The sequence below is a fragment of the Semicossyphus pulcher genome, unplaced genomic scaffold, assembly GCF_022749685.1.
Source record: "Semicossyphus pulcher isolate SPU_LCO1_2020_fin unplaced genomic scaffold, fSemPul1.0.p SCAF_11, whole genome shotgun sequence".
Taxonomy (NCBI): Eukaryota; Metazoa; Chordata; class Actinopteri; order Labriformes; family Labridae; genus Semicossyphus; species Semicossyphus pulcher.
The window spans coordinates 9,188,475-9,476,832 of NW_027211615.1; the positions used below are offsets into that span (position 1 = coordinate 9,188,475).

At 41.1% G+C, this 288,358-nt stretch overlaps 13 protein-coding genes across 16 annotated transcripts; 5 read left to right on the forward strand and 8 right to left on the reverse strand.

Moving 5' to 3' along the window:
- Positions 1-1,593: 1,593 nt before the first annotated feature.
- ezrb (ezrin b) lies at positions 1,594-37,129 on the reverse strand. Of its 2 annotated transcripts, none has more exons than XM_069687311.1 (14): positions 37,048-37,129; positions 34,970-35,093; positions 28,223-28,306; positions 20,416-20,511; positions 17,746-18,020; positions 15,829-15,912; positions 15,592-15,738; positions 10,489-10,585; positions 9,758-9,921; positions 8,027-8,157; positions 6,548-6,708; positions 5,292-5,384; positions 4,761-5,006; positions 1,594-3,139 (listed from the first exon to the last, which is right to left on the reverse strand). In XM_069687311.1, exons 2-14 carry the CDS (start codon positions 34,979-34,981, stop codon positions 2,975-2,977), a joined length of 1,755 nt encoding a protein of 584 aa, XP_069543412.1. In that variant the 5' UTR covers positions 34,982-35,093; positions 37,048-37,129; the 3' UTR covers positions 1,594-2,974. The 2 variants fall into 2 exon arrangements, with proteins under 2 accessions (XP_069543412.1, XP_069543413.1); XM_069687312.1 differs by having other exon boundaries at positions 37,036-37,114.
- A 2,964-nt stretch (positions 37,130-40,093) lies between these two features.
- rsph3 (radial spoke head 3) lies at positions 40,094-44,520 on the reverse strand. The gene is made up of 8 exons (XM_069657565.1): positions 44,411-44,520; positions 43,522-43,603; positions 43,278-43,419; positions 43,039-43,184; positions 42,531-42,734; positions 40,954-41,116; positions 40,674-40,760; positions 40,094-40,267 (listed from the first exon to the last, which is right to left on the reverse strand). Exons 1-8 carry the CDS (start codon positions 44,518-44,520, stop codon positions 40,188-40,190), a joined length of 1,014 nt encoding a protein of 337 aa, XP_069513666.1. The 3' UTR covers positions 40,094-40,187.
- Positions 44,521-50,554: 6,034 nt separating this feature from the next.
- Positions 50,555-59,758, reverse strand: tagapb (T cell activation RhoGTPase activating protein b). Of its 3 annotated transcripts, none has more exons than XM_069657694.1 (11): positions 59,688-59,758; positions 57,364-57,405; positions 56,708-56,792; positions 56,559-56,612; positions 56,100-56,169; positions 55,700-55,851; positions 55,138-55,299; positions 54,009-54,118; positions 53,507-53,690; positions 53,150-53,231; positions 50,555-52,401 (listed from the first exon to the last, which is right to left on the reverse strand). In XM_069657694.1, the coding sequence occupies exons 3-11, from the start codon at positions 56,732-56,734 to the stop codon at positions 51,242-51,244; spliced, it is 2,001 nt and encodes a 666-aa protein (XP_069513795.1). In that variant the 5' UTR covers positions 56,735-56,792; positions 57,364-57,405; positions 59,688-59,758; the 3' UTR covers positions 50,555-51,241. The 3 variants fall into 3 exon arrangements, with proteins under 3 accessions (XP_069513795.1, XP_069513794.1, XP_069513793.1); XM_069657693.1 differs by having other exon boundaries at positions 55,700-55,854; XM_069657692.1 differs by lacking the exon at positions 59,688-59,758 and having other exon boundaries at positions 55,700-55,854; positions 57,364-57,470.
- A 26,480-nt stretch (positions 59,759-86,238) lies between these two features.
- On the reverse strand, positions 86,239-94,828 carry opn8c (opsin 8, group member c). Its single transcript, XM_069657739.1, has 4 exons — positions 94,726-94,828; positions 91,198-91,491; positions 88,886-89,217; positions 86,239-86,754 (listed from the first exon to the last, which is right to left on the reverse strand). Exons 1-4 carry the CDS (start codon positions 94,826-94,828, stop codon positions 86,245-86,247), a joined length of 1,239 nt encoding a protein of 412 aa, XP_069513840.1. The 3' UTR covers positions 86,239-86,244.
- A 902-nt stretch (positions 94,829-95,730) lies between these two features.
- ppp2r5a (protein phosphatase 2, regulatory subunit B', alpha isoform) lies at positions 95,731-147,764 on the reverse strand. The gene is made up of 13 exons (XM_069685728.1): positions 146,724-147,764; positions 128,039-128,235; positions 115,298-115,399; positions 115,103-115,195; positions 109,834-109,964; positions 107,388-107,447; positions 105,155-105,263; positions 104,690-104,743; positions 104,443-104,493; positions 104,228-104,347; positions 101,918-102,045; positions 100,434-100,535; positions 95,731-98,681 (listed from the first exon to the last, which is right to left on the reverse strand). Exons 1-13 carry the CDS (start codon positions 146,869-146,871, stop codon positions 98,399-98,401), a joined length of 1,578 nt encoding a protein of 525 aa, XP_069541829.1. The 5' UTR covers positions 146,872-147,764; the 3' UTR covers positions 95,731-98,398.
- Positions 147,765-149,220: 1,456 nt separating this feature from the next.
- dtl (denticleless E3 ubiquitin protein ligase homolog (Drosophila)) lies at positions 149,221-154,582 on the reverse strand. Its single transcript, XM_069657653.1, has 15 exons — positions 154,531-154,582; positions 153,927-154,064; positions 153,732-153,824; positions 153,583-153,644; positions 153,224-153,344; positions 152,861-152,926; positions 152,157-152,272; positions 151,988-152,061; positions 151,784-151,890; positions 151,591-151,695; positions 150,928-151,040; positions 150,749-150,838; positions 150,438-150,561; positions 149,613-150,262; positions 149,221-149,286 (listed from the first exon to the last, which is right to left on the reverse strand). Exons 1-15 carry the CDS (start codon positions 154,580-154,582, stop codon positions 149,221-149,223), a joined length of 1,977 nt encoding a protein of 658 aa, XP_069513754.1.
- Positions 154,583-155,109: 527 nt separating this feature from the next.
- On the forward strand, positions 155,110-163,698 carry ints7 (integrator complex subunit 7). Its single transcript, XM_069657184.1, has 20 exons — positions 155,110-155,257; positions 155,373-155,502; positions 156,087-156,233; positions 156,329-156,466; positions 156,551-156,597; positions 156,860-157,059; positions 157,480-157,602; positions 157,683-157,800; positions 157,956-158,090; positions 158,196-158,293; positions 158,404-158,643; positions 158,810-158,947; positions 159,762-159,968; positions 160,175-160,369; positions 160,604-160,707; positions 160,806-160,874; positions 161,268-161,400; positions 161,728-161,826; positions 162,875-163,060; positions 163,293-163,698. Exons 1-20 carry the CDS (start codon positions 155,164-155,166, stop codon positions 163,572-163,574), a joined length of 2,883 nt encoding a protein of 960 aa, XP_069513285.1. The 5' UTR covers positions 155,110-155,163; the 3' UTR covers positions 163,575-163,698.
- Positions 163,699-165,222: 1,524 nt separating this feature from the next.
- lpgat1 (lysophosphatidylglycerol acyltransferase 1) lies at positions 165,223-223,615 on the forward strand. The gene is made up of 8 exons (XM_069657660.1): positions 165,223-165,807; positions 166,449-166,701; positions 183,272-183,390; positions 187,028-187,123; positions 193,228-193,507; positions 201,290-201,416; positions 218,967-219,073; positions 220,804-223,615. Exons 2-8 carry the CDS (start codon positions 166,464-166,466, stop codon positions 220,953-220,955), a joined length of 1,119 nt encoding a protein of 372 aa, XP_069513761.1. The 5' UTR covers positions 165,223-165,807; positions 166,449-166,463; the 3' UTR covers positions 220,956-223,615.
- Positions 223,616-229,710: 6,095 nt separating this feature from the next.
- Positions 229,711-233,352, forward strand: nek2 (NIMA-related kinase 2). Its single transcript, XM_069657391.1, has 9 exons — positions 229,711-229,806; positions 230,459-230,676; positions 230,789-231,029; positions 231,142-231,224; positions 231,318-231,444; positions 231,523-231,757; positions 232,550-232,604; positions 232,741-232,817; positions 233,147-233,352. Exons 1-9 carry the CDS (start codon positions 229,711-229,713, stop codon positions 233,350-233,352), a joined length of 1,338 nt encoding a protein of 445 aa, XP_069513492.1.
- Positions 233,353-234,790: 1,438 nt separating this feature from the next.
- On the forward strand, positions 234,791-240,220 carry slc30a1a (solute carrier family 30 member 1a). The gene is made up of 2 exons (XM_069657751.1): positions 234,791-235,715; positions 237,577-240,220. Exons 1-2 carry the CDS (start codon positions 235,136-235,138, stop codon positions 238,485-238,487), a joined length of 1,491 nt encoding a protein of 496 aa, XP_069513852.1. The 5' UTR covers positions 234,791-235,135; the 3' UTR covers positions 238,488-240,220.
- A 19,709-nt stretch (positions 240,221-259,929) lies between these two features.
- On the forward strand, positions 259,930-270,259 carry rd3 (retinal degeneration 3, GUCY2D regulator). The gene is made up of 3 exons (XM_069656306.1): positions 259,930-260,024; positions 262,928-263,241; positions 269,079-270,259. The coding sequence occupies exons 2-3, from the start codon at positions 262,952-262,954 to the stop codon at positions 269,443-269,445; spliced, it is 657 nt and encodes a 218-aa protein (XP_069512407.1). The 5' UTR covers positions 259,930-260,024; positions 262,928-262,951; the 3' UTR covers positions 269,446-270,259.
- On the reverse strand, positions 270,132-274,803 carry LOC138584148 (protein FAM133). Its single transcript, XM_069656317.1, has 7 exons — positions 274,677-274,803; positions 274,261-274,342; positions 273,174-273,341; positions 272,892-272,953; positions 272,707-272,796; positions 272,440-272,529; positions 270,132-272,343 (listed from the first exon to the last, which is right to left on the reverse strand). The coding sequence occupies exons 1-7, from the start codon at positions 274,677-274,679 to the stop codon at positions 272,293-272,295; spliced, it is 546 nt and encodes a 181-aa protein (XP_069512418.1). The 5' UTR covers positions 274,680-274,803; the 3' UTR covers positions 270,132-272,292.
- A 1,246-nt stretch (positions 274,804-276,049) lies between these two features.
- rhag (Rh associated glycoprotein) lies at positions 276,050-285,725 on the reverse strand. Its single transcript, XM_069683664.1, has 10 exons — positions 285,461-285,725; positions 280,144-280,327; positions 279,902-280,052; positions 279,665-279,812; positions 279,111-279,277; positions 278,881-279,018; positions 278,467-278,585; positions 278,259-278,332; positions 278,068-278,141; positions 276,050-277,767 (listed from the first exon to the last, which is right to left on the reverse strand). The coding sequence occupies exons 1-10, from the start codon at positions 285,633-285,635 to the stop codon at positions 277,693-277,695; spliced, it is 1,305 nt and encodes a 434-aa protein (XP_069539765.1). The 5' UTR covers positions 285,636-285,725; the 3' UTR covers positions 276,050-277,692.
- Positions 285,726-288,358: the final 2,633 nt, after the last annotated feature.

The following is a 288,358-nucleotide window of genomic DNA, read 5'->3' on the forward strand; positions in this document are numbered from 1 at the left end:
AGGACACTTTTGCTGTTTTTTTTGTTTGGAATATGTATCTGATTGTTTTTTCTATTACTACTCTAAATGCGAAAAAAAACTAGAACTATCATTTAATGCATTTCAGAAAAAAAGTTAAAAATCTCCCTTTGAATTGTAGAAGGATAGTGTAAGTAGTGCATAAAATATTGCTTATAAATGTGAAATTGATTTGAGCTTACAATTAGGTTTTACTCTGAATCATTCAGGCCACATTTTCAATTGAATTTCCTCTACAAGTGATGTTCTGTCAGAGTCATGCAGCTTAACATCCATGCAAATGAAATTAGTGGAAAAGACACCGGGGTGATATTCTCACAAATAGAATTTGTAACCACACCCTCCGGTCACAGGAAGTGGTTCGAGGCATTTCAGAATAAGCTGTCCAGGCTGTCAGACTCTCCAGCGTTTCCGCCTCTCCTGCACAATGAACTCTTTCTATTCTCTGTGTAAGCAGCGTGTGAACGACATGTTCAGGCTCTGGTTTCGCAGACCCACGAAGAAGAAGAAGAGGTAAAAAAACGTTGCTGTGAAAGGAGTGGTGATGTCACTGACCCGGAATTCTGTGTTAACCTCGTCTTCTCCACTGTAACTATGGCAACTGGTGCTGGATGTACAACAAATGAAGTGACACGAATTCGCGCCAAAATCAACTTCAAAAGAACGTGACGACATTTAACGGCTCCGCATTTTAGCATGCCTAGTCATTAAGAAATGTAAGAGATGTAAGAGAACAGTGTGCCTGTTTATACTGTTAAAACTGTAAGCTAGTCGGGAATCTGGTAAAAAAAAAAATAGCATAGACATGACATATTTTTATGAACCATGCTGTACTTAAGTTTGTAAAGAAATGTTTAATGTATAAAGCTGTCACACTAAATACGTTTCCCTCTCAAATTCTCTACATAGAAAAGCCAACATGCTAACATTAGCATTTAACATTTGCTAAGAAGCACTGAACAAACTGCAGCTTGGGTTTTAGGGGAATGTCTTTAGTTTCCATGTTTCCAAGAATCGAACAAATCTGAAATATGATTTGATGGTAGCATTAGATAAATATTTAGAACACTGAAATGATTAAATTCAGACACTGAGGGCAACATGGATATCTATTAAATTTTGTAGCATCCCATTGCATAGTTTGGCAAGACATTTCAATCAAAACCACACCACCGGTGCCACTAGAGGAAAAGTTAGGGGATCACCAAAGCTTGTAGAGTTTATCCTCTTGGAACCATGATTGTCTGCAATGCAATCTAATTCATCTAGTGATTTAGAGACATTTCAGAGAATAAGTCAAAAATGTAATCGTCTTGAGGAAAATCAGGGGATAAAGAAGGTCATAATGTTCATCCTCTGGGGAACATAAATATCCTGAAAAAAATCGAGGGTAGTTACATTTATTTTTTGGGACCAAATGTCTCTAGAATGTCTTACTATATCCACAAACACCAATCATATCCTTTAACTAGAGTTAAGTGTCTGAACCCAGATAACACATGCTCCCTAGTTAAAAAAGGGGGTATACACACACTTTAGGTCACACAGTGTACAAAGTAAAAACACACCCAGGTGTAATCATATATTTTCTTTATTGCCAATATGTGTAACACCTCATTATAAAATCCTGCTCATATACAAAGGCCAGCAGAGCTGTGTGTTTCCATTACAGTGTCAGTAGATGCTACTCCATGTCCAGAGAGAGGAGAGTGAGATCTTTTTATACTGTCAGTCCAATGTGACCAAGCTGCAAAATGAAAACTCTTTAACCTTAACCCTCATTTAAACCTCAGTGGAGGTCAAACACTAAAAGAACTAAAGGTTTTCAAAGTTACATCCATACTTGTGTGACTATGCACCTTGGCTAAGAAGTGACGACCAACTGTCTGGGACTGAACCCTGCAGAGGGACAGCCAGAGAGGAAGGCCACTTGGGAGGGTAGCAGCACATAATGTATGCTCGTCTCTCACTCAACAGCGACATGACACAGAACAGAGAGTCAAATATATTAAACCTAAGTGTCCCAGTCAACACAGCGCTCTGAGGATCAGACAATCCTCAGCATACTGTGAACTGCAATGCAAAAAACTAATCAAAAGTACCTAAAAAGATAGCCATCTCCTTAGCTGATTTAATGGCGTTCAGTTTTATATTTCCTACAGTAAAAAATAATAATAATTTACAATTAAATCTCTTTAATTTAGTGATCTAGAGTAAAACCTAATGGAACATTAGACTGCTATTATTTTGGTCAATATATAAAACCTTTGAAACATATTAAATGTTTTCATTATCATTAGTAGATAGCAAAAATATACAAACCAAGATGAAATACCCTTTTTAATGTCCCATATACAGTATAAATATCAAACTATGCATGATCTTAAGCTACTGTATAGCAGTATTAAACATAAATGGAAGTGTTCAAATATAATGGAAAACACAAACAAACATATATCATCCTGCTTATACTGTTCTCCCCTTTCTGAGTGGTCGCTATTAACGACAAACTGTCCTTTTTTCTTCCAGCACAACAAACGACAGACGTCAAAAAGAAGCGAGGCTTTGATTACATAATATATGTGCACGTCATGAAATAATAATAAAATTTGGCTAGTCCCACTATTTCATCACACCTCTGGATAAAAACAATAATGATTTGGTCTGAATTGATCAGATTAGACACATTCAAATACACAAATAAGATGTGAAACACTAAGAAGAGAAAGGTTTTGGCACTAAGTTGTGTTCGGAGGATTTGCAAAGCCCTGCATACTGCCAGACAAACCCACCACAGCAGTGTGTCTCTGTAAGCAATGCATCTGCTGTGCTTATACTGCTCCAGTTTAGTCTGCAACTGGGGTGTGTTGTACATGAGTTTGTGTGTGCGGTTGTGTGTCAGCCGAGGAGCGAGATTTTAGAGACCATTCAGAAAGGGTGAGTGGCTGAAGGTTGCTTATAAGGCCTCAAACTCGTCGATCCTCTGCTTGGTGTTGCCCTGCCGGATCTGTCGCAGGGTCTTGTACTTGTCTCGGCCGGCCCGGACGTTCTCACAGTGAAGGAGGTCGTTCGTCGTGTTCTTGGATTCGTCACGCGCCTGGGCCAGCTCTGAGGTCAAAGCCTGAGGAAAGACAAGGAAAGGAGTTGTTAGATGGAAATCACCAAAAAAAAGCTACAGGTAACACTTAGCATGAAATCACACAAATGTAGTGCCTCAGATGTGTCTGGTGGGCTGTGTCCAAAAATCACTGCCTCGTTCATTCATTCACTACTACTCGCTATATAACAGACAATCAGTAATGTACAGTGTAGTGAGCAGTTTGTTTGACAGGTGCTGTGTACTGTAATGTTTGCATCTTTAAAACGTTAAGCCTTGCGTTAAAAGGATAAAGCACTGCAGATCCTGGAAATAAAACTCAAATTCAAGGAAACGCTGAAGTAATCGAGATGCTCTTATTTTCAAATGTTTTTTTCAGGTTAGAAAATTGTGGTCCATGGCTGCATGTTTGACAATCAGTTGAGGCATCAGATTTAAAACGCATGGCACTGAAAGCAAAAGAACCTGGTCCCAATGTGAATAATGGTAAAAATGCCTTGGAGCTATTATGGGTGTGCAGCAGTGACACAGGGAGAAATAAGGGTGCATTCTCACCGAACCTGTTCAGTTTGGTTTAAACAAACTCTTGAAAAGCAGCGATTTTGTGACCACAGATTATACATCTGAGCATGGATTTATAAGCTAAGCTACTGATAAACTAAGAAGTGATGTAAAGGTATATTCATGCAATATTATTTAGTAACATTAATAACAAGTAAGCACGTCAGCAGTTAAGTGCAGGAAATTATCATGCAGACAAATTAGGTCATACCAACGCTTTATCTTACACGGGGCGCTGTTGAGGCATTTTTTTTAAACAATCAAGACGGCTCTGAGGATTGTTCTGAATCTGCTTATTGTCAGTATATAATCAACCTGACAGTAGTTGACTTTAAATACTAATTTAATGCTAAGTGTTGTGTCTGTGTATTATTATGCATTATACAACAGTTAGTTCTGACCAAGTAATCTGATTGGATAAAAGGCGTTCCATGAGTGCTGATATAGAGCACATCACTGGGACCATTCACTCTGTGTATCACTCCGCCTCAGCTGAGCCAGGTGTTCTGAATACTGTAAATTAACATTACAGCAGACTGTGTATGTCTACATTAATCAAGCTGGCGCCTCTGAATCACACAGCAGACTCTTATTTCACTGGTTGATGATAAATTAAAACAACAAAAGTCCAGTTTCAGTTGAGTTGTGGAACGAGTTCAGTTGGTGGAACAAAAAAATAATAATCTGTTGATTGTTACTTTTTACAACTATTTGGTGCTTGTGTAACTGTTGTATAAAAGCAATATCACACTCGACAAAACAAAGGAGTCAGATGTTGGAACTAGCTACCCAGCCTAGCGAGAGGCATTTTGGTCTGTCTGTTGAGAAAGGAAGTTTCAACTTGGTTGGAAGAGACCAGGTTAGGGAATGAAACCCTGATTAATCAGAAATGGAAAAAAAGCAATCTTGTCTAATGACCCTCATAATCACTTATTTCGTTGTGGCACTAGAGAACATAAGCACAAACTGTAGGGTTAATTAATATACTGCATGGTATCAGGAGTAGAAGCACAATAAGAGATTGACAGACAGTCACTCAAAACCAGCTGAATAATGTGAACAGATGTTCTCTGCATCATCTCACTTTCAGCTGTTTCTGCACGCGCTCGTTCTTCTCGGCCTCGGTGAGGCGGTCCTCCTCGTTGCGGTGGTCGTTGATGCCTTCGTACTGCAGGTCGGCGCTGTGCGTGCTGGTGTTCTCCTCGCTGTCGCTGTTGTCGTCCACGTGGTCGTACATGGGTGGAGGGGGAGGTGGTGGGGGTGAGGGCGTCGTCATCACCATGTGCAGCTCCTCCCTGGTCTTCAGCAGATCGTCCTGAGCCTCCCTGGCCTGAGGAGAACAGAGGAATCACAGAGAGCCTGTCAGGTTACTCTTCTGGACTGTGGTAAGAAATGTAATCTATGTTTTATTTATTTATTGATTCTATTTTCAATCATACATCTTTATTCAACCTAAACATTCACAAATTCCCTCCCTGTCCTTTCCACATTTGTTTCCTTTTTGTAATTGAACCCAGAACTCTTCAACAAGTCTCCTCTACATGGTTTACTGGACAGTTTTGGTGTGTTAAAGAATCGACAGTCTCTGATCTTTAAGACAGAAATAAGGTCTCACCTTGAGCTGCCATGTGTTGGCCTCGGCCTCCTTGAGTTTCTTGGCCTCCTCCAGTATAGTGATCTTAGATGTGTGCTCTGCCAGCTCAGCAGCCTGAGTAAAAACAAAAGAGGAAGCACTTCAGACTTCATACATGTATCCGGATAAACACGTAAAACATTTATTTATTTAGGTAGATATCAAGATCTAAGACATGAGCGCAGCAAACAGGAAGTGAAACAGGCATAGCAAACAAACAATCCGATATATTTCATGAAAGAGTCAAAGTTTGCCTTTGAATCGGTCTATATTTTTATAAACAGCTGTATATTTAGTTTCATTACTTTATAAAACAGCCTTTTTAAAAGTTTGAAAGATGACTTTGTTGAGCAGCAGCCTTCAGATTGTGACGCAGAAAGTGATTTGATCTGATCTGTTAAAATCACAGAACCTGCTACTTAAGTTTTAAAGGATTATGTGGTTGATAGTTTATTTATCTTCAGAACTCATCTCCAGGTGAAACGTAACCAGCCTCTGTGGGTGTTGTGGTACATTCCTTCTCATCATCACAACAATGTGGACAGCTTGTCTTTCACCACACTGAACTAACCAGAGGCTCAGTGTTAAACGCTGCACCTGCTTTAGTTGTCCCGTGTTTGTCTGTGTGAGCTGTGAAGACATTGGACAACCTCCTACAGCGGAGCACTTGGCCATTAAATTGTTATGTGAGAGGTGTTCAGCTGGAAAACTGGTCACACAGGACGCAGTGCACTAATATCAATACGTTAGCATGTTGACAACAGGAGTCCCGCCTGTCTTTTTCAGTCTCAGACACTGGAAGCTGACTTAATCCATTGCACAAGCGTCTTAATGGGGTTTAAGTGTGCAGGGTGTCGCAGCAGGTGTTTGTGGCTAAATGTGAAGGAGGAAACACGGCTTTACTGTCCAGGCTGTTAAAGTGAAAGAGGGAGCAGCTCACAGTCCTGTGGGTGGTCCACAGGCGAGTGGCTCGAGGTGAAGGGGGCAGTTAGTCTGAAGCAGTGAGGTGTGGTCCAGCTGGACGCTACAAAGTGGTTTTGTGTGGAGCTACAGTAATCACTACACAACCCTGCAAGCTGCCTGCTACAGACCAAGCACAGCTGAACAGCTAATGAGAACTCGTAGGAACCTTTTGCTAAAGATTCTTTTGTGTTTAAAAGTGTAACTTGATAAGTAAAGTAACAGTTGTGAATGTTAAAGCCTGGTTAAACAGTTGCTCATTGTTTCAGTAAACTGACCAGCTGGTCCTGGCTCTTCTTCTGGTCCTCGGCCTGGCGGGCCAGCTCCTCTTTAGCCAGCAGGGCGGACTGACGCTCTCCCTCCAGACGAGCGGCCTCGTCCTCGGCTTTCCTCCGCTCCTGCTCCAACAACAAGGCCCTCTGCTGCTGCTCCTGCAGGTCTGATGTAAAACATGGAGAATGATTAAGAAGAGTTATGAGACAGAGCTATGCTCCTGCTCATGCTGCTGGCATGTTAAGGAGAGAGACTCACTTTCATGAGCTATTCATACTAAAATAATTAGAATCATGAGGATCTGTGACAATGATGTAGCCATATAAATGATTAGTTGAACACTATTCAATATTGTTTTAATTGGCAACAACAATCAAAATCAAGGGATCTCTTAACAACCTGAGCCTGGGTGATAAAATGATTGTGATATTCATCTGGAACTGATACGATACGAAGCAATGCGAGACAATACAATACAGTACGATACAGTACGGTACGGTACGATACGGTATGATATGATACCATACAATACAGTACGGTACAGTACGGTACGGTATGATATGATACAGTATGATACCATACGATACGGTACGATACGATATGATACAATGCGGTAAGGTATGGTACGGTGCAGTACGGTACGATATGATACGGTACGGTACAATACAATATGGTACGATATCCTACAGTACGATATGATATGATACAGTACGGTACAATACGGTACGGAATGATATGATACAGTATGATACCATACGATACGGTACGATACAGTACGATACAATACAGTACGATAAGATATCATACAGTACCATACGATACGATATGATACAGTACGATACAATGCGGTACAGTACGGTAAAATACCATATGATTCAGTACGATGCAATACAGTACGATACAGTACAATAAGGTAAACTTTATTGTCGCAGTAGGAACATTTCTCTTGGACTTGCATTCTGCATACATTTAGCTGCCTCCACATATTGACACTTCATTAATGGCAGTAAGAAAAAAAAAAAGGAACAAAAATTCAAATGCCGTGCGAACATCCCAAACACAGATACAGCTAAACTTTAATATGTAAATGAAAGCCTGATAGCTTCCTGTAGGTAATTCTGCTGGTTTTTGCTTCACTGCCTGAAGGCAAAACTGTGACAAGCAGAAACGGGTAAAACTGGAGTTAAAGGGTCAAAACACACGTTGTTTTTTGTTTGGACACTGAATCAAATATAATCAAAACATAAAGTTCAGAAGATGACGATGACAATTCAAAGGGCTTCATGCTTATATACACATTACATCACTGATAGTGAAATGTGTCAGCCTACACATCAAACCCACTGCAGCTTCAGAGAGGTCAGAGTGTTTACAAAACAAGACACCTGCACACACAACCTGTCAGCCTCGCTTTCACCTACCTGCACATAATTTCACACACCCACACACACACACACCTGAAAGCCCCAGAGGCCCCTCCTCACCTTTCTCGGCCCTCTTGGTCTTCTCCTCAAACTGCAGGAGCCTCATCATCAGGTCCTGCTTCTCCCGCTCCATCTGCTCCTTCTCTCTCTCGATGGCCTCTCTCTTCTTCTTCTCGTTCTCCAGATGGGCCCTGCAGATAAGACACCACCACGGTGAGCCAAACAAAGAGGGCTGAGGCTGTTTGACGCATGCTGTAGTTACGGCTGACTGGCTACAGTGCGGGAGCGCTCGCACACAGTTTCATTACAAGGGTGCACAAGCTGCTCGGTTTCAACGGGGTAAACAATAATGCATCTTTGCATCTGTTACGGACATGGCCTCATACAGCAGACTGAAATACACATTACAGTTTGAACCATGTTCACAAGCATTTCGGGAAAACAGTTCCCCCTAATTAAAACGCTTGAATTGGATCACATTAAAGGAGGCATGAAACATGTGTTTTGTGGCATTTTTCCAACAGTCCAAATCCAAAGACATTCAGTCTGCTCCAGTTTTCTACTGACAGAGCTACAGAGTATTCAGCGCTCCCACACAGGAAAAAAGGAGCGACCAGTGAGGAGTTTGCCCACACTGCCTTCATGCACCTTCATCAGGGACTTAAGTTATTTAAAAAGCACAAAAACTAAATAGAAGACTTTGTTTGTTTTACTGTTTTTGTTGAAGTTTATGTGTGTATTTTATCCTGTGCACACACTTTGAATTTGCCCCGTCTGTCAAAGAATTGTGTCATACTTAGAAGCAGAGCTCTGTTTTGGGTTGGCCGAGTGCGTGCGTGTGGATGGTAGAGCGAGCGAGTGAGAGCGACAGGAAGTGAGTGTGCGTGCATGAGAGTGAACGGGGAATCGGAGCAGCGGGAGAGCGGAGGAGAACGGAGGACGACTCACGCGGTCCTGTGTCTTGCTTTCTGCATGCTGCTGGTGTATTAAAGTGAGGGGACTTAGCCGCGAAGCTCGCTACATATTCGGCCCCGGAGCAGAGCGATAAGTCTCCCCTGTGCTTTCTGACTACGGTCGGAACGCTGAAGCAGGAAAGGTTAACAATTGATTAAAGATGCAGCAACTGATGGATTAACAGTGCACTGTTCAATAAGCCTTGTATTTCTATTGATAACTACATTAGATTAGACTCTGAAAACTTTTGTCAGGGTACCAAACATTTCCGTCTTACACTTCCTTGCATTATTCTATGACTCAGCCTGGATCTCCCTCAGGGTTTCATTAGGTTTAATTCAGCGCTCCTCAGGGACTCATCATAAACCGACTTGTTACTGTGTTTGAACTCCAGCTCAGCCTCCCTCACAGACGCTGACCACTGTGAGCTACTGTGTGTTTGAACCCTCACACTCAGTGGCTCTCCCTCTGGTATTTACTGTGTTGTCTGCTTGCCGTTACATCACCATGTTTGAACAGCTGTCCGGATCAGACAGAGGGCCGGCAGCTGCAGCTGAGACCAGGGTCAACATCCATTCACTTTCAGTTCAGCCAATACAGGAAGCAGGTTTAACATACTTCAGACGCAATGCTGAATTAGTGCCAAGTGAGTGAACAATCTCTGCAAACAGCAGATGCAACATGTAAAGTGAAACTACCAGAGAGCCTGAATGACGTCAAACTATTCGCACGCAAGTGTCCTACTGGCCAACATCACCTCCTCCTGGTGTTGAGAACATCAAAGAGAGACATATTGATACAGTAAATCTGTGTTTCATAATAGGGGCATGTGCGTACCTCTCCAACTGTTTCTGTTGCTTCTCCTCTCGGGCCTGGGTCTTCATCTGCTGCACCTCGATCGTGTCCGGCTTGCGGCGACGCATGTACAGCTCGTGGTTGCCCATGCACAGCTGCAGGATGCGCTTGTTTATGCGCAGCCTCGGGGCATAAAACACAAAGTCCTGAAATGCGGAGGAGAAAAACGGAGAAAGAGAGAGAGGAAGTGAACAAATAGCCGGCTGAATGAGGCTGGGCTGTTCGCTGCCTGTGCATTGTGCTTTCACTGATAAAGGACAAAGACTCCAGCAGAGGCTTGGAGCAGGCGCAGGGAAACTTTAATACAGATTAATGTGACAAACAGCACCATAGAGACTGCTCCACCTATTGTGAAGGGTAAAGTAGCCTGGCCTACACAGATAAGGTATATAACACTTACTTTCCTGACTGATTTCACCACTAAGAGCATGCCCTGGAAAGACGCCCTGGCTACTCTGAGCCCACTGAGGATATGTCTAATGGTTTTCCTCTCCGCTACAGAGAAACATGACGCCGCAGGTATAATGGAGGCAGAGATCTTAAGTGCAGAGACACACCGCAGCTTAATTTGCTCTTACGGCTTCAATCTATCTGAGGAGGAACAACAACTCTTACAGTGGAGGAGGGTTTAAAGGAGTGGCTCTTTTAGAGAAGAGGGAGAATTTTTAGGTCAACAAATGTGAACGTGTGTAAAATCTAATCTCATGACTCACCGGAGACTTTTTGTCGATGGGCTTGATGATGAACTTCTTATCGTTGAAGGAAATGTTTCTAATCTCGCTCCAGGGGAAGCCGATCTTTGGGGTCAATCTGAGGAAGTCATGACACAGACAAAGACATTATCATCTGATTTTAAAGTAATACAGATGTTAACAGACTGTTTCACCATGTCATCATTTGATTTGATCATGTGTTTATGAACACATATTATACCCCTGACATTTGTGCAATAGCTACAAAATCAGCTGTAGTACACAACAACACAACTGTCCATATTGCTTGTTTTCTTTGTTACATTCATTAAAAAGACTGCCATAAAAAAAGAGCTTTAATGTGAGAAAATGTCAGTGTTTAACCTTTAACCCGTGCTACAAGACATATCAGGGACAACATCAGCAGTCATCTCCATGGCTGGGCCTGTCTGCTTTTAAACTGCAGTGTACCAAGGACAGGCTGAACAACACGTTTTCAGATTGGCAGGTTTGAGACGTCACAAACCTAAGGAGCCAATCCCGTTAAAGGACAGGGTGACGCTATGCATATCATTATGTGTAACCTATGGCAACCACTTCGGTGAGAAAAAACACATCAGACACAATTTATTATTTCAAGCAGAGCATTTTATATGTCTGAAACATGACTGGAGCTGCTCTTTAAATAAGATGAGGACTGAACCTAAATTATTGAGTTTAGACAAATTTGTATGAAACTTTACAAAAAGGATCCAATCTCAGGAAAAAACTTGGAGGTTGTCATAGCTAATTTGCAATTTTGCATCTTATTAATACTGACGATTATTGGTGAGTATGCAAGTCTGTGTACTGATCCTTGTCCATAATTTCCCCCCGAAAATGTAACATGTTTCTTATTCAGATTCAGCAGATTCATGTTAAGAACCAGAGTCTCTCAGATGCTCTTCAGCAGAAACAAAAGACGTGTCAAAAACATCTTCATTCAGAATAGTTTTTCATGGATTTCTTTATGATCTTTTTACGTTTAGATCGACTCTAACTAGATAATAAAAGAAAGTCCTCTTCATGTTTTTGTTCATCGCTTACGGAGTGTTTAACCTGAGCTAACCTGATTATCTGTATAGGAAGAAAAAAAGGTATAGACACATGTGTGCTCTGGACTGTTTCAATGCTCATTCAACAGGATTTTCCTTTTTCATTACAACCATTTACACACCTTTGCATTAGCTTGCTTGGGTTTTTAAAATGTATTTTCTACTCTCAATGGTTAAATGTATCTTCCTCTATTCTCCAAGACGCTGATATCGAACAATAAGTGGTTCAATAATAACACTTTGTAATATAGCTTATCTGCATAATCAGAGACCAACCCCTGCGACACACTAGATAGTTTCCTGTATCCACTGTTGTATGAGGGATGGATCTGGGGTGTGGCTCCACGTTCCATTGTGCCAGACAAACTGAACGGATGCCAATCTCAATGAGCACAATACAAAGTAGCACTGTAAACACTGACGAGCCGACAGTGTTGTAATCTAGAAAGGCAGTCATCCACCTCGCAGCGAAACTGCACTGTGAAACCGCACCGCCTCAACTGGAATTTCACTCAATTACTGACCCTGACACATGCCTGTGGAATTGAGAGAACAATGTGGACGTTATCTCAGCCATCAAATATTTCTATCAAGAGTCTGGTGGTTTATTGAGCCGTGCTTTATCAATGGATTTGTGTTTGTGGAAAATATTTGAGGAGGAAAGCTGGGTTTCATTAATCATTCTGCTGTTCTGAAGCCAATACTGTTATAATGTTGAGAGGAAACATTTAAAAGCAAAGACTGGTGAAGTCAGTATGTGAAAAAACATAATTAATCAAAGGGATTTCTTATGTTTAGGTTCTTTTGCAGTCTCAGAAGATATAAATACTCAACTGAAACTACAAAAAACAAAGAAAAAGTTTGTTACTAGTGTTTTTTCTTTATTTTATGGGGTTAAAGGTTGAAAAAATATTTGTATACATTATTCTCTCTATGAATCCATTCTTCATTAGGTCTCTAAAATGTCAAACATTGTGAAACATTTCAGTAACAATGTCCTTAAACCTCGAAAGTCTAAATATATTGAGTTAAATATCACGTAAGGTGGTTAGCACTGTCGCCTCACAGCTAGAAGGTTCCTGGTTCGAATCCGGGTTCAGACAAAGTGGGCCTTTCTGTGTGGAGTTTGCATGTTCTCCCCGTGCATGCTCCATGTACTCCGACTTCCTCCCACAGTCCAAAGACCTGCTGGTTAGGTTATTTGGGAAATCTAAATTGAACATAGAGGATCCCTGAGCAGGATAAGCAAAGGTATAAATAATGAATGGATGGATCAGGTAAGGTCCACCCTAGGTAGCCAATCCTCTCGTTAATGAAGCTGAATGCTACGAAGGTTTCATTGAAAAAATAATCATTAATCGTTAATCAGAATAGTTGCTAAAGCCGATAGTAACCACTGTGCTAATCTCTATTTACAGATTGCCTACAAAGAAATGTAGAATCTGTAGGCAAGGACGTGGATTTTAGGGATGGCAAGTGTTCTTGTTTCCGTTTGAACTACGTTTGTAGTCCGAGTAATATTGACCAATCACATATCAGCAGGCTGCGGCGTATGCAGGAAAAACAGTCCGAGTGGAGAGCAAAAGCAGGCAGAGCGTGATGCGCCGTAATGACATCCAGGCTCCCATCAGCGTCATCTGACAATGATTTTTATTAATCTCTATGAACAGACATCTGCAGTAAGTTCAGCTAACAATCTAAAATACAACTGTAGATGAATTCCCTTGACGCTGTGTCACGAAAGCCGTTCAGCGTTCAGATTTCCCGACTTCCTCGAACGCATCAGATCGATCCGACCTCTGTTCAACAAACGAGCATTTTAACAGTAGTTTTCTCCTCTTGAGGACAGATCTGACAAAGCTTGAATTTTTACTTCTTACAAATCTGCATCATAATGTTGAACTTTCAGCAAAGGTAAGACCCGTTAATTAAAGTCAATCATGAGAAAAACTGGTTCTTTTTCTGTAAACAATGCAGCACGGGGAACAGGAAGTGTTGACTGGAAGTCGTTTATCGCTAAACGCTGGCTACACGCCGGCCATGTTCACCGTGGTCCCCAGAGACTACAGCCAATGGGACCCGAGGTCGCCAGTGTGTCAGAAAGTTATTTTCAGGTTCAGAAACTGTTGCAGCCTCATAGAATGACTTTTTTTATAACAAACCAGAGACATTCAGAAAACAGTCCTTAAAGAGAAAATATATCAGAAACAAATTTTGACTTTATTTTCTGAAAAGTAAATTAAAAACGAACTATTAATTATGAAGTAGTTGGAGATTAATTTAACAGTTGAGAACTAAGAGATTAAAGTTATAACTGTGTGATTGTTAAATATGAAAAAGAAAGAAGTGGTCATCAGTTTATTGATTTAGATGCTAAGTTAGAAGGTTTCCTACATAAATTCAACATTAAAACAAGTGAACGTAATCTCTCTCAGGCTTTTCTGTGTGTTTCTGACCAGGATTGTTGCTAAGAAGAAACCTTGGCTCAACAAAACCTCTTAAAACCAGCGCTGTGGTTTTTCAGAGCACAAGGAGTTAAAGCAGCACCAGACAGAGCCTCGGCACAGCCTTTGGCTGCACTGCTGCATTGTGGGCCGGCTGCCCTCATTGGAGAGCAGTGCTGTAGGTTAGCCTCGCATACTTAAGTGCCGCACAGCTTGAAAAACCAGTCGGCGTAGCCATGGTTACAGCAGAGGGCACTGTGGAGGAGAGGCATTTCTTTGCTGATCCCAGGGAGCTCATAAAGAGACAGACGCACACAAGGACACAGTTTGTTCTTTTACAATGTGTCGCTCTCTCTTGTTGGAAGTTTGGTAATAAAGTTAAGATAAAATGAGGCCAAATGAGCGACTGAGGAAACCTTAACACAATTGCAGTTAAAGTAATTACATCATTAACACTTCTTTGAGTTAATATAAGACAAAGAATCAGACAGCAAAGGTTCAATTAGAGGCCCGACTTGCTAAACTGTGTCATTACCCCGTCATCAACTTTCTTTCTTCCACTGAGGCAGACAAAGTCGACCGCACTGCTTCCAAAAGACGCTGGCATGAGCGCTGAGAGAGAGCAGCCGGTTTAATATGAGAGGAGCTACAATCTGGCACCGAACAACAACGCTCAGAGCCAGAGCGGCAGAGTGAGAGCCGCAGGGATTTCCAGCTCAGGGTCAGAGTCACCTGGGATGAAGTGCTGCTTTAACAGAGTCGGTGCACTTCACTCCAGACGAGGCCAGCAGTCAGCCACAGGAGGTCTCAGAGCTCATTTAAACCAAATGGGGGGGTGATTACCTCCCTAACTGTCTCGCCCTATAAACAAAGAGGCAATCACGACCACGGGCAGGCTGGAAAATATAAAAGAAGATTGGGCTTTTTTTTTTTTACTGTCATGTGTCTCTGATAGGACGGCAAGTGTGTCTTGTTACAAGTTACACATCTGAGGATAGAGCTAGCTTTGAAAGTTGAAGTACAGCTGGGCTCCAAGGACAAATAAATTGTAATATAAACCATCTTAAGTAGAAAACAGCACACAGACATGTTCTGTGCTTCAGCAGGCAGTTTTTTATCATGCTCCAGTATGTAGAGAAGTAATTGTACCTATGCTAGCAGAGGTGTGAACAAAAGATGTCCTACTTGACCTACATATCTACAAAAGATGATGACACACATTATAAACAGGCACAATTATATGTAACAAGTAACAACTTCTATGTAACATATTATGTGACCTATTTGTGTCCACAAACCTACAAACCTTTGAATAAAAACAGACTATTTCAGCTCATAGTGATCCTTCATTAAAAAAATGATTTTAGGTAACCGAGAGATAAAAGATCCGAGTCTTAATATTCAGGTCAGTCTTTGGAGATACTGTATCCATTCAGCCTTCATTGTTATTCCTGTCATACTGTCTGCACAGCAACAGGAACAGTGATTAAGTGCAGACATGGACCTGGCCAAGCCAGTTTAGCTCTGTCACAGAGCTGCAGCCGCTGCAGCAGCCGGCTCAACACAAGAGAAAGCACGGCTCTTACTTGTCGTCCTTTTCGTAAATGTTGAGTCCCAGCGCGTCCACTCCCAGCCACAGCTCCGTCCCCTTCTTGTTCTTGATGTCAAAGTAGTTGACTCCGTACATTTCCAGGTCCTGGGCGATCTTCAGGTACTCCAGCATGGCGTCCTCCCTGCAGAAACAGACAGAGGACGTCATTAGGTTTTATTAAGATGCATTATTTAGAAGTGCTTTCACTCCACCATATAAACCACAAACTCACTTTAACATGCCGTTGTGCTCCTCGTGCCACACCTGAATCCTCTCCTCCCACTGTTCTTTGGATAACTTGTGCTGCTCCAGGACTCTGCAGAGAGAAGGAAGAAGAAGAGATCAGCGACAGAGAGCACCAACAGACGACACCATCTGATATCTTTTTGCTTTGGTTTGATAAGTTACATTGTGGGTTTAATTTCAAGCATTGCATTGTGCAGAGACGATAACTCTTTCCCTGAAGAGTGGATTGATGCAATTTAAAACCCCTCATATTCATGTTACGTCTATTTTAGTATCATTAGTTTCATCAGCGAACACATTCAAAAGCAAAGTTATCTGACTGTTAACAGCACCTCATCTCCAACAACAACAACAGCGTGGCGTACAAAGGACTTTTCTTTCCGATAAGTTATTCTTTATACAACCCATAGACGGTATAAAAAGTCCATGTCAGCTCCCTTAAAGTGACGCCAAACCCTCTCTATCGCCCCCTGCTGACTGGCTGCAGTATAGGTCATAAAGCCCGCCTCCTCCATGTTAACAGGTGGGACATGAGTCAAACTATAAAATCAAAATACACGCCTGATAAATTTGACTCAAACATGGTTTCTGTCATTATAGTTAGTTCTTATCATGCTGATTTATGTCCAAGTGTTATTTTTCTGACAAGTTTAGTTTTAATTAATTATTTGATGCTGTAAAAAGGATGATTGACAGCTCTGCTGACAAATACGGCTCCTGCAGCCGATCTGCTCTGGATTAGCAGAGTGGAGGACGAACGGAGAGAGGAAACGTAACTTAAACAATCACTACAGTCATTGAAGTTTCCATATCTGTGAACGTCTGCTTCAGACCAACACAAGAAGCTGTTCTGCTGTTAAACACGCCAACATGAGGGATCTTTGCTGTTTTTTTATAAGTGTGTGTTTTGGTTAGCGGAAGTGGCTACAGCGGGTCCACCCACGATCTCTACTGCGCAACTATGGCTCCGAATGACATCACCACTGCGAGATGGCAGCGCCCGTCACGGGGGGGTATTTTGGCATTAATTTCGTACAATGAGAGCAGATGGAGACGCTTCATCTAGCTATATATACAGTCACTGACACAACCATATAAAGGTGACCTAAAGTCAACAATTAATACACTAACTTGTTCTAAGATTGTGCAGCGCAAATTAACAGCAATGTCAGTTCAAACAGGAAAACCCAATGACGACAACACAAGAGACGTCATGTCGTCATCATCGTGTCCTTGGCAGCAAATGTAAGCTGCTGGTTTTTCACACCTCCGAATCATTGCCTGTTCCTGACATGTACAGAGGATTAGGGGAGCATGTACAATTTGTCGCCAGTCCCTGACACACCCATCCAAATCATACCTTGTCCTTGAGTGAGCTGAAGCTGCTCCGCCTGTTTTGGCAAACTATTCATGGTGAACTTGACCCTGCTTTGTGTCCCGTGTCAGGATTCATGATGTAATAAAGCTTTGCATTTCCTCTTGAATGCTCTGGTACAACAAATAGGCTTCTCCGTTATTGTTGTTTTCTTTTTTTAGGAAAATAATCTGAACTAATTTAACAGAAACACGTAAAGAAAATATTTTAATGACTCATTATCTGGACACCGTGATTGTTACTTAAACTTTACACTGCTCTTTTGTTTCTTTGGCCTTCAGGGTGTGGATGGTGATTTTCTCAGCAGCAGGTTCAGCCAGTGCTAATGAGAGCTGTTTTCCAGTTTCTTCTTCCTCTCAAATTTCTCTTATTATGCAACCATTACCTCATGCAAGAACAAAATTTTCAGCCAGTGCCAACTTCTTCCGTGGCCCAGTGCATCACTACATAAACCTTTCCTTTATGACCGAGGTGTTATTACAACAGCAAAGCTTGATGCAGGTTTCTAAATACACTAGCACCTCTCACCGGTGTGGCAGCAGGCGTTCAGACAGCAGGTATCCAGGCTGGTGAACTTGTTTGTTGTAGTCTCCAAACTTGGCCTGAACGGAGTAGGAGGCCAGCAGCACGGCCGTCTCAGGTGGACAGTACACCTCGTCGCTCAGGATGCCCTCCTTCACCTGCAGGAAGAAGAGCTTCTGGGTGATGTCCTGGATCAGCTCCTCGGACACGTCCTCCGGGAAGAACTTGGAGCGGAACTTGAACTGCAGCGGGTTCTCCTTCTTCACGTCCTGGGACGACACCTGGAGAGGAAATTTCAACATAGTTAATGAACAGTGTATCATGTGATGATTAAAGGAGGAGTTCAAATGTTGGGAAATACCACTGATACCACTTTCATTAAATATGTAACTGCAGCCAGCTAGCTTAGCTTAGCATAACAAGTGGAAACAGGGGGAAACAGCTAGGCTTGGACAGAGACAGGCCTGTAGTTTCCCCTTGTTTCCACCTTATTATGCTAAGATAAGCTAGCCCGCTGCTGGCTACAGCAAAGTATTTGAGGCCCAAATGTGAGGGTGGTTGTAATATTTCCATAGGGTTGTACAAAGTTAATTTTTATAAGAAATTTCTATATGCTTATAAATAAAAAAAGTGTCTCTTGTATCTCATTTAAACCTGTGAAACTGTGACTTAAGCAAACATTCAGCGTCAGTGTTTAGGAAATGGTTCTGCAGTTTCCTCTCACCACTTTCATTGAGTTGAAACACGCTTTAATGACTCTGACCTACAGTACGTGTTTACACAATGTGCCTCTTCCTCTAATTTCAAAACAGGAACCAAGCGGTCTTGATGGAGAGAATGGGGCTGGGAATATTCCAGTTTGAGCGAGTCATTGTGCTGATGAGCTGCAGCGCAGCGTCAGCACACTGTGTACAGTTTACTGCTGCTGACTGAGGCCGGAATAACCCTCTCCCTCTCGCTCCCTCTCTCTCAGTGACCATTGTTTATGATTTTAAAATGCAAAGAGGGTACTTTCAAAGTTTACCAAGAAACATTGGCGTGCTTTCAGACATTTGTTTTAGTCAGGAAGGGAATCATCCGGACATTAAAAGGTCAGGCTCTTTAGATGGATCTTAATCTTCTCACTATAAAAGGTTTACTGGGAATAGAGCCAGTAGAGGAAGGTGTATGTTTTAAAAGCACTCCTTTTACATCGTCCAACTCATAATTAACAGTTGAAAAGTAACATGAATGCAGCAGAACCATCAAATCATCTTTTTTTTTTATTTGAAGGTATTCTTCTTCCCTGTCGCCTACATTTCCCACAATGCAACTCAACCGCTGACGGTTCTGTTATGCTAGCATCAGCTAATGTCGCCTTTAGCTGCTCGCCTCAAGCAAAGATGAGGAGCGAGCTACAGAGACTTCTTTCTAACTCAACACCTTGAGAGTTTATCATTTTCAAACTCGTAGTTGTCAGACCCAACGGTGCTGACTCAAGTGACATCACTTGAGGCAATTCATCAGACTCCACAAAGCTGCTTAAAAAGGCTTAACACATTTCTTCTTATTACATCTTAAGTAGTATTACCCTAAGACTTTGATGTGGAAGCTGCTGGGGTCACACAGAAACTGAAACCAGAATAATCTTAAGATCTGGGTTTTTGTGTGTTTGCGGGCATGACTTCATTTCTGTGGCCTTTTGCTTTTCAGATAAGATGAGTTAAATAGTGAGCAGCCTTCAGGAACAGAGGTAAGTAAAGGTGCAGTGACCTGCGTTTACTCAGGGACAACAAGGCAGTTCTGGTTCACAAAGAGTTCACACTCCAGCTGATTTCATGCAGCGCTGCACAGATAATAAACAATGTCGGAGATGGAGCCACAACACAGCATGGATATATACATACTGTAATAGTGTGGTCACTCATTTACTGAAAGGCAAACACCGGAGCTGTGTGTGCCGTGTCCTCAAAAGAATGATTTCTTTCTCTATTATTCAAAGAATTTGACTCCTTAGGGAGAAGTTGAGACATACTTGGAATACAGGGTGAAATGACCATGTAGGTGTGTGGGTGGAAGGTATCAGGCTTGGTAGTGAAGGTGGAAATTCACTTGATGGAAGGGAAAATAATAACTTTGAATACCTTTGAATTGACCATTTTAAAAATTGCACAACTTGTATTGTTAAATTTCTAGTTTAACAAAATAAATAAGTGTCTGATTTAATTATAATCATTCAGGACTGAAAGATTAAAGGGGGGTATTATGCTGATTCAAGCTTCATCTTTCACTCTGTGATACCTGTGGAGTAGCTTAGCATAATTTACAGTTAAAAAAACTCATCATTTTTCTCACACTGGTGCTCTGTGCAGGCCCTCATACAGCCTCTGCCTGAAAGGAGTGATGTCACAAAGTGCAGCGTGTAGAAAAAACTGTGTGAAACCTGGCGTTCACAGCAGACTGAGCTGAGAAGCCTGGGGATTACTCCAACATACTTTTACCTACAGATTTGAAACCTCACCCACGTTTAGTCTGGACGTCCAACATTGTAACATTATATGTTTTAAAATGTGAAACAGCATAATACCCCCTCTTTAAGTAATATAACACAATAGTAAAAATGTTATGACCTCATTAGTAAATTCAGTATTATAATACAAAAGCAATTAAACTGTGTATTTCTAAGCTGGATCTTACCTTTTTGTCCAGTTTTAGCCAGGTGTGGTAACCTTTACCATCCATGTACTGAAGTCCGAAGTACCAGACCTCACGCAAGCCGATGGTTTTTACCACCTGCAAAGAGAAAAGGAGTCTTTAGACATAACAGGGCTGCAACAAATTATCAATCAATATGTCGCTCGTGTTTTGATTAATTCATTCATGGTTTGGTCTATGACATTAAAAAGAAAGTGAAAAATTACTTTAATAACAAAAAACAACTTCCCAGGGCCCAAGGCGTCTTAAAATGTTTTTTTTTTGTCAGACAAAACGACCAAAATCTACTTTTTCCTTAATAAATGACTGAATTATTTCTTTGTTTATCAAAACATGATGATTAATGATTTCAGCTCTAAAACACACAACACCTGTTTCCACACCACCTGGATATAGAGATGAATTAATAATATTATATAATTAATAATAATAAAATAATAATTTATAAGGTTAAAATAATTCCCATCAACTTCTTCATAGAAGGCCAGAACCTTGTAATGAGACACATGTACATTTGGTTTGAGTGGAAGTGTAACGTCACAGAGGGATTTCACTACATTTGACTGCAGTTAAAACTGTATTACTGTAAAGAATTAACAGCCTGCTCTTCCAGGAAAACTGATAGTAAAATAATGATGTAAATATAGTCAACAGAAAAATATTACACGTTCACACCTAAAAAAATCCTTTTTCCAATGAAAGTAAATGAATCACTTCTGTTTTCTTCCAGCAGAGAGAGGAGCAGTGAAAAGGCCTTTAAAGGCTTTACAGAAAACTGGCACGGTCTGAAGAATCTCACCTTAAGGTGCCGTTCTCAGGTACCAGACTAATCTGCTGACCTGCCCTGATAGTATTACACATTCACAGGTGTTAGTAAGGTAATGAAGCACTTTTAACTACTGCCAGGCCAAATCAAAATTCACTCTAAAACACAACATGAGTGTTGTCTGAAACAGACTGGGAGATGGTTGCAGTGTTCGCTAAAACCCAACTGATCTTTGAAGTGTTTATCCGTAGAGAGTGGAACTTTGTGGTAAGAAAAACAAATAATTTATTAAATCGAACAATCAGATTTTTCTTTTTCTGGCATCTGCCTTTATTGTATAGGACAGCTGAAGAGAGTGGGGGAAGACACGCACCAACTGATCAGCAGACCAGGAGTCAAACATGCGATCAGTGCATCGAGGACTGTAGCCTCAGTACATGGGGCGCCTGCTCTACCAACTGAGCTAATCCAGCGCCCCTGATAATTTTCCTTACTAATCAATAAAATGTTTACGCTCTAACGTGTCCGAAAACGGTGACCCCCACATCCCATACAGACTTCTTGAAAGAGCTCTGTATGTCAGAACAAAAAACATTTGCTGTGATTTAAGACAAAGAAATGATTACAAGCTGTAAATTGCATTTGTGCCCCAAAGAAATAAATAAACAATAGTGAAGATTTCCTAAATAATAATCATTTCAGCTCTAACTGGTACATGTACCAATAATGAATCTCGCAGCTATGCGAGACATGACAACTTTGGGTTCTGATTAGGGGTGGAACAAAATATCGATAAGGCAATATATCATCATCCTGACTCATGCTGGCGCCAAATATCAATATTTCAATTTACAAATAAACGGCGCTCAAAAACGATTTCCCTGTGATTTTGACTCACAGCGTCACTACTTCATGACTCCTCGCAGTGACGCTTATGACATGAATGACGGTAACGTGAACGCCGAAGTTAATCAGATATCGTGATGTATCATTATCGCGTACCGTATCGTAAGATACCCTGCGATTCCCACCCCTGGTACTGATGCTGATATAGCGAGAACGGCGACATATTTGCAACCAAATTAAAGAAACAATCTTGAGATTTCGATCTTGTGTGTTTGGCGTCCCCTATGGCGATATGTGGTAATTGCAGGTAACTGATGTTTGCTTGGCATTTTTGAATTTGTTTAAACCTTAACAAATTAGTTTGGATTCAATTTTCTTTTGAAATTTTCTGTCAGTACTCGTCGATCTTTTCCCCAACTAGAGTTGCTACTAAACAGTTTCTAACAGCAAATGAAATGGCTTAAACCAGCCCTATTTGGCAACAGATACTGACCTTACAGACATTTTTTTTTTACAGGTTAGTCTTTTAGATTTTTACAAGAACACTTTTTTAAATCAAGTTGTTTTTTTTCTCCTTTCGTGTAATTCAAATCTCAGCTCACATCTGTCCGTCTGTCGCAATATGCCAGAGCACACACAAGGGCTGTATGAGGGCTGGTCTTTCACAAAGTGGCCCTATTGTTTGACCAGTGAGGGGGAGTGATACTGTATAAGGAGGGCGTGCTGCATGACCAGCATCCTGTCTCCGGCCCAGGGAACAGACTGAGAAGGCTGCAGCGAGTTTCTGCCAAAAACTCCTCATAATTAACTTTTAAAAGGCGGATTATGAGCCCAGCTTTAATTTCAACCGCACTGGAAACAACTCCTCAGATCAGCAGTTTGATGATTTTTTCAAACGGTATTTGACTGCAGCAGAGGCAGAAAGTGAAAACGCAGTTATAGATCTGGAATAGTCACTTGTGCGGCAGGAGGAGCTTACATTTTCCACTGACTTCTGAGGAAAAACCTCAACTACCAGAGGCTCTTTATGGCCTTCAGAGAGCGATTTTCCGTCAGCGTCGTGAAGGAATTCATGTTTTTGTGTGTGTGTGTGTGTTCTGCCGTTAAGTGAGACGATCCCTGTGCCCGGCCCTTTCTGAATGCATCACTGCCAAATTCCCCACCCAGTCTCCAGGTGAGGTGCTAAGCTGCCCCGGGTGAATCAACATGCTGGCACGATGATGAGCTTCAGCCGAGGTTTAAATTAAAAATCAAACACCCGTAACAGAAAATACAGGGCAGGCCGAGCTGTGGGAGGGAAAATGTAATGGCTTTGATTCTTTTCTGATGGATTGTATTTGGAGCAACAAGAAGGAGAAGAAGCAGACGGGGCTGAAAGGAGAGAGCACTTCACTTCATCTCACCTGGAATGAAACTCAGAAAACAATCAGGCTTTTCATGATGGCTTGTGCTGTGGGGAAACAGCAAGCGTCAGGGGGAAGCTACTCGGCTGCTTCTGGCACTGTCAACCTTCAGCAGTAGCAGTAACAGTTACTTGACGAATAGATAAACTAGCTCTGCTAATGTGCTTATTAAAATCTTCTGGCACAGGACGCTGACAATAAAACATTTCATTAAAGGAGGATTAAGTCTGAATCTGGGGACACGGGTTTAGTAAACTTGCATCGCAGCAGGTTGGTTTGGCGGGCTGCCCTCAGTTTAATCTAGGTCGCTTTAAGAGCTGCTAACAACGCAGATGTTCTTTCTAAGTGACTTTACTTAAAAGTAAGAGCTTGATTACATTTTCGGGTGGTTGTGGATCATAGGAGTTGTTATCCATGAGTTCATGGATGAGGTAATGCATTGAGCTGCAAGTTACTTTAGCTAACAAAAACAGTTCACCAAATACCTTCCCCCCTCGTGACGAATCAACTCAAGCGTCAGTAAATGGATGAATGGATTGATCAACTGGAAAGTTGTACAATCATTTTGCACTATTATAAAACAGTGAGCTCCCCAGCTACTGTAGCTAGCAGCAGAGACTGTTTGCTACATCCCCAAAAACAGGAGCCTCCTGCGTGTACAAAACCAGCATTCAGACAATCCTCATTTCTGTTTATAAGTGATTCATTTCTCCTTAAAGTGATCGTGTTGAAGATTTTCAGTTAAATAAATGTCTGTTAAGTCACTATCTATCGCCGAATGAGGTAACACAATGGTGATTGAGCCGATGGCCCACTGATGAAAGCCTTTGCATTCGCAGTATTACAGACTGGGTGTCTGTGGCGACTTTTGCATAAAAAATCACAAGCGGCGCCCAGTTAGTGACGCGTTTTCCATCAGCCAGCAGTGGTTGGTCTGCCAGAGAGGGTAGGCGGAGCTAAGCGGCTGCTTTTCCGGTCTCTGCAAGTGTTGTGAGTAAACAGTAATCTACTATGGCTGAACAAACAAAGAACAGATGGATGACTACAGATACAACTTCAACAATAAGTGAAAATCCAAAGAAAAAGAAACAAATTCGACGTTCAGATGAAGCAAACAGTCTAAAAACGAAAGCGACCGTCAGCGAGGAAAATCAAGAGTTACAACCGGAGCCAACCGTGGACGTCACACATGCAACACTGTCTGGATATCTGTGATGTATTCCCCCACAATTGCCTTTTATCGCCTAAAGGTGCTGCCAAATAGAACGAAATTGAGAGCTTCGAGATTATAACTTTAAAGCCAGAAGACTCCGACTGTTTAATACCTTCTAAGGTCTTATTTTGAGGACTATGAATTCGATGCTTTCTAAGACTATCCAAGACCTGAGCAGAAAAAAACATATCCTTAAATATGCGTGAAATCTTGGGCCAAAACTCCTTTTACAAGCTGTTATGAGCAGAAGACAGGTCTACTTCATTCTGCCAATTATTAAAAAGCAGTAAACTCAGTGAAAATGTGCAGACATGTTGCAGAAGCTCTAGCTAAAGTCAAACTCTTAAGGAGTGTCACCGCCGATATCAGACTAGTTTTAGGTTGGAGCAGAAAAAACTGACGTGCCACACAGGAACAGTGTGCATGACTTCAGTCTGCAGGCGGCCTCGTGTTACAGCGACCTGACAGACAGCGAAAGTTTCTGTGCCTGCTTTATGGGAGCTCGGGCCCTGTGGTGAGAGAGAGGAATGCCACTGGGCTGAAACAGCATTACGCACTGCATCCTCTGAGCTGAAGAACGTGGAGTCCTCCAGCGACGGAGGAGGAGGAGGAGGAGGAGGAGGAGGGGAAGGGAGGGGCTCGCAAAGCAGGGACCAGGACAAAGATGAAGGTGTTTCGTGGTGGTGAGGGGGGCAGTGGGGAAAGTCTCACAGGAAACGGGTCTATTACTGTGAGACCACACAATAAGCAGTGTTTTAGAGCTTAATAATATGGTTGTGTTACAATGCTGTTACAAACCTCTCGACTTGGAACAGCTTGGAGGCAACTTGAATGTTGACATGAGGGTGTGTTAGTGGACTAGTTTCATATTTTGACACCTGTCAGCCGGATTATTCGGGCTTGGATTCAGTTCAAGACATTATTGAGCTGTTAAAAATGTTGCCATGTTTGTCAGCTGTTTAACACCAATCCTCCTTCTGTTTCTTACTAATCTGAACCAGTTCTCAAGCGCTGAAGCTCAAAGTGACAGCCGGAAAGACCACATTAAAACAGGAGGAAGCCTCTGGAGATTTTGGGTCATAACTAACCGGTACATCTTGTGTGAGCCGCGGCTGCTGTGATTCGTCTCCCTCTGCGGCTCAAGGCAAAATGAAAAGGAGCAGCAGTGCACCGTCACGTGGAAGTGAAACTGCGCGAGGGTGTGTAGGGGAGTGGCAGGAGTTTTCTTTAAGAGCAGCGTGACGGCTGTGAAAGGCTATGATCAGCGCTGACCACACGGGACACACCAATGCCCTCACACTCGCCTTGGAAATGAGCTCACTGTCTGTTAGTCAGCATTTCCACAAAACCTGTTGAACACTGTGTGAGTACTCGTGTCTATACAGCTGCCAAAGCGCACGTTTCAAACCTAATTTAGGCTCCTGACAGACTTCAGGGTGAGTAACTGGAGCTGTGCGAGCAGCTGCTTAGTCGAGGCGTGAAGCTTCACAGACTTGAATTAGTATCTTTTCCCTTAAATAAAGCACTGACTGAACTATCTCTGACACTATCAGCAAGAGTGAGTGATCATCTGTGGCACACACCCAACAGAGAGCCATTCTAACAAGCAGGCGAGGGAATTCACCAACACCTATAAATAGGGAGGAATATCTGGGTGCTGTGATATTACTTCCTTTAACATAACCGCACAATGAGAACTTTTATTCTGAAAACATCCCTGAAGAAGCAGTGACATCAACACCAACCTGACACACCTGCTGTTTATCCATTTTAAATGTATTACGTTCTTTTTCTGCCTAAGTAGTTCCCTGACATGAAGGGAGAATCCCCTGACGTGCACCCACAGCACACACAGGCGGCTACACTTGCCATTGAAAAACGAGTTATGCAGGAAGTGGCTAAAACAATGCCTTTCCTCCCCCCTGGTGCTGTCACACAGCCTCGGAGGAGCTCAAGCTAATGACATGTCAGCTGCATTTGGAGGTGAGGTAGTGAGCCTCGAAATGGTGTTTAATAACGACAGCGAATGTGCTAATTTAAAGGATTAGCTCATGACATCACACTGCTAACCACATCAGCTGTTCGATAGATGAAAGGGCTGAGAGGAATTTAATTTAGGTCATGTTACAGTGACGTCAGTGTTTGAAAGACAGGTGTGTTGCTTTAACTAATATATACTTTACTCTGAAACTTCCTAACAAGATCATTAATGCCATAAATCATCATTCATAACAACACTTCCGGTTAGCTGCCGTTTTTTATCACAGGAAGTAGCCCTTTATATTACAGCCTGGACCTCGCCGGGAAGACGGGCCCTGATAAGGACTCTTGAAGCCACCGACTCCTGTAATCTCGTCTGCGGGAGATAACTTTTCAGACCTGGTTGTAATGAATGGAAAGAGCTTTGGAGGGATGGTAATAAGGATGGACACTTTCTCCTGACACAGATCTCTCTCACTGAAGCCAATCCGGTTAGCTTACGACGACGACGACGAAGGTTGTAGCAGTTTGTAAGAAGGGTTAAGAAACAACTTCAAACCTCTCCACGCCAGAGAGACTTACTGACAGGTACGTGTAATTAAAAACAAGTTGTGCTTGTGTACATACCATTATAGCAGATAAAGGTCTGAGGATCTAAATGTTGTTAATTAAGTCAGTGCGTGATCAACAGTATGTATGACTTCTTCCATAACAATGGAAAAACAAAGACATAAAGGAATAGTCCAACAATTTGGGGAAGATACTTGTTTGCCTCCCTGTCGAGTGATGAATCAGTAGATTGATACCAAGCGTAAGCAGTTGCTTAACCTAGCCTAGCTTAGCTTAGCTTAGCTTAGCTTAGCGTAAAGAGTGTAAACAAGAGGAAACAGCTAGCTTGACTAGCTGAATTAGTCCTGCAAAACAACAATGTTTTTGTATAGATTACAGAAACTAACTAAGCTTAGCTAAGCTAACCTCTGGATCCGGCTTCATTGAAAAAATACTGATGTGAAAGTAAGTGGTATCAGACAGTTACGTTTTTTTACCCAGACGATGGCGCTATAATCTAGCTAAAGCTTCGTCATGGACATGTGCCGTCTTGATCTCCAGTGCAGCCGCCTCCCTCACAACAATCAACGTTACTGTAGGCTGAGCTCAACTACCGCAGCGGTAGCTAGCAGGATCGCAAACTCGACATGATGAAAACAGATGGTAGGCTGTGACTTGTAATAACTTGTGTGTGTTTTGAATGTGTTTTAAATGAAAATAAATTGAAAAAGTTTTGACATAACTTGTACACTTTGATTACAAAAACCTTACAAAAAATGGACTGCGTCTTATATTCCAGTGCAACTTATATTCCAAGTATCTATTGTATATTTATAACTGCTCTTATTGATACCTCTAAACCTCTAAACTGTGATTGGCTCATTTTTTTTATTAGAATGTAATTCAGTCAAAAACCAGGTTCCAAATTGTTAATTATGTCCACACCTTTTAGTATCAATAACCTTAAAAATGAGTCATGTTGTTGATGACAACAGTGATGCTAGAGGTCAATACAGAACTGATGCACTGTACCTGGTCAAACAGCTGCTTGCCGGTGGTGCTGGGCTGGATGGCAAACTCCAGCTCAGCGTCCATGGTGGTGACGCGAACATTGACCTGCAGAAAAACATGAAAAAAACACAGGAGGTCAAAAGCTGACCCAGTAAAACAGAGAGGTTTCTCATAGGTAAGGCCAGACTGCAGAGCACTGCTTTGGTGTGTGCGTGTTTGGTAAGGGGGTGTATTTGCAGAGTAAACACACAGGGCTATGTGTTTATCTCTGCTTCTCTGAGCTAGTGGTGCTGATTGAAGCAAATTCTGATGTCAAATTTGAGGTGTTTTTGGTACGATTATTCAGATTCAGCTTTTGATTTTGAAGGAACACAGGAGTGTTAAAAAGTGGAATATCCAACGCTTAGTCCACCTTTAATCCACCAGGCTTTAAAGAGGGCGCAGTGTTTGTTATTCTGGGAGCACAGATTGACGCGAGGAGGGCTAAAATATGGCAGCTTTCACAGGAAAAAAGGCATGTCTTTCAGTTCCACGGTTAATGATTGATCGGACCTGCCTGTGTTTACAAAAAGAGGTTGTCCATCTGAGCTAAACCTGCTTCATGAGCAGAGAATTGAATGTCCACTTACAGGGATCCACCCCAGTGATTAATGCCTGATTTCAAAACCATTACGAATAGCATGACTGAGGAGCTGAGCAGAATAATGAGCGCTGACGTCAACCGTGTCCCATCAGGGAGAGAAACAATATTCTGCATTGTAATAATAAGCAAATGGCATCTGAATTTCACATAAAGGCCACGCAACAATGCGCAAATATTTACAATAGCTTCTTTGAGGTAACGCACATAACTGACTCGCCTTTCTTTGGGTATGATGTCAACTGTCTCTGGTATTCGCGGGGGTTATGAAAAGAGGCTCAAAGTATTGACCGAACTTATTAACGCTCAGTGAAAACGATACAATGAGGTGAGCGGACACAGAATGAAGAGCCCGCTGACAGAGCCCTCCTGTGACATCTTTCATCTCCAGCCCATTGTGAGAACTGCTGAGAGGCTCAGCGGTGAACAAACTCAATGACGCCCACTGGAAAAGGGAAGTCTGGGATGCAGCAGTGACTATCTGGTGACTCAGAGATCCACTGATGCCTCTGAAGCTCCACAGGCTGAGCCACTAACAAACTGACGGACAGGCTTAAATCCCAGAGACGACAAATCCAATCACAGCGTCGGACAGAAAGCGCCTCACCGCTGCGCCGTCCAGGATATTGTAAGAACCCACCAGTCTAGACAGTGGATATTCAAGGATGACCCGTTTTGCTTTCCTACGTGTGCCTGCTGGAGTTTGACTCACGTGGGATTAAAACGCATAATCTGTGGCGAGGCAAACTCTCCTTTACCAACAACTTCAAAGCCCGGGAGCACTCCGAATGTTTAGCTCTTTCCCACAATGCCACATGTGCATACAATTTGAAACTTTCGTAGGCAAACAGGGCGACTTATAACTGCTTCAAGTCAGAGCTAAAAAGCAAAGGAAGGAGGAGGGGGAGCACTGCATTTACTTTACACAGCAAAACAAAGCTCCCCTTTCAGCTGCAGAGCCCCAGCAGCCCCTCGCTATCATCGTCTACATTCTACTGGAGCCAGATTACCAGAAAGCACCACAAAAAAATGCAGTGAAAGTGATCAGAAACTGCTCTAAAAAAAGTGATCTCTTTTTAAGAAGTGATCCCAGATGCTTCACTCAACATTAGGCTCTATATTTAGAGCATTTACAGTTGAAACACCGAGATGAAAAATCCACCCTAACCAGCAGTGAATGGAATATGTGAATGTACGGAGCAGACAAGCAGACAGAAACCACTGAGTGAGTGATATCTGATCTCAAAGCGGGTCCTCCAACGGTAACTCACAATAAACTGAGGCCATTCAAAGCGGTAAAGAAAACATGACACATATGCTAAAAATATACCGGGCAAGGACCCAGAGTTCCACAATGAGCAACTTTAGTCAGAGGAAAGTACAGGCGCTCATGTTAACCGTGTAAACTCCTGCCTGACAAGTCATTACAGATATAACTGACTCAATCATGTTGGCTACAGGAGCAGCGATCCAAATTCAAACCTCCTTTACTGACACACAGAATACTCTGCACATTTTACACTCGTAATGAAAGGTACAGCGTTATGGTAACCACAAACAAAATAACCCATCGCTATGGTAACAAAAACTGGCTCATAAACACTTGATCAACAGTTGCAAGACTTCCTAATTACTCACTTTCTTCGTCACAAAACCATTTAAAGGAATAGTGACATTTTTTAGGCTTACTTATTTGTATAAGAACTAGATAAATAGATTGATATCACGCTCACATATATATACTGTATGTAGCACCCAGCAACCCATTAGCACAGCTAAGCAAACAGGTTGGAAAAAGCTAGCATGGCTGTCAAAAGGTAACAAAAGTCCACCATACCTTTAAAGCCTGGTGGTTGACATGTTGCATATCATTTGTTTAATTTGTATATACACAACAGTGTTAATATGACAATTTGCAGACCGATATGGGATTTTTGAGGCCGATATTTTACCAATTTTTAAGGAGGTAAATTAACCCATATACAGATATGACCACCGATATAGTGCATTTTTGAGCTGAAGTGAAGATACACCTTCTGCTTTAGGATTGTACAACAATTAGAAGATGTTATGAAAAATGTATAACTATGAGAAAAATATGATAAACTTCTCGTGCATCTGCTTAGCTGTGATTCTCTGGTCTACATGCTGCATGCAGGGCTGAAGGTATCGTGAACTATTGGAGTGGGCTCTGCTGGACAGACTGTAATAAAACTATTTCTATATCAGCCCAAGCATTGTTTTCTGTATTATGCTCTGTAAAAAGAACGTCATATTGGCACATACACAAATCTTATTGGAAAACATACACCACTATAGATACTTCTGTGATAGGCCAATATCGACACGATTATATCGGCTGACCGGTATCAGTCAAGCTCTGATATTGAAAGTGTTAATTATCAAGTTTTAGAGGAACTTGTTACCTTTGGACAGAGCTAGTCTGTTTCAAGTGTTTATGTTAAAGCTAAACTAACAATGTGATGGTTCTAGCTACATTATGGTACAGATGTTAGAGAGGTAACAAGAAAAAAGGCTAACAAAAAACATCTAAAGAAAATATTTGTGACAACATAATATCTCAGATCTACCGCCCTGGCATTATCCGCATAACAACTATGGAGGTTACACTTACAAGTGGAGGCTTACTATCATGTTAATGAATCAATCAAGCCATTCCTCAAGAATGCCAAATATTTCCAACCACTAAAGTGTGAAGACACACGGCCCGTCCCTGTCCCATAGTCATAAACTGGATGCCCCTCCTTCAGACGTTTCAATGGAGAGGTTAAGGAGCCGCTCTGGGTCAAGTTAAAGAAGCGAGGTGGTCATCACCTCAGTTGTTAAACTGTGAATAGGTAACTCTGCATTCTTCAGCTGGGACCATTCAATATTTAACCCCGACATAGTGCACAGCGCTTTACAAGAGTCTTACAATGGGAGTCACCATGGGGATTCCAGTGAAATAGACTGAGAGTAAAATTAACGACTGCGACTGTCTTGTAGCTGACATATCTTGTAGGCGTCGTTGTCCATATTACAGACAATTAATTAAAGAATGAGGGAAACAACCATTTTTGGATTTGTGAATCAGTCCTCGAGGGCGTTCCATGATTGAGTAATCACTTATTTAAAAGGAACAAACACCAACAATAGGACTGGACATGAAAAGGAAACACCCATCCATGTTGATCGTGGCCACGCCTTGTATGGTTTGTGTGGCTGGGCTGTGACTGCGAGGGAACAGGATTCTGGGAGAGCCGAGGAGGACTATCGTTTACTTCTGACAATGTGTCATTCAGATAAGTGAAACATAAGTCACAGAGGTGCCGATACTGGAGCGTTCACTGCTCATAAAATCTGGCCTAACGTTATGCCGCTGAGTGTTTTAATCTTGGGTAATAAAAAGTCTTTTCCAAACACACACTGTTGGAATGTCTGATATCACCGCCAGCACCTGAGCTCAGATAATTCAGACTTCCTGTTGGTTACAATTAGCAGTGAGGCTATTTTTGCTTAGTAAAGGTAAACCAGGTCAAACATATGCTGATGATGCTGGATTAAATGCAATACATACATAATTTACATACTCATAATTTATTACAGGACTCTCACACGCAAGAATGTTTGACTCATATCACTTGCTCATTTTCTTTGCCGATACTGCGATATTGCTGACGTCTTGCTAGCTTTGACAAACATTAAACCCGTCGCTAGCTTTGTTTACATCACATGATCATTTACATGAGACCTTATGTTTTTATTTTGTTTGGGGGTGATATTGGATGGAGAAATGATGTTGGATGTGCATGGAGTGCATTGACTGCCATACTCGAGATTACCCAATACCCAATTTTTAGGCAGCATTGGAGGCTGATATCGACACTGGTATCGGTCACGCAAATAAGTTGATCTACAGAAAATTATTTCTTTGTCAAATATGCGGTAAATTTAATATCTTTTGGTTCGGGTTGGTTGCTTGAAGAAAACAAGAAGATTTAAGGCAGCGGAGTGGGCTTGATAAACTGTTATAAAGCATTTTTCCCACTATTTTCTAAGACCGTATAAACTAAACCAATTATCAATTATTTGAGGAAATAATCAGGAGAATAATCAATAATGTCCCTGAATTAAAGTGTTTTTTTTGTACGGCTCATCTGACTGTAGCTTTGGTAGCCGTTTCCTGTCATCCCAGCATCCCCTGCCTCCCTCACACTTTGGCCACTTACACTCTTCAAACTGTAATCCAATTACACACTTTTCACAGAACTCAATACAGAAACCCTTATTTGCATAACCGACCAAAGCTGAAAGTGAGACTCAGCATTTGAAGGATTAATTTGAGGGTGTGAAGCTTTCTGGTGGAGACGGCATGAAAGGAAAAAACTTCATTAAAACAGACTTAGTGTCCAATTGACTCAAAGTCGTCAGGGTCAGTTGTGAAGCAGCGAGCAACAGTCGGCAAACCAGAGGATGAAATTAACGTCATGGCTTGATATCATGGAGCACTCTGACATTATCCTCCAAAGCGACCTGTTTTGTGGCAACTGGACTGTCGTCTGGCCGGACCCTGTGCGCTGCTGCTATCAGGCTGTGATGATGTCACTTCCACAGCGACGCTCATGACAACCACAAGGCCACTCTAAACAAACCACCAACACATTTTATGACACTGACCGGGGCTTTAGTCACCGTCATCACAACACAATGCTGTGTTCACCCGCAACCTGTCAGTCAGGATCAGAGCAGAATTAAAGTAGCAACTTTGTCTTTCTATTTTTGTCATTTTTCACCAAAATCTAACATATTTTATTTCTGAAACCTCATAAACTGTATGTTTTAAGCATCTCTGGACTCCCTTTCAGCCTATTTAAATAAAGAGCAGAGAGTTTCATTAAAAAAAAAAAAAAAGGATTTCTGTTTTATTCTTAACCCTGACTAACACATTTACATCATATTTTCCTATTTATATTCTTTATTTAGTAGTGTGACACATAAATAGATTGTAATGCCAGAAATTTCCAAACAGGGAGGAAAAGGAGGGGCATGTGCCATGTGCGAATGTACAATATGTAATAGCTGGGGTGTGGCAAAGCAGGGCCAGAATAAATGAGGGCAAAACCTGTTCAAATATATAGGACAGTCTCGTCAGATTATGTCGGGATCTCTGCCTTTTGTTTTCTGTTACCTATAATTAAAAGTCATTGAAGTCGTCTACTTTACTGTTTATGCTATTTTACTCCAAGGTGGCTACAGGAACCCAACATTAAGTGGGAAGCAATATGTTATAAAAGACCCATAGAGAAGCCTGTATTCATCTGAAACTCCTAAACAAGACATTTTCCCACCCTCTAATGTTCCTGACGTACAAAATTACAGAGACTGAATTCAGAGATGCAGATCCTGTGACTATGTCCACCCTTGCTGTCAGCACATTAAAAATGATGTTCACTGAAACATATGGCGCCCCCAGGAAATGAGAAGAGCATGTGATTTGAGTGGCATTCCCCTTTAACACAGACCCTGCTTATACTGTGAGTTTCTCTGACATATGCCCTTCAGTATTTTCCAGCTTGTGATTCAGTCTATAAATGTATTCAAATCCCATGTTTTGTTTTAGTTGCTGATAGATTGAAATAAAGGGCATGGTGAATAGATGTAATTAAATGGAAATGTCAAATGTGTCACAGAGATGTGTCAGATTGGAGGATGAGGAAACTACTCTGATAGCACCACTTACAATCTGCCTCTCCCATTATCTGATTCTCTAAGCATCCAAACAAGCAACAAAATCACACCATTTACAGCCAAACATAAATTATCACCTCTCAGACTCAACAAGTCAATGTTGAATTAAAGACTGTCAAAGATATCACTCAGTAAGGCAAGTGTGATAGCCTTATGAATGGCATTAGTGTCAGCATGGTGCATTCACTGTCCTATTTAACAGGACAGGTAGCAACTAAAACCTAATTACTCTTCATTTAATGTAAATTAGTTTAATTGTTGTGACGAAATATATTGCATTTATCCTGTTTCACCTGTTGTGTTTGAGTTAACCTTACGACATATAAAGCGGTGATACAGCCAGCAGTGAGTGAAAACACCAATAAATCAAACATACTCACCGCTTTGGGCATGTTTCTGTCCTTTTCCCTGCTCTGCGCGAGGAGCCGTTAAATTAAAGATAAAAAAGGTGTTTCCAAAGGACAGACCTGCGCTCCGTGTGTCTGTAGTTCTCACTGTGCCTTCCTGAAAAGAGAGAAAGAAGAGAAACGAGTTTCAGCCACTTCGGCGTTACTTAAACCCGGGTGAGAGAGCAGCTCGGCACTCCTGCGGGCGACAGTCATCAGGATGAATCACCACCAGATGCTGCAAGCTAACAGCAGCGAGCGAGCACCAGAGAGGAAGTTACGCGGTCTGAACGTCATAATAAGAGCACGGGGTTGGTTACTTCTGATCACCACTATCTCTTACTGCTTAAAACCTTGACCACAGTAAACCTTTAACCAACGATACTTAATTAATATGTGAAAATAAATATATAAACATTGTTATACATTTCTGTCCTATACCCCAAACCAACCAACTGTGGGGCTGAAACCTATATAAACTGAATTTTAAGTACTTAATGGTCTCTCAATTAACTTTTTTACCAAACTGTTTTGACTATAAACCATCCCACAATCGTTAAAAATGTCCTTCCTAAATTCCCATAGTTTTTTTCTCAGTCAGATACATATATTGAATCATAATTACATTGTTAAATATCCTGAATAAAAATGTAAGTTTGTAATGGCATCTTTAATGGACACTACTTACATAGAGCTTTTCTAGTCTTCTGACTACTCAAAGTGCTTTTACACTACATGTCACATTCACCCATTCACACACTCATTCACACACTGATGGCAATGACTTAATAAGTGCCAATTTCCAATCAGGATCTATGCATTCGTACCCGATGGCTAGGCCACCGGGAGCAGTGTCTTGCCCAAGGACACTTCGACATATGACTGTAGCAGTTAGGGATCGAACCCCCAACCTTCCGATTGAGAGACAACCGACTCTGCCACTGAACCACAGCCACCCCAATAATATCAATATTATGTTCTGTCCAGAAAACAGTCCAAAAACAAAACAGACTCAATTTACAACAGTTGAACAGAGAAAAGTAACATTTTTCTTGATGTTACATTCTATCATTCCTATCTCTAAGTTAAGCTCAAAATACTTGAGTATAATACTAATTAAACTCTTGACAGTTCAATATTAAGTAATTAAAAACAAACAACCATGTACCAGTATCACTCTTTATACTCTATAAATGAACTATGTTTAACTTATTCCTTTTTAGTGTATACTGAGCCCAACCCATATTTAGTTTTTCTCACTAAGTGTAATTTATTATGAAATTTAACACCGGAAGTCCTGTAATTGTATTCTACCTTGACACTGTTGAATCATCCAGGCACAAGACAGGTTAAATATGGTACTCAATGTGCCTCACCCACCAGCTATGGTAAAGTTACCTTCCCCACCCTGCTCTGTTTTTGACTTTTATTTTGACGCCATCATTTGCTAACAAACCCACAGAACAATTGAGATTAATGTGAGCCATTTACAGCAGTGCTGGTCTGTGTCGCTTCATAAAGTCGCTTTTAGAGGCAAAGACAGCGTCGCACTTCATTACAGAAAACCAGTAATGTCCAGGGTCACTGCCCTTGTCGCATAAAACCATTTGAAGCAGATTTAAGAGAATTTGACAAAGTGATAATTTTCTGGGTTTATTTCCACGACAGGGTTACGTGTATGTAATGAGTGAAATGGGTACACACCCACAGCGACACGGGAAACGAGATTCAAGGCCAGCAAACGAGAAATTCCACCTCTTTGATCCACACTTACAGAGGACATGTATATTTAAATTAAAACAAATCGTTAAACTGTTAAAAGATTTAACCACTGAGTCTTTAAACTCGGGCTGCTATGCAGTTTTTCTTTGTGCACGAGCGCCTCTGAGCTGCAGCCACATCCTCACTGTAATCCCACTGACACCTGTTGAGAGATTTGGCTGCTTTGTGCAGAGCAGCAGAAAGTGCGAGAAAAAGTGCACAAAGTGTGTTTTTTGAACCGGGTTGAGCTCGTTGCACTGCAGGTTGCAGGTAGTACAACAGACAGGTCTTACACTTACAAAAAGTCTTACCGGAGCGGGTGAGGTTTGAGGTGGTGATTTGTTCGGCGGTCCGAAAGCTCGCAGCCGCAGGTTTCCCCTCCCTCTGTTCACCCAGGCGCAATATGGCGCTCATCCATCCCACTGACTGAGCCGCCGCCCGGCTGAGCCTGTTCCTGCGGTCACCGGTAGGCTGGAGGAGCACAGGTTAATAACACGGGGTCTGGGGACCTTTAGGGGGACTTTCCCTGGAAAAAACCAACATACAAAGACATTTTCATTTTTGTTAAAGGGGAAGTTTTATTTGCAGGTGGTCTCCCCACCCACAGTATGGAAGTTTTAAATTTAACCACAATAGTAATAAAGTTAAGTTTGGGGGTCGTTATAAAACTAGAAGTCTAGAAGGGTCCATAAAACCTAAACTTAATGATGTAATAAAATGTAAAGAAATGTTTGTTTTTTCTTAAGAAAAGTAATGTACATAGCTATTACTACAAGTCAACAAAAACTATGGCTAATGTAATACTTTTGAACACGGTTTGATTGTCACCTGTTCATACAAATTATGATGTCTTGAATGGTGGTTTAATTTCATCAAATGACGATCAGAGATTTTTAACTAAAATACTATAGCTCAAAAACATTTAGTATTAGCCAAAATTAGCTTATAACTGTTTTTCTGTTGTTTTTTGTTTTTGTATTTTCCCCCCAAAATTCTTTTTAAAAAGTTACCCTAAAGGTCCTGTAAGGAGTTTTTCGCTGTTTATGAAACAGACCATCAGCAACAAGATTGATTATTTCTATGTATATATTTTCAATGCCTGAAACTGGGGGGTAGGTGTCAGACGAAGCGATTAACTGCACGCTGCCTTTGTTTACATTTCCCAGGGCTAAACTTTAAGTGAGTGATACTGTTAAAGAAGAATGAGACTTTTGTTAAAAACCACCACTTAAGCATACAGGACAAAATTAGCAAAAAGAAAAGAGGTACGGCTTTGTCCACAGGGGGCGCCAAAATCAACACAAAATGAAAGTTCCTCACAGGAGCTTTAAGTACAATTTTATCAGTTGATAGTCACATTTTTGGCTAATATTTACTCAAGCGTAAAAACATTTTGCCTATAAGTGTTGTTTTGTTGTTTTTGTATTTTTTTTTATTTATATAAAAAATGTGCTTGAAAATGAGTTTATTTAAATGATAAAGGAAAAAACATACTTTAGACTATTGCATTATTTATGTATTGTGAGCTTTTAATATTTGACCATTTTAAAATATATTTTCTTAGTTCCACAGACAATAACATTTAAAAACACAGTACATATACAGTTACACAAATACAGTATGGTAGGACTGCAATTTACATATCCTTCTGAATCAAATCCAACCATACACTTTTGTCCAAATGGACAGATTCTGCCCTCAATTTTCTGCTACCAACCACTAAAATTAATTTGTTCATATATATACGTATATATATAACCCAGCTTTTATTTTGGTAAATCAAGAGCTGAGATAACTGCACTAATCAGAAATGCAGTCATTCAATGACTCCGGATGAGTAAACCCAAACGTTATGTCTCAGCTAAGTTAAGACTCATGTGTCACCTGTACTGATGTATCACAGCGGAAACTTTTGGGTCACAGTGTAGTTCGGCGTTGAAGTGCGCGTGCTCCGCCCTGCATGAACCACGGAAGCGCTGTGTGTTGAGAAGGAGGCGTCATAGGGTGAGCCGACCAATGAGAAGACAGGATTAAAATAGAGCCGTATATATCGGCGGTTAGACCTACTTCTCACCATTATACGAAACCTAAGAGTGATGTTACAGACCTGCCCACCACTTTGTACTATTAAACTCTCTGTGTCCTTCATTATTACGGCCTTTGTTAGCATCATCGTCATGAACTCTAAGTGTTATAGTTGGGAATACAATGTCTTCGATACATCAGGTGTTATTACCAAACAAACACCAAGTTTCTGTTTAGGTGGTGAGCTAAATTTAGCAGACCAGGGAGTCAGTCCAAGTCATGCAAAACATTTGAATTTGCTTGTTAGCTAACTGAATGAACAGTTTGAATAGTGATGTCTGATGCAAATAGATAAAAGTCACAGGAAGTCACTTTGAATGGTCCTCTTAATAATTGGAGCTCCTTTAAACATGTTGTTCATCTTCTTCTAAACTAATATCTCATACTTTTATTCATTTCTTTTAAGGTAAAACTGTTTTATACATTTGGTTGATTTGCTGTCATGTTTTGAAAACCTGGTAACAGGCAGGGACCTTCCTTTGTTAAGTGATAAAATGGAAAAATACACAGCATGCCTGACGGAAAAGGGTTGCTTTGACTCACCAAACAAATTTGGAAGACGTCTTCCATATTGTAGACCTACAGCAAATTGCTGCATACACTGCTTATCAGGTCTCTTCATACCAGTATTATTGGTTTAGCATTGATTCAATTGTCACTTAAACTAGGTATTTAATACAAGACAACACAGGTGGCTCTCTTTTTGTGAGAAGGGCACAAAAAAGGCTATATCTGTTACTGCAACCGGACTGTTGTGTGTTTTTTTATTTCTCCGTTTGATTGAAAGAAATATCCACCTCCAAAAGAAAAAACCTCCACCTGCTGATCAAGGACACAATATGTGGCAAAAAGCTTCAGAAAAATTGATTTCTTTTGACAAACTGCTTTCTTGACTCAGGTCAAGAATGAACTGTCACTGAAATATGCCATGATGCTGCATTCAATAACTGCAGGAAAACTCAAACAACAACCGTAGGAAACCAAATAATCACAATGATAAAATGGTAGGTTTACTGACTTTGTCCAAGTTATATCCTTAAAAAACAGAAGTGCTTCAAATGCTGGAGCTCAATTTTCATGGAAAAGTTACATAACGCCTTCATACCATCCCAACAGAAACACTTGATGTTTAATATACAGGAACAAGTGCAAAAGTGTGCAAAAGAGCAATACAAAACTGCATTTCTGTGATGTCACTAAAGAACTACTAATCATTGCAATGATGACTGATACAAAACTGAAAGAAAACATACATTATACCGGTTTGTAAAGGTCACAAACCTAAGGTGACAACTCGTGCTAGTTTAGGCATTAAAAACAAGCTTTATTTTAAGAATACATTCAGGCCACTTTGACCCAAATCCCTCTAGGTGTCTGATTTGTGTGGCTCTGTCTCCTGATCTTTGAATGCCTCCAGCCTCTTCTGAACAACTTCATAGATGATAGCTGAAAGAGAGAGAGACAGTTTAGTCACCAATATGTGTAAAATGACCTCTGTAATGATTGGAAAGAACCACTAGATGGCGCCCTAACAATGTCTATGACCCAATGACCCCTGGAGGAGGGCTTGTAAAATACCTGCTAGCCATGAGGGGCAACAACATCAGTGTCTTGAACATGTTGGCTCTCTCATACAACTAAGAGGAAGGTTATTTTTATACCTGTAATGTTTGTTATTCAGCAGGTAAGGTAGGAGTAGATAAGTGGTAGTAGTATATTTAACCAATGAGTACGATGAGGAGGATTGAGCTGACCCAAGTTTTAGTTTGATAGGAGCTTTTATCTTGTGTGTTCTTTTCAACCAAGTAAGCATTGTTCTGTGACAGATCATTCCTGTACTGTCTTCTCTTACTGTCCAGCAGCTCTCTGGTCGTGTATCTCTCGTCCAATCTGTTGTTAACCTCAGCCATCAGCCACGGGAAGAAATTAGTCTCAATATCTGCAAATCAGACACACAAATTACAGATTAAACACTTGGATCAAAATCCTCACGCACAGAGTGTAAAAGAGCTCATCTGTGACTGGTCACAGATCCTTATTACAGATGTTATGTAATCTGAAGGGAGTGTGGTGTCGCCCTCTTGTGTTAGAAAAGGAGAAAGAAGAGTATAAGTTCTGCAAGGAAGGCTGACCTTTCTCCACGGGGTCATAAAAGTATCCGTTGCTTCTCAGGGAGGTAAAAACAGCTGGAAAGAGGTCTGCTAAGTACTGCTGGGTGTACCCGCGGGCAGCAATCTTCTCTGCAGTCTCTCTTTCTTTCTTCAGTGCCTCCTTCTGCTGGGCGATCCTGCGCCCCTGGGGTCAGAGGAAACTTTTCTTCAAACAAACACAAACTCTTGTTCCTAGTCAGCTGAGCTGTTATAAAAGTGATTCACAGATGAAAAAAAATACTCAGGCACACAGCACCAGATGTTCTTTTAGGACTGTAATAACCGCACAGCTTCTCGAAATGATGAGAAGAGGAGGAGAGTGGTTAGTCCGGCCAGTTATCCATTTCTGAACAGTAAAAGTCTCACCACCCGCAAGATTTCAGAGTGAGACTTCTCCTTGAGCGAGACTTCTGTTTCTGGTTACACAGAAAGGATCTTTCTCTCGCTGTCGGACACCTGGAGTAACAATCTGAGCCTGTCAGCGGCAAAAACAAGCACTTTTAGTGGACGTACTTTGATAGGGTGCAATTGCCCCAGGGGATTACTTTGCAGCCATTGTGGCTGTATCACGGCTACGGCGGAGGCCGTCTACTGGACCGATTCCAAAAGTTTTTGTTACTATGAGTCATCTTGACACACAAATTTGTAAAAAATAGGGCCGAGGTTTAAAAATACTGAACTTCTCCTTTAACATATTGTTCCTGACAAGGCAAAATCTATTGTACCTAGTAGAGTAAAAATTCCGGTATTTTTTAACCTGGGCCTATATATTTTGTCTCAATTATGTGTATGTGCAAGGCCTTGCAGCCTTGACACAGATTGTACTGACTGCAACTTAATCCTTGTGATGAAACGCGCCAATCAAAGCACATCCTTTAAAAGTGCATGTTTTTGCCACTGGCGGATTGCTAAGATTGTTATTCTAAGTATCTGGAAACATTACAGACCACAATCCACTGACAAATACAGTAACTTTACCACCTCAGGTTTAAAAATACTGTAATTTCCCTTTAAAGCACCTAAAAAATTGGTTTCAAATAAAGTACTCTATGTTACATAAGATATTTGTGACTCAAAAAAGAAGAAATCTATTAAATTAATAAGGTTTAATGCTGAAGAACAGAGCTTCATCAGGCCTGTGAGGTTCTGGTTTGATCATTATTGGTTGGCAAGGGTGTCTCCCTGGCATTATAAGCAAACATCCAATCAACTGCAGTTGGATTCTGATGAGGATTACATTCTTTGTGGTATATGTGAGATGATCTTTTTCCTGCATAGCCACACGCCAGTGAAACTAAAACACATTAATAAAGAGATGTCCAACACTGTCATTACCACAGTGCGGTCATGTAAGGTCATATTAGGTGAGATTATTTTCATGATTCAAATACAATTAATAATGATATGAGGCGAGGTGTTCAAGACGTGAAGGTTGGATGTAGTCTAGTCTCAGCTGCATGTCCTGGGGCCACTTTCACATTCCATACATTATCCTGACTATAACCATGGTACCATAGGTCACGAGTCATCATGGGGTTGAGGTGTTTAAACTATCATACCTTCTCCACACTGCGGCGTCTCTCCTGCTCCTGCAGCCGCTGCACCTCCACCAGCTCGTTATTCCTCAGCTCCTGGAAGGCCCTCTGCTGAGCCCTCAGACAGGCTAGCTCCTCCTCCTCCATCACCTCCTCCAGGGACTGCTCGATTGTCTTTCCAACCAGGACCTCCAACAGCGGCTGCACCTCCCTGTCAAAGTCGAACAGCTGCACAGGATAACAGTAGGAAAGTGAAATTATTTCCCATGATGCAACCAATGCCATCTTCTTTAGAGTCTCACTTCCTGGTAATGTCCCATGTCTTTTAAAATTTCAAAACAAAGTTTGTAACACAGGATTTCTCTAAATCAATAACTTCTATTGACATTATACAGCTATAAACCAGCCTTTACAACTGTGATAGGTGTAGTTTCACCTTTAAATAAAGTCTTAAACAGGTATAATAATTTTTGTTAGGACTATGTTAAGGTTATTAAGTGTAGAATTTTATGGCCCCATTTGGAATACTTACATCTCCCTCCTCTATCTGTGTTTCAACATCTTTGCCAGATTTTGCAGGTATGAAGAGTGGGGTAGCTGGTCTGTCCAGGAAATCATCGGTCTGGCACTCAATATCCGCAGCCACTGTTACATCGCTCAATTCTTCCAGATAAAGTTCTAAAAAAAAAAGGTCAGAGTATTGAAAAGTAGCTATGTTTTCTAACAGCAATAAAGGTAAAGGTTCTGAAGTTGTCTGGTGAAATGCCTTACCTGTTTGTACATCAATGTGTTTTCTGCCCTGCAGGGCCTCAGGAGTCCCATTTCTGAACTGCTCCCGGGCTCGTTTCCGAGCAATAGCTCTGCTCCTGATCTCCTGCTGCCTTTGTACTTCAGCGAGGTCTGGTTGAGCCGTCTGTCAAAGATGATTAATAATACAAATGTTTTATATAACGTGTCCGAAAGAAAGGCTAACTTTCATAGGATCAAGCTGGAAATATGGTTGTTTCATACTTACAGTTGGTATGATGTGTTGGGCGTAAGTGTTTCCTCTGACGACACGGCGGTCATACATAATGTTCCCATAACTAATCTGCGTCCTGCATTGTCAAAGAAGAACACAGTGCAGTTACGCAGGCAGCGCATTAGTAACTGACCTTGACACTTGCGGCCTTGTTTGTAATATGTTGATCCATGTTGTGCTCTTTGACATGAAAATAAAGTGACATTAATAATATCTTTTCAAAGACATTTTCTTTCTGTTTTGCAACACAGTGATAGAGAAGGAACTGCCAATATTTATTTGGGTTAAGGAAGTGACACCAGTAAAAAACAAACAAAAAAAAAACTAATTCAAAGTAAAAGTCATGCACTCAAAGTGTAAATAAATTAAGTGAAAGTGTTGATGTTTTTTAAAAAATGTTTTAAAATATCAAAAGAACTTCTGTACAGATTTTTTTTTTCAGTGTATCAGATTATTATATACACCATAAAATGGGACTTTTATTAACAATTCATGAAAACATGCAAGTAGCATTTAAATGTAACTGGTTGAGGTCAAGACCATTTTAACTGATTTAGCTTTTTCAGCTGGGTAGTCTCATCTACAAATCATGTTCTCTTAACTGATTATATGCTTTCAAGTACAATCTTTCAGTAAGAAAGTAATTTAGCTGTCAGTAGAGTAAACGGTTTAATATCTGCCTCTAAACTGTGCATATAGCAGCATATACAGAATACATTAATGTTAAAGTACCTCAAAATACAATATCTAATTAAGTGTACTTAGTTCATATGGGTTATATAAGAGTTAACATTGTGAAGTAGCTATGTTAGCTAGGTCTATCTTCCTTCATGAACTCATTTAGAAGCAGCTAACTTAGCAAAAACATTAGCAACGCACGTACTGTTCAGACGGAGGCTCTCTGTATTTGGAGCGGTTCTCAACGGGTCTGGGGCGACTTGAGAAGGTGTAACTTCCGTTTGTATCTCTCTGGCTGTGTGAAACAAACGCCATTTTTCAGAAACAATCAGACGTCGTAACGCAGTTATGATACTAAAACGTCAATGTTTTGGTAGCGAGAATTCAACCAAGAAGAAAGGTGGCAACGAGCTGTTGTAGCAACCGTCTCCAGGAAATGTGATATAAAGGCCGTTATGTCACTTCCTTTAACTAGGCTTAACTTTTTTGTTTTTATGTTTAGAGATATTTTGTATTTTTATATGTTTATAGTTATAGATATATGTTTCTTTTTATAGAACATATACACGTTAACAATGTGTACATACAAAGTTGTCCATGACAAGGGTACATAGGGGCATACAAAAAATAAGGAAGAATAAAAAGTATTTCATTTTCACAAATTGCATCAGTCGGTCATAAGAAATGTAGGCTATCATACACAAAATGTGTTAAATACCCTTCTCATTCTTAAGGACTTGTATAGAAGTATAGATTTTAAAATGTGCCATCCATCTTGTCTTGTGAATGAATAATTCTCCAAATGATAAAATTCACTGTAAGCATCAAAAAATATAGTCCTTTTAATTACCTTAAGAACATAATCATGTCTTAATCCTGAATTTATTTCCCATTTTTCTTTCTCATATAATGCTGAATATCACTGCAAAATAATTTGGACATAGAAGTCTTTGTACAATAAAAAAGCTAATTGTAGTGAGGTTGGTGTGGGCCATGGGTACAAAGGTCAAGAATGCCCTGTCAATCTGCAAAAGGAAAAGATAAATATAGTATAAAACATTTTTAAACTGTAGCTATAATATAGGCTAACGTTTAAGAGGCATACAGCATAGTATCAGAACTAAGGTGAAGCTAATGAAAATTGTTGACAATCTCTCACCACCTCTAGCGGCTCTTCTTCCTCTGTGTCACAACACATTTCACAAGTTCTGAGTATAACCTGTTGATTCAAGGAACACTTCCTGCACTTTGTGAAGTCAGAGGTTAAAAGACGTCAAACATATGTATTCTTGCACTGTGCTGCAGGCTTGACATTTGTTGCCACTTTTACCTTTGACATATTGTGAACAGATAAAAAACAAACATACTGTGCTCTTGAAAACTGCTTTGTTTTGCTCTGAGGTGGCATTTATGTGGGCATCAAGAGACAATCAGTAAAGGGGGGAAGAAACTCATCTCATGATGATGTTAACCACAGAGAGCATTTTCAGTTCTACTAAAAGTTTGACAGTGTCAGAGCATAGGACAATTCAAACAGTGACAACAAAGATGAGAGCTCTGTGGTTAGAGAGACAACTGAAATGACTCTGTTTTTTTATGTTTCCGCACTCCAGATTTTATCTCAAAGATGATTGTGACAAACTATAGTTTTCCATATTTAGTCTCTTGTATAACACACAACACTATTTAAAAAAAAAAAAACAGAGGATCATTATTGAACATATGCTTTACTTCATTCAGCCAATAATAATATAACAGCCAAATATTATTGGTAACAGCTTTACTGCTCCTACAACTGTTGTTACTGCTAACTAATTACAACCAGCTACAAGTAGCCTACTTTTTTTCCCACCACTAATACAGTACATTTGTTTTTATTTGTATAACTTCTAGTGCTATGACGACTGTGCCATAAAACTTTACTTAATTCACAACACAAGCAGCCAAATAAACTAGTTCTACTACAGGTTTAATTGCTTCGATACCACCCCCACTACCATTACTCCTACTACTGTACATGTAGCCTACTATACTACGATTTGTGCTTCTACGATAAATGTTCCATTGTCATATCATTCTAGTACCACTGTTTGTACAGCTTAAACTATCACTGCCATAACTACAATTACATCTACTTCTACAATGTACCACTTCTACTGCTACTACTCCAATTATTACAGTAGCCTACTACTTGAGATACTATGACAATTATGCCATTGTACATTTCCCAAATCAAAAGGCCAAATACAGTATACAAGTACGACTGCCACTTTTTTCTACTTTTACTTATACTCATATTACTGTTTCATAGTCTCACTCCAAACAACAGAAGATGTGTAAATCCCTAGCTAACAGTATGTTTGCTAGCTAATAGTATGTTTGCTAGCTAACAGTAATGTTAGCTAGCTGGTTGAATGCGACCGCTAGCTGTTGTGACTCAGCTGTCGGTACCTAATGAGATATCAAATATGTTGGTTTAACTTAGACTTTAACTTTACATCGTATCTTTTCAGTTCATTAATTTAGAAAAAGGCAAATCATGAATATTTCCAATTGTTTATACAATAAGTTAACCTTGAATAGTGTGAATTCATTCCATGAAAACTTTACTTACTGGTACTTAATACTAGTACTACTGTCAGTGTACTTGACTAATACTCTTATCTCCACATTAACACTATCACTTCTAACACCAGCACCACCACTGCTTCTACTATTAGTACCACTACCGAAACCACTACGACACTATTTTTACCACTGCTACAGTAGTACCGCTAATAGGATTACTAGCACTAATACTACCAGTACTAGCTCAAATAGTTTGCTACATCTAGTAACAGTAATACCAAGATGATTTGACCACTGTTTTGCCTACCTGATTTGTCGTATTAAAGCTAGAAATATGAAATACAAGGATCATTATGTAACATTAAGGAAAACTTTATTAACAACACAAACAGCTAAATATAGCCACAGCATGATGTGAGCGGGCCATGCTGGATTAACATCATCTGTTTTGATCTTTTCTTCAGGAATAATGAATGTCTATGCAGATAAGGGGGGAGGTGGCTGTGCTGTTACGGGTTGTGATTTGCTCTCCGCTCTGCATGTTGTATTGTTATGCTCCAGCTGTCACAAATCATTACGCTTCATTAAAGGGTAAACTGTTCGACTAGTCACTGTGTTAGCCTTCTCTCATTAGCGTTGACTGTCAGCCATGAGATTATGTAACCAGCAGCTAGGGCATATTTCCACACATTCATCTTTTTTTTCCAGCAATGTACTGTACTCACAGCATCTTTTTTTTTATCTTACTAGATTTGTTCTAGACGTGATTCTAATTCACAAATAAAGGACTGAACAAAGAGCAATGGAGGTAAAGCATGCAAAAAGCCTTCCTCAGAGTCAACATGTGGCCTACTGTTTCTAAATCAGCAGGTGATAACTCAGGCAATTAGGAAACTAGGTGGTAATTCATGTAGACACGTGCCCCACGCGGAGAAAATGAGCCATCATTGCAAATGTAATGTTTACACAGTAAGTGGTAAGAGAGTAAAAGGTGGTAATGAAAGCAGAGACAGATGTGTTGTTGAATTCACACCTGACACATGAGCAGTAATGAACATTATTTTATATACCGTGACTTGAGTGCACGTGGAGTGACACTAATTACAGAAGAGTACATCACATTGAATACTCTGGCATTCAATGTAAAGATCTGCCTTTCAAAGAGCGGTCACAGTGAGCTGAGCAGTGACAATATACATTGATCTGATCTGTACAGTATGTAATTGTGACCTCTGAAAAAAGAACTGCTGAAGAGCTGTTGTTAATCAGTAAATGTGTTTTTTGATGAACTCATTCTTTGCTTAAAGGCCTGTTTGTACTTATATCATATTAACTGGAAATCAGGCAAATATACGGCTGAACATCTGCAATTTCTTCATATGAGATACATTTTTTACGCAAAATCACAAACAAAGATCTCTTTTTTCAGCTTCTTAAATGCGTTGTTTTTTGTATGGTTTTCTATGATAGTAAAAATATTTTTGGATGAACAAGCAGTGTAATTATATTCTTGTGAGTTGATACAGCCTTTTGTTAGCCATGCAAGCAGCATAGCTGTAGCCATGACAATGTAGCTACATCACCAGCAACATGATTCAGAGTAAAGTGCTTTGACTGAACTATTAGAAGAACTGCTATAAAATTATGTCCAAAAATTCATGTTTCCCCTCAGTATAAAACTTGTTTAGTTAACATTTAGGGCCTGTGTCCACTAACAGCGTTTTTGGCGCTGTTGGCGCCCACAACCTCAATTTCAGAGCGCTTTTCACCGGAAAGTCTGGAGACCCTACCGCCTCCCTTGGTAGTGATTGTTTAGTCTGTTTTAAAATGCTCTGTATGCTTAATAGTTGCTTTTTTTCAAGGAAACTTAACAAAGAAAACATAAAAACGATGCAAAGAATCGTGTCCTGGCATTAGCAGCAGCTCTGGGCCTGGAAATTGTACCCTCCACAAAAAGAAAGGATTAGCTTCTCCTCCGCCGTTGTTGTTGACAAAGTTGTTATCATTGATATCAGAAGTCCCGGCCCTTCTTGATTTTGATTGGTCGGTGAGGGAGAAGTGATACTGATTATTGCGGCTGTGTTCCAAAAGTTGAACTATTTTTGACTGCTGTTGTGAGCACAGCGACAAAAAACAGGTGACGCCAAAGACATTTTCGGCTTAGGACGCTGAACTGCATTGGTTTTGTATTGAAAATTGGTGCTGCTAGTGCAAAAAATGTTGTGAGTGGACACAGGCCCTTAATCTTGTGCAATCATAATATCAAAATGTGAAATAGTTCATACTTGGTTTTATGTCAAAATACCTTCAAATTTCATCCATTGTGCATTGTGTTTAGTGCTAATTAGCTAATTTTAGCATCTTAAACTAAAGATGGGAAACACTTTGCCTGCTAACATCAGGCATTGTGAGCTTGTTAGCATGCTGTCATAACCTCGCAGTGTTAATAGCATGGCTGTATGTGTCTGATATTTCATTGACCAAACTGTTAATCATGATAATATGTATTAGATCAATTGTAAGTTGCAGCCATGGCTAAAATATATGATCCAACATTTAGATGTTGCAAGTTATGGCTCAGTTGAATGTTCTTTTGGTATCTTCAATCTTAGATCCAATTTTTATCAGTGCTTAAGATGAGGCTTGGAAATTACCTGCAATAAAACCTACTTTCAACAAACACCTCACAGATCGATAACAGATACGAGCTGATGACTCAAGTTCCTTCGCATTTACCTTTATAATGTTTTGGAAGACGTTTCTTTGCAGCGGATAAGATCAACATACATCTTATATTGATTTTTAAAATGTCATCCGTTGCCCAGTTGTGTTGTCAAAACAGACCACATTGATTGCTGCTGCCAGGATGTTACTTTATAATGAATGAAAATATGTCAGATTTAAACTAAGTTTTTAAGTTTTTGAATGTGATTCTTGTGGTTTGTGACAAGATATGAGCATTATTTGTCCAAGACAGCGCAATTAAACACGAAATACCATCAATAAACATTAACACTGTGCGGCTTGTCAGGTTTTTGCTGACACTGTGTCAGGTTCAGCAGCTGATCATGAACCTCTTGTGGGTGAGCTCTGTTGCAATATGTTGTAGGATCTTCCTTTACATAAGATCCCCTTTACATAAGATCATGAGCATAAAGAAAAATGGCCTCTTTAACTAAGGTTATATCATATGTTTGAAAAATGTTCTTTCCTGCAGGCCGGTTGAAATTGATTTATAAGATATAGGGGCAGATTTTGCCTGATTGTGTCTAACTTATTATTCAAGATCAGCACTATAACCACTCTTTATCCTAAAATTAACCACAAAATACAGCTGAAATATATGTATATACAGTATGTTTTAATCTCATTGCAACTTTTAGATTAACTTAATCGACTTGTTGAGTGAGGAAACAATGCCTTAAAACACTTTAAAGAGGAAGTTTGAGGTGGCATCTCGTTGTGCAGTCAGCGTGAAGAGGAACAGCAATTCAGAGAAAAACCAAATCCGCCCATGTGACCATGTCTGGCTTCCTTCTGTTTTAGCATGTGGGCCAGAACATGCCGTTCTCTCAATGAGGCCTGTGTGCCTACGTTATGTAACACCGCTAGCAAAACGAAGCTGAGCTAAAGTAGGCCTCGTCTCTCTCCTCCATTTCGCCCCTTAATTGTGCCTCTAATGATTCGACTGTCGAAGCAACTCAGGGCCAGGACATCCATTTGTAAGCGCCCTCTAAAAACGCTCATGGTAAAAAAACAAAAACATTTTTACTTTGTTTTTTTCTTTTATTGAGTCATTTTCCATCCATTATTTCATGTTGTTACTTAAAATGACAGATTACACATCTATATCTTTTGCTACATCCTTATGTACATTTCAGCATCATATATACAGAGCATAGTTCATCAGGAAAAGTGCTTTAGTGTAGTGAAAGAAAAAGAAAATACAGGTGAAGACTTACAAAAAGCAAAAAACTTGTGCTCAACTTGCTGTGCTCTACATATTAAACACACAAACAAAACATAGAAAAGAAGTGATAGCATATTTTATCCACAGCACACTGTGTTTTCATAGCTTCATTGTGATAGACTAGAAATCTATCATAAGTGCTACATAGAGTAGCTTGTAAAAGTTGTACTCTAAATGGTACTACTGTGAACGTGCAACCACACAGGCGGCACATAGCTGACATTCAATCAAACAGTGAAGAATTAATCGATGGGACTTTATGTCCATGTCCAAGCAATTCTCCAACACAGAGCTGATCAGTGGGCGGAGCCTAAACAACAGAAAACCGGTAGAAAAGGAAGACGTAGCTGCTATCATGAAGCCAAGCTCTCTGAAGAATCAAACATTCAAGTCATATGAAGCTTGCCAGGACCGTAGATAACAGTTCGAGGAACTGTTTATCTGGCCCACTGATTTTAAACTCGGATAAATGTTTGCATGTTGCAGCTCCAAAGTCAATCAAACATAAGACTCCTTAGCGTATGAGAATTCCTCAAACACAGGCTGGCTACATCTCCGTGACACCATCTCGTGATGAGCTGCAGACACAGACTCGGACATCGCTCTCTGTCGGAAAGGAGGCCGCTGCTCGACCATGTTGGCTTGAGCGAAACAGTCCGTGTACTGACTGGCAGAGGGGGTCGGTGGGAAGTCATAATTTACAGAGGAGGGGCGGGATCTTCTCTCCAGCTGTTTGGCAACGTGTACAGTCATTGATCCATACTGAGGAGGAAGACAGGCGCTCTGCACCGCGTGCTCGTACGTCGGAGGCCTGCAGGGCAGCCGGCTGTCCACCTGCTGGAACACTTCGATGGCCGACAGAGGGCGGGGTTTATACTGAGGCTCGGCTGCTGGATCTGCTTCACTCTGAGAGTCCTCCTGGAGAGTTTCACAGGGGAAGGTGTTGTCCTTCTGAGAGTCTTTCTTCAAGCTGCTCCTGCTGAACGTTCCTAAGCTCCTGGTCCTCAGCAGGTGTTTTCTGCCTGCTCTCATGGACTGAGAGCGCTTCTTCTCGTCTGTAATCGGTCTGGGAATGTCCGGCTGAGCTGATGCAGCCACTGAATGCTGGCTAGTGGTGTTTGCTTTCCTCGGGCAGGCTGGAGACCCCACTGGAGAGCTGGTGAAAACAGAGCCGTCTGATTGGTTGGAGGCAGCGCTCTCTAAGGAAGAGGATGAGCAGTTCTGATTTCCTGCCATGTAGGGCAGCGGATCCATGTTGGAGCTGCTGCTCAGTTTTGGAAACATCAACCCCTGCCCTGCTCCTCCTCGTTCTCTGAGCAGGAAGGAGTCGTCTGAGATCTGCTTCTTCAGAGGCTGCTCCTCGAAGCCCCTTCTCTCCCTCGAGCAGTCGTCGTTGCTCCTGGCGTGGGCGCACAGTCTCTGGAGGTCAGCAGAGAGGAGGATGATGGGCTCAGAGCAGCGGCGGTTGAACGGTGCCTTCGTGTTGAAGGCAGCATCTGCGGCCCAGGAGGAGGAAGAGGCGGTGAGGCTGGGACTGAGAGAGGAAGATGAACCCACGCTCTCTCCGTGGGTGGAGCAGGCGCTCTCTCCTGCCTCCACATCGCCGTCTGGGTCGGTGCTGTCATACGCAGAGTCGTGATGCTGAGAGGACTGCGAGTCTGCAGAGGAAAGAAAGACTTGATTAGGACCATTAAAAGTTATGATAATTAGCCTTGTCTGTGAAGGTTCTCAGTCACCCAGGTCACGGTAATTCTCAGCTTAATCCAAAAGGTAACTGGCCTTGGTTGTAGTTCTTGACGATGTTTCACGTCTCATCTGAAAGGCTTCTTCAGTTCTAAACTGACTGGTGGACAGAGCTAGAAATATAAGCCTCTGTAGGTCATTAGTATGAGACGCGAAACATCTTCAAGAAGTTCAACCAAGTCCAGTTGCCTTTCGGATTAAGCTTGGGATAATGATCCTTAATTGCAAGTGATCAATACCAATTCAATGGATCTTTGCTAAGGGACTGTATGAAAATGATTCGTGTTGATGTGGCGTCAGAAAAGAGGGATTTGCCCAAGGGAAGGTTGTCTGAAATTCTTCTTTTTCCCATGCCCAAGATTTATGTTGTATTTAGGCGCAGGGATACATGCTAATATTGAGGCACCAAGGCCCTAAATTTGGTGGCTAAAGGGCGCCATATTTTTACTTGCCAACTCAAACCTTGTGTTTATACTTCATTCTAAAAGAACAACAGTAAACCAAAACTATTTTATTTTACCGTGATTTTGGTGATTTCACTCTTAATGTGACGTATATATAATGTATAATATATCTCATCACAAAACTTTTGTGCAGCCCCCTCCCCACTTTAGACTACTCTATGTATTTTCACACAGTCCCAAAAGTGAGACAGTAACGTACCTTCATCAGTATCCAGCAATTGTGGGATATTCTCTCCGAGTATCTCACAGTGCTCAATCAGGAACTGAGTTAGCTCTGTAACCTGCAGGAAACCAGAACAAGAAACAGGATGAGTACTATTAAAAAACGACAGCAAAAATAAGATTAGATCGAGTATTCAGGAAATCAAAGCTCGAGTTCAGACTGTGCTGTGCTTTATTGAACTAAGATGGGTTGTTATTTTATTGGTGTTGAAACAAACAGCTAAATGCAAGCGTATCTTTACTTATGAAACCCTTTTGAGGTTTTGTGCACCGTGTACCACAAAGCTTCAAAGCAACAAAAGTGTGAAAGTGTAGTCATAACAACACTTCCTACCTTATTCAACTTCTCCTGCTGGTCCTGGAGGGAGCAGTCCAGCTGCAGCAGCGTGGGGGCGGTACACACCGCCAGGTTGTAGGCGTCCATCTTGTTGGTGTCAGCACTCTCGAGGATGTGATGGAGGACGCAGACGAGGTGCTGCAGGAGGAGCTTGTTGGCAGCAGGGAGCTTGTCTACCACCCTGTCGGCAGGTAGCAGAAGTGGGGAAGGAAGGGAAAAAAAGAGAACAGGAAGACAACGTTAGCTTGGCGCTCTTTTCTTCTGTTTAAGCTTCTTCCTTTTTTTAAACAGAAGATAGACGAAAAAGCAGAAGTGGTTCATGTTCAGCTAAAAAATGTAGGCCATTGGGAATGCTCTAAAAAAACTCCACTCAAAATCCCCCGGGTGTTTTGCTTCCGACCACATAAGCAGTCTTCTTTTTTATATAAATGTCATGTATAAATAGAAGCTGCAGGTAAATGGCACTGTCAAGGATCATTAGCAGGTATTGATTGCTTACTTTCTGATTTCCGCAGCTCTCTGCTGGATGTCTTCATTGTCCAGAGCCATCATCCAGGTGTCATAAAGTTCAGACACCAGCAGGCTGCCGGGAAGTTCTTTAAGAAAACTCTGCAACACACAAGAGACATCGACGATAAGATACTGTATATTTAAACATAGAAATTATCTGCAAGTGTCCCATCGTAGATGCCCACTTACATACATGTTGTGTTTTATGTTATAGCAGATAAAGTATCTTAGGACCACGATTACTTGTTGAGAGTAAGTCAAGTAACTCAAGTGCTGTGCTTAAGAGCAATTTTAGTACTTTACTTGTGTTTTTACTAAAGCCTGACTGATATATGGATAGGCCGATATTTTCAGGCCGATATAGGCAAACACACATATATTGATATTGGCAAAAATGTTTTTTAGATATGTGCCGATAGGTATTTTTTGTTTGTTATCAAGAATTAATTCCAGTTTTTCGCACTATAAATGGTCAATAATGTACGATTATGTTAAATATTCTTTAATAACATAGTTTTTTTAAGAGAGCAGCCTTCTGTGTACCTTTGCATAGTGGTGTCACATCACAATCAGTGTAAAAATCCAAATAGAAAAGGCCTATTTTCATGCCAACTCAAAGATTCACCTACTGGGCCCTATATAGGTAATCTGTAAAATCGGTATCGATATTGGTATCGGTTTCATTTAAAAAACCCATTTCAGATGGGCTGTAGCATTTACAGTGTTTGCTACATTTCAGAGGTGAGAAAACTAAGTACTCTTGCTTTTGGTACTTTAAGCACCTTTTGATTCTTTTATGTTCTTTTTCTTTACCTAATTTGAATGCATGACTTTGTATCAGTCAAATTTCTACATGGTGGTATTGCTACTTTTCTCATGTAAAAGACTGATTCCTTCATGTTTAAGCTGTAGTACTGGTGGTAGTGGTAAAGTGTAGTGGCCGCAGCTGCAGCATTGGTAAAGTGATATGGCAGCAGTAGTTGTGGTTGCGGTAGTAGCGGTAATGGTCGGAGTAACATAGGTGGAGCAGGAGTTGTAATCGAAGTAGAATTAACGCTAAAATGATGCAGTAGTTATATTAATTGGAATAATATGATGTAGAACCAATGGGAACGTACTTTGAGCAGCCCGACGATCAGAACGACCGGCTGGCTCTCCAGGTCCACCTCCAGGCCGCCGTTGAGCTGCTCTTTGAGTTCCCTCATGTTCTTGTTGTTGCCGTTTTTGCGAAACACTCCCTCCGTGGACGGCCCTCTCTTCCTCAGCAGCAAAAGCATCTCCTTTTGAGAGAATGGGGGAAAAGAGGAGAAGAGGTGAGATTATCATCACAAAAACAAAAACAAGCACTCCAGATGGTTGAGTGCGTTCTAGGCTTAGACTAATCAATGTGCAGCTTGTGCGGTTGCATGGTTTCCTGTCCTAGTTAGCAAATTCTCAGAATCAGTGTCAAAGGTCAGTCGAGCAAGTGCTTGTTTATAATTCATTATACAACAATCATAACAAGTTGTCCTATATTGCGTTAAAGAAGGGGAAACAACCCAAGTAAGTGACATGATTTAAGGAACTAAAGCAGACAGAATAGGACATAAATGGTTCTTGGTGTTACCCAAGAGAAACTCGACTGGCAAGCGGAAGTGACATGATGAGAGATGTGACATTTGTGGTAGAAAGCAAACTTACTGCGACTGGTTTTGGAAGTGAGCTGCCACCCGGGCTTATCTTGCAGAGGGGCTGTCCAAACAGCTGTGTCTTGGTGTCGGTATCTGATCTGCGTGCTTTGCTGCTGAAACTAGCGCCCTTCCTGAGCCTCTTCATCAGGCTCAACTTGGTTTCTGCTGGAGAGAACATGTTTGATCCATTAGCTTTTTGAGCATTTGACATTACACTTAAAGATGGCTTCAATTCACGTCAATTTAGTGCAAGCAAACCACATGTGCAAGAATTGAGGGCAAAGTTACAGAAACAGGTAGCTCTTATCACAGTTGGATTTCCTCTTTGGTTGCCTTCCTTGATGTCATAACTACACATGGCACACTTATCGAGCCCCTCCCTGCATCAAAACTGCCACTTTCAAACTCACCAATGGGCTGTGTCGGCTTGTCCTCTTGGTTATGTAACTGCTTCAGTTGAGCAGAGATATTTGCATCCCCCTGGCAACAAAATACATAAAAAGGAAGGCGTTAATGAATATGCAAAGAGGAACTTCAGCGCAAAGACGAAAGAAGGGCGGGGGTTGTGTTTTCTTAGTCACCCAGCACCACAAAGCAGACATGCCTGCTAACACGTGATTCATTCGAGTCAGAAAATCAACTTTAATAGAAGTAAACAATCACAGTCATCAATTCTAAGTTTAAAATCTTCACAATTTGCTCGTAAATTGCAATTTAACTGTATTTTTTGCAGCTACAGAACATGCATTTCAAAAGCTGTGTTTATCCAGCCTCCTTTGAGCCCGAGCGTGAGGGCGCAGGTGTCTTTCTCAAACACTTTTTACGCTTCAATATCAGGTGAAGCAGGTGAAAACAAGGGTTTAACTTACATCAAGTGGAAACTCAATGAATGGTTCCATGCCTCCTCCTGTTAGAGTTTTAGTCTGAAAAGGGAAGGCAGAGAGAGAAAAGCTGTTTAGTAAAAGATGGATGTTTGGGTGTTTTATCAGCATGGAAGACGGGGGAGTGAGAGACTTACTGTGATGTTGCCACTCAGCACCTTCATGAGGACGTCTGGAGGTGGAGAAGCACAACCAACCCTCGCTTTCGCGTCTTTAATTTTCCTACGATGAGTAAAAAAAAAAAATGTTTCTTTACACAGTTTTTACACAGTTAGCCTCGATCTTTATATTTTTTTAGTCCGCATTTTGATTTAAAATATCCAATACAAAGAAATGAATAGTTTTTATTAAGTATTGTGTTTTTGGTTGTTATAATTGTGTCATTTTCTAGTTTGATGATTTTGGAGCCTTAAATAAAGGTTTGAATGAATGAATGAAAATAAACAATGCACCTCACAGGGGATCAAAATAACTCCGTTAGAGTAACAGTATGAATCTTCCTTATCTTAAGACAATGTTATCTCACTTAACATTATATAATACTATAAAAATAATAACAATAACAATCAGAGCAGATATTTGAAACTGATTGATACTTCATATATTGGTTTAGCTGTAAATTGTGGACTCACAAAGGCAGTATTATGTGTTTCACATTGAACAAAACTTTTGTACGATCAAGCTCAAGTGCGGTCCAACTCTTTTCACTTATGAGACTTAAAAGAATATTTATGCAAGTTGTCGTTAAAGTATAGATAGCGCCTTAAATATTGAGACATATGCAGCTTCTTACCTGTGAAGAGTATCTAACCAGCGTTCTTTCACCTCAGGCGAGCTGTCGGCGAAATAACAACATGGTATGAGTTACTAATCCACACAGAGAATCAAACACACCGACAGAAACAGTGGGAGGAATGAGCTAAAGGGCGCACGCTCGCGTCTCTTTTAACAACTCGGGCGGAAAGTGTAACTCAGTCATGGGAACAGGAAGCAGCGTCACGGCGGCTCCCCGACCCAGACACCTTCCACTTCCTCTATAGACCGGGCCTGCTGCGGCTTAAAGTCCATCGGTGGAAACATGACGATGACACAGATACGTGTGCCCACACGTGTGCACCTGACGGCCTTCACCTTTTCACAACCTAATGTTGTACATCGCAGCCTCAGTAATATGAAGCTCCGCATGACTGTAAAATAAGGAAGAGTCTAAAAGGGAGCACATGGTTTCTCGTCGGCTCCACAATCACCTTCATGTGAGTGAGAAGGAATGAAACTTTCACACACTGAATCATCACCAGAGCCAAGTCCTCCTACCAGAAATATGACCTCTCATTTTCAAACAAAAACAACTCAAAACCCACCCGGGGATTCATCATCATGCTCTTCTTGGAATTCGACAGCGAGTCAAAAAAAGCTTCACGCTTTGATTGATTACTTTGCGAGAAACGTGGGAGTCGTGTGTGAAAAATGAAGCATTTCTCAACTGGTGCCATTCATTCATGTCTTTCATGGGACAGATGGGATGCCATTTACTGTAGAGAAATATACTTTTCTATGTTTTAGATCGATTAAACCGTCTAGACAAGAAGTATGACACAGTGTTTCTCCTGCACCTCCTATTTATTGTAAAGGCCAGTATTTTCAATTCAAGTCAGCTGATAATCCCCTGACATGCCGAGATCGGTTTAGCGGCCAGCTCCGCATTTCCTATTTTGCAACCTGTGATGCTGCAGGGAGAGCTTTCTCTTTGCAACTTCCCTGTTTTATAAAGGTCACACATCATAAGACCATTTATTTAAAGTGCGCATATTCCATGAATGGCCCAAGACTTCACGTAGCTCATGACTGCCGAAAAGAGTCAAATAAGGCTGTTAGTGTTTATGTGCTGTGTAAATGTAAAAACAAGTGTTACTTCATGACATTTAAAGAAACAGTTTGGGGAAGTACACTTCTTAGCTAATCAAGACTTTGATGCAAATCTCTCTACAGCAGCGAGTTTGCTTAGCTAAGCACAAAGACTATAAACAGGTGGTAAACAGCTAGCCAGACAAAATCAGCCCACAACGTATAATGCGTCTAATTTACACATTATATCTTGTTTGTTTACTTATTACAAAACCTTAACAGGAGCTAAAAGGCAGGTTTTATGACAATAGAGCGAAGCCTGGCTAGCTGTTTCCCCCTGTTTCTAGTCTCTGTGTTAAGCTAACTGGCTGTTAGCATTAGCTTCAAATTTAGATAAACGTAAACACACAAGAAGGATTTTTCCCCTCAAGTTTGAAAGCTAAAGAGTATGCTGGAGATATGTTAAGCTTAGTCAATTACTTACTTGGGAAAATGTTGTTATTCCTACTGTGAAGTGAATAAAAACTGACAGCTAGCTAGCTTGCTAGCTATGGCTATCTTATACTGGATTAGACCGGCACTTTTAAGACAGGCTAAAAATAATGACTAAAAATTGACCTTTGCTCTAGGTAAGTGTTTGCTGACAAAATTATTTCTGGTTATAAGGTGTGAAGCCACATGAGCCAACTGAAAAGTAACACATTTTACTTTGTTCAGTCCTGTTTCTGGCATGCAGCTTGATAGCTAACATTAGCTCGCAGGTATCAGGCTATGGTCAAAAACACAAACAAAACAGACAAATTAATGGAACTTTTCTGCCATTTCAGGGCTGAAAATGATTATAAAAGTAGAAACCAATGCTATATTTAGATGACCAAGTGGTACAGACAGTTTGTAGCTGTTTGGAATATTCTGTGTCGTTTTAAAAACCACTAAAGATGGCAGCCTTTCAGAGGATACAGGTCTGTTTTACATAAGGAACATAAAAACGTGACAAGTCTTTGTACATTTTGCTGGAAAAACATATTAAAACCGTGAATCTGTGAATGTTGAAAAAATGTGCTTATAAGGGTATTTTGCAGTAAATCATCTTATTCCTTCTAAAATCTCTTTACACCGTGTGAGTGAAGGATTCCAGCTCAGATCAAGATTAGGATGTGAGACAAAGGATAACAATCACCGAAAGATGCTCACAGGCAAGCGAAATATCTTCATCAAAACACTTAATGAGGTAATGTTTGTGTGCGAGTCATCTGCTACGCGCCTGCTTACCGAAAACACACCAAACAAAAGCTGAGAGCCCAGGCCAGGATGAGGGTCACCCTCAGGTCAATCTCCCCCGTCGTTCCCTCATCATCCTCAGGTTCATCTTCAAAACCGTAGAGCCAGACATCCTCCAGGCTGAGTCTGTGCTTCAGACGGAAGCTGGCTGTCGACCTGGTTAAAAATATACCAAGAAGAATTTTTTTTCCGGAGTTCTTCCTTTTAAGAGGGTTTCAGTTCCATAAATGTTCGTCTTTGATTTGAGTTGGCGCGGAGTTTCAAGGTTCAGTTTATAAGAGGTTTTTGAAACTTGCAACTCCTGCTTACACTTGAATGCAACATGAATTTTTAACAATTTTACATGTCGAGGAGCAATACTCTGTGAGGCAAATGATGACTGCCAAGCATAAAAAGAAAGCTAAAGCTGCTGCAGTGTTTTGGTGCACATGTGCAGTTGGATGATAACAAGGCTTCACACTTCTGAATGAAACAGGTGTCTGCTTTAACAGTCTTGATAAGGTGTGAAGCTAAAACGCAGCTGTTTGACAGGAGCTGAACTGAAGTCTAAGCTCAACCAACCAAACTCCTTTATAAAATAACATTGACGTCTTTGTGTCCTGAAAGACATTAAAGGGGCAGTGAAGGAGGTCAAAGAGTTGCTTTTATAAATGGTTCAAAAACAGCTTTTATAAGAGGTAAATGATTAGAGAGGGAATCATTATTTTCCTCTACACCTCTGTAAAGCCACACTTCTGGTTTGAACAGCGTTTGATCACGGCCTCTCTGACCTCGGTGTGTTTGCAGCTGAGGTGTGCTGGCTGGATCCTGGAGAGCTGATTAGATGGGGAAAGTGGAATAACCTCCTCGTGGGTTTTACCTGTGTGAATGATGTGCTTAAGCTTTGCTCCTGGATCCACTCCTCTTATTTTATTTGCATTCTATTTCTATTCATTTTGATAGTCAGTCGTAATGTCGGCCTTTTCTGTACATGTGACATCTAGTCCACGTGTCCTTCCTGGGATCCCTCTGTCGCTCTAAGGATGTTTAATCCTAAAACAACATATCACAATATACCAGCTTGTTTGATTTAGTGGACAGATTTACATTTTAAGAGATAAAATCATTGACTCACACAGTTAGCTAGAGGATCAATACTATCCAAGTATGGATCTACAAACAGGAGTGGCCTTTATAGTTCTGTTTGTGCACAGGATAAAGACGAGATGCACAACATCTTTAGAAGTGTGCTTTAGATTCAGAGTGTGTCGTCATTGGATGTACCAACACTAGAGACTGTCTGACCAAACTAAACTTCAAAGTTTCTTTCTCTTCTGGGGCGCTGATCGTGATTAGTTGTAATTACTGTTGTGGTTTTCGACTCTCCCTCAGCCTCCTCTCTGAAGGTTTTTTTTTTAGGATCTGTCCTTATCTGAACATCAAACTTGTTCTTGATGTTTCACTGACATAGTCATCGATCTATTCTTATTTTTTTTTGCCGCTACAAAAAAACTTGCAACTCAGCAGGGACAGAAGGAAACAGTGCACCGCCTCCGCCTCCTCTCTCCGACAAACAACTGCTTGTTGATGGATGCCTCATGTGATTTTTTTCTTGACACCTACTATGTAATAGTAAAGAAACAGTAAATATAAGGGTTTTTATCAGTGGGCCATAGGCTCAATCAACACTGTGTTGCCTTATTTAAGGTACAGTACTGAAGTTACTTAATCCTCTTCTTTCCCTGTGGAACATAAGGCTGCGACTACCTGCTTCCATCGGGTCTTATGCTGTGCAGCATGTTGTCTCTCGCCCCAAGTCAGGTTTGCTGTTTCCAGTTTTGGGAGCAAAGGTTTTTTTTGGCCTCCCTTGTTTCCTCCTACCAGGTGGAGTCCATCTCTAGGCTACTTTAGGAATTTGGTCCTGGTCCATTCTGAGGACATGTCCAAGCCATCGGAGGCGTGGATGTTTAATTTCCAGCACCACATTGCGACAGTTTGTCTAGTTGAGATCGTCTCTGGCCAGAAGATACGACATATCTTCCGGAGACATCTGTTGTTGTTTTTTATGTCACTCAACCAATCGCCTTTAAGGTACAGGCGCTCATAATATCACGCACGTCTAGTTAGCGACTCAGGTTGTTGCGGTAGTCAGTGCGTGACTACCGCAACAATCTGAGTCGCTAACTAGACTCTTCTCCTCAGTGATGAGGACATGGAGGATGTAGTTGTTGTTGAAAAAAATCTACTTTGATCGAACTTGAAGCTGTTTGTTGGCACTTAGAGACTTTGTTCCCTCCTGTCTTGATCGTTGCTCGTGTTGTATTAACTCTCAGGTGTACGTCGCTTTGGAGAAAAGCGTCTGCTAAATTAAATTATAACACTGTAACATTGTTATTTGGCAAAACATTTTGACTAAACAGACATTTATGTAACTGAAAATCTTCAGGATTTTACCTCATTATACCAAAATACCGCTATGAACTAAGGTGTTTCTTTTGTGGCCTGAGGAAGTCCAAATCCAAACCCATCGATTAATTACTTTCATTTTTCAGGCTCCCTCAAGAGCCAAAGGTACTTCACAAATCTAGCCTTTTTGAAGTTCTCCTCGTCACATGCTGAACTTGAATGCTCATAAAATTAGACATAAAAGGCTCACAAAGTCTGTTTACTGCATCGCTGTGTTGTTCCAGCTGTGCACCTACTGGAACCGTGGGCAGGTTGTGGTACAGAGATGAGTGTGATCGTCCTCCCACTCAAGAACTATTAAACTTCCAGCGGCTGCGTCAAACAGCTTTAACGTGACCGAACTGAGCAGCAATTACAACAAGTTCAAGTCTGTTTATGTCATCTGCTCTGTTTAATAGTAAGGAGGCTCGAAAAGCAAGATGACACAGACGATTTCAGATGAAACATGCGGGACTAATGAACCACTATCTAGAAGTGAAAGTATCTTACAGACATTTTTCTCTGTTACAAAAGCGACAGGACTTCAGTTAAAGATATGTTGAAAGTCGTTTTTCAAACCAACAGATATTTTACGGTGAATACCGTCCAGCTGCTCTCATGTGACTCCCCTCAACGGGAACTACCCAGCTTTCTTCTTCTATTTGGAGTGACTAAACACAAACAGGCTGCATGCTGGGAGATTCCCCAGCAGTCCAAGTGTGCAGTCGAAAAACACACGTTTCGTTTTAAGTTCCTCTTTTGCTCTCCCATTCCAACTGTCAAAATGTGTGACACCTTTATTCAGAAAGTGATTTGAATACCACATCAGCATAATAGATGTATATATAATCCAGTTTCCCAGTGCCATGTTTTTGCTCCGTTGACACGTATATGTTTTTCTTGACATGAAGAAATAACTACTAATCAGCATCTTTATAAAAGAATATAAATAAGTACATGTCTTACTTGAGTTTAGCGAAGACGATGACATTGCTGAAGAGGAACAGGTGTCTCTCCTTGGTCTTGGAGCCCTCTGTGACCTGAACACACTCGTCCAGCAGCAGCTCTCCGTTCTCGCTGGTGAGGCCGAGGACGAATGGACTCTGCTCCACGGAGACCCAGCAGGAAGCCTCCTCCCTGAAGGAGAGGACACACACAAAAAAGGGTAGGTTGTAGGGAAAATCCACTTTAAGAGCTGTTTAGTTTTGTTACTTTTTTCTGTCTTGTACCTTTATTGTTTCCGACAGTTTGAATGTGTGAATCGCCAAGAGACGCTAAAATTAGGATAGCATAAAGACTTCAAGCAGCGGAACAAAATTAGACCTGCTGTTGTTCCTGTAACCTGTACGTTTAATACATTAAACAAACTAGATATACAGCTACTTCATAGCTATAGACATCCTGGTACCTTCATTTTGTTCTCTCCGGAGAGGGCCTGGCTAGCTGTTTAAGCTAACGAGCAACACGAGTTATATCAAGAAGTTGTAGTTTTACATGCGTCAGACTCAAAACTCCACAACACTCTCCAGTTTTAGTTATATTTTGACAAAACAATGCTAGCTGATAAGCTAAGCTAAGAAAAACCATCTCCATGGCTGTAGTTCTATATGTATGTATCCTGTTAATACGTGACTTCTATTTCTTTAAAAACCTATACCTTTTATCTTTTGCCTGTCTAAGGATAAGAGGCCAAAGCTTGCTTGTCACAGCTGACATTTGCCACCCGAACACGTACTTTCAGTTTACCACACCAGCTGTTTTCACATTTAACGACTATTTCCTGAGAACCTGACTGTACAAAAACCAAAGTATTAGGAAACTAGTTTTGCCATTTAACCTCTTCAAAATAAAGTACCGTGTGAATTGGACTCATAGCATGTGCAAGAAGTCTGTAACTTCAACTCTCAAACTTAGATTGTGTCATTTTAATACATTTTTAAGACTTACACGGGCAAACTTACCCAGTGTTTCACAAGGAGAAGAGATAACTTGTATGACTTTCAGTATTGTGTTGTTTCCCCTCTTTTTTTACTTTAATCACACCACAAATCGAGCAGTTTTAGACGGGTTCTGACCCCGAGATTGGAATCATCTTGTCTTCATCAATGCTTTACAACCTAGAGTGTGGGACCCTCAAACAGTTACCTTATCAGAGGGGTCAGGGAATGGTTAAAGGAACAGTGTAATACAGTACATCACTTATTAACATACTGAACTTGAAGATCTCAGTTTCGTCCTTTTTGGCGGCACCTATGGTGATAAACGTTAATAAGGGGAGCACACTTCCCAGATATCCAGACAGTGTTGCATGTGTGACGTCCACGGTTGGCTCCGGTTGTAGCTCTTGATTTTCCTCGCTGACGGTCGCTTTACTTTTTAGACTGTTTGTCTTCATCTGAGCGTTGAATTAGTTTCTTTTTCTTTGGATTTTCACTTATTTTTGAAGTTGTATCTGTAGTCATCGATCGTTTCTTGTCTCTCTGGCAGACTTTCATATGGCTTTCATCAGTGGGCCATAGGCTCAGTCACCATTGTGATAGCTCATTCAGCGATAGACAGTGACTCAAAAGACATTTATTTAAATGAAAATCTTGCAGACAGCTGGTGCTTGGTAAAGCATTCTGATGATTACAATAATATAGGCTGCTGGGTGAAATCAGTTGACATCTACTGTTTGTTTAATCCTCCTATAGGTACCATATTGGCAACTAACAAAGATCTGCAATCACTCAGTGCAACAAGTCAATTGGCTGAAGATGCTACTGTCGTGTTTTGGTGGTTGAATGACCACCGTTTGTTTTTTACAATAAGCACACTCACTGATTGTAATCAAATGCTTCCAACACTGTGATCTTTCCTGTAATGCCACAGAGATCATAGAACTGTGACTTAATTTGATGTTAAATGTCACATATATCTGTGAGGGCACCAGCTAACCTAGCAGATCAATACAGAGTATTAAGTCACTCCCTTTGATATTTGTTAAGATGAAATGCACAGGTGTGAAACTCAATCTGCTTAGATGGAATTTTATTTATGGAGGAACTGAGACTTTATCTGCAGTTCTGGATTTTATTAGGGGATTACCTGTAACCTTACCTCATATTTCACACTTCATCCTAATAATCTGATAATCTGTTATTTAAAAAGAAAATGTTTCTGGTTTTGTGCATGTGCCTGGAGAATATGAAATGTGCATCAAATCAACGCACAAGTCAAGGTGTGAAAAAGAAGTAAGAGTTGTTTGTGCTAAAATCATTATGAAACCAACTTTGGTCACTGCTCTTCCCACTGCCTCTGGGTTCGGGGCTGAAATTCAAATGACTAAGCCCAGGTACTTTCCCTGTTAGCATTTTGGCCTGCTGAAGATGACACATAAAATGCCTGCGATGAAACAGGTGGAGAACTAACTGCAAGCAGGGGTCATGGCTGAGTGTAAACCTAAATAACAGAGAAGAACCAAAACACAAGCTAAAGTAGTCATGAAAGCACTGTTAACTTGAGCCCCTGCTTCATTATTTCAGAGCTATTACCCACTAAACTAATAGTTTAACATATTGACAAAACACATCTTAACTTATAATGAAGCGTAGTTGAAAATATCCATCTCATTCTACATGTCTCAGTTGAATATGAAGCTAGTTAGCTAACAGAGTTAAAGTTAGCTTACAAGCTAGCCCTGCTCTGTCCCAAGATAACACAAACTTTAGTGAATAAACAGATAGGATTGGGACATTTCATTTGTCCAGCACATAACCCTCTATAAAATCACAACATCATTACTTTAACACTTTGGTTTTTGTTGTTTTTGGCAGATGTAGCCAAAACAGTTAACAGTATTAACAGTTAATTGGGTGGTATCAATACATTAATCTAATTTGTGGCAGAAAACATATAGATTTATTTTTAACAATTAAAAACATTCCTTGTGAATATCAATAACAATATATATTCTGTCAACTATAATTTCAAATATTAGCCATGATAATGTTGTAAATAACCAAAATATGTCTTAAAGTGGTGTAGTCCTTGAAATTAAGAATTCATCATATATATTTTTTTTAGAATAGTTAGGGTTTAAATAAATACCTAAGTTAAATGGGAGTAATAAAGAATGTAAATGGTGGTTGTGTGTAAACTCATATAACAGACATCACCAGAAGTTTAGCTTAAAGTAGTTATAAAAGCACCACTAATGTCATAACTCACTTAAACTAATACTTAGTTTAAAAGAACAATCTCACATCTCTCAGATGGGAAGCTACAATCAGGAGTTAGCTAACAGAGCTGTTGGCTTACGGGCTAGCCCTGCCCTGACTGTGACTGACAGTTCATCTGTCTGGCACATAACCCTCTATAAAATCACATTACTCTTTAGGTTTCATTATCTTTGGAAGGAGCAGAGCTAGCTGTTAAGCTAACATTAACAGATTCTGCTAGCTTCATATTTAACACCTATTTGGGTGGTTAAAATAATCAACAAACCTTTAGCGGGAAAACTAGAAACGTCTTTTCCAAAATGTCACATAATTCCTTGACCTTACAGTCTGTTTAGTTTGAATTAAAATATTAGTTCTGTTATTGTTGTGGATTAGATTTAACTCAATTCATTTAACTAATTATTCTCAGTGAGCTCCTTTTTAATGTTGAGGTTTTCTCTACGTCAGCGACAGTCCCACTACAGTGAAACTTAACACCCACTGAGTCCCCTGCCTCATGGAAATGCACAATGTGTTTGCGCACTGAACGGTAGGAGGTGTGAGAGTGGGCTTGGTCTGACATTTCTTCCTGTTTTCTTTGCTATGATGGACTCGCCCACTGGATGCCCTGGTGGTCTTTGTGTAACAGATTTAAAAGGTTAAAAGAGTTAAAGGTAAGATAAGTCAGAGGAGGTGAGGAAGAGCCCACACATTATGTCTTAGTTGTTAAGTGAGTTACGAGCTTCACGATCACACCAAAAAAGTTTGCGAGCGTCTATTCAGCTTTCCTTGTAAAGAATTTGTTGCCCTTGCTTTTTCAATATGATATATCGAGCTAAAACATTGCTTTCAACCAGGACCTTTTACAGAAGCAAATTTGTTCAATCCTTGAAAATGTAAAAAAAAAAAAGCTACAATTGTATAAATACTGAGGTCATAAGCCTTCTTTGTCCTCGCCTATTACATGACAGCAAACATAACACAGAAAAAATATTATGTTTCAAAATATTTGGACTTTCTTGATATTTTTGTACATTAAAGATAAGCTCTTAATATATAAACCAGCACCACTGGGAATAATGTTGTGTTGGGAAAGTGCTGCGTCTTTCTACTTTATTTATTTAGTCCTACAATGTTCTTATTCAAATATAATTACTGTAAAATATAGAATCAGCCAGTAAAATGCAGACCTAACTGTGAGTCAACCACGGCCACTTTATAATAAAAAAAGATCCATAGAGGAAATGACCGCAGTGTTCTCAACCATTAATTTCATGTTCAGTAAAAGTCCTGAAAATTCCTTGACGTTCCTGAATGTTGCTTTTTCTTTCAGTGAACTAAAATTGTACAGATTCAGTTAAAAAAAGAAAAAGTTTTATAAAGTTTTTCAAAGAGATTTTGTGTCTTTCCAACCGTATTCCTGTCTATCTTAGTGAGGAATGAAGTGTGAAAAACGCCTGCAGTTGTTGCTGATGTTCTCTGTGTCTCTGGAGCTAAGCTAATGGAGCTAAAGATCTGAAACAGGGGACTGATCAATATCAGCCTTGTCTTCTGAGTCCAGGCGGTTGTGAGTGAAGTTTAAAACAGTTTGATTAAGTGCATGTCGCTCTGTAAATTCCCCACAGGGACATCTGTGTGTGTGGTCTGAGGCGAGTGGGCCGTGTGGCCGAGACACAGCCGGGGGATATTCAGGTGACATGACACGGTTTTACACGTGGTGAGATCACGAGGAGGAGTTAATACTTTTTGTTTTCCTTTATACTGTTTGTTAAGCGGTCCTCTGTGACGCAGCAGAGGTGATTTTAGATTGTACTTCGAAGTGCTGCCACCTGGAGGCTGGGGTAAATGTTAAAGCAATAATGTACACACCTGATGGAAGACCATGGCATTCCCAACGCCTTCCCGAAGACCAGTGATGGAGCAGAGCGTCGCCTCTGGGCCAAGTGTCTGAAGTGCTGCAAGAAAAAACAGGAGTTAGAATAGTGAAACAGTATCTACATCTGTTTCTATTTAAAACACCTACCATAGAGGTATTTTCACACTGTCTTTCAGCTGTGTTCAACCCTTTTGCTCACCCAGTTGTCTATGTAGAAACATTATTACAGACCCACAGAAGACTGCCTGATAAGAAAGTCTTACAACTCTCGGGCAAACAATACAATGAGAACCTTCAAGGACAGACACACAAACGCCTCGAACAAAAGCAAAAGAACAAAGGAAAGACGTTTCATGATTCCTCAGTACACATAAAGCTCCTGGAAGCTTCACAAAGCCACATATTTATCATACTGCAGGGCCATTTTTATTCATATGGAGCGCTGGTTTAGCTCTGCGGGTAAGACGCTCACCCCATGTACAGAGGTAAAGTCCTTGACACAGCGGCCCCTGGTTCAGCTCTGACCGTTGGCCCCTTGTTGCATGCCTTCCCCACTCTCAATCCCACTCTATCCTGTCCTATCAATAAAAAGGCAAAAGGCCAAAAATATGTCATAACAAAAGTAGACATACCCAACATTATTTCACTACAAGAAAGCACTTCGCATCAGGCAGAAACCTCAAGCAGAACCAAGCTCATTGGTGAACAGCCATCTGACTGATCCGACTGCATGGGCCAATAGAGGGAGAGGCAGAAAGATGACGCCATTGCGCACTAAGACAAATGTGAGATTGAAGCTATAGGCTAAGCTATATCAGAAATTGTGTTCAAGTCTGGTTAGCTTTCTCTTGCGATTATCCCACTTCATTCAGCATTTCTGAACCATCGCAGGCGGTTTCACTCGCAGGTGACAGGAGCGTCCTGTCCTCAGATGGGTGGTGATGCTGATGAGTGAAGAAGAGAACTCTCCTTGAACATTGGTCATCGACCAGGAAGACATCCAACGGTACAGTAACAAACACTTTATTTATGGTTACAGTTAGAGAAATGCCTACGTCATCGTGGCAAAAAGGTCACAGATACATTTTTGAACAATTCATCCACTGAGACCTCATCTCCACCCAGACTCAGTGGTTTTATAACACCTTTTTAGAGATAAGTACTTATTTGGCTGATCCAACTCTTTGTCAAACACATGTCACTTTGGGCCATTTGCTGATGCTGTCATTGTCCTTCAGTCTTATTCAAAATATGGCACTCTTATCAAGGTATTAGCTATTTATTGCAACAATACCCGAAGGCCCACCTGGCGCTCATGTTTTGCTCTGCAGGCTTAACGGAGTTCTCAGATGCCCTCAGAAGAGCCTGAGAACAAAAACATCTAATAAACATGAAGACAACCTGACAGAGGATCAGGCTGAGGGGGTTCTAAGATAAATACAGTTTCCTGGAGTTTCTTTAGACCACCTGAGGTATGTCATGGACTTACAAGATTGTGTGGTGTTTGGATCATGTGGTTATAAACAGTGACTTTGCTTGTCTGCACTACCAATATGCCGCCAAAATGATGTAACCCATTGCTTTGTGGACCTGATTGACTGTATATTTTAAAGGGCTAATTTCAAGCTTGATATTTCACTCTGTGATACCTGTGGTTAGCTTAGCATCATTTACAGTAAAAAAAACAATCTTTTCTCACACTGGTGCTCTGTGCAGGCGCTCATACGGCCTCTGCCTGAAACAAGCTCTGTCCCTTTAAGAAACCCCGCCCCTACAAGCCCACTTGCTTCTGATTGGTCAGCTCTCTGAAGCCTGCGTAGAAACAACGAAATGTTAAGACTATAACTTCTGTTCCCTGAAGGAGAGGAACAAGGTACAACACATATAGTAAGAGCGTGATATCCCATACTATGTGTGTTGTACCGAGGGAATCGACTGAAAGGGAACAGTCTGAAACCTGGCAGCCTGCAGACTGAGCTGAGAAGCCTGGGGATTATTACAACATACTTTTACCTATACAGATTTAAAACCTCACCCACGTTTAGTGTGGAGATCCAACATTGTAACATTATATATATGCGTGTCATATAATGTGAAACCGCATAACACCCCCTCTTTATGGACCTAGAGGTTTTTAAAACTTAAGTCAATGTGCGAGTGCCTTAAACCTGCATTCTATCTAGTGGCCAGTAGGGGGAGACTCCACTGGTTGCACAGAAAAGTCACATTTTATGAATCAGCTGATTTATTACCTCAGTAAACATTTTCCGAATGAGTTTACAGTTTCAAGTCTTTTTCAATTCAGCATGATCATTTCGCATCAGTGGTCCCATTTACAGTATTATTGACATAGAACAAGGTTCCCTTTAGGGCATGGCTGCCTGGGATTGACAAGCGCGACGAGGGGTCAAGCGCGACCAGGGCAACCTGTCAACTAAAAGATGTAGCTACGTGTATCCCAAATTTCCCCTCGGAGGATCAATACAGGATTAGCTCGTCTTATCCAGCCTGTTGTCCAAATATGGTCACTTCTGGTTCCAAAAAACTATGAAGGCAAACCAATGTTTGAAGTTATGGTTGCTATGTCCACTTTGTTTTTACAGACTATGGTGGGAATCTGTTCTGGAGCCTCGAGTTTGATATTTTGGCCACCTCTATTTCATTTTTTTAGAGCTAGGAAATGACCATTTCTGGAGAATGGGGCTGGTGAAGATCTGATTGCTTTGCCTCTACATCATATTGTCTTGAGTAAAACTTGAAACTAATGATTGAGACAAACTCGTTGGGAAATATTTACTGAGGTAATAAATCAGAGTTATATACTCCTTTTATACAGTCTATGGTATTTACACAAGCTATACTACCAAGGTAACAAATCAATGCTTTTCCCAAGCAAAGAAAGGACCATGTCATTGGCTCCATTGGGACATGAAAAAAATAACAGAGAAAACTACAACTACTCTGGTACACACAGGACTGCGGGCTATATTGACCTTTCACTCAATCAATAAAGGGTCTTTGGCATCCACAGCAGAAGTGGAGTGCACATGTTCTTCATTCATGCACATATAAAGACCTTCCCTCTGGTTGTTTGTCTGACCAACCGGAGCAGAAAAACAAAATGGATTTAAATCAGGGAGAAAACCAAAAGAACAGAATGTTTGCTGTGAGGGGAGATTCTATCAAAGACATGCTGAAGCAGTCAGCAAAGTACTGGCGGTTAAAGCTGTTGTCAAGGTGAAGAGAATCATCTGTTTGATTGAGAAGGAAACGCTAATGGACGTAGATACAAATATAGATCCAATCTGCATTCAACTCAGCACCGTGATGGCTTTAGATGAGAAGGTACTTCATGGAAACACATCTGTGCGTTCCAGGAAGTATCACCACCACCAACGCTCAATTCCCAATACTGCAAAAGTAAGTGCTTTATCAGTGGGCCATAGACTCAATCACTATCTTGGACAGGTTTGGTCTCACGGAAATATTTGAAACAACCAAGAACTCTTAACACTGCGATAATAGGCACGAAATCAGGATCTGTTTTCATGTTTCAAATGCAATAGAGTTTGCTTGGGGTAGGTGTGGGGGTTGGGATAATGGAAGGGTCGCACAAAAACATGACTTTAAGGACCCTGGAGCTAAAGTCCTTGGTCTCACATAAATATTTTACAGAAATATTTAAATGACCAAGACCTCTTAACACTGCAAAATGTAGTTTAGACACGAAATGTATTAAAATGATGACGACAATGGAAGCAACGCCAATATAAAGTAAGAATATCAGGATCCTATGTAATGGTAAACATGTGATAGAGAAGAAGACTTTTATCCAGGACAAAAGTCCTTTGTGATGACAAAAGTCAAAGTATTACTTAGATTATGTAATGTAACTTCAAACTTAGGGTTACTTACTCAAACTAACCCAAAGCACAAACTTGTTTTGAACTTAACCGTGTAGTTTTGATGCCCAAACTAGGGATAGACCAATTTTTAATCCGACGTCCGATAAGAGATCAATTTGAAACTTGGTTATTTTGGCTCTGATGCATAGCTTAAAGGCATTTAAACAAAGTTAAGTGTTGGAGTTTGTATTATTCAAAATTTTGACGCCAAATATTTTCACTTTTACTGCAAATGAATATCGGCTTCAAATATCTGTTATCTGCCTCCTTGACTACTAATAATCGGTATCGGTATCGGCCCTGAAAAAACCATATCGGTCAATCTCTAGCCCAAACCCAACCAAACTGCTCCATTTCACAACATTAACCAGTCAAATTACATCTCAAGGTCACATTCCGTTCTCCACCTCTGCACCAGAACTAGAATGTTGTGGTGGAGAGGTGCACACTGAAAAAGGTTGAGGCCATTCTAAACAACACGGATCATCCACTTTATAACACCTTGGCGGACCAAAGAAATAACGGTGTTTGTTTGTTTGTTTATTTAGATTTAGTAGTGGACGGCTCCTCTCTCTTCGCTGCAGCACGGAGAGATATAGAAGATCTTTTGCACCTTTGTTCTTCTTCAATGTGCACTGTGCATTGGCATGTTTAACACATTATTATACATTATCTGCAAACACCAAGCAATGCAATGTTAAGAGGCCATGGACATTTCACGTATTTCTGTGAGGCAATAGATAGTAGCTGAACAGACATCTATTTAAAGAAGCGTCACTCAAAGGAGAGGACAGAAGAACTGTTAAATCGATTAACGTGAAAACAGCGTTCTGTTTTGCCTTGCTCAGCACACTCTTCCTTCTGCAGAGCGAAGGTCAGAAATCTGAGGGAAGTAGCAAAAAGAAAAACACACAAAAGGAAAGAATCATTTCTGTTTTCATTTGTTTCTTTTGTGTTGTGACACAAAAAAATTCTTTGTGAGAGTCAAAGTCTTCCAAAGCAAAATGTCCATGCATAAATATATACATATATATATTCCCCTTGTCGTATAACAGTGAAAACTTAAGATGCTAGATGTGCACTACAGCTTTTAGAAGTAACAACACTACACAGGCAAAGAGATCCAAGCATCAGCTCACGTTGTTTACAAAAAAAACAGATTGGTTCAGGAATTGTTTCTTTTCACCCTGATGAGATGAGACGCTGAGAGATGTGAGAAAATCTCGGTGAATCCAACCGGCCATGACAAAAACATATGGAGGCCCAACACATTCATCTCTGCTTTTGATTGTACATCTCAACCGTGCAGTGATTGACAGCCAACAAGACGTTGCCTAGGAACAGGAAGGCATTAACCAATGACTGTATATATAGATGGACAACGCGTCTCCATCTACTCCCATTGTATGAAATTGATGCCAAAATTGCACCCTGTGATAGGCGCTGCCATCTTAAGGTCCACATGAGTACAAAATAGAGTTTCATGCTGTCTGTTGTATCTGTTTAGATCTTGATTTTAACTTTATTTATTCAGTTTTCTTTTTTAATATCATCATGAATATCGTTATCGCAAAATTTTGTAAAATATCATGATATAATTTTAAGGCATATTGCTCCCCCCTAGTGGAAACAAGCAAAGTTGGCAAATTATCATTTAAGTTTATATGACAAATGGTAGCAAACAGTTGCCAATACATGCAACCGATACAAAGCAACATTAGCATTCCTTCGGAGGAGCATGTTTTTCTCAACCTGTCAAATATAAGTGAAGAATGAAATCTCCTTTAAGCTCCACTTTGGTCTCCACCGACTCCAAAAGGAAATTCCTGCTTGCTACATGGACCACTATGTACACCAGCAAGTTGGTTTATATATGTGATTTATTGCTGGGCAGATAGTAAACTGCAGGTTTTTACAGGTTATATTTGGTAAATTAATAACATGTTCTATTTTTTTGTTGCAGACGGCCATTGTTGTCTTGCCTTATGTTGCCTTTAGTTAACACTTTTGTTGCCTTTAGTTCAAGTATTGCTTTGCCTTTAGTTGAAGCCGTGTTTTTGTCCGGGTTTGTCTTGTTCTTTCACTTAAGGCAACTGCTCATATTCTGCTCAGTCGTGTTCTGCTCATATTCTGCTCATTTTTCTGCTCGTATTCTGCCCAGTCGTGTTCTGCTAGACTATTGTGTATTGTTCAACGTTTATTTGCTCAATAATATAAATTAATAAATATAATTGTGTTTTTAAAAAATTACTTTGTTGAAATGAAATAAAGATCATTGTATTCATATTTACCACGCATTCATTTGTCAACCTAATTGTGTATTTTTCTTTTTACTTATAACAAAGGGGAACCCTCTTTGAAGGGGTCAGGTATTAGCTCTTGACTATTCTTTGGGTGAGTCCCAAGGTTGCGTGGTGGGTCATCTTCCTAATAATCAGTCAGGCAGAGCTCCTCCTCTAGACCTAGCTCGGTTACATTATGGAAACAAGAAGTCTGAAATGATGATGTCTAGCAGTTAACGATCCTAGTTTAATATTTGCCAATAGGCACTAAACACAATGTCTCATTGTTTACCCGGAAAATGCATGTTGGTAAAACATTAAAACATTTCTTGTTAACTACTTTCTTGGTGTCTCACGTCACCGCAGGTTTGAAGTATGACAGATTACTGGATGAGGGTTTTTAAGCCAGTAATAATTGAGGTAAAGTTAGCAGTCACTCGGCGTGCAGTACCCAAAGCCCCCAGAAGAGCGTCTGAGAAACACATTTAACATCAAACCGCTTCATTTTGTGTTTTAATTGTTTAAATTACCTAGTCTATTTGTTTTGAAGAGGAGGACCCCTCTGTGGATAATACGGCTCCGGGTAAAAACCATGATAACTAAGAACAACGAAGCCATACTAACTTCAAAACAGGCAAAGCGACATCAAACAAGCTCGCACTCTGTGGACGTCCTGTGGCTACCAAAGAACACCCGAGAAAAAGGATTTTATACATGAAACAGATCGATTCGATGCTCTTACCGTTTTTTATCGCGTGGTCCATCTGTTTTGGAGAGGAGGAGACCTCGGCGGATAATTCGGCTTCAGGTAGAAACCTTGTGAGCGATGACTGAAGGGTTATTTCAAAAATCTTTGAACTTTTCATTATGTCAAGCGGTTGCTCCGTATTGGTGGCTCCCGCATTGCTCTGTGTACCACGATGAAACTAAAAACAAAACTTGTACAGAACTTACAATCTTTCCAACAGATGTTTTACACTGAACAATTCTGAAATTCTTAGAAAGAAATCTTTTATCAAACCTTATCTGTTATTTTTTCACAAATGCATCAACTCTGTTATTAATTTGTGTGAAACACTGCATCTTGTTGTGGCTGCTCTTGTGCTCTAATTGCTGGACAAACTGAGAAATTGGGTTGAGCAGAACTGTAGACAAAATAAAAAAGTGCAAAAGCAGGGGCATTTCACAAAGCATCTCTGTCTGGTCACTGTCTCTACAGCTCCATGATGGCACACCAAGTCCACTGACTCGTGATGGGTCAGGACCAGCACACAAAGGACCGACCGTGTGACCTACCAGTCCAGGGTGCACGTATACGTCACTGTGAGGTATGGCTCTCCTTCTGTATGAACATTGTTTAACTTGTCCTGTTTTCTGTACTGCAGAAACAGAGCCTTGTCCTCGCTGACAGTAATATATATTTGTGTCTGTTACACTGCATTCAGTACCAATATATCTAAGTATACCAAAGCCTTCAAACATAATGGAAGACTTAAGTGTCTCTTCAAAGTGAAAAGTTTCTAAGGTGGGTATTAGACTCAATACGACCACCTTCCACCTTTCATTATATTTAATCAAGAAGGAACTATATGTTTCAAAAGAGACAGGACATGGTGGGAAAGAGATGAAAGGGCCAGATGACAGCGCCTGCTGTTCAAACTGCATAGTTAAATAGAAACATTAAATGAGCAGATCAGATAACAGGTAACTAGGAAATCGTTTATAGCTGTGTGCTATTAAGCGTGTACTTTCATTAATGAGGCTAAATATATATTTTCAAGACTAATCTCCTTTTTTATGTTGTGTTGTATCTTAAAGGCATAATGTGAACACTTCCCGGTTTAAAATGGGAATTTAAAATGTGTAAAATAAGTAGACCTACGTGTTATCTTTTAAGTTATGTACTTACATTAACCCGAATGTTTTCCAACAATGTTAAAACCAGGAGAAATCCATAATTATCATTTAATGTGTGGCGTTATAACCCCTCCACCCGCTTTAGTTGCCATTACTTCTGGGGAAACACCAGATAACACGTAGTTAAGATGGAAGTTGGGGTTCAGCATACACAAAAGTTGACGTTTTACAACTGTTTGTTTTTTAACTTTGGGAATGAGCTTGATTATTATTATTATTAATTATCATTTATTATTCATTGGAATTTTTGCAGAGCAGACTCCATAAAGTACAACAACTTTAATGTATTACCTCATTCGTCAACAAGATTCCCGCCCAAGTCAGGTCAGACTGATTTTCATCAGCACTGATGAGCGTCTTTTAAAAAAGGAACAAAACAACTGGCAATATCCTTTGTTACTGTACGATGTCATCAACTTTTGTTATTGTTTAGTTTGAAAGACCTCAAGTTACAGAATTATACTGTGCATTTAAAACAGCAATTACTGATTTTTTTGCCACTTGACGGAAGCTGAATTCATCTTGATGTCCAGTTTTGACTCAACTTTAACCTCTGTTTTGGTCTCCACCAACTCCTGAGGCAGAAATCTGTATCTAGCGGTGAAATTCTTCACCATGTTCACAAGCGATTTCCTAACTTTGTCTGCAGGTGTAAAACCAAACAATGAAAAAAATGGAACATGTAATTTACCACTTATGTAAGATGTAATATAAAATGATTGATGGTAGCAGCTTTACTGCAGCGAGATGTGCTGTTTAAAGATATGATCTAAAATATTTCGGGGCTCTTGAGCGCCACCCACTGGCAATAAACAGTAATTATTTGAGCACACATCTAAATTTCCTCTGAGTGAAATTTGTTTCTTTTTCTTTGGATTTTCACTTATTTTTTAAGTTATCTGTAGTCAGCGATCTTTTCGTTGTTTGTTCAGCCATAGTAGATTACTGTTTCCTTGCAATGCTCACAAAAACAGGAAGTGCAGCCGCTTAGCTCCGCCTACCCTCTCTGGCAGACCAACCACTGCTGGGTGATGGAAAATCCGTCACTAACTGGGCGCCGCTTGTGATTTTTTCTGCAAATGTCGCCACAGACACCCAGTCCTTAAAAATACGATATACTGCAAAGGCTTTCATCAGTGGGCCGTAGGCTCAACCACCATTGTGTTACCTCATTTGACGATAGAAAGTGACTTTAAAGACATTTATGTAAATGAAAAAGTTTGAGATTGTTACTTTAAACATCATTACTCTTGTGAAAAGCCAAATTAACCTACAAGTTCTCATACCTAAATGGTAATTTGTCTTTGCCTTCCACAATAACCATTGGGCACGGCGCCATTAGCAGGACATTGTAGTTTGTCAAATGCCAATTTCACCGTTATAAAAAGAATTTACGAAGGGAGTTTTCTGCTTTTCCACCTCTATTGTTGAGGTTCTGGTTAGGTTTAGTGACTGAAGCTACCTGGTTTAGTTATACTGTAGTTAAAACAACTAGATTTGACTATTGGCAGACCAATGGAAGCTGTGGTCAGACACCAAATCGCAGTAATTCAGGGATATGTTCCAGTGCTTTTTTTCAAACTTATTTGGAAGTCTAAGTACAAGATTGCACTACCAGCCTACTACAAACTGCAGCACACCTCTTAGAAAGAAATAACACAGGTGACAGTTAGACGAGCGGAAACACACCCGGAAATGTTCATCCTACTTTTGCTTTTCAGAGGGAGGATGGCCATCACCAGCCCAACCACGAGTGTTTGCTTGTCAGGGAAACACGCACGTGTTGGTCATTTTATGTGTTTGAACCAACAACCACTGGTGTTATTCTCCATCGAGGATAGACTCAGATTACAAGCCCGTGTCAGGAAGTTTGAAAAACAGATGACATCTTTCGAAGGTAGGAACTGCCCGTTCTTTGACTGTTATTTCTCAAGCATAAATGGACGATTCATTTTCAGTGTTTCTATATATGTCTATTTGTTTCAGTCTCCTCTTGATATTACTCTGTCCTACCCTTGAACCGATTCAATGTGACCCATGGTCTCCATGTTTCCTTTCACCTCATTTTAGTAAAGTGAGACACATGAGGATGTTGTTCAACATTTTTCTCCCACAGTGTAGTTCTGAAAGCCTTCTCTCCTCATCCTTGACCATTGCTGACCTTTTCCATTTCTTATTCTCAAACAAGGCTTCAACACTCTGATGGAAAAATATGCTGCATTATGTGTCGGATTCATGAAGCTTTTCCACTCATGAGTCATCACCAACAGGATCTTCACCTTTTTTTTTTTACAGATGGATCAATACTCACTGGGCGTAGAGAAGCCGCAGCATCGTCGTAGCTTCCTCTCCTCATTGTTGCAATTCCATAATCAGGAGCGTCCATGGTAAACTCCGTTAACTCCCGCCGTCCAGTATCCTCTCTGCAAGTGGACGAAAAGTACTTTGCGTCCCAGTTTGAGGGCAGTGCCTGAGCTCAGGGAGCGGCTGCAGAATGACGTCTCCTGTCCTGCAAAAACACCCTCTTCTAACCAGTGCTAATGAGGGTTACAACAATGGAGGCCCGCCTGGCACACAAACAGGAGAGAGAGTTCTTTGTGCCTGACCTGGACCAGCAGTGCCACTCTGATCCGAGCCCTCCTCCCCTCTCCCAAACTATACCCCCCCATCCTTTCCTCCGACCTGTCCTGTTCCCCTCCAGTGGGGCAGCTTCCTCCCTTAATGAGATCGCCGTGTGTCCCATCAGGGCCGCGCCGCTGCGGCCCCATTTCAGGCTAACGAGGGTGAGATGCCATGACAATGTGCCCCTCTGAGAAACAGGGTCTCACAAATTCTCCCCACCCCCCCACCATAAGTACATCACGTACAAAGGTGCACACACACAGATAGGCTGATGGTTAAAGTAATGGGTATAAAATCCAAGGACTCAACTGGTAAGTAGGAGGGAATTCAAAAATAAAATGAGGACACAGGAGAATTTTTTCAAGCCACAAATTGTTGAAATGTTTCTGCTCAACTGAACAGTTTGTGACCATCATTTAGCTAGCTAGTGTTGTTTAACGACTGACTGTTTGTTTCTCTTCAGCATTGGTTATAAGTAGTCGTGTAGAATTCAACATAATCTTATTTGTTGAACAAAAACTAATTGGACAAAGCCAGGGAGCTTTAGTTTGAGTGAAGTGGCAATAAAAGAGGCATCAACTTTTCACAATAAGAGCGCAGAAGAAAAATAGTTTATTTATATCTTCATATAATCAGGTTTCATTTATGTTCAGGGTGTTTTAATACATACCTGATTTTGGTGGAAATATTCTCATACTTCACGAAAAGTACCAAGTCTATGTGCAAAATAACAATGCTCCAAATGATTATTTTGTCAACATCTTGGACCATTTAAACCACATCTGCCACCTTTTGGTCGTACACAGCTACAGGAAAACTGCTACTCAGGGGTTATTCTAACTTTCCCTGCATTAGATGTGTTCTAAGATTAGTTGTGTTGTGCATTTATGTCCACTAAAGACGCCCTCCAGGTAAAATCAAGTGTTTAACCTTGTAAACATCTCCATGTGGTGTTCTTCATGTGCTACAAGACATATCAGGGACAACATCAGCAGACATCTCCATGGCTGGGCCTGTCTGCTTTTTAACTGCAGTGTACCAAGGACAGGCTGAACAACACGTTTTCAGATTGGCAGGTTTGAGACGTCACAAACCTAAGGAGCCAATCCTGTTAATGGACGGGATGACGCTATGCATATCATTATGTGTAACCTATGGCAACCACTTCGGTGATGGGCAAGCCAGATGTAACCGTCATCGCAATTTTTGCAAACTCACTACTGACTACTAACGTTAACGTTACTACTACTGATTACTACATTTCAAGCTAGCTAAGTTTCAACAAGTTCCCGCTAAACGATGGCAGAGACGTGTTTTGTTTTCGCGACGGAGGGGGCGGTTGTAATTGTGCATAGATTATGCAGATTGGGGAATTTTTAATGAGGGAGAAGGAGGAGATGCCTTCTGAGTATTTCTACAAGGTAATTAAACATATTTAGCAGGAAAAACTTTCAAGCAGAACATTTTATATGTCTTAAAACATGACTGGAGTTGCTCTTTAAGGGGCTTTTCATTTCAGAATATACCATTGAGATTCTGAAAAATTCAAAAGTGAGTTCCCAATAATCCCTAAACCTAAAGAGACAAGATGAGGCATATTCAAAGATTCCCCTGAAGGAAACAGCTGATGTAATTCAGCAAAGGAAGTACACAACTAGAGAGCGCATGACAGCAATAAAACTGAGTGACAGATGTGGATCCGTTTACATAACTGTTGCAGTGAATGTGGCAGATGGCAGCGAGAGGCGGAAGAATAGGATTCTTGAGGAAGAATTTTAATTGGGTTCATGAACTGAGTGGGTTTACATCGCTAACATACTAATCAAGTGTTCCCAGCCTCAAAGCAGACGAATAAACGATAAAAAAGTACTGGAGGGGGTCTTCCTATATGTTTCCTGGGTGCATCGCTATCTTGGTGTTTGTTTATATGCAAACAATTACATTTTGCATTCAATTATTTGGAAGGAAAGCTCTTAAGTAAAACACAACATAGATAAATGCGTTCTGTCACCTAGGTTAACAGAGCAGCACACATGAGAGCGTGCTGCTTGTGAGTTCTGGGGCTCCTCTTCTCACACATATGCCACAGAGAAAATCCTTTAACTAGATTCAGAATCACACATAAAATGACACGTAAAGGCTGACATTAACCCAGAGACCTCTGTCTTATATAATGTAAACATGTAATTTAACACCTTGTGACCCCTGGACCGTTCCCAGGCGAGCAATCCAGGGCTGTATTTTTTATCCAGGCCACGCTTCTTCTAGTTTCCTTTTTCAAATGTTGTTGGATACGTGTAGAAAATGTGTCATCAACCAAAAGCAAAAAAACAACTTCTCTTTTCCATAACCGCATTTGGAAAGAGAAACGAAACTCCTCAGCAGAACAGGGAGGTAGTGACGTTTGATTTTCAGTCTCGCCCACGTAGCTCATTTATTCTTGACCTCTCTTATTTAACTGCTCTGGTGATTCAGTCCTGACAACTTTTTGTTTGCATTGTCGTTGGTTGCTGTCACGAGTCTAGACCGCTTTTAACAGTTCTTTTTCCATTATGTCTTTTCAACAGAGCCAAACAAACAACTGATTACACCGTAGCTCTCCTGTGGTCATACATTTTCACTGAATCTTTTATAGTCTTGTACTCTATAGAATAAGTATAACATACTCTTGACCTTCAATCAGAGCTGTTTCAAAACCCTTCTTTCATAGAGTCCAATCTAACATACTGCACTCTTAGAAGAATCAACCAAGTGGTCGTTCATTCCCTGCAGACTTATATCAACCTTACCCTGACTAAACCCTAACCTAAGAGCTATACTAATCAATATTTTTTATTACAATGGATATTATGATTACATGTTCTGTGAAAGGTGTCTGTCAGTATTATCACATGACTCTACAGTTCCCCTTTGATCAACATACTTTTATCATCAAAGTTCAAGCTGAAACAACGTATTTGATAAGCCATTAGTGAACAGCTAACATAAGCATTCGATATATTTCTATCTATAAAATTTGATGGTGTCGCACACAATAGGAAAGAAGAAAATTCCTAACAAACAGAAATGTTAGCTTGCTAAGATAAATGTTAGCTGGCTGAATCTAAAGTTAGCAAGAATTGGTTGAATGTAAACGTTAGCTGTTGTGACTTAGCTGTAAGTAGCTAATCAAATAAACTGTTTTACTTAAAATATGGTACAATTTTCAATATCCGTCATACTTTCAATCACTGATTAATCAAGGAGTGGTGAAATTATAACAAATTATTCGATTCATTTTGTTTATAGGATTTGTAAAACTGGAATAGAGCAGTACAACTCTAAAACACGTTAGACAACAGCTAGCATTAGCCTTAAACTGCCTCAAGCTAATATTTGACAGTGTTGCACACAAAAAAAAAAACTAAGTTGGCTAGCTAACATTGATGTTATCTAAATAACATGAGCTAGCTACGGTAATTTGAGCAAGCTAACGGTAATTTGAGCTTGCTAAGGCCCCGTGTCCACATAGCGCTGGCAGGATGCCGGGGAACGCTGGGATGAAGTGCTTTTGCGTTGAGAGAAAAAATGCTGCACGCTGTGAGAGTAAAAATGCTGCATGCGGGTTTTGTTTCTATGACAACAATAAGTTTAACTTACTACACAGCTTACAACAAGCCTACAACGCGTAGGGCAATAAAAGCACAACACTTACCAGCAGCGTTAAGTGTCCGGCCGACACTTAACAACACTTTGCCCCTTTTGTTATGCGTGTTTGATGTTGGCCCTGGTCCTTGATGTCTCCATTTAGTCTTCTTGGGAAAAGTTCACGGTTTCTATCCAGTTGTCAAAAGCTCAGCATGGAGCTATTTCTGAGAGCGACATGTTTTCATTACTGGATTGATCTTGGCTGTCTGGGGGAGCTGAAGTGATGCGTGCCGTTTATTCCAAAGATGTATTCACTACTGTCATCACTGCAATTTATGCTATTCCACGTTTGATTACTTTTATAGATCCACTTTAGACACCATTTTCTGTTATCTTGAGGAGAGAGCACGTGGATGTTCTGATTGGCATGTAAATGTAATTTGCCGCCACAGATGGATAATCCTCTTTGTAAAACTGTCCTATGCATGGAAGCCAAATACCTGCTAAAGTTGAATGTTTGAACATGCTAACCAAGGCAACAGGAATGCACTTTGTAGCTCGTTTATGTTCCTTGGTATGAAGAATTCTTGATGATTGTGTGTCACCAGGGTAAAAACCCAAAATGAAAGCCTGCGACAGGTCAAAAGAATAAATGCAATTAAGTCTTGCCGCTGATTTGGACGATGGAGAAAACATTCTGTTGCTCATTAATGCAGCCTATTGTCATAAGGTTACATAATCAGTAGCACATAGACAAAGCCTGGCTGAACATCTCACTGCTCACCTCCAAAGACCTTTCAAAGGAACAGTCTGACACACAATCTCTTAGAATGAATTTGATGTTGTCCTCTGTTGCCTGAAATTGAAACGTCACTCTCTTCATCATGTTTCTGAGTTGGACTGTGTTTGTTTTGCCGAAGTGTGTGTGCATCTGGCTTTCTCATTATTCTGTGATTTGTGTATATTAGCCCAGGGAAATTCTCTGGAGGTCTGCGGCGCACTTGTTGGGAAAGCCTGATAAAGATGCCTTAAAGTTAATGACGTTACGTTTGTAGCTGTTGCTAGAGTTTGTGCAAGATCAATTATTCAGCTGTACCTGAGCTCCATTGAGCCATGTAATCCTATAGCTATCAGCAGTGATGATTTCATGAGCTTCTTCTAGTCCTAAAGATTAAAGACAAAATTTGCAACCTCCTGCCCTTAACTGGTGCAGATGTATCTTTGGAAACTGCTCAAAAACCTGATGCGAGTCTGGTTCTGCTCGAGGTTTCTGCCTGTTAAAAAGAAGTGTTTCCTTGCCAATGTGCCGAATGTTGCTTAGTGCTACTCATGGTGATTCATGTTGGGCCTCTCTTTAAATAACATAACAAAAAGTCGGTCTAGACCTGCTCTGTTTGTAAAGTGTCTCGAGATAACTTTGGTTATGATTTGGCGCTATACAAAATCAGGGTAAGCAGGGTCTAATGGGGGCAGTGGAACAGCTGTAAGCACAACACTGACCCTATGGCAACCATGTTAACAAATGCGTAGTAACACGCAGAGCAGATATATTCCTTTGTGTTGGTGTCCTCGCAGGATGCATTCAGGCAGGGAAAGCTATAGCTCTTTTTGCAAGCTAATTGCTAATTTAATCTGTGCAATTTTTATAATAGGACATCTGCCCAGGAGGAAATCAGCCGCATTTCAGCTGCTTTTTAGTTGTCTGTCTCGCCTACATCTGTCAGAACAGATAGACTAATATTTTAAAGGTCATTGTTGATTGAGTTCAGAGTGCTGACAAAGCGCCGTGTCCTACACTCAAAACTGTTGTTGAACAAATCCTCTGACAAAAAAATTGAGTTCTGAAGATTGTTTTTTGGGCCATTTTCGCTCAAGAAATATTGGGAGGTGACATGCAGGAAAGGGCCAAGGGCGGGAGTTGAACCTGCGGCCACTGCCTCGAGGACTGTAACCTCTGTACATGGGGCGCCTGCTCTACCAACTGAGCTAAACCAGTGCTCCTGTAGCTGCTCTTTTAACATGCTGCTCACAATATGCCTCGTGAAAAATGAAGACAACATGCAATTGCCAAAAACTGCATTTCGTCAAATGGCCACTTGAGGCCGGCTCCAGAAGCGAGTCTGTCCCCATAGACAACCATGTTAAAATGCCAAACTTTATAGCAGACTCAGACGTGTTAACAGCCTGGAACAAAAACTGTTTCGGGGTCTTATTTCCCTTTTTGTGGAAGTCATCCGTTAATATTACAGGTGGGTGTCGCTAGATGTCTGCTAGACATTACCTCAGCTTATTCAGTCACTGAAGTTAACCTATCGGCCTGCTTTTGGAGCCTTTTGAATGTATTGTCTATGGTAAAAACAATGTCCAAGTTTTAATCTTCTTTTAGCTCTGTTTTGGTCTCCACCAACCCCTGAAGTAAACATAGGGCTCTCCAGCTGCTCAATGGTCCATTGTATCCACTATTCTGTCTCCTATTTGGTGCTGGACAGTGTACTGTTGGTTTTTAGAGCTTATATTTTGCTTTTTAAATTATTTTTTGCCTGCTGCCGCCAAAAAGAAAGCCAAGAGTGGATGAAAAAGTGAAGTTTAATGCTGTAAAACCAAGAACTATTAGCTGAATTCTTCTTTCACATTACACATAATCAATAAATCCAATGTTATTTAAAAATATTGCCATAACAGGGCTATACAGATATCTGTGTTACACTTACACAGTCCTGTACTGCTGAAGTCGTAGATTTAAAACACACACTGTGCGTCTCTTAATCGCTGCCTCCCTGCAGAAGGAGGAGCCCTTTAAACAGTGAGAGCGCCCGATGAATCGATGGTTTTCTCATTAACATGAATGAAGCTGTTAAAGTTTGAGCATTAATAAACGAGATGAAGCCGACTCTGCTCTGTTAGGGAGTTTTATTTCTTCCATTAACATCGCTGTTGAATCACCAGAGAGTCAGACCTCGGCCTGAATAGAAATCTGACAATGTTTGACCATGTTGAACTGTGACATTTATACAACAGAGTGATGAGTGATGTACAAGGTTTCCGAGCGTTGAACCGTTTATTTTCTTTAAGTTTAAATAGATTTGAAATCTTAAAGCAGCCTGGTTGTTTTATTCACATGCTTCTTTTGAGGAATTTAATTCAATGTACTTTTTCATGTCATTACAATGTGACGAGACACCCGAAGGAAATAGAAAGACAGACTGACAGAACACATCAGTGCGGGTCGATAAGTCATCACAAACTGCAGTAACTCGTGAAAGAAACACTTCAAGTAGGGACTGAAAAACAATATAAGAAATACCACAGAAACATGTTTATACTGCCCTTAATCACAAACATGAACAAAGACGCACTCAACCAGCATAATTGCAGAGTAGATAATGACCTCGTAGCCTTCAGCTGGATTTATTTACATAACAGGCAAACAGCAGGAGGTTTCTTTTGTTAGATGCAGAGAGAGCACAGAGAGTCTCTCGTGCACGTAGAAAAAGAGGCCTATAAATAAAAGAGGCATGACGAGCTTTGCTATGCAGCTCCGACTTTTTACTTGTGGAGAAAATATGATTTAATGATGTAACAAGATAAAAGCTTGATGCTTGATCTCCTGAAACCTGATCTTATATTATTAATAAAAACATAGATTCCCACCCTGTTTATTCTGCGTTTCCCTGCACAAACAGTGACAGAAAGAGTTCATATAGAGCCAGGCAGGGAGTCTTTGGCAGATTTATTCCCCAAGAAGGTGGGGACGTTCTTGGACGAGGACCCCCAGCAGGTGTACACCTGCCTGGCGTGGAATCGGTCGCTGCTGGTGTGCGTCCCTTTGCCTCTGCTCTTGCTCTTACTGTGACTTTTGTCTTTGGACAGAGCAAGGCTTTGTTTTTTAATGCAGCGTCTCTCCTGGAGCTGAATGTGGATGGGATACAGGGCCTGTTCGCCCAAGGCCACCTGGACGCCCACTCGATTTCCTCCCATCTTGGGCCACAAAGAGAGGAGCAGGCAGCGGAGCTCCTGCTGAAAAGTCTTGTTGAAGTAGAAATAGATGAAGGGGTTGTAGATGTGGGAGCTTTTGGCGAAGAGGGCAGGGAAAACAAATCCCTCAGGAGCCATGTACCTGTTCCCCTTGTGGAAAATAAAGAGGAAGGACACGATGGCGTACGGCGCCCAGGCAATCACAAAACCCAGGCTGATGCAGAAAAACATCTGAAAGAAGAAGCGACAGATTACACAAGATTACTACACCGCCAACAATACAGAAAATTACTGAATCATTTCTTCTGACGTGCACCAGCAATGGGCTGACGACGCGTCGGACACATGAAAAATGTTTCCTATGATTGGTCCCATCTCGGAACAAACATCAACGTTTACATTTCCAGGCAACAAGTTGTGTTCACAAGTTTAATGGCAGCATCAGTCACATGTTTAAGTGATGTTTTTCAGCGTCAAAGCAGAACATTCGTGTTGATTCATAGATAATAAGCACAATCTGAAGATTAAAGCCAGGGATTAAAATTCAATCCCCTAGAATTTTTACTTTAACTTTTTAATCTTATCCCAAATACAGGCCACTTAAAACGATCCTCTAGTCTTCAGTTTTTCAACTGAAGTACTGGTTAACTTTTCAAGCCTCTTAACCATATTCAAATGAAAAATAAATAAAACAAAAGCACTCTGTAGTTGACCTTTCTTAACCAGCAGAAACATGCAGCTTGTGTCAAGGAGTCAGAAGGCAACGTTGCTTTGTGACAAGCCAAAAAAAGTAACTGAGTGTAGATATACTGGCAGTAATTGGATACAAGATATTGTCGAGGACATTTATAAACATATCTAGTCCGAACACCAGAGATCAATTATAAGCAGTTGGAAAATGTCCTGCTCATTACATATCTTGTTAACATTTATTTCAGTAACTAAAGTAAAGGATTCTCCGTTTTAGTTTTGGTTTCTGCCAGTTCTTAGTGCGTTCTTCACAAAGTACTGATTAAGGACGAGAGCATATTCTGCAGCCAATGAGCTCCAAAGGTTTTGTGTTTGAGATGTGCAGGATAACCTTAATGACCATCCATTTAAAAGACAGGATTGAGATCAGACTGAGTTTATGTTTGTCAAACAGACAGGTTACCTCTGATAAACAAGCTACTTGTGATCTGTGCACGCTTGCTGTGAGACCTCATGGTATGATAAAGCAAAGTACCTTTATCACAGAAAAGGAAACAAACCTTGCATGTGACCCCTTCTGAGAAGAGTCACCAGACAGTATTAAAGTAACAATCTCGAACTTTTTCATGTGAATTAGTCACTGAATGAGGTAACACAACGGTGATTGAGCCTATGGCCCGCTGATGAAAGCCTTTGCATTTGCAGTATTACGGACTGGGTGTCTGTGGTGACGCGTTTTCCATCAGCCAGCAGTGGTTGGTCTGCCAGAGAGGGTAGGCGGAGCTAAACGGCTGCTTTTCCAGTCTGTCTTCAATCATTCAATCATTTACCAACAACAATGACAACACCCACTCATTCTTCCTTCAAGATTTAACTGAAGGCCGGCACTTGAGTACTCATCCGTTTTCAATGAGTGGTACTTTGTTTGTTCGAGGCCAGTCTTGATGAAAAGTAAACGTTTTTAAGATTGGATTTTTCTACACAAAGACATTCGATCCTGCTATATATAATATAAATGGCTGATATGAATGGAAAGAAAAGGGTGCCAAAGACCCAGGAGGACCTTTACTACTCAAAAAAAGAGGTCTGAATATGATGAACAGTTGGAGGTAAAAGAAGTGTTGGTTTTAATCCAATGAAGTGGGTTTACTGATGTTGTTGATGATGTGCATTAGTGGTATCATTGAAAAGAGAAAGCTGCACTGATACCATCAGTGTGTGCGTGATGTCTGAAGGATTGGATTTGCCTAAATCATGAATCCAAGAAGAAGCTGTGCAAAAAGTGAGATTTAAAAGAGTTATATTTTTTTCACAACCAAGTCTCAAGTCATTTAGAGGAAGTCCAACACCACGTTGACTCACAAGTCAAGTTTAAACAGTTACAAAGTCATGTTTAAGTGCAGTAAAGTCCAAATTAAGTCCTCATCTAAGTGGGTTAATATAAAGATTTCTGGAGTTCACTGCTCCCAGCCAAGAAGTAGTACTGCACACAACTTCCCAAAAAAGTAGAACTTAAATGTTTTTGCTTTCAAGTCTAAAAAAAATTAATAAATAAATCAAATTAAGTTTTAGAGCAGTAAAGTCCAAGTCAATAACCCATCTAAGGGTTTTGTAAGATTTCAGGAAGTCACTGCTCCCGGCCAAGAAATAGTCTCCATATAACCTCACGCACCATTGAAAGTCGTTTTTCAGCGCGTCGCAGGTTGTTTGGGATGCCCCGCGCAGACAGCGAGTTGGAGAAGCGGGACACCTTGTACAGGATCTGACACTGGGACACCACGATGAAGAGGACAGGGACCAGTGTGAAGCAGACGAAGGAGCAGATGACGTAGAAGGCATCCTTGGCGGAGGTATGATAGCCCTTCCAGGCGATGGTGCAGGACAGTCCGTAAGGCTCGGGGATGTACTCGCCCCAGCCAAACAGAGGGAAGCTGGACCACACAGCAGCCACGAGCCAGATGGAACAGCACGCTATCCGGAGGTTGGTTCCCTCCAACCACACAGCTGTAGAGAGAAAACAAACCTGTGTTAGAGCAGAATAGCATATTGTTTCCTCATACAATCCATGTGTTAGATGCCATTGTGCTCAAAGGAATAGTGCAACAGTTACTTACTTTCTTGTCATAAGTTAGATGAGAAGATTGACACCACTTTCATGTCTGTATGGGAGATATGAAACTACAAGTATTTGGTTTGCTTAGCTTAGCATAATACCAGGAAACAGGGAGAAATACCAACCCTGGCTTTGTTGTATTTTAATACGACAATTTGTTTCTGTTTCTTGTTTCGGTGCAGTTCATTTTTACGCTTTGGTTTTAGAGCCAAAATAGCAGTTCCCCCTGTTTCAGGTCTTTATGCTAAGCTAAGCTATTTGGCAATTCATATTTACTTAGGACATAGCTGGATCAAATAGGAAATCACACAAATAATGTAATGTGAATATAAATCTATCTTCCTGAAGTTGATTTTTAAAAGGAAGTCAGCTCCAGGAAAGATATTTATGCTTGTCAGCCATTATGTTTCTGTAAATCAACTCATATAGATGTGTTTTGTCAAAGTTTACAACGCAGGACTTCCGTTTCATTTTTCTTCTCGTTTGGTTAACCTTATGTTAAAAAGTGTTAGTGTATATATACACTCAGTGAATGCAGAGTCAGGCGTGTACGCCCCCACCGAGGCAGGTGTGAATGCTAACGAGACAAAAGCCTAACGTCGCAGATGGATTTCTTTCAAACCCCCACTGCCTATACAAAAGGTGTCCAGTCTTTATCTGAATGGGATTTTCCTCCAGTTAAAAAAACACACCTTCAAACGCACACATATTTTAGACAATATTCATCTGTTTAAGATGTAACATAAGAAACAACACTAGTTTTTACTTAGCATCCACTAACATCCTACCAAGTTTACATGACAAACAAGCTAATGTTAAAGCAAAAAGTGACCTGTGAAGCTAGCAATGGACTCTGTAGCATCACTGGCAGAAAATCAACCATTGCTATCAGGGAGTATTTTACACATAGCCTATCTGCAGGGTCAATTCATACGGATATAGCGATATTAAACACCCATAAACATCTGTAATGCATGACCAGGAAACTAATCTTAATCGCACCTTCTTCTTGTCTCGATCTAAATATAGACACAGAGTCAGATCATTTTTTGATCGAGCAGATACAGATAATGATGTCTCTGTTAATCTCTAATATTATTTCACAGACATGAGTGGTATTGATATTCTCATCTTCTCATCTCAGCAAGAGACACAATTCCTTAAAAAGCATTTTTAAATGTGTCTCTGCTTTCGTCGTCGTTTAATCTTTGTGATTAGAGTAGGTGAGATCAGAGAGGATGTTTTCACATGGAATGGAAGTGGAGAAAAACACCCTACTCTTATTTCTTAGCGAGACATGTGAGTTCTGTCAACACTGACCTCTGTCATAAAGTACATCCATGAAGAGGCATGTTGGTCATGCAGCCATTAAAGCTTTAACATGACTGTCGTGTCTGCTTATTACCCTTTGTGTGAGACATTTTATAAATAGCAGCTGAGGCCTAACGCGACATTTCAATGTCAAGAGAAAACCGGCATATGAAACCTATTAAATGTGTTCCATCTGTCACATGCGACAAACAACGAGAGTTGCATATTGTGTAAATGCATATGTTTAAAGACTGTTATTTAAGGACTCCTTGCATGTTGCTCTTGGTCACATTAGTAAAACGGCAACCCGGTAATCCTTTATGAAAAGGAAGGGGCTTTGTAGATAAGGATATTTTCAATAAGGATTATTTGTAGTCCAGACAACCTTTTAAAGGATAAGTAGTAGAGCTAACAAAGGATTATTTTTCCTCCTTATCTTTACACCGTACTGTCACAGAAAAAAACACAGATGTCCTTCAGAGTGAAAGCCTTTTATCTGGCTTGCCCTTTCATGCCTTTAACAGTTTCTATACGTCTTTCCAAGTAAGTTAGGCCCTCACCGTAAATCAAGCTGTAGCAAGTCTTCAGGTAGCGGATGATGCTGATTGCCATGATGGTGAACATGCCGCACAGGCCGAAGATAAAGCAGCCGAGGCCGTAGTAAATGCAGGTGACGTTTTCTCCGAGCCACGCATGGCGGAAGGAGGAGAGGATGGAGAGCGGGTAGAAGCAGATGCAGCAGAGGAAGTCGACCACGGCCAGGTTGACGCACAGCAGCTCCGAGCCCACCATCTTCTTCCTCCTGCGGTAGCAAATCACCAGAACTAGCCCATTGCCCAGAACAGAGAGCAGAACTAAATAGAGGGACGGAAGAAAAGAGTAAATAATATTTTTCATTTCAAATGACCGCATGTATTCTGAAAGCAGTCACTAATTTGCCATATTTGTGGACAGACATTTTCACATTCAGGGTGGGAAGCCTGTGCTGTAATTTTTGGTTGTAATAAACGTATTGAATAAAACTAATCTTTATCATTTCAACACTTCCAGATTGAACAGTGAATGAAAAGACAATGAACAGTGAAAATCTGAAGGAACATCAGAACATATTTAAAGTTAAAACAACATATTTGATAACCGTTTAGCTACTGTCAGACAACAAATAACGTTAGCATTCAGCCACCTCCTAGCTAATATTACTGATAGCTAAGAAGGAGCTGAATGCTAACATGGCCTTTTGAAAATGTTGCTACAATAGGACTTAACTTTGCAAAAATAACATAACCTATTTGATTACCCAATAGCTACTATCAGACCATAGCTATTGTTAATAATCAACCACTTACTTGCTTACTTGACTGTTAGCTAGGAATTAACTTCCTAGCATAAAGTAATATAATCTGGGAGGTGGCTGAGTTTGAAAACACAACGGATTGTAAAAATTGGGTGGGACATCGAGAAGTATTTCAAGTTAAAACAAAGTATTTAACAAACCATTAACTACCATCGAACAAAAACTAATGTTAGCATTCAGCACCTTACCAGCTAATATTACTTTACGACACGAGTACAGTACGGCACGACAGAAAAGGTGTTAACTCCTAGCTAAAAAGTTGATTACTGACATTAGCTGCTGTCTGATGGCTATTGGGTTATCAAATATGTTATTTATGTCAGTTGACGCCTCCCATTGTAGCACGTTCAAAAAGTAATGTTAGCTTTCAACTCCTTTCTAACTAACAGTAATATTAGCCAGGAGGTGGCTGAATGCTAAAATTAGCATCTGTCTTATTAGCTAAGGGGTTATCAAATATGTTTTTTTTTTGTTTTTTTTTACAAATTTAAGTCTGATAACGGCTATCATATGGTATCATACTACACTTTCAAAAGGTAATGTAAGCATTCAGCCCTTTCTTAGCCAATAGTTATGTTAGCTAGGAAGTGGGTGAATGCTAAAATTAGCTGCTGTCTGACAGTTGCTAATCGGTTACCAAATATGTTATCTTAACTTAAAATAGATTGAAAAAGAGATGGATGTTTCTCTCATGAGCCAAATTGGAGAGAGAATATTTGACTTACATTCATCAGGCTTACAGAGACATTACTGCCAATGAATGATAATGTTCTTCTGTATCTGCTTCATGTTTAAATGAAGGTAATTCGATGATAAGCTGTCACCATATAAACTTGAAGCTAATAATATATCAGTGCTCACAGCTTGTTTCCACTTTCCTAAGGCGGGCTAAAAAGGTTTTAACAGGTTTAAGCTCTGTGATGACATATATTTCAGAGTGAGCTGCTGTTATAAATGACACTTACTTACCAAGGCAAGATTAATAACATCTGGGGTGTATTACTGTATTTAACACTCTATCTCCTCACAAAACCCAAAAACCTTTCTTACTCCCGTCTCTGCAAGTAAAACTGCAGAACCGAATTTGACCTTCTTTTTTTTTATTTAAAAAAGGAATGTTTCCATAAAGGAGGATGGATTTACGTCTTTTCTGACAGACATTTAGAAAATTTCAGAATTAGAGATATGAGATATCGCGTTGTGTGAAGCTGACCTTTGACCTTTCAGGGTATAAAATGTCATCACTTCATCACTTTGACCTTTTTGACCACCAAATCCTAATCAGTTTACCCTTGAGTCCAATTGGACTTTTGTGCTAAATTTAAAGATATTCAGATACTCCCCTGTTTCTGAGATTTTGCCTTCACAAGAAGTAGAAGTAAAAAAATGTAAATACAGAAAACACAGCTGATTAAACAAAATTCACAATTTATCGTGCTTGTCAAAGTAAGTTGTCTAATGCAATGGCTCCTTTGCCTTATATTGTTGTGCTTTTAGCTGTAATGGACTCATACCTCCCCCCTGAGAACGAAGAAAATAAAAAAACATACTTGACAGAAGGTGAAAACCGCAGTTGTAGTCTGTGTTTTTCTTCAAACGGCCACAAGGGGCAACAATGAGCAACTAACACATTTGAAAGGTGACATTTTTGCTTTGTTGGAAGAGTATTTTTCAAGACTGGGACTGACTCATAAATGACATGCCTTTGGGTACAAAGACAGTTTGTGAGTAGGATGAATTCATTGTTTGTGCCTTTCTGCGATTTGTTGACAGTCGTTAGACCATCCAAATATAGAATGCATGTTTATAAAAGTTTCCATCCATTATTGTTTTTGTTACGTGAATACTAGTTGTTGATATATACTATATTAATCCTTTACATTAAAAAAGTCAGAACACCACATCTGACACAGAACAAAAATACATTTAGGTTTATAAAAACATGACGTAAAAATATTTAAAAAAGGTTCTAAAATGCATTTAAACGTACACATGAATATATCTGTGATAACTAATAAAATATAAAGTGCAAAGGTGACCTGCAATGTCTAAAAATCTCAACATACATACATATAATACAGTGCAGTGGACTCACCTACTTCATATTTAACTTTTATCATACTTAGATGGATGGAAACAGTAAAAAAAACACACAGAACATCCTTTGGCTCTCACTCTTCTGAGTTTCTTTCTAGTTTAGCCATATTTGCTAAATTTCAACAGCAATAAGTGTAATTACAGCTACTTACATTTGATTTAAAGGAACAACTACATGCAAGGGGGTGTCTGCTCATTATATATCCTAGTACAGAAGAAATTCCTTATTATGTGTTTTGATGTACCTCCAGATAAAAGTATACATTGAAACATATTTTTATTATTAAGAAAACTTTTGTGAAGAATTGTTCAGCCTCAAATACTGTTTATTATTTAGTCTTAAAGGCCCACTTTTCTGAAAATAAGTCATAAAATCTGCCAGTGGGCACTGATAAATTCTACGTAAAAATTTTACGTAAAAAAATCAGACTAAAGTTCGAATAATTCTGATTGCCTCGATATATGGCTTTAAAGTATATTTTGAAACAAGCATGAGTATCACTTACGAATGAAAAAACTAATTTAAACTTGTATTTATTTTCCTATCGGCTACCTGTGACCACAAGCTCGTCTCTACATTCTTTACAATGTTTTACTCACGCGACAGAAATGTACGGAGAGCAGGTAAAGGACATACCGACTGAGAGGATAGTGAGCCCGACACATATGTCAGCAGCGGGGGTCAGTTTGGAGGTGAAGGCAGAGACGGTCCGGTTGTCATCAGAGGAGTTCAGAGGCATTGGTTGGAGCGGGTTCTGATGGTGTTGCGGGTAAAATCCGGACTTTTCTCTCAAAGCGAGACGAACGCACGGGGGCTGACTTTTATGCAGGTGGACGAGTCGCCATGGTAACTTGAAGCAGTAGCCACCAGCAGCTGGAGAAACTCGGAGGCGCGTGAACTGATCCAGAAGCGTTAAGTCAAGGGGGGGGGGGGGGGGGGGTTGCTGCTGCTCCGGTGGGGCAGTATAGAGACTGACTCGGAGGGGGCATATGACACTGACAGAGCATCTGATGAGCTGATACGTGACACACAAATCAAAACAACTTCAAAATGGTGAATTAATGTCTATACATATACATATACATATGTGTGTGTGTGTGTAACTATATATATATAGTTTTGTTTTGAACTTTCAATTAATCAAAATATACAAAGTATATATTATTTTTTATATTTCTTATTTTTTTCTCAGTTTAGGTTTTTCTGTTTCTTTCTTACGCAGTGTTCACACAGGTATACAACTACTGCACACTAGCAATCACAGGAGCAATTTTTATACTCAAGTACACTTAGCTTATAACACCTCTGTCCTTTGAGATCAATAAGTTTGTGAATGCACAACTTGTAATATAGTATTTCTATTATATTTTATATTTCACTATATACTCTTTCAGTTAAGTTCTTTAACTTTAAATAAATTATGTGTGGTTTAGATAAATTCACACATCAACTATCCTGAACCAAGCATTTTTCATATGAAGCACCAACAATCACTACCATACATTGCAGAGCATCAGGAGCTCAGTGCCGAGGACACAGAGAAAAACATTTTCTTGCACCATCTGTTGACCTCCATGATGTACTACAACTCGACACACTGCAGTGATAGATAAATAATACACAGACGCTGGTGTTTATGCTTTGAGTAGAAAGATAAAGTCGACTTTATTTGATGGTGAAACCTAAATAAGATCTGCGATTATAAAACAGGTTCCCCCACGCAGTTTATTTAAACGTCACAGAGGCTGGAATGCTGAACTGACAGAAAAGGCATCAGAAGAGACTGGACCTAAAAGTATGAAGTCGAACAGAAACAGAGCAGACACTCGGGTGAAAGAGGGAACACCATTCAATTTCAAATAGTTGTTCCTATGATCTATGGCAGTCAGATTAAGTTCATGAACACATTTATCAACTCCCAACGTCAAAACACCTGAAACAAAGTGAGGTTATAATAAAGTCTGGAGATGCAGGCGTGATGATAACGATTACTAATAAAACAAAACTGGTGGTAAGTTTTTTTATATCTCTACTTCAAGATTAATCTTTTTTGGATATAAAAACTCAAAAATCAGAACAATCAAAACTGTATATTGGATAGGTGTAAGACAAGTTTAACTTTTTGCTTTCCAGCTTTGACAGAGAACCGTTTATGTTCCTAAGCACTGACTGCGTCTCATAGACCACAGAAACAATTAACTGTACATTAAATCTTAAATTGAGTGGCATGTCCCTTTAAGTAGCCTCCAAACTAACATATACACAAGAACACACTCAACAAATATACACTCAACCGCATCCTGCATCCCATCCTGATCTGTCTGCAAGTGAAACATTGAAAAATATTTGCCTTCTCAATACTCTGGAAAAAATATAGCATTGTACGTCTTATTTGTTTTTATTTCTTAAATCCACAACTTTTAAAATAATATTTTGACATTTTGGGAAATACTCTTATCGCTTTCTTGCCCATGATTAGACGAGAAGATTGATACCACACTTGTGCCTGTAGGATCAATTTGAAGCTAGAGTCAGTAACAAGTTAGGTAAGCTTAGCATAAAGGCTGGAAACAGATGAAAAATGCTAGCCTAGCTTAGTTTAAAGAGACAAAAACTCCTCTAGTGACACCTCGAAAGCTTGCTAATGAAGTTGTTTTATTTTGTTAAGTTAGTAAGTGTGAAAACAACAATTCAGAAATAATCTTATGATCAATTCTTAATGTTCTTTAACTTTTTTATTTGTAGTTTTTCTTGTTGTATTTGTAGTTTTTATATGGATTCAAAATCACAAGATACATAAGGTTTAATTCATGAGTTTTAAAGGTGCCATATGGTGAATTTTGATACATTTAGCCTGATTCAGACTGAAAAAAGGCCTGGCTTTAAAGCAAAGCAGAGGGCTGTGTAGGCTGGGCTGTGGTGTTTTAGTGAGACACTGAAAGACAATCCAGGAAGCAAAGTTGTAGTTACAATTTTCAGTGACTGAAAGCTTATCAGACTCATAAAACACCTTTCAATTGTTTGCAACACTCAGACATGATTTTACATTTACAGGTAAAATAAAAGTATTTTACCTTTAGTCACAAGGTGAACAGAAAAAATACAGCGCGCAAGTTACAAAATAATCTACCAGGAATGTGTGTGATTGGTCAATGCAGCAACTTACTCGATGATGTCGCATTACAGCAAAAGGTGAGGCTATTTCAACTCAAGAAGGCCATGTTTTTTAAAAAGTCCTGACTGTCTGAGCGTGACTTTAAGCCGATCCCGGCTAGCTGTCCCTCCATTTCCAGTCCTCATGCTAAGCTAGGCTAACCAGCTGCTGGCTGTAGCTTTACATTTATCCTACCCACTCGAGTGTGGTATCAATCTTCTCGTCTATCTCTCAGCAAGAACGCTAAAGAGTGTGTTTCCCAAGATATCGAAACATTCCTTTCAATTCAAGTCAGGCTGGAAAGGGTTCGTAATTTGAAAGCCATGTTTTCAATACTTCAGTGAAAATAATCTCATAAATGCAGGTGTTGTGTTACAATTATTAGCTTCACCCAGATACAAAAATATTTACCAACACCTGAAACACAAAAATAGTCTCACAAATATGACATTTACTCTAATTGTGAACAATTTTTAACTTCAAAGTCACAACTAGAGTTACTTACAGAGATATCAATCCATACCTGTGATTGTTATTCTTTAGGATTTATCTTTATTTGGCCATACATCTCTCATCCTCTATCTCACACTGACCTCTATCTTCTCCTGATAACAGCCCTTATCTACACATTAATGGACACTACATGTCTAATTATGAATCTGGTCCCATCTGCCCCAAATACTCCCAAAGTCTGCGGTTCCCTTCTTCTTTAAGGTTCGCACACAAGTGTTGGCAGCAACAAGGAAAAGCACATTAAAAAATAGACATCTTTAAATAGCTATTCAGCTTGTCTAAGTGCAGCACAATCGGAAACATTAAATTCAAGTCATTATTTTCTCCCCTCCCATGTATATTACAACGAATATAGCAAAAAAAAAAATCAATTTCAGTTAAGAAACTAAATGTGAAAGGATACATCTTTGATCAGACAAATAGACATTATACTGCAGCCACACTGTAACATCCAAAAATAGTCTTAAGTTGAAATATAGATTTTTTTTTTCTGCCAAAGAAATGCTGGCGTTCTAAGTCACTCTAAGTAGATTTAATATACTGCTGAGGTGTAATTTGTGTTTTTCTGTCTCCGTTAATTGTCTCCTGACAGTCCTGAACGAGGTGTGAAAACCCAAACGGAATAAAAAATGGCGTCCGCTGTCATTTGGCACACGTGTCGCTCTCACTGGCCGTCACACTGGCGTCAGGATCTTTGACATCTGGATCTTTGTCTTCAGTAGCGACCACAGCAGCAGCATCATCGCTCTTGTCCTGGTTCTCAGTATCGTTATTACTACTGCTGTTGTTGTTGTTGTTGTTGTTGTTGTTGTTCTGGACACTCAGGAGCTTGTGGCTGTTGTTCTGCACGAGACCGCTGTTGCTGAGCCTCAACTCCTCCAGCTTCTTCCACAGCTCGTCCCTCTCCTGCTCCTTCTTCTTCTCCCTGGAAAAACAACATGTTAAGACTTTTGTTCAGGTTTTGGATTAAAAAATGACCATAGGAACCTCAAATATAAGTTAAGTTTAGTTGTGATTATATCCAGACAAAATGACCTCCCGTTGAGTTTATAATGCAACACCTGATCAGAGCAGAAGCTAAGGCCCAGCTTGGCTCTCAGAAAAACAAAGTGAACCAGTGAGGAAGTAACGCTTTTTTGCACTTTTTTTTTGTGCCCTTCACTCCTGTGAACCCCAAAATAGATTTCTTCAAAGATAATTTTAAAACCAAGCAATCTGTTCCAGCCACCTGGTGAGACACCGTGAACTACGGGAAACTAATGAACACCTCATCAGAGCTCACTGGTTCTAACCCTCGGGGTACGAAGCTGCGACATGACCAGGGGAGGAATGTGCATCTCACATCTATAAAAAGACACAAGATCGCTCAGGTGATACCTCCATCTTCAAATTTCAGGTTGGCAGGATTTCGTCAGATGGCAACACTAGTTGTAATACTATGTGGATAATTTGTACGTATTTTTAGGGTCTTAAAAGGCTTTTCTCTTGATAATATCTCTGGTTAATTGACCTGGTACGTTCCCCCTTAATCACAGAGCTCCTCAGATGGAGTCTATGTTACTCCCAGGTCCCAGAGCCCAAACACTACAGACCACTCTGCCACTAACCTGAGGAAGAACTGAGGCTTCTTCTTCTTCTTTATGAAAGTTTTCATTTCTTACTGTATTGCCATTTGGTATTATTCACATTATTGTATTTACTTATGTGCTTATGTCCTCATGGTCTTGTTTTCTTTCCCTCTGTGCTGAATCCTTTTGTCAAGCAGCCACTGCTACAATATCACCACTTTCAACCTCCTCTCATCTATAAAAGCATCTGTGATGTTTAAAGCCGCGAGCTGGAAAACACACATTATGAGAAGCATGTGACCTTGTGTCCTTGGCAACTCGTTCTTGCATTAAGTCAATTGCACGCAGAGCCGGTGACAGTGACATAAGTGTGTGTTGAAAGACGAGCGTTAACTTTATACAGAACCAAGAAGAAACACCATCCTGCAGGAGGAAAGAGCAACCTGGCTATGCTGCAAATGTTAATGTCCTTATTTAAAGCCTAATTATTTTATATCACAGAATGATTGATTGGCACGTACAGTGGAAAGACGGTTTATTCAGGGTCGAGTCAGGAGGACACTCGGGACATTTTGGATTGGATTTTTTCAAACGTGTCTTTGCTGGACGCTCAAATCAGATCTCAACATTAAATCGATCACTTTACACTAAATACCAAAAGGATTAAATGTAAAAATATCCCATTCCTTAGACCGTTCACTGTCCCTGTGTTCAGTTTATAAATCACCCTTAAAAGGGAATAGAAATCTAAGTAATTGGACCCTCTTACTCGTGGCACACACAGGCATTCTGATCTTTTTAATTTAACGGACATTGACAGAAGCAACGCATGTTTTTATTCACAGTACTATTCAGATTAAAAGCCTCTTTCTTTCTATCCAATCAGGCACAAGTAAACATAACTGACTTGTATGAAACCTGCAGCACTTTCATCCCGAGGAGCAGGACTGAGAGACCTGCATCCTTTCATTCTTTCAAAGAGAAGTTAATATGTATTGATGGCGTGTAAATGATGAACTGGTTTTGTGGCCTCAGGGACAATTACTGAAATTGGCTCTGTGGGTGACAAACGAGGTGAGATCAAAGAGTGTTCAATCTAATTTGCTCACCGTTGCCTGTCTGCTTTGTAGGAGGAGGTCAACTCATCGAACAGCGTGCAGTTCATCTCCATCAGCGTCTTCAGCACGTTGTAGACCAGAGCCACGATCGTCCTGCAACACAGCAGAGATACTCTGACATCAGTAACACAACAAGGAGACAAGTTTCAGTCACAGTTTTTATACTTCAGGGGTCTTTTGTTATTTATTGATTTTTGCCTTTATTTATAGGACAAGTGAAGAGAGACAGGAAACGTGGGGAGTAGAGAGTGGGAGATGACATGCACCAAATGATCAGCAGACTGGGAGTCAAAACTGTGATCAGTGCGTTGAGGACTGTAGCCTCTGTACGTGGAGCGCCTGCTCTACCAACTGGGCTAAACCAGCGCCCCACTTCAGGGTTCTTTTAGTGGAAGAAATTGAAAGGCCAGCCATAATCAATATATTACACATTTTTGTAAAACTAGCCTTAAAGACCCCCTCCAGTGAAAATCAAGTGTTTAACCTTGTAAACATCTCCATGTGGTGTTCTTCATGTGCTACAAGACATATCAGGGACAACATCAGCAGTCATCTCCATGGCTGGGCCTGTCTGATTTAAATGGCAGTGTACCAAGGACAGGCTGAACAACACGTTTTCAGATTGGCAGGTTTGAGACGTTACATACCTAAGGAGCCAATCCCAGTAACCTATGGCAACCAATTTGGCGATGCGAGAGCCAGCTGTTACCGTCATCGTAATTTTTGCGAACGTTACTACTACTAATGACTAAATTTCAAGCTAGTTAAGTTTCAACAAGTTGCCACTAAACGATGGCAGAGACGTGTTTTGTTTTCGGCTGCGATTTTACAAAAGGAGAAACGCAGTGCATAGTGGGCGGGGACGCTGCACATTGGGTAACTTTGAATGAGGGAGAAGAAGGAGATGCGTTGGGAGGATTTTTACAAGGTAATTAAACGTATTTTGCAGAAAAAAACATATCAGACACAATTTATTATTTCAATCAGAGCATTTTTTAGGTCTTAAAATGTAACTGGAGCTGGTTTTTATACTAGGCTAAGAAAATATTTTATTTCACAAATGATTTCACAAATTTTCTTGAAAACAAAGATTTACTTAATTTATACAAAGTACCTGACGATGTAGAAGGAAGTGAATGATATCTCGATCATTTATTATAAAATAAATGAAAGTTTTGACTTAAATTGAGGCTGTGCTGCTGGTATTTTATTTCTTATATTTCATAAATTACCTCTGCCAAACGGATGTATGTTTTTCAAAAGGATTACACAAAAACTGTCCAGATACTCATGAATCTTGAAGGAAGGCTGTAAAATGGGCCAAATTTTGGATCTGGGTAACGAACAAGCAATAATATCGACACAATTTTAACAGCAGTTTGTAAAAAATAGCATCAATGTATGATGGCTATTCAGCTCTGCACACTTTAATCAGATATATGTCTGAAACAACCTTCCTCGGCTGTTGAACTTACGGGTTCCAGTGCTCTTTGGAGATTCTGTACAGGCTACCGAACATGATGGGGAGGACCTTGTCGATGTTCTCCTCGATGAGGCTCAGAATGTACTCGTTATTCCAGAAATACAGCGCTCGCTCTGCTACCTGCGGGTACAGACACAGAGAAGCAGAAAGACTGCAGTTAAAGAAAAAAAGTTCTCTGCATAGGGCTGATTGAGCTGCGTTGTGCTGGTAAATAATGTAGACCTCTAGAGAGAAAACAAAAGGACCTTTCAGAAATACACCTTGCTGTAAATGTGACGGCTTTTTCACGTGTCAGTCTGACTAAACGCCGGATTTAGTTTAATGTTAAAGTCTCAACAGCTGCATGGGGAAAAGCCACTCAGTGTCCAGATTATTAGGTACACCTGAAAACAGAAGCCTGCAAATGAATCCTTCCTTTATGATGGTTTTAATTTTTAGTTTTTGCTTAAAAAAAGTGTTTTAGAAAGATGTTAATTTGACTTCATAATCCTTTTGAGATAATGAAGTTGAGGATGTAGTTGATGTTGCTGTTGAACTGTATCATGTGGGATAATAATTATGAATATGTTACGGACATAAATGGAACATTAAATCCCCTTATTTATCACTTACAAACAGATCATAGAAATGTATTAAACGACTTTAAAAAAACAATATTGTAGTAGCACATGTCGCTATAAGGACATGTTTTTGGTGTTATAAATGTCAAATTCTTGTCAACAAGTTAAAATTCTCCTATGATGACATTTTAGATTATTAACTTTGTTTTACATCATTGGCAACCATACCTGTTCAGTCCCTCCAGGATTTCGCGGGCTTAAAGCCTGACTAACCCAACGCTACTCAACCCAACCCAACGCTACTCAACCCAACCCAACGCTACTCAACCCACATCAACCCAACACTACTCAACCCAACCCAACGCTACTCAACCCAACCCAACGCTACTCAACCCAACGCTACTCAACTCAACCCAACACTACTCAACCCACCTCAACCCAACGCTACTCAACCCACCTCAACCCAACGCTACTCAACCCAACCCAACGCTACTCAACCCAACTCAACCCAACGCTACTCAACCCACCTCAACCCAACACTACTCAACCCACCTCAACCCAACGCTACTCAACCCAACCCAACGCTACTCAACCCAACCCAACGCTACTCAACCCAACTCAACCCAACGCTACTCAACTCAACCCAACACTACTCAACCCACCTCAACCCAACGCTACTCAACCCAACCCAACGCTACTCAACCCAACTCAACCCAACGCTACTCAACTCAACCCAACACTACTCAACCCACCTCAACCCAACGCTACTCAACCCAACCCAACGCTACTCAACCCACCTCAACCCAACCCAACGCTACTCAACCCAACCCAACGCTACTCAACCCACCTCAACCCAACCCAACTCAACTCAACCCAACCCAACGCTACTCAACCCAACCCAACGCTACTCAACCCACCTCAACCCAACCCAACCCACCTCAACCCAACCCAACGCTACTCAACCCAACCCAACGCTACTCAACCCACCTCAACCCAACCCAACTCAACTCAACCCAACCCAACGCTACTCAACCCTACGCTACTCAACCCAACACTACTCAACCCAACCCAACGCTACTCAACCCACCTCAACCCAACCCAACTCAACTCAACCCAACCCAACGCTACTCAACCCTACGATACTCAACCCAACCCAACGCTACTCAACCCAACTCAACCCAACCCAACCCAACGCTACTCAACCCACCTCAACCCAACTCAACGGCGGTTTTACAACAGCGTTGCTTCATCCAATGTAAAATGGCAAATTTTCTTTTTTTTTCTACTTTATGCATGGGTGTCCAAAGTGTAAAAGAACACCTGGGTTAGCATTATGTACACCATGCAATGAACCTTACACGTGCGGGGAAATAGGATGATTAGTCAAATTTGTGGAAAAGTTTCAGGTATTTGCTAAAACTGCAAGGCCAAGTCAAAGTTTAGGCAATTAGCTGAATTTGCGTGAATTCACAGAAATGCAACAATGCAACTTCCTGGAGGGACTGTCTGTTCATACACCATAACGCATTAATAAACACTTTAATCTGCTTAATTCTTCTTTATAGGGTTTTATCAACCATGTATGATACTGATTATGAATTCTTACTAAGGGGCTAAGAGTAAAGTGTACAAACATGTATCTCTGAATGGTGTTATGTTAAACAGTTTTATGAAGCCAACATCGGGATTCATGTCTAAAAGGGAGAAATAAAACTAAGAGTGTTTCTGTGTGTCTTGTGTACCTGAAAGTGTGGATTGGCGACACATCTCGAGATCTGTTTAAACAACGGCTCCTGGATTTTCTTGAATTGCGTTGGCTCAATGACGTCCAAAATTTCCTCAATTTCACCCAGAAACATCACCTAATAAGAGAGGATGTGCAGAACATGAAGCGACATTAAGATTAGGTGTGAAGCTCTGATGAGTGTGAAGCGTATTTATAGACGTGCAGAATTACCTCCTTCTGGCTGCAGGTTTTAGGCCAAAACTTCAGCAGCCCGCGGATCACCTGCACGGAAAGATATCAAAACATTTCATTAGAATTTCTAAACTATCTCAAAAATAAGAAAAAAAAACCCCTCCAGCAGTTGGTTTGAGTGGGTGTTTGCAGCACCCACTACAAATCTCTCCTCAGTGTAGACTAAATTAGCGCTTGAGGCTTTGTGCTTTGAGTGGGAGGAATGATAAAAAAAAAAAAAACGTACCGGCTCAGTGAGTGTGGGATCCTTCTCCAAGAACTGGACCACACAGTACGCCAGCTGAGGAGAGAAAAAAAGGAAAAACAGAAAATGTACACTCTGTACCCAAATCCTGCTTCAGACTAATACTGCAGCTGGACTCATCTCTTCTTAAATATGTGTGTAAGGTTTTAGGTTACGATCACTATGACATTATTCTCACTTATTCCCACTATGGTTTAAGATTCTAAGTAAAATAATAATATAAGTTTACTCTGTTTGAAATGCAACATATTTAATGCACTTCCTCTTCCAAGCCACCAGGAGGTGCTATTATACAAAGATTATATTATGAGTGCTTATTCCTACAGAGACACCTTTAACAGGCTGTTCGATTTATCTTTAACACGACATGAAAGCTTTTCTTCACGATTATGATACAAATCAAAATGATAAGAAAATAGAATTAAAAATAAGGATAGTTTTTCTTACCTGTGCATGGAAAAGGGACAGTGCTTTAGCTGTGTGTAACGGGATGAGCACCTTCATGAGGAACTGCTTGTGCTCGGCCTTCAGAGGCAACGCAAAACCGTTGATGATACTGTAAACAGAACAGCAGCAGAACAGTGTTAGCACACATTACTGCGCAGAAGGACAAATGAGCAGCACAAACTGGATACTACAAGTTCAGAGCAGGGCATGGATGCGAGTGTATTCAGCTCCTGCAGCAGAAGAGAAATACAGAGAGAGTTCACTGCAATGGTAGCACTGACATCAAGGGGTAGGAGAAGCCTGAGGGGCCTTTTAGTTTCAGACTGCAAGAGAGCACAAGTCCTCCACGTCATCACACAGGTAACATTCTTCACAAGCCTGTCTACAACCTTGACTGTCTGCAGTGAGACTCCAACAGAATAGAGACTAGATTTTAATCTGTCTTTGACAGAGATTCAAAGAATGAAAATAAAAAGTAGCCAGACACTGAAAGGAGCGAAAAACAATAGTACTTTTTTTAAAAACAGAAAGCCACTTGAATTTGAACGTTTTTAAAATGTATTTTCTAGAATCAGACATTTATTTGTGTGCACAGACACAAGGAAATGTCCTTTAGTTTTACCGTAAATTCTCAAAGAGTGGGCGGGGCCTTTATTTACCTCAGCTGCAGAGGGGACCAGGCTTTTATGTGAAGCAGGCTTCTGTTAGAGACCGGCTTTTATTTGTTATTTCTAATTCTCTCTGTGCATGTTGTCATATTTCATTATGAAGCCTCATTGTTCTATGATTTGCTCTGTTTACGCTGTTTTTTCCAGTACCTGATTCTTTTCAGATCAATGTTAAAGCTCTAAGCTAGATCTAAAATTCTACTTGAGATGAATTCCCTTGAAGCTGTGTCACGAAAGCCGTTCAGTGTTTAGATTTCCCGACTTCCTCGAATGCATCAGATTGATCCGACCTCCGTTCAACAAACGAGCATTTTAAGTTTTCTCCTCCTCTTGAGGCCAGACCTGACAAAGCTTCATTTTGACTTTTTACAAATCTGCACCATGGTGTTGAAATTTCAGCAAAGGTACGACCCGTTAATTAAAGTCAATCACAAGAAAAACTGGTTCTTTTTCTGTAACAATGCAGCACGCGGAACAGGAAGTCTTGACCGGAAGTCGTCTGTCGCTTACTGCTCCGGTTAGATTGCACCCGCAGTGACTAAAACAGAACACTAACACTTTAGAGGAGTAAACAACAACAACAAAGTGTTGATTTGTTAAAAGTAACATGATTATATGATAAACAAAAAGAATGATAAAATTCATCGCTCATAAATAATTTATAATAATTTGACTTGACTTTCTGTGTTTGAAGCCGGCCTTTATTTGTTGGTGCCGACCACGCCCCCGGCTGTTTATAGAGAGCCGGCTTTTATTTGACTACCGGCTGTTATTTGAGAATTTACGGTAATTAGCTCTCATTATTACACACCCTTATTGTATGTACACACCATTATGAACACTTAACATTATGTACGTACAAGTGGGTGACAATAGGGGTGTGTATTATTAATATATATAAATTATTATATAGAGAAAAAAAATGCCGTGGCAAATAGCTTGCTGTGCTTTTATTTTGAAGGAGATGAGTTTCCTATGACAGGCACTCAGTAGAAGTGTAGTTTATTCACACTCCATGTATCCACTGATTGGGTAATCTCAACTGCAGTCGCATTTACATTCCTGAAACTTGATGAGCGCGACAGTGGTTACATTTATGTTGCATTTTCGTTAGTTTGTTTCTGTAGAAAAAAGGCTGCTTATTGAATTAAATATTTCCTCCTATGCACTGCCACCTGCCGCTCACTTTACAAAGTTGACACACTGTGATGTTGCATTCTGTCTCAGGTCCAAATAATTTTGAGTGGTTGAAAAAATGTGGGTCATGTTTTGTAATTATGGAGGAGGTGATGGCTAGACCTGTTGAGAACCACTGCTGTAAAAGATGCTTTCATGTATCATAAAAACATATATGCCTATACTTATTTATCTGTAATAGGGCCCGTATCAGGCCCTGATTTGGCAACAATAAGGACTAAAAAAACACAACATACAATGTCACTAATGTGTGATGGTGAAGTCTTTTTAACTCTAATGCTATTTGAAGTCAAAGGATATGTATGGTGTATCGTTGGGCTATCAGAGAATGTCCTCACGAAGTCACATGATCAAACATTATAACTCACCTCCCCAGGATTTCGAGCAGCTCAGCGACCCCGTTGAAGTGCTCAGTTTCGTAAATGAACCTGCAACAGACACAGAAATGATGAAACACAAGAAGCCAGAAGAACAGAAAACACTGATCAGATCAAACGATTCAGGCTGCTCCCAATCATGTGTTACTTTTTAAATATCATCAGTCTATTTGGATTCTTTTACTGGTGTCCCATGATTCTTACACACACGGCCGAACATTTAATCCTCTATGTGAAGCTTCATATGACTTGTTCCCACAAAACGCCTGTATTTCAGGCTGTCATGAAAGCACTGATCCAAAGTGAAACATATCCAGCTGGAGACCGACAGCGCTTATGTAACTTTATGATCCATACATCGTTCACCTCCTCTGTTAGGTAACACACTTCCATGTAGCTGTGTGCATGGTATGTACAGACAGGGCCTGACAACTGTGGCACTATTTTTATTCTCAGTGACAGATGGTCAAAGTGGGTGCACCCGTTTTGCCACCTTGCCTGTTGGAAACGACATCAAGTGGCCCCTGTTTCAATCATCTAAAGCCCTTTGTCACGCAGCAACAGGAGCTGTAAAGAATCAACACGCTGCTGCTCAGAATATTTGATGCCTCCATATAAACAGGTTATGTCTTCTCTGTTTTAGGGGGCCGGGACGAGTCTGTTTGTGGCTACACAATGATATAAAAAAAATCATACCTTTGATAGCGAAAACACCAGATTAGAGGCCATAATGCTCATAACTAGGTCATCTAAAAACAAAGACTAGGAACTCCACAGTAACAGAGCTAACTGTTGATTTCTGGTTACTATTTTTCTACCATAGGCCTACACATTTCTTTCTACTTCCTGTACATTTAGTGTGTATTTACTTTCCCTTTACAACACCTGAATGACTTGTTGGACAATAATATTCAGGTTAGGTATCTATAAAGTGCATCCATGCTTCTACATGAGAGCATTTGCTTTGTCTCAGGAGCACCACGCCCCCTCTCTCACGCCTTCTCTTCACTCATTTGCACACACTAGCCCTTTTTACACTGTGGTTTCGCTGTAACACAGCTCCGCCGTCATGCAGCCTTCGTCGTTTTACATTGGACCAAGCATCGCCGGTGTAAAGCCGCCCCAGTGTGTCTTATTACATAATGTTATGGTGTTGTGGAAGCAAAACGTGCACTAGGTGTAAACGAACAGAGCGTGCTTCACATACACACACAATGCGCTGTTCCGCCCTGTCGGCTCCGCTGTTCACAGAGACGCTGTTACGCCTCCGTTGCTACCTCCGATGCCGGCTCAGAGGCGGAACGACTTCGCCCCACCATTCCATCTCTGTGCATTTTACATAGAAGACGAAATGCAACAGTGGCGTAATAATCCCGCCTTGAGCTGGCAGTGTAAAAAGGGGCTACCGTCTCTTCATCGCTCTCTTTGAAACTAGTCAGAAATCAACATAGCAACACTTGTCCTCATATTGACATTCGAGGCACCCAGTAATTTTCTGAATTAAACAGTACACAAGTCGAAACAGCTGTGGTGTATGTGTTTGATCACTGATACTCCGCAAACTCCCGGCCCTGATAGTACCCGAACAGTCTAAAACAAATACCCCTGGAGACAATACTTTTATTTCAACTGGAGGCTTTGAATTTAGTTCCTCTTTCCTACAGGACTCTTGTTGCCTTCTTTAAAATACTTTATTCTCAGTTAATACTTATTCTCTGAGTTATTCTCAGTGTTTTTTCTGTGTTTTCATTTGATTTTCTTTATGCTTTGTGGTGTTTGATTGCTATGTGGTGTGCCTAACGTACGTTTGATGCATGCTTTATTGATTTCATCTTTTTCATGATTTTCGAAGGGCTTGTTAATATTTGTATTTCTATGTTTTTAGCCCTAATGTAAAGCACATTGAGCTTACCTGTAATGAAACAGGCTTTATAAATAAAATTGCTATAGCTATTTGTCAGTTATTGAGTGCTACACTGCTTCAAAGTGAGCCTGTGTGTCTGACTCTTGGCCAAAGACTTGTATAAGTAAGTTTAAGTTTCCCATTTCATCCGTCTTGATGACAGGAAAACGGATATCTAAGGAAACAGGTGTTTGGATCTCTTGACTGTTAGGATCATACACAGTTGTATTGACTTTTCTGAAGGTAGCAGGACTTTCAGGATTGTACTGTTTTAACACAAAATACACCTCAATCAGTGATTTTGGTTCCTGTTTTTACATCCTTTAAATGATCACATTTACTACAATTTGTTAACGCTTTGTGACGGCTGTCTTGGCCTGTTTCTGCCTTTAGCTTGACACTTATTCTTATACAATGAGTCATTTCCCAGGTTAAGTAGAGAAACCGACAGAAAAAGACAGACCCACGTCCACATAACCAACAAACAGGACATCAAACATGTTAAACCGGCTTCCTTTTGACCCTTTCACTCACCGCAAGAAAATGTTGTTGATCTGCTTCCTGATGAAGGCCCGCAAGCCCAGGAACTTTCCATAAATGCGATGCAGGATGGTCTTCAGGAAGTCCCTCTCCCTCGGGTCCTCGCTGTCGAACAGCTCCAGCAGCTGGAAGGACGGACACAGAGCGAGACTTAAGCACTGTTTGAAAACATTACTATCACTGTCTTTGTACTGTAGAGCACATTTGCCACAAAAGAATATGAGTACCATGTCTCATTTCTTTGTACCATTAAATACTTCCTAATTAATCTGAGTTTTGGTGGTTTCTAACATGCTGTTCGGGTTAATAGCTGCTGGTGAATGTATTATGTAATCTATCGATCAATCACCTGCTGAGCTGAAGACACTTTGAGACATCTCGTCTTGTTATGCATGTAGTTACTGGCTGACTCACTCGATATGTGGCCCCTCACAATGTGACACTGGACCACTTTCCTGAGACTTAATAAGCCTTTACTTTAAACCCTCAGGGTTAACCTGACATTAATGCTGAAATACTGCCGGCTGTCATTTCTCTCTAGATTCCCCTCCTCTCTGCTGACCAGCAAACTAAGGAACCATTTCTATTTAGCTTAGCATATTCATTGCTCTAGCTGTCAGACAGTAAATAGGTATAAATGATCAAGTCTTTTCTTAACATCTTCTAACCTCTTATATAATCAATATACAGTATGTGTGCCTGGCAGCTCTGTATTGTAAGTAGATGTGAAACCTCTGGCATTTAACGGCTATTTCCAGCAACATGTGATGACTCATTATTACAATGCTGCTGAGGGCAGCCGGGCCAGTGGCAGCGAGTTCAAAAGAAAAGTTTTCAGGTTCACAGTACTTATATTTCACCAGCGTGCCATCAGCACCTTGGTGACAGGTGTCTATTTATAAACCTGCGTTTATCCAGCAAAGAGTTTCATCATGCATGCATGTTCTTCTTCTGCACATATAAAACGTTGCAAGTTTAATGGTGCAACAACTTTCGCTGTGTCGAAACTGAGCAGAGTGGATGTAGAAACTGGAGGCTCGCATACATCTACACTATTTTCACAGTTGAAGTTGTAAGCCTGCTGGTTGCTTACCATCATCTTCAAAGCACAGTAGATTTAAAATGCATTTGTAAATGTGCTAAATGTTAGTTGTATCTTAAGCCCAACTCAAGAGGTTGCCAAAGCTACTTTAAAGAGCATCTCCAGTCATGTTTAAAGAACTATAAAATGCTCTGCTTGAAATAATAAAATATGTCTGATATGTTTTTTCTGCACGTTTAATTACCTTGTTAAAATCCTGACATTCCTGAATCTGCATAGGCCCCGCCCACTGTGCAAATATTCAACTGCCCCTCCGTCGTGAAAACAAAGCACGTCTCTGCCATCATTTAGTGGCAGATTGTCGAAATTTAGCTAGCTTGAAATGTAGTAATTAGCAGTAGTAACGTTAAAGTTAGTAGTGAGTTTGCAAAAATGACAATGACGGTTACAGCTGGCTCGCACATCGCTGAAGTGGTTGCCATAGGTTACACATAATGAAATGCATAACATCGCCCCGCCCACTAACAGGATTGGCTCCTTAGGTTTGTGACGTCTCAAACCTGCCAATCTGAAAACGTGTTGTTCAGCCTGTCCTTGGTACACTGCAGTTTAAAAGCAGACAGGCCCAGCCATGGAGATGACTGCTCATGAAGAACACCACATGGAGATGTTTACAAGGTTAAACACTGGATTTTTACTGTAAGGAGAGCTTTAGGAAAACCTTACCAAATATATTACTATATGCGATGTCTTAACAAATGTGAAATCTGCCAAAGTATCATTATCTGGTTTGTGGAAACACTAAAATATTACCAGGCTATAATAGTCATGTCACATCAGATTTATCTAAATAACCTAAATCACAGATCATAACTTTCCCCTCACAGTGCTTAATAATCTGCACTGGATACAACCCTCTATCTTTAGACCCTAAACTATTCCTGACCTCTCTGGGGGAATATTGACGTCATCATCAAAGTGATTCTGCCAAACAGACATTTCCACCTTTAATCCAATTTGTTAAGTCTACTATATCATGATACGCAAATATATTGCTGTGACAGTAAAAGATGACACCCACCAAAATAATTTCTCTACCTGCACAGAATATCATGACCTTTCCTGCTGATAGATCTGAAACAATGATTTTATCAAAGTAGTTTTTGTTTATTATTTATCAAGTGCATTTATTATGATATAATTATTATGTGCTTGTTACACCCTCTCAAATATGAGGATAAGCTGCTAGTGTGGATTTTCTATTAGAGTAAATTATGTCTGTGTGTTACGGGCTGTTATAATGACAGAAATTTGCACTCAATTTTTTTCTGTAATAGTTCCTGACTGAGCAGACAGAAGAGATGCGACTGCACTGAAGCTGATCAATGAGGACCCAATAGGACATAGACATTGGACATGTCTGTATTATGTAACAGAGTATAATTCAGACATGCTGTGCGTGCGCCTGAGGAGATGTCAATATACAATCACGATAGGTCTCACTAGGATTCGAGTTCTCCCAGGAGAACATGTCCCTGAATAACCTAGAAAGGTTTTTACCATTAAACTCTGGGCTACGTGTTATGTCAGGCTGCAGTTAGAACAAATATAAAGATCATTTTCTTAAAGTAAAAAACAAACAACAATACCAATTTTATTGTTGGAGATCATTTGGAGTCAAGTCCATCTCTATTTACAAACACAAACAAATGTAACAAGGTGACAACAAACAAAAAAGGCACACATCTCAGACGAGCCTTTGACTTTCAAGCAAGCAGCAGTTTTCTATGTCTGATAAAACCTCAGGCACCATCTGACTCCAGCTGGACAAGAAGAAGAGGCCTTACTTCATTAATCCCAGAGGGGAAATTACATTTTTTCACTCTGTTTTTACAAACATGCTACACACACAAAGCCCCGTAATACACACATGCACAAGCAGGACTCCATGGACATGCACTGATGGAGAGATGTCAGAGTGAGGGGGCTGCACATGGACATGCGCCCCGAGCAGTTGGTGGATTGGGTGCCTTGCTCAAAGACACCTCAAGCCCAGGAAAGGAGCTGGCACCTCTACAGCTACCAGCCGAATTCCACGCTTGGTCCATACCGGGACTTGAACTGGTCACTCTCCCAAGCCAAGTCCCTACAGACTGAGCTACCGTCAATCCCCAAATGACAACAACGCATTAAAGCCCAGTGCACTGCGTGAAGCCCGTTTCTAAATTAACTTTGACCTACATGATTGTAAGAGGACAGGGCAACACACTGTGTGAGACACATCTAAATGACACAGAGGAGGCGGTGGAATAAAATCAATGCAAGACCACATATACAGAGCTCATCGTGAAGCGAATGAAAAGTTTCACATCCAGACTGAAAGGTTTCAGGAGTTTCCATAATGTTACATTAATGACTGTTTTAAGGAAGTTTCTAACAGGCTCAGAGAAACATTAAACTAAGGACATAAATAATGGAACTAGGTATTGATTTAAATGCATCTCATAAGCTTTTGAAAACGGGTCCGTCACACACACAGACACACTCCACAACATTTCACCAATAATCCTTGACATGAAAACACCCCTAAAATACCCCCTGACCACATGTTCCCCACATAAGGTCGTTTTCCCACATTGAAGGCTGTTTACTGCAGCAGCTGTTTCCTGCACTAGTTAATCCAACAGCACCAGAGCTAGTTTTAATGCCCTTCACCAAGACGACTATCAAAAGTGTAGTGGTTGCTTCAGCATGTTGCATCTTTCCAAAAGCATTATCGCACACAACAGGTGCGTCGCCTCACAAAGCGCTGATTAAATCAACGTTGACATGAAAACATTCTGTGACTCTGAGCTGCCATGCCGCATGTTTGTAGACTCCACACCCTTTTGGAAAAGGCCGGCTGCAAGATGATAATACAATAACATATGTACGTGCACCCTGACAAGTTCAGTGTACAAATGGAAAATACCAATAAGGCATGGATACTTGAGGGGTTTGTTTAAAGAAGACTGCATGTAAGAAGTGGATGTAACCTCAATGTCTGAACACTGAAGCCTGCAAACCTGCATTGTTTCTAATGGCCTGCAGGGGGCAGCACTACGAGTTGCAAAAAGATGGTGACCTCTGAATCAAGATAGACTCATAATTATTCACATCAAACCTCTTGGTTACCATGATGGAGGCGGCAGAAACACCAAACTTGAGGCCTCAGTAGACGATAACATGATCGCAACATTCACTTTTTCCATCCAGCCTACGGGTTTATCTTGGTATGTAGGCTTTTATTTAAGGTTCAAAGAGAGGAAGTATGTCACCCACTGAGATGCCACCAAGGATTCCCCTGTTTGTGGCTGTGTATGGCTGTCCTAGTGCCTCATCTAGTGCCTATTCCTATTCTGTGTGTATTATGATAACTCAAGTTAACCAAACCAGGGGCCTTCTTTCCCTGCCTTTATGACCACCCTAACCTCCACCTCCTCGTCCTCTGCTCCAACCACAGCCCTCCTCTCCCGACCTGAAGAGTAAACAACAGGCGGCTATTTAAGGCTCCCCCACGACACGCTCACATCATGGAAAGTCGGTGCAGGCACCTCAGATGTGGCCCAGCCAACATTCCTGGCCCTGCGGTCCCTCTTTAGCTGCTGCTCCGCTCTGCAGCTTCACACAAGACGGGGAGCATTCCTGCAGTAGGTGGGTACTGAGCTGGGACAGATGTAGGACAGCTACTGCAATTAATGGTTTGACTCATCTAACTTATCACACTGTTGTAGGGCTGTTGAGCTCCCCAAAGTTTTTATCTTTGGGTTTTTGGACTGTTACTCAGATGAAACAAGACATTTGAAACACATCTCATTGGACATGTGAAAGCTCTGAAGCTTCTTGTGCTAATTGCTGACGTACTTTATTCCAAATGATTAAATAATCGTAAACAAAATATGGAAGATGGTCGATGCATAATGAAAATAATAAGCAGCTGCAGCCCTAGAAGTGTCACAACACTTCAAGCTCAACAGACAGCTAGTTTCATCCTCTAACATACAGCTATGACACTAATTACCTAAATGACAAAAGCAATCTTTTACTCTTCATTATGTAGCATTAAGTTAGCTTCTTAGCTGCTGTTATATGAGGTTACTCAAACCTACACTCATGCATGGGGAAATTATTAATATTTTATTCCTAATGTGATCTAATAATACAATTTGAAAATGCACCTACCTGCAGAACAAACTTCTGATCAATGTAGCGCTTTGCAATGCTGGGCTGGAAGTCTGGGTTCTCTAGAAAGCGCAGGAGAAACTCGTAGACCAGCTGAAAGACAAAAGGGAAACATGACTAAATAGAAATATGTATCATAATACAACTGAAACAAACAATCCTCTTATCTAAAGGGCTAACATATCAGATCTTTACCTGAATATGAGGCCAGGACGCCTCTAGAGTGGGTTCATCCTCCTCTGGATCAAAATCCGGGTTATCACTTGGAGGCAGAGTGCGGAATATGTTGGTGCAGATCTGGAGGGAAGAGAGGGAGACTTATTAATAGAAAGTAAACAGAAAAAAAATGTTAAGATCCCAGGAGAGCATGGGAGAGGAAACATCAGGGAAAGAGGTGGTTATTTTAGGATGTTCAAGAATTAAACACACAGAGCACGGTAAGTACAATGCTGATGGGATCAAAGAAAAAGCTGCTCATGGAATAAAACCCAATACGGGTTTTAACAATGGAGGCCAATGTCTCGTTTCTGTCCAATGACTGTATATATAGATGGACGACGTGTCTCCATCTGCTCTCATTGTACGAAATAGATGCCAAAATAACCCCGTGATAGGCGCTGGTGAAATCATTTGGAGCCAGAGTTGCGCAGTAGAGATCAGCGGGTAGGGCTGCCTTAGCCACTTCCGATAACCAAAACACACACTTAATTTACCGAAACCACGATGATCACATATATGGAAACTTCAATGACTGTAGTGGTTGTTTTAGTTTCCTCTCGCTGTTCGCCCTCTACTCTGCTAATCAGGAACAGATCGGCTGCAGCAGCCGTATTTGTTTGTTTGGCTTCTGTCTTGTTTTGTAAGGTTGTAATAAAGGGGAAATTATCTAGAGGGCAAAACCGACATTTTTGTCCAGGGCAGTAAAAGTTGAGCATTTTACCATGGCGCTCTATGAGGACTCGCTTGACTCGCTTTTGGAGCTTGACTCGCTTTTGGAGCCAGCCTCAAGTGGCCATTTGAGGAACTGCAGTTTTTGGCACTTCTGTGTTGGCTTTATTTTGTTCAGTCCTGGAGGTTGACGCTTGAATAAAACCAGCTACTTGTAGCAAAAAATGTTTTGGGTGGATGTAGTTTAGTGTAAGAGAGGAGGGCAGTTAGCTTATAGCGTGACAGACTTAACTATACATTTAGTTAGAGTTAATTTGCCTTTATGTCAGACAAGTGAGACAAAGAGATTGTCACCGAAGCAAGGTACCAAACAGACATCGCATGGGCAGAGTTTTTCTTTTATAAGCAGCTGCCACAGTGTCCAAGGGGTTAAATTAATGTGGTCAGGAGAGTAAAAGTTGATTCCAACAAGTTCAAGAATCCAATAATACAAACACACATGCATGAAACATCACAGGCATCTCGCCTGTTGGAGTGGAAAGCAGCTATTTCTGTTTAATTTAACTGAGGATGTTTAATCGTTCCACCAGAACACGGAGGGTCTGAATGACACCATTACAGATTCAGCATCTGCAGCAACCCCCCATTAAAATTCTGTAGCGGAGACAATCAATGCAGACAGGTCACTGCCACCTCTATCCCACCTTGTTATTTTTAGCTAGGGTAAATTTGAGAGTGACACACACACACACACACACACACACACACACACAGCGGTAGGGAGCTGGAAAAGCTGGCATTATATGGCTGGATGAACACTCATGCTGAAAGACAACATCAAATTATTTATTGGCAGCTGGAAAATCCAAATGACACTAATGGGAGAGGAAGGGAATTTTTAAGCCTGACAGCGGCCCAAAATGTGGCATGCTGGAAAAAGTCATGGAAAAACTTGGCGAGGGAGAATCATTAGTGAACCGGCTAGGAGAAATGCAGCGGTTTGGAAATGATGAACACAAAGCGTGGACACTGAACGAATAAATCAGCAGACATAAAGCCGAACAAAGCTCAACACGAAACACAGACGGCGAAAAGATCTGTCAGTGAACTGGTTGGATTCAAGAGCTTACATCTACAAACCTGTCAAAATAAAAACCTTGAGAAAAATTGACTTGACCACAGATACCTTCAGGTCAGAAATTACTTTAATAAAGAAATAAAACAGAGGACAGTGAACTTGATTATGGTGGTATAATAAGTAGGATTTTCCTAGAAAAATAAAATATAGACTTTTACAAATATAATATAAATCATCACTTATGGGCCGCTACACATGTGTGTTGGTGAGTGTGAGTGCAGACCCTTGTGAGACCCTTCCCTCTGCATCTATTCTGTTGTTTTGCTTTGCATTGGACGTTTTCAGGAGGGGCGCTGTTGTGGTTCCTTGAGCCAAATCACAGCATATAGGTGAGTGTGGGGGCGGTTGAAATTGGCAACTGGGCCCCATTCAGACCGGAGAACACGGAGGAAGAGCGATGTAGAGTTGGCCTTCTTTCTGTTGGACAGGTAGGTGCCTTAAACCGGGTAGGACAAGCTAACCGGCGGTTAGCATGCTAGTGCAAAGGTAACCGTGATGCTGTCGGTGTTAGCTAGGCAGGGTGGGCGTGTTCTCGCATGAGAGCATGAGGGTGAGCTTCTGGTGATGAAGAGCCCAGGAGGAGGGGCCCAGGTAAATGTGTTGTTGACAAAATAAAAGGACAAATCATATTAAGATGTAGCCCATAGCAGCCTAGTAAACTACTTAATGCATATGAGAACAAGAGGGATGGTAAACACTGCTGTAGGTCGTCAGAGTGTTGGGGGAAGTCTCCCTCGTGTGTGCACTGAAACCAAAACGTGTGTGTACAAAAACTAAATTGTTTGTGTTTATCCCAGTAATGACTGGACTGCAAAATCCATGTTGTGGCAGAAGGTGACACCGGCGACTGTACTGAGACTGGTATACTGCCCACCCCTAATTAGGCTGCTATCCTGGAAGCTTCCAGGGATAACGAGGGGAGAGTAACATAACACTGCTGGGAAAGTTGAGTAATAATGCTTCGTGCCGCAGCATTCAGGTGATCTGGTTTTGATTTTCACATGACCACGTTAGCCTGATCTCGTTATAAGCTGAAAGGAATGGTATCCGCCCGGCGTGGTCTCGTGCTGCTGCGGCTCCATCCCCTTCAAGGTTGAATGAGCTGTGCATTCACAGATGCCCTTCAGCTCACCACTGTTGCACTGAGCTGTTATTTGCCTGCTTGCTTGTGTCCTTCCTGTTATTTTAGAGAAGTCTGCCAGTGTGCTGCAGCTGTTTCTGAGCTGAGAAAAAAAAACACCATCTGGAAACAACAAATTGTTCAATGTTCAAACTCGCTGACAGATACAATCTCATCGATTCTTCAGCCAAACAGTGACAGAGCCTGTTGACTGGCTGCATGTTTTATATGCGGTGATTCACTCGCTGTTTGAATTAAGTAGCACTTTGACACCTCTGCAATAAAGATGCACATGTAAGTATTTACACCCACGCCCAAAAACGACATCTGCTAGGCATTACATTCAGCATAACTTTGCTTTTGACATCTGTGGATGGCAGAGCACGGAGAACTGTGCAGCCAATAAGTCAGCAAATGTGGCTTTAATAGTTTTGATACAAAAGACAGGAGACATTTTCATCTCTATGTATCCGTTTGTCTTTAAAATGCAAAGAAAGCAATGAAACATGGCCATCACATTTCAGGGATCCCACTGTAACATCGTGCTATTGTTTGGTTTTTGCTATTTGCCATAAAGAAGATAAAGAAACAGAAAATATTCACATTTAGAAACATTTCTTTGCATTTTTGCCTTAAAATAACTTAATAAATTAATTTCTAAAATTGTTGCAGATTAATTTTCTTTATCAACTTGCTGCCAATGTAAGAAGATTATTATTTCCCTTCCTTTGCACGCCTGTACTACTCCACAGACTCCACTCACCTGTTGTTTCTGTGACTGGCATGTGTCACCTGTACTTCTCTGAGGGTTAAGTCAAGGTCTAACACAGGTACAAAATGTTGTAACGACAAGGCAAAAAGTCTGACTCTTAGGGCTGCACAATTAATCAAATATAAATCACGATTTTGGCTTCCAAAGATTAAATAAACATGACTGATGGCAATATTGACATTTAAAATGCTCCGCCTGTAGAAAACTCTTGCTGCATATCAAATCAAGCGCTCCCTAAACTAACAGCCACTCCCCCAGGGGGCGATGGAGAGGTTTGGCTTCACTTTTGGGGGAGCTGGCATGTCATGTCATGAGCCCAAGCTTGCAGAGGCAGCGTAGAGTGGAAGAGTAAAAAACAGAGACGGTCGAGAGAAACAAAAGTAAAATGTCCGGAACAGAAGCTGGTGCCCTGAAACGGCTCTTATTGGTTGTTTGGAGGTATTTCAGGTTTAGAGCAAGTGATGTTAAGCAAGAAAAACATGTTCAACCACCTGAAGAAACAGCACAACGTGCAGCATGATGAGTGTATGAAGGCCAACGGGAACGCCGCTACTCAGCGTCGCTCTGCAGGGTCATTCAGACATCCAAAACGGCGACACTGTACAGCACGACACCCTATCCACCCAACTCCCAAAGACACCCATGAAATTACCCATGATGCACCAAATTCAGGTAAAGAACCTCATTCTTTAGTCTTAGTTTGATGCTAAATGTGTATATGAGTCGCAATGAAGCACAAAATGGACCTGAATGCGTTGCTCTGTTTATTTAAATGTGAAATACAATAAAAAAAGGCCACAAAATGAATAATTGTGATTAATAAAAAGAAATCATGATCTCACTATTGAGCAAAAATAATCCTGATTATCATTTTGGCCATACTCGTGCAGCCCTCCTGTCTCTAATAAGATAACATTCAAAACAGTTTTAATTTCTGTAAATAAATCACACCAACAATCTCTTCAGGTGAGACAGACCTGCCTTAGAGAGCACAGTAATGGCTTTAAATCCTTATCTGCAGAGGATGTAGATGGATGCAGGCGCTGATAATGAGGGAGATGAATACACAAGTGTGCTACCTCTATCAGCTCTCTGTGGTGTATTATTACTCTGCGTTCCCTGGTGTGAGGCACATCATTGGTTGAGCTGGAGTCACGTGACTCACGGAGTGGGTTGCCAGGCGGCTGTATTGAGCCTCAGTGTGATGCCCATTTTTATGGAAGAGAGCTCTGAGGCCAGACGCTCACGAAGTCGAGATAAAGGAGGTGTTGTTTGATACAAATCATTTTCAATATCACAGAAAGGCTTTAATAGCTTGTCTCCATTGAGAGTATTAATCCGTCTATTCGTATGCCGACAACAGGGTGAGACACATTGAAAAGATACATGAGATGAGACGGAGAGGTTTATACAGTTGTTAAATACAATGGAAGATAGTAGTTGTAGTTTGACGAGCTTTTCTGGCTTGCTTATAAACATAGATTGAGCAGCAGAGACTGTGACACACAGCTCATGAGAAAAATGACTGTAAAGCTATTAGCCTCTGATTGCTGCATCCTGCCTCAAACATATCAGTTCTCCTCCAGTTCAAAACTCCCCTTTCTTTAATTTACTGCAAGTTTTCCTTCCTGACAAGTTCACTATCCCCACGTCCACCCAAAAATAAACGGCCATAGATCCGCTTACAAATCATAGAAGACGGCAACTTCCATGTTCTTCAATGCAGGAACTGCTGAAAGATACAGTCATTTGGCCAATGGTAATGCTAACTAACAACATGGTCATTCCACCAAAATATTCCAACAGTAGTTAAAGCTCCCCTCCAGGTAAAATCCAGTGTTTAACCTTGTAAACATCTCCATGTGGTGTTCTTCATGTGCTACAAGACATATCAGGGACAACATCAGCAGTCATCTCCATAGCTGGGCCTGTCTGCTTTTAAACTGCAGTGTACCAAGGACAGGCTGAACAACACGTTTTCAGATCGGCAGGTTTGAGACGTCACAAAGCTAAGGAGCCAATCCTGTTAATGGATGGGGTGACGCTATGCGTATCATTATGTGTTACCTATGGCAACCACTTCGGCGATGCGCAAGCCAGCTGTAACCATCATTGTAATTTTTGCAAACTCACTACTGACTACTAACGTTAACATCACTACTACTAATTGCTACATTTTAAGCTAGCTAGGAGGATTATAAGTCTTAAAACATGACTGGAGTTGGTCTTTAAAAAATCTAACTTTATTATCTCCCTAATAAACATAAGACAAAGACTAATAACAATAATTAACTGACGAAAACTGCAGGGGAGCACACTGTCTGTACAACAAAACCTGTTATATAATTCACCACACAAACATCCGGCAACCTAAATTAATTCCTCTGTCACTTAACAATTATTTAAATGACTATAGTATGTCGGGAGAGAAAACATGTTGAGCAAATTTCATGGATGGAAAAAAGGAAACAGTGGTTTATGTGTTTGGTAAAGTAATGACGGGGGATCGTATATCGGGCCGTGCAAAATGACTGTTAGTGAAATCGGTGCACGCTTGCCAATGACAAGAGGAAGCTGCAGCTCCATATGGGGTCAAATTGAGGGTGACAGTAGTAGCAACCAACACCTAGCAACACACGAGATGAGAGAGAGAGAGTGAGGGGGAAGAAGGGCTGAGAAGAAGAAAAAGTGCAAGCACAGAGTGCAGCAAAAACGAGGGAAAAGGTCGAAATCAAAGCAAATAAAAATGGAATTATAGCTCAAAGATGTTCTTCTCAAGTAACCCTGCAGGCTTTTCACTCATACCTGGCATGGAAAGGCAAGAATTCAATCAAAAACCTGTCTGGGAGAAGTGATTTACTGTAATATACACATAACATCAATTATAAAGATTGCAAAAGAGGCAAAACCTCCTTTTGCATACATGAGAAACCTTGCCGTTTGCACTCCTAACAACCTCTGTGATCAAAGCAGTCCTCACGGCAGCAGAATAATGGGCAGCACTTTGAACACTCACCTCTTCATTATCATGTGATGCCAAGCATGGAGTATCCCGGAGAGCTGTTATCAAGCCAGCTTTCTGAAAGTGCAGCTGCTATTAGTCTAACCTCACTCAGAGGCCCGTCTGTAGTGCAGACACTCGGCTCTGACCGGGGTTTTGCTCTTGAGCTTGAATCATATTCCTCCGTCCTGCCCTGAATGGGTAAACATTACGAAGAATGACCAGTGATGGTACCTGTGCACCAGCCAGAGTCATGCATTTAAAGTACTTCAGCCTTACAGACCTGCTAACCTGCTAGCATGGTTGCACAGGGGGTACTACCTGCTAATTAGCTTCTAAATAATAAGTAGCTCATTATCCAGATGTTGACCTGTTGCTCACACTCACACACTTTTCTGGCTGCATTCTATTGACAAAGTCCCGCCCACCTTGGTTACTGTTGCTATGCCTGTCAAACTTTCGCACCGGCATGTAAATATTATGCTGCTTTCAACTATTAGAGTGAGAGGGGTTCCAGGGGAAATAATAGCAAATTTCTGGACAAATAGTTCCCAAATATCAGAGAGAAAGAGACAGAAAGGACGACATCTGAAAGCTACATCCAGAATATAATCAGCGGAGTGTTGAGAATGAAGAGGACATAAAAATCGAGGCCAAAGCTCATCGGTCCCAATGCAAGCGTCAGACACCCCACGTCTTGACATGTCATGTTAGGGACGATCATATACTGGAACAACAATGTTCTTGCACAGCAGGGTGAGTCAATATATAGTTTTATTTTAAGCTAATATTTAGTTATGCCTCCCTAGAACTTTCAGTATCTAACATGTTTTAGCCCACTGCTAGCAAAACTAAATTATTCCACTTTTTCATTTTGTGTAAAGCGAGTCAGGATATTGCTCACATATCGTGGGCTTGATCCAAACACTCCTCAAGGCACAACAGGAAAGCCCAACAAAACCCTGTACAAGTCTGCCACAGCAATGGCACAAACCAAGGGGTGGTAAAATAAAGGCTGTGCCGATAGCATCAGTGGTGGTAGAGAAGGCCAGACATGATCGCAGGCGAGGCCAGTTGACTGTCTTCCACAGTTTTTTATCCATGTCGTCATCTCTCCTCTTGAGTTTTTAAGATTCGGAAACGTGAAAAATATGACATCCCCATCTAAACTTTGAGGATATCTGCTGTCGGACTTGCAGATTCCATATGCACACCGTTTTGGCATTTCTCCTTGTTCTGAAAGCTTGACAGTCCTCCCGCGCCTAGTTACGGTTGCTAACGTAGGATTTGACAGTGGCCGTTCAAGGGAGGGGCTTAGTGAAGGGTCGATTGAGATTTTAAAATGAACTGCAAATTAACAACAGCAAATGTTCCTTATTCTGGTAGTGTGACTGACTAAAGATATCAGAGGATTTGCTGCCATGTTTACTTTCTTTTTTGGCACATTAAAAAGTCAATCTTGCCATTTTGCAGATAGGACACAAAATCTCATAACTATTCTGTAATTACCAAAATATCCATATTTAGTACAAGTCTACATGTTTTACAGTCAGAGAAAAGGGTGAAATTAATGGCAAAGTGTATCAGCGTGATGGTAGAAACTAGCTAAAGGTTTCGTCTCTTTCTTTTCATTCGCTATGCTTGTGTGTAGAGCTTTACAGCTTCAACAAGCGTCTGACAGAGTGAAGGTGGAGGGCTGGTACTTATTTAAATTCTTGTGTTATTAGCAGCCAAAACTAATGCCAGCCAAAACTCTCCAGGCGGACTCTCCTCTAGTAATCAAAACAGTGTCCTTGCTGTGTGTTTTTAGTTGCTTTGAGGGTGGGGCCGGCACAACAACTGGGTACAGAATGTCACTAACATACATACTGTGTCCTCAACACAGATGCATCAGTTTAAACATTGACATTAAATGTAACCTGACCGACATTGTTACCCGTCATGTTTGCATTGCCAGGAGTACCCGAAGCTAGCCGACACTGACAGTGAAGATTTTTCTGCAACCCTGTTATTTGTTGTTTCTGGCAGATATGATTAAAACAGTGAAAAGGCTTGATCACTATAATTTAACATCTGCACCAAACACACAAGCTACAACAGAGATAAATTAATTCAGAAAATATTAAAAACTTGACAGCTACACAATAGTGTTGTCTGAGTGTGACAGTTAATATTTGGGTGCTTAAGAAATATCAGCACTAAATGTGTCTATAATATAACTGCACTCTATTGAGGACGAAGCATGTCAATGATAGACACTTCTGAATTTACATTTTTATGAAACATTAAAGCAGGAACTCTGATAATCAAGGATACATTGAATGATGAAAACACGGATATGTTAATAAACTTGCAGCCACTGATTTGATTGTGCTCCACCAAAGTGCAGAGCAATTACACATCCATTATGTTAACCATCGATAAACTGAGTGCAAATATCACTAAAATACAACAAAAACTTTCAATACTAACACACACCTCTACACACACCAGACTGGTCAGATTCAAAAACTTTTAGCTAAAGAGAGATTTAAAGTAATAGTCTTGAAGATTTTCATTTAAATAAATGTCTGTTAAGTCACTATCTATCGCTGAATGAGGTAACACAATGGTGATTGAGCCTATGGCCCACTGATGAAAGCCTTTGCATTTGCAGTTATATAGTAGAATTACTGTGGTGACATTCACGGAAAAAAATCACAAGCGGCGCCCAGTTAGTGATGCGTTTTCCATCACCCAGCAGTGGTTGGTCTGCCAGAGAGGGTAGGCGGAGCTAAGCGGCTGCTTTTCAGGTCTCTGCAGGTGTTGCGAGTAAACAGAACAAACAAACAAACAAACAAAGAAAAGATGGATGACTACAGATACAACTTCAAAAATAAGTGAAAATCCAAAGAAAAAGAAACAAATTTGACGCTCAGATGAAGGCAAACAGTCTGAAAAGGAAAGCGACCGTCAGCGATGAAAATCAAGAGTTACAACCGGAGCCCGGAACATGCAGCACTGTCTGGATATCTGGGAAGTGTGCTCCCGGAATTACCGTTTATCGCCATAGGTGCCGCCAAAGAGAATGAAACTGAGATCTTCAAGATTACCACTTTAATAATTTATTCTAGAAATCGTAAAGCTTTTCTGTCACAATCTACAATATGGTGCCACCATTAATGGCATAAGAAAAAGTACAATTAAACTGAATTGGCCGTCAATGTAATCATGTACAGAACCTTTTGTATTCTTTAATGTAATTAGCGTACAGACTGAATAATCGGGCAGACCATCTGCTTATTGATGTAGCTTTCTGGTAATGAGTGTTTATGTTGTGCCGCTTTGCAGCATCCAGATAATATTATTTCCTGTAGAGTCATTACTGTGATTTCCACAGCAGCTTCAGTGTGATGGAAAAAGTTTTGAGACCGGCTGAGAGATAATTAATTAATCAACACTCCCTCTGTTTTTAGTTCCACATTACTCAGCTCTTTTGCACTTTACGTTGTTGCACCAGCATAAACCAAAACAGCAGGTGTCCTTAGTGATGCTCACACACCCTGTGCATCCTTGACCTACCACTCCGAGCTTCTGCATTAGAAATAAGACCCTCAGTCTCAAAAACTAAACTCATTTTATTGTATAATTTTGGTGCACAAACATACTTAAAATAACAATCAACTCTTCCAGTCCATCTTATTTTGCTCCCACAATCTACGTGTTGAACAATGTTAAACCTGTTAAACACCAACAGTGTGAGACAAACTGAACCCTTAACCAATAGTTTCCATCTATGACACGGATTACTGCCTACAGGCCGTTAATAATCTGCAGACTCCTCGACTCAGCTGTGGATGTGCTCATTGGTTAACCATCATGATAATCTGCAGTGTGGAGTGAATCACTGCAGCGCTGACTACAGTACTGACTGTTGTGTTCTAAATGTTGCACATGACTCATTATTTTTCTGTAGGAGGAAACGCGGCTGCTCAGGGCACCTGCTCCATCAATGCTGATCTATAGCATGTTGGCCAAAGATTCTCTGCAGGAGGGTTGGGTTGGTTTTCAAACACGCTTTTATTTTATTTTAAACCACATTCCTGCAACAGCAAACGTGTCACTGAACACCAACATTCACTAGGTTGGCCCTGTGCCCTGACTTTTCTAGTGAATGCAATGGTGGAAATACAGTTTTTCTCACATAGCGTATAACTTCAAGTGTCATTTTTAAAATGCAACTACATGACTTATTTATGATTATTTCCAAAGTTTTCCACTTCTCTAAGAGTAAAACTGATTTATGACAGCTGAACTCAGATAACAATCATACCAGACGAACATGACAACCAAATATTTCACAGGTATGCATCACTCGTATGTTTCATCATCAGTAGAACAGGCTGCCCTTTATGATACCAGTTTTGTTTACATCTTGTTTGGATGTTTGATTCATTGTGATTTGATAGTTCTTATGTATGCTTTATTATTCTATATCTGCGGCTGTTTTTTAAAGACTTTCATAAATAAATATGATCGAGAGGAACCCTTCATTTTGAATACCGTACAATTCGGTGTATAAGACGCACTTTTAATACATTTTTTTCATCTAAAAAGTGGGCTGCGTCATACTGTATATACTGGTGCGGCCAATATACCAGTATAAAATGCAGAGAGATGTATATTATGGAGTTACTGTATTTTACCCAGGCAATGGCGCTATCCAGTGGTGTTGTCACATCTCCGCATTAAACTGTTTCCGGGTCCAAGCCGCTACAACGTTTCCTATTTACAGGATGCCGCAGTGCTAACTTGATTGTTGCTGACGCTTCGTCTCAGACATGCACCGTCATCAACGCCATTGCAGCCGTCACCCTCACAACAATCTTCATTACCGTAGGCTGCCAGCTACCACAAGCTACAGCACCGGAGGCTAGCAGGATTGCAAACTCGACATGGTGAAACAGATGGTAGGCTGTAACTTGTGTGTGTTTTGAATGCGTTTTAAATTAAAATAAATTAAAATAGTGTTGAAATAACTTGTATACACGTTTTTATTAATAAATAGCTATAGAAAACCTTGCTCTTGGATACCCCAAAAAACAGAGTGCGTCTTATGATCCGGTGCAACTTATATATACGGTATATATTGTATCTTATGATTAACTTTTTCCAGAGCCATTTTCAGACAAGATTGAGAAATTCAAGGAGGAACTCTATGATGTTTTTGTCACACTGAATGTGCTCAGGCTTTTAAAGTTGCCTCTTAATGGATGTCTTCAATAAGTATGGAAAAGTCTCTCTGGACTTCAGAATATCACATAACATGCAGGAACATAAATGCTCTTAAGCAGCACTGCTTCCTGAGGGGTGGAAAAGAGACACAGGAGAAGAAGAGATGCTAAAAAGTATTCACCATAGAGTAGCGTTTATGAGGTTTGTTGTGTGTTAGCTACAGGAAGTCTTGTTGTTACGCTTAAGGTTAGTGTAGGTTATTTAAAGTTTTTATTAAATCTTAATTAAGTGGATTCATTTAAAGGTCAATAGGATTAATGCAGCAAACCTTTAACAGCTAGCTAACATAGTGGTTAACGTAGGTTAGGTTTTGCTCCAAATAAAACGTGAAAAAGTGTTACAAAGACATTTAGTTTGTACGGAGAAAAGTCTAAATCTAAGGGTGAGAGAGAGAGGGGGAATGAATTAGAGAGAAAAAGGCTAAAATACAGCAAGAATATTGGGTTTCTGTGTCATTGTGCTGTGGATTTTGTGCTTAAATGTTACGTGCTAGTGGAGAGGTTCAGTATGAAGACGGCAACATGTTCCTCACATGCTGCTGACATGACACACCCCGTCTAGACACACAATCCGCCTCCATTTTTTAATCCTGTTCTAGTGCACAGGATATTGCACAGTGACACAGAGGAGACCTTTGTGCTGTTTAATAATAAACACTGAGCTTTGTTTGCAGAGTTTATATTCTAAATCTAAAAATCTAGAGTAAAACAAATAACTTCAATTCCTAAAACTTGTTTCCTCACCATGTCAGTGATCTCCGGGTACGTAGTTTCCACCAGCACGCCTCTGTTGGTGGACACGTACTCCACAAGCTCGTTAAGCGTGGCCCTCTTGATCTCCTTGCTCTTCAGGTCCGTCACTGAGTCAAGGAAGTCGAAGAGCATGCAGCACTGCTGGAGTTTCTGGGTGAACAGTTCCTGCTGCTCTGTGGAGGGGGCATCTGGAATAACACAACAAAGAAAGAAGATACACTGAGTCACTGCTTGTAAACGCTATGATCTAATGCTCAATGGAAACAGATTAGAGATGAGACAGCTGCAACGGCTCCCCTGGGTGGTATGACTTGATTTGCAGAGGTAGAAAATATAAGGCACTTTGGGTTTGGATTAAATTTTGTCTTTAACATCTCATCCTAATTGAAATCCTGAATGAACAGCACTTAAGACACACAGACACTAAAATACAGCCTATAAATGTCCTGAATGGTTCCGACCAGCTGTTTTATTACACACGGCTACGTCTCTAGCTAAACAGCAGGACAAACAGGCCGACAAACACTATACACAGAGGCAGCCCAGTCATTCTCGGCTTTGATTGTAAAGCCTTTTATGGATTAGACGGTGAGTGCGCACAGGGTTATTAGAGCTGTCAAACTTGACCCCAGCTAAGCTATAAACAGCATTTGGCAGCCGTCCACAAATGTGGTGACACAGTGTACAGTGATGTTCTGTTCCAACACAGCAGCAGCTCATCCCTGCAGGCACAGGACTCGCTCTGTAACGTTAGAGGGACGAAGTTTAGAGAGGCACCACTGCAGGTCTGATTTACAACACTGCAAGAAACAGACACCCCGCAGGTTCTGGGGTTACACAAATATAGATGCCTCTGTGACACGTGTTGACGCTAAGGTGATAAAAAATGTCTTAATTAAAAAGAGTGTCAAAGTTCACATTTTTCTCTGTAAATAAAAAGGAGGGAAATACATTTGGATTTATAAGTCAGTTCATGTTATTATGACGCAGTGTTTCAGTACACTTACAAAATCTAGACAAACTTAAAGGGGGGGTATTATGCAAATTTCAAGCTTCATATTTCACTCTGTGATACCTGTGGAGTAGCTTAGCATAATTTACAGTTAAAAAAAAAAAAACTCATAATTTTTCCTAACACTGGTGCTCTGTGCAGGCCCTCACACAGCCTCTGCCTGAAACGACTCAGTCACCTCTGTCCCTACAAGCCCACTTTCTTCTGACTGGCCGGCTCGTCGAAGCCTGCTGAGGCCGCACTTTGTGACATCATGAAGTGCAGAGTGTAGAAAAAACTGTGTGAAACCTGGTGTTCACAGCAGTCTGCAGCTGAGAAGCCGGGGGATTACTCCAACATACTTTTACCTACAGATGTGAAACTTCACCCACGTTTAGTCTGGACATCCAGCATTGTAACATTATATATATATGCTTTCCTTAAACAGTGTGAAAACAACTAGCTGGTTATTGTTTTTGTCTTATAATCAAAATAGTATCAAATTAATTTTCAGTTATAATTTCGAGCAAAAGCACCAAACATCTGCTAGTTACACCTTCTGAAATGCAAGTTTATTGGTTGTTGTGACACTATATAAAATATCTGTTGATCAGAAATAATAAGAAATTCTAACATGTGGCTTACTTCCACCATGTATGACATTTTATAGCCAAAATGAAAATGAGTTGCAGCCCCAAAACACACAGGTGCATTCACACTCTGAGTGAATCAGTACGTATCATAGCAAAAGAAGAGTACAGGATGATAAATGTCACCGGTTCTTTTTAGAACCGGATTATGAAACTGAGAAGGCATTACCCCATAAAAATGGGTACAACGCACAGTCAGGCACAGGGAGAAAAATCCCAATGAGTTTCACACCTAGTGAAAATGTTCCAGCAGTGTTGACAGCTGACGAAGCGCTTACGTAACTGAACTGTGGTCGGACCACTGGCTGCTGCTCTGAGTGAACTCAATATCCGAGTGTGACTATGGCGAGCAGACTTGTTAACACGCTACTTATTGCCAATTTTCCAAAGTATCGGATCTCAAAGGATCTCACATTCAAAGCGCTGACTTGAATCCTGAACTGAAAGTAGAGAGGGAAAAAGGACTTGATGACCCGGCAGCCTGATTGTGTTGTTATTAACATGGAACATGGTTAGCAGTCTTTTTCCCCCGTCAGTGCACTGGCATGCGGTACACTTGGGAAGCGCAGGATGTCATCATCAGTTTGGGCAGGCATGCTGGACTCAAGCCTTTTAAGTTTTCTAGTTGCAAATCAGTGGCAGCAAAAGCACATACTTCAGCGTCCAAGACAGATTTAGCACCATGAATGTACCTTTAGGGAATAGTTTGACATTTTGGGAAAAAACTCTCATTTGCTCTGTGGCCAAGAGCAAGATTAAATCAATACCAGTCTCAAGTCTGTACAGATAACATGAAGCTAAAGAGCGGAGATGTTAGCTTAGCTTAGCACAAACACTTGAAACAGGGGGAGACGTTAGCATGACTCAGTCAAAAAGGTAAAATACATCTAACGACAGCTCTAAAGCTCACTTATTAAAAAACATTGCAGTGAAAACTTCAAGTCATGGAGAGAGTTAGGTGATGGACTACTTCTTGGCCAAGCATTATCTCTTCCTGGAGCCTTCATGGTGGCGTCAAGACCCGACAAGCCCAGATCACAACAATCCAGAAAACCACAAATTGTTGCTTCCTTATTTATCGAGTGTTGCGGTTGTATTTTTTGGATTTCTCTTTAATAAAAGTTATGTATCAATCTTTTGGTAAATTGAGATAACACCATGTTGATAAACCTGTGGGCCTCTGGTAAAAGCTGATACATTAGCTGTGGTCTTTGATATGATGAACTGGCTGTCGAGTCGGTATTCCCAGGAAAATAACAAGCAGTGTCCCTTCCCTAGAAGTGGTTGGTTGGCAGAGAGATGGTAGCTAGGTACTGTGTTTAGTGTACAAACAAATGACTACAGACGAGACTTCAAACACGTGAAAATCCAAAGAAAATTAACATGTACAATAAATGTTAAATAAACAAAAAAAAACATTAGCGAGGAATTTATAGGTGCATTTTAGGTATTTCAGTAGGTGTATTTTGTTACCTTTGGACAGAGCCAGGTTAACCGTTTCCTCCACACTTTGTGTTAAACAAAATAGGGAGGCACGATATTGGATATTAGGCTCATGTTTTTTTCCACCTAATTGAAGAGAACATCAAAGCTGTGTCCCAATCCAGGGGCTGCATCCTTCGAAGGCCGTATTTGAAGGCTGATTGCGTCAGAGAAGCGCGTCGAAGGCGGTCCCAATACGAAGGCTCCTTCAGAACCCTAACCCTTTAGTCTTTATCTGTATATTGTTGATAACTTTGCCGATGCCAATATGTCATTTTCAAGCAATTATCTGCAGATAGCAATAATGTGCAGATAATATCGTGCATCCCTAAAACAAAGCTAAGCTAAGTTAAGTTTAGCTATCTGCATGTAGCTTCATATTTACCGTCCAGATGTCAGATTGGTAATTATCCTCTCATCTTATTCTAGGCAAGAAAAGCAAATAAGCACACTCCCCAAAATGTAAAAATATTCTCCTTTTCTAAGATCTTAAAACTATATCTTTTAATAAAGCATGCTCCACAACTCCCTCATAAGAAGTCATGGTCATGCATAAGAAGACAGACTTAATCTCCCTTGCTGTTTCGAGGAAACAATGCAGGCACCAGTCCAGATGGGCTTCCTCATATTCACAATGTTTTTTCTGTAAGCTTTCTGAGTAAGCAGAGAGAATGTAAAAAATAATATTTGAGTTCTTTACTGGGAATTGTCTCTATCCCCCTGAAAGGAGAGAGTGCTGGGCCTGTTAGATAGAGCCTGACATGTAGATGCTTTTCCCAATGTGGAGCTATTTTTGCCTTTCAGATACAGATGCATTAGTGCACACATTCCTCAGGGTGCTTAAGCAAGGAAGGAAGGGAAATATTTCCATTAGACTATGCAGCTATGCACGAAAAACAGTATTTGAGTAGATCAAATAGAATGTCGACATTAATCAAGCTGTGAAAGACCTACGTGGATCTTATTACAGAGCAATATAGAGTTATTTTAATCTTAGGATAAAACAGGAGTCCTTCACTCCCACATGACATGCTTTTTCTTGGCATCACAATGTAGCCGATGATAGATGTTAGACGAGGATCACATTTAACTAAAGTAATCTGCATATTCTGACTGGTGTATCTTACAAAAAGCCTCAGGAACCACTTAAGTGATTATCTGGATACAATAACATTAAAATGTATAACCACACATTGCGATAAGGAGGCAGGGTTAAAGGGGAGACATTATTCCTTATATGACTAAGAGTTAATAACTCACAAATGATTTTAAAAGCACATCAGTTGGTCTCTGTTGGTATTGGTGTCTTATTACTGAAGTACTGTATCCTTTCGGGATAAATGCCTCCTCTGAGAGAGGCCTCAATTACAGGTTTAACACTTCATTACTGGCCTCTTAAGTATCTTAAAAATGATAGCATGGCCTCAAATGACAGACACAAGATGCATTATTTCACCTCCAACAGCACATAGGAACAGAAACCATTAGACAAAAGAGGATTTACAGGCAACTTGAATTGTTTCTGCACATTTTTGCGAGTAGCCGTCATCACCTGCAGGCTTCAACAATGTTCCTATTAGTAGATGCTGCGTGTGATTCTTCTTGGATCTTATTCCACTCAGTCCTAAAATATGCTGCAGCCTTTTCTCCTGTGTGAGAAACCTCGATATAAAAAGAAACATTGCAGCTCATCTGTTCCGTATTTAGCAACAACAGACTCGAGATGTTTGCCGGCCCCGCTCGTGTTGAAACCAAATGTTGCACAAGATATTCAGCCGTGAAGATATCTGGGCTTCATTTCATGTCGGTCATATTTTTCAGCCTACTTTTAATGAGTGAATACCACACTGGTTGGTCACTGTGAGACTAACACTTTGTTGGGGTTTGTAAAGAACAAAGCGTGTTTTGTAGGCTGTAAAATGTACAATGCCTTTATTCACAAGCCATATAACTATATATCGAGAAGATTTCTTAATATTAAGTCTTGTTTATTTGCTAAATTAAACTACTGAATATGCATGCATGAATCTTGGTTGTAAAATAAAGGATACTTACACAACTTTGCCCTATGCTTGAGCTCAGAACTGCAATCAATTATGCTGCAATATTGCTCTAAACCCGAAGCACTGTGAAGAAATGAGCATTGTAATGAATCCTGTTTTAAAATAAATCACCCTTGAGCAACTTTGTAGTAACTTCTGTGATAAGAACTGCAATCTATTGTGTACATTTTTAACAAAATATCTGGTCAAATTAAATATGCTATTTTCAATCTATTACTGTCCATCATTGACTTAAATGAAAGAATCATATTTGAGTCACATGACGAGACAGTTTTGCCTCAAAGATGTTAGTTGTTTCCCGGAAATAGACGATGCCGAACACGCAACAAAGACGAGATAGACAGGAAATGTGACCTCAGCTTTACAGCAGCAGCACTCTGTAAAGAGGTTTTTGATGAAAGCGTGGTGACTGGTGACATATTAAAGGGAAAGCCTGAATAAATGACATGAAAAGCTGAGCCTTCAGACACACAGAACTTGAATCAGGACAAATGGGGAGGTGCTCACGAGTATCCAGGACTGATGCAAAACATTCACAGTGTAATTTAACTATGTTAAATAAAGCAGCTGCCAACATGATGCATGGCAAAAAAAGAGATTCCCAGCAGCTTTCTTAAAATGTCCAGTTTATTGATATTCTACTAATGTGTAGGGCTGCAACTAACAAACATTTTGATAATTGATTAATCGACTAATAATCGGATGAAAACAAAAAAACTAATAATTTTAGTATTTCCAGCATCGCATTAAAAACACAAAAATGTCTATATCTTGTTTTCTTATGCAATGCAATATTAATATATCAATTATATCTTAATAATCATGATTGACTTAATAATTGCTTCTGTAAAGGGAAAGTACAGACAAGACTACTACAATAAAAAAATGGACATAGGGGATGCAGCCATGAACTGAGCTTACCAGTTATAGGGAACTAATCAATATACAGTATATTTATACAGATACTCAGGTTTCTGTTGTCAGTACATAAAAGATTCGCTCTAGACCGACTCTGACTATTGGCATGAAGAATTAAAAATACTTTATAATGTTATGTTATACTCCAGTGTCTCTCCGACCGAATTTCAGCTCATTAGCTTATTCTGCCGTCTCCAGCAGATAAGTGTCCGTTCTGACGGACAAACCCACGATTTAGAGTTAATTTAAATACAATGTGATGGACAGAAATACTTTGTCAGTTTCTCTCCATTTTGTGATGGTGTAATGAAGCCCGGCATTAGCTTTATCAAGACTTAGCTTATTAACAGCCTTACTACTATGGTATACGGTCCTACGCTGCTTTATCAATGGCTCAGCTTCATCAGGCCCATTATAAAACGAGGAGAGGCGAGAATAGATGGAATTTCAGTCCGTTAGGTTTATTTTTAAATTAACGTTAGAAACTGTAACCGTGCGTTTGTCCGTGTAAACGGACACTAATCTACCTGAGGCGGACACATCATCAGCACTGTACAACAAACGGATAATAATCGTCGAAAAATAATTGTTTCCCAAAGGAGACCGGAGATGTTGTAAATTCCTGTAATTCATCACGTGAGCTACTCAAACATTGGCTGGCTGCCCCCAGTGACGTTTTCACAGCACATACTGTGCATGATAACATAGACCCAAATAATCGATGATGAAATTCGTTGCCAACTATTTTAATAATCGATTTTAAGCTATTTAATCGATTAGTTGTTGCAGCCCTACTAATGTGTGTTATGCAATGACTACATGCACAAGAGACATTTCTTAAACTTGTCTGTCTTTTGTTTTATTTTGAAGGGGTGACATCAAAGGGGGCAGAGCACGACACATCTGGATGTCACAGGGAGGCGGATTTAAAACTACAATTACATCATTATTCCATTTGCTCAGTAATGTTGTTAAGTTCAAACAAGTATAAAGCCAGCTTTTGAACATAATGTCTAAACATCTCCATTATCATTGTTAAAATGTTGCATGTGAACAGGAGGCAATACTGTACATGATAATGGTGCAGTTATGCAACCAATTTCCATTTAAGCAGCCCTTGTTTCACTGTCCCAACGATGTGTTGTCACTGAATGATGAACATTGTTCTGCTGCTTTCTGTGCTGCAGAGGCGACAGTCATGATAAAACATGATTGCATCACAGACAGGCTGCATTTGTGGTGATCATGCAGTTTTTCTGATAAACACAAGCAGAAGAACATGGCTTGTGTGGGCATTTGCAAGAGAAGTTGCTTAAAGGTAAGTTAAGGTTAATAAAAGTTCTATACAAACAACATGCTGCAGTATCAGGGATGAATTGTACAAAAGCAATGACGTGAAGTGTGCAGCTAGAGTTAAGTGTCTGACCTCTATTTGCATTTTGATTACTGCTCTTCAGGAGCAGCAGCACTTGAAATCTCTTCTATCCCAACTGTATTTAAACAGAAAGAAACTGCTGTGTTAATATGGAAGCACTTCTAAACTGTAAAGATGTATCACATCCCAGTATTAAGGTTTAAGTTAGCCATGTTTTTTCCGACTAACTCTTCAGCTCACACTCATTGGCATGGGTTAAAGGACAAATTTGTAGTGTGAACATGGAAAAATAATCATCGTGATGGTAGAAACACCAGAGGTCTTGACCTATTCACTGTTAAATACATAGCAAACATATTTATATTATAGCTCAGAATCCGAAGTTCACCTTGTCAGTGTGTTCTGCACACTTATCTCTGCCCTTTTAGTGCCCATCAACATTTCATAGAACTATAGCCGAGCAGAAAGAGCCCAAAACAAACTGAGGCAGAGTATGCAGGTCAGGTGACCTCTGAGTAGTCCTGGACAGTCTTTGTCACACTGCAATTACGGGTTTAGTTACCATTGCCTGCACTCCCACAAATGTACTTAAAGTGCTGCTACAACCTGTCGAAAATTGGTTTAACTATTTGCCACAGAAAGAAATGAACCAACAAAATCATTTTATTAGTACTAAGGTTACAAACATACCTGGATATAATTTAAATGTGTTAGAATATTTGTGAAGGCTTTGCAAAAGAAACTATTTGATAACATCACTTGGGTTTTGGGAAAATGTGATGAGCAGTTTCACAATTTCTTCACATTTTATAGACTAAACAATTACCAGTGAAACTAATCGACAGAGTACAAGAAAAGAAAATAATTGTGAGCTGCAACATTATTTCTTCTCATGCAGTGTTGCCCTTTGAATTTGAGACTGCAACTACAAAACCTCCTTCCTTTTTTACAGATTTTGAAAGATCTTTGGCATTCTTTGTTTCCCTATGTTTCATTGAAAACATAGGGAAAATACTTCTACAATACTACTACCAAAAATATAGCAATTGATGTTAAAAAAAATAAATTATAAAGTTAAAATGGTTTGATACTTGTCTATAACTCCCAGAGCAGCAGTAGGATATTGTAAATTCCCTTGAGTGCTTCATCTACAGGTGCTCTTGTTAAGCTCCAGCGTCTGCACTGCTTAGAACTGCATTCCAGCCTATTAGACCGACATATTCTTAACAGGCATGACATGACAAAAGGAGAGACTAATGAAAGAAAGATTTGTCCTGGTAAACACTGAGAAGATCTTATCAAACACATTGTGCATGGACGTGAAATGCTTCAACATGTGCAGGACGTGACTGGTGACATGTAAAAAAGCAGGAGTGACAGACTACTGAAGGCCAAATGTGTCCATTAATGCATGACATGAGCGATGCCTCGTAGGTCACATTGCAGCTGCTGAACTGGTTGGGTAAGATGGTACCACATGGACAATTATAGACTAGTCTGCACGTTTGTTTGGAATGAACATCAACATGATGCTGGCACAACAGAAACCAAAACGCAAGCTTAAAGAGTTTCTACAGCAGTTTAAATGTGAACTTAAAACTGGAGATGTTTGTGAGGAAATATAGACAGATACATTTAATGCACGTGATATGCGGTAAAAAGCTGGACAATGCAGGGGATGTTTACAAAATCAAAAGAAATAAAACCACTAAGATAAGACGAAAAAAGATTTAAAATTCAGAATACATGATACTGATTCAACTAGTAGTGCCTCACAGTTTGTATTATTGTTTCTTCACTCAGAGATAGGCCTAAATAGTGTATACAAGTGCAATACATTTAAAACCTAATCCCAACATCAATATTTCCTCCAGACAGCAAACACTTTGCTTGCTGTCCCTTTAAGGTTTACTAGAGGGGTGTGTTTGTGCGTGTGTGTGTAAATAAGCGAGCATGTGGTCAACACATGTAGTTTTAGCCTGACTTAAAACATAAAACAGCCACATGTACTAAACATGCACGGTGTCATAACGATGTAGAATACCCACCCCATGGTTGTGTTGGTTCATTGAGAGAAACAAACAAACAAACAAACAAAACATAACTAGAGTTAGTTACAAAGTCCTGGTATGTGTTCAAATGTCTGGCCCATAAGGTTGATTGTGCTAGAGCACAGAGTTGTTGTCAAAACATGCTTCAAATACTGATGCTGCAAAGAAGCTGATAATTGTAAAACACCTTCTGACTGGAAAAACGGTTTTAAGGTGGCCAACCAAGATTGATGTCACCAATTCATGAGCCAACTGTGAAAGCGATCACAATCTCCTGTTCTGTGACTAATTTTTGGCAGTTACTCAGAACCATAACTCAAAGTTTCCAGATCATTACTATGCGACAATTAAGCTGACCTTTGCGGCAACAAAAAGGTAATCACGGCATAATTTTTCCTATTAGACATTTTGTCATAATTAGCAAATGAATTCTTAAGTAATGTTTTACAAGTTGTGTTATGTGTTTCACAAGGTCACAGTTACACCACCAAGCCCTCATCAGTTCATCCTTGAGTGTTTGAGTGATGCTTCCAGGTTGGTAATCGCCTGTATCTTAAAACATGCTTTTAGAGGTCTTGGTAAAAAAGCAGCTTGTAACTTGTAAGTGCGATCTAAAAACACAGTACGTTAGAAAGGCATTAAACAGACTGCTCCTGTTAGCCAATCAGCCACCAGCAGGATGCTTATAACTAATAACTGCGGCTAATAGATTTGTTAACCCAACTGTAAATTTTAGTAGTTTCCAGACATCATTAAATAGGTGTTTCAAGATCATGTTTACTCAGACAAGGAAAATACTGATTGGCAAAATATTACTCTCAAACTAGACTGGTCAGAGGGCATAAAACTTTCCTTCCTCTAAGTCCACTGTTCTCCATAAGCTACTTTCTGATGACTAGTTCGTCAACACCAAAAACTAGCATCCAATGCCAGATTAAAAGTGGTCACACAAACAAGTACAAAGGCAGAACACAAAATATCTTTTCTCTTTCCAAAAGCATTGAAACATACAACACTATCGTCATCGAAACTCATTGAAAATGAGTGAAAGAAATCCTTGGAAAGAAATCAGACTCTCTTGAGGTTGAGTTCTATTTTGGACTTTATACTTTGAACAGTAATCCATCCTGTTGCAGAGGAAACTACTAGCGCTGTCTGGCTCACATTACCTCAACAGGTTACTCTGAAACTTGAGCTTGTGTTACAGTTGCTGAGAAAGATGAATGTCAGAAGATCCGGTAGAGGGAGGACAGGGATGTGCGTGGAAAAGGAGGGATCTTAACTGGGAGGCCGGATGCCTTTGCTCGTAGATTTCAACACATCAAGGTCAGCTTTCACGTCACCAGTTGTCAATCCCACACAGTCTAATTTTGTATAGAGGTTTGGTGAAGAGATAGAGACAGGCATGACGTTGAGGCAGCGTGATGACGGCTTGAGGAAACATTTCTGATTGTATAATAAAATGTAAATGGTGCTTTGCTTTCACACATAAGGTTAAGGCGCTGATTAGTCTCTGTTCTTTACAACTGTGCATGTATGTCAAGGCATAGATGCAATCAAAACAGATGTGAGCAATGGCTTTATGGAAAATGCTGCATTTGCTATATTCAATACCAAGATGGGACGGCTACTCAATGTGAAGAAAATAGGGATGCACCGATACCGAAGTATCGAGCGGTATTGGAGCGTAAATAAATCTACAATGAGTACCGCACCCGAATACCACTTTACAGCTTGACGTTAGCCTCCCGTTGGTTAAGCAGGTAGGCGAGAAGGAGCACTTTTCAGAAAAAGGCTTAGTCCTCACAGACCGCACTAACATGTACACTCACGGCCAAACTGAAGCTCACAGAGAGTAACAAAAACATTAAAGCAAACTAAGTTACATATTCATGGACGCACACGCGATAAAGAGAGTCTGTGGGCGTTCACTGATGTCTTGTTGTAGGTGCAGTAAACAAGTCCGGGCATGTCTCCCTCACTGCCGTGTTTAAGGGGGATGCGCTGTGTAGTGCTGCGTTCAGGTGCGCTCAGAAATGGGAGTGCTCATCACATGACCTTTTTTACACTGTATGTGGTAATGTTATATTATACTGAAATCCACTGAATGTGTTAGAGGTTACACAAAAGTAAAATGTGTAGCAGTGTCATGTTTGTTAAGTAAGACAAAGTTGAGTGTTAAAATGTCAGCAACAGTTGCATCGATTTACTTTGTTACAAAGTGAGGAACATCTAATGAAAATGAAACGTGCTTTTAAAGTCAACATCTGGAGAACAAGATTTGTAGACCAGGGCATCTCTGCTACTACAGCTCTTTATTAAAATGCTGTTTTGTTGTACATTTTATCTTTATAAAAATTTGGAGAAAATTTGGAGATTTCTGACAGCATAATGTGCTCTTACCTTTTAAGTTGTATGTAACAACCTAAAGTTACTGTAGAATATTAACTTTCACTCCACAGAGAGAAAAAGTACTGTCTCGAATTTGTACTCAATTTTAAAATCACATTTTTAATTCAAGAGGGGGTCAATTATACACTGTGGTAAACATCCTTTCTACCCATTCCACGCTAAAAATGTATTATGTAATGACGCCCAGCCCCTGTTGCAGCTGGTCATTACAGGAGCACGGCTGCTGCCAGCAGACTGCCAGCACCATATAGTGTCGAGGCAGCAGTTTGGTACAGCAAGGTGCAGCAGGTCCCAACCTGCCAGAAGCCACAATTATGTCACTGACAACAACAAACACAGCAACACAGATGCCTTAAGAGTGCATTTCAGAAGCTCTCTCCCTGTATGTCCTGGAAAATAATTTATCGATTGTCTATCTACTGGCAGACATGATGGAAAGAGACAGGGTGGCGCACACTTTTCAATCAATAGAACCGTACAGTGGACACGTTTTCCATGGACAGACATTGATAAGCTGTTGGTAAAGGTTGGGTTATCAAAACTGGCAGGTACTTAGAGCGCAACTAATTATTGTTTTCACTGTCAATTAATATGTTGTTTATAGAATTGATTGATGATTATGGATACAAAATTTCAAAAAATAGATAACAAGCCCATCACAGTTTCCACGAGTCCAAGGGGACGTCTAAAAATAATTTGCTTTGCTGGATCAACCCTTAAAACATCCAAAGATATTTAAGTCCTCAACCGATGACATGAATGATTAACTGAATATCTAAACTGATTAATTAATTTGTCCACTGACAGAAAATTGATCGTTTCAGCATTACTAGATGCGACTCAAATAAATATTTAATGCTAGAAGTGAAGCCAAAGCAACATGAGCATCTTTCACACTCTACCTCCTGATCTTGTCTGGACATTTCCTGGACCCTTTTTCATCTGCCTCTAAATTAGTTTCCACTCTTTCATTGATATTGCTGACAGGTCCATATAAATGTTGTTGTGACATCAAGGCAAAAACAGTCATTTTATAGATAAGTCCTCCTTCTCCCTCTGCATGCTGTATTCAGGTGCCAACCTTCACCGAAACCAAAGGGAGTATTTTCAGTAGTTCAGAATGTGTCTGAGACAGACAATCTCCCTGTGTGCTGCATCTGTAAAGGTTCATATGTGAAAACAGCTACACGGTTATATAAGCACAACTGAAATGATATTTTTAAGATATTCCCTCCAGCCTTTGTCAAATCTAAGGAGAACAAATTTTGAAGATTTCATAATTTAAGGAGTAGGAGAGGATAAATAAAGATATTGTCCATCATCAATTCAAGAATGAGTAGATCTTTTAACCAGAAATAAAAAAGGAGAGCAAAAACAGAAACAAACGCTATCCTAAAAATACCAACCTTTAATTTTCTGTCAGGGAACAAATCATGGAAATTAAAATCAATACATGTTTAGTCTGATTCTGTGACTGTACTATATTTAGGCAACAACCAGCACACCGCCTCAACACGAGATTGGTTCTCGTTAGGAGTGGCTCAGCTCAAAATCTCGCTGCAGTGACAGAAATATCAACCTAAATGAAGCCGTCTGTATTTGGAAAGTACAACGTTTCCCAGGCTTGCTCTCAAGGCTTCTGGCTGCCATGGCAACTATGTTGGTCTCTGAGTGACTCATCTTTTCAGTGTCTATCACACAACAGGAGCTATAAGCACTCCAACCTCGCCAATGCAGGAGGGAAGAAGCATCCTTGCAGGCTGCACTCTTTTGGGATCTGAAACATACTGGCTGCCGAGATTTCCGTTCTTAGTTTAAAACCAGAAATAGTACTAATAAACTGAACATTACTTACTGAATTAGAGTAGGCCAGATTAGCATCTGCACCAATTTAAGAAACCATGTAAAGATGCTTGGTTTACACTCATAAAAAGGGCTGTTATCACTTTTGTTTGCCAAGTTAGAAATGGTTCAAGTTACGACGGGTGTAAAGATATTCTGTTAAGTCTTCAGTTCTTAGTAATATGGATATTTTAATCACATCTAACTATTTAAACCAATTAACACGTTAACATATACAGCTATCTCTGTGCATGCAGCCTATTTGTAGCCACACACTCATACATGAGTCATACAGCTGTCTGTTACTAGACAACAGATGGTGAATTGATGAATTTAAACAAGCTCGAACCATTGTGACTGGTCCTGCAAACATCCTCCAGGCAAGGCACAAATGTGGGATTTGGCAGGGTGAGAAAGTACAAATAGGAATATCTTATTTATGGATTCTCATATGTGAATACGGTGAGAACAAATACTATCCTGAAAGCGCTCTGAATAATTGAAAGTTTGAACCTCCACATTTCCATTTAAGCTGATGAAAATCCCCATCTGTGTAACAACTTGTGATGCACTAAAATAATGAATTATGAAGAAATAAACACTGTAATATAGAATGACAACCATATCCTCATTCAGGTTTAATGACTCCACGTGACACAGGGAACAGGGAACAGGGAACCACAAGTATGCCCTGTACGTGTGAGCATCATCTTCTACATGCCCCAGAGCTAATGGTGCACATGAAGTCCATGACTCTACACATAGTTTGCACTCATCAGGGAAATTCAACTCTATCCTTCTGGTGTTCATTTACTATTGTCTTCTACTGCCTGAGAGAAGATGCTTCAATCTGTGGTTAGACACAAGACTTCACAGAAACACTACCACAAACGGCACAGCACATGTTTTATTTTACAGAGGAAACATCACTCAGACTACAAAGGGAAACCTGAACACTTCCCATACTTAAAATCAGGTCCTGCGCTTACATATTCTACATCTTAATGCAGAATCTGTAAACAGAGATTACTATAGCTATGATTTAGACAGTCTCACAATTAATAGTTGACTTTTAATCTTCTCTCCCTGTTTTTATTTGTGTTTATTGATGATCTCTAACAGATTTCTCTGATCCACTCTTCAAACGGCCCTTAATCCCTAAAGTCTAACTATTAGTGAGCAGGTAGCCCTCTGGTGCTTTTAAATCAACACTACCATTGACATCACATGCCAAAAACTCCCTCACAGTTAACACTTCCCAGCTCTGCCAAAAATTATTTACAGCACTTCAAGACTATTTCGAGGAGTGAAAAGCGTGGTGGTATTGCTTGTGATAATCCTTTTTTGTACATGACATTATAATAAAGTTCTATTTTAATTATTTAATTCTAAAACCATTGATTTGAGAATTGGACCACAATAAGTGCGTTATAAAAAGAAAATGTCTCAAGGACAGCAACGTTTGCCTTCACAAGGTCGCCTTTTTTAATAGATAAACATAATACTTATACAAGCACATGTTTGGCAGAATCAACAGAGTGATCTGGTGAATAAGATGCATAGCCTATTAAAAAACACAGCAGGTTTCCTGAATGCTATACCAGAAGTAGACACCACGACAAGACACAAATCACCCACAGGCTTTTAGTGGAAGAAAGTCAGCTAATTTGGCTGTCACTTTCACACTCGTCAACAAGACGGTCGCTGCCATGCTGATCACGTCAATTTTGGCCGTTGTTGTTGTGCTGTGCCCTTGTTTTCACAGAATCATATCAAGCGTCTCAAACTCTCAACATTATGCTGTCTCTATGCATCATATACAATTAAAATTGCAATATCAGACACTAAATGTTCTACAGTCTTTTAAAACTGTATGATAGCGGTCAATAACTGATGCCAAATCATTCATCATATCTTGAGAAGTTGCATCATGTTAAAAACTTCCATCTACTTGACCAGGCAAGTCTTTCTCACTTTTCTTCTCACTCACATTTTTCCAGTATCATAAACACTGCTGATAAGCTGTCGAGGCTTGTCTGCATAAGTAGAGCAAATTAGTCATCCCATTTTATGATGACGCTTAAAGTTAAATATAAGCTGGTAATATTAGGGATGCACCAATTGAGAAAATCAGGGCCGACACGATACTTAAAACAACAATTTTGCCGATGGCCAATGGCGATGTTTAACAAATTTTTATAATTATCAATGCCATTGTCTGGATAATTAACTTTAATTATAACAAAATAAATGTATTCAGGCCTTCATCACACCCTTGAGAAAGCATGAATTCAATCTTTCAAATTCCAAAAACATCTTTTAATTAAACTTCTTTCACATAAAAATAATCTTTTTTCAAAAATAACTGCCTGAAAAGCCTCTTTAGCTCAGAGGCTGAGAATCACCTGGTCATAGTACAAACATTTTTTAGTGCTTACATAGCCTAACAAAAATCTTTCTGTTAACATAAATAATTTTATGTTACAATTAAATCTACTGCACAATTAAAGCAGTTAAATAATAAAAACATCGGCTACTGCCATCGGCGCATGCCACCTTATTTGCAGATGGGCCGATGTCTGTCAACATGGTCGATATCGGCTGATTCCGATGTTCAGCCGATGCATCGGTGCATCCCTAGTTAATAGAAATGAGCATAAACCAGATTAAGTCTAATACATTTCAGTCGTGTGGTTCAGAATAGGTCTTAATATTTGTAATTTGATTGTATACTCAGTGGCATTACTGTGTAACAAATTAAACAAAAGTTGTGCAGTGAATAGATTTTAGTGGAATGTAAAGGGTTAGAGTATGAATGTCTTAAATCCCCTAGATTAGTGGGAAAAATGGAACCAAAACCTTAATTCAACATCTATATTAATCTCTGTTATGCTATCTTAATGTTAACAATACATTACAGTTCAAGAGCTTGTGAAGAAATGTCTAAGTACACAGTGGAAATGTACAATTAGTTGTGACTGGAACCGTAATACACATTGTTGTAAGCAGCAGGCTCAGTTCTGGTAGATTTAACTGCAGGCTACAGGAAGACAACCAACCGGTATCTGATCAGGTGCATGCTTGGATTTGGCGCAAACTGCAATATAATACGAGTACAAAACATCAGCGAGATTCGCTTTTTTTGTGAAGCTTAGCCATAGATAGTACACTTTTTTTGTTTCAGTATAGATGCATAAATCTGGCATTTCTTGCCCATGCAGGTTTATTTCAAAACACAAATTTGCTGCGAAAAACTGCTGCAGAAAGCATGTTAATAAACTACAATGACCAAAAGTCTATCTATGAGAAAAAGCATTTAAGCGGCTAATAATAGTCTGTTTGTTGAAATAAGCTGTATGCAAAGAATTTGAAGAAGCCATCAATCTTTCAGTATTAATCAGATGACTTACACCTTTTAAATTTACATGGATAATAAAATGTTTATATGTATGCCATTTGTAGTTAGAATTTTTTTTTGCAAAATAATCTGAAAAAGTATCACAAATCAACAAATACATCTAACTAGTGAGGCCTTACTGTGAGGAAGAGCTGTACCATGACTGATAGGTTGAGAACAGACACCTTGGTCAGGTCACACACTGGACCTTACCAGACCTCCACCCCACATGCATCACCTCCACCTAAAACAGTCTACTGCATCAACTTACAACAGACTGTACAATGTTTCATACTGGCCACCCATATTTTCCCCCATGGTGTGACGCTTCACTTCAAGAATTTTTGCTGTCTTGTTTCCTCCACTGCACTTCTCTAATGCTGAGTGCTTGCTAGTTGCCACTGACATACAGTATATTCATTGTACCATGTATGGACCACTCTCTGAAAGACGAGCTGCAGACTCCAACAAATCAAAAAACTACCTGGTATTCAACAGGTTGTTAAGTATTTTAATGCCTCCCACCCGGTTGGTACCTTTTGGACTAGTGGCCTGTGACCTGCTGGTTGCAATTTCAAATTCTCACACTTGATGTAGACAGTGTATGGGAATGAATGGAAATAAGCTAAGCCAGCTGAGTGTGTCTTCTTGGATGAGATGTTCCAGTAATCCTGCCTCTGGCAATTGATAGAGCTACAAGTCAGCAATGTTTGCTCTGGAAATGGCTTTGGACCTTCAAAAAATGTAAACTTGTCAAGCGGTGGAGAAAAGACTACTGCTGCATCTTTCTTCAACTTTCTTAGAGTTGTTTTCACTAAAAACAGTCTCAACCAACATCAACATAGTGGAGGGAGACACGTGCAATACATTGTGACCAATCATACATCTATTGCTTAAGACATTGTTACTCCATAGCCCCAAACTGTTGTCATTCTTTGTGGAGGCACCCATAAACTCTCTGTTGGAGATCTCGGTCCCTCCACAAAACCTTGAAAGCATGAATCCCTCCTAACACCTTCCTCACTCTTTGGATGTGCCCCTGCATGTCAATTCAGCCCAACCGCCCCAGCGAGGCAACTCTCTGTAAAAACACCTTAAAACAAGCCCAATGCAACTGTGATGCAAGACAAGTAAATACAACTGTTGAGGAAACTCGTCACTTTGCACTCAGAGCACAAAACTGATGTGATGCATTTTGACAGACATGTAATTAATTCAAATGCCCTGGGGTCTGTTCACCCAAGCTGCTTGTGTGGAGAAAAATAAAAAAAATGAGAAGGAAAAGAGAAACTACTTTAACCTGTGTGTTGCCCTGCCCTGCAGGTTTTAAAACACAACTTGTGCGTTAGACTGTATGTGTAAAATGTTTGCACAAATTGCTTGCATTTCATTCATGTTTGCAGGATCAGTCATGCTGAATGTAACTGCTGCAGTGCAAACACCACAGTGGTCATGTCAGCCTATTTTAAGCGGCAGACCCTTTTCATCCTCTTACCTTTGAGCTGCGGCAGCGGTGATAGCTCCACCGGAGCGCTCTGTGTGCGGTACTGAGACGAGCCCTGGGATTTTCTCTGTTTCTGGGCCTTCCTCATGGACTTTCTCGTAAACCCGTCCACTTTCTCGGCTGCGGAGATGGCCGACATTTTGACGCAGAAACTGACGAGGACTTCAGAAAAGCAATTGTATCCCTGGGTTGAAATGAAAGGTTTCCTTCTCTGTTCGCATCAGCACAAAAACACGGAGTCACTTGAAGCTCGTCCCCTCGTCCAAGTCTTATGTTATTCTGTATGATCCAACATGGTCGCTCGGTATTGGGGTTAGACTGTGTCCAAGGACAGCATTATTTGAGCAACTTGTTTGAAAAAACACGATAGCAATCTTCAAAACACGAACAAAAAACTCATGACATTGCCCGCAGTAAAACTTTGAGTAACACACATAAGAAAATTACCACTTAAGTTTCTTTATTTGAGCTGTTTTTTTTACTGCTTCCTCGTTTTAGCAAAAACGTCTACCTGTTGCTAACCGTATGACAGACATTGTAATAAAAGTTGCCTTAATTAGTTGTAAAGTCCCAACAGAAGCAAACTTACTGTGCTGCTAGCCTCCAGCTAATGGACCTAGCTAGATGCTAAAATTAGCTTACGTTAATGTGTGCCTTTACAACAGCTTCACCGCTGTTGAGGAAAAAAAGTTACACAAGGTTGCCCCGTGAAATTCGCATAGTTCTTCGTCAAAACACGGGGTCCAAGCGTTGGGGCACAGTTTTCAATCACCGTTATACTTCCGTTGAGTGTTTCAGAACAACTATCCGCAAACGATGAAGTTCAATTTTGCTCGACGACTGAGTCTCATTTAGCACTTAAAAGTTAGCTGTGTCCACAACGGAGTGACATTGACTACATTTCTTGCTGGATATTACCCGGTAGTTTCGATTCCGCTGGCCCCGAATAGACCGTGCTTTCTTGAATTAAACAAATTACAAATGTCGTGCTGAGTAGGCAGCCATAAAAACACTCCCTGTACAGCCGTTTGGTCGTTGTCTGTCTGGTTGACTGTTCGGTGGACTGCAGAGCCTGACAGTTGTACGTCATTGACTGGCGTCTCTAACTGGCCAATCATAAACGGAGAATCGAAAAAACTGTAAACTTTTTAAGCCAATCACAGCACGCAGAAAGTGGGCCCGGAACATGTGACATGTAAAAACAAATGCGTGACGTTCTACTGTCGAACGAGGAGTGGCAGCTGTAGTAGATAGTACTGACAAGAGAAAGTAATTATTGTTACCGCAGAACATCCAGTCAACTACAGCCAAACGTGGTCTATAGGAGATGGTGCTGTACTTCTCCTTTTCACTCCTAACATGGATGACTGCACAGTCTTAACATAAAATTAGGCAAAAAAGGATTGTTTGTTGTTTATGTAACCTGAATTCAAAGTAAAAATGTATGCTGGGAAAGGGGGCTATCATGTAAAAATGAATTTAACCTCACCTATACATAATTGTTATATTGTCATACTTTGTATATTCTTAATGTTGTGGTATTGTACATTTTCCCATTTAAATATATTGTCTAAATATTTGATCATTTTGTACTGCGATGCTTTGGCAAAATGTTTCTTAAAACTGTCAAACCCTATGAATTGAATTTGCAGACGGTTTTGTAATATTTTCATTTTCCCTTCAAATAACTCTTTTTGAACAATTAATGTCCCTTAAATTATTCAAATATAATACATATATTCCAACACTCAGAAAAGAAAGATGTGCAACCTGTGAAGATGAATTACAAGGAGAGAAACTAAATGCACCAAGAGCATGCCATGCCACACTTTGAAAACTATTTTCAATTTAATAAAATCTGACCACAGCAAAATAGTGTCAATTAAATACAAATAAACCAAGTAACAATCATTGGTTGTTTTGTACATATAAACAACTTAAGCATCCGCTCAAGTAAAATTACATTTTGCAGAAGTTTACACGTGTAACGCAGAAAAGAAAAAGAGTCAAAACCCAAACATGGAAAAATCCCACAAAGAGAAGAAGCAATACATCCAAGTGAAGTTCATAAAACAGCTTAAAGATTTATATCAAATAAACTGGATTAACACCTGGTTGACTTCTTGTGCACTTAATAACTCAGGGTTCTTTTGTTTAACACATACCGAACAGGTTTGAGTAAAATGAGAATTTTTCTTAGCAACATGTAACTTTGTTTTTCAACCAAAGGTTCTGCACAGTACCAGAACATTGTGTAGGAGGCCACTGCAAAACCTCTGACCTGGTTCAAATTAAAATGCAGCCTCTCAGGATGTGAAAACAAAGCATCAAATATTAAGAATGATGCTTTTGTCACTCCCTATGCAGCCCAGGTTCATGCAATCATGTAATCTTGACATAGAGGCTTCTTGTCTATGAGTTCAGGTTAAAAAATTACTCAAAATAAAAAAATATATACATTTCAAACAGGGGCAGAGAGCGTCCGAGTTCACTCCAGAGGCCTCCTCGTGAAGTACGTGGAGATTTTCTTCATGGCTTGTGGTGAGCGGATGGTCTGAAAAAAACACAAAAAAAGGTTAAGTGTAGTCCTCAACATTCCCATTCATGTAAATATTAGCACTGATAAGGAGGGTCAGACCTCAATGACTAAATAATGCTTGCTCAAGCCTTATTCTTTCCAAGTGACCTCATACGGACACTACAAACAGGGAAAACAGCCAGCCTGGCTTTGACCAAATAAAAAATAAAAATATAACAAGAAAACCAAGTCTTTATTAGTCAAAACAGCACAAACAGGCATAATAGAGAAACACATACAAATATGAAGGTGGAAAAGTTGTTAAAAAAACAAATTCTGAAGTGGGGATATTTATTGCTTACCGGTGAAGCTGGTGTCTTGCCTTCTTGTTTCTTGGAGGCGCTGGGGCTTCTGGGAGTACTGGGGCTCCCCTGACCTTTCTTCAGCTTCTGGCCCATCACTGACAACCAGTCGACCACTCTTGGAGAACAATTCTCTTTTCCTGTCTGTCTCGGTGAGGCTTGCTTGTTGTCATCTGCGTGACAGTCTGTTTGTACCCGGCTCTCTTGAGCTGGGCAGCAGAATCCAGACAGGATCCGGCTTTTCTTTGCTGCGGGGTAGAGTTCAGAAACACAGTCACACTGTTCTGCAGCCCCACAGTTTGAAGATGCACCGTCGCCGGTCTCCAGCCTGCGCTTGGCTCGTCGTTCTGCGGGAGAGGTGCTGCTTGCTGGGCTCTGCGGACACGGGCTCAGCACCTTACGCAGCTGAGGGCTGACCTGGGCGGGAGATCCGTGTCTCGGGGACAACCACTGTTTGATGGAAGATGGTGTCCTCTGGCGAGCAGCAGCAGCTTTGGCCTCCTGAGAAGGGAGCGGGGAGGTGGTGCTGGAGGGCAGAGGGAGGGCGGCTCCGCTTGGAGCACAGGCAGCGAGCTGGGGTGAGGCCAGGCCACCGAGACTCTCTGTCCTCTGGGTCTTCGCAGGAGTTGTTTCAGGTCGGATTACAGGCCCTTTAAAAAACAAAATGCCACATTACTTCAAAAATGAATGAATAGTTGATGTTTTTGCATTCATGGAAAAACCAGTTTACGTCAAAGCACTTCCATATTTCTCATGCTAAGGTAAGGCAATGATCTGAAGAGCAGACATTGTTACAAGGCAGTTAATGGTGGTTGTAACACTTACTGGAGGGAGACTTATGACGTGCCCAGCCCACGAGGTTGGCCTCTCCCACTGAAGACTGTGCTCCATCCATTTCTCTGTGAAGCCTCCAGATCCGTACAGTGTGATCATCGGAACAGGAAGCAATCTGCCAACAGAGGAGTGGAGATTATCACCAAGCCTAAATCAATCCTCCCGGCCTGTTAAAACAGCTCAGCTGCACAGCAGGAGAGCGCAAAAACCTCTAAATCAATTGCAGGAATGAGAGTACCATAGCTGTGAGCGGTTTTATATATCATTAGAGTTTACAGAAAGAAACAGGCTTGTTGTCTCACCTTAGTAAAATCTGTCGGGCACCATGCAACGGATGTCACCTCCTCGCTGTGGCCTTGGAGCATCATGGGAGGATGTGCAGGGTCAGAGATCTGAAATGTAAAGATAATATGAACTTAGAAACACCATATTACACAACAAATTCCCATTTTGATATGTCAAAATAAAACAAAAGCAGTACCTTCCAGATGTATGTGTGATTGTCACTTGAGCCACTGGCCAGGAACTGGTCATCTGGGCTGATTGAGGACTTTACATAAAATGAGGAGTTCTGGTGGCCACTGAAAACGCCCACTGTTGAAGGAAACAAACAATATTAGACTCACTTAATCATGCTTCGATTAAAAAGCAATTCAGCCTGAAGCGGAGTAGAAATAATAAATTGCATGACATTAAATGAGATGCTAATTGCTGCAAACTCTAATAGAAAGAGGGGAGAAGCTTGGAGATGCTGTCCTTTACTTCAAGTGGTGGTCTTGTCAATACTCCAGTGGCCTTATACAGGACATAACAAGTATCCATTTATACTGCAAAATGGCTGCCTGGCATGCAATGTGTGTGTATTAACTGCGGATTCAGTGCTGATTATCAGTCCAAATAGGGGTCCACATCCCCCAGGACATGAATATTTAAATCTGTTATCTATAGATAGAAGAATAAGCTCGTATTATCAAGAAGAAAAAAAAAGGCTGTGCATCTCTCTATCAAGCTGTGCCCTCCTGCCAACTCCCTGCTCCTCATGTCAGTGTAAGGACATAAGTTTGCAGCCCCATCTAGTGATATGCAATGGCAATGAATTAGTGATAAACCAGGAAAGGTGTGTTATAGTGGGGTCTTTGTTTACCTGGAGTCGTTTTTATCCCGCTGACATTGAACATGTAGATACTGTCGTCAGTGCAGTTACACATGACGTTGGATCGCGTGGAGTCTAGAGCGAGTCCAGAATAACCTGCAACACATTCACAACAAAGTTTAGTTTATTCTGGTCGTTCCCATATTTTAAGGTTATCATGATGTAAACAATTAGTTAAACGTACCCAGCCGCATGCGCATGCAAGAACCCGGGTATGGGTACGTCTGCAGGGGAGTGGGATCCTGACGGTGTGCAGTGTAGTTCTTCCTCAGATCCCACATCTTGATTACTCTGGTTTATTAACAGCGATGAAACAGTAAATTACCAATGCTTGTCTGTTTGCATTTGACATTTACTTTATATAGGTCTTGTCACTGTGGTTTCTTACCCATCAACTGCCCCAGAAGAGATGAGCGTGTGCTGATCCCGAAACAGAACCACAGTGACGCTCTGCTGGGTGTCCTGCAAGAGAAACAAGGAGCTAAAAATGTCAGCCTCCCGTCTGCGCGGCCATAGTGTTAATTAACTTAAGAGGGTCAGGTGTTGTAGAAACTCACCACACTGGGAGCCATGCCGCGTGCGCTGCTCCGCCTCTTCTTGGTTTTGGTGAGGGGGTTTGTTTCTGCTTTGTTGTGAGCGCCACTGATCTGTTTCACCTGTCTGTAGAAACCATCTGAGGGGATGACATAAACATGATCACACACTGCTCAATAGGAGATACCTTCAAATTCAAATGCACACAGTTATATATATATATATATATCTATACCTGACCAGCCAAGGAAATATACACATTTATCTACATAAAATGAATTTAAAATACAATTTTTTTTATATAAAACTAATGTAAAAGAAAAAAATTGTATATTGTCTATTATTATAATTTAAGAGGTATATTAAATCTACGTGTTGTGTGAAGTACACAGAACAGTAGTTATGCCATTAGTGCACTTTAAAATGCACCTAGTCTTATCTTTCTGCATATAAGGCAGAATTATAATAGAATTTTTTTTCTTCTGTTTTTTTACACAAAACAAATGAACATACAAGTTATAAAAAACAAAAGATTGCAGGGGCGCCAGTTTAGCTCAGTGGTTAAAGCGTGCACCCCATGTAAAGAGGCACAGCAGGGTTAAACTCCGACCCTCTGCAAGTCATCCGCACTCTCGCTTATCTAATTTCAGACTCTATCCACTAAATAAAGGCAAATAGCCCAAAAATATTCTTTAAAAAACAAAACAAAAAAATTAGCAACTGGTACCTTTTTTGCTGCATCTGGTGTCCCAGACCATAATATTTCCATCTCTGGCCCCAGTACAGAACACAGCTGTGTAATAGAAGACAAATGATCAATTATGTGATACAACAGAGCAACATTTAAAATGTCCCCTCGTTTTGCATTTCACGCACTAATCTTCTAAACAGTATATTCTAAAGAAAATAGAATTTCTGTTCTTTGATTTTAAAATCGGAGTATTTTTACTTCTTGGCATATATATAAGTAGTTATCAGTGACATATCTAAGTCTGTTACACTCTTATTCCGTGTGTCCTTTAAGAGACAACGGGGAACTAAATATCTCTACTGTACTATGATACTAGTTTTAAGGCGGGATATAGTTTACCTTTCTCCTCAGGTGTGAATGCGACAGACTTGAGGCTGCAGAGGTGACCCTTGAAGCTGCCCAACAGCTCCCCTGACTTTACGTCCCACAGCCTGGCCATCTGATCACCAGAAGCGGTCACCTATAGATGAGACATTACAATAATGTCATTAAAAGGCGGCTGTATTTGTATACAAAATTGGCTTACAAGTTGCTTTAAATGCAGTGATATAAACAAAGAGGAAATAGTATGGGAACATAAGAACTTGTAGACATCATAAATGTCTGTATGACTCAATAAATAAATTGAAATGTAGTATTTACTGACTTAACATCACATATCATTAGAGACTGACAATTTGGAAATAATCTGTACTTACTAATTGTGGCTCCCCTGGTACCCAGGCCAAGTCAAATACAGCGTTCTCATGAGCCAGCCATTCTGCAAACATTAACACACCATTAGCTACTGCAACTTCCTGATAGTAGACACAACTACTGTAGGACAAAAAGAGGTTCTTACACATACCTTTAAGAAGCTTGTTTTCTCTGCTCTCTGTGTTATAAATCCTCACAATGCCTTCCTCATTAGCTGCTGCGAGCACATTCTGCATGTTTCCAGCTTAAGAGAAGAGAGACAATGACACTCAGGTTAGAAGAAAAAAAGGATAATTGTGTATCTTTTGATAATAATGTTGGATTTAGAGGATATGCTGCGAGTTACCAGAGGAGAAAGCTAATCCAAATGGAGGCACAGAGTCACCCAGGTTTCCATATGAGATGTGTTCATCATGTCGGACACACTGGTAGCCTTCCAGCAGAGTGCTCAGAGGGTATCCGTGCCAGAGATCTGCAGGGAGGGCTGATCAGAGAAGACAGTACATTTAGTCCAATATTATATGAATAAATATGCAAACATACTGAAACTATGTTATTTTACCTTACTGCAATCAGAACTTAGGAATCAAATCGATCTGATTTTAATTAAAAAGTCATGCTTTATTTGTTTATGCTTTAATTGGAGTATACGCCATTTGTAACTTCATAATGTACGCAGACGTAGATCACACCAAGTTACAATAGTCACGTAAGCTAACGTTAATTTAAACATATTTGGAACGTTCATTCATAACGCCATGACAACAGAAATAGAGCACGAGCAACTTTCCAACTATGAACTGTAGCATGAAACAGAATGGTTAGCTAGTAACATTACCCTTGATGTAAAGCTAGTTTAATGTAGCTGAGTTGATAGCACAATTCAACCAAGGGAAACACCCCGTAACCAAAAAGCCCCCCAATATTGCCAAACACAACGGTCTTCTCACCATTCTGCCTTCGTCTGCCCACTCCTCTGTCAACGATTGAGCGGAAAAGCATCCCTACACTTGGGTAGAAGACGATCTGTAATATTTTAAAGTAACACTGAGAAGTTTGCCAGGTCGTTCGCTTGTGGTCCTGTTTTCCGTGTTACTGCGTCTCTTTCCCGCGAACAGATCTTCTGAACACAGGGACCGAATCCCCCGCTAAACTTGCGTTACGCGCTACCATTGGTCGAAACTGCCGCTTCCTCTCAAGCACCGCTTCCGCTTTTTTAATCTTTCAAAATAAAGGACCCTCTATGGAGAGGCCGAGTAAAGTTTCCATATTAATAGCCGTTAAAATTCCGACAAAAGTTTAAGTCACTCTCTTTTTAATCTATTTAAATGCGTTTAGAGCTTATTATAGTCATCAAAATAATTTGTAAGAGAATACAAGGTAGATCTACAAAAAAATGAAATAAAAAAAGGCTTCAACTGTAACAAATTATGTTCGCTTTATTTTGAAAAACAAACCTCTAGGCCGGAAGTAATGTAGCTGTAACTGCCGGTCGAAGTGTCTTCTATTCGCCTCCTTGCAATGAAATGCTAACGGCTTCTGGGTGCTGTCAAGTCTGTTGAAGTAATAAAAAATAAGTAATAATGTCGCTTTCAACTGCCCGTTCATTCCTGTCAGAAGCTTGTTATGGCGAACAAGAACTCGACGCTAATTCCGCTCTCCTGGAGCTGGACAAAGGTGCTTTAGCTAGCTTGCTAACTAGTTAGCATTTGTCTCATCGTTTTTGCTGAATGTAACTGAGTGTATGAGGATTCCCTGCTTGTTGTGACCGGTGAAATTACTTATATTCCAGGGTTGCGGTCGGGGAAGCTGGGGGAGCAGTGTGAGGCTGTGGTGCTCTTCCCCAAACTCTTCCAGAAGTACCCTTTCCCCATCCTCATCAACTCTGCATTCCTCAAACTAGCAGACATCTTCAGACTTGGGTATGGAAGCTTTATAAGTACTTAGTACTAAGATGATCGTAGCTCATTGAAAAAATATAAACCTCTTTGCAATTTTATAAATTTCCCATCTGTATTTTGGATGATGCTAATGAATTAACAAAATTCATAGGCCTAATTAAAGTTGTCCGTGTTTTTAAGGCACACATTACCAAAGGCAAGGCTGTCTGTGACAATATTACAACAGCCCTAAATAATTCCAATGTAAATAGTACAAATACTTCACAATAATTCACATTACAGTGTGCAACTGTACCTTGTAACTTTAACCTTTAAAATTACATTATAGCCTTTATGAAGGTAGGCTTCATAGCAGGACGGTGAATTAGACTATAGCCTCTTGGTGCATCTAATGAATAAAATCTGCTTTCTTTTGTGCCTTTTATGACATCTTTAATAAGAATATAATTTGAATATATGTGGCCCTCTGTAGCTTGTGTTAAACAAAAATCTATATTTCTTACAGAAGGAAATATGACTGACATGTCTTGCGGTGTGACTAGTGAAACTAGTATTACTGTGGTATTGACCTCTTTGTTAATAAAAGCTTGTTTCTTTGATTGCAGGAACAACTTCCTGCGGCTCTGTGTGCTGAAAGTAACTCAGCAGAGCGAGAAACATCTAAAAAAGATCCTCAATGTGGATGAATTTGTCAAACGGGTGTTTTCAGTCATCCACAGCAATGACCCAGTAGCAAGAGCCATCACTCTGAGGTAAAAAAATAACACATTACTTTAAGTTTTGCATTTTGCTAGCCTCCCACTCTATCAGCTTAAAACTAACTATTTCATTGCTGTTCCATCTACAGGATGCTCGGTAGTTTGGCCTCCATCATCCCAGAGAGGAAGAATGCCCACCACAGCATCCGCCAGAGTCTGGACTCTCACGACAATGTAGAAGTGGAAGCTGCCATATTTGCTGCTGCAAGCTTCTCAGCACAGTCAAAGTGAGTAAAACTGTTACTTCAACCTGAGCTGTAGTGCATATACATATGTTGGATGACAAAACATTGTGTTTTTTTGATTTGCAGAGACTTTGCTGCTGGGATTTGCAACAAAGTCAGTGAGATGATTCAAGGTAATATATTTAATCTGTACTTAAAAGTTTGCTCACACTTGTAACAAATGAAACAATGTAACCAATGCAGTCCATTGAATGATAAACAGGAGTACCTTAATGTGTGGAGATCTCTTGTGAATACAATATTTACAGAATCCACAAACATCTACGTCACTCAATGTCCAGAAAAAGCTTTCTCTTTAACAGAAAAAACGTGATATGTTCTATTTATCCTTCATTAAGAGTTTGCATTCCGCTTCAACCTTTGTCTCAACCTCAGGTTTAGACACTCCGGTGGAACTGAAGCTGAAGTTGATCCCCATGCTGCAGCACATGCATCACAATGCTAGCTTAGCCTCCAGCAGCAGAGATCTTCTGCAGCACCTGGTCAACTCGTACCCCTCCACCCCCATGGTCATAGTCACCCTGCACACCTTCACCCAGCTGGCTGCCTCCTCCCTCATCGATATCCCAAAGCAGGTATGTGCATTGACAGAGCTGAATCTTAGTGTTATTGGTTAATGTTTGTAGTACAGGGGGCGATCGCTTCCAGGTCAGATACTGGTCTGCATGGCAGTCAGATTTGGGGTAATGTTGCATTAAAACACTTGCAAAAACATTTACTGCAAAGTAAAGAAGCTGCAAACAAACCTCGTCTGTACAACAGCTGTCTGCTTATAGAAATCTATGTAAATGTTGAACTGCTGGTCAGTGCTACCCCAAATATTGTCACTACTTTGTATCTATATTTGTGAATGCAGCATACTTTTTTTTTGGTCCTAGAATGCATACAGTTTATGTTTGGCTGTGAATAGTGTAGCTGATGCTATTATTAAAATTGGCACTCTTTTAACTTCTGGAAAAATTAGTCACTTCGTATTTTGTTCCTTATAATTACAGTTGCAGCTCCTCCTTCAATACCTGAAAGATGACCCAAGAAAAGCTGTGAAGAGACTCGCAATTAATGACCTCAAGCTCCTGGCTAAAAAGGCTCCTCACCTTTGGATCAGAGAAAACACTCAGGTAGAGTTTCAGATGCTTGGACTTTAGGATCGTCTTCATGTTACAAGTTAAAGGTAATTAAATGTTCTTTGTCTCTGCAGACTCTGTGCGAGTGCGCCTTGAGCAGCCCATACAACAGTTTGAAGCTGGGGATGTTGGCTGTTCTCTCCACCCTCTCTGGAACAATTGCAATCAAGCAGTACTTTAATAACATGACAGGTTGTGATTCTAACAAACATCACACTGAATTTCTTTCATTGTGTAACAACTTGATCGTAACCAGGATTTAACTGCAGGTTTCCGTTGCGCTCATGTATCGTTAATAAGGGAAAGACTGTGGTCTGATCTGTATTCCTCTCAAACATTCCTCTCAGGTGGCTCCTCGGTTCCCCCCCGCCTCACTGACCTGGTTAAACTGGCACAAGAATGCTGTTACCACAGCAACCTGGCAGTGGCTGCTCACGGGGTCATAGTGCTTTCAAACATTGCCATTTCCTGTCCAGAAAAAGGTTAGCCGCAGCAAGAAACCGCTCATCAATGCATTGATCTCCTGCCCACTGATGTTTGCTCCTGTGTGCCAGAGCTGAGTGTTGCTGTGTGTTTCTCCTCCTCAGATATAGTGCAGCTGGAGCAGGACACGGTTTTAGGAGTGGAGTCCCTGCTGATGCTTTGCAGTCAGGACAGCAGCCCCAGTGCACAGGCCACACTCAAAGTAAGTCCAAATTTAGGCAATTTTAAGTGGACAAATGTAACACTGTAAGTAAGGAGGGCTGGTTATCCTAGTCTACATTATGACCCATCCTTCTATTTCCCTTGCACTAGACGGCCCTCACCTCATTGGTCAAACTGCTTAAAAGTCGCCCCCATCTCAGCCAATCAGCCGTGGAGTTCCTGCTCGGCCAGCTGCACCTATCCTGCGACTCCTCTCGCGTTCTCATGTGCCACGCTCTGGCAGCCATCGCCACCCACCTGCCGGTGCTGGGCGACGGCATGCTGGGAGATCTGGTGGACCTGTACAGAGTGGCCAGTCACTCCTCCACTGACAAGCAGCAGGAGCTTCTGGTGAGAGACGGTGCATGAGTCAGAGCTCAGCGGCTGTTGTTTGGTCTCACAACACTAGCTTTTATGTTTTAAGCACAGGCAGAGGGGACTCATCATAGCACTTACATCACATTTAAGCAGTAACTGTGTAATATCACTCTCCTCTCCCCTACTTTGCTTTCTGCAGGTTTCTTTGGCAACGGTGATTTTTGTTGCTAGTCAGTCGTCTCTGTCGGCTGAAGTGAAGACAGTCATCAAACAGCAGCTGGAGAACGTTGCTAACGGCTGGACGGTGTACCGCATCGCTAGACAAGCATCACGCATGGTAACCACATTTGCCCAAACATTGTAAGATGCATTTAACACTCCTGTCTTGATGGCATCTTTTGGTAGCACGTTGTGTTCTGATATGACATTGTCTTTTTGGTTAAACCTCTAACTGCCATTACTCTGGTCCTTACTCTGTTTTTAGACCTACATCTAAAATGGCTCAGTCCTCAAAGGGCCAGTTCGGCGATTTTCAACCTCAGTCCTAGCATGCTATTATGGGGAGCAAAGGCCTTTGGAGGAAGCTAGTTGCTTCTCCAACGGGCCCTGAAAAACCTCCGCCTGACTACGTTAAACGCATCATCTGACAGAGGCCAGGGAGCTCGCTAAACTACACTTCCTCAGTCTAGGAGGCCCGCCTCCGATGTCATGTCTCGTTCAAAATCGTCAGGTGTGAAATGTAGACTGGAGACCTGAAGACTTTTTAGACCAACGGTATATTCCTCTCGTACTTCGGATTCTGTACCGCTCTGAGCTGTTGCCTGCAGCGATCAATGCCCTTGACTGGGAAACAATAGTATTTCACTCCAGCGTCTCTCAATGGACCGTTCCTTTCAGAGGGAGGGGCGCAATGCACCCTGGGTGTTGTAGGAATGTAGAATGGGCGAAACCACGAGCTGTTTGTACAACTTTAACCAAAGCTATGGCACCAATTTCAAATATTATTGCTTCTATTGATTAAAGAGAACACTTTTTTCAGGGGCGAATTGCTCCTTTAAGTCTGTTAAAGAGCTGGTAAAGATACAGCAACTTTTATTCAAATCAAAAGCAACTTAAGCATGTTAAGTTAAGGTATGATTATTGATCTGCAGGGATGCCATGAGTTCTCCAGCGAGCTGTACCAGAGTCTGCGGACCCGTGTGGCATCAGAGCACTTCTACTTCTGGCTGAACAGCCTGAAGGAGTTTTCCCAGGCCGAGCAGTGCCTGAGTCACGTGGAGGACGGAGACTACAGCGGAGCCATGAGCGCCATCGCCGAGGCCCTGCGCTCCTACCAAAAGGGCATCGCCTCCCTCACGGTCAGTTTAATGCCAGGCATCTCATTGTCAGAAATTTTTTCCTGCTTCTCCAATGCTTAAAGCTAAAGATACTCAGTCTGCATCTCAAATTGTTAATGGATTAACTCTAATACAGGACTGTATCTTGTTAGGTCGCCCAAACAAGGCCTGTGTGGCTATTTAACCGTAGACGTTTGTGCTGTTATCTGATTAATCCTTCCCTCCAGGCTGCCAGTACTCCTCTGAGCCCGCTCACATTCCAGTGCGAGTTCATTAAGCTCAGGATCGACACCCTGCAGGCCCTGTCTCAGCTCATCTGTACCTGCAACAGCTTGAAAACCAGCCCCCCTCCTGCCATTGCCACCACCGTCGCCCTCACCTCGGGCAACGACCTGCAGCGATGCGGCCGCATATCCATGCAGGTAAAACTCAATACTGTGGGAGGTAAATCACGTCTGTGCGGGGGTGTCTCGGTACAAACATCTTAGAATCTTGTGGGTGCTTTGGATCAAGATCTAGCAGCTGGTATGAGATGAAAAAGAGGCCTCCTTCACCTCCTTCACTGTCCACCAGGATTTATGTTTCCAAGAAGATTAAATGTGCCCTATATGCAGTTAAACATCACATCACTTCTGTTTTTTTCCCCTTATTTCCAGATGAAGGTTTGCATGGATGAGTTCAGAAGTCTTGCAGCTCGCTACTCTGATTTACACCAGTCGTCATTTGATGCCGATTACGCCACCCTCCGCAATGTGGAGCTGTATCCTTAAACACACCTCAGTCGCATCCTGCTTTTGTCGGTCTGTTTTTTTCCCTGCTGAAGGTCTGCTCGTTGTTTCTCTTTAACTGTCTTCTCAGACAACAACAGAGCTGTTTGCTCGTCTCACATGTGATCGAAGCGCTGATACTGGACCCACAGGCAGCCAGGTGAGTGCTGATGGAACAGTGGGATTTTTATGACTTTGTTTTACTTTAGGTTAAAAGGTTTTCCACATTCTCGACGTACAAGAAAACGTCGATTCTCTGTGGTAGACTTCCAGTTAAGTGTGAGGAAGATGCTGACTAAGGCAACCTTTTGCGTCAAGGAATGTATCACGTTTAACCAACTACAGCGTGATATATGGTTGTAGCTTTTGCAAGCTCCACATCTGCCGTAGATCAAACCTTAATGAAAATAAATGCATCTTATTTAATATGATAAAAAAGCTTTTTTTACTTTACAATGGGCTTTTTTTTCTATTGAGAGTGCAATGTCACAACACACATCCCCTGAAGACATTTGACTGGAACTGATTGTATCAGTCTGTCTCTGTAATCTAGTTTCCAGGAGTATGGCACCCTGGGGTCGGTCCAGACAGAGAGTGAATACGAGCGACGGATGATGTCGGTCTTCAGTCGGGTATTGGAGGAGGTGGAAGGTCTAACCAAGAAACACCCCCCTGTTTCGTGCCTGGTGAGATTAATATAGAACATCTTGTTTGCAAATGCTTAGTTTTGGTAACTAATTCAGCTGCAGTGTCCAAAAGCAAATGATGGAAAAATACTAGGCTTCAGTTCAGTATGATATGTGTAGCTTCTTTTAGCTAATTCTGCTGTAGCTGTATCTGTGTCAGTAATATTGTTTTCATGCTGCACTTTTGGTGCACTTCTTCTTTCTTGCTCTCAGAGGATATTTTAACCTCAACAGGACTCTAACTTGGTTAAAATAAAGGGAACAAGAGCAGAAGCCAAATTCTTGTCATGTGAATGTAATTACTTTTTTGTTGTTGTTGTTTCTCAGCATACAGGATGTCTCTGTGATGCCGTCATCGCTCTGCTGAAGGTCCCACTGTCTTTCCAGAGGTATTTCTTCCAGAAGCTTCAGTCTACAAGCATTAAGGTACAGTTGCTCACTTTAATAAGAAAAGAACAAAGAAATTACATCCCAAAATAAAAGTACAGATACGAAACGATGTAAAACATTATAGGGACGTCCTTCACTACAATCTGCTATTAAATACGTGTTGTGTATTACTAAGATATGCGCGATACAGATAGTGTTTGTTGATATCCTTATTGGATAAATAAAAGCAGTACTGTTTATTTCCTGTTTATGTAGTTTTATTAGATTTGTGTATCCCCTGAGACAACATAAGTGTACATGAAGCCTGTTCATGTTAATGATATGAACAATGAACGAAGGAAAGAACACAGCCTCATAACTCTGATGCATTTATTAGACCATAAGATCGACCTTTTGGCGCCATCAAACTTTCCTTTGATGGAAGTGTTGAAGTGTTTCAATAAGCACTGTTTTTCAGGGACATCTTTAGGCATTTCAGGTTTAAGTGCCTTTTTCCTCTTAACATTTGTACCACCAATAGGAACGCTGAAGTCAGTTCGGAGCGGTGTGTTAGTGTTGTGTAAAGGGTTTCATGCAAAGTAGACATACGAGTTTGGACTGAAATGTCCTTGAATTTGTCCATGTTTTGGTCTATTCCTTAGGTTACTGTTACAAGCTGTTACCCAGGTTTATTAGGATCCTGATTGCCTGTATTGGCTCGTGTGTTGACCAATAAATGTACATTTACAACTAGACTGATCACCAAGGTTCCTCTTGTGCTTGGAGAATACCAACTCAGAAGGAGAGGCTGAAAAAATCCATCTTAAAAACTTTGATCATACTTAGTTCCTTCAGGGCAGATACAAGAAAAGAACACTGAAAAAGTTCCTTCAGTCCAAAATAGGCTAGTGTTAAGACATGATGACATGCAGCCTCACAGCTGACTGAAAACAGCCGCTCACAAACAGCACAAAAGATCAGCTAAGAACACATACTGTAAATACATTCTGCTTTACATGGCTATGGGATCATGGTGACAGCTATATGTGACACTGTTTCTTCAGATCTGTTAGGGCTGACCGAGGTGTGTCTTTTATTTCTCCAGCTCGCCCTCTCTCCTTCTCCACGAACGCCGACTGAACCGATCCCTGTGCAGAGCAGCCAGCAGCTGACTCTGAAGGTGGAGGGGGTGGTGCAGCACGGTTCCACTCCGGGACTCTTCAGGAAGATCCAGTCCGTCTGTCTCAACGTCACCTCGGTTCTTCAGAGCAAGACAGGGCCTGACTACAAGGTATGTAGTGTTTGCCAGGGTCTAGTTATTGCTCAGTTAGGGAATATGCTCATTTATACTTTTCGTATATGCATTAAAGCTTATGTCAAGTATTTTAAACCCACATAAACCGTGCGAACACAGCTACATTATGGTGTTTATCTGCAGATCAGCCTAATTCCAGTATTTGTACTCCTGTGTTTTGTATTTTCATGATTTGGCTGTTTTTTCTCCCCTGCACTTTTCCTCTTAGATCCCACTCGACACTAAAACTAATGAGATCGAGCAGCGGGTAGAGCCGCACAACGACTACTTCAGCACCCAGTTTTTGCTGAATTTCTCCATCCTGGGCACTCACACCGTCACCGTGGAGGCCTCTGTGGTGGATGAGAGCGGGATCGAGTGGAAGACCGGGCCCAAGACGACGGTGTCTGTCAAATCCCTGGAGGATCCTTACTCCCAACAGCTCCGCCATCAGCAGCAGCAAGGAGGAGCTCAGCCCGCTCCACAGAGGAGTGCATACGCCCGCTTCTAGCGAACATCCTCTCAATGCTTTATTGTCAATAATGGTTTAAGGTTGTTTTTTGACCTGTTTTGTCTTGTAGAAATGTAACATGTACATATTTTTTCAAGCATTAAAAAAACAGATTTAACTTCAATGCTGCACACTGAGTATAATCCTTTCAAAATACCTTTAACCAGGTGTAAAAGGATGCAGGGAAATGCTATTATTTCAGCAGACCTAGTCCACACAATGTTGGACTTTAGTACAATCTGATGGTGAAGATTTTCATCATAAAGGTCAGCCTCCAGAAAAAAGCAAAATTGCTTTTATTCTCTGTCCATATTTTTAATCCAGTAGTATTTCATGCATGTAGTAATCTCCAGGACAGTTTAGTACTGAATGCCCTTGGATTTAGCGTGTCGATATAAAGTGTAATATCATAAATGACCATCAGGGGGCAGAACATAGTCATTAACTGGACATCATTGTCTGAAGAGCACTAAAAATCTCTGCTCCAGACTTGTCTGAATCACAATGTTAAATTTGGACTTCTAGTTTTAGGTATTAATTCCTACAGTGCAACAAAGAATATCACCTTAGTAACTACAATGTTTTGGTGTTCATCTTATTTTTCTCAACATTAATGACACTAGCACTAAACTATCTCACGTTCAAAAATCCTCCAGTAATGATGCAAACCCGTCTCAAATAGCCCACGCTGTTTCTGGTCACAATTAAATGACATACGTTGATTGTAATGGTTAACTCACGCACCCACACTGATGATGTAATCACAAAATAACCCACAGCCGGGAATAAGTCCAAATGACAACAGATGAAGTCATAAAATTCAGTCATTGTGTTGAAAAAAGCACATTCTCTTTTGTCAGATACAGAAACCATCAGCACTTGACATGAGAGAGCCTGCGCACTTCAAGGCTACAAGCTGGCGTCAGGTAAACGACAGAGCGTAAAGTAAGACGGAATAAAAGTGGGAGTTCCGCATGTCGTTTTCAAAATAAAACCTTTTATATGTCGCTATGTATCACATCTTGTGAAAACAGCAAACCGTGGTCAATTATTTCTCAGTGGTAGACCAAGTCATTTTCTATTTTTGTAGAGTGTTTTTCTTTCACCAATTTAAACACATTTTCCTTTGTGTAATTTGACATCCTACATTGATGTGAGTTCAAATGCTAGATTTCAAATGAACACTGGCAACATGATTACCCTTTGGTAATTATATGTACAGCATTTTTTTTTTGAGAATTTGCATCACTCAAGTACAATATCAATGAAAGTTGCTCTTGCATTATCTCGAATTGCTCCACCCTGTTTGTGGATACTTAATATTAAATTTAAGTGTTGTATCCCAACAGAAGAACTCTATCCTGTTGCTTAAACACTTTAATTCGACTTATTAACAAATATTTGTTTTCAAGACCTTCAGTATACAAAAAGCAGGTTTTTTTCTTTCTTCTTTCTCTTTGTTTATTCAAAAATAAAAGAGCAGAACTATAACAATTGGATCAAACTTGCCTTGCTATATAACTTTTGAAATTGTTTATAACACATAAAGGTAAGTGAAAAAACATGTAGTCCTACCTATCTACCAACAGCTGAAGCTTTTATTTTGAAGGCAATGTGGACTCACTTCCGGTCTCGCTCTCCTGATCTTTTGTGTACATTGACGCGGTGTGAATCCGGGTCTGGAGGAAGATAACGGGTCCTGGCAGCCTAGAAACGAAAAATCGCTGTCCTTCGTACTTGATGTGCATATGTCGCTTTTAGTTTATGTGGTGTTTGTCGAACTAACAGCGTTGGTATCCGGCCCGGCGGGAGCCGCCTCTCGCCCATATTCGCTAATGGGAGCTCAGTAGCTAGCTAACTTGACGATGATGATGATGATGCATCAGTGGAATTATCCCGGTGTCTCTCACTGAGATGGAGCCAGCGACGCTCAAGTGGAGTTGCTTGCTAGCTAGCTAGCGAGCTAACAGTGCCCGCTGGGATTGACTGTGCCCGAGCAGCCCCTGGTAACGTTAGCTAAATGGGTGCAGCTGCAGTTTTAACGCTCGGGGTTTATTTTATCGTTATCAGACATTACCTCCACTGTCCCCTGATTTGATAGAGGCTGGCCATGTCAACTAGCACAAAATGCTAACTTAACCGTTAAGGTTAGCCACACGTGACACAATTTATCTCGCTCCGACAATTAGCTACATCTCTGACCGTCCTTGGATGCTACAGTGACATTAATTGGGTGAGTAACACGAGCTACCAGACTTGTATCACAGGGTCGGGCTATGTTCTGGATGAGGAGCCGATATTGCGCTTTGCACCAGCCTTCAGACATCCAGCTAGCATTTGGTATATTGTCTTTAACATACTGAAGCTTCTTGGCTTCATTTATAATGTGTGTATTACAATGTTAGAGTCTTTGGGTTTGCAGTAGCTGATACAGTTCTTACTATCTGTTCCCGTTATGCTAACTCAGCCCACTGCTAGCTAGCATGTCTTGAAGTGCTCGTGCGACTGGTCCTTTTATGGTACTGTCTCTGCATGCATTACAGTAAATGCTAGGCAGCTAGCTAGCAGAAAGTCACGAATAGGCAAACAAAGCCACAGTACAGAATAAATCCTGTTGGATAATAGTCTGAAGATAGCGTCCACTACGTGTGTGTTTGACTGAAATCCCGTGAAACAGCCTCACCCTCAGCCTCACTGCTGTGTCTCCACAGTGTGTGCTGTAAGGTTGGTTTATTAACTGGATTTGTGTCCTGCTCGGGGCACATCGGTTTGTTTACAGTAAGGATAACGTTGTTTACACTCATGACTTTACTTGTCTTTTGTCACACAAGCCTAGCAGACATGCTATAAATGCTGCCCGTGTCTCTGTTGCAGACGGTGTGTATCAGGATGGCACAGCTCTTGGATGGGGCCGGCAAACTGGGCTGGGTTCTGCTCAAGGCTGTGCTCCGCTTTGTGTTTATGTTCTTCAACAACTGTGTAGCCATCCCATCCTACTGCTTATACCTGCTGCTCCTGCAGCCGCTGAGAATATGGGACAGCTCCACGTTCTGGCACATTGAAGGAATCATGTTCAAATGGTTACTGGCCATGGTGTCTTCATGGGGATGGATCGCAGGTTATACAGGTAAGTTGGTGTATGATTAATGTACATAGTCATTGTCCCATGTGCTGCCTTGCATGCAAAGATATATTTGCATACCAGACTCCATGGTAAAAGCTTACTGATGGGTGGTAATGCTCAAGATAGATCTAAAAACAAATGAAGTATCCCCTTAGTCCTAGTTTAAGGAGTCACTGAGATCATAAAACCTATAAGCAACAATGTTTGAAAAGCCCCAAAAAGGTCATTTACAGTCCAGCTGTTCTAAAGCTGTTCACAAAGTCAGACTCTTCTAACCATCTGGATGAAAAAGTATTCAGTTCGCTGCAAGATAAAAAACTTTACAATGCTGTTCGACCCCCACAAAGATGGTCGCTGTATATGGCATGTGCATTTTCTTAATTTAAACAAGGTGAATCAAAGTTTTAACATTTCAGTGTTTTCGTTTTTAAAGCAGACACATTATTTTTGTCATCCAGAACACAAGGAGTGTCTTAGGCTTCTGGAAATGTATCTTCAAAACACCAGCACCTTCTGGGATATGTTTAGAAACACCAATGCTCACCTCTGTGACTCTAATACAAATACGTGAGAGGCACAAACTTGGGCTGTTTGCTTTACGGATTACTACTAACCGATTACTACTATGTGAGCATAGACTCCAATGTGTAGTTGCTTTCCCACTGTCCTCGTGTTTTACAAAGTGCTCTCCTGATTTTTGAATACGTCAATAAGAGGGGGTAACGTTAGATAGGTTAGATTTTGTTAATATTTCACAGACTAACTAGGAACAACAGATTCATTGGTCATGAAATTACTTGTAAGTTTTTGTTGACTTGATTCACTTGATTGACGAAGTACAATCACGGCATAGGATTTCTTTCTGGTAGTAATTGTACAACAAACACACCTAACTGTCGCACATGTTGGATGAGCAGCAGCATACTTTCAGTGGTTGGTTTCCTCTCTGATGGCTGGTTGAATACGTTGAAGTGATTCGGGCAGCCGGTGGTGTTTGGTTGCACAGAGCTGCGAGCAAATTGCTTACAAACTGTTAAGTGGTGAACAAGGGGAGCAACAAGGTGTACTGATTAATAATGCAGAGCCTTCAACCTATAGAACACCTGGGCTTGCTTTGAGCAATATGTGTTACACACCTTGATAGACAGTGTTTGGAAGTGGAATACAATACGGCCGTGTCATGTGAACGCTGACTTCAGTTTAAATCAGGTCTGACTTAGACCATTATTTTCAATCTGGTTCGTCTTATATTAATTTGATACGTTTTTAATGCTGATTTTAAGTGTTTGTTATAATGACACAAACCTGATTTGAGCTTATGCGACTTTAGTTATATTAAAATGTCTATTCTTCTTACAGTTATTAAAGAACAGTGAGGCGTAAGGCCACACAATAACAAATCACTCAAAAAAAGATGGCGGAAGGGAGCTACAGGATAAAGTTAGAACCTTAAAGTTTCCTTTAAAACAGCCACATCATTAACAATATAAGAAGTAAACAATGATTTCTGTTGTACTGTATAAAACCCAGCTATGACGCAGTGTAGCGGCATGATAACAGTTAATGTACACTCCCTTTAAATGAACTCCCCTTCATTTTTTTGTATTCTTTTGCACCAGCTTGCGAGGTGTATATTCTGAGGTGTTGTTGCTCAGACGGATGACTTGTTTAGACCGCTGGCCATGTAAAAGCAGATAAACTGTTTTGGTGGAGGGGTCAGCATTCAGAGCGCTGTGACCCGTACGCAAGGACAATTTTACAAGGATAGGTCGATACACCCTGTTACCTTTCCCTCACAAGGCTGCGGTGCCCTGCACCGTGTGAATGACCTCTGAAGCTTGACAACACACACCATTTAAATGACCGTGGTTTTGTCCAAGGTCACAGCTTTTATTGTCGCTCATATTTTCCTCCATTCTCTCCAAAGTTACAGCTGCGGTTTATGTTTGTGTGCAGATCTGTCCCTCTGCTTCTAAAAGCACACAATTTCACTGTGTTGCCAAATTTAATATAATATATCTTAAGACAGACTCATGCTGAACATCGGAAAAGATGTTTGTGGAGTTTATGAGCCTGCAAAGTGTTCTGTTTGTATGTTCATTTTATGACATGCGTAAAGACAAATGTTTGATTTAGCGTACTCTGGATGGAGCAGCTCTATTTTTTACAGCTGTTTTGTCCAGCCTTCAGAGCTGCTTGATGTGTGTCAGATAAACAGGGATGACACACAGCAGTCTGGAAGCTGAGCTCTGGTTAACCATCAGACATGAAGGATGTTGCATCACTTCACAGGAGAGGCAGAACAATGGGGCTTTGTAGATAATTTGGTCACCTTATCAGCACAAAATCTTGTCATACACTGTTTATTCTTTGAGTGGGGCAATTTGCAAAAGCATGCATAAATTCTAGGAAACCTTTTCCAACCTGAGCTCTCTAGTTTAGAAGTCAAATCTGAAGCTTCTTATTGAGGCTTTAAGTGAAGTGTGAAAGTGAAAATATGTGGTGTATTGTGTGAACTTGAAACTTAAAGGGATAGTTCGGATTTTTGCACATCAGGTTGTATCAAATACTTGATAGTAGCGTAGTGGATGCAAAGCTATTAGCTCACTCACCGAGTCCCGTGGTCGGAGTTCTGGCCGGTTGAACAATCCAGTATCACGACGCCTGCCACAGGCGTCGTGATACTGGATTTCAAGAGAGAATATAGTGCCGAAAGAACGGCGCAGTATATGAAATCCTAGGACAACGATTTTGTGTTAAAAATGGATCAGCGTTGTCTCCCTGTTGTTTTTGCAGGGTTAAACTTTTTTGGTTCATGACCCTGGCATCTTGCCGGAACTACTTCTTCTACGTTCGGAAATGGCCAGAACTCTGACCACGGGACTGAGTGAGCTAATAGCTTTGCATCCACTACACTACTAGCAAGTATTTCATACAACTTAGTGTCCAAAATCTGAACTATCACTTTAAGTAAAAGGTGCTCTCCTCATGCCTACAGCAGGACTGATGGGTGTTCTCATTAAGTACACATGGGCGTGAACAGGCAGTTCTATGTTGCACTGAAGATCAGACTCTTGTTCTTCAGGTGTGAATGGTCTTGCTATAATATCAAAGACAGGGTGCAGTGTTTGATCAGTGCAGAGATAATTAATGCCCTCTGCAAACAGGCTTACTTGTAAGTAAGAAACTATTCATACAGTTGCAGACTGAATAATGATACAGGATGGCTGTTAATGTTGGCCGAGGAACTCCTCGTTGCTCTGGTATCTGCCCTGTTGATTTGGTAGAAATGTAATAATGACAACTGCAGCTGAGCTCTTTTTATAGCTCTATTTATAAATGAAAAAATTGAGCTTCTTCCTTTTTGAAAGATCCTAATTTTATTAAAGAACATGCTTGCACTGGCCTGGCTAGTATTGCCGTCGCTCCCTCGACTGCTTCATTTAAAACCTCAAGTAGAATCAGTAAAGGCTTTCTGATAAAAGAGGGGACTGAAAAGAGATCCCCGACTCAGCCGACCTGGTTCCCCTCGCTCCAGAGCCGGAGACCGAGGATGTCAAAGAACGTAACAGCACACATGGTACTAAGAGCTCAGAGGTTAGAAGGGAGAAAAGACCTTTAAAGAGGGGGTATTATGCTGTTTCACATTTTAAGACATATATAATGTTACAATGTTGGATGTCCAGATTAAACGTGGGTGAAGTTTCAAATCTGTAGGTAAAAGTATGTTGGAGTTATCCCCTGGCTTCCCATCTCAGTCTGCAGCGAGCTGTGAACGCCAGGTTTTACACTGTTTTTTCTACACGCCGCACTCTGTGACATCACAAATGTCGTTTTCTACCCCTCAGGTATCACAGATATGAAATACGAAGCTTGAAATGAGCATAACAGCCCCCCTTTAAATCTTGTCTCCTCACAGCTCACTACCATGCAATCAATAGTATTGTGCAAAGACTGTTTTGTCTCATAGTAAGTTAGCACTCTGCTGACTGCAGTGTCTCTGGATGCACTTTTATGTCCAGTGTCAGCTGCCTAGGTACCTTAACAGAGCGACGACGAAAAATGGCGGGAGAAATATAGTGGTTTATTAGTACCATCCCAAACCTTATGAGTAAAAGTGAAAATAAGCGTTTCTAATGTGTAAGCAATATAACGAAAGTAAACTGGACTCAATGGTGGAAATTTGGCTTTACACAAGTCAGCTGTTTGCTGTGAAATGTCTATCTTGTACTTTTAGTGGCATTACTGTCATGTGGTCACTTTGTATGGTCATTTGACCTGACCCCTATTTTCCCCGGTTGTTGTCAAAAGCAGCGCGAGTGTTTGAGGCCTGATCAGTGTCTCTCTCTCTCACACACACACACACACACACACACACACACACACACACACACACACACACACAGTGGACACAAACAGGTGCACTAAAGCCAGCAGGATTAAGTCTTCATAGCTTGCTCGAGCAGCGGGTCTGTTGGTCCTGTGAGGAGATCAAAGATGATGACTGTTAAGATTGCTGACACCACACACTTGTCTCCCAGTTTTTGAGTGACGCATCCGAGTCTTTGATCATATTAAGAGTGTTATGTTTATATACAAGGCTGAGTAATCTGGTTATTCATGTCCCTTTTGTGCATGATTATAACATTATCAAGACTTCTTCTGCCCGTCTGCTGTCCACAGAGGCGTGTCTCTGACTCCTCAGTTTCCCTGCAGGTTTCCTTTTGTCTTTATACCTCAGTCACTAACCGTGATCTAAAGTAATAATCAGTATATTAGAAGTTTAGTTGGATAGGTAGAAAATTAATATATGCCTCTATTTTGATAGTAGATTCAATTCTACTTTTCCACGTACATTATGATGTTTTGGATTATTGTTTGGACAAAAAAAAAAGACATTTGATTATCAGTTTTTATCCGTCCTAGTTCAGCTCTTCTTTTTACCAACGTTTAAAGCCCCCCTTTAAATTTAGGTCTAGTTTGTTGACATGTTTAGATCTCCAAATGTGCATAATGTTGGCTTTTTTGGTAATTTGTGTTCCTAAACTCTTTCATTCTGCTGTTCTGTTTGCAGCTACCCTTTATGTTCGCTAACTGAACTGAATTGTGAAGTACTTTCTAACGTTTTCAATGACTCTGTCGTCTTACATGGTAACATTTACATGAGGAACAGTTTTAATGGAGTTAGTGCTCCGTCTGATGCTCAGCCTGTCTTGCACACACAGTCAGGCCTTCACCTCTAGCTTCACATAAATTCATATAATGTTCAGAGCTGAAAAAATTAGCCGATCAAAATAAGATTCATAGTTGTTATGCTGTTAAGAGAGAGTGTTTCAGAAGCAGCAGTACACAAAGCCACAGTTCACATTCGCTTTTTGGTACAAGTGTAAACTGTGTGTTTGGGTTTTGGACTGTTTCACAGTATTCTGATTAACAATCAGTTAATCACGATTGTCATAATGTTATTGTGAATTGCGTCTACGTTTCTGAAAGCAAAGACACTCCTGTGTAGACAGCAGAGTTTCCAAAGACCTGTTTGAGGTGTCAAGATTCCTCAAACCAAGCTGCAACCAACACTTATTTTCCATCATCTATTAATCTGACTATTATTTCCCTGATTCAAGGATTAATTTTGCCCATAAAATATAAGAAAATAGAAACATTTCTCACACACGCTGAACTGTTGAATTGTACTGTTGCATAGGACAAAAAAACCCATCAAATCCTTTTAGTTTCTCGTCATTGTTTCTGCACTATAATGATCATATATGAGATGTGCTAAGCAGTAGAAAGCTCTGGAGTAAATTCAGCGTGGACCCTCTCACTTTGAAGCTGTAACGGAAACCGCTCCTCATTTGTTGAAGCCTCTGTACAGCCACGGTGCACCCACACAAGTGTTATCAGTCACTTGGCTGATTAGATGTATTCTCTGGACTGTGTGGGTGTGAACAGATCAAACTTGATTGACATCTCTCTAACTGCCCTGAATTATCTTTGCTGCACCTGTTAGACTGAGGCAGTTTACAGCTTTATGAGTCGGTTCTGTTAATCGTCCTGTGGCTCGATCTCACCTTCGCTCTTTTCCGTGTTACGTCTGGTAGTTTGACGTAAATATTTCTGGTGGGTTTATGTGATTGATGCAAAGACAGGGAGCCCTGAACGGTGCAAAACACGTCTCTTCTGATAGAGTCTGATGCAAGCTCTAAAAGCTCTGCACACTTCTGAAAGCTTTTATTTTGGGAAAGGACGGGGTGGCGTCTTGCCAGCAGATTTTGCTAAAAGATTAATGTGTGGGGTGCATTAAAACATACTGTAGGTCCAGATACACATGCAGTCATGTCTTGTAACAGCAGAAGGAGGTGAACTGAAGCAGCCCTGCCGCTTTGGGCCTGTTGAGAGGGAGATACCATGAATGGGAATTAGCATCACTTTTGTTCTGAAGGCCAGAAACATGTTTGCATAAGTGGAGGCTGATGTTTCAGTCCCTGGTGTGCAGGGAGACTGAAGGGGCTATTGATATGGATAAACAACACATTATATGGTAAATCCATATTTTAATGATGTTGTGATGCAAACCTTTAGAGGCAGCAGAGGGGTTAAAGGAGCTTAAGCTTTTAATGAGGACAGGAAATCAGAGGCCGTTGACGAGCCAACATGGAGACGACTAAGGTGGGCTTGGTAACTCAATTTAACCTGTTAGCACACTCTTAAGCCTGTTACATGCACTGTATGCTATTGGAGACACATCATGATTATAGTGCGACCAGTGCTGAAGTTTCTTGGCTGTTACTGACATTTGAGAGTTAAAAATTCAGCTGACAACACATCTGCCATTGTTTAGCCACTCTACCAACGTTGCTCTGAGACTTGCTATGAGATGTCAGTGTTGGTGGATCCACCACTTTGGTCCTGCCAGAAATATCTCGACTATTATTTGACGGATTGCCAAAAAATCTGTCCAATAATTTCCTTTCTAGGATATTTTTATTTGCACAGTTAAACTGTTTTCTGAAGTGATGGATCCTTCTGACTTTGGGGATTTCCTCTAGAGCCACCATGAGATGGATATTCAAGGTTCTTATAAACCTTTCCCACCAAAATGTGTACGTTGACGCAGGTTTTTGAGACTAGCTAATAAATGATTGTCTCTTTTCCCATTGCCAGTGGAGTATACTCCTTATACTCCTTAGTATAGGTTGTATTTTTTTCTTCCCCTCGGATCAGAAGAAGCTCTCTCACCTCGCTGCTGCATCTTGCAAGAAACAAAGAACATATTCGCTGATGCATGTTTGTTCTGTATTAGCGCGACAGCCAGCATAACTTCAATGCCCATTGTAGCATCGCGCTAGAAAGGGGGCGGAGATTAGCGTGGCGACACAGGTTTTGTGTTCCCATCATTAGTGATCGGAGCCGAGGCGATAATTACCCAGGGCTACTGCAGAGTCATTTGACCCGGGTCCGAATGCTGATTGTAACCTTTCCCAGTAAGCAAAAAAGCCGGGTGTAAACGAGTCTTTTGACCAGTGAGACTTTATGTCAGGACAGTTGTTGTAGATTGCAATAGGGTGTGGGTTGATGTTTGTAGTGGAAAGTATGAGTGAACCTACTAGCCTTGATCAAAATCATATCATAGCAGACTTTGGGGCATCTCACCGAAGCTCCTTTCACACATGCACTGCACTCCTGAAAATATCCTGACATTGTCCAGGTGCATGTGTGAACGACTTTACGCAGACAGCCAGACTCCTAGTAAAATGTCAGCAAGAAGTCTGGGTGAGCCGATGTGTGAACGCAGCAGGTAATAGTCAGGAACATTCACTGGAGCGAGTGGGCGGGGTGATGACGTGCGAAGCCAGAAGAGCGGCACATAACAGGATGATTAAAAGCATCTGAGATTGAAGAAGAGGGATCATTTACAAGAAGACAACAGCAGAGATGTGTGTGAATTGGAGAGGCTTGGTTGAGAGATGGACGCCCTTGTCCGATGGGGAAAATCTCCCGCGGTGAGGACATGTGTGAAAGAGCAACTCTGGAGAATTTCAGGGGCAGACTGTCTTAAAATTTTCTGGAAATTGTCAGGAGTGGACGTGTGAAAAGGGCTCTAGTGACAGATCTTTACATTATTTGGGACTCACTACTTTTGAGCCTGCTGCCACGTTTTGTAAAGCCACATCTCTCTCCTCCTCCAGAGAGGGACAAAGAAGAGCAGCGATGAGCGGCAAGGTCAGCTGTACACCGTTTAGCTGACCACCGATACCGGATTAGACAGCGTGCCTGCAGCGTGCCTGTCATCCTGCTGCGCTAACTGTGTCATCTCTCAAAGACAATTTCCCTAATGTATTCTCTCTGACAGATGACCCATCTCAGTGATATCATTTACGCTCGTCTCCCGTAACAACGGGGACTTGAAGGCATGCTCCCTATGAAATGACATTGCCTTCAGGGTACGTACACCCCACACAACCCTGTCAGGTGTCACAGATGTGTCACTTCTCTAGAAGAATGCCCTCGATTCCCGGGCTCGTGACGATTGATCTTATTCTCCGGAGGACAGGAGGTGAGACAAAGGCCTAAATTGAACATGCCAACAACTCGTGCAGCCTCCATCCCATTTTTTTAAAATCACTTTCTTTAACCTCGAGGAGATCTCCTTGTGAGGATGTTCAGAAGCGCCGTGTGTCCCCGGGCTGCTGCTCAGACAATCTGTCAAAGTACATTACAGAGGGTACAATGAACTATGGCTAACAAGTTTTTTTCTTATATCCTGCAGTGAATACCTGCGTCAGTCACCAGGAAATGAGCTCAGGTGTATTTTTAAGTGGCTTTCTTACATGAAATATGCCAGAAATGAACAATAATACCAGACCGAGCGCTTTCTGCATCAGATATCTGCGATTATTCTTCATGCTCCCTCTTTATCTGCAAATGAACTGCTGAATGAATAACTCCTCATTAGCATTTCATGACTAAATCTCATTTTGAACATGCTCGATAGCGAGCAGCAGGTACAGTGGGTTGAAACTCGCAACCTTTGTCATCAATAACTGTCACGTCAGGGAAATGACTTGGCCTTTATGCTGTGAGTCATGCACAAGTGGTTAATCTGACGGGTAGCCTGGAATGATTTCCTCCTCGGGTTATGACAGCAGATCTTACAGCTCTTTTCAGAGCAGCCTGCACTTACATATAATTGCAGAGTTTTGTAACATAAAAGGTTGCTGTGTTTGGATATCTGGTGGTATGTAGGTGACACGACGAAACGATTTTAGCTCCTCTCCCTCTCTTGCATATTTAAAAGTTGACTCTAGAGGCCCTTTCAGTCGTCTTCAGGAGGGGATGTGTGAGGAACATTCCCCACAAATACGTATTGTTACCAGGGATGAAATGGTTACCGGTTTCACGGTAAAATTCCTGACGGTTAGTACTACCGTGTTGAATTACTGCGCTTTGAAAAAGGTAAATAGCCTACTATCCAGTGTCTCCCAGGCACAAGCGCGCAGGCGCAGCATGCAATGTGAGTTTGTTTACAGCAGTGATTCCCAAACTGATGAATCTTTACCGAACGTCACAACTACTACAACAAAGACAATAAAATGTGAAGAATCATATCTCGCCCTCACACTCCGCGGCACGTCTGCCCCGTGAACGTTCCGTTTAAGTGGCCACAGTGTTAACCAGCAGCGGGCCGCGTGTCGCTGATAACGGGAATACACTCACTGAAAAGCCGCCTGGCGTAACCGAAAGCCTCGATCATCCAGCGGACATCGCGTGTGACAGCAGCAGCAGCAGCAGCAACACCGGGTGCTTGTTTACAGTTTACAGGCAGGTGACACACAGACTGCTGCACAGCGCTCAGGCCTCTGTGCGCGCTGGTGAAGAGCTGCACTAATGTGGTATCAGAGACTTTTCCTGTTGAAGAGTCGTGAGAAACCAGAAAATTAGTTTTCCTTTTGCACCAAGCAGCAATAAAGTAGCAGGTTGACATGTTTCCCTTAATTTGCTTCACTATGACACGACCTGCAATGTGACTATTGCACATACGCACATCACAACTGTGATGGTTCTTTCAGCCTTATACTCAACTGATATGCCAAACAGAGTGGCTTTACTAAAGTTGCATCTGCGCCATCAAATGCTCAACTCGCCTCTGATAAAGTAGCCCTGCAGAAAGTGAGTGAGTGGAAGTCTGTAAATATCTGTATTTGGCGCCAGCCTATCGACAGTTGTATCACACGAGTTAGGACGACGATATTAAACTGTATCGATATTTTGTCCCACCCCTAATAAATATGCAACATCATGATATTTTAAAGCAGTATCCTCCACAGGATGATTTTCACAATCATGCTACTAAAGCAGTGTATCAGAAGTTCCTTGACTCTTCGGCCTCCCAGCTGTGCTGTGTGCTGCACTGACAGGCTCTTTGTCACTTTGTTTTCCACCACGACTGCTTCAATTCATTTTTAAGGTACAGTTGTTGCTCGTGACTGTTCCCATCTGGTACGCTGGACAACTGTTTTTTCCTTTTCATTACCTCAGCAACACCAACTGATTTCCTAAAGAAAAACAAAACGGTTTAGATTTCTTACAGCTGTCTTTGTGTACTCTTTGTTTACGTATTGACTTCCTTCATATCACATACTGGTGTTTGGCTAACCCCTGTTTGGGAGTGTGAATGACCTTCGTTCTTTTGTACTTCAGTGTAGAAAGAAAGAAAGAAAGAAAGAACAGCAGTTAAAGTGAGAAAATGAGGTGGAAGTTTCCCCTGCTATTTGAACTGAAACGGCTGCATTGCATTCTGGTCTTTTGAGGCCTGTCTGCTACACTTTTTTCTCCGTGTGACTGTAACTTTACATTTAGCCCCTTCAATTGCTATTTGACGCTTGTGCAGCAGGAAAGTCTTCTTTTAAAATCAGAAAACTACAACACCCAATGTCAAGAAGGCCACGATAAAAAAACGTATTGTCAGTCTTCTGAGGCGTACAAACAAAAGATGTCAGTCCTACTTCTTGTAGTTATCTGGTATTCTGTTGGCTTCCTGTTTCCCTACTTAATTAAATGTTTAACTTGGTGTCTAAAAAGAATCCTGATTAAGCAATCCTATCATGAACTCCCCCATAAAGAGGAAGCGCTCACTCACTCTGCACCCTGGGGCGTGACTGATGCAACATTTACATCACAGTCCCGCCCAGAACTGTGGGGATCCCCAGTAAACGTCTGCAGCCCGAATGAATCTTTTCACCTCCTTGCTTCTCTGTTAGTATGCAGAGCTGTCGAGGTGCATTTACATTGCAAAGGAAGCTCATGTGTTCTCCGGGAGGGCCATTGTTGTCACCCCTCATCTCACAGTTGTGTAGCCGCCTTTTGTTGCAGCTCCCGTGTGTATCCCGTCAACAATCAGATACAGGCGGATGGTTCGTAAAGTGGCCTGTTTGCTCTGAGGCCTGACGATGTTAATGAGGGGGAACCATCGGAGGTCCTCTCCTGTAGGTGCTGATAGAGACACTGGCTATTGTCTGGGTGAAAGGGTTTGTCAAGTAGAAGGAGTCTATCAATGGAAATGATGAACAAAGCCAGGGTTCACTGAATTAGACTCCTACTGAAGACCATGATGTTGGTGATTATCATAAAACATTGATGATGTGTCCCTCTCCCTTTCAGACTACATGTGTATATATACATGAATCATGATTAGCTGTAACAACAGTAGAGATATAGTGATGCAGTAGACAAAGCCTCTTTGATATGATTCAGGATTTAAGGTTGAATCAAATCATTAAGAGTACAATTGTTATTTCATTCGTGTCACAGCAGCGTGTGAAAGGCTGTCCCGTTTCGAAGGCTCCTTAAGTTGCGGCCGACAAATGCGTCCTCCTTTTCCCTCCCAACATATCCCAAGATTCATTGTGCGCCAATTGAAACGAGATGGCGGTCTCTTAAGCGGCCGAGTAATACACTATTGTTTCTACTCAATCAAATAGCTTGCGATACAGAAAGTGGCCTTGAAACTTCAAATTATCTTTAAACCAGTTAGTTAGGTAGGTATGATACCTAGGTAGCCCGTTAGCTAGCTGTTGCTAGGAGAAGCCGCCTTTGGTGACGCAAGGTTAAGAGCAGGAACAGCAGGTGACACAAACAGGAAATCCTCCGCAAATCCAGACTGTCTCATTTCAGTTGGCCTTAGCGGTCTACACAGGCTACGAGTGACTCCGTCGACCGCAACCTTTGAAGGATGCAGCCCCCAAACTGAGACACAGCTGTGGTCTATGATCACTTTTAAGCTAGCCCCTTAACAGCTAACCGCTATCAACAGTAAGATTCCTTTGAAACATTTTTCTATTATGTTGACCAAAAGATTTCTTTATATTTTCCCAGCAGAGCTTCACAGTGAGTAGTACATTAGAGTTAAAAGGAGTTAGGAGTAGATTGTTCTTTAGAGAATACTTAGTTCACATGAACAGGACTGTGTCGGCAACGAGATAAGGATTATGATCTGTCCACGGTGGCCTAACACTGGACTCAAAATGAAAGTTCCCCACGGCTGCTTTAAGTTGAATTTTCAAAGGAATGTTGATTTCTGTGTGTTGTTAGCGCTGATCCTAGAACAGGGTGTTTAATCTATATTGCCTGCCCTTGTTGATTAAACAGCTGACGGTTTAAGTCATTACCTTCAGCTTGGAGGAGTTGGTGACCAGGGTTCTTTGAGTGTTAGCGGCTAATACCACTCTATTTTTGCCTTTTGCTTCCGAGCACTGCTCTTTTCTGTGACTTCTCTGCCAGGGCACACATTTCCTTCTTGAATTACAAGTGAGCAGCGATTTTAGAATAGTTTTGACATTTATTTCAGAGCGATCGAGGCAGGCACGAGTTTGGAGAATGTAGCTAGCTCGCAGGAGAGGGGCTGGTCCGCAAGCACACAGAGAGAGTTGGTTGGAAAGGTCAGTTTTGATGGTTTGATTTTGCCGAATTTCACACAGGATTTGGGTTTTATCTGTGGTTGTGTATCAGTGTAACCAAACCCCCAGACTGAAAATAAATCTATGTCTATATGCCAATACAGTCCCAATGTTAGACAAGATCAATGAAGCAGTTATTCTTGATGTATTGATTGAAATGACAGCTATAACTGGTGATGCAACGACAAGCCAACACTTCCTACTGACTGCCATGGACACCGGGTCACACGCTTTGATTGACGTGAGTGAAAAACAACCGACTGATCATTGATTTGGTGTCTGCATCACTAATTTAGCTTAATTTTATAAGTCCAGACTATTTGGCTGCGACATTTCAGCGAGGCTGGCTGCCAAGTCACAAAAACAGGAAATGAGTCATATCTCCTCAACATTTAGTCGGATCATGATCAAAATTGTTCTGTGGGTAGAAGAGACCTCGATGTACCTGTGTGCAGTGTACCCTGCTTGATGTGCCTGTACTTGGCCCAAAGAACTGCAGCTTGCAGCTATATTCTGCTTATTTTTATCACAGTGACGGAGGACAAAGGCCTGGTTCTGGTCTCAGCTGTGTGCGGGTCCGCTGAGTAGGGAGGCATCATGTATGGATGGAGACATGCAAATAAGCCTGACCTCCTGTCGGACCAGGACGGAGACGCAACATAATACATATCCAAATGAACAATGTTATGTCAGGCAGGGAGCTCTCGAACCAACACGCCTGCTGATAATGTTGTGACTTGACACAAAGGCTCATGATTGTGTTTTAAACTGAGGACATTCAGACTGCTATCTCAGCTGTGCTCTTTCCTAAAAGTACATTAATGCCACCTAAAAAAGGTGCACATAAGCAATGTCTGCGTATGTTTTCTATCCTTTAAGATGCTTCCTGACATTTAGTCAGTGTTGAGGAAATGTGATGGTGTAACTGTTACTGAAATGGCAACTTCATCATTTTCAATTGTGCAATAAGATGCACATGAAAAGGTCAGTTTAGAGTCGTTTCTAACATTGACATCCTTCAGAAGACATGTAATTCTGATTTTGATAAACTATGTGAAAACTACAAGTTAGTCAGATATTCGTCCTGTAGCAGCATTACCTCTTCTTTTATACTTTTTGGCTGCATCAGAAACCTCATACAACCACTCTGTCTGAAGTAGGGCTGCACAATATATTGCAATTGCGATGTGTGCATGTGCAACAGTCACATCGCAGGACGTGCAAAAAGTGAAACAAATGAACTGAAACACGTCAAGCTGTTGTTGTTGTATTGTTGCTTGGCTCAAAAGGAAAACTCGTCCATTTCTCGCATTCATGACTAATCTACAAGAAAAGGTCCGTCGGTAACGCGACGCAGCTGTTGGGACCTCGTTAAACCTGATTAAAGGTAACTGCCCAGGCGACGCCCACCTCTCCTCAACAGTCTAAAGTCGGCAGTTGACAGACACCAGCTGACAGGAGAGACTTTTGTTGACTACTTCTTCTTATTTAAGTTTTTGCTTTATTTTACATGGACGAAGGTCATGCATACACACGTCGTGCGAGTATAGGCTAGTTGTCAAGGGAACGCACTCAATATGTTGCGGTTTGTTGGGAGAAGGCGCACATTGGTCCCACTTTCCACGACTCCCGACTGGACATGTCAAACACCGTCCGACAAACACAGACTGTCGGCACACACTGACCCGACAGTTGGTGTTGGTTGGAGTTGGTCAGCGATTGTCTGGGCAGTGTGCAGCCACATTAATGCTGTGGCCATAAATGGACCTTTCCAGGAGCGGACAATCTGCAGAGTGTTTACTTTTGGCGGCTACACCTGCAGCTCGCACACAGCGTGTTTCTGTGTGCCGTCAGGAAGTAGGAGAGGGCGAGCTTTCGTTTCCAAAAGATACATCACGGGCTGGTCATGCTGATTAAACATACATTTAAACACTGTTAGAATGGTAGATGACATATTGTAAGAGTAACGCAACTGCGGCCCGCAAGCCTGTTTGTGTTTGTTATAAGGAAGTGTCCCGTGTGGTGACAGTAGTAGAACTAATCCACAGTATGATTGTTGATGTTATTGTAAATGACAACACGCTGCATTTATCTAATTATCTTATTTAAATTGCATTAATTTTGCAGAACAAAAAGTTATCACAGTTAGTTTTTTCCAGTTTCACGCAGCCCCGGCGTGAACGATTTGAAAGTCTCGCTCTAAATAAAGAAAGAACTTATTTTTGCAGCACTCTCCCTTTCCTCTGCTCCTCTCCGAGTGGTCAATAGAGAAAGGGATTGTGATACCATTTCCCAAATCTCACTTCTCCTTTCTCACCGTAAAACCACACGGCTGCTGTTTCATCATTCCCCTTCAACATTCATTATTACACACGATCACTCATCTAACGCAGGAGAAATGCCAGAAACCCAGGCTGTACATGTTCCTTTTACATGATGTAATCATCCTAACTGGCTGTGTGGGTGGGCCGAGGCTCATTTGTCCACATTAACAGCATAGTGAAGATGTTTTTCCAACCCACTTACAGAAGGAGGGAGCGTGGAAATGAACTTTTGCTCTCAGACAGGGAGGATATGCAGATCAGACAGGTGGCAGGCACTTTAGTCAGGGAGGGTCAGAGCACAGTCAGTCTGTTTTTAAAGGAGGTAACATTCACTCTTGACTTGGACAAATTAGGTTTCAGTCTATGTATGACCCAGAAATGTCTTACATCACTTCATTTTCACTTTGTAGACACAGTGAGACACACTATGTTGCATTCCACAGTATTTAAAGCAAACGTGTTGAATTTTTCACGCGCCTTTGAGCCCCGGGGACACATTTCATTCATTATGTTATAGACAGAAGGCAAAATCTTTAAGTCTCAACTCAATTCAACTTTATTTGTATGTCACATATCGTACAAACAAGTGCTCCAAATGAAAAGGAAGTAATTCAAAGGTATAATTGTCTTATAATGTTGCTGTATCGTGATATTATCATTATCATGGTTCACGTATCGTATCGTAAGTTACCCTGCAACTCCCGATTGTCTAGTATAAGTCACGGTTTGTGTTAATGAAGATCTACATGCAGAGCAAAATGTTTTGAGACCTTGTTTGACAGCTATGCAGCAATGAGGGTAATACAGGCTCTGTTAACACATTATTTATAGTGTGTAAGGCCTACTGTTGCCTTTACTTGTACTCATATACCTGCACTGTATATCTTTTAGTGTATACTGTGTATATTTTAGTCTGTTCATATCTGTCTCCTTCTGTTTATTCCACACATAACAATATTCACATGGCTCTTCAGTGTTTTCACTGTAGATTAGATGCTTATATTCCGTTACCTCAGTACCTGTAAAGATCTAATAGAGATTCTTGCCAATGGTTTTACACTATTTCACTGACACATCAGGAAATGTAGCAATGCTCCAACAAATCAAGAGAAGAAGACTAGCTACACACACATGGACGCAAGATTGAAACGGTTTTATGAGGACAAATATGCATTCAGCATGTTCGTCACACCTCTAAAATGCTCACACGTAGTTTTGGTGACAAACAAAGTGAGACTATTTGTACAGCCTGTTAAACCAGAGTGTGTCTTCCTGTTTGTTTTCGCCCCACAGTAACAGAATGGGGCGACGACGTACTGTCCATCTCTGAAGAAGAAGCCATGGTCATCGTCAACCACCAATCCACAGGAGACGTGTGCACCCTCATGATGTGCCTACAAGACAAGGGCACGGTAAGAAGAGAGAGAAATGTGTTGCCTCTTTGTATCCCTTTTTGGAATTCCAAAAATATAACCAGGTTGAACGGGGTCACATCAGTTTGAATAAAAGCCATGCAGTATTTTGAACCTGCAGGGTACTTGGCACCATCTGTAGTGAGCTGAAAAGGCTGCTGTCTGAGCATGTTTGTAGTCTTTGTCACTGCAAATAAGGAGTTCCTGGAGAATTGCACACATTACTCTAAAACCCCTCTAAGCCTGAGTTAAGTGTTGGTTTTAGGCATGTTTGTCAAAGGTTAGCCAAAACCTCGACTGTCTACTTGTTTAACGAAATGATAGTTAGACAAAGTAAGGTGTTTATAAGAACAAGTTTAGTGCAAACACAAGGAAAGGTATCAAGTCATGTTAGTGCAGTCTACAGTCAATAAGGCAGGAGGGAGTTCTTTTTTTGGATCAGCAGAGAGCCAGTGATGAGATAATGTGTTTTTCTAGTCAAAACAGTCGACACAGGAGAGACGGACGGCAGTGCAGATCAGAGCTGCGGTTTGCTGCATTCAAATCACAAAGCGTGAGTTTGGAGCGTCCAGCAGAGTTCCTCAGACAGGACAACGACAGAGTCGAAGATCGGAGAAGAGGCTGCTTTGCATTCTTCCACAATGATCATTTTCAACATGACAGGAAGTGAAACATGTCCACAGCTCTGAGCTCCGCCCCTTCCCCTTTTTCAAAAGAACACTTTAACTCAACACATTCTGATAGAAAAAGACGAGTCATGCGCACCTTCCACATACAGTACTCGTCTTACAACATAAAAACAGATTGTATCAGTGTTGCATAACTGGATAATGACATGCTCTTCTGCTATTACAAAGACGACCGACGCTGCAGAAGCTTAGAAGCATTTTGAAAGAAAACTGTGAGGGGATGGAAACACCAAATAAACTAAGTAACTGCACAGAGCACACTGTACGTCAGGCAGGAGGGATGTCGGCACTTTACAAATTGTACATCTCCAGACGGAACTGTCAATCACTTTCCAGCTGTGTCGACTGATCAATAAGGTGTTAATCAGGTGTTGTGAGGAGCTCAGCTGCTTGTTTAATTGCTTAGGTTGGAGGGGTTGGCATGAGTGCTCAAGAACTCTACTACTTGTTTTCTTAATACCAGTATGATGTGTTTGATTATGGAGTACATTCAGATAGCTGTGGCTCAGAGGGAGAGTTGTTCATCTTCTAATCGGAAGGTCGGGGGTTCGATCCCCAGCCTCTCCAGTTTACATGCCGAAGTAACCTTGGGCAAGATACTTAAGCCTGAATTGCTCCCGGATGTGTAGCCAGAGGTGTATGAATGTGAGTGAATGATAAGCTGTGTGACCATGTATGGCAATGAATGAATGAGCTGTACTATTGTAAACTAGTGTTGTGATAAAACAGCTCACTTTTCCAATGATTTACTTACTAAGCATAACGAGGAGACAGTGGAGAAAGATTACAGGCGATCTCTCATCATCTCATGTGACTGCGCATGATGGCTGCCATGCGTTCCCTGCGACTGTTTGGAGTGTCGGCTGTGCTTGTCCTCGTACGCGTATGTGCAGTATGCACATGAGCAGTAGGGGCAGTGTAGAGGCAGAGGGGATGTGACAGGGTCAACACAGCAGCAGGGACAACGATGGCAGAAAGTTTTGAAGAAGAGCTGATAAACAAAGTCCACATTATCCACATCTGTATGTGTCATCACCACTGCACAGCGACAAACTTGCCTGTCAAAATAGCTGGCGACACATAAGATCCATTTTAGAAGTCGATGTAGAAACCTGCATAACTAAACCCCCCGGCGAAGTGGGGGCAGTGCTGATGGCGTGTTCTGTCCACCGGTCATCAGTCGCCTGAGCTGGCTAGAGAATTTGGTAAGTCACCAGGCCACTGAGAATTCAGAATTAACATAATAGTAACCTCCTCGAGTGTCACCATGTCTGTTGTTTACATCCCGCACATACGGTAGTTGCATACAGCCTGAGCTCTCTGGTCTGCCCTCTAGAGGTGTCCTCCAGTAACACGTGTAGTGTCGTTGTGTACACGAACGCAAGGTTAAAGAGCGAGTGTATCTCCAGCCTTATACAACAGTTAGTTCTGACCAAGTAATCTGATTGGAAAAGAGGCATTCCATGAGTGTTCTTATAGAGAATAACCGCACTGGGAATTTACACTCTGTGTATCACTCCGCCTCAGCCAGGTGTTCTGAATACTGTTAATTAACACTACAGCAGACCGTGTATGTCGACATTAATCAAGCTGGTACCTCTGAATCACACAGCAGACTCTTACTTCACTGGTTGATGATAAATTAAATCAAACAGATAAAAGTATATGATAAAAAACAGCTGATCTGTGGTGACCTGTAGACACAGAGTGCAGGAGAATGTTTGGGTTGCTTGGCAACAACAGTCCAGTTTCAGTTAAGTTGTGGAGCTAAATGAGTTAGTGGAGAAAAAAATAATCTGTTGTTGATTACTACTGTTTACTACTATTTGCCGCTTGTTTAACTGTTTAACACACTCGAGGTTGTGATGTTGTCCTGAATATCAGCTCGGCTGTGATTATCTGCGTGATGATATTCAGTACAACACCGCTCCCTCTCATGTGATATTGCTTAATTATGATGCTACCATAGAGGGCGGAGAAGATTAGCCTTCTCCTCATGAAAATGATCACGGGAAATATGCTGCTGTTAGTTTAAGGACGGGGCTTCTGCAAGCGGGTGTTTGGTGGAGAACAACCTCACTACGAACAAACAGGGGAGAGATATGAGGAAGCTGCATGAAATGGAGCCTTAGCATTGCTGTCGTTTCATTTAGAGCTGTGAGTGAAAAACCGCTGTCCTACAGACATGCAGCTCTGATGACCAGCACACCGCAGCTTGAACAGCGGATCACTTCAGAGCAGCTGGCAAGGAGGAGGGGGTGTTGGAGAAAGTTGGTGCGTGTGCCCAGGACAGTGCCAGTAGTATTGTGTTGGCAAAGTATCGCCTCATTTTTGGGATTACTCTATAATACTTAAGTGCGAGTACTCAAACCAGATGCACATTAATCACATGCAGGAAGAGCTTCTTTATTCTGAAACTTATCATCAGCAGCAGAAGTGAGTTTAAAAAAGAACATAGGAGAGGGAAGTAACGTTATCCGTCAGTGCTTAAAGTCAAGTCTGTCTCTTTTCACTCAAAGATTCAATTATTTGACTCCATTGTCACAAAGTGCAGCTCGCCGTCCTGCCACTCAAATCACCCCGGAGGTTGGCCGTGATGTTTCTGAGACGGCGGGGGCAGCTGTGTTTTTACTTTTTTGCTTTTTGGCTGAGGCTGGCTCTGCACTGGAGCTGCCGATCTGCGCTGCACAAACATGTTGACATGATCCGCCTCAACAACTGCATCCCTGGCCCAGTTTATCCTCTTAGCAGTGAAAGGACAGTAAGCCAAAGCTGCATGGCAGCAGGTCATGAGGGTGGAAGTGCTCAGAGGGGCTGTGAATCAGTTTGGGGCGCTGGCACCGAAACAAAAGCCACATGCTTTGCTCACAGGTGATTGTGGGATTGCAAAAAAAAACCATGCTGGGATTGTTACAGATATTGATTGTGTCTCTGGTTTCTTTTCTCAGGTGGTACGAAAAATGATGTGGCTGATGGACCATGTGTTCAAATACACCAACTTTGGCCTAGTTTCCCTGATCCACGGGGACTTCTTCATCAGACAGGTGAGAGACAAACTGTTAGAATCAAAGGTCTTCACTGAGTAGAAGATAGTGTGTAGTGTTGTAATGTTTGTTTTGTTGTTTGTTTGTATTGTCACGCCATCAGAAGTTACACATTAACACACTCGTTCACACCGTTCACACTGCATATATTCACATCCAGACAGTTGTCGCTGGAACATGAATGATTATTTCCCTCACATGCCAACACTTTATTTATCTGGAGGTTTAACGCACAGACCTTTAGGCCGCACCCCAGCTGTTTTAATGTCCTGTCTCCTAGTGGCCTGTTTTAACAGCGCTCTGCAAAAGTGGAGTCGCTCCCCATCTGCCTGTCCCAGCTGGACGATAAAAAGGTTAGCGGACTTCTGACGGCTGTAGCGTCCTCTGTGAAGGAGAGCAGCAGCAGGATAGTGGTGTGGGAGCTGGCTGGGTCAGACTGGCCCTTTTGTTGTAGGGCAGCAGGAACAGAGCGGCCTGCTCCGACAGGCCTACACATGGAGCCTACTGGGTTCCTGATGGTTGGGGAATTCCTGGAATATCATGTGAGCAAATACAGACGTTCACAGGAAAGTAATGGGATATCTTATTTGTATCAACAGTACAGGGCTGAACGATATGGCCAAAAATTATTTAAACTATGACCCAATATTTTGTAGCACAAAACAGAAAAGAATATTCAGACTACAGGGCTGTCGCTGCACATCAGAAAAATACATGACATCAATCTGATATCTGCAGACAGCTGGATAGCAAGCATTAGCCAGCGAGCTAGTAGAGAAGGATGGAATAAAGTTCACTTCACTTGATTCTGTTTTTCTCTCTCAGAATCAAAATATTATGTTCACAACAAACACAGTCAGAGCGTGCAGATAAAAGTGCAAAGACCTTTCAGTCCATTCATCTTGTTACTTTTATATGCAAGTGTTAAAGTCACTGAGAGTCAGGAAACACCTGGACTGTGCATGTAGTGAAACTATTTATGTCATAGTTTACAGGACTGTTTTGTTTCAAGTCTGCTGATGTATCACCTAAATTAGTTTTTGTCAGTGGAAAAATAACTTTTGGCTTTTTTAAAACAAGCTGTGGCATTTTACGAAGCAACAACCAACAGGGCTGAAAGATAAAGCCAGCTGCTGCTTTTCCTGGAACGGCCACCTGAATACAAACATTCCCAACATTCCCAACGCACTGCGATGTTGCTCCCATTTTCTCATTTGAAGACAAAATGATGGCGAAATTTCCACCTAGTGGAAGCATTTTTTTTTCACCACAGGCCATGGTAACCATAAGGGCTTTTTACACTGCCAGTTCAAGGCGGGATTATGACGCCTCTGTTACATTCTGTCTTCTATGCACAGAGGTGGAATGGTGGGGCGAAGTCGTTCCGCCTCTGAGCTGGCATCGGAGGTAGTACCAGAAGCGAAACAGAGGCGAAACGGCCTCTGCGTAAACTGCAGAGCCGACAGGGCGGAACAGCGTCGTGTGTATATATTTGAAGTACTCGCTGTTTGTTTACACCTCGCGCACGTTTTGCTTCTGCAATGCTGCAGCGCGATGTAAAAACACAAACACTGGGGCGGCTTTACGCTGGCATTGCGTGCTCCAATGTAGAATGACAAAGGTGGCATGAGGACAGAGCTTCGTTTCGGCGCTGAGGCTTTGAGGAGCGGTGTTGTGAGACTTGTGTCGTGAAGTGTCGTAACGTGTGCACGCAGGTGCATAGTAATATCAGAGAATGTGAGACGGACGGTTTAGAAATGAAATGCCAGGTGTTATAGAGCATCTTTTGGTATTATATCGTCTTCATTTTAAAATTGTAATCCTGCTAGTAATCCCCATTTTTAATAAATGTATCTGTAATCTAATGACCTCTTTTGTTACTGTAACTGTAACAGAACACAGTTGCCTTTATTGTATCCTAATTACATAATGCCGTAGTTGTATTCCCCGTGCCTGATTGTATTATGGCTAAGATTATGTGTAATTAAAGGCGTGGCCCCTTTAAGTCAAAGGCGGGTGCAGCGACTTGTCTGCTCGGCGTCGCCTCAGCTGAACTTCACCATTTGGTTATCAAACCACCCCTTTCACTTCTGGTGGCAAAAAGACACAGGCTTCTTAGCAGCTGTCCACAACCAGTGTGTGACAGAACAGTGGCTATATCCACTTCTTGTATGTGGTCTATTCATTTTACACATTTTACACTGAAAGAAAAATGTCAATTAATTCAATATATCATCCAGCCCTACTTGTAGATGTCTGGTTTATATGTTGATATGTTGGTACTGAGCTGATTTCCTCCCCCATTCGTTGCTCTGTGGGGTTAATCTGGACTTGCTGAAACCAGTTCTAATAGGTCAAAGGTTCTTAAACAATCATTATTTAAATTTGTCCACATCTTTTCTGTCATACAATCACAGAAAAGCCACTGCATCCCCCGCTCACATTTTTATCCGCGGAAACACCAGAGCTATGGCGAGAGGGAATTACATTTTTAGGTCATAGAAATGCTTTCCCGCTGAATTTCACATCCGGCACTGTGCCGAGGGTGAAGCACCGCGAGCCTGCAGACAGACAGACAGGCTGCAGAGGAGAGGCCGGCCCGAGCAGACTCTGCCTTTTCTGCCCTCCTCTCCCTGTGATCCCCTCTGGCATCCTCGTGTGTGCGTTCTTGACATCCCTCGACCAAACACTTCACACATCCACACAGCACAGCAATCATCTGCCCCGGCCTCCCGAGCATCTGCTGTCCACTCCGGCTGGCAGACGTGTCTTCAGCATCATTATGCAGCGCACAACACAGCGGGCTTTGATGGCAGGAGCTCAGTTACTGGTGGTACAGAGCCGTGATTGAACTTTGTTCTTTGGTAGCGTCTGTGTTCTCTACCTCTTAAACTTGGGAAACCAATTAAAGAGAGGCAAACCCCAAAATAGTAGAACTTGTTTTTCAATGTCAGGGTGGACAAAGACATAACATGTTAGTATTCCATTATACTCAAATAACACGCTTCAAATCACAGTCAGTGCCGTTAACATATTTCTGGACACTTTCTATGAATAAAAAGCAGGATAGTGTTTTCTTGGCTAAATGAAAGTAGGTCATACAGTAGGTGTGACAGTGTTCCTATGATTGCCCCAAAGACTTTCTTCTAATATAGGGAATAAAATTGGCTTGCCCCTGCACCTGTGCTACATGTTCACATTATAGACTGTATATTTTAGGTTTGATTATTACTATTATGACGTGTTACCTTGGCACCTGCATGTCAAATTGACCCTCCTTTGAAATTTTGGAATAATCACAAAGATTACACCTCTGCACTCTGGCTAATGCAGGTGCCTAAATTTGTTTGTATGCGCAGACGCTCAGTTGCCAGTTTTTGACGCGCCTAGCTAAAGATGGTGCATTTTAATACAACAGCCCTACAATAACATATATCCTTATAGCATGTATAATGTTCAGCTTTCGTTGATGGTCTAAACAGAGATGAACGGATCCTTTTTTCAGGAATCTGCATGATACTGGTCATTAGTTGGATCAGCTATCGGTAACAATTTGGCCGATCTGTCCAATTTAATGTGATATTTACATGCATGGCGGGCTGGACGGCCATTTTTGCTGTGTCCATTAAAGGTGTCTTATAGGCGCTGGCGGCGCCTCTGACCTCACTTTCAGAGCACTTCTCACCGGCGCTGACTGTTGCTAGGTTACGAAAGTTGTCTGGCAGCACTTAGGCTTCCCTCGGTAGTGACCGTTAAATGCTGAATATCTCCTTTTATTCAAGTACATTTTACAAAGAAATCAGAAAAACGTTGGAAAGGAATCGTGTCCTGGCGTTAGCAGCAGCTCTGGACAAGGAAATTGTTATTGCCAAAGTGTATATCAGATGTCCCGCCCCTTTTTTGTTTTGATTGATCGGGGAGAGAGAAGTGACATTGACGAGCATGGTGATGTTCCTAAAGTTTAACTACTTCTAACTGAGAGCGCAGCAACAAAAAACAGCTGGCGCTGAGGGCGTTTTTGCGCTTAGGACGCTGACCGCTGAAAACGCAGAACAGCATTGGCTTTGTAAAGAAAGTAAGTGCTGCCAGTGCAAAATACCCGGTTAGTGGACACAGGCCCTTACTCTTCTCTTACAAACTTGGGAAAGCACTATTTATGTCAAGCAGGATGCTACTTTGCACAAGAAAGACTCCCAGTCGCTTCCACACAGTGAGGCGTTCAGGTATCATTATCAAGACGTAAAAAGTGGGATTAATGCAACCCTAAATGTTAATTTAACTTCATGGTCAGGTCCGATGTTCTGCTCTTTGTTCTTGATGACATATAAAAAAGCAACACCTCTCACATTCAGCACATACAATCAAATATAGTTCAACAACAGCACAAACCACAGCCTCCAAAATAAACATTTAATTGAAAAAACCCTCCCTAAATGAGTTTCAGCAAAGCTGCCTAAACAACCTTTTTGAAGAGAGCATTTATTGCAGGGCTGATGTGTTCGACTGTTTTAGTTTGCTCTGAGTGTATTTACTGAGAAACTGGCAACTGAGTGTATGTCCTTGGTTTCCAGTTGACAGATCCACGTGGGAGCGTAGGTGAAACAAAGCTGAGTAGGTTGGGTGATTAATTGGATGCAGGTGGCCTTTATAGCAAAGATGTTCAGCTATAGATCTGATAATTAAGTAAAATCCGACCTTAGGAAAACAGGGGAGGCACTCTCGTCGTCCACACAGTCTGACTCTAACGTCAACACTGAAGAGTACATTTCATTCAGTCCACTCGGCTCCACAGTAAATCCACAGCATCAGTCTCAAGGTCATGTTTAGTCGTGTGTTGTGTCCTTCTCTCTGTGAGTCTGTGAGACCTTACAGCTGCAGCTGAGCTTTAACCACGTTCACTGTGTTGTCGGCACTCTTTACTACATGCACCCTGTGCGTGCTCACATGACACATTCAGAGCCCGGCCCCAGCTATGCTAATGCATTTAGAATGGCTTTTGACCAGGCCTAACCAAAGATCAATGCTGCTCCTCCTCGTGCCGTCGCTGCTAATGCTCTTAATGTTGTCAAGGCCATTATGTTTGCATCCATTTCAATTGTGCCGCTAATGCTGCTGCGAGTGCTCCACGCGGTCACTGCAGCTAACTTCTGTTTGGGTTGGTGCCAGCTTGTTTTCATTTGTGTGGTTGTTTATGGTAAAAAAGCATCAATCTTAACGTGAATTAATTTAGTACATAGTCTCAATCATGTTGTTACCTCAGGGCAAATAAAGAGCCGAGCAACTGTTTGAGATAATTGCACTGGTTTTTAGTCACCCAGTTTTTAGACCCCTTTTTATCCCTCCTTGCTAGCAGTAGCCATCGCTTCAGGCATAATGTTTTCAGGTTGTCTGTACCTTGAGGGAATTTCTTCAAACAAATCAACTTGGACTTGAGTACAGAAGGAGTAAATTCAAAGGTCAAAGGTTTCAATCCTTTGTGCCTCTCTGTAAAAATAATCTTTATGTCAGGATGTCCTGTTTCTCAATTGTACAAAAGACAAAGGGGCTGAATTAAAGGAGACATTCACCCCTGGAAAAAGCCGCTGTCAGTCAAAGCTGGTGTTCTCTGTAATCGATAGAAGCAGTAATATTTGTAATTGGCGCCAAAGCTGTGGAGGAAGTTGTACAAACAGCTCGTGGTTACGCCCATTCTACATTCCTACAACACCCAGCGTGCATTGCGCCCCTCCTGAGAGATGCTGGAGTGAAGTACTACTGTTTTCTTCTTCTTATAACTGTGTAATCTACGTCTCTGAGAGGCACTGTACAGACTGTAGCAACACATTTCCTGGAAAGGACAATAAAGAATCTAATCTAATCCAGTGGAGCCATGCTTGTAAATCCATTGAAACACAGCCAAAAATGATGTGTGTATCCCTTTAAAAGTAATTTTGTCTTTTACTTTGGATATGGTATTTCTGTCCGGGCAGACCTGGCTGCAACTCGATTGGCGATAGTTTTAGTTTAGAGCGCTGGAAACAGAAACAGCAGTTTAAACTCTGGTCCCATAACTTTGTGACTTGCTCAAGACTCTTTATTAACGTATTTCCTTCGTTCCCTTGCAGGGTAAAGCTCACCGAGACAAGCAGCTGGTCTACCTGAAAGATCACCTAGACAAATACTACCACAGCCGCGACAGGAAGTGGATAGTGCTGTTCCCGGAGGGCGGGTTCCTGCGCAAGCGGCGGGAAACCAGCCAGTTGTTCGCCAAGAAAAACTCTCTCCCCCACCTGACCCACGTCACGTTGCCTCGACTCGGGGCCACCCACGTTATCCTGAAAACCCTGTCGGCCCAGCAGGAGAACGGGAGTGTGGGCAGCGAGACCGGGACCCCTAACCAGACAGGTAACTAACATATATGCAGAGAATGAACAACTTTCCTGTGCTTCCCAGATACGTTCGCTGGAATTTGTGGGATCAGTGAAATTTGTTCTAATTAGGGTTATGTTGTGTGACCATAAAATCACAGTGGATGTTGTTTGCATGGTTTTTGGCCTTTAATACCAAATGATGTCCCCAGCTGAACCCACACATGTGAAATGTTTTCAGGCCTTTTTAAATAACTGAACACAAATGAAGTAGGGGTTGTTTTTCTGGTGTTCTTTGAAGATTTCTTGGTCTGAAAAAGTCGAATATTTTTGATGAGGTGTGGCGTGAGTGTCGTCTCTATGAACTCTCCTGCTGTATTGTAGTTTCATGATCAACTGTGGTCTCATGTCGGCTAGAAGGCCAATGGAGCATGCTTCAAACACAAGGCATTAAATCATCACCCGCGTGTCCTCCGGGAGTCGTGTTTTAAATGAAAGGTGACTTATTGTACGGATCGCCAGGAGAGGAAAGTGATGACATGCACGGAGTTGCTTGAAATTGCGTCAAGGTCCCTGAATCCCCGGTGGTTCTTCGCAGGAGAGTCATTTTTTCCGTCAAGAGACCAGCCCTAAATACAGCCAGTGAGCAGGAAGATCAGTCTGCAGTTTACACAAAATGTGAAGATATTGTACCAAAAGAAAATTAGAAAACAATTTTCCTTTTTTCTTGTCTTGAGATTAGTTCAGATGTAAATATTGATTCTGTTGTTGTTTGCTCAGAAGGTGATCCATTCCCCTCTTTTTCTGAGAGAGGGCTTCCCTTACTCTGCAGGAGATGTCTAATTTTTCCGCCACTGAAACATTTGATTGACATAGGAAAGGATGTATACGTTTTTGAGACATTATTATTATTATTATTATACCAATTGCGGTAAATAATCAAAGATACAGATTGTTTCTTGATACTACTTCCCCTCTTATCAATCAAAGGCACAACATGTTGCTGTCCTCTGGGATTTAAAGTGATAATCTCGAAGATTTTCATGTAAATAAATGTCTGTTAAGTCTCTATCGCCGAATGAGGTAACACAAAGGTGATTGAGCCTATGGCCCACTGATGAAAGCCTTTGCATTTGCAGTATAACAGACTGGGTGTATGTGGTGAGTTTTGCAGAAAAAATCACAAGCAGCGCCCAGTTAGTGACGCGTTTTCCATCAGCCAGCAGTGGTTGGTCTGCCAGAGAGGGTAGGCGGAGCTAAGCGGCTGCTTTTCCGGTCTCTGCAAGTGTTGCGAGTAAACAGTAATCTACTATGGCTGAACAAACAAAGAGAAGATGGATGACTACAGATACAACTTCAACAAGAAGAGAAAATACAAAGAAGAAGGAAACAAATTTGACGCTCAGATGAAGCAAACAGTCTGAAAAGGAAAGCGACCGTCAGCGAGGAAAATCAAGAGTTACAACCGGAGCCAACCGTGGACGTCACACATGCAGCACTGTCTGGATATCTGGGAAGTGTGCTCCCACAATTACCGCCACAGGTGCCGCCAAAGAGAACAAAACTGAGATCTTCAAGATTACAAGTTTAACCTAAAATGTTGCTAAATATGTTAATCATGTGACCAGAAGATATAAGTAATGATAAGCATTTATGTGCCCAGACAAACTCAGGGCCTGTTTTTAAGAGGGAAGTTTGATCTCAAGTTTAAATCTGTATAATAAACGAATATAATAATAAATGTTTTACTTTGCAAAATTATCCAAAAAACTTGGTAAACCTGCTTCTTGAAAGAGAGACGGCAGCAATAAGCACAACGTTAAAACAGCTGTAATCCTACAGTCGAGTCCCCGTTGCCCGAGCACACCCCCAGCGGACTCTCCTGGCTTTAGTTCAAAATCCATTTAAAGCGTGTGCTGTGTTAGTAGTAATTTAGAGAGACTTTGGGCCAGCAGTATTGAGAACGTGGCTCAGGGACTTAAGCCCTCCAATGGTTTGCTAACACAGCTCTGTGTCCGACAGCCTCAGCACTAACGGCAAGATGCTGTCTGTCGATCCCTCTGCAGGACGGACTGTCAAACCAGAGGAGGAGAATGTCTTTATGCCGGCCGTCGTAAAGTTTAGATAAAGGCGAGCACAGCTTCATTTATGCGCTAAATTATGTGCTGTGTGCACGTTTTGGTGTTTCTGCCAAGTTAGCACAAAGTCTGAACCATCTCATCAGTGTCGACAAACGCTGATGACAGCAGGGGTGTTGTTTATAACCTCTGGCAGGACGGAAACATTTAAGGGTTGATGTGTCAATCATTTTCTAATCAAACATTATATTTCTCTGTCTTTTTCATACAATAGTCCCGCTTTATATCCAATTTCTATCTTCCTGTGTCCTCTGCTCCTGCAGCTCAGGAGGAGGGGGAAGCTGGTTGCTGCAGTAGGCTCGTCCTTCCACTTGAATCTAGCTAATGGCATTAAAACCTAGGGCAAGAAAAAAACACGCACACATACCCAGAGGAGCGCTGTGCCCCTCTCTATCCTGTGCTCTTTGCTGTGTGTGTATGTGAGTGTGTGTGTGTATGGCCGATCAAAGACACAGCTCTGTCTCCCTCTGACCCTCCCTGATGCTCTGCAGAGGTGCCCAGAGCTTGCTGACTCACTCAGAGACAAATGGGCCACTTGGAGAAAATAGGATTTGATGTAAATGTGTGTGCCGCTGTGTATCAGCCATGCAACGTCAGGCCGGCTAAACACACTGCTCAGCACAGATACAAAGCACATGGGTCACTGGTTTCCCCAGCGTAGTTCACAGCCTGCAGAAAAAGGCTCCATGTGCAGCTCAGACTGATAAGATCTATATGTTGTAAAGCGGTATTTACAGTCGGCAGGTAAGCAAAGTTCACGGCTGTGAGTCATTTAAGGCGGTAATGGAGCTGCATGTGAGCAAAAGGTGAGCATGTCTGATAGCTCCAACCAATCAGAGGCTATTTTTGTCCATGCTTAAGTCGGTGGGAGGGACAGGTGTGTTCTTGCAGCGTAGTAATTGGCCCGCAGAGTGGCCTGATAGAGAGCCAGGTATCTGCCACCGTGCTTCCTTCCTCTGGCTGTTTACAGAAGGACGGGGCGTCTCTGATGTCATTTTAAATTACCGCGCCTGCTGTTATTACAGTATTGTTTGTCACGGCGTATAGGCCAACCAACGATACCTTGGCTCAGGGCCCCGTCCTTTGGCCGGCCACACTCACGGTAGACGATGGCTGCCTTTCAGCACACTTGGACCAAGATCTGGATCCAATTACCCACACAGGGAGAGCTGTAGTGTGAGCCATGCCCATCACTACCAAGCATGCCTATCAAGTCATTGAACAATCGTATAAATGAGCCAGCAGCTTGTCTCATCATATTTTTATGCGTGTTCCTTTATGAGTGTAATATAGCGCCTCGTAAACTAAAACATGCATTCTTGAAGATCTTGTCTCAGTTATGGTCTTCTGCGCTCACTGCCCTTGAAGCCGGCTCAACTCACTCCATATAAAGTTTAAAAAAACAGCATTTAGCCATTTGATGTCTTTACTGAAAGCAGAAGAGAAACAATTTTATCAGTGATAACAGCAAAAAGATTTATTAACCAGAGCTCCTGTAAAAGTTAATCAGTACAGTAATAAGGAAACTGGATTCACAAAGGTATAGATAATGGGAGTTGCACTGTTCCATGTGACAGGAAGATAACATGACTCTTGCTCTTGCTGCAGAGGTACAAAGACAGAAATAAATAAAGATAAACAGAGAGAGTTTACAATAAGTTATAGTTATTAAAAACTATAATAAAAATAGACTCCATACAGAGCAAAGAAAGACGAAGTTACAAGTGACTGTGGTGTGATTAATATCAGCTAATCAGCTAATTTAGTATATATTTAAACAGCATACATAAAAATAATATAGTGTATAATGTAAATGCAGTAATTAAACTTAGTGTTTGTCTGTAAGAATATAGCAACATAGAACCACCAGTATAATATAACCCTTCATGTTGGGGGTCCTGCTCACACCTGTCAGGGTTTCATTCCATGATAACAACCTGCTCACTGTACATTATGCTGCTTATTACGCAGCTTTTAACCTATGAAATAAATTATTTGAAAATAGATATTTATTTGGAAATTATTTTATTAATTTAAAAATGATTTTATTTCCGTTTTAAAAATAATCAGTTACACTCACAGTGAGAGCTGCATCCATAGCAACGGTTAACTCTGTAGCCTTCTTAAAATAAGCTGAGCTAGCTGTTACTACTAACATGAAAGTGAGCAAACCGAAGTAAGATGAGGTGAACGGGACCGCAGGAATCAGCGCAGCACCTGATTGAGGCTTTCTGTCTCGTCACTGTCAGAGTCTGTTGACATTTTCTTTTCATTCACCTTCTTTAAACACAGTCGTACCCCCTACGGATCTCTCTGTCTCTCAGCCTGCAGTTTTTGCATCATTAAACCTTTATCGCTTTCTCTCCGCTGTTTTCGTCTCTTTTCTTTTTTTCTCTCTGTAAACAGACCAACTTCAAATTACCGGACTTCTTTCTGCGGATTGATATGATTACAGTTAGTCCTTCGGATTGTGTGATTAGAGCCGCATCCCTGGCAACGGTCTGTTCTTCATAGCAACGGTCTGTCTGGAATGCCGTAATTAACCAGAATCAAGTCGTATAATAAAATGTAGTAACACAGTGTTTGGCATTAAGACAATATAGCAATACATTACAGTGTAGCATAGTGTAAAGGGATATAAGATAGAGTATGAGGTGCAATGTAATAATATAGTATTAGATGATATAGAGAAAAAAAAATAATATAGAAAATATATAATATATTATAATAAAGACAAGTATTAATGATGAAAGTTCTACATTAAGTCCTAATAAGAACTTTAACTCAGTTGCCAGTAGCAACAACAACATTACTTCAACATACAATGATGTGAACATAATAAATGCATAATAAATACACCTCTTAAAGTGAAGCCTCATACTTGCACGTTGTATGTTAGTCTGGAATTTAAGACACAGTAAAAGTATACGAAACCATAACTGTGCACGCTCCATTATTTTGGTTATGTGTCCGTCCCGCTCTGTGTTTTATGAGTGTGAAAAGGTTAAAATTATGACTTGTTAGCAACATTCCCCGTTAGACTGCTGTCCACACTGTCCGCCTGCAGTGTAAGCCGATCCGTTGTAAAATGCTGCCTCTCCTTGTCACATAGGCATGGCAAGTTTACCTCACATAAAGGAGCCAGTGTGCTCTGAGAGGGAAGTGCTGGCTGCGTGGTAACTGTGACATCAGTCAGGCAGTCAAATGTGCTGCACTGCTTCACATCAACCTCGTTTCTAGTTGTGTCAGTGCTGCCTGAAGCTGCTCCTGTTTTCTCCTTATACATTTGACAAGCTTGTTCAGCTTAAAGGAACCCTCCAATGGTTAGCTTGTGTTCTTGTTTGCTGTCAAAACCCACAGTTAGGTGTACCGGCTGGTTTGAAACCTGTGCGTACAGTTCAGAGGCAGGTCTGGGCGAGTTTTCTGAACTCTAACGTTAGTCGCAGGGGGGAAACACTTAACCGTCAAAAGTGTTGAAATATGGCTTTAAGCAATGTTTAGGTTAGAGCTTTGATGTTTTTCAAGATTCACCATAGTGACACGTGTTACTGTGGAAAATCACTGTGTATTCTTAAAGCCACACTGCACTTAACGCACACTAGGCGTGTTTGGCTGCGTCTCCACTGCAGGAACTATTCCCAGGGACCAGGAACCTGTGGAAGAATTCACTGTTTCCTCAGCAGGGACCGGGGTCTAATTTAAACATGAGGGCATTATTTTAACCCCTAGAAAAGTCAGTTCTCAGGTGGTAGTACTTTTAATAAGTAGTACTGGAACTTCTTGATTGAGCCTTGCAGCGCTAAACATTTGCGATTGGTCAGGTCCTTTTTTTTTTTTTTCTTTCTTTTTGCTTATTATTATTGTGAGAAAACGCGAGGACAATTTCAGGGTTCCAGCGTGGGGGGTCCAAGCTTTTTTTTGTGGTCAGTCTCAGCCACAGTTTCTAACATCCTGGCATTTTGGGCGTTTGGAAGTTTGAGCTTTGCTGCTACTGCTAACTCTTTCTCCAGCGTTGTCTAAATGACCCCTTTAGCAGAGCTGGGAATCACTATCAACACTAGCAGGACTTGAATCTGCTCTGCATTTTCTGTTGTTGCAGTTTTGCACAAATAAAGTTGTCTGTGAAACTGTGTCTGTTGTCGGTGTGTTGTTGTGTAGTTTCACTTTTTAAAACATGGTTGTCTTTAGTCTGTTGGTAACTTTAGCCAGTGGTTGTCTGCGTTTCTCTTTACTTCCCCCCCACAAAAAAAAATCCTCATACTGATAGTTCTTGGGACTTTTGGTGGAAATCTGTCTTTTGATTCCACTTCAGTCCTATTAATAACAGACAGGAGGTTAACGATGGAGGAAATATATCACCTTTTTGATACAACTCCTGTCATTTATTATGTTTTAATCTTATTTGTGATGACATGCAGGTGAGTTCAGGGCAGTATTCATTTTGTTAACGAAAATTATGGCGTTAAATGTTCTTACCACGACCAAGGTGAGATGTTGACGAGCTAAAAATAGATCTTTGATAATAAAACCTCCGTCAACACGTCTGATTTATTTTCGTTAACGAGACAGGACTACAATGTTCGTGGACATTTAAAATCCATGATATTCTTAAGCCTCAGATCCCAGTTAGAGATAACAAGTATGACAAAGGTGGTTGTGCACTTTCTCTGTTAACCCAGGCGTTCAGCTTCAGGCTCTGTGCACTCAAAGAAAAAGGGGCGTCTTACACATCATTTGACGCTTCTTCCGCACAAAAAGGAGCGATCATCGGCTGTCTGCTTCAGTCAGACTGTTTGAATGAGAAGTGATGATGAAAACGTATCTTTAGATGCTGTTTCTACATCGTTCTTTTACTGTTTTGATGACGAGCTGAAGTTTAAAGTGAAGGAAACAGTTAAAATGAGAAAAGGGAGACTGGATGTGATGACTTCTTCTTGACTAAAACTGGACTAAATGTTTTAACTTTTCATCGACTGAAATTATAAAAGGTATAAATGAAAAAAATGTGACTAAATCTAATAAGCATTTTCATCTGAAGACTAAATCTAAAATAGCTGCCAAATTTAACAGTGGTTCAGAGGTGACCCTGCATAAATACTTACACATACATCCTCACAGCTGACACCTTCATCAAGTGTTTCATTCCCTCTCCTATCTGTCCACCTTTGACTCCTTGTTTCAAAACTTCTTTCATTTCTGTCTTCCTTTTCTTACCCTGACATAAATGTATGCTCCTCTAAGCTTTAATTCAGCACCTTCTTTAGTCATTTCTAAGTGAAATCACTTGATATGAAGGGTTAGCTTTTGAGGTAAAATCGTTCTTCTTCTCTGAGTCATAAAAGTAGCCACCGGCCAAATTCTGTCAAGTTGGGCCTTCAGCTGGTGAGACTTTTTTCCACTAGTCACTCTGGCTGGTAACCAGCCTTCATTTGGCAGGACGGCTGTCGTATCAAACTCTCCTAGGACGCCTGAAAGCTACATATGATCTTCTGCATGGTTCAGCCTCTTGTGATGGCGAGCACCGATGAAAGGAAGTGTCATTTAGTGTCAACCAGCCTTAGGGCTGCTGTGCTCTGACTTTCACCTCTGAGCCTTGTTTGTTTTTGATCGTTTTCTAACCTAGATCCCTGCCTTTAAAATGTGTCCTAACTCCCCCCCTGTGTGTGTTTCTGCTCTGACAGGTAATAAACGTAAAGGCCTGCAGTGGGTAATAGACGTCACCATAGCGTACCCAAAAGCAAGACCAATGGACATCCAGACCTGGATCTTCGGCTACAGGCCTCCCACAGTCACACATGTACATTACAGGTAAGAATAAGATGTCATCACGCTCACCTTCCACATTTCCATCTGAGGGTTTGTCCTGACCTCGTTATCGAAGCTGTCATTTGTCTATCTCATGAGAGGGGAGCACCAGAGCCATTTTTATTATGCAAATGTTTTATGCAGCCGACATGCAAAAAAAAGGCATCACATGAAAATGTACCACGTTACATCATTATTGCCGGAGAAGCGACGGGTTTAAAATAGAAAGAGAGTCAGGAAACAGTGGCTTGGGTGCTCCTGTCTCTCAATTTATTGGAGGAATTTATTGATGCACAGAAACTTTGAAACTGTTCGTGCGACTCACTGTAGGCAGCTGATGAAACTGCAGAGACAACACTTTTGTTTGTTTACATTGCTTTAAATAATTGTTCACATGTGATAGAAGTCCTCTTATCTTGCATTATGTTTGCTAGCCTTTGTCTGTGGTGATGTAGGCAGAGGTGGCTTTGGCTTGGAAAAACAGATAATGTGTGAAATAGCCTGTATTTATTTGCTAAACTAGGTTGGTGATGCTGCAGAAATACGTAATGACATTGAAGATGATTTGTTTGGCCTTTTATGCCTCACTGACAGACAGGACAGTGGATAGTGCTGGAAATAGGGGTAGAGAAAATGAGGGACGACTTGCGGCAAAGGGCCGAGGGTGGGAGTTGAACCTGGGGCCGCTGCACCGAGGACAGTAGCCTCTGTACACAAGTTAACCGCTGAGCTAAACCTGCGCCCTAACATAATGACATTTTTAAGCATTTCTAGAGACTCAGGCCATGTCTACACGTTCAAGGTTATTTTTTAAAACAGAGTTTTTCTTTTGAAAAAAACCCTCGTCCACACAAGCACAGGTATAAAAAATCCCCGTCCAAATGAAAACGCTAAAACACAGCAGAAATGCTGACATGAGAATGCCACACCAACAGGCGGCCATATAACGTGGTCATGCAAAAAAGAAAAAGAAAATTGCGGCCAATCGAAAGTCTGAAAAAATCAATTTCCGTAAGACGACCCGGTTGGCTGCAATGGCGCATCGAGGAAGGGGGCGATATATCAGTTTAGTGGACGAATAACTGTACGTATATGTGTTAACATGTAAAAAGTCCTGTTAGCAAGGTTAGAAGCATCCCTGTTTTTGTCACGTCCGTCATTTTGCAAGGAATGTCGCCTCATATGTGACACCTCACAAAGGAGATAACGGCGCACAACCGGACGTCACAAGACAAAAATGGCGCTAACCCCGTCTACACGTCTCCGTGGAAAAAGAGTTTCTAAAACTCTTCACCCTGACCAGAGTTTTACAAAAGATCCGTTTTCAATGACCTAAAATGTGTGTAAGACAAAAGGCCAAAACGCAGCTACGTTTTGAAAAATGCCCGTGTACGTGTAGACATGGCCTCAGCCTCTCGTTATGCTACAGTACATAAAAGACCTCAGTGTTGCAGAGCTAAAACGTCAATTCAAATAACTAATGTGCAGAGTTTGATCGTTTTCTTTTTACTAAATTACCGTTAACTTGTCGTTTTTTGGTTTTGGTTTGTTTTTTGGACAAAAAAAGCAATTTGAACAATTTGCTTTTAAATTATATAATCGTTTATCGATGAATAGATTTATCAAGAAAATGATGAGCAGATTAATCAATAATGGAAAAAACCTTTATTTGTCCTATCAACCGGCAAACTGACGTCTTTTTAGGTTTCAAGTCATGAAACTGTCACTGTGTAGATCATTTTTAAAGTTCCCATTAAATCAAAATAGTTGTTGATATCCTGCGTTTATCATCTCTTATATAACAGCATCTGGACAAACAATGACACTAAAATTTGTATTTGTACTTGTGTGCGGAAGTTGGAAAAACATGAGAAATGTTAATGACACATCCTTGAATTTGGGTGTTACTGAGTTTTGAGTCCAATTAAATGCTTTCTCAAGTCTGTATGGTTTCACGGTGGCTGTGAATTCTGTCTGTTACCATCTGAAACACAGTTCTCATGAGCTAGCTACCAGGTTAGCATCCCAGGCTTGCTTTTCCTGCCCCTCTTCCTCCTGGAGAAACCTATGACCCTAAGCCTGACCCCGGAGTCCTTACGGGCCTCAGTGGGCGTTTCACAGAAATCTTACTTTAACGAAAGAGGAAAATTCCACCACAGCCTGGATTTTCAACTTATTTTTTCTAACAGCATGAATGAAACTCAAGCTTTCACAGTGTGTGGTTATGTTTTTTTTAATTACACACTTCTTAGTTTTATCTAAAGAGAGAGAAAGAGGGGCGAGCAGACACACACAACACTGTGTTATTGGCTGCTGTAAAAGCAACAAACAGAAAATATGCAGAATCTATTTGAACTCTATATTCAGGGTTTCACTGATTTTATGAACTGGGTCTGTTTGTTTTGGAGAGACGTCTGCAGATACCTCCGGCTGGCTACTATTTCTCTCCCGCTGGACGTCGTATGCAGTAGTGGGAAACACTGCCTTATTGTGTTTGCGTTGCCTTGTAGTGTGACGATGTGGAATCATGAAATTGGAGGTTGTCATAAGAAGTAAACACATTCATCATCCTGTATTCTGCAGCTAAGAATATCCCAGCTCTTATGCAATGTAAATGCATCTGTCTCTCCATATTGTCCTGCCGTCGCTGCCCTCCAGGCTCCCCTCTGAGGCTAATCCGTCCACTCGAGGATGTGATGAAGGTGGGCCGGGATTAGATTTTCTATAGACTCTGTTCAACATAAATGCGGCGCTCTGTGCATCGTCTCGACGGGATAGATTAGAAGGGACGTATCCAGGCTCGAGCTGCAGTCCTCAGGTAGAAGTCCTCCTCACCTTTAATGTGTCCCTTCCCCCCTGAATGACCTCCTGACACAGCTTGAGTGAGTGTCTGTGTGTGTGTGTGTGTGTTCACCTCTGTGTGCAGGGTGGGAGAGGGCAAAATTAAAGGTGATTTATGAACCCCTGCCTGCTGGCTCCTCTCTGGAGGCTTCTCCACCCACATGGGCTAAAGCTAAGGACTCATTAAGTCTGTAATTAGACGAGCAGAGGATGCACCGGGCCCACCCCACCTCGGGGACTCTCTAATCAGCCATTGACACAATCAGCACCTCGCTCGGTCAGCAGCTCTGCAGCCCGGGGACTGACAGGAAGGCACCCGACCAAGCTGAAGGCACAGCTGGTCCCGTTACAAGTGTGCACGCTCAGTTCCCACCGTGTAGACGACACTGATCAGGCAGAAGTCGGGCTCACGCTGGTTCAGGTGCAGAGTCAACAAGAGGATTAATCTGTCTGCTGATCAAGGGAGCACTGCGGGGGTAGAGAGCAGGAGGCGAGACGAGCGTGCCACCCTACGACAGTGTTTCTGCTGTGTCAGTACGGCGAGTGCAGCATTTTTCCACCAACCTTCCAACAAATGAAAAAATTGTAAAGAATATTATGGGATTTTGAGCTTAGGCTGCAGTACACGGCACTTTAATATCTGAGCTTTTAAGTTCAGGCATCAGAAGAGCATCATGGACAATCGACAAGAGTTTACTAATCCTACAATCCGTTCAAAACATCAGAACATGTAGAAGAATAACACAAAACACATCTATTAGTGAGAAAAGGTGAATTCTTGACTGTTGGTAGCCAGGTTTTTGAGAGTTCAACTGAGTGTTGAAGTTATTTCAGCGGAGTGTGGGTCGCCGTCTTTATCTGAAAGTTTCAGTGCCACCAAACTTCAGACGGGGACGGTCAAGGATTTAGAGTTCCCTTGCGTAGTGGGTAAATTTTACAAATGGGTCATTTCACCAAAATATAGTGCCCAACTGAACCAAAACTATCTTGATGAAGAATCAATTTAAGGTCATAACGTTTATAACTTTTCCCTAATGTGATGAAATAGAATTTGAAACTGAGCTTTTAATAGTGTCGCGATTCCTCGGGAGGCGCAAATCTCACTACGAACCGACCCAGTTGACCCAGTCATGAAATGTTGCATCGATGTTCTGGAAACCACTGTTCCTGTTGAGATGGACAGCAGACGGAGATTAGATAATAGTTAATGGATTTAATGAAGCTTCGTCTACAGTGTTCTCATCTCAACACTCATCTCAAACCCCTAAAACAGTGCTCTCCTCACATACCCCTTTCCCACCAAAATTAGCACATTGACGCAGGTTTTTCAGACCCTGGAACCCCTCATACAGCCTCTGCCTGAAACGACTCAGTCCACTCTGTCCCTACAAGCTCCCTTTCTTCTGATTGGCCAGCTCTCCGAAGCCTGCTAAGGCTGCACTTTGTGACGTCACAAAGTGCAGCGTGTAGAAAAAACAGTGTGAAACCTGGCATCACTGCAGACTGAGCTGAGAAGCCTGGGGATTACTCCAACATACTTTTACCGACAGATTTGAGACTTCACCCACATTTAGTCTGGACATCCAACATTGTAACATTATATATATGTCTAAAAATGTGAAACAGCATAATACCCCCTCTTTAAGTATTGACAGCGTCGTCAGAAAACATGGAGAACAGAGATTTCTCAGTGTGAGGACCATGATGCCTAGCTGAGTGTCAGCCATCAGCCCTTATGGGTGATTCAGCGTGTTGAATCTGCACACTGGAGGCTGTCTGGATGCGAGCTCGCTGACTGGCCGTTCAGCTTTGAAAATCTGTGATTTGACTCTTTTCGTGAGGTGTATCTTTTGCGTCATGCTTTTCTACAAGCAGAAAACGGCGGAAAATCGTTAAGCAGATTTCAAGATGGCATCAAAACAGCCGGCTAGTTTAGTTTTCTTTCTTGTATTATAAATGCAAGGAGTTTTTCCTCCTGTAGACATCCACTGTAGTCTTTGTGGCGCGTTCAAGTGCAGCAGTTTTCCCAGAAGATATGAAGCATTTGATCATTCTTCAGTCATGTTGCAGCATCAGGGCCCTAAATCTGACCGCCTCAGCCTCCCTGCTTCCTTAAGAAGTGACCTTGATAACAGACCCTTTATCCTCCCCCTGGTTTTACAGGGCTCTATAGATTACTAGCGCACCTGACCCACAGCTGACAATTGAGTAATATTCTAGATGAATCCACTCTGATCGCTCTGCTTTTTTTTTTAATCCTTCCACCTCCCTTTTTTCTCTCGCTGCCTCCACTCCTCACCCCTCAGCCCCGCCCTCCCTCGCCGCGTCTCCTGCCCTCTCCCCATATAATCTCAGTCTTCCAGATTGCAGCATCATAAGCCCTCTGTGAATGGCAGATGGGAGTTCTAGGTGGGCGTACAGAGGCTGGGCGAGGGCAGTAGTGGGTGTTAAATACGTTGAAATCCTTTTTCTCTTTTAAAGGCACCTTCTCCTCTCTTTTTTTTTCTGCTGCTGTGTGCGTTTCTGAACGCTGCTGTTTGAAAATATATCTGAAAGGTGACGTGATTTATGGAGTCTGAGTCTGCCTGGTCATCACATGGATGCTTTCAGGCTGCACACCTGGCTTTCTCTCGGAGACGAGGCGCTCGCACAGAACTGTTGAGCTAGCAGCTGTACAGCTTTCGTAAGATATCTGAGGCTGTTTTTATTCCTCTAAGCATTTTATATAAAGGTCTATTGCTTCAAGACGTAAATCAAACACTTCTTTTTTTTACTCATTCTGTATTTACTGATGTCTATTCAGCACCCAACCCCCCAGGATCAATGTCTCTTACGCACCGTGTTTTACCTGTGAGGGTAATGAGCGGTTTGGTGATTAGAGAGGGTGGCTGAGGATAATGACCGGGTAGAGAGATTTTTCCTCAAAGCTTAGGGTCTTTAAAGGACATTTGTCGCCTTAGAAACCAATTACAGGAGGAAACCCCCCACCCATGTTCACGCCATGGTGGGAGATTCCTTCTGTAAGAGGTGTCAGAGTTCAAAGCTCATCAGCAGGAAGATCAGGTTATCTGCAGGTCAAAAAGAGGATTTAATGTGCTGATTTCCAGCTCTATATTTTTATCCTGGGATACCAATAGTGTGTTATTATTTCTGCTGGCCCTCTCTGCAGCCTCTGTCTGAAACTATATATATATATATATATATATATATATATATATATATTATATGCTCCTGTGTCTTTAAGGAATCCCTCCCTAAAAGCCAATTTCCTTCTGATCGGCCAGCTTTCGGTTATCCTTCATTATTTGAAACTTTGGCCACTTTTAATACAAACATCCAACATGTAACATAATGCATGTTACAGCAACGCTTTTCTCGAAAGCGAAGTACATCTGAGCGTTAATACAACGATCAAGACAGGAGGGAACAAAGCCAGTAAGAGCCAACAAACGGCGATCGGAGGTGTTCATGAAAGAGCTGGGTCTTAAAAGGTGGAAAGGGACTCTGCGGACCAAATGTTTGGTAACTCATTCCACCACCAGGGGACAACTGGGTAGAAGAGTCTAGTTAGCGACTCAGGGCCCTGTTGTGATGGGAGGACCAGGCAGAGCCTTTCATTGGCAGAGCAAAGTGGGTGGGAGGGAGTGTGGACCTGGATGAAGGCGTTCAGGTAGCCAGGAGCCGTTTTTGTTGCTGTTTTGTAAGCAAGCGACAAGAATTTGATTCGAGCTGCAACTGGGAGCCAGTGGAGGGATATGAACAGTGGAGGGATACATATGACTGGAAACAGGACAAGCATAACAGGTCCCCTTTAACGAACCTCTGACATTAGTTTAGGAAAGCCTGAGAAAGAAATAGTTATTCTGGCGGTGAGGTGAACGCAGGAGGCTGTTTGGTCCTTTTTTGCTGACTCGGCAGCATCGAGAATATTGTAAACACTGTCTCGACTGTTAGCTACAGTAGCCAGGAAGGTCATTGCTGCATAATGTGTCTTTTTTTAGCAAACACTTGAAGGCACAAATAAAAAGGCTTTCCGAGACTATCAGGCTTCGTTATCGTGACAGATTTCCAAGTTGGGACATTGCATTGGAAAGAATTGAATGTGATTGTTAAATATGTGGTTTACATCCAAAGACCCACAGAAGAAAGGACAAGTTGTGCATTTCGTATTACATTCAGGAGTTTTTTCTTGCTATTTTTGGAGGAAAATCATTGAATGACTCAACTCCAGGGAGGATTTGATTCAGTTTTCCTCTTCAAGAAGCTCATCAAATATTATTTGTGAAAAATAATCTGATAAATGTTGTGGGGTTAAAAGTATATTTCCCTCTGTAAAAGTATCGAAGTAGAAGTTTTAAGTGGCATAAAATAGGAAAACTAGTACCTCAAAACTTAATATGATTACAGTACTTAATAAGTCGGTATAAAAGTCACTCAAAGAGATCAGGAGTCTTTGTAGACCTGGGCTGATTCCCTATCTGTTCTCCTGGAGGAGCGCCCCGCCTCTCTACAGTGAAACTGACCTCAGACATGCTCGCTCATAAACATCAGGTTGCGCTGACATCTGTGCGACTATAAAGCCAGTTGGGGCCACGTACACCGCTGCAGTGGTTTTATGGCCCTTTACTTGTGACCTCTGCGCTGATAAGAGGTTGATGCTCCCGAGCTGGGCTGATATTAACCTCTCCACTGCTCCTCTCACTCCCACCGTCTCTTCCTGTGTCCTCAAGTGACGGTAGCAACGCTCGTGTCAGAGGCATATGGTCGACGTGAGCAGGTGAAAGTGTTCTGCGGCCACGTACGCAGAGATCAAAGTGGGGACAAACGTGCCAGCTTTGTAGTTTGGTCGAGGTGTTTCAGTGGGTTCAGGCAAAGGACACCAAAATGCAACTGTGCTCCTAATTTGTTGTCTGACTTTGGCACTACAGTCACGGCACGTATCTCGTCATGCCTTGCCGATATCTCTAAATGGATGAAAGATCGCCTTCAACTCAGCCTATCCAAGACTGAGCTCCTTGTCATCCCAGCCAGTCCCTCTATGCAACCACAGATCAATATCCAGCTTGGACAAACTGAACTCATACCCACTAAGTCTACCTGGAACCTGGGTGTCACAATTGACGACCAGCTAACCTTTAAGGTTCATGTGGCCTCGATTGCTCGGTCATGTCGACTTGCCCTGTACAACATCAGGAAGATCAGACCCTACCTTTCAGAGCATGCAACACACTGCTGCTACAGGCTCTCGTGATATCACGCTTTGACTGCTGCAACTCCCTCCTGGCAGGCCTTCCTGCATGCACATTCAAACCTCTGCAGATGATCCAGAACGCAGCAACGCGACTGGTCTTCAATCAACCCAAAACAGCACGTCACTCCGCTGTTCATATGCCTTCACTGGCTCCCAGTCGCTGCTCGCATCAAATTCAAACCCTGTTGCTCGCTTACAAAACGGCAACAAAAACGGCCTATACACCTCCTGTTGGCACTAGTGTCCGGTCACACTTGAAGCTCTTTGTTGGCACTTACTGGCTTTGTTCCCTCCTGTCTTGATCATTGCTTGTGTTGTATTAACTCTCAGGTGTACGTCACTTTGTAGCTGGAGAGGTGCCAGTTCCTTTTCTAGGCACTGTGTCGAGGTGTCCTTCAGCAAGGCACCGAATCCCCAACTGCTCCTTCTTCTTCTACTTCTTCTATTCCTCCTCCTCCTACTTCTACTTCTTCTGCTACTACTTCTACTTCTTCTACGACTACCTCTACTTCTATTACTACTTCTTCTACTTCTACTTCTACTTCTTCTACTTCTTCTTCTACGACTACTTCTACTTCTTCTACTACTTCTTCTACTCCTTCTTCTTCTCCTCCTTCTCCTCCTCCTCCTCCTCCTCCACCTCCTACTTCTACTCCTCCTCCTTTTAGAAATGCCAGGCATACAGACTGATGATGCCGATATTACACGCTCTTGTGTTGAAGTCCGATCTGCTTAATGGAAACAAACTTTTGAGGGTGAACTACATTGAAGAAGCCCACTATTTACAGATAGATAATGACTAATGGTAAGAAACATAGTACCACCTCTCTCTGCAGAAGTTAGAAACATTGTGATGCCTGTTAATGTGACCTTTCAACAACATCATCCCTGCAAACAAACTGGACAGAGTTGGGATTTTCCCTGCAGCACTTGTTTACTCTGGGCTGAGCTGTGTGTCTGCATCTGCTGCTCTGACACACTTTAAGTAAACACTGGGTTATTTTCCCAAAACTCACTTTACACCACTTAATCAGGACGTCCATTTTAGCCACTTTCTGCGTCGGTAAACAGATTTTTGCAAACACACCAGTGGATTATATTTTTAAGACATGTTAGAAATAAGCTCTGGGTAGTTGTGGTTGGCTTCCTGGGAACATGAATTCATTGACTACATTCACACACACACACACACACACACACACACACACACACAGACGTTGAACAGAGTTTAATGCTGGTTTTGATCCCGGGGGCGATGTTTTGATGGAATCCAGACAAACCTGATTTTTCCTCATAATTTGTGTCGACAATGGCCCTGCACACATGGCAGTTAGGATTAGAAACCTTGATAAGAGAGTTCAGTCAGAATACTTACGCTAGCACTTCTGAGTTTTTCCAAACTAAAATGAGACTTTATCCAGGTTCTATAAAACCAGGACATGATGTTTAAATTCTCCAAAAACCTGATCAACATGTAACATCTCTTCGTTGTGTGAGCTGAGGCTCCTATCAGCTGCTTCTAAATGTAGATCACAAACAGAATTCTGTGATCGACACTCCTTCGTCTGAGTATAAACATGGCGGCTCATTAGGGGAGGAATGTGATAGTTGGCAGTGTTATGTTGTGCTTTTATTTTAAGTAGCAATCGCTGCAGCTACTTAGCGTCCAGATAAAAGAAATGATCAGTTGGCTCCTTATTTCTTTCGTACCTCGAGGTTTAAGCCGAAGCTTCAGCCAAGTTTTTCCGAACAGAACAGAAAGAAGTTTGATGAATCAGTTTTCTAAACTTCCCTCCCTCCGGCCAGGCCTTTATTTATCTTCCTTTTTCTTAACATCAGCTGGTGAAGACTCTGTTGAGTCCATTGTTTGGCACCAAACCATTTCCTGGAACATGGACAGCCCTGAGCCAGAGAGGAAGCAGATTAAAGACTAAATGGAGCAATTAAAGAGCAAACTCCCACTGTCCCTTAACTTCCCTCTGATTGCAGATAAGCGCTTGGCATTCTCCAAGCTGGAGCCCTCCAGAGTCACGTGTGTGGCTTACTTTACTTGGAAATCTGCATCCTTATTGATCCAGTGTAACACAAACTTTACATAACCTTATTATGCTTTATAATCCTTTGTTATTCTTTGTGAAACCGTTGCTTTAGCTGGTCAAAATGACCGCCTGTCATCTGGAGGATTGAGAGAAAGAAGTCAGCAGGTTGGGATTCGGAGCTTCATCGCACGTAGAAGAGGACTCTTATCTCTAGACAGAGACGGGAAGCAGGACAAGAGACTTTTTTTTTTTAGGTCCCAAAGCCACGCTGGCCGCTAATCTCAATATTCACCTTTTGCAACATTGAGCAGGCCTCCCAGGGCACCTTTTTGTTTCTCCAGATTTCACAGCCAAAGAGATTTAGGGCTGTATAGAGTCCCCAAACAATGACTGGCTGCCCTCCAAAGAGGCTTGTAGAGCGGACAGACTTTTCCAGCAGCGGTCCAAATTTAATTAGCTTCCTAGCCTTTTTAGAAAGGGAAACAATATCTCACGAATAAGAGCTAAACAGAAGCTAATGGTGCAAACAAGGCATTAAAAATGGACGATTAAAAGCTTTTGATTTGCGTTGTTTATAACCCTAATTTGTCTTTCTTCTGATGAGCTTGGAAAACTCTCCAGGGATCTATATGTTAATGTAATGTTGTCATCTTTTTAGCAAACTGTACATTTGCAGAACGTTACATTAACTCTGATGTTAAAGGTTATCGACAGGAGAAACTGCAGCTCTCTCTCTCAGCTGTCTGTCTGTGCAGGGTGTCAGGTTAACAAGCGGGCCGCTGCCAAGTGGGTTAGGGTGGAAATGAGAGCGCTGCCGTGGCCCCGCGCCAACACGTCACCACCACTTCCTCTCCGCCACCATCACTATTGTACACCGTTACGCATTACGCTGCACGTCTCGGCACAACAAATACTCCCGTTTCTTTTAGCTCAGCAACAATATTGACACTGGAGTGAAGAGTTTCAATTTTTCACACGACTGCAAACAAGAGCACAGCGGAGCATTGTTAGCGGCTGTTTGGCGAGTTGCTACACTGATTGATTGCAGTCTGTTAGTTTTCTATGAGCCAGAACGGGACCGCCGGCGTTGGCCACAGTTTGAACTTTTGTTTGTTTGCAGAAAACAAAGGCAGACACAGGCCTCAAAGTGAAGTCAGACAAATATCTGAAGGGACTGTTTGCAGAATCCTTCTTATCTTAGGTACTTTAGATTGAGTAGGTTACAGTAGGTTGACATAGGTAACTTTTTCCCCCCCTAGTCATTAACAGTGTTTTTAAAGACTTTTTTTTCAGTGTGCAAAGCTTATGAGAGAAGGCATACCTGGACCTTAGATCTGGTAGAAAACAAATGCTATAACTTTCTAACGAAGCAGCACTACAGAATGACATAATGCTGGTATTTAAGTGTGCTTTCAGAGCTTATAAGGAAAGCATAACAACCTGTATATTTATTGTTACTGGTGGAAACAGGTGTATGAAATCCTCTTTATAAACAGAATATTCCATTGGGTGAAAACGGTTCTTATATTTACCTAAAATATTTTGTAACAAATATTGTTAAATCACTTAACCCTGGAAAAGTAAAACTAGGGATGCACGATATTATCGACATGTTATCGGTATCTGCAGATTATGGCTTGAAAATGACGTATCGGCATCGGCAGATATCTCATTTTTCTGCCGATATTTTCTGCCGATAAAACACTTTAATTACGCCTAAATGTTCCAAACAAATAAATACGGCATTTTGTACATAACCTAAGTTTAAGAACTTTTCTTATATTGTCCAGTGAATGTGTGCATTTTAAAAAGCCCTGTATTATGTTATTTCTGCATCAGTGGGCCACTACAATAAGAGCAGGCATGATATCAATTCCACTGCAGGGGAGACTTGATGTTCTCCGCACTGAGGTGGAAAAAAACATGTGCCTAATATATCGGTATCGAAATCGGCAAAAAGGGTTAGAAAATATCAGCATATCGGATATCGGCAAAAAATCCAATATCGTGCATCCCTGAGTAAAACAATAGAATTGTCAAATAAAGCAGGTAAACTGTCCGACTACTTAAAGTTGCATCAGCAGAAGATTTCACATGATAGAAGTGTCACACTGCGGGATAGATTTTAACCCTGATAAAAGAGCTACACATTAACAGCTGTGTGCGTCACTGACAGTTATACAGATAAAGTAAAGCTGAATCAGTCGATAAGCAGAAAATGAATAATTGTTTTCATCTTTGTACAACACAAATGTCAAAGCCCAAAGATTATTCTGAGGTATGAAGCAAGACGTGGTGAGGTCATTTCAGAGCAGGAAATGAACCCTGTGACCCACATGCGGTGTGATTTTAGCTGTGATTAGTTAGTGTGAAGCCAGATGTAGCTTCAAACATTAGCTCTCCACACAACCCCAGTTAAAGCTCTGATTGTTGTGGAGCTACTGTAAGCTCTCTGTGTTTATTTTCTCTGGAATTAATCAGCGCGTTTGTTCGCCTCGCTCAGCGTCAGCTGTCCTCAGCAGCTCCGCGCCAAAAGATCCTGATTTCTGCATGAATATTTTAAACGTGAGCTGTGGCGGCCACCTGCTACCCAACGCCCTAAACGCTCAGACCTTCTGATAAGTGGCCCGAAGCCGGCTCCTCTTCTGCTCTGCCAGGATTACAGAGCTATCCGTTTACATGTTAGAGCACAGGGACTGGAGCAGGTGTGAAACGCTCTGCGGGGTTGCACGTGTTACATTAAATCATATATTGAATCATTTATTTACTTATTTCTAATCACAACATCATCGTCGCAAGTCATTGCTGGAAAAAATGCACAACAAATAGGACAATCAAGAGGGACAACTTCCAAGCTGTTACAGGAAAACACAGCTTTTATTGTTCTTTTTGGTTAGCTTGATTATCCTTAGCATTAAAGGTATCATAAGTAACTTGCATTATTATATCTAAAAACAAGACTGTTGTTATATATTTTAATTAATAGTTGTGTGCCTAAATATTAATAATGATTCTTACAACATTTAAACCAAAAGAAAGATTTAATTTAAGATAATAGTGCATTTTATTTTGTCACCTGTCGTCCTGGAGGAAGAGAGGGAACAGGAAGTTAGCAAACTGCTTATGTTAGCTAACGATTCTTGCAGCTATCTCATAAGTATGATATAAGTTAACATGAATAAAGAGGACTAAACGTAACGTGAAAACACTCTAATACATTACCTCTTCTGTGAACATGACTTGGTGGATGTTCAGCAATGAAAACAACAACTCCCATGATTCCACACTGCCTCACATTGTCATCAAACTACATCTTTTCTTGTTCTGATAAAGAAACATGTAGCAGAAGATGACGGATGACATACTGTGGGTTTAATTGCTAGCTTCTGTTCACATATTCTCATCCGAGTCGTACTTTTAAAGGGGTACACACGTGTCTTTTATTCTTGAAGATATTTTCTCTTTTCTCTGTGCTTTTAATGCATCAGAGCTACTTCCTGTGGCTCATCACTAACATTAAAGATACCCGATATCCACAGACCCAGTAGTAGGAACGTCTTGCTTTAGCCTCTGATCACCCTATCAAGTAGCCTCAGCAGCTCAGTTCTAGTTTTGGGCAGCCGGAGCCGCTCGAGGCATCTGGTTTGGCTGCCGGTTTAAAGCTATCTTATCTTCAGAACGCTTAATTAGAGCCTTTTATCGATACAAGTGGTGCATTTTAGTCGGTTTCATGCCGAATTTAACAGTTTTTGTGTCACCAGGGACATAAAAGTTGCTCCACTTAAACAGGACCTTGCTCAGACTTGCCAAAGAGAAACACCCACTCAGTGAACTGCTGGATAATGAGCAGAAGAAGAGTCTGTAGATTTGCACTTAAAGTATACAAACTGAAAGGAAGTCTGTGTTGAATCATCGGCTCTCATTCCTCTGATCTGTGGGAAAAACAGGCCGGGCCTTTTCCTGATTCAGTTAACAGTTTTTACTGTGGTGATTGTGTCCAGCTTTTTACATCATAAATATCATATACATCACGGTAATATAATGCCATATTATTCAGACTTGTTGGCTCATTACAGGACAATCACAACCTCTTAAAATATGATCAGTGTTTTTTATCTTTTTTCATTTGCTAAGCATCATGTGCCACATTCTTACTTGATTAGTCAATTTATTTTGTCTATTGAAAATAGAGAAAATGACCTTTAGGATTTTCCAGGCATGCATGAGCCTCTTCACATTCTTACTCTTCTCTGACGTTTGTCCGAAATCCAAAATAAATCAGTTTGCAGTCTGAAAAGTCAAAGAAAAGAAGCAAATCCTCACATTTTAGAAGCTGAAATTAAAAAATGTTTCATATTTTTTAGTAAAAGTGATGAATTTAGTGTCTAAAATTCTTTCAACTTCATTTTGAGACCACTAAAAATCATAAAAGGCTCCTTCAGTGCAAAAAACATACCATATTTGACAACTTATTGAGGCCCGAGTGGCACATTCAAAACAAAAACTTATATAGGAAATACGCATTATTTCTATTTCCATAATATTGATATTTTAATGAATAATAAAATCATACGACTGTCATCTGACTTCTGCAGACGTGTGCGTCGCTGCAGCCGAGGGTGAAACATGTCCGTGTTCTTAAACTTAAAACACAAGACATCACAACGCTGACGGGACTTGCTGCCTTCACTTGGATTGCTTTTTAATACATATTGATCGCTTTAGTAATCAATACTCACCCACTTATTACTTCCCTCATGCTGAAGCTTCCCTCACAGGACACTAGATGTACTTTAACAGTGGTCGTTATCCGGTGGGGAGTATCGAGCAGACGCTGAGTGCAGAGGAAACGCTGGTCTGAGGGAGGAGACGGTAACCTCTGTTTGAAGGTGACCAGGAGGCGGCTGAGTGGGAGAGCAGCCTACTGGGGACCCCTTCTGGCTACACACAACATTTCATCAGCTGATGACCCTTTTTATCAGACACCTACTGTTTTCACAGTGTCAACAGTGTATCAGTCATTTAGCAAGATTTTCTCATTTGTGAGGGGAAGAAAAATCTTGTTAGGTGAAAATGATGAGGATTTTATAGCCAGTGCAGGTTCATAACTCCATATTAGTCAAAGTAACACACAGAGATGGAACCAAATTTACTGGACTTCATTCAGCAGATTGATATGATTACAGTTAGTCATCTGGATTGTGTGATTAGAGCCGCATAGCAACGGTCTGTTCCTCGTAGCAACAGTCTGCTATCGAGAAAATAACAGACCTCGGAATCATGTAATTAACCAATTACAACACAGCCGTGTAATAACACATAATACTGAAAAACTTTATTTGTATAGTCCATACAAGAGAGTTGCTCAAAGTGCTTTACAATAAGGAAATTAAACTCGACTTAATGAACATAACAGAGATAGAATGACTATTATAATAAGATGTAAATTAAATCCCACTAGATAATAATAGTACTAATAAGAAACAAAGGTAGTAAAAGAATACATGAAATGCATAATATAGTAAATTACAACAAGTCCGAGCTCATTAAAGTGAAGAGATGCAGAGAATTCTCTGACTTCTGATTCTCAAATGTCGGGATTTGCTCTTATCTTCTGCCTCTACGATCAGAAAGTTATTAATAAGGAGGTTTTGGACTGTCGGAGGAACAATTTTTAACTTTTAGATCGTACAAACAGCAGGGTGCTGACCAGTGTGAGCTGAAAGACATCAAATTAAAACATGTCACACAGCTCTTTTCTGGTCCACCATGCTGATTTTTAACCAAATGTTTTGGCTGTCGAATTGGTGTCTGAGGCTGTTTCTGGTTTCCTTATCTACTGCCCATTAGGCTGTCATGTGAAGCGAAGCAAGTAAACAAATCAACACTATAGTCCTATTACCTTCCTGAATACGTAGGAAAAACTGATAACTCCTTTTGGATACTAAACTTGTAAGATTTACAATTTTCTCTGTTAAATACAATCTCCAATCTTTACCTCAACAACTCTTTACACAGGGCTATCATAAGGACAGTACAATATGTTATATATGGACAGTGTATGTTACATATGGACAGTGCAATTGTTCACATAGGGACAGTCAGAACCGTTGCATGTGTCCGCAGCAACACTTCAAAAGTAGCCAAATTCTGCGGGAAAACCGCAAACCTGGCAACCCTCGCCTTACATCCTGCAACATTTTTAAGACTGTTGTTGACAGTTGTTTGTCACTTCCATTATGCATACTCTAAAATGTAATCTTACAAATTATTCCGTTTTTTTTCTCTTCTTCATTTTCGATATTGCGTTGTTACGTATCGCGTGCTCCATCCCCCTGCTCACTGCAAGGACGAGAGAGAAGGGGAAACAATGTCGGCCGCACGAGAGCGCGACAGATTTCTTAAACACAAGTCGTTGCTGAGAAAAGGGAAATTATTTTTAAAAAGGAAGAATTTAATAAGTCACTGCGACATGAGGACAGTGCAGTATGTTGGAACATTGCAATATGTGATAGTGTGCGTGCATGTATGTGCCATCTGTGTATGTGGATGGCTGTATGTGCTGGCATTAATTTCACAGAAGCTGCTTCCCTGTCTGGTGCACACTGCTTTATGCTTGAGCTGTGACTTTGTATAATTCTAGCTGTAACTGCAGTTGGACGGAGAAAGGAGAGTATAAAAGTATATCTTCCTTACCTGTTAATTGGAGTTGATTGTTAATGGGTTTTTAAACCTGAATTGCTTTACTCTTAAAATCTCTCAAAATGTTCTGTTAGGCAAAATAAAATGATTTAAGATGTCACATTGTTCCCTGCACGTTTGTAACAGAGGTTTTTTGTATTTGCTGCTGTTTTAAATGCCAAAAAAGAAACAATAAAAAATAGTGCAACTTGGATAGACGGAAGAGAAATTGATGATGAAAGTAATGATGATATGCAGCCCTGCTAATGCCTCTATCCGCACCACAGGCTCCACACAGACTGAAGACATCATTTTAACACAGAAAAGTTTTCCAGGATTTAATAATGCTGCTTCTCTCTCACTTGGTGGCAAAACTGATTTGACTTTTTTCAGTTTGTTTTTCTTGAACTTTTTCCACCCACACACACTTCTCATCAAGCAACATGACTGGTCCGTCTCCTGTCAGGGCTTTCCCTCAGCACTCCTGTCTCCCCCTGACACTCTGATGAGTCTGCCAGCTAATGAATTCCCCGAAACGAGCTGAAACACACAGACGGCCATGATGGATTCCGGTCTGAAATAGACCCGCTGTGCTCAGGGGCCGCGGCTGACACCTCGGGTTTTAGACTGCAGCCTCCACGTCTGATCAATGCAGACAGTTTCTGCTGAGTGAGACTTCAGTAAACCTATTCGGTGTTTCATCTCTCACCCTGTCTACCTCTCTCTCTCTCTCTGCTTCAGGATGTACCCAATAAAAGAGGTTCCTGTGGAGGCTGAGGCCCTGACGGACTGGCTGTATCAGAGGTTTGTGGAGAAGGAGGAGCTGCTGGCCCACTTCTACGACAAAGGTCTGTCTCACCTTTTCAGCTTGTTAAAAATGTACTTCAATATGAATTCTCCTCTATATTGTGTGAGGAAATATATGGCAACGGTTGACTGATGTTTGAGGGCACTTGTTGTGAAGAGACTCGCTGTTAGCTGGGGCACATCTAACTGTGTCCTACCCAATGTTCATAGAAGACGCTTTTCAACTAGCAAACCAAAAGTTGGTAATCAAACAATTTCCAACAAATGTTATGCTGTTAAGTTTGAATCCACTTAAAAAGTTGAAGCTAAGGGAAGCTGGTTTAGCTCGGTTGGTAGAGCAGGTTCATGCACAGAGGCTACAGTCCTCGACGCACTGATCACAGGCTCGACTGCCGGTCTGCTGATCATTTGGTGCATGTCATCCCCCCACTGTCTCCTCCCCACGTTTCCTGTCTCTCTTCAGCTGTCCTACCGAATAAAGGCAAAAATGTTGAAGCTAATTAGCCTAGCTACCTACCTTTGGTTCACTTTAACACCTCGTGGGGGGAATCAATTATTAAGCAATTGAAACTGAATAATTTAGACTTATTGAATATTCTTTGTGTAATTTTTGTTTGTTTTGTTGTTGCCCCAAAAATAATAATGAAACAAACAAACACCTAATATAATAGTGACTTTAAAGATACAGCAGTGATAGATGAGTGGATACACACAAGGAGAGACAAAGAAAATAGCATGACACACAAACCTTAACAGAACAACAATGTAACATCACATAATATTACAGAGGTCATTTGACTTCCCTCTAAGAGCTTTGCCTTGTGAGAAACCACCAGTGTAAATAAGACTTGGTTCTCAACACATGCCTGGTCGTTACATGGTGATAAATAAGAACATTAATCTTGCATGTCTATTATGACCAGATAGGATTGTTGTGAGGTCAAGGGAATTTTTGGCCTAATCTCGACATTGACCTTAGAATTTATGTAAATAAGTGGCGACTTTTAACGCTGATGAGGCAAAAATACCTGCACATACAGTGTAGAAATCTTCCTGTGGAGATTAGGTTTGTTTAAACTAAAAACTCCTTTAACTATGGAAACCAGGTTCCTCGTCACATGATGTTTAAGAAGAGAGACAGAGAGACAGAGAAAGATGACTGAAACTCGTTACATGTGAATGCATGAACTGTCCAAGATTCAAGATGTTTATTGTCACAACTGTTACACAAGTACAATCGTGTGAAATTCTTCAGCTTAAAAGGGTAATAAATATAAAAGACATATAAATTATGTATATATATATTATATATATATAATATCTGCGCTGAAACAACAAAAATCTTTAACTAATCTAACGTAGCTAAGCACGAAGTAACCTAAAAATAACCTAAAAACTGAACAGAAACAATCGAACCTAGAATAACTAAAACTAACCCTTACAAGCGGAGCGCCCTTGCAAGTCGCCCTCCTCCTGTGTTTATCACGTTTAGAGGTGCTCTCTAGCTGAACTCTCTCTCTCTCTGTCATGGGACCAGATGTGGCCACTGCAAGGAACCAGACTGACAAAACTCACAGCAACAAGTCCTTAAAGTCACAGTAATCCACGTTACCCTATTATTCCATTAAGTGAAAGCAAACACAGAGCATTAATATACTCTTTGTAATTTCAGCTTATTCTCAGCACCCATCTGTGTAAATGTTATTTAATGAATTTTAATAAATATGCGCGAGTAACATTCTGACTCATCTGTGTTCGTCTTCCTCTCCAGGATCGTTCCCGCCTGAAGACGGACAGAAGCAGGCAGCTTCCCGGCAGATGATCCTCGACCCCGTGTGGCTGTGCATCATCCAGTCGTTTGCTTTCGCCTCGGGCTACGTGTGGTACAGCGTCTTTCAGTACCTCTACTGCTGTTTATTTTGAGTGCGCTGATGAGGCGAGAGTCTTTATCGGACCACTGGAAAAGCCTCAGGATCGGTTGGTGTGTGGCCCGGCGTCATACTTGCCCCCTTACGATGGATGAATGTACATTTAACAGTGGAGAGACTTTTTACTGTAACAGGAAACAACAAAAAATAGGAAGACAAGTACACAAACACACATTACAAATACCCGTACAATATGAAACTGGTTACAGGCATAGTTAAATTGCACACAGCCCTAACATCACACACTCGCTCCAATAATCTCTCGCACTCGTCACGACTCACATTTTGATGTTTACACGTCCTCATACACGTAGACGCTCACACGAACATAACTTTTTATTCAAAGTTAAACGAAACGAGGCTCAGGACTCCTCCAGAAGACGCTCTGGACCGGACTCTCTCTCTTCCCTCTCCTTGGCTTTAGCCGCAGTAGTTTTACAGAGTATAAAGTACGTATGGACGCGTGTGTGTGAGTGGTGACTAGAAGCATAACGTCTGCCCTTTTACTTCTTCCTGGTAAGAGTTGATGAAGCCCACTGGACCTCTTTCAGCTGCTGATGAGCCGGCTGGCCACAACCTTCCAGAGCGAGCGGCTGCACGAACGTTGAGGCTGTGCAGGCGGCCGCTCCTCTGGCCTTCATTGCACTAAGGATCCATACTGCCCTAACTGCTCCCTGTCCCAGGAAATACTCCTGCGTGGTAGCTGTCGATGTTTTCATCCTTTTTGTTTCTTCCCTGAACCCACATATCTCCACAGCAACGGCCATTGTTTTTGTTGTTGTTGATTTTTTTTCTCCTTCCTGTTCCCGCCTGTCTGTCGAGGCAGTATTCTGAGATCACTGAGAAAAAGGCGGATCATGTTTACACTGGCGGCCCTGCTGAAAGCCTAAAAGGGATGTTTAAGGATTCTTTCTTTGTCGGACATTGAAGGGAGGAAGAGGAGACGGTGCTGTAGTGCTAAATTTTAAAAAAAAAAGAAGAAGAAAAAAACCAGAGGTGGCACGCAGGGCAAGAATTGCAGTCTGATCAGCTAAAAAAAAAAAAGAAACTCCCTCCTCGTGGATCCCTCTTTTCACCCTCTGCTCTCCAACATGCATACACACTTACACAAACAATGTGCACACACGGCCATGTGCAGCTACACACAGCAGAGTCGACGTCCGCGTCGCAAAGGATCATCTCAGCGAGCCAGTCTGAGAAGGCAGAGACTCTTACTCCCCCATTGGACTATATAGTTTTACAAATATTTAAGCCATATGCTTAGTGTCGTCGGGGTGGAAAAGAAGCGAAGAAAAAAAGGTTTTTATAGAAAGCTACCCTAATGTTCAGCATTCTAAAATAGAGATTTTGGCTTACAGAACTATAGGTGTCATTACTGTACATTTACAGCATAACCTGCCTAAGTGAGTGTGTGTGGTTGTCTTTTCCCCCCATTTTTGATATATCTGACCCACGTGGTGTTGCTCTGTGACGTCACAGTGCTGCGGCAGTCTCACCTCGAGGGGTCGACTTTGATTTCATTTTAAAACTACATGAAGTGTCGTCCTCATGTCACGGTATGTTTAAATCTTGTACATAACAAAGCTGAGGAAGAGTTTTCATTGTTGGAAATGACTGCAGCGTTTTTCTCTTTTTATTTGGTCCGTGATAATTTCAGAGAATTTTAGTTTAAATATCATGAATGTTTTTTTAAAAAAAAGATGACGACGATGAAAGCAAGGATTTTTCCCTTCACTTCTCAGTGTTATCCTGTATTTTTAATTTATTTTATTTTGTTTTATTGTTGAGTACATGACCAGGAAGTTGTTGCGTTCGAGCTACTGTATGTCTGTGTGCGTTTGCACAGCGACACATGGGCCCAGTTTCAAACTTGTACTGTTGTACATTTTAAGATGATCAGGATTTTATGTGAAACCTCGACTATCAAGCCTTACCTGATGTCCTGGTGGAGCACAATCCCAAATAATGCTGTTTCCTCACACTTCCTAAGGAAAAACATTTGGAGTGTTAGCTGAAATAAAAAGGTTTCATGGTGTCGAGGAAGGATCACTCTTCACTTACGAGGGAAACTCTGGCAGGGCCCCGAAATGATGCAGCTGTACTTTCTCGAATGTACTCGTGTCGTGATTTTAAAGTCAATTATATGTAATTTGCTTAGCCTGCTTTAATTAGGAGAATTATAGAGGAGCAGCAATTATCATTGTCATAAACCAATGCAGAAAAGGTGCATTTGAGTAGTTGACTGCCCTCCATGTGTGCCACTGTTGGTAGAAACTGTGTGTGAAATGCAAAAAAAAGGGCTACCTGACTGGGTAGGTTAAAATCAGGCTGTAAATGTGACTCATCCAGCGGCCCTTCAGATTCCCCTCCATCGTGAGAGTGACTTGAAATGAAGCTCCATCTTTTTCTTTTTTCTTTTTAAATCACCTTTTCACTAATTTTTTTATTTTATTTCTGACCATATTTCCAAAGAAGGCAGGGAAATAATGTTTTCCTAGATGTGGTTTTAGGAAATAAACACAATAGGGATTTAAACAAATTATACTAGAACTGTCTGTAATTTTCCATTTTGTACTTCTCCTTTAATTCCTAGCTACACAGCCATTTTACAACACAAAAGACTTGTGCTGGAATAAAACATCATAAAGATCCTAACAGAGTGATGCTTTTCTTTTAACGTCTTGTATGCTCTTAACAAGGTCAATTCTTCGCCCATAAAGGATGCAAAAACTTTAAGAATCAGATTAACCAAGACACCAACAAGTGTGCTTCCAAAAATGTCAAACTATTTTTAATTATTCTTAAACCGTGTGCAGAAATTACTACAGAAAGACATCATTTCACTCTTCTGGGTGTTCTCTCTCGTCTGTGAATGTAAATGTCAGCGTTCACATTTTATCACCACTGAGTTACTGGCTGATTATGTGTCTCCAGGTAACCAAAGCCTGTGTTTGCTCAGCTCTGGCCCGTTGTTTAACTGTGGAGTCATTCACAAGCTGCTGAGAGTTACTGGTTTATATTACAGAGCTCTGATTTCAGCAGTGACGAAGGGCTGATGTCTGACAGGAAGGACTGCACGGATCTCCTTACCCTGGCCGGAGGTTCATCATTTGTCTTCAGTGTCTGGAGCAGAGTAACCGAGGCAAACGGAGCGAACCTTCTGTAAAGTTAGAGAAGTAGTGTTCAGTTCCCTTACTACTATAAATATGACAATGTCTCAATGGAGAATAACCCCAGGAGTACTAATTTGTCTGCTTTCAAAATCCAACCATACTTACCTTATTAAGTTAATAAAATGGCAAAATCTACAGCAAGTAACAAAAGTGAAACTCATTTCATAATACATAACCTGATTAATAAATCATGTTTTATAAGCTCATTTAAAGTCTTTGTATAAAAAAACAATCTTCAAATAAGTTTACATGTCAGATAAATATAGCTAAGAAGACTGAAAGGCTAACATTTCCCTCCTAATATTTGAGGACTAAAAGTAGCCTGTAAAGTAGCATATAATTGAGTGTAAAAAAAAAAAGGGAATAAGTAAAGTAAAACTTTACAGAAGAAAATAGTTTGACATTTTGGGAAATAAGTTTTGTCTTCTTTCTTGAGTTGGTAAGACTAATACCAAACGTGTTTTTCAGGTAAACATGAAGCTAACAGTAAGCTAGCTCAGTTCAGCTTAAAGAGACAGAGGGGAAACAGCTAGCTTGCTCGGTCTAAATTAATTAGCCTGCTAGCTTCTTTAAGGCTCACTTGTAAACACATTTGATCTTTTTTTTTGATCCAAACACAAACTGAAGTGTAAAAAATGACCAGGCAACCAGAAGTTACTCATGCTAGCCAAGAAAAATTTCCATATGCCCTTTTACACTTGTGTTTCTGTTCATATTTAACAAACTACATGTGATAAAGTGAACGAATGAGCTTTAAAGGTTGATGTTTGCACACTTGTTCACCTTTGGACAAGGTAAGGCTAACTGTTTCCAATCTTTATGCCAGGCTACCTACCTCTAGCACCTCTGCTAGCTTACAGGACTTTTTGTCACCGATTTGAAGTTTGAGATGTGGTCAAGTTCCATTATACCTCTCATATCAACTATGAAACATCAGTTGCTTTTAAAATGTAACCTTTGCATAATTTCCGCTCTGCACTAAATGTGTTGGATTTACAGGATAAATAAGGCCAGCCTGGCGTGCCATCAACTCCATTTCCATAGCAGCTGGAGTGATAGGTGGAGGGTCAGGTCTGCAGGAGAGCCCCACACTTCAGGCAGCCAATGGGAACTGAGCGTGAAAACAGCGGGAGGTGAGCTGGAAAATGGGATTAAGTATGCACGAAGCTTCACCAACATACCAAAGGGCTAACAGTCAGAGACGCCAGGGTGGCCATGGCTCAGCGTGATGCACAGATGGAGTTGTAGCACCACCCTGCATGGAGAATCCTCCTCCTCAGTACAGCGCGAAATCTCCTTCCAAGGTCACCCACATTTCACTGACAAATCAGTCTCAAGAGGAACTTTTGTGTCCTTCCTCCTCGGACACCCGCAATGATCTATTTCACGGGTACTGATCCCAAAGGTTCTCAGTGTCACGCTTTGATGCCTGCTTCTCCATGAATGTTGTGTTGGTGGTGGCGTCCCTTGAGTCAGCAAACACTAAAACACCCAGCTGTGGAGAGGAGGGCCAGGCTGAATGTCACTGCAGCAGCCAGAGGCATCATCGAGTCTCTCTGGCCCCTCCTGCTGTCGAACCGTCAGTGGTGTTAGGGTCACATGTATCTCATGCAAATATTTGTGTCAACACATCCCTCTGGAAAATACCTGCCTCAGGAGTGTAGCAATGAAGGACAACACAAATCCTGATGTAAAGGGATAAGTGATTCTTTAACATCAAAAGCAGGAAGGGTCAGTTACAAACAATTGTCTCCCTAACCAATAGTGTTGTCTAGCCATGCAAATAGTTTCGCTTTACTGTGTCATGGTTTGAGAATTATGCCTCCACCCCAATACAATGACTTTTTCTAAATCGTGAGAAAATAAGAAATCCCATCCTGTCTTAACCTGTTTACCAAACCTGCTTGGAGTATTGTCAAATATTATTCCAAGAGTGATGTGATTAGAAAACCTGTTTATGGACCAGGCAGTGTTGTAGGAGGAGTTTGAGGGGCAGAACAGTATGATCTTTGTTTTGTTTCCGTTTAGTTGTAGAAAGTAATTAGCCATCTATTCTTTGATATCAACCCCACATTAAGGTCCAATATGTACAGCTGGGAGTTGTCTGCGTTACAGTGAAGTTAAATATAATACATTTGAATAACTTAATCTAGCGAAAGGATATAGACAGAAAATAGGCGGGGGACCAAGCACTGAGCCTTGAGGGACTCCACATGAGAGATGGGTGCAGTTTGAGGCTGAATTACTACACTTAGTTCGCTTCTTCATCTTACTTTCTCCTGTATTTCTTTTAGGATGTGAAGATGTGGCCATGCATCATAAAGAGGCAAAATGATAATACATATTCTTGACTTCTAAATGATTTGCCAAAGGACATCAATTATTGTATGGTCAGCTGAGTGGTAGATTTTCTAGACATTGCAATTTTTTTCAACCACAGCTGTGAAAAAGCCCCCAATGTTCCTCTTTTATTCAGCAATTATTGCTGATTAAACTTGAAAATCTAGAGACAATACTATCCCTTTTTAGTGCCGAGCCAATTGGGGCTACAATTAATCTTCAGAATGATACGTAGTAACTATATTATGGATATTCGGTATAGATTTTTTCCTTCAGACAATGCAAGGCAAGCTATGACCCTGTTTCCAGTCTTAATGCTAAGCTAAGCTAGCCTGCTGCTGGCTGTGGCCTCATATTTACCCTACAGATATAAGAGCGGTGGCAATATTTTTATTTAACTCTGCAAGAAAGCAAATTAAAGTGTTTTTCAGCCATTCCCTTCTTTGTTATTCACCTAATGCGTCTGTTTTTCTTTCATTATCGCACATAACTGTCACCTTAATGTGTGTTATCTTGTCTTATAAGGGTTTTTAACTTAAATTGCACCCAAATAAAACAATCAGAGGTGACATAAGCATCACTAGATTCTCATAAGCCCCCATTACAGCACGATAACGTTACCCCAACAGAGGTGAGGAGGTTATTATGGGACGTAAAGTCTGTCCTCCCTGTTGCTCCCTCTCAACTCCTGGCCTTTAACATGTGCGGCTGATGTCAGAGCGGCCTCAGGCACCCGACTGTCTCTGTTGTTTTTAGCTGTCAGTTTTCCGCTCTGCACCCCCCCTCCCCTCCAACTGTTCCTGGCTGATGTCCAAACTCCTCCAGCTCTTTGTAGGAGTGACCTTTGCAGAGGCAGACTGACAGACCGGCTCGGGCGCTCACTCTCCTGGTGGTGTGAGTGGTGTCAGTGTGTGGTACTGGCAGCACAGAGCGGAGAGGACTGAGGGGATAATTTGAACACAACTGTTACTGTGGCTGCCCCAGTGAGAGGGATGCTACAGACAGAAATCCCAGAGACAGAGGCGGGGATCACACATCAAAATTTAGTAGTAAAAGAAAAAATTATCTTATATCTGTCACATGTATGATTTTGTGCTGTCATGCTTTAATTATGCATGCTAAAACTGATAACACTGCTTCTTTACTGGCCTGTAATGTATGTTAGGGAACCCAGAATGTCATAAAAATGTTGAAACTACAAATGGATAAATGTGTATTCACAAAACTTAAATCTCAGAAAAATCTAATCTAAATCTAATATCTAAAAATGGCTTTGTATTTGAGATTCTCACATAACAGACTGTTTATAATGATGACGTAACAATAATAGCTTGCAAATAATTACTTATTTTGGATTGCAACTCTTCATGGGATCCTGCAGGTCACATTAAACATCACAGACAATAAGATAGTCGTCAACCTCCCATGTTTCTGACATATGCACCCATGGAAACTGCTCTGACGACAGCCTGCGACCTTTTCATGTATTCAGGAGTAGGGGAGGGATTACTCCGAAAGATTAACAAAACCCTAAGGATCATGTCAGTCAGCATCACAGACTGTAAACCATAAAAACATTGTTTTAAGAGCTCATCTGACTGTCTCCGCTTGGTTATTTCAAAGTATTTAATGCTGATATTTGTTTATGTATAGGTGTAAAAGGACTTTCATTTCAGCTGAAAAGATTTTGGACCTTACACAAACGTTATATGCCAAAAATGTTATTAGTCTTTGGATATTTTTAGTGAGCTATTCTTACCTTTAATTAATTTTCTAGACAGCTTCTTTTCTCTGCCTTGAGAAAAACTCAAGTCCCAGTGTGGAGCTCGGCGGAAATGTTCTCTTCCTCTGCATAACTTCGACAAATTTCCAGTCACATTAAAAAAAAAAAAAGTGTAATGCTATTTTTTTCTGAAAAAGAGAAAAGAACTATTTTAAATAGCAATCAATTTTTAAAAAATGTATATCTTTAAAAATTACGTTTTAACTGATGTAGTTTTATTGCTAATTGTCAAAATTAGTTACCTTTCAAAAAAAAAAAAAAATCTTCATTGGCTGTATATTTAAGCAACATCACTTGAGAGGGAGTGATGCTGTACTGAATATCATCACAGCTGTGATTGGGTCGTAGGTACAAGGCCGCAGTGTGACATTGCTTTTATACAACAATTTTAAGTGGCAAAGTAGTAAACAGTTATAATCAACAACAGATTACTTTTTGCTCCACCAACTGAACTCGTTCCACAATTTAACTGAAACTGGACTTTTGTTGCCAAGCAACCCAAACATTCTCCTGCACTCTGTGTCTACAGGTTACCAGAGATCAGCTGTTTTTTTATCATGTACGTTAATCTGTAGGTTTTAATTTATCATCAACAAGTGAAATAAGAGTCTGCTGTGTGATTCAGAGGTACCAGCTTGATCAATGTAAACATTCATGGTCTGCTGTAATGCACCTGGCTGAGGAGGAGTGATGTTGTTCTCTGTATCGCCACTCATGAAATGCCTCTTATCCAATCAGATTACTTTGCCGGAACTAACTGTTGTATAATAAAATATAAAGTCTAACAAACAAATGATGCTGTTTGGTCTTATCAACATTACAACATTTTGATAATCTATCCACATCTACAGATTACATTCCAATAAGACCTTGAGGAATCAATTGTAGGGGAAATCGGTGTTTTTTAATAATCAAATCTTCTTAATTGTTGTTCAAAATAATTGAAATATTCTCTCCTATTTCCTGGAACAATTTGATTTGACTGTGTGTTTTTGGCGCCACCCTGTGGAGAGTTGAACGCCACCCATCTACCCGCTCTACTCTCGCGGTGCTCAGATGCTTAGCAACCTTACAAATTGTATTTTCGCACTGACCAATCAGGAGCCACCATGCGGAAAGAGCAGACCAATCACGATCGAGGGTTTGCGCACCGATTTAAACCGAGAGCAAGCGCTTCCTGTTTTGTTAACTGTAATACACACGAGTGTAGAGCAAAGAAGCAACGAACCAAACATTTGGTTTATTTGAGTAAAATTATCGGGAACAAAGACGACCTCGGCACAGGAGTAAACTGAGACAGTAATTCTGTTGTTGTTGGTTTCAGTATATTGTTTATCTCCTGTCAAATCCATTTTAGCTTTAACTAGTTGGGTAGCGTATGTTAAGGCTAAGTCAACGTTATCGTTAGCTTAAGTCAGCTAACGTTTAACGTTAGATTGGGTTAAAAAGATAAGATGCCGTCACGTGTTGAGGATTACGAGGTGTTGTACACGATAGGCTCAGGTTCCTATGGAAAATGCCAGAAAATAAGACGGAAATCTGATGGGAAAGTGAGTAACGTTTACACACGTACACAAACATTACACACCTGTAGCTAGGTAACATTAACTAGCTGTGGGTCTTTGTTGCAACCATGAAACCGTTTATTATCGTTACTCTACAAAACGTCAACTTATACTGAACATAGTTTTGGTTTGATAAATAGACGCACAAAATTACTGTGACAAAGAAAACGGACAATTTAAAGTTTTGTATTTTTTTCAGTTGGTATTTTACTAGTCTTGTGGTTTGTATAATGGTATCATAAATAATAACATGTGCGTAGATATATCTGCCATAATTAACTAGTAGCTTTAAGTCTATAAAATGTGTTGCCCCTTTGTCAGCGGAAAAAGCACAGGTCAGATAGTTTAGTAATAAATTACATCAGCTTCTTTCTGTTGACGTGTACAAGTGAGCCTCTGCCATTGATACACCTTAATGAAATGCAGCCTTAACAACGTAAAAGATTTTTCAAAGGACAGAAAATTAAATCAGAAACTTGTGTCGAAACTGAAACTTGGATACTATATTAGATCATTTTGCATGTTACTGTAATTACCATTTGTTTCCACCGTTGTGCAAAGACATCATAAATGTCCTGAAATGAATTCTAGTGTTTAATTTCAATCCCCCTTAAGTAAACCCCTTTTTTTCCTGAAGATCCTGGTGTGGAAGGAGCTCGACTATGGCACCATGGCAGAGAGTGAAAAGCAGATGCTGGTGTCTGAGGTGAACCTCCTGCGGGAACTTAAGCACCCAAACATAGTGAGGTACTATGACCGCATTATAGACCGGACCAACGCCACTCTGTATATTGTTATGGAGCACTGCGAGGGTGGGGACCTGTCCAGTCTCATCACCCGATGCCTCAAGGAAAGGTAATTATCTGATCCTTAGTGTTAAAATGAAAGGGTAGGTTGTGTATGTTCATGTTACATATGTGCCTTTTTAACAGTATCATCAGAATTAAGAGCGTTTTTTCCATGGCAGGCGGTATTTGGAGGAGCAATTCATCCTGCGCGTCATGGCTCAGCTTACGTTAGCTCTGAAGGAATGCCACAGACGCAGTGATGGCAGGGCCACAGTTCTTCATCGAGACCTGAAACCAGCTAACATCTTCCTCGACATCAAGCAGAACGTGAAGCTCGGAGACTTCGGCCTGGCGAGGATCCTGAACCATGACACCAGTTTTGCTAAAACATTTGTCGGGACACCTTACTACATGTCCCCAGTGAGTTATTTTAATCCTGCTCTGTCTAAATGGCATTTAACCTGACTGCTTGACCCTCCTGATTGTTACCTAATTTACTTGTTTTTCACTTTGTCGATGCTTTTTCTTTCAGGAACAAATAAACCGGATGTCATACAACGAGAAGTCTGATATTTGGTCTCTTGGATGTTTGCTGTATGAACTCTGTGCTTTATCGTAAGTTTTCTTACTCCTCTGCTTGAGCTGATTCTTGCCAGCAGCTGGTTTGTTGACTGAATCTGACATTTTCCCTGATTTTCTCCTGCTCAGGCCTCCTTTTACTGCTTACAACCAAAGAGAGCTTGGCGAGAAGATCAGAGAGGGGAAGTACAAAAGAATCCCGTACCGATACTCTGAGGAACTGAACACCTTACTCAGCAAAATGCTCAACTTGAAGGTTAGTCTCATAAAATCATAAATGATTGATCTCTTTCTTAGCACAAGTGAACTTACCAGACTGTTTCTCTATCACCAGGACTATCTAAGGCCCTCTGTGGAGTCTATTCTACAGAGCAGCCTGTTGGCTGACGCTGTATCTGAGGAGCAGATGAGGGCACAGGCACGACTCCGAAGGAAGTCAGCGGACTCTGACTGTCCTCTTCCCAAACAAGCTGTACCTGCGTCCGCCACTGCCACAGAGCTCCGACTCCGGGAACAGGCACTGCGGGACAGAGAGAAGGCGCTGAAGGAACGCGAGGAGAGGCTGGAGAGTAAGACAAGTTGTCTCTCTGATCCTCTTGTGGTCAGGGTTTAAATCGTGCTGTGGCCTGGCAATGAGATGGTAGCTCTTTTTATGCTGCGGTTCCCCCACAGCGCCGTAACAAAGCTCCGCCGTCATGCAGCCTTTGCCATTTTACATTAGACCGAGTGCCGGCATAAAACCGCCCCAGTGTGTGTTTTTACATTGCGTTCCGGCGTTGTGGAAGAAAAACATGCACGATGTGTAAACAAACGTTTTTGACGCTCTGTTGCTACCTCCGATGCCGGTTCAGAGGCGGAACCATTTCACCTCACCATTCCGCCTCTGTGCAATTTACATAGAAGACGAAACATAACGGGCGTAATAATCCCACCTTTAACTGGCATTATAACAGGGGCTAATGACTCCCACTGACCTGAAGCTGGGCTTTTCACAACCTCGAAACACTGATTCAAATCCGCTTATTATACAGTATTGATAGTTTTTGATTCTTAATACATTGTTGACTCTTGTGAAGAGATTTTCAATCATTTTTTAGGTGTAAAAAATACCGTCATATCTTTCGTAAGAGGCTCCTCTCCTCTTGCACTAAATCATTAAGATATTTGTTTTGCATGTGAACTTGTTAAACTGGTTCAGGTGTGTTTATGCTGCTTGTGCAAGACGTGTTGCAGCCAAATCTTTACCTACTTTTACTCTCCTACAATGAAATCTACAGCTGCTGGCTGACGGTGAACAATATTACTGTATTTAGTGCTACAAATTCCCAAAATAAAGATGTCTTTTTGTCTTCTCATTGCAGAGAGAGAGCAGGAGCTTTGTGTTCGTGAGCGACTGTCAAATGAGAAGCTTGCGAGGTAAGAAGGCTAAAGATGAAACTTCTCTTTCTGTCTTTCTGTTTTTTTCATCTACTTTTTTTTTTTGTGCAATGTCTTCTTTACTCTGTCTTACAAGCTGTTGATGTAAACTCTTCATCCTTACCTATTGTTTCAGGGCTGAGAGCTTACTGAAGAATCACAACCGTCTGCAGCAGCAGAGGGACCTGGCACCATTCTATGGCAAAAACATAGGTATGGGACTGGGGCGAAGACCTCTGGATTTACTGAACAGAGAAGAGAACTGAGCGATGTTTTTAATGTGGATGACTAAAACCAAATTAATTTTTTTGACTCATGTAAATACTGTTTTTATACACCAATAAAGAATGAATTTGACTATTTTAAATAAAAAAATAATTAAGTTCATATTACACACCTGACAATCTGCAATCAAGCTGTCATGTTGAACTGCAAACACTGGTGTAAAGACTCCTGTTGCATAAAAAAAATAACGCATTACATAGAATCAATTACTTAAAAGATTTTGCACTGAAGTGACGGATTATTGTTCTTGGTCCTAGATGTGGAGGAGCTCTCCCCAGGCAAGAAGAAGGTCCACTTTGCAGGCGAGAGCAAGGAGAATCATCGGCCTGATGCTCGTCAGACCGTGACGTCCCAGGAGCTGATTATGAAGAGGCTGCAGGTCGCCAATCTGCGCGCTCAAACGCTGAGCGAAGTGGAGAGGACCTGTCAGTTCAAGAGCAGGCAGATACTCGGCATCCGCTGATCATACAGATATTCCTGTCTGACTTGTGACTGAATGTGAAAGCTGAGAGTCATAATATGTTAATGTAAACAAGCTTTATTTATATGAAAGTTCTGTAGTCGGGACAGTAGGGAAGATTGATTCAATCCAATATATTGTCACTATTGCAAGCTTTGTAGTGTCAGTAGGTTGACAGTTTGATGTGTGTGTACAATTTATAGGCAGCTATTTGTGATTGTAAATGAACACTATGTTAACTAAGTTAATATAGGCAAGTTTCCCTTCAATAACTACTTAAGAAGACATAAAAGGGCAGATCCATTGATGACTTGCATGTGCAAAAATATATCATTTTAGGACTTGTGTGGTTTAGACAATTGTGATAACACAGTATGTGAAGAACTACTTCTGAGCCGGTGGTTAAACTATGCAGAATTAATATTTACAGTATTTTTCACTGATAACCATTTGAGCAATAAATTATTAAAATTTGATTGAAATTGTATGTGAAAGTACTATTTATACATGCTTAAATATGTATTATACCAGAGTTCAGTTTGGTGTTGAATGTCTTTGTAATCTGTGTAGGGGTTTGAGGGAACTCTTCTCGTGTGTGAATCAGGACAATTACTCAAATCATTAGTTTATGATTTCCATAACAATTAAACTACAAATGCACTTTGAAGTGCCATCAAGACAGATTGCTCCCACAAGGGGTCATCAGTTTGCCATGAAAAGTCAGCTTCTGATTCAAAGAGACTTCTGCCATTGATGACGGGCAACATATCAATAAGCCTTCACACCTGAAAGTCGCTTGTTGTTGATTACAGCCACATTGAAGTGTAAAATGAATCGAGACATTCGATATTTATTGATTCAATTATGGGCCTTCAGTTTACATTTGATAGAATGTAAGGACTACAAGTTACAAATGTTTCCACCAATTAAACACAGGCCTAATTATTTACAAACACAAATATCTGTTATTTCTTGTGGTTTAATTAAATTAAATAACAAATTAATATCATTCACACAGTCAACGTTAGAGCATGTTATTGTTAACAAAACAATGTAAGAGGCTTTTAGGTAGACCATTAAAAAACCATTGTTCTTTGATTGCATTATCATTCATAAAAGGCACTTACGGTAAAGCATCATTAAATCACCATTAACATAGACGTGTTAAATATCTTTACGTCAAATAGATTAGGTTTTCTACCGATACTCATAGCTGAGCCATTAAAGGACGTCATCGCGAGACTATAGTTGCTTTTAGCGTGCGTAGCAACCACTGTTGTATAGCTTGATTGCTCCACCTACTCGCGAGAGTTGCAAAATATGACCAATCAAATTCCACATTGGATGTTCTCAACCAATAGGAATCGTATAAGGCGTGTTCTCTTGGTGCCCGTGTTCCGTGTGGAAAGTTTACCGGCTCGGGTGCAAAGTTTCAGCCGTCTGCAAATCGAGGCTCGTCGGCTAACGTTTCTGGAATATACTGGTGACGACAACGGTTTACTTCTACGTAACTAGAATCGTATGTCGGATAAATTTCACCCGTGGTTGCCTTCCAGTTATAGCCGAGTGATGTTGGCGTCGCTGGATAACAGCATTGAATGAAGACGCTGTTAGCATCGATCGTATTGTCTCAGGGAGCCAGCTAGCTCAACGTAAGTCGTTAGCTTGGAGTTGAACCGGAGAGCTAGCAAGCCTCTGTCCTAGTGCGCTCGTGATAAGACCCACTGAAACGCGTTTTAACTTCAACTCGAACCTTGACTCAACGAAGGACTGTAAAGAAAGAAAAATGGCTTGCGAGCCTAACCGTGTCCGGCTGCTATGCATGCTCACATTGACTTTTGGGTTTTTTATCGTGGAAGTGGTGGTCAGCCGGATGACTTCATCCCTATCAATGCTGTCGGACTCCTTTCATATGCTGTCGGATGTCATTGCTTTGGTGGTAGCTCTAGTCGCGGTGCGATTCGCCGAGAAAACCCAGGCGACCAGCAAAAACACCTTCGGGTGGATACGGGCGGAGGTGATGGGGGCTCTGGTTAACGCCGTCTTCCTCACAGCGCTGTGCTTCACCATCGTGCTGGAGGCTGTAGAGCGCTTCACCGAGCCACAAGAGATCGAGAGCCCTCAGGTGGTCGCCGGGGTCGGTGCCGCGGGGCTCCTGGTCAACCTGCTCGGGCTCTGCTTGTTCCACGGGCACGCGGGCGGAGGACACGGGCACTCCCACGGTGGTGGTCACGGACACTCTCATGGAAACAAGAACAAGAGGGTAAAAAACAAGTCCAAGAAGGCTGGGAACGGATCTACATTAGAGGAGACCAACAACTTGGTAGGAAATCACAGCAGCCCAGGAGAGGCGAGACAGAGAAATGGTGAGTATGTAAATGGGAGAATTTCCCTGTCTCCTTGTCAAGTTATATAATCTATTGTTTAATTGTGTTCTACAGGCCAGTATCAAGTGTCATAACTCAACAAATCCAGCCTCACTGTGTCCCACATTTAATCTGACAGCATGTGCTAGACCTTATCTCCATTGTTAGCGGTCCAGATTGCATAACAGTACATACACATGTCTTCAGAGCACCCTGAGGACACCCAGCCTGAGTGACTAATCCTTACTGTTTCTCCTGTCACAGAATACATTGACACAGCTATGTTTGGTATAAGATATTTCCTGGTAGGATATTTTATCCTTAGAAGCGTGGGCGCCTTCACTGACAAACTGGTGAAGTCTCAAGTTTCTTTGTATATAAAAGCTTGTGTCAGACGCGGTCAGGAAACTTCCTGGTTTTCACAAGTCCAAACTTATGCAAGAGTCAAATCTATCCTCCTCTATTCCTCTAGCTCTCACGCTTTACATACACAATTCATACTATAGTAATAACCTAATTTTTACACAGCAATATCGTGGTGTCAGGTTCGTATAAACACATCATCCGTTTGTCAGTTGTGGTCAGATGAGAGTCTGATATCTCCTCCACCACCACCAAAAATAGCTTTCTTGGTCTTGCTGCTGGTCATCCTACTCCCTCACTGTAGACCACATATCCCCCGCACTGTCAAGCCCCAACAGTTTCAATAAATGGAGACTATATCCCCCCCCTTCCTCCTCCTCCATGCACTGATGGCTGTTACTGGGTCATACATCAGTGTAACCGTGGAGTCGACAGCCCCAGCCACACCATTAGCCATTGATGAATGGCCCGGCGGCGACCGCAGCATCCTGGGATGGAAGCGAGCAGCCTTTGCTCAGGTGCCATAGCCTCAGTGCTGCGTTTGCTGCCTGCAGTTACTAATTGAATTTGCTTTGGGTGAAATACTGCAGATTGTTTGTAGCGTTTAGGATCCCCCATGCTGGGAGTTTTCTGTCATATAATCCTGCACGGCTGTCTGGTATGTTTCTCCTTTTTGTAGCCCCGAGCAGCTATGGCACACAATCAGTCTAGAGAGTGATTTGTCTTCCACACTGAAAGCTAGAACATTGATATCAAGGAAAAAATCACGTGAGTCAACTTAATGGACTGACTTTAGTAAATAGTCTTTTGTAACCCCCCTTTCTGAATGTGAAAGGAGCAGCTCCAACACACGTAGGCTTTATTGTGTTAATGGTGCGTTCCATTTACCTCGGAAGTCGGAACTCGGGACTGGGAATGACGTCAGATCCGAGTTGCGCTCTAGCTCTAGCCATTGTTAGCAATACCAGTTGATAACAACGCCTTAAGCGGTATTTTGCGCACACAAACACCAGAACAACATGTCCACAGATAGAAGTTGGACATGTGAGTACAGCTGATTTAACTGAGACACAAATAAGACAGAAGTGATAATAAACAGTTGATACTAAAGCTTTCATTTACTGTTGATGCACGGAGATATGAGGTCGCGGTTGGTGAGGTTCCTCAGACTTTCCGAGTCAGAAATCCGATTTCAGGGGGCGTTCCAGTTGAAATTTCCGACTGGGAACTCGGAAATGGAAACAAATGGAATGCACCATAAGTCTCAGATGGACCTGTGCTTAGACCCCAAATTATGTAACGTCACAATTTATCAACTGGCTGCTGTAGATGCCATCATCTTGGAATCACCTCGCTGCAGGCTACAGCTTTACAGCTTTGTTTTCCCTCCACAATGAGCTAATTGTTGTTGGTCCATAATTTCTGTATTTGTATTTCAGTGTCAAAGTCCAACTTTCACTCCAGTTATAACAACTAAACTCTGCGTTTTTATCTGCAGAAATCAGCTGTAAAGCCAGCACCGAGGTGCAGATGAATGGCAACACCCACTATGAAGAGATGGACCATGAACACGACCACGACTCATCAGCACAGCTCAACATGCGCGGGGTCTTCTTGCATGTGTTGGGTGACGCCCTGGGCTCTGTCATTGTGGTTGTTAATGCTATTATATTTACCTTTGTGTGGAATCCCTGCAAAGACGGTGAAACATGCATGAACCCGTGTATCAACAGCCACACCACAGACCACCAGCATGTCAACCACACGCTGGTCGACCTGCTGGAGGGTCCCACTCTGTCGTCTGTGACCTATGCCGGCCCCTGCTGGGTTCTCTACCTGGATCCCACGCTCTGTGTCATCATGGTGACCATCCTGCTCTACACCACCTACCCGCTGCTCAAAGAGTCGGCCCTCATCCTGCTGCAGACCGTGCCCAAGCAGATCAACATGCACCGCCTCAACGAGCGGCTGCTGAGTCTGGAAGGCGTCCTCGCAATCCACGAGCTGCACATCTGGCAGCTGGCAGGTAGTCGTATCATCGCCACGGCGCACATCAAGTGCCACGACCCCACATCTTATATGGAGGTGGCCAAGCGCCTCAAGGACTTCTTCCACAACGAGGGCATCCACGCCACCACCATCCAGCCCGAGTTCGTCACGTTCAGCTCGGAGTCTCGAGACTCCCTGTGTGAGCTCTCCTGTCGGACTCAGTGCGCTCCCAAGCTGTGCTGCGGCTCCGCGGACAAACAGAATGCAGGCTCTGACAGGAAGGCCAGCAGTGACTGTAAGGCTGCTGCCTCTGCTCTGGAGGTCATCAATGAGACTCCAGAGCAGGCTGCAGCCATTCAGGTGCACCCGCACTCAGAGGCCGAGGTCACGATCGCGAGAGAGGTGGAGTCGTCTTTGTGAGATGGAGAGGATTGAGAGAAACAGAGGAGAAGCTGGAAAACCACATCAGGCTAAAATCCTCATTGTCTTTGGTGCTGTTATCTTTTTTTTTCCCATGACACTGTCATGGAAATCATTTATCCCAGCCTTTTATTCTCTGTCATTGCCGTCTGTTTTGGGTGAAATCCCTCCCGAAAAGCCCGTCTTTGTTCATGCATTTGAGCCGTTTCTTTCCATCTTTTATCTCTCTGTATACCTATTTCCACCTCCCTCCCAGCCTCTCCTCTGCCACTCGGCCCCTCTCTTGTTGTCTGTCACCCTGGCAGTGTTGTGGCGATGCATGTTGGGGTTCACTGACCTTATCTCCTCCAGGACTGGAGCGAGGCCTGCATGAGTGTTCCTCATTAGCACCGTGTTGTGATGCGCCATCTTGTCCCATGGTGTTTCTGTGCCAAAGCTTCTCACTGCAGGACTGAAAGGATCTGAGAGACTCCTCTCCTCCAAAAGGACACACACAACAAATGCAAGTCAGAGCACACATCACTAGGTTATTTTATTTAGCCTACGGACCTGTTGGCAAAGAGTCTACCTTTGTTGTTTTTAGCGTAGGCTTCGAGCAGATCCATTTTCTTACTCTCTGGCCCCAAATGGAAGAGTATTGTATTGCATACTAATTTAAGTATTTAAGTTATTAGAAATGATCTATTTCTCTCTGTAGATGCTGTTTGTAATATTTAGTTTGGATGATAGATTAACATTTTTGCAATTTTTTCTGTCGGAGTATTTTGACAGCCCATCTATGCTGTAGTCAGTTTTTTCAAATGTGATGTTTTATAATGATTCTGTTTCTCAAGACTTTCCGCTGGCCTTGACTCAGTTTTAATTGCAGTCATAAGTTGGATACAGAAGCCGTATCGACAACCTCTCTCACTTTGCCTTTTAAATACAAACAACCGCTGTATAGCACTATACTAGTATAGTAGACACAGAATAACACAGTCACGTAATCAAACGTTCCTTCGTAGTTTTGATGCCTTGCGAGCCAGAGGGTTGGGTCTGATGTGAAGCAATGAGCACTGTATGCCATAATGAAACACAATTCTCTGTATGATTCTGGAAAGCTTCCTGCTGGTGGTTAAAAATCCTCATGAATGTGTTCGGCACCTCGTCACAATCCATACTGAAGACGTTTTTGTATTTCCAGGACGTTCTATGTTTGCATGACCAAACTGAGACCTGGTGTTCGACATTTTTTAAGAGCTCCACTCTGAGCTCCAGTTGCTGCTTACCAGTACCTGCTGGTATCCCCCCATCATTTCTCATAACTGTGTGTGGAATGGCTCATAGTTTAGTTTTCCTGTCCTCTGCTTTGGACGGCTGAGCCGGCTCTTTTTGCTGAATTGAAGTCCATATTGTGGCCTTTGAAATTTTACGAATTTCCACTCATCACCACGGATATCATTAGAGGGTGATCCATCGATGTGTTTCAGATTTCCACTCCCGACTAAATGTGTATGCAATATAGAACTGTGTGCTGGGAAATGTATTTTGATGCGTTCCTTCATTTGTAATGTTCGGTCACTTTTATTCTGTGTCTTTTAAGACTTGAGCTCTATGTGCAAATTGAAAACCAGTGTTTTTTAATTTTAGATATGACATGTCAATTGATGTGTTTTTGATATACTATATATCTACAGTACCTGTCCAATGTGTCATTGTGAAATAAAAAAATATGGCTGTTTGGTACAGTTGATGAACCCAAACTTGTCCTTCCCTTATTTTTACTTTCTCTAACATTTGGTCTCCCATGACAACCACAATGGTCCTCTTTCACAAAGATAAACAACAAACTTTCACTTGCAAAACAACCGCAAAGGGATGCAAAACCAACACACCTAGATACAAAGTGACCAAAAGAGACAAAATGTTCAAGACATACAAAACAACCACAAATGAACGGAAAATACCAAAAACGGATGCAAAACGAGCACAAACTAAAGCTGATGCTAAATGAGCAGAAAGGGAAAAGGACCAACACAAAGGAGCAAAAACAAACAAAAAAATACTGGTCAAATAAGGACAAGCAGACAAAACAGGGTTCAAACAGGCACGGTCACTACAAAAAACACCACAATAGAGACAAAAAAACTACCACAACCAGGAACAAAACAACCACACAGAGATGTAAAACCAACACACATGGATACAAAGCGACCACAAAGACGCATAACAACAACAGATGATACCACCATGTTGTTTATGTGAGGGATGAGGTACCTGGACTCTCCTCATCTGTTCCCGGCTGTATAGCAGCTATGTACTGATATATTTTCATATTATAGATGTGTAGCTGGCACGTTTTTTAATTAATTTAATTTTAATAATGTGCAGGTAATGACTTAACTCATTTATCCCTTTTAATATATAATATTATTATAATAATATAATAAGTCCTGCTTTTTTAAGCTCTGTGACCATGTGACGCCTTTTATATCAAGGGTATAATTATCTTGGAATCAATCCCTAAAAGTGGCAGGGAGCCATGGTGAGAAACTGAAACTGGTGTAACTGGTGGTAATCTCTTTTAGTATTTTCTTAAGTATTGAATGAGTTAGAACCAGTTTCCTAGAAGCGTCAATCCACAATCAAATCTGTTGTTGACTTTTGCCTTTTAAATCCACTTCAGCAGCAGAGGAGTGAAAGAGTTCAAAGAGGAGATTTCAAGAAGCAGAAGTTGTGCACAGGCCGGTAGATTGTAGCTTTATTACATTCAGTCTATGTTCCAGCTTTCCTTAAAGTTTACCTTAAAAACTAAACTGAAATCAAGAAGCGTGTTTTGCTCTGCTACAGCGTACATATCTGCTTTGCAAAACTAATGCCACTTTGTGAAAAGACATGCAATGTTTCTTTTGCTTTAATAATTGCACCTTAGTAAGAAACAGTCTTCCTGCGTGAACTTGCGCTGAGCATTAAATGTAAATGCTCAAGTAAAGTGCAAACAGCTAAAGTGAATATACCCTCATTAAGGTAACCAAATGTCTAAACAGAAATCAGTGAAATACTTAACCAGTAAGTGAAACTAAGAGGAGCCATTTGAGCGTAGAAAAAAATAAGTTTTAAGCTGTTTCTTTTAAATTATAGATCAGAGATATTCTCATCCGCCTGCCGCCCAGACTTGCATTGGGAGTTGAATTGTAAATATGGTGAGAGTTTCAGTCAAACTATCATTAAAAACCACAAAAACAGATTGTATGTAAAGCTCCATACATGTTAAGACTAGCAGGATATGTGTGGCTCATGTCTTCTGTCCAGCTACCAAACCTCAGACTGTGTAAACAGTAATAATGGTTAGTAGTAAATCTGACGGGCTCAGTGTGAGTTAGTTGTGGTGTTGTCACTCTGCAAAAACATGAGCCCATAATTGCAGCATTTCGCGACTCTTCTCCGCGATGTAAGGACGCAGATTATAACTCAGGTCTGAGTTTCAGGGGAACTCTGGTGTGGCTGCTGGCTGTGAATGTGTGGCTGACGGAGCAGCCGCTGGGCCGGACGGGAGTGTTGTCAGAGGCCCGGGTGCATTCCAAAGGCAACAAGCACGGCACTCTATACCCGGCATTCCTCAGTGCTGCTGGCTCGATTTCCCCTCACTCTCTGTCCCTTTTCATGTGGACAGAAAGAGGTTCATGCAGAGAGCAGCTCCCTTTTTGTGCTCTTTGTTAAGGTCAGGTGTTCTTTGCACCTTTGCTGCGGCCTATTGTGCGCCAACAGTGAAGTGGGTCTGTTTGTGTCCACCGCTGACATCTAAGTTTCATTTAGCTCCAGTTTGAGCCTCTCATGTATGTTTGTATAACTTTTTCCATTAACATATAGAGTCAATCAATCAATTTGTATTTATATAGCGCCACATCTCAACAAAAGATATCATAACACCATTTGGAGCAGGTTTACCCTTACTCTTTCTTATTGTATTTAAAGAGACCAAACATTAATCCACCATGAGCTGGTACTTGGCAACAGTGGCCAAGAAAGCTTCCTCTAACAGGCAGAAACCTTGAGCAGAACCAGACTCATCGGTGAACAGCCATCTGCTGCTAAATGCTGGTACAGGAAAGTGTAATAGAGAGAGAGAAAACATACAGTGAGAAAGATGCCACCAGTGTTATGGAGCTGTGTTTAGCTTGCAGATGCTTCTTCGAAATTGAAGTAGAGCTCTTCACAGCTGACGAGCACTTATCCTCGAGGCACAACTTACATTTCATTGTGATATTGTTCTTGTCCCTTTCCCCCAAACATTCAAAATAATGGGCATATATCCACACAGCAAGTGCCCTCCGCTCTGCCATCTTGCTAGCTGAATTAGCTAGCTACGCACGCGCACAGTTATGTCAAACTGTGTTTACCTTCCGCTGGTACGCAGCTACCTGCCAAGAGGTAGGAGAGAAACAGAAACAGTGCTTCAGAGATTTTATTTTTTTGTGGCAACAAAAGTAAAAGGGAAACAGATTACTTTTCATGAAAAAGTAACTAAATAACAATAACTAACGAGCTACGTTACTCGTCACAACAAAAAAGTAATCTGAGTACTCTTACGGATTACTTTGTAACGCGTTACCCCCAACACTGTCTATAGTTATGTTGAAGGTTGGTAGGTCGGTTAATGTTAATATCATAGTCATTGTTTTGTACAAAAAGTAATCTGTAACTCAGATCACATGACACCACTGTTCAGTAAAAATGTAACCAAAACAAATAATCTTTCCTGAGACATTTAAGTCACAAAGCTGAGCATTGGATTTTCTGACAATTATCCCTCAATCTTTCTTTTTCAAGAAGATTAAAACCACTCTCATGCCTGCAAGTTACCTATAAAGCTACAGCCGTTAGCTGGTTAGCTTCGCTTAGCTTAGCACAAAGACCCAAAGCTGAGCTCTGAGCAGTCGCCTCTCCAGTTACTTATCCCAACGAGAAACCCATTATAAAACATTGACTTGTTTTTTTTCTTTTTGTAGTTATATGTGTTTACAAACATGAATAGAAAGTCAATTAAAGAGGAGTTACAAGGGTTACACACAGCGAGGTGCTTTACACTCGAAACGCCACATTAATACTTACCCAGAAAAAATGTCAGCTCAGGGTCCAAGTTCTTATCCAGCACACTTCCTCTGTGCTCTTTATAAAATCTCTGTTTGTGTTTCAACACCCGCAAGATTACTTTTTTTGCAATCATAATTTCAAACAATACATCCTTTTTTTTCATACTTGTGGAAAAGGTAAGGCGCTTGGCACTCTGAGGATGTCTATGAGCTGATCAGGTTCTCAAAAGCCTCAGAGAAACAATGTGTATACAGTTTACTGCACTACGATTGTTAGAGTATGACTTATTAAGATTCTTGTTTTTACATTTTTTAAAATATATAAATTTGTTAAAGTACAAGCTGTTGGAAGGTGGATTTTGTTACCCTCAGACAGAGGTAGGCTAACAAGACTTTTTGCCAAACTAAGCTACATATCTCATGACTGCAGACAGACAGTGGTGTCAATCTTCTGCAATTTTCTGCAACAAAGGTAATAAACATAAACATATGTGATAAAATGTAATAAAGTTCCTCTAAAGATGTGTCATGAAACAGTAAAGACACACATAACGGACAATGTTGCATATTTTTGGGCCTGCACCAAGCCAAAATCCTGGTCTAACCCTGCTGTGTGTGTGTGTGTGTGTGTGTGTGTGTGTGTGTGTACTGTTGTGGTCACACCAGGCCATCTGTCCAGGCTTTGTCCCTGGGATTTTCAAACAGGGTGAGCAGGACATGAGGCCGAGTTCACGGGGGGTGAGAGGGGGGGATGAACACTGGTCTTCGGGGTGAAAGGTCATTATACGTCTAAATAGATTCACCTTTGCCTACACAGCGTTTGTTGGCATACGTAAGCTAACACTCAGAAGTTAGCCAACAGAGGGGAGAGCAGGACACAATACCTAAAAAAGAGGTGTCCTGATGATAGTGAAACTTGGCTCTTGTATGTGCTTCACCAACTAAAACGTGATCTGTGGAAAAAATACAGGGTTGTGAGATAGAACATGATGATAAATAAACAGATGCTAGTTTACAAGTTTTGTTACCTTTGAACAGAGCTTCTGGTCATTTCTGGTCTTTATGCTACGGTAAAGCTAACCGGCTGCGATCGATATTCACATCTGACTCTCTGAAAGAAAGCGAATAAGTGTATTTCCCATCATGCCATATTTTTGCTTTAAAGATTCTAACAGCTCCAAAAGTAGCCCTCGCCCCTATAGTAAAGACTTTTTTTAATTCTTCGCTCAACACAGTTTAAAGAAAATGTCAATGAGCAAAAAAGAGCATAAAAACCAAGTGGCAATGTCAGGGACTAAAAGTGAAGCCAATTCAGAGGTGCCAAAACTCTGCAGTTCCTCAAATGGCCACTTGAGGCTGGCTCCAAAGGAGAGTCAATCTCCATAGAGGCCCATATTAAAATGCCCAACTTATCTGCTTCTACAGTTTAAGAATAAATGAATGAATCCAAACAGAAATCAGCACAACTTTCTGTTTACATTCAACATTTTTATTCTTTTTATTTGTATCAACAGTGGACATTTTATGTTCCATTGGGGTTTTACACTTGCAGGGCATACATTTAGCACATTGTCTCTAACAACTAAACAAAACAGTTGAAAATAAGTTGAGTGCACTAGGTATGAAGTAGGGAGTGATTTTAGACACAGTCAATGTTTGTCCTGTTAATATGAAACTGACAGTGGAAGTGACTGTAGAAGCTGCAATCAGCGACCTCTGAGCTTTGTTTAGAGAGAAAGAGTCCACTGTGTTATTAAGTCCCATTTACAGACCTCTAAAAATACAACCCATTCAGGAGCTGGACTGTTGTCTAAACTTTACAAACACATTTCTTCCCTTAAGGGCCTGATATGTGAATTACATTGAATTAAAAGTATATGAGGCTGAATTTTTAAATGTAGTGCCGAATAATTACTTAAAAACAGAAACACATCAGATTGTCTATTGCACCTGCAACCTGGAAGATATATTTTTTAAAGCTTCTGGTATCAAATACTTCTCACTGGTTTCCAGCCTCAAATGGTTCACTTCTTATACTTCACGAGGCAGTCAGATTCACATGTGACTGTCAGCTCTGTGGTCTGAACACAAGCTAGCTGATCAGTATCAGTTAAAATAATGCAGAAGTAGTGAACTGAACTACTGACACATGGTTTTTTAAAAAAAGCAGAACTTTGACCTTTGAGACTGCTCATTTCTATTAAATGCTAAAGAACTGCCTGCTTTTGTGTGTGCCATTCAGTGTGTAGGCTGTTAAGAAGTGATGACTCAGCCTATAATGGATTCAGATGAGGAAGACGCTTGTTTCACTTCATTCGCTCTGAGCTTGTGCATACTTTCTCTAATTCTAATTTTAATTAAATAGCCTTACTGAAAAAAAACTTTTTTTTGCCTTGGCTCAGAGAACGAAATTCCCTTGGACTCCCTGGACCACAGGACAGTCCTCTCCCACACTCCTCCCAGCAACCCTTAATCTGACCACATGGCAGGTTCATACCCACAAAGACCTGACAGCCTTAGAGGGAGATTAGGAGGGCTGGAATGTTAACCAGCTCTCTGGTGGTGATGATGATGATGATGATGATGATCTGATCCTTTACAAACTCAATCAATGTGCGCCTTTTTCCAACAAATCGCACCATTCTGAGAGTGCGTTCCCTTGACTACTGGCCTATTCCCCCACGACGCACGTACGCACGAATGCACGACCTTCGTCCATGTAAAATACAGCAAAAACGTTTAAGTTAAGCAACAATTCAAGTTTTTGCTTATTTTGCATGATCCAACTTTCCACGACTCCACGAAACCCGAATGGACTTTTCAAACTCGAACAATTCCATCCAACCAACACTTGTTGGTGCAAGTGTGGTGTCTGGGCAGTGTGCAGCCACCATTAGGGCACTTAGAATGCTAACGCCGTAGAGAGAAAAAGCTATCAACTCACCTCTCAAAAGTGCTCATTCTAAGATCAAGCCATCACTGCTATTGGCTAAACAATGACATTTTCTGATTCAGAAGAGTCGGCTGAACATTTTGATATAGTTATATTGTTTGTATTTCCAAAAATGTGAATACAAGAGCATATTTAAAAAGGGCTCTACTGTTTTATTGCTCAATACATTTCTGTTCTCATTTAACATTGGAGTAGATGGGACAGTTGGTCACCAACCCTGTTGCTTTGAAGCTCTTTATGTCAAAACTGTAAATCCGTTTTCCTTAAAAATCCTATTTGATCTAAAAGAGAGATTTTCCTACATTTTGAGGGTAAAATTATGCATGAGGAGTAGAAATTGTGGACTACAGAGCAAAATGTTGAAAAGATTTTAAAGACATTTGTATGCTCCTTTCCATTCTAGCGATGATGTCATCCACTCTAACCTCGAACATTCCGAGCAACACGCACCCATTGTAAAAAAGGAATTAAAAACAAAATCGTAAAGTGCGATTTTGTGAAGGTGGGTAAAAACACAAAGTTATAAATAAAACAAAAGTAGCTCAAATCTTTGAATCTTATGACGTGGTCTCCTGATGCTTTATTTACCTCCAGTCAGGATGGGGCATGTAGCTGAGGGGAGCTGAATGTGCTGAAGTGTTTGCATAATCATGTTTTTATTTTTTCTCTGTGTGATAAAAACCAAATTACAATCTTTGGTTTTTTTTTCAGTCAGTGAATGATAGTGTTGAGGAAAACACTTTGAGTTAATGTTTCACCTACTGTACCTTCACTCGCCAACCTCTCAGACTTTGATCACTGAGTTCAGAGGGTTGAACCAGCAATAATGAATTCCTCCAGGAAGAGAAAAGAGACGCTCAACATCAAACACCCTCACTCTCTCTCCCCTTCCATGATTATGCAATCTGCATACAGTAAAGATAAATGGCAACTTTAAAAAGACGTTATCGCTACAGCAGCTAATCATGTGACAAACAACGTGAAGACAGAGGAATGTTAATTATTATCAGGACTGTTGAATATTTAATATGACGCCAAAATAAATTATGTATGAATTAAGTTCCATACTAAACATACTCAATCACAAGAAAATAGACAGACTCTAATGGGGATTAAAAAAATTGCAAATGTTCTCATTACACTTCAGAAGAACAACTTTCAGAGGTAAGTTATAATATTGTAATTTTAGCTAATGAACTATTTAATGTAACTTTTAATCATAAACAATACATCATATTGTATAAACCTGTCATGTTTTTTATGTAAATCTTTAAATGCCGTGTGTACTATAAAGTAGCACAATAGACCTCAAAAGTACCACAAAATTGTAGGTACAGTGACAGACTTAGTGAGACTTAGTGTCAGACATTTTAGCTATTCTAGGCTGTATGGTTAGCATGGCTAAAAATACAATTGAAGAGTTTACTAAGAAATTTGGTATTTGGACATGTATATACAACTCAGGATTTTATTGTAATAGCATTGGTAATCCCTTTTTGTTGTTAAGTACCATCATCAAGAAATTTCAGTTTACCTCAATTTAACTGCAGTTTAAATGAAAAATAAGATGTATAATGATAAAATACATTGATAAATTGTTGTTGAGTGTCTTAGTTGATGGATTTGTCATATTTGTGCTGCAATTCATCTTTGCTGTTATTCAATGTTTGCCGCTCTTCTCTCTCCTGATGTCCTCCTCCTCCTCCACACATTTATATGGTTCACATTTATCTTTGGAAACAAACACACAGTGAAATCCTGCTGTCGCACATCCATCTCCACACCAACACACATTCACGTACGCACACACACAAGGATGTGTGTAATAACTGACAAGAGGAATTCTGCGAGAACAGTTGACTCACTGCTGGGAGGACGATCCCCACGAACCAGCACAGCACATAACTGAATAATTTTGTTCTGATGTGCTTCCCTCCTACACACGTACATTTATATAGCCTACACACATGACTACTTAAATATAATGAAATAACAGTGACTCACATCAATCTCTGCTGTCTGTATAGCTTATCCATGATACTGTCATTTAGTTAAACCACATACTTTTTACCACAGTAGCATCTGTAGCAATGGAAATGTTTTTGGTCCACCACTTTGGTCAAGGCCGAAACATCTCAGCTATTACATGGATTGCTATTTTACACAGACATTCATCGTCCCCAGAGAATGATGCCTATTGATGTTTCTGTTTCTATCATATTCCCACGGCGGCCATTTTCCTCTGACATCATGCTCAGGGTTAAGCCTTAAATACAGTTATGTTGTACTGCTGTGTTCCAGGTTTGCAAATCTTATAAACATATGTTGAAAATCTGACAAATCATTAGCATTTCACTGCTTCCTGATTGATTAGCAACTGAAAAGACAATGGATGAAACCTGGAGGAGAATCGGGCCACATTTCCAGGTAAAACATATTTTAAAAATCATTAGGTACAGACAGCTAACGTTAGCATTCAACCATTTCCAAACTAACGTAACCGTTAGCTAGCTTACATAACTGTTACCAAGGAATTTATGTCTTTTGTATTGTATCATATAACACAAAATATTAGCTAGGAAGTGGCTGAATGCTAACATTAGCTGTTCGCTTACGGTATAGCTAATAGGACAGTGTATCTAACATACCTACATACTTTATGTACATAATATAACACATATAACCAGTGGTGCACTGAGGAGGGGGGCGGGGGCAATCGCCCCCATGTTTTTAATTTTTAAAAAGCGCAGTAAAAGTGCCCTCATGGATGCTCCTGTAGTAGATAAAGAATTACAAATTGCCCTCTCTGGTGCCCTTCCAATGGATACAATTTCATTGGGCGCCCTTCCAGTGGATAAATGATACATGTTGGAAAATAAGTTGGCCTCCGCACCTCTGTGTGAGACAATGTGCCCTCATGGGATGCCTCTGCCCCAGTTGTTGTTTTGCATCACAGCTTTCTGCACATTGGTGCCCCATGGAATACAGCTGGTGCCCCTTTTTCTTTTTTGCCCCTGCCCCTCAAACCGCGTGGGTACGCCACTGCATGTAACCATAAACAGAAAACGTATACATTAACTTTGTAATCTTTGCAATATCATATCCTTATCATGTGAATATATTGCTTATATTTTCTGTCCTACTCGTCCCAGAAAGAGAGAGCAGGCCCTTTGCTAAAAAGGTCATGAGGTCATAATGTTATCTCAGCATGGGGAGGGCAGACTGGGGATCATCACGCTGCAAACATCAACTCACACTGCAGATGATTCAAGCTGACAATGTTTGCTCTATTGTCTAAAGCACACAGACTTTCAATACAGACTAAACCAGTAAGCCAATAATTTGGAAATTCCCGGGATTGGGAGATTCTGCACAGAAAATGAACACCAGTTTGCTTAGAGGAATTTTCTCTTTCATTTCATTACATCTACAGCCATCTGGCCCTGCAATATGGCCATGTTACAGGCAGAGAATCAGGCCTCAGGGCTTCGTGCCAGACTCACTTTCGGAGCAAAAGCTGGCACACGGATTCAGTCGGGCAAGCAGGGGAAACTGGGATAAGTTTTATATAAGATTTTTTATAAATATTTCATCACTCTTCTTGTTATTGTGCTTTTTGAAGATGATGTTGTTGCTCTAAATGAGGCTTTAAAAATACAATTGGATGAAATAACTAATTATCACTTGACCCTGCAGTTTCCCCACACCTGTACACAGCATTTTACATTATTCAAGTCCACTGTTGTGGGGCGAAATCAGCTAGCCTGACTCTGTTCAAAGATAACAAAATTGCTTCTAATATTTATGCTACGCTAAGCTAATCAGCCCCCGAATCTAGCCTGACATTGAACACATAATCATGACGGTGTTATTGATCTTCTTACTATCAGCAAAAATGTCACATCCAGGTTATAAATCACAACTAGGAAACTATTTCAAAAGTAGCAAAACACTCATCAAAGGTGTTTCAATCAGCAGCAGATGCCTGTTTTTAGCTAAAAAAAGTTGGCGGCTACCTACAGTATTGAGCAGCTAAAGAGCCAGGATATCTCTCTGGAGATGTTGGAGACCAAACCAGAACGTAAAGAAGAATAAATACTGGACTTGCATTTGGTATAATTCATTTGTCCTTGTCTACCATATGTGCGATATAGCGGCAGGTAGGTTGCTAGGCTAGTAAGCTAGTTACAACATCAAATTCATATGGCTTCTTTTTCGACATAATACACGGACGTTTGGCTAACATGATTTGGTGGCTAACGCTTCCCATTTGTTCATAGTTTTAAATACTGTCTGGTTCTTTTGTTCTCTGTGTTAGCACACAGAATGTTCCACACAATGGCAGCCATGTTGGTTGTTTACATCAATGCTTCAACAGGACTCCTCTGTAGGATGTTATCATATCAAACCCAACGAATATCAGATGAATGGTTTTGATTGGCCAGACCACAATCAGGTCGGATAAAAATCTGTCTGAACAGGATCTCGCAGAATAATCTGGTTCCCTTATTTTAAACTGATAAATCTTAGAAGGGACCTTTAAACAACTAGTGGATTTACAGATTTAGAGTATTAAGTGGTATCAGTTACTTTGAGCCTGTAAATTCTTAACAATCAGGCCATTCTGAAGTGTTATTGGCCTTCATTTTAAAGAGTGTTCAGCTCTCAGTGCAGATTCATTGACCTTGGTACGCAGTCCATAGAGGCTTTTCTAGTAAAATGGGACGCTGGACAAAGGCCAATGAAAAAAGGGGATGTCAGCAAATCAGGGTTTTTTTTTCACTGCACTCATGTGATCTGTCCTGAACTTCCTTCCCTCTAGTCACACCAGAGGTCGGTGAGGCAATTTCAGTTCCACTCAGACAGTAAAGAACATGTCTGTTATTGCACAGCTTTGAGATTATACAATGAAGTTTGAGCAAGGGGAAATTCCTTGAGGGTTTTTACTGAGAGTCGTGCAGAAATATGGATGAATGCAATATGACCCAGTTAGAATACAGTGAGTGAAATTTTTCAATTTCAACAGCTTTATATATGAATATAAAGCCATTAATATGCTTATATGTCTGTATGTTTATTAATATATCATAATCTGTCTAGTTATTTTTCTTCACCTCTGTTTCCAGGAACTTCCCCTCACTCCCTCTTTATCACGCTGTTCAAGCTTCTTCTACAGTTCCCCCACCCTCTTCTTTTTAATGTCTCAAAACAAGAAGTGATAACAGCTGCGTTCAAGCAGAAGTAGCAAATACCAAGGCCTAACAACACTCACTTACAAGCAAGGCGTGCATTCAGAAGTTTAGAAGTAAAATATACTTAAAATATTAAAGAAGACGTTTTGCAGAATGGCTTACTTCAGTGTTGTTATTAAAGAGCTCTACTGTTGATTAGTTTAATCTGCATCTGTGTTAACCTTATATTTTCTGATACAATTTTGTATGTTAAGTATTTATACCTACTTGATGAATGTGGAGTGAAAATTACAATTACAACAAGGGGTCAAATTTGAAGTGCCAAGGGACATTTATATTATCTATGCTTGACAAGCAAATTAATCATCAATGCACCTTTATACTCTTAAAAGACAAATAGGATGTTGTTTTAATAAACACCATGTTCCATTTCACATCTGTTTTATTCTTATACCCCTTTCCCACTGAAATTAGCACGTTGATGCAAGTTTTTCGGACTCGGGAAGACACGTGAATAAATGCCGATTGTCTCTTTTCCCATTGCCAGTGAAGTATCCTCCTTTCAGTCTCTTTTCTGCTGCGGCACCATCTGACGTCACAAATGCACCAGAGACAGGGTTAATAAACAGTGAAGATGTTACAGTGGCTAGGTCTTTATTGAATCTGTTACTCATTCAGTCTGTGAATCTGTTACTCATTCAGTCAAACTCAGCACCGACAAATTAGGAGACGGGCGGAATTTGTAGCTGAGATGACAAGAAGTTGCAGAAGTTACCGACGGAGCATAGCATCGCGCCGGAGAGGGGGCAGAGATTAACGCGTTGACCTGGGTTTTGTGTTCCCATCAATGCCAGTTGGAGCCGAGGCGATGATTACCCAGGTCTACTGCAGAGTAATTTGACCCGGGTCTGAATGTGTTAGCGTTTTTTTGACCAGTGGGAAAGGGGCTTTAAATTCCATCTCCTCAAACAGCCTGTTGAGCTACAGCTTTTTAACAAAATAAGAGTATTTCTGTGCTATATGGTCACAGGGTGAGATCATTCAAGGGCCGAATTTGGTCCACTGGCCACCAGTTGAAAAGACCTCCTGAGTGTACTTCTTTTCTCCTCTGGCGGCTGTGGCTCAGTGGTAGAATCAGTCGTCTCTCAAAAGGTTGGGGGTTCGATCTCTGACAGTCACATGTCGCCCAAATTGCTCCCGAAGGCAAGGTATGCATTCAGGTATGAATGCATAGATCCTGAGTGGAGATTGGCACTTTGGCCTTTGACTTCAGTGTGTGAAAGGGTGAATGTGACATGTAGTGTAAAAGCACTTTGAGAGGTTGGAAGACTTGAAAGGCACTATGTAAGTGCAGTCCATTTACTTCAGTAGATTTTAAAAGTAGAAAGTTTTTATTTTAAAAATACTGATGTCTTAAGTCCAATCAACCAATTAGTCAGATTTAAAAGATTTCTCTCAATAAATTGCGTTTTCACTGTGTGTAAAAGCTTTGTTTTGAAGTCCTTGAAGTCTCTGGATCACAACGCTCAACAAAGAAATTGACCCACTGTTAAACCCCAGATTGTCGCTTTTAAACTTTGGTTTTCCTGCAGATTAAACAAAGGAAATTAAACATGCTAATAAGGGAGCTTTAGAAATGGTGTTAGTTGGACTTTGATACGTCTGGCAAAAAAATCTAATAAGCAGTTTGCCCTGAATGTGAAACTATTCCTTCAAATATACCGAAAATAAACTGGAATCGGTGTTGAAAATACTCGATCAAAGACATAGACTTTAGTATCTCCAATGGCAGCGAGCGGTCTCGTTACTTTCAACCACTGGATTCAATGCGGCCTTCCAAGTAATAAAAAGTAAGTAAGTAAGTAAAACCAACGTATTCTGAGGACGTGAGAGGTCAGACTATCACATACAAGTATTCTGCTTATGAGCATAATAGTAGGGACAGCAGATTTCAATCACACTCCAAATGAAACATTTAGCATGTTGAAGGTGAATAACATGCTCAGACATGTGCTGAATTAGCGGAAAAGTCCTTTAAAGGGCAGCACAGTGCTGTGCACTCGGCTCATCTTGTGACTGTTACTCACTTCAGTTCAGTGCGGAGTGCACACAGCCTGACAGATGTGTATGTGGGGCTCTATGGGAACTAACAATGAAACAAAGCTCACATTCAGCAGTCTGTGTCTGTCCACGGCACCTCGAAAGAAGGCCTGATTGTCTTTTAATGTGCTGCACAAGAAGCCCTTAAAGTTTATGTGGGGTGAAATTTATTCCTAATTCACTGCACACGTTCCTGCAGATGTGCTCGGTCAGGTTTTCTTCTGAAGCCCCCTCCCCTCTTTTTCTGTTGTTATATTCAGTCAGGAATGTGTTCATGTTCGTGGATTAATATTTGCTCAGGAGGTGTGGTGGCGGGTTGTTTGTTGAATCAAACTCTTTAGGTTTTTCATCCAAAGAATGTGAAGAATGAGTTATTAAAACAAAAAAGGTTTCTCCACCCAAAAGTGTATAACAACACCTACACCACCTGTGATGATTATTATCCCAACAAAGTGAGTGGTTAGGGCAGAGATAACGAGGCTTACGCAAGGTCTCTTAGGAGCTAAAATGGTCAGAATCTACCCTCTAGTGGTGTGTTTGAGTGCTCACAAAATTCAGGAGATATGGAAGAGGCTCAGCTACTTTTATGACAAACAGGTTTACGATCCAAAAATTCAATATCAAGGCCAGAGCACATGTTTGTGTCAAGTTGTATCTATTGTCAATCATTAATTTCAGCATTTTATACTGAAAGTAAGGCTGACAGAGGCACCACTTTTCCATTTCAAATGAGTCCTGTAAAAGGCATAAAAGAATCTGGTTTCCCTTCATGATAATGTGGATAATGTGTCCTTTCTGCATCTTTAGTTGTAATGTCATATTCTGACCAGATGTTGAGTCTCATGTTTTTCTTTTTTTCCATTTAAAGAAAGTTTTAACAGAAAAAGAAACAATATAAGAATCATTCTAAGACAATATGTTTATATGTTGGTTGGATTTACTGTGATCCAATCTCCATGTGTGTCTCGGTTAGCCACATTACAGGAGCATGATGCAAACAGTTGTTCACACCAGCAAGAGGCTCATGCTGTTAAGGCTTTTGTGACACATCTTATGCTGAGTCACACTGACTCACTGTCTGTATGTGTTACATGTCCTGATCACCTCCTGGAGATGATCAGGTTTATATATCAGGGTCAGCTTCTGTGTATGTGTTTAAAGAAGGAACTTGGACACATAACAATGTAGACAGCATGTCTGAAATATTAAATCTGTACAACTTTTATAATGATACCACTCTTACGTCTGTGATTACTAGCTTATGAAGCTAGCACGAGCAGTTTAGCTTAACATAAAGACTGGAAACAGCTGGCATGGATGTTCAGAAGTCACAAAATCAATCCAACAGCACCTCGAAAACTGACTTACTTCCAAGTTTTATCTGGTTTGTATGGTGGCCCTGAGAGCTCAACGCGCAGCAACTTAAGAAAACACATGAAAATACACAAAACACAAGCAAATTAAGAAAACATCTTCATCAATTTGACAACACACGCGCAGCAAATACAAAAACGCTGCAAATAAAAAAATTCCGCAAATACAAAAATTCAGCAAATGAAAAAACGCAGCAAATAAAAAAACGCAGCAAATAAAAAAACACTGCAAATAGAAAAACGACAACAGAAACTGCAGAAACTGTTTTCGGGGCTCAATAAAAAGTGATGAACTCGACCGCAAACAGCTGGGACACGTTTGTTGTTGTTGCCATAGTTTGTGACTCATTTCGACTATTCGTCAGTGGTGTTGGAAAATGTGCTGAAATGTAAGTTTATGTTGGTTTACTTTAACATTGTGATCGCATGATTCAGACATTATTGCTAGATGTCTGCTGTTAACCCAGTAATTTCTGTTTTAATTAATTAGCTCCTGTTGTCGTTTTTCTATTTGCTGCATTTCTGTATTTGCTGCATTTTTCTAATTGCTGCTCGTTTTCTAAATGCTGCGCATGTGTTGTCAAATTGATGAAGATGTTTTCTTAATTTGCTTGTGTTTTGCGTATTTGCATGTGTTTTCTGTGCGTTGAGCTCTCAGGGCCACCGTAGATTTCTTTAATCTGTGCAAAAAAACTGCTACTGTCTAGGGGACTGTTTCCCCCTGCTTCCAGTGTTATCGCTTAGCTAAGCCAACTGGCAACTAGCTGTAGCTTTATGTATACTAAATAAACATAAAAATGTGGTCAATCTTCTAATCTAACTCTCTGTAAGTGAGCAAATAAGCTTAATACCAAGCTATTACACTTATTTGTAGTTTAAAATGCACCTTCTGGGCCGCTGGTTTAGCTCAGTGGGGAGCGCAGGCGCCACATATTCACAGGCTATAGTCCTCGACGCAGCGGCAGCAGGTTGGACTCCCGTCCTCATCCCCACCTCTCTTCTCCCAATATTTCCTGTCTCTCTTCAGCTGCTGTAAATAAAGGTGAAAATGCTTTTCTCTTAAACAAAATAATTAATTCAACCAGTTTGTCACTTTTAGGCAACACATTTAAAGTCAGTTTAAGTTGTTTTCTCTGTGAGTATCAAACTGAGGACCCTAAATACACCATATGCACACAGTGTCAATTTTCCTGTGACATCGCACTCAAAGTGGGAGGCACAGATGCCATTGATAGTGTTGCAGGAAACGATGGCAAAGGTGTAAATTCGTAGCTAACATTAATGTTAGCAAAGAAGTGTTTGATTGCTAACATTGTCTGTTTTCTGATGGTGGCTGATTAGTTATCATATATGTAGTTTTTAATGCCTTTCCTACCGTGTCTTGTAACTCTTTGAAAAGGTGCTGTTAGCAGTCAGCTTTTTCCTAGCTAACTGTTATATTAGCTTGAGGCTGAATGCTAACATTAGCTGTTATTAGATATATTGTTTGAACTTGGAATTTGGTCTGATATGCTTTTAAATTTTTACAGTTGAATAAATCTTTAGTTGTTGACCAATCTGGAAGTGGTGAAGTGATAATGATTTGTCAGATTGCCTACATTTCTTTTTAAGCTTCCTGCTCCGAGCCTTCTGAGTGTCCACCCATCTGCTAATACAAACACCTCCAACACCTACAGTGGCCCTGTTGTGTGTCACCCATACGCAAAGGACTGGGATGTGGAAGAACAAACACATTAGATGATCGCAGGAGGGGATCAAAAAGCTGTTGCCATACACCAGAAGGCGTGTTTGCCTCTGAACAACATCAGTGCAGCGCCGTCAGAGCGGTGCGTCCGCTGGCTCGCTGAGCATCATCGGAGCTGATGGAGGGAATCACTTTAGAGGATTAGCACAGTCATCTGTTTGGATTACAGGGCGAGCTTACCTGCCCATCTGTCACCTTCTGCATGAGGTGGACACACTGCCTTCACATGTCGGAGGCTTCACTCTCACCCACACTATGTGAGTTTATTTATTGATTCAGATTAATGGATGTGAACAGCAACAGTGCTATTATTATAATCAGTTCTTTATGTATGCCTTTTGTCATGTATTAATGTGTTCCTTTCATGTAACCCAAACAATATATTTAATGTAGCTTTCTATAGCTGCTGGACAAATATTATTGACTAATTATTGATTAGCAGACATTTTGATAAGTCTTAATAAAAACAATTGTGGCTGAATTCCATTTTGCTGCTGCAGTTTTAGGGTCCTGCGTTTGAAGGCTCCCGGTCCAACAGCCATGGCTTACAGGGACACTTAAAAGTGCCATTATTAAAGGGCCAGTTCGCCTATTTTCAACCTCAGTCCCATCATGCTATCATGGGGCGCTAATGACATTATGGTAGAAAAAAAGGCAATTTCGCTCTGTGCCTTTGGAGGACGCTATACAGGGAGCTCGCTAAACTACACTTCCTCAGTCTAGGACGCCCGCCTCTGACGTCTGCAGTGTTTAGTTCAAAATCACACACCATAAAACGTAATCATTTGTTCCACGAGGTGACTTGAAACAGTGCCTGCTCTCCTGTTTTCCCTCCCAGACAGTCCGCATTTATAACTGAGTCATGTCTCGTTCAAAATCGTCAGGTTTGAAATGTAGACTGCAGACCTGAAGATTTTTTAGACGATCCACCGGTATATTCTCGTCGTATTTCAGATTCTGTACCGCTCTGAGCCAGCGTCTCTCACTGGGCCGATCCTTTCAGAGGGAGGGGTGACACCACGAGCTGTTTGTACAACTTTCTCCACAGCTATGGCGCCAATGTCAAATATTTTTGCTTCTATCGATTACAGAGAACACCAGCTTTGACTGACATCGGCTTTTTCCAGGGGAGAACTGCTCCTTTAATATCAATTTCTGTGCTTTCATTTGCTATGACAATGAAATATTAGCCATTGTAGATTATACAGTATGTAATGATTGCTTTGAGATGGTCATTACGGAAGAATCATTAAATAAGGGCATTCAAAAATATAACTGCAAACGATGCTGCTTTTGGCAGTTATATTTTTTAATGCCCTTATTTTGTGATTCCAAATAATATATTTTGTTATTTTGAAATAAAAAAGCTCCTTTCCTCATGATTTATTTATCTGGTTATCTTGGGAAGGCAGCAAGGTAATTCATGACCATAAAATCACTTCCTCTAAAGGTTTCTTTGATTGCACCTGACTTTAGCCTCTCAGATACCGAACACTGATTGATGTGCAGTCTGATGTGTCGATCATTAACTGGTACTTCCTGACCTGAGAGTTTCAGATTATATGGCATTATGACACTCCTGATTTCTGGCTGTCAGAGTGGCAAGCTCAGTGTTTTTGAAAAGGAAATTAAAGGCCTTTTTTATTTTTATTTTTTTAATATCTGGCTTTTTATTAACCTTTAACTGATTTTTTTTAAATTATTTTCTAACAATATATTGTAAGTCTTGAAACATTTTAATTTTAATTTTTTTATTTATTTATTTATTTTTTTCCTATGTGAAAAATGTTGGGCTGCATGTTTGTATGAAAGGGTCGATATAAATGAGAATTGATTCCCCTTTCTCAGTACAAAAAGGAAACAAATATTTGTTTCTTGTGATAACGAGTTGATTTTCTCATAAACTTGAAATAATAAACTCATGATCTTGCGATCAGAGCATTGAAAGAAAACAGAAAATATGGCTGCTCTTGGCTTCCGTAGATTCACACTTGAATAAACTTACATGACTTCAAATTGTTGTTTTTTATTCAAGATCACAGAAAGATTTATTGAAACTCTTTCAGAATCACACTGGTTTATCTGTTTACACTGTTTGACGCTGGAGGTCAAAGTTCACCCAGCGTTTTATTCAGCAGTATAACTCTGAAGAGGAGGAGGAAGAAGAATAGCAAAACAGTGGTGGCGTTGTCGTGTTGATGCATGTATGACAGGGATTATGAGGTTTGTGTGAAGCACATGTGCAGAAGCAAAGCATCTGAGCCGAGCTGCTCACACCCACACACAGAATAAAGCACCAAACCTTGATATCCACCTACACAACAACTGCACATTCAATCTGCTCTCTTCACCTCTCTGCTTCTCTATCATCTGCATCCCTCAACACACACTTCCTCCTGCTCCAGCCCTCCTGTAATTCATGCATGGCTGCTTGGGGCCGGTGAGACTCATTATCTGTGGGAGGTTCATTAACACACAGGCTGACCTCTTGCAGATGTTGCACCAATCGCCATTCAGCGATAGCTGTCGTCAACGCTACCGTAACCCCGTCCTCAAACACAACACCCTTTGATTTACCTCCTTCTGTCCGTGTCACCGCTCAACCCACAGTGTCCTCTTTATCTGCCTCTTCATCGCTCTCCAGCTCGCTTTCAGCTGATGGAGCTTATTGTGGACAAATAGGCTTAGGAGCATCACTATGGCAACGGCGGATCGTAAAAAGCTACATAAGCACTTCATGGGGGGAGGGAGGGGGAGGGAGGGGGTCCAATGGCTACCGTTGGAGATGGTGCCCCCAACCTCCTGCTACAAGTAAAGGCAGGCCAGAGAGGCTCCTGGGAGGAGGAGGAGGGAGAGAGGGAAAGAGAGAGAGCGTGAGGGAGAGAGAGAGAGAGAGAGAGGTGGAGATAATACTGTGGCACTGTGAGAAGGACGGAGCAGAGAGAGAATCCATTTCTCCTCTCTCTGCTTTTTACACACTCAGTCTCGTCTCCTCAGCATCCATTAAGCTGTTTTGTTTTCCACGGCAAGTTTTTTAATTCTGCTTTTCACTGTTTTTGTTCCTTGTGGAGTCCAAGAAAAAACTTTCAAAGAAGAAGAAGAGGTAAGACAAGGCTTCTTTTTAAGCTGTTTACAGGCAAACATGGCGGTACAATCTGTCAAAAGTAGCCAGCAGTCCGAGCATGGAACTACTCGTGGTCAAACTGAACAGCAGGGATGTTTTCAGGAAGAGAACGGAAACGTCTTCTTCTTCCTCGCAATGAATTTTTTCCTGGAAAATAAGTCACATTTTGGATGTAGTAAAGCTTTTGAACATGAAAGAGAAAAACATCCTCATGTTTCTTATTTATACTTTTGTATGAATTAAATAATACTAGCCTATTTCATCAGCGGCTATTTGGTTGTAGGTATGTAAGTTATTTGTGTTTTCTTTGGTTTATTTGTATCACAAATATCATTTTAATTGCAAGGATTGTTTTGTTATGTATGTGTGATGGCTGGGTGGGGGTGGGTTTCACTGTCTATGTTATTGTTAATGTAATTATGTATATAAAAACCTCCATACAATTGTATGAGGAAGACATTTACAGTCTTACAGTTACCTAATAGAGCTGCAACCATTACTCAATAAGCAAAATCGCCCCAAGTCTGAATGTTACCTGCTCTGAATTGTAAGAAGTTGCTACTTTTTTTGGCCCTACTTGATAGTTGATTGAATATTTTGAGGATCTAGAGTCATATTTAGAGAATAACAAGACACTTGAAAGCATCTTTGGCTCCAGAGAGTATGTGGGCACATGTAAGGCAATGAACAGTGCAAAGGGGCAGAGATAATATTGTTGAATCAGGTTACAAGTGGTTGTAGTATTTTCAGTATATACACAGAATGTGAATTGAGACTTTGATTAAGTTAACTGTTCTGAAAAGAGTAAACCAATTAATCAATAGTCTCCATATTTACACTTTCTGTTAAAGAAATGTTTGAATAGACAACATATGAAAGCTAAAGGACATACAGAGGCATTTAATCTATTTATGTGTTTAATATCTATTTGTACGAGCTTGTAAATCCACTCAAAATCATTTAAAGCCTATTAAGCTCATTTGCAACGTCTGTCCCTTAAAGGGGAGTGAAAATGTATGATACAATCACCATAGAGCAGGAAGCAACAGGTCATTCGTGACTTTAAGGAGCCGTATACAAGAATTGTTTCCAAGACTGGATGTGTTTGCTTTTATTTTGAAGGGTCAGCCAGGTCAGAGTTAAACTGTTGGGTCCAGAGGTGAGAGCAGGGCTGCGACTAATCTCACTCAGTCGCGGTGTTGTGTAAGCCTGCTGCTGCACATGTTGATAATCTGACCAACTGTGCCGTCGTATAAAGAATCAAACCAGCTGAACCTGACCTGAGGACAGGAGGACGGCCACAGAGCTCAGAGGGACTCAGACACAGTCACAGCATAATGACATAACCTATGATATATGTACTACTCCTGAGAAACACAGTGTTAGCTTTATACATCTTTAAATTAAAGCACATCATGCCGACTGTAACAACTAAAGATTATCATCAGTCAGTTATCTGACCTGTTAAGATTTCCCAAAAGTCTCAGGTCCTCAAATTGCTTGTTTAATCTGACCAGTCCAAACCAAATGTATTGATCTGTGTTCTTTTACAACCTGGTGATTTTATGACCTGCCTGTTTTATTTTGCCGCCTTTGTGAGTTGTTGTTTAATAGTGCTCTATAAATAATGTTATTATACCAAGGTTCTTTAAATAAAGATACTATTAATTTTACTATTGTATTCAATTTAGGGTTAATTTGAGAGGGACAAACCCAACTCTGCAGAAGCAGGGAGACTTCTCCCAACCCAAAGAAAGTCAGACTGATATGATTAATCTGTTATCAATAGCTGCATTGATAAATGGCTTCAGCCCTGATGCGCTTAGTCATCACGAAACAGTAAGAAAAGCAGGAAAAGTTCACATTTAAGAATCTGGAACAACCAAACATTTTTACATTCAGAGTTAAAAAATGTTCTTTAAAATGTTGCTGATTACTTTTCAATCAATCAATTCATCAAAGATGAATAATTTGAGCTCTTATCATTGTACTCGTGCCTTCATGTTGGTGAATCTACAACCTTTTATTTTGAAATTAACCACTCATAAAGCCTCATCAGCGGCGTTCTCTGTGGTATTTTTGTCCTTTCATCGCCAAAACAAAGAATCACTATTCAGTTGAATTGAATTATAAACAGCACCTGTGGGAGCGGATGTGACACCTGTGGAACAAAGAGCCAGAGGGGGGAGGAGATGCAGACACGCTCGCTGTCGGGAATACATCCGGATGTTCCGCAATCAGCGCAACAGACTTTAGAGGATGTGGAGGGATAAATGATACCAGATTATCTAAACTAGTACGACTTTAAATAGAATCAGAATCAGAGTCGGCCAGGTATGTTACAAGGAACGTGTTTTACTTTGCTCTTAATGTGTGGACACAGAACGGACATCTGCCGACAACAAGGCGACGAACTGCTATTCATGAGACAACAGTGCGGTGAAGGGGAGTGCAAAGGATGCTTAAATATGTATAATCTATCTTATGTAACAGGTTGCTATATAAAGTATGAAAACTCAAACATAAGTTCAACCGCTGCCACCTTCAACCTTCAGAAACACTCACAAACCAAGGCAGACCACAGAGGAAATGTTCAGCATCTGTAACTCTATTGTTTGCTGTATTTCATCACTCTCACATTTGGAGCTCTGCAGAATACAGAGATTTCAATCACTGTATAACCTTTTCAGAATGTCTCATTGTGAACTTATCACTTTCAGTAAAAGGAGCAAATCTACTCTGTTGGCCTTTAACACTCAGAAACACATCTTTGCCTTGAAGAACTCCACACATACATCATTAATCTGAGCCAACACCTGAAATCATAAGGTCACGTCTCATCATTTCAGTGTGAGTACCTCTGATTGTGTTTCCCTCATCAGGGGGCTGTGAAGAAGGACAGTGCCATGGCCTCCTGGTTCAACTGGAACGAGCCGTATTACCGCAGTCCCCGCAGAGACCCGGCTGACGTGGTCACCGACACCCTGATGGTGGAGTTCAGCTGGCAGCTGAAGGAGGCAGAGAGGCTGCAGAGGGAGAGGGAGAACGAGTACAGGCGCCTGAAGACCGGGGTGGACTACAGCTGGCTGGCAAACCCGCCTCGCTCCACCTACAGCATCAGCACCGGGGAGAAGCTGGGCCTGGAGGACCTGTGCGCCAAGGTGCCGCCGCCCTGCTGCGGGCTCGTCATACTCAAGTAAGGAGATGCTGATCATGTAACAGGGGGCGGACACATGCTGTCTGATGGGAAGGGGGAAAATGTTAGACTGCATGTGGAGGAGCATGCAGGAGGTACAGCTCCAAACTCTGGTTGAGATTACTCAGATTCACTAACACACCTCAGAAATAAAATCACACTTGGGACTATATACAGCTCTGGAAAAATTAAGAGACCACTCCAAATGTTCCTTCAATCAGCATAACACCCAACAGCACTGTGAAAGTGTGGTGGAGAGCATGCCGAGATGCTGATGGTGTTTAAACACGAACATTAACTTATTTTTTTTCATTATTCGAGCTCTGAAAAACATCTTTTTTGCATCTTTTGGTCATCTTGAGCAGTCGTAATTTTCTGCAAATAAAAGACCTTAATGAGAACATATTATTTGGAAATAGGGAGAAATGTTGAAAACAGTAAAACACAAACCTCTAAATAGAAGAACCAGAGAATTTTTTTTTTGCAGCAGTCTCTTAATTTTTTACAGTGCTGTATAATAACCATATAACCCTTAAGACGGCCCCTAGAGCAGTGGTTCTCAACTGGTGTAGCCACACGACGCGCCACCACCTCCTTAATGACGAATCGCGTCACTTCATTTCATGAAAAATTGTGCATTTTCTTTCTACAGAATAAATGCAACCACTGTCGGGCTCATCAGGTTTCAAGAATGTAACTGTAACTGTGATTACCCAGTCAGTGGATACGTGTGTGAATAAAGTACACTACTACTGCAGTCACGTCATAGGAAACCCATGCCCTTCAAAATAAAAGCGCAGCATCGACTTTTTGCCACAACTTTTTTTTTTTTAAAGCAGACATCCGCGACCCACTGAAAACAGCTCCTTGACCCACTTTTGGGTCCCAACCCACCAGTTGAGAACCACTGACATGGAGGACATCTCATTTATCATAGGGATTAGGGCAGCCTGTACAGCAAGTTATCTCCATTTGAAGGCCACTACATTTAAAGGGCACCTCAAAAGGCCCTTTAAGTCATTTTCTCCACTGATAGCCACCCCAGAGGATCCTGCATCATGAGTTCTCCTCTGAAAGGGCAGCCATGAGAGGTCTTTGTAGTGTTTTACCATTGGAATGGCACTTGATGTTTTCTCCATTTGTTGCCACCCTACAGAAGGCATCAAATCTTCTCCACTACAGGGTCATTTAAGAGAGCAGTTTGTTGTTCTCTGCATCAGGTTTTATCTACCATATCAGCATCAAAGAGGGCAGTTTTTTGCAGTCTATTTGTTCAGTGAATGAGGGGCTTTACTTTCACATTGCTGCACTGATGCACATTAAGGACGATCTGTATTCTTCTTTCAGCACAGCAGGACATACAAAGAGTTTTAAATTCCCTCTTGAATACCTTTAAATGTTTAAAAAGGCTGTTCAAAGGTGAACGCTGGTTAAATCTCTGTTGAGTTTGTAACTATGGCCAAAATAAAATCCTGAGTGCTACCAAAACTTAATTCCTTTACAGATCTGAAGTCCCGCCTCCTTTAGTTTCTGTTGCTTGGTTGGAAAAACTAAACAGCGTGGACTACAGTGAGTGATGGAAGGATACATTCATGATGTTGATGAACAAGGCCATAGGATGTGAACTGAGGCTAAGTTGTGGTTTTCTTCACCACATTAACAAGCTAAGCACATAGTTTATCTAAGTATAACAAGAAATGAGTTTTGAAGCACAGTGTGAAAAGGTAGAGAGCTTTGGACGGGTTAATTGCTCTTAGGCTCAAGCCCAAGGTGCCCTTCGAATTCCACGATTTGTCAAGGTGTCGCTGGCAAACAGAAAAGCTCTAAGCGTCGTCTTTGGCAGAGAGAGGAGGATGTTTCGTCAGGGAAACTGAACCAACATGCCCGTCCACGAACACATGATTACAAAACGTTCGTGTCTCCGTCCTTTAATCTGCAGCAGAGACGTCCTGAGCTCGTTTGAGCATCTGTTCACACACAGCTGCCGAGGTCTCAGGTGTCTTGTTAGGGTTTGGCAGATTTTTGGGAGCAGTTTGCCTGGTGTTAATGTGCTAAATGCTTAGTGGAGGTCACACAACCACAACAGGGACCAACTGGAGCATGTTTGTGTGATTTTAATTGGCTGCACAGAGGAGGAGTCTGCGATTTGGCTGTGAAGTGTAATTAAATAGGGCTCCCTCTGAAACACAGGTACATCTGGGTGTTCCTCAAATGCTGCCGGTCCTTCAGATTCTTTGATCCTTTCACAAAGAGAAAAATGAAACCAACAATTGGGGAATTATAAGTAATAAAATATGAGCAAGTAGATTAAAAGAATTGTAAATAAAGGACAGGATGAAATGATTTGTGCTGTTATCCAGCACAGAATATATTTACGTGTTTATCTGTCTATAATCCGATACAGTATATCTAATGCATTGCTAAACAACCTGCTGACATTACAGTTGACCGGTACACATTTTACTATGACTGTACACTAGGGTTGGGAATTGCAGGGTAAGTCACGATAGCGATAATATCACGATACAGCGATGATATACTGCAGATCACGATACATCGCGATATCTGATTAACTTCTCCTTTTGCCAATTAATTTCTGATCACATTATCCTCATTCATGTCATAAGAGCTGACGCTAGGAGTCATGAAGTAGTGAGGCAGGGAGTCAAATCACAGGGGAATCTGTTCAGGGCGCCAAATATTTGTCAATTAAAATATCGATATTTGGCACCAGCCTAACAATAATTGTGTTGCACGAGTCAGGAGGACGATATATTGCCACATCGATTTTGTTCCACCCCTATACACATCTACTACAGTATAATAGTCTTTTTTTTTATTCCTACAATGCAGCTGCTGCACTATTTTATCTTTTTATGCCTTAAATTCAAATTTGATTTAACTTATGTGACCTTTTTTATTCAGGTTCCAGCATAACATTAAATATACTTTCAGTTCCAAATACAGAACCACTTTTATTTTGTAGCTTTGAACTATGTGACTTTTTTGTTGTCTTAATATATTAGAATAAACATTTTTGTAAGAAAGCTGGGATCTATGAATTTCATTGGCAACGACTGCTTCACTGTTATGTTTTTTACAAATAACACGGGGACTTTAAAGCTTCAAAAAGCTACGATTTTTAAGCTAAGATAGAGGTGATAAATGTCAGATGAATATAGGTATAATATACAACATTTCTGCATTAAACTGTCTAATAGTACTAGACTACTATACTAGACCTATTTCATATAGGCTAGTTGTTAATAAATCTAACTCTTAATTTCTGTATGTGAATATAGAGTAGTGTTAGTTGATAAAATAGTGAGTCGTTCTTCATAAACACGTTGAATGGGCGCCCGTTCAGCTCAGCAGTTAAATTGTGTGACCCGTGTACAGAGGCTCAGTCCTCACTGCGATGGCCGTCTGCCACGTGTCATCCACACCCTCTCCTCCCTGTTTCCGATGCTATCCACTGTCCTCTCTGTCAATACAGGCATTAAAAGGACAAACTTTTTTTAAAAATCACAATGAATTACAAATATGAGTAAATTGATTCAAACAGACTCAAACTCATAAATGTCCGTAGTGTCTCCTGAACAAATGTAATATTCTTATAACAGAGTAGATGCTGTTAAAAGCTCCAAACAACAACAACAACAACAACAACAGAGCTTTAAGACTGTTTCCAAAGAGAAGAATTAGCTTCCATGCTCTATCATTAGCTCAGATGTTAATCAGTTTAAAAATAACAGCAGGTTTTATTTTGTATTTTGAATGTTGACAGTTCAGGGGCTTCATTTTCTGAACTGTACCTTTAATAAATCTTTTTTCCCACTTTCCTTTAAACCACCAGTATTTTTCCACATTATAGCCTACTGCTCACGATGATGGGGGCGATAAGCCTACATTTAAAAGGTTAAGGTAGATACACTACACACCCCGTCTATTCAGAGCTAATATGTGTTTGTGTCCAGACAGAAAGTGGGCCAATCATCAGTTAACTGGAAGCTCTTACTGGGAAACAGGCTCCTTAATAGATGTCTATTTAAAGGCTTGTTAAGGCCTCTGCTCCTCTTGTTAGGAGCAGGAAGAGTAGGAGGAGTAATTGGCGTGTTGGCAGGAGTGTGCTGGTCACACAGCGGGGGGAATGATGGTTTTGATCCAGGCGGCCTTTCACAACATTTGTCATTATATGGCTCAAAAGAGGAAAAACCAGACACAAAAAAATCTAGTTTCTATTTTTAGTTGACTAGCATGAGAGGTGCAATGCCTTTAATCTTACTAGTTGTATCCTTAACAGTGTTGTTGTCATCATGTTACTTACATTTTATTGAGACATTTTTACTGTTTGTTTTATTCCTACTCTCTTATATTTCCTTATTTTCTGTTACTAAGTCACTCATAGCTCAGAGAGAATTGTCACCTGTTTCTGAAGCTGCACTCGGAGCACATTCTCTAGCATTATTTTAATTTTCCTTTTTTCCATTAAACAACTTTCCTGGTTTTGTTCATTTCTCAGAAAGCTTCACAAATCCACTGTGTGCTGCCTGCCTAACAACAAACAACACACAGACACAGTAAGGGCTTTTAGAAGCTTTTAGAAGCTGGCTGGGCAGATATTTATCTCTGGAGTTGCTGGAAACTAAATTAGAGCTAAAAGAAGAGTGAATATTGAATTCCTTATAAATTATAATGTTCTCTTTGTTTGTTTGATGTTCTAACAACCAACTAAAAACACAGTTTTGGCACATCAAATGAAAAAACTTAGGTCAGTAATTCGTTAACTGCACATTTTTGCTACATCAATGTGGCTTTAAAAAACACAATAGTTATAATAGGTTTAAGAAGTAACTTAACACAACACTGAAAATATGGAAGCCCTTAGCGGACATGCATTTTATTTACTCCATTTTCCATTTTCAGCGCGGACACCTTTCCATTTTTTATTTATCAAGTTATCTCGAGATAACTACGTGGCACCACCATAACGTCAGATGATCATAACTTGTATCCCCAGAGTTGTAAAAGCACAAAACAAACATAGAAACAGGCTAAACTGAACTCATTAGTCACGAGAAAACCAGCCTTGTTATCTCGAGATAAAGAGAAAAATAAGTCGAGATAAAGAGAAAACGACCAGAAATAACTTGTTATCACAGGAAAATTGAGTAATTAAAATGTATGGATGAATGTCCGCTAAGGGCTTCCGTATGAAAAGCAACATTTCACACCCTCTGTTTCACCTTTGACCCCTTTGTAATAAATGGTTAGACCACATTCAACATTGACGTCACAGACACTCTTAAGTGTACTTTTTAAACACTAAATGTTAGCAAAAACACTCATCTAGTGGTCTGTTGTGTTAAGAAACTACACTAATGTTATGTCTTGAGGAGTCCTGCTGTGTGTGAAAACGTTCAGTAAAGACAAGTTTGATAAATTGCCTCAGATGATGTCGCATGAGTCTGTATGACTTGGGGCTGAACCTGTTGAATGAGACAAGTTAAAGTTGAAATACACAAAAAATGTTGGTTTTAAGTAGAAAGAAATTAGCTTACCTGACCGTTGTAGCATACTCCTCATATCTGCTTTAAGCTAGCAAAACACCAAAGTCTACTGAACTATAAGAGACAAGTTTTATTGTTATGGGCATTATAGGCGCGAGGGTTTCACTCGAAAGGAGAAGGATGTAAAGAATAAAAAATGTTATTTAAGGCTCAACTTTCCACCGTAAGTCCATCCAATTCTAACACTGCTCTTCGAATAAGATAGTTTACAACATAAGCTGACATTCTGAGCAGCTAATCAGCATTTTCGTTTTTTGTTCTGCACAGGTTCAGGGAGGTCCTGCAGGCCAACGAGCCTGAGGTGCAGGAGGTGTCCGGCCTGTTTCGCTCCGTCCTCACGGAGGCTCTGGAAAACCTGAAGGAGGAGCAAGAGGCGCAGAGGCTCGCCCGGCAGTGGAATAACAAACGTGCCATGAGCATGTCCCTCATGAACTTCAGGTCCCGCATAAAGATCAACCCGTTCGGAAGCACAGTGGGCCTGACCACCGCTGTGTCCGACGGAACGGGGCTGAGCGACCTTAAAACCGTGTCGGAGGATGTGGAGAGAGGGGTGGACAGTCAGGAGAGGGCGCAGCGGGTGTGGAGCATGCCGGACTTCAGATACAAAGGAGCCAGCAGCAGTAAGGTTGTCTGATGTGGACTGATTGTGGGACAGTGATTGCGGGACGTTTCAGTGGGACAGATGCTGATCTCCAGGACCCTCTGCTGCTGCTACTTTGCACCAGGCGAGGCAGGGTGAATCCCATAATCCTTCCTCCTTTTCAGTATGAGACCAATCAGCATTTATTCCACTCACTGTTTCAACTTTGCACCAGAAAGGGCAACATCGGGTGTTTTTCAGATCTACTGTAACTTGACAGCACCTTTAATTAAGTGTTCAAACTCTGTGTGAGATTATAACCTCTTGCAGTTATGTGTCTTATATTCTTTAGACACTGGCATCTAATCAATGAGGGCTATTTACTGTAGCCCGCTAGGCATATTTATGTTATTAAAGGCCATTTGTTTCCAAAATGTTACAGGCAAAAAATGTTATGTCAAACACAAACTGGCTGCACAGGTGAATGATCTGTAATGACTGAATGTTTTGCATGAGATTTATGTATAAATGTAACACATTTAGTCCTGAGACCATATACTGCAGAGTGAGTCATGCTGCCTATCTACAGACTGCACTTTGTTTTCACCCAGTAAGCACGGGAACTCATCATCCAAGGTCAAGAAACTGAAGGCTTTCCTTTTTTTTCCTCCATTCAAGAAGGCGTTGGAAAAGAAAAGACTTGAGCAATCGATAAATGTTGCCAGATCTTTTTGAGTGAAACATTTCAAAGTAAAATCTTTCCAGCAGTTTATTGCCGTTTCTTTTCTGTTTGTCACAAAGCAAAATTCAAACAGTACACAACAGGTTTACACCATCATCCATGAATCTTTCCACTGGATTGATACTGGGGGGCTAACATTGATTGTATTTTATACTTAAAATGAATAAAAAAATATGAATGTTGCAACAATATTCTAACAGAATTTAAGGGAAATGAATGTTTTGAACAGGACATACAGTTATCATCCACGGGGAGATTTTCATATTATTTTAAACAAATATACACATAAAAAACTATGAAATCAGTACACAATGATAACACTGTGGTTCCCATAGCAACATAAACTGTGAAAAGATGACGTTCAGTTATCTACAAAAATAAATGTATTAGCAGTCCTAAATGAAGCGAGGTTATCAAATAAGAGTGACAAAGCCACAAGTAAAAAAATGTCCAGGTCTTTGGGGGAACTGCTCATGAGAAAGAAGTCACATAAATCCTTTACTTGCTCCAGAGGGAAGCCACAAAAGGCCAGATTAATTGCCCTAAGTGATTTTACTTACAGTAAGTCGGTGTCAGCTGGGGTTTTAAGCTACAAGACTGAAAATCAAATAAAACGGGGGTGTGAAGTTTGAAAGAAGTGAGCTCAAGTGTGCTTACCAGACCTCTGCAGCCTGCTTCTCATCTCTGCTTGAAGCTCAAGGCTACATTAGCCGCTAACTAGCACAACAAAGGCAAAATCTCAGACTGCATTGACACCCATTGATCTGTATCTGGAAACAAAATTCAGACAAGGAAAAATGTGCATGAAAGAAAGTTTTAAATGTGTTGTGACTGCAGTTGGATCGTATCTGCCTGACCACATCTGGGGGTAGTCTGGCTCACATATCCATCCATCCCTTATCTGTATCGCTTGTCCTGTTAAAGGGCCAGTTCGCCGATTTTCAACCTCAGTCCTATCATGCTATCATTGGGAGCTAATGCCATTATGGTAGGAAAAAAATGCAATTTGGCTCTGCGCCTTTGGAGGACGCCATCTGCTTCTCCAATGGGCGCCGACAGATAGATCTGGCAGAGGCCAGGGAGCTTGTTAAACTACACTTCCTCAATCTAGGACGCCCGCCTCTGATGTCATGTCTCGTCAGGTTTGAAATGTAGACTGCAGAACTGAAGATTTTTTAGATGATCCACTCGTATATTCTCGTCATATTTCAGATTCTGTACCGCTCTGAGACATTCCCGGCAGTGAAACGGTCGTATTTCACTCCAGCGCCTGTCGCTGGGACATTCCTTTCAGAGGGAGGGGCACAATGCACGCTGGGTGTTGTAGGAACGTAGAATGGACGAAACCACCAGCTGTTAGTACAACTTTCTCCACAGCTATGGCGCCAATTTCGAATATTATTGCTTCTATCGATCACAGAGGACACCAGCTTTGACTGACGGTGGCTTTTTGCAGGGGAGAATTGCTCCTTTAAGGGTTGCAGGGGGGCTAATGCCGATCACAGCAGTCATTGGGAGAGAGGCAGGGTACACCCTGGACAGATCTGGCTCATGTACGTCAGGTGTAAATCTATACAACATGTTGGTATTCAAACAGTTTTCCTCCTCCGGAGATCATATTTCAATCAGGGATAACAGGGACCCGTTACAATCACAGGTGTAAACACAAAAGAAGGATGCGATTGTTTGTAATCTGGATAATGAGTCCAGATACAGATCACATTTTAATACCAGGTGTAAAAATGGTGTCACTTCCAGCTGCTTGCAGTCAAATCTGATCCCAGTTCGTTAGCATTTCACAAATTCAGTTCTCTGACTTTTGCGGTGTAATTACAGATTTTACTTTCATCTGATCTAGTTCGCCTTGGATATATGTTTGGTTGACACTTTGCAACATTAACACTTCTCATACGAAAAAAGATTTCAGACTCTCTGAAGAATCGGCCACCTGAGCAGGTGAACATGTAAGAAGGCATCTCACGTCATAGCGTGAGATACAGCTCCTCCACTCTGTCTGGCTCGGTGCTGCCCTGTTGTCTCAACATAATTCATATTCTTCATCTGTTTCTCAGAAAACCCTTCATTTTTGCTCTCCTGGAAATCTGAGTTGTTGGTTCCTGAGTTCAGCTGACGTGTCAGAGCACCATTACACAGGGGCATCACAGGGTAGAGTTCAAGAATTCAAGAAGTTCTGCTCGATTTTTATCTCGCTGCAACACAAAAGGGCACAAGTAAGTCAGGGCAAATAATCACAACCTGTAAACGCTCACGTGGTTGCTTACACGATCGCGAAAAAGTGAGATTACCTGTTTGTCTTTCTTTGATTTCTTTACTTTCATCTTTATCTTCTTCCCTGAAATCATACTGTACTTGCCTTTTTTACGGTCCTTCAAGTACTGAAAGAAAAAAATAGAAGAAACTGACTCACAAAGTTACATAATTAATTTGTGCACAGAGTAACCTCCGAACAATATGGATAAATGCAGAAAGATAATAACAGGAAAAATGCATGTTTGGTAATAAAGGTTAGTCAATGAATTTAATGTGTAATGGCACTAGTGGGCTGTTGTTACCTTGGAGATTTGTACGGGTCCCGAGTTTTCCTCTCCTCCTTTTGCTTTCTTGTCTTTTTTACGTTTATGTCGCTTCTCTTTCTTTCCTTTCTGCTCCATGGTACCAAAATAAGCTTGAATGAGTTTTCAGTTAAGGACTTAAAAAAGTACTTCAGTTGATTTTAAATGCATGACATAAAGATTACTTTTTTGGGTTGTTTCTCCTTTTTCCTTTTCTTAGACTGCTTCCTGGATTTACTTCGAGAGTCTTAAAACAACAAAAACAACAACACAGTGAATGAATGTTTATCATCAGTAACATTAGCAGTATCTATAAACCAAACATGTGGGTTTAAAAAAAATCCCTTTGCAGAAAATATATTATAAAAAGAGTCTGACATTTACACTTTTCAATACTGAAGAAAAAAGTCACACTAACATAAAAAAAAAGGTTCTCAAATGTATAAAGGACTATGAAATACACTTACCACTACTGCTGGAGCTACTCCGGCTGCGGCTAGATGAGTGTGATGAACCTGATGAAGAAGAGGACGATGAGGAGGATGAAGATGACGAAGATGACGAGGACGATGAACTGGAGGATGACGACGAGGACGATCTACTACGGCTGCGTTTCCGCTTCTTTTTCTCTCGTCCTGAATAAACAGAAGACAGAGAAGATAAACCTTTGGTCATAGCACAGGTGACGTATGGCTCTTATAAAGATCAAGAAATAAACGCTAGCTGTTTAAAACTGTAACTGTCTAATCTGTGAACTAATCTACACTTTATTATGTATTTACATTTAGTTGCTTTAGATATAAGGGCAAATGTATTGTAGTATGTCTATCTTGCATGGCAAAAGATATCATTCTGCTTCCCTCAACAAAGAAGACAGTTTGTGGTAGGGCTGGGTGATATGGCCAAAATCCTATATCACGATACAGCCTTTTTTTGGATAATCCTGTGTGAATTAAATACTTGACAATAAAAAGCACTGAGTTTCCGTTTTCACTTGGGCTGAGCCTGAGTCCTTTTCTGCATGTTAATGTCCATGTTAATAAACAGCACCTCGCTCTATGGTTCGCTCCAGATTCACTCCCGATACAGACGATATAGAAAAACACATACGATAGACATTATCATATTGTTTTAACGATATATATTGTCATATTGCCCAGCCCTAGTTTGTGGTTATACATATGTACAAAAGCTGTTTCCAGCTAGGTTTATTGATACTGTGATGTTAGTATTTAACATTATGCATATCATATGCATACAAGATTTTAACTTTTAAAAAACATTTGTGACTGCTTACAAGTATGGTAATGTTGTAGTTACTTAGTTCATTCTCCACCATGGAAGCACAACAATTATCTATAAAAGCTGGAACCAGAGAATGATTGACATTTAACACAAGTGTTATTAGAAAAATGACAAAATACTCAATCTGTATTTTCTAATATTTGAAGACCATTACTGATGGCGTAACTAACAACAATAACCGGTGGATCTGGCTATACAGTGTTTGATGTGATGGTGGGTTTCATGTGCATGCTTTATGAGCAGTCTTGCCTCTGCTCCTTGATCTCCTTCCTTCATCTGTTCTGGAGCTGGAACTGGAAACTCTGGACAGCCGTGACTCCGCTTTCGTTGACTAAAACCAAAAACAAATATCTTTACCAAATGCATTTGAGTGTGACAGTGCTCTGGATATGACAGCAGATATCTGATTTGAGCTCCATGCAGAAGGCGTTAGCTGATTATGGTAGAAACATTAAAGTTCACGTAAAGTTTTAAGATAGTTACCCAGTGTCTACGATCCTGGCTTTGCAAAGAAACTTCTGGTGAGGAAACTATTTACTCTTACGGTAATTTCCCCCTCTTTGATACTTAATGTTACCGGGGCTACGTATACTTAGCCGAAGCTAATATGAGCTTTAAGCTATAAAATAATCTAATGCACGTAAAAGAAATGGTTCTGTACTCACCATGACGACAGCAGAAGACAATTTATATATCAGATGGATACACTGACCCTACAGCCGCTTGAAAATTGGTAAAACATACATTTAGTCGCAGCTATCTGTCGTATATTTGCATTAGCTTGATCTCTCAGGAGACATTTTGTATCCCATGGTGCACCGCGGCGAGCTACGTTGTTTCAAAACAATGGAGCGAAAATGGCTGAAAGCTACCACAGCGCTCTCCACTGGTGAAATAAAAAAACATGTGTTTGATTCTTGTTGTGGTGCACAATCACGAAAACAGGCATCCACTTAGCCCAATGAATAGAGCCTCTGCCAGAACATCAAATCCCCCCTTCCAGTGCAGCCATTTAACATTACAATTATCCAACACTATAAGAATTACAAAACTCTGAAAAACAACTACTACTAGTAGTATCTGATTACATTTGTAAAAGCATGGTCATTAGGCTTTGTAAAAGTAATTACAATTTTAAAAGTAAATAGACAATTAGTCTACCAGAATAGGGAAATTGGGCAGTGAAATGCAAGACTGGGGGAATTACACCAGTTTCCCAGTTTGGGATCAATAAAGTAAAGTACATCTATCTATCTGCACTGATCAGACATAACAATATGGCCACTGACAGGTGAAGTGAATATCACTGATTATCTTTATACAGTGGTGCCTGTCAGTGGGTGGTATATGTTAGGCAGCAAGTGAGCATTTTGTCCTTGAGGTTGATGTGACTCTAAACAAACCAATTGTTGAGGGGCATCCACATAGCTCAGGTAGAGTGCCCGCCGTGTTTATTAATGGGTAAGTTCAGACCCTGGTTCCAATCTGACCTCTGCCGATACATCTCCAATTCTGCCACAGGCCTTTAAAAATACAATTATGCACAGCCAAAAGGATTTAAAAGCTCCAAGTGGATCCCATAAGGTAGGACAATCACAAAGCTGAATGGATGGAGTACCCTACCTGTGTTTAAAAGGGTAATTCAGACCCCGGTTCGAGTCCGACTTATGCTGACATATCCATTTTCTAATCTGCCACAGTCATTTAACAATACAATTATGAAGAAGCCTAATGGTTTCAAAACTCAATCAGATAGCTCAAGTACTTCTATCACTCCCATTACATTACCTTACAAGTAGCCTTATCTAAAAACATTTGGAAAAGTAACCTAATTATAAACAATCTGATTACAATTTTAAAAGTAATGTGATTACAAGTACTCTGATTACTTTAGCAGGAGCACTCTGATTACTCGACCTGTCAGAATGAGCTACTTTACCTTTCAAAATTTGCTACCATACAATTCAAAATGAGCTGTGGAGTGTGGTGTGTGGGTCAACTCACTGCAAGATTTCACAAAGTCACACATAATCATTGGTATTGTACAAAAACGTCTTTATTAAGACAGTATTAGTATACAAATAAGAGCATGTGTCCACTGTATAAAAATACAATATCTTGACACGTGTCAGTGTTCTGAGCATCATAAATCATTTGACAAACCAAAATATGTTTGATTAACACTGCTGTTATGTAGTTAGTTTAATCTAGCCCTGCAGGTCAATGTTTTAAGACATTTGTCCTTTATTTGAAAAATAAGTGCATATAAAGTTACCTCATGTATACAATTGTTAAAAACATTGTCACAGTTGCACCTCATATTAATGCCATTACTTATTTATCAGTATGGAAGTTCCTGTTGAATTACTTTAAAGTTCCGGTGAGGTTTTTTTTCACTGGTTATGAAACAGACAGCGGACGAGAAGCGGACGAGAAGCGGAGGAGCACCCTACTCCCCGAACAAAGTATCCAGAGCCATGTAGAGAAAGAGTCGCTTCAGTTGAGGGCCAATATGCTCCATGATCCACCATTGCGATGTCGCAACTCTCTCTCTCTACGGCTCTGAAAGTACTGTCACTCAGTCACTCAGTCACTCAGTCACATACAGACTCGTGTGTAGGGCTGACCCCGGAGGTCAGCCAAAAACTACCACATAAGCATGAACAGGACAAAATCAGCAAAGAGATAAGAGGTACGGCTTTGTCCACAGGGGGCGCCAAAATCAACACAAACCAGAAGTTCCCCACAGGAGCTTTAAAGACATCTGAAAAATATTCTGTACCAGTTGCTTTTTTTTTTTTTTTTTTAACATTGCAGGGCCTTCATAAAACTGACCATGTCATCCATCTTAAAGATAAACTCTATGTACAGACAAGAATACATTGTATAGAAAACAAGACAAAAAAGGCCAATCTAATGCTTAATGCACAGATCTGAATGCAATTCTCAGCTGCCCTTAGATAGATAGAAAGATGAAGATAAGCAATGTAAAAATGTTATTAGTGACCATAAATCATGCGACTATCCCTGCCCATGTCAGAGCCTCACTGCCGGCTTCACACGGCCTCACTCTGACTCCTTGCAGAAGGACTGGGCTCCAGTGAGAAGCTGCGGATCAAAGCAGGCTGAGCTCTCTTTGACACAAGCCTCAGCAGAAACACGTATGCAATATAAAAAAATGTATGAAGAAAAAATACACGCTATACTAATATCTTAAAACATGCCGTAATGCTTTTTATAATATAAAAATGAAATAAGGAAAAGCCTATGGAAGTAGTTGTGTATGAGGCAGCAGTGATATGATGTGAGCCACCGTGTTTTCTACAGTGGCTCATGACTGAAAGTATTCATCACAATTTTCAGTGTAAAAAATCCCTGAAGGTTGCTGTTGTCCTTTCAAATTAAAGGTTTTTCTTAGTGTAAATGAGATCAAATTAACCCACGTTAACAGTTAGAATCCGATGTATGTTTTGGAGCTTCATACTAAGATGAAAAATACTCGTGTGTCGATGCACTTGCTCACAAAACGATCTCCAAATTGACCAACCCCCCGTTTTTTTGTGTAAATATGTCAAATAAATTGTTTAACACATTATTATAACTAACAAATTGCAATTTGTGGACATGTTGTAGCTGATTAATGATTCTTCATTTTTAGCTCAGTGGACGGTTGGCAGATAATTAAGCCTCTGCTTTGTTCTTCGAGTGATCAGCGTGAGCCAAGCTCTCCTCGTTCTCCTCCTCCTCCTCAGGAACCTGGAAAACACGCCATCCAAATTATTTGTTTGTAGCATAATGAAAGACAACTTAATTAGACATGGGTGTGCGTAATACTGACATCATAAACTTATTGGCTGATAAACTATTACATGATGTACTGAATGCACAGAGTTTACCAGGCTATAAAATCCTGCTTATAATGATGATCCATCTAATATAATCCCCAAACCACAAATTTAATAACTTAAAACAAATATAGAGCGACGGTATCCGTCACGTGTGATGCATAACAGTCAGAGACTAAAGAAAATGTTTATGAGGAGTGGGATTTCTTACCTCCCAGTAAATAGAGTCGTCAAAGCAGTTCTGGTCCGGAGGCTGCCCCCAGAACGGCAACTTCATTATTAAACCTTGAAGAAGGAAATGAAGAGTGTGATCTCTCAGATGTGGCTCCTTATTGTTGAATCAAAATGATACCCGAGCCTTTATGTGTCACATATATGCTCTAATTCTTCATCTCCACCCACCTGTGACAACCCCTCCAACCAAAGCGAACCCGAGGGATGAAGCCAAGGCAGCAGCTTGCATGGACGCCTGACCTCTGAACATGATGAGGAGGGAAGAGAGGAATGTAAGAGCTCGAGAATAAAACTTCAAAGCTATAATGTTGTTCTGTTCGTTTTTAAAATGACTACAATTAAATGTGAGATTTCTGGTGAATAAAATGACCCTTACTTTTTCTTCCCCAAAGCCACAGCCACAATACCAGCCAGCCCGCCCAGGATGCCAGGCATGCCGTGCAGATTGTGGACACCGCAGGTATCCTGGATGCCAAGGCTGGACGCCAGGACGGGCTACAGAAGGGGAAAACACAAAACGGTGTCTTTTTAAACGTGAATTTCAGTTTAAAACATGGGCATGAGACTTCTTATCCTCGGAATATGGTGGAATTCATGTATGCACTGATAAATACATGAAGTGTATTGCAACTAATGATCATTTTCACAGATATTTGGCTCATTATTACATTTTTCTTTCAATGCTTGGTCTAAAAAATGTCCCAATATGATGTATTTACTGATATTTTTCTCCCCTTTCTTGCTTAAAAAATAAGCCTTTTCTATCGTACATCTTTGACCATCAACTCACAGTGAGGTACTTGAAGCCCAGGGTAGAGATGATGCCAGCCACTAATCCAATCAGCATTGCCCCAAACGGCCCGATGTCCATGTCGGCACATGTTCCCACTGCGACACCACCAGCCAAGGTGGCATTCTGAATGTGCACCTGTAATAAATAAAGATATAAAAACAAGTTCAGACTGAATTAGTTTTAAAATTCTTAAAATGATCAGGTATATTAAAGGAACGTTTCCTGACCATGTCCAGTTTTCCTTTGTGCTCCACGAGGCTGGAGATGGCGTAGGCAGAGAGCACACAGGAGGCCAGGGAGAGGTACGTGTTGATGACTGCAGTGAGCTGAGTGTAACCCGGTTCAGCGATGGCCGAGTTAAAACTGGGCCAGAACATCCACAGGAAGACGGTTCCTGTGAAATAAGGCAGTAAAAACAGCAGATTTATCACATTCACCTTAAAAACCTCATATGTGTCAAATTACACTGCACATTAGATGCTCAGGTCAATATTTCCTGCAGGGTTATTTGTGACCACTAGGTGGCACACGTCATACATGTGCAGGAGGCCTCTGCTGAACCAGTGAGGGGTGATTAATGTCAAATAAAACATCACTGCTGTAAACACATGACTGGAACACTGCCTTAGTTTAACGTGAATTAATTAAACACAATAATACAATGCAAACAACTTAATTGATCCCATGAAGGACGTTTTGTTCCGGGGCAGCTTGTTAAACAAAACACAACTACACACAAACTAGACATTCATTATACAAGAGGTAAAAGCGAGTGTCTCACCGATCATGGCAAACAGATCAGAGTGGTAAACAGATCCGTCATTCTCATGTCCGTTTCTTAACCCTGGTCTGTAAAGTACTCGAGCCACTGCCAGGCCGAAGTAGGCCCCATAAGCGTGGATGATCATGGACGCTCCAACATCATTAGCCTGTCAAAGAGAAGGTATCATAGGCATATAACAGTACAGGCACGCTAATCAAATATCAACATATGCATGGTGTATCATTGTGTTCTTACCTCAAGCACGTTGGCCACCAGATGTTCATTGACGGAGAAGACGGTGATCTCCAGGATGGTCATGATGAGGAGCTGCACAGGGCTGGTTTTACCCAGCACGGCCCCGAAGGAGATCAGGACTGTCGCCGTGCTGAAGTCCGCGTTGATTATTCTGCAGGAGAGAGAAGAATACAAGTCTTTAAGAAAACAGAAATTATAAGATGATTAGGAAAACCCATGTGTGCACGACAAGGTGTTCATACTTGAAGATGTTGACTTTGATCTTTCCATCCTCCAGGTGCCAGATGCCCTGCATGAGGAGGCCCCACTGCAGGCCGAAGGCGGCCAGGAGCAAGTTGAAGCCCACGCTGCTGAAGCCGTACCTCTTCAGGAAGGTCATCAGGAAGCCGAAGCCGATGAAGATCATGACGTGGACATCCTGAAACACTGGAGGAATGAGGAGAGGGGGTCAGTTCTGCTGCAGTTTTCAGTGTCTCGCTTTAGTTAGTTAAATTGGATGAAACACTTCTGTGATACGCTGCCTTACATTTTCAATCAGCCGTTTGTCCGGCCTTTGCTTTTCACTGTCGCGTTTTTTTGACTTTGTACTTAAAATGATTTATTAAGCAGACACTGGGCTGCACAGTGGTGATTTCCTTCAACAGGGGCTGTTTTGTCTGTCGTGACTTGTCAGCTGCAAAGGCAATTCAATCACACTATGAGTGGTATTCTGGGAAGAAGGCCCTGCTGTTCCTGTTGATGTTGTGGCCTTGGGCTGTTTCTATTAGATGCATATGATCTTAATAAGTTTAAGTCTCAGGGGGAGAGGTCTCATCTATTCGTTTAAACTGACAAAGACAGCAGGGGAGGAATCTGTTGCCATGTTTTATTATCCATGCATGGTTATTCCAATATATTCTCTCTAACATGCTCTGCACATCTGGGTGAAAGCTTAAAGGGTGATTTCTGGGGAATTTGCGTAAAACTGGGTGCTCCACCTAAGATTCATCGTCCTGATAGGAAGCAGGTCTCCTGTTTCCTAAAAGCTGTTAAGCCTGATATGATGAGCCCCTCATGTGGAAAACACATCAAGGTGGATGTGTGCTCAGGCACACATTGTGCTTCATTTCCTCAGTCTGTAATGAGCACCAACGAAGCCACTATTGTCTAGACAGAACACATCAATTTAGGTCTGTAATATACGAGCATCCACTGCTGCTTCTCACTTAAACACATGCTCTTTGTTGATGGGAGTTACATGAGATCAACTGTGAAGCTGCCACAAACTGCTGGTTAGCTTAGCACAGCATATTGACATGTAAACAAGGGGAAACAGCTAGCCTGATATTGTCCAGTGGTTGAAAATAGCAGGCACCTTTTAAGCTCACAAATTAGCTAATAAGTTACATCTATTTTTTTTTCATTTGTTGACTCGTGAAGTCACCATGAGGTTTCCTGCAAACCTACATGAAGTCGCTGCACCCAGAGAAGAAGTAGTCCCGTACATAAACCCTTTGAACAAACCACAGCATGTTGATTGTACAATTCAAATTTAGTACGGAGTAAAAAGTCTTCTGTTATGTATGCAGCTAATTTGGTATACAAAGTTTTTTTGCTAGCTTAAGCCGCTTTCCCACTGGTCAAAACACCCGCTAACACCCGGTTTTATGCTTTGTGGGGGAGGCTATATATTAATATTTACTAATATTTGTGGGAAAGGGGTATTAGCAGCTTTTTTTTAACCATATAGAAGGGAGCTGACGAGATTGATCTTCTCATCTTACTCTTGGCAACATATCTCACAAAACCATGACTGACTGATTATAAATGACATTCAAATCATTCATTATGCATTAAAGCTCCTACTGTATGAGGAGCTTTCGGTTTGGGTTGATTTTGGCGCCCCCTGTGGACAAAGCCACTCTTATCTGCGGATCTTGTCCTGTACATGTGTAAGAAGTGTTTTTAACAAAATATCTCATCCTGCCTTCTTTGAACTGTCAAACGTATAAGTCGCTGTCAATCTTCGCAGTGGAAAATGCAGAAAAAAGGCTGATTTGGCAGCGGGAAGTTAATCTCCTCATCTGACACCTACCCCCCCGGCAATGGTTACAGGCCTTAAAAATAACCACAAAGATATGCTGGATCTTGCTGCTGATGGTCTCGTTTCTAGCTCACACAGAGGCATCAGTGTTCATTTCAGTCTGTTTCATAACCAGCGAAAAACTCCTCACAGGAGCTTTAAATTAAATATATTAAAAACAAAACACTCTCAAAGTGAATAATTCACACTCACTGGAGCCAGCAGGAAAACAACACTTGCCACTTTTCTGTGTGACAAACTTTTAAATCTTTCTTGTAGTCTACTTAAAGGTACAGTAACATCAAACACAGGAAATGGTTTAAAAAGCCGCTGCTCAGAATAACAGAAGAATTACTGAGATTAAATTCTTCTATGACCGTATAATTGTGTCTGCACATTTTTAACATATCCTTTGGTTTAGAGGGAGGCATGAAAACACATTCGTCATAAAACTTAAACAGACGTTGTGGGCTGCTTCAATCATTAATCAATCTGCTAAAAACTGAGCTGCTCAATTTAACTTCATCAGAGCAGCCTGGATGCTCCGTATGGGAAGGACTGTCAGTACAAACAGATTCATGTTGCAAGTTTGTACTTGAAGAGCCCCGATTAAATCAGATAAAAGGAAAAATGATTTCTGGTCCGCCATCTCTAAAACATCAGAGGACACGGTGTCACTTTTATCTCCCGTTGCTCCTATCATGCGGCTGTATTTAGGGATGATTATAGTCATATCTTTTTTTGACAACCTACATTTACGCTCTACACTGCCTGGTAAAGAAGACAGAACAAGCTGATGGACTTACAGCCATGTGGAAATGATCCTTTCAAAGAGGCATTCCTCACATTTCTTGTTCACACACAATTTATGAGGCAAAATGTTTCAGCTTTTAGTGTCAAACAAGCTATGAAGCAATCACTTGAAATGTCGTGGTCAGCTTGAAAACCCTGACGTGTCCTTGTCTAAAGCTGCACAACATGAGGCCAGCATGTACACGGTGCACTGATACCAGCAGAAGCGAGCGCAGGTGTAAATATTTGATTTAGCTCACATGCGTGGAGCTGTTGTGAAGAAAACCGGTCAACTTGCACCTTGACCCTCCCTCACATTCACATCTGTGTGACTCAGGCCGGCTGTACTCGAGGTGGGGGGCTTCTGATGAGCAGTACATGAAAGATGGGGAGGAGGTAAAGCTGGAAAGCAGCCACAGTGGCTGGCACCACGCCCAGATGTTAGGTAACGCTCTGTAATCTTCTGAAGAAGTGGGTGAGCCAATTCGAGGGAGGGGATCCCCTCGGGACCCTCTGCAGCACAGACTGTAGAGCAGTGATGCAACCAGTGCAGAAAGATCAATGGTTTTAAACACTGGAAGAAAAAATCTCCTTTCTTTTGTTGTTTTCATTCTACAAATCAAAAGTTCATTAAGATCTTAAAGCTGCTGTGAGGTTTGGTTTGTGTTGATTTTGGCGCCCCCTGTGGACAAAGCCGTACCTCTTATCTCTTTGCTGATTTTGTCCTGTTCATGCTTAAAGTGATAATCTCTCTTTTTCATTTAAAAAAATGTCTGTAAGTCACTATCTATCGCTGAAGGAGGTAACACAATGGTGATTGAGTCTATGGCCCACTGATGCAAGCCTTTGCATTTGCAGTGTTACAGACTGTCTGTCTGTGGCCACTTTCACAGAAAAAATCACTAGTGGCGCCCAGTTAGTGACGCATTTCCCATCAGTAATCTAATATGTCTGAACAAACAAAGAAAAGGTCAATGACTACAAATACCATTTGTCGCTCAGATGAAGGCAAACAGTCGACAAATGAAAAGAGGAAAAGCAAGAGTTAGAACCATGACAAAGGGAGCTAGCCGTAGACGTCTGGCTACAGTAGGAAGAGCGCTTTAGATTGCTTTTTAAGTAATAATTATTGCCAGTGGGGGGCGCTCAAGAGCACTGAAATTGAACTCTCCGTGATTGAAGAAAATCTCACCCTGCTTTCTTTAGCAGTCACATGTATCACTCACTTTAAATTTTTACCCTGGGAAATGTAAACAAAGGCAGCGTGCAGTTAATCACTTCGTCTGACACCTACCCCCCGCCACCAGCAGTTTCAGGCATTAAAGATAACTGTATAGAAATATTAAATCTTGTCGCTGATGGTCTGGTTTGCTTTTGTAGTTCATATAGAGTCATCAGAATTAATTTCAGTCTGTTTCATAACCAGATAAAAAACGCCTCACAGGAGCTTTAACGAGTAACTCGAGCAGTGTTTTATCAAATCATTTAACCAGAATGTGTTGATGTGATTTGCTCCATAAAGCCTTCATAGCGTTTACGCACTCTCATCCACATTTCTCTGCTTGCTAGTCTTTCTTTGAACACACAATCACAGACGTCTGGTACGCGTTGGATAGTGGACCTCTCTGCAGGAGACTGCAGGCGTTCACGTGACACAGTTGCATTTTAAAATACTTTACTGGGCCTGTTAGGTTGAAAGCAAGTCTGATATTTTTCGAGGCATTTGCAGATGTGTGTGCAAGTTTTTGGTTGTAGGCAGGCAAACCTCTCCACACCAGAGCACAGAAATGATCATTTTTTTAGTCTTTTAAAATTTTAGCATTTGAACTCCGGCCTTGCATGATAACAAGTAAAGAAGAAAGCATAACAGTGAAAGAAAACTATATTGCTAGAAGGTTTTTATGCACAATGCCCATCTGAAGCAGGAGATACGCTCAGCCTTCCTGCCATCAGGCTAATATCTGTAAGTCACACCTGCCACACCCAATCATGAGCAGACATTCATACAGTAAAGCAGCAGTTCATAGCTGCAACTGTCTTAACGCAGATAATGCAACTATAGAAACCGCTCTTCGCTAGCTTAGTACCAAAGTTTAACAAAAACCCTTTCAACTAAAGTCAAACTGCATTTTTCTGCCTTGTCTACCACCTGTCTTTATTATCTCTGTGTCGGAGTCGTTGCCTCGAATCACATGTGACCTGCACTGTGGGAGACCTGACACTGTTCCCTGCAGGATCCTCTGGACTCCTCAGCTGCATGTGTATGAATAGACTCAGAGAATTTGCAGCCCCATGACTCCTGTTATTGCATTCAACAGACCGGCTCTGGAAACAAACTTCAAATTCTTCTATTCCTGCTTCAAAGTGATTATCAAATTAAGGCCTGAAAACAGAATGCACATTTTTCCAATGAAGGAAGACGACTTATTTTAGGTCACTCAGACTTCAAAGTTTAAGACTTCAAAACCAAAGCTTGAATATTTGGATGATTTGTTTATTTTTTTTATGTTAAAAACTAGAAATAAGCTTCATTTAAGCCCTTTTCAAAACACTTCCAAATCAGACATATGAAAAGCACACTCTCTACCCTCACATTTTAGATAGAAACTTGATAATTCTTCATTTTCAACCTCTTTAAAGTTGACTAAACATTTAGACATCCAGTATCTGAGCTCCCCTCAGCATGCAGCCCCAGGTACACTTACTGGGGTAGAGCTCCATGGGCTGCTGATTGTGAGTCTCATTGGAGTGTGCACCATGCCCGTGATGTTTCCCATCATCATACTCCACAAACACTGCAAACAGGATGATGGTGATAATCTCCAAAGCCAAGGCCACGATGGGGAACTTCAACCTCATGTTGGTGGCGTACGCAGGCATCCTGAGACCGACTGGTTATCTCTCACAGTCGGACACACACACACACTCTCTAACTCTGAGCGCCGGTTGCTCCCTATCAGTCCTTTTTAGGGGTTGTGCTGTGTGAAGGGAGGGAGGAAAGTGGTCTCTGGTTTTAAACTTATGCAGGTTTTGTGGTGACCAATGACAGAGGAGAAGACTAGGGCCTGGGTGGTGGACACCCCCCTCGTGCACTTTGCTCGTGGGGATGGGTTTCCTCTCTGGACGTCAGTGGGGACAAAGCAAAACACAAATGTAATGACACTTAGGAATTCTTAATGACTGCGCCTTTCCACTCATTTTTCACTGTCAAAGCCCTGTTTGTTGACTTGTTGACTTGACTTTCATGTCTGTCATTAGAAGAAGAAAATTAGAGTGAACTGTAGTTTGACAAGAAAATATGACAGCTTCATGCTGCTTCTTAAAGATCCCTCTTTAATCCGCTCCACTGAACACTGTTCCTCTTTCTCACTACAGATGACTCGAGGCACGCCCTTGATATTCAACGATTTGGCTCACTGATGCACCTGCTGTTTAGATACATTGCTTAAAGGGGACATATTTTAGCTATGCAATCAATTTTTTTATTATTCTAATAAAGTAAAGTTTGAGTTCTCCTGAAACGGACAAGCCGCTTTGAGATTCAAAGGTCAGACCTTAGCCACGATTGGCTGACAGTATTTGGAGTGACCACGTAGCCCCTCCCCCACGTGGGGGGAGCGGCCGCACTGTGCTGTCACTCCAAAGTTGTAGAAAACATGGCCGCTCTAGGATCGGTTATTCGGCCTTAAATGTGCGAACCAGAATCTCCAGGAGGTATCGGAATGGTACGTTGAAATCTTGACAACTTGACTACAAGCTCGTGCACGATGGCAGCCTGGGGAGAACGGCGGTGAATGACGATTTCAGCGAAAGCAAGGTTCTATGTAGAAACCTGCAGCTGTTCTGAACGACCCATTTCAGAGGAAAAACACGGAATTGTGCAGTTTTCACTTTTTCACTGTGAACAATAAACACTCAAACATGTGACGCCCATGCAAAATATGAGAACATCCTTTTAAAAGATACGCCCCCTTTGAGTCAAAGTTGCAATATATTACTGTACTAATAAGAAGATGTACATTATGTTTTGAAAGTGTAATAAGTAGCACTTTTTTTTTGGTGAATGGACTCTTTTAGAAAATGTTATGAATGGACCATAACTAATCCTTTCATGTACAAGCAGCGTTTATGTTTCTAATGTGCTTTAGCTGCTTTAAGTGGTTCTAATTGACTGCAACAAACAGTATAGCAGAACAAACGTTTCATAAATGCTTTATAATGCACTATAATGTGTTTATACGTATAAACAGATGGAATCAAAAGGAAATACAGCAGAAGTCATTTACAGAACAGCACTGTGTAATAAGAAGCAAACATGAACAGCTGAGTTCATTCACAGATAGGTATAATACAATCAGGTAATACAGATAGGAAGTGTCAATACAGCAGGCAGTGAGCTGAAAAACTACAACAAACTTTCATTATTTCCCGTTGAGCTGTAGTAAAGTTTTTGCAGCTAAATAACTCGCCTCACGTACAGAGGCTCTGGCCTCGAAGCGGCAGCCCCGAGCTCGACTCCCACCCTCGGCCCTTTGCCGCGTGTCGTCCCCACTCTCTCCTCCCCTGTTTCTGACTCTATCTATCTTCTCTCAATAAAGGCCAGAAAAATAATATATATATAAAAAAGTGAAGTTCATATAAAGATTCATATGACTTTAGCACACAAATACATAACTATAACTGTTTTTGTCACATTGTACAAAAAGGGAGATGACCCAAATGCAGACGGAAAACAGGTTTAATGAACAAAGAGGCAAAACACAAAAACAAAAAGCAGAGCAAAAGTCTAATTTCCAACAAAAAGACAAAAGGGCAAAATCCAACAGGCTTTCTTAGTAATCCAGGCAAAGAATAATCCAAATGAAAACACATCAGCAGGTGAAACGCACGGAGAGCCCGAGGAAACTAGGGTCAGGATGACAAAGGTGTCATGAAGATAGTCCAAGTTGAGAAATGGGTTGACATAAGACAAAAACTCAATACACGGGGTAACCAGGGACAGGTGAGAGGAATCAACAAAGATGAAAACAGTGAGGGCAGGGCACATAATCAAAGTGGAGGGAAACACACAAAGACAGGAAGTAGAACAAGACATGACAAACGTGGGGAAAGAACGACAAAATGAAACAGGAAACGCTAAAAGACAAACTCAGGACTCCTTGAAAGGAGCACATTGTAATATTTAGTGGCATCTCGCGATGATGTGAGGTTCTCGATTGCAACCAGTGGACAACCACCCTCCACGCACTCTCAAGCGTGCAGGAATGACAACAAAACCTGTGAAAAAATGTCCCGCTCAAGAACCCGTGTTTCGTTTGTCCATTCTGGGCTGCTGTAGAAACACGGCAGAGCAACAGGGCCAACTTCTTGGATGAGACCTCCCCCCTTATTTTCAGGTAAATACACACTAATGAAAACATAAGTATGGGTCTTTTATTACATTTCTGTCAATAACTCTGCCAGAAGATGTCACACACTGGAACTTTTTGAAATGTTATAGTTTCAACTTTCCACCTCTGAAACCAGGAAAGGGAGATGTGGCCTCTTTAAGTTTTCTCATGTTGCTCTGACAAATGCTGCACATTGTCATTCCCCTCATGACC

Coding starts and splice junctions, on each gene's coding strand:
- ezrb (XM_069687311.1), bottom strand. Junction 18,021..20,415: donor GGCTAAAACTGGACAAAAAG/GTAAGATCCAGC, acceptor TTTCCTCTCCAG/GTGTCGTCCCAGGACGTGAA. Junction 8,158..9,757: donor CAACAGAAACAGTTGGAGAG/GTACGCACATGC, acceptor TCTTATCTGCAG/GGCCCATCTGGAGAACGAGA.
- rsph3 (XM_069657565.1), bottom strand. CDS start 44,520: ATGGCGTTTGTTTCACACAGCCAGAGAGATACAAACGGAAGTTACACC. Junction 43,604..44,410: donor AGAGAGCCTCCGTCTGAACA/GTACGTGCGTTG, acceptor TTGACAATGCAG/GACGCAGATTAGTTATGGGA. Junction 41,117..42,530: donor GACGCCGCAGTGTGGAGAAG/GTATGATAGTTT, acceptor CTCTGACCCCAG/GGGCGCAGGATCGCCCAGCA.
- tagapb (XM_069657693.1), bottom strand. CDS start 56,734: ATGAAGGTGCTGAGTGGCAACATCACA. Junction 55,300..55,699: donor CACTTCCAAAACCAGTCGCA/GTAAGTTTGCTT, acceptor TTCTCTCAAAAG/GAGATGCTTTTGCTGCTGAG. Junction 54,119..55,137: donor TGATCGTCGGGCTGCTCAAA/GTACGTTCCCAT, acceptor TGTGTGTTGCAG/AGTTTTCTTAAAGAACTTCC.
- opn8c (XM_069657739.1), bottom strand. CDS start 94,828: ATGCCTCTGAACTCCTCTGATGACAACCGGACCGTCTCTGCCTTCACC. Junction 89,218..91,197: donor TTGCTACAGCTTGATTTACG/GTGAGGGCCTAA, acceptor TTCTCTCTACAG/CTGTGTGGTTGGAGGGAACC. Junction 86,755..88,885: donor CTGAAAAACGACTTTCAATG/GTGCGTGAGGTT, acceptor TTCTTCTTTCAG/ATGTTTTTCTGCATCAGCCT.
- ppp2r5a (XM_069685728.1), bottom strand. CDS start 146,871: ATGTCGGCCATCTCCGCAGCCGAGAAAGTGGACGGGTTTACGAGAAAG. Junction 115,400..128,038: donor ACCCGGAGATCACTGACATG/GTGAGGAAACAA, acceptor TCTTCCCTCCAG/ATCTGCACCAACATATTCCG. Junction 104,744..105,154: donor TGTCCCTTTTCCATGCACAG/GTAAGAAAAACT, acceptor TTCTCTCCTCAG/CTGGCGTACTGTGTGGTCCA.
- dtl (XM_069657653.1), bottom strand. CDS start 154,582: ATGCTTTTCCGCTCAATCGTTGACAGAGGAGTGGGCAGACGAAGGCAG. Junction 153,345..153,582: donor TACCAGGGGAGCCACAATTA/GTAAGTACAGAT, acceptor TCTCATCTATAG/GTGACCGCTTCTGGTGATCA. Junction 152,062..152,156: donor GCGGCATGGCTCCCAGTGTG/GTGAGTTTCTAC, acceptor TTTCTCTTGCAG/GACACCCAGCAGAGCGTCAC.
- ints7 (XM_069657184.1), top strand. CDS start 155,164: ATGTCGCTTTCAACTGCCCGTTCATTCCTGTCAGAAGCTTGTTATGGC. Junction 155,258..155,372: donor TCTCCTGGAGCTGGACAAAG/GTGCTTTAGCTA, acceptor CTTATATTCCAG/GGTTGCGGTCGGGGAAGCTG. Junction 163,061..163,292: donor AGACAGGGCCTGACTACAAG/GTATGTAGTGTT, acceptor TTTTCCTCTTAG/ATCCCACTCGACACTAAAAC.
- lpgat1 (XM_069657660.1), top strand. CDS start 166,464: ATGGCACAGCTCTTGGATGGGGCCGGCAAACTGGGCTGGGTTCTGCTC. Junction 183,391..187,027: donor GCCTACAAGACAAGGGCACG/GTAAGAAGAGAG, acceptor TTCTTTTCTCAG/GTGGTACGAAAAATGATGTG. Junction 219,074..220,803: donor GGCCCACTTCTACGACAAAG/GTCTGTCTCACC, acceptor CTTCCTCTCCAG/GATCGTTCCCGCCTGAAGAC.
- nek2 (XM_069657391.1), top strand. CDS start 229,711: ATGCCGTCACGTGTTGAGGATTACGAGGTGTTGTACACGATAGGCTCA. Junction 230,677..230,788: donor ACCCGATGCCTCAAGGAAAG/GTAATTATCTGA, acceptor TTTCCATGGCAG/GCGGTATTTGGAGGAGCAAT. Junction 231,225..231,317: donor TATGAACTCTGTGCTTTATC/GTAAGTTTTCTT, acceptor TCTCCTGCTCAG/GCCTCCTTTTACTGCTTACA.
- slc30a1a (XM_069657751.1), top strand. CDS start 235,136: ATGGCTTGCGAGCCTAACCGTGTCCGGCTGCTATGCATGCTCACATTG. Junction 235,716..237,576: donor AGAGGCGAGACAGAGAAATG/GTGAGTATGTAA, acceptor TTTTATCTGCAG/AAATCAGCTGTAAAGCCAGC.
- rd3 (XM_069656306.1), top strand. CDS start 262,952: ATGGCCTCCTGGTTCAACTGGAACGAGCCGTATTACCGCAGTCCCCGC. Junction 263,242..269,078: donor TGCGGGCTCGTCATACTCAA/GTAAGGAGATGC, acceptor TGTTCTGCACAG/GTTCAGGGAGGTCCTGCAGG.
- LOC138584148 (XM_069656317.1), bottom strand. Junction 272,954..273,173: donor GAGTAGCTCCAGCAGTAGTG/GTAAGTGTATTT, acceptor TGTTGTTTTAAG/ACTCTCGAAGTAAATCCAGG. Junction 272,344..272,439: donor AATCAAAGAAAGACAAACAG/GTAATCTCACTT, acceptor TTTGTGTTGCAG/CGAGATAAAAATCGAGCAGA.
- rhag (XM_069683664.1), bottom strand. CDS start 285,635: ATGCCTGCGTACGCCACCAACATGAGGTTGAAGTTCCCCATCGTGGCC. Junction 280,053..280,143: donor ATCAAAGTCAACATCTTCAA/GTATGAACACCT, acceptor TCTCTCCTGCAG/AATAATCAACGCGGACTTCA. Junction 278,586..278,880: donor TGGGCTTCAAGTACCTCACT/GTGAGTTGATGG, acceptor CCCCTTCTGTAG/CCCGTCCTGGCGTCCAGCCT.